The sequence below is a fragment of the Anopheles arabiensis genome, chromosome X (assembly GCF_016920715.1).
Source record: "Anopheles arabiensis isolate DONGOLA chromosome X, AaraD3, whole genome shotgun sequence".
Classification (NCBI taxonomy): domain Eukaryota; kingdom Metazoa; phylum Arthropoda; class Insecta; order Diptera; family Culicidae; genus Anopheles; species Anopheles arabiensis.
In genome coordinates, this window is record NC_053519.1 from 5,088,872 (window position 1) to 5,349,343 (window position 260,472).

Below are 260,472 nucleotides of genomic sequence, written 5' to 3' on the forward strand. Positions count from 1 at the left end.
GTGGCTGTTGGGGCGGGTCCCCCCGATGGGAGAGGAAAAGGTTCCTTTGGGTTAGGCAGTCATGGTTGGGCTCGCCAAAAGGCTCGAAAGTATTTCACATTATCGGCAATTATCACTCAATTAGTGCTCCGGGGTTGAAATTATGAAACCAAGCCACCCCAAACGGCAAGACACCCGGGTGCGAAGGGGAGGGCGGTAGGGGGGGGGGGGGGTGGTTAAGGTGGAGGTAGGTTGCCGCTCGCCGAATGCCTTTCGAATGCACGAGCGCAAGTTTTGTGGCCGTGCCCTTTTGTACCGGGGGCCAAAGTTTTGCCCACAGCCCACAGCGTGCCTGGATGTTGGCATTCCTAATTAAAAACTTTTTGGTCTCGGCTCGGGAGGCGTTGAAGAAAAGCTGCGTCCGTGGGCTGTTTCAAGGAGGGGAAGGGTAGGGCAGGTTTTCGGTAAAGTTTTCCCCGGGACTGCTTGGAAAAATGGAGTGAAAATGACCTGCGGTCAGAAGGTGAACTCATTGCGCTCGTGTTTTTAGCCATTGTTGCGGATGGTTTTGGTATGATAATCGGTAATTTCTTGAAGGAAGAATTTTTAATCATGGCACACACACACACAGAGAAAGAGGGAAAGTGGGTGGTGTGCTATGCGAGCTCGCTCTGTTGCCGGCAGCTTTTGTGTCTAATGGGGCTTCTTCCCTTGTTTGGGCAAGTGGAAAACATTTTACAGGCAATGGGAGCGAAAAGGCCGGGTAGGGCAAGATTTAATTTTTGGGGCATGATTTTTGTTCGATTTTTCTGCTGCTAAATAATGAAGCGAGATCATTAACAATGTGTTCGTTTGTTTCGAGTTGCGAAGAGAGAAGAAATGATGGTTTAAAACGGGAACATAAATATTCAGCACGACCCTTTAATTATTATCAAGGCAAAGGCAAATGTCGCCCAAAAGGTATGCAATACGCATTACCCAGTCTCTATCAGATATATAGTTCGCAGGATGAATTTTAGCAAAAAAGTTGCCTAAATTTATGCAATACACGTTGCTAAAGGGCCAACGGCGTGTTAACACGGCATTGATTACGATTCGCCGGAAGTGTACGGTTCGGTGTCAATCCAGCCGATATGTGTTGGAGCCATGAACCTACACCAACCAGTGTTTTTTCCAGAGATTTGAAGATTTGAGTACAAAAAAAAAACGGAAAAGAAAAAAGGGATCAATCAAAACATGTGTCGGGCATGGGAAAACAAAGGTCTCACTCGCTTGTTGTTGTTTTCTCGTAACTGTCAATCAACTGACAGTGTACTGACGTTAGAATTAGGAGTAGGATGGCACCGAGAGTGTGTGTCTGGTGCCCCAACTCCACTGGAAGTGTGATCGGTGATGATGATTAGACGTACATGTTAACGAAGTTTACGCAATGTTCGCGTATGCGGCTGGTGAAAGCAGCTGTCACGCGCGGGTAGGCAGGTGCGTGCAAAAAAAAAGCAAAGAAAGAAGGAAAACATAAGTTTAGCCAAACAACAACAACAACAATACAAGCAGCGGCAAAAAAGGCTGCCTTAACACGTAACACAGCAACAAGGACCACGAGACCTCAATCATCGGTATTCCCACTTCCAATAAACGGTGCGCCGGTGGTACAACTCCCCAGCGCACGCTTCTAATAATTCCCCCCAAAAAAAAAAAAAAAAACACTATTCCCAGGCGCGTGCTTGAGCGCGCGGGGAGGCTCTGGGAAGGGGGAAAGTTTGCCCTGGTATCTTGTTTCAATGCGCTGCGGTGCGAATGGTATTGTTCCGTGCAAACCGAAAAGCAAATCAACAAACGAGAGGCAACCACTCGATGGTAATTTTGCGCAAATACTTTGCCAACTAAAGTGGAGGGGGCGGTGTGTTGTTTATCACCGATAATCGAATCGTTTTGTTGTTGTGTGTGACTAGGGGGTGGTTTGGGACGTGTGTTTACGTAGCGCTGTTTGCTGTCGGATGGATATTTGGCGTGGGAATAGAATATGGCTGCGGTGGTGTATTATCATTTTAAAACCGAAAAAACAATATTCGAGCAGTATTCGAGTAGTATTTGAGCAGTATTCGAGCAGTATTCGAGCAGTTTAAAAAAAGTTCAAATCATTAAATGTAGCCTGTAGACCGGCAAAACGTGAATAATAGTTTGCTTGCACGTACGGTACTGTAATATCTAACGCCTCTGGAAGGTTACACACCATGAAAGGGTTGACGTACGAGTCCGCTTCCAGTTTCCCTTACACAGCAAAAGGTGTTCAGCACTCAACGATGCCTCTGTTATGTAAACGGATTTTCCATGCATGCATTGTTTATTGCAAAATGCATATTCGGTGGTATCGCGTTTTGTTGATATTTTGTGCTCGTGTGTTTGCTTTTTCTTTCGGTTTGCTCTTGGAAATGGCAGTGGCAGTGCTTTGGATGATATTTTCCTTTTCAGTGGTTGCAGTGTACGGTATGACGGGCAGCCAGATCAACGCCAACCGGTGCTCGAGAATGGAGCCGTGCAAATGAAATCAATCACGCAAACAAAGGCATGTATCTCGACAACATCAACCAACCGACAGAGAAACCCCGACATGCCGGCGGTTGGTGAAATTCAATCCTGCTGCTTCAATTTGTCAAGGTGCGCTGCACCCGGCGAACACGCATTCCCCCGCTGCGCCTAATGGGTATGCAATTAGAGCACCCTCGTATGGTATGCGTATAGACAAAAAAACCGTCCCTCCGCGACCAGAACCACTTCAAACCGCTTGCGATAATGATTAATTTTCCGGCGTGCAGAAAGGCCGCATCGGAGTAGTACGAAATTGTTGCCGAAAGTTTGTGTGCGTTCCGCGGGCAGCTCCGGGTAGGGTGTTTGCGACGATGGGGACGGGCATGGGCCCGCCGGCTTAATTGAGGTAATTGTGTTTCTTCGGTCGGATATTGCGGTTTACTTCTGTTTACCACCCCGTGGGCTGCTGTAAACCGGTGCCCGGTTTGGTGCGCACGGTGGCACTGGCTTAGCGCGCAAAGTTTTACGCGCCCCTGCTTACCCGGTTCGCCGCAGGAGCGCTTGTGCTGCAAATGCAAATCTGCTGTGTCTTGTCCAGCTTGCCATTGCCAGCTGCCGGATTGAGTTTACTTTGAAGTGTGGTTTGTTGTGTGTTTTTCGTTGTAGTTGTTTTGTTTTTACTGTTGATGCAAGTGGTTTGAGCTGCTATTTTGTTTAGCATGTGCTCGGGGTGATAATTATGGTTTGTTTGCTGTTGGTTTCGATTGGTGGTTAATAATTAAGCGAGTTTGGTAAACGATTGCCGCGGTGCTAAGGGCATCTTCGAGAACTAAAGCAAAGAGCGCATGGAGCTGAGCGCCTACTGGTTATGCAATGAGTGGTAGAGTACAAAAAATGACTTTATGGAGCTTTTGGCAAAGCGGATGAAGACAGGCAGAGTATTGTTCCGTAATCAATTATTCACTTTTATAATTTTTCACTAGTTGATCCGACATGGTGGGAAAAAAGAGAGTACAATAGCTATGTTGGTGCGCCTAAAGGTATGCAAGTTTGTTGTTGATGTTATGAGATAGTTTAAAAAATCATAAAGTTTTTAATGGAAATAAAATAAATGCTTTGAAACACTAAAACGTTGCTACCAAAACACAACCCAAATCACATTTGCTCGAAGTAGTTTTGCCCCTTCAGCTCGATTAGTACTCGATACGCCTGAAATTGTAAGATTTGGTGTGTTTGTAAACTATACTTTCTTCTATCGATGGACGATACCATTTTACATTCATAGCTTTGGTTTTTGATGAAAAACATTATTTTATAAAAAGTCGGTATTATTTAAGTATAAAATGGCTATGAATGTAAAATGAGCTCGACGGCATCGTCCATCGATAGAAGAAAGTCTAATTTACGAACACACCAAAACTTGTCGCTTTCAACACACTTGATCGCACACCATTCCACAATTTCAGGCGTATCGAGTACTAATCGAGCAGATATGGAAAAACAATTTCGAGAAAATGTCACTTGGGTTCTTTCTCTAAACTTAATGTAACGTATGCTTTGCACACCTTTTGGCGCATTTAGGCTTATTTTATTCCAGTACAATTTGTACCCAAAACTCGTACCACAATAAATCAGGCTACAGAAATTGCATACATTTGGGCGCTTTTCATTCACGGGAAGCAGGCAGAGTACTGTCGTGTGCGAATGTAGCAATACTCGAACTGTAGCGAGCAAACCTTCTGCCATCAAGTCAAGCATTGTGAATAGTGTGCGCGGGGTAGTACGGGGAAGTTGCGTACATACATTTAGGCGCTATCGAAAATGCCCGAAGCACCCACACCGAAAATCTGTAATTGATTGTAGGCGAACATGCACGAGCGAATCAAGCAGACACTCGCGCCAGAACGGCTGCCAGGATTACGGGCACCAAAATCGATCACCAGCTGCTTGAAGCAGTTGAAGCACGCCTCCCGTACATTAGCACCTACTGTATCGATAGCGGCAAGGGAAGGAGGGGAGAGCGAAAAAAAGACAGCCCGCCCCATCCGATGACATGACCGAGTGATGCGTTTGATCTTCCGTTCGGAGCAGAGAGCGAGGGAGAGCTACTGTTTCGGCTACTGAAAGGCGGTGGGTGTAAAACATGCTGTCCTTGCTCTTTTCGCTTCGCCCGACCACACACACACACACGCAGAGCAGTTTGTCTTTGCACAATTGAGCGGAAAACCGGTGCGGTGGCGCACCAGGTGGAATTGAAACCAAACAAGCACGCGCCCGGGCCGCTGCGTACCCGCTGACGCGGTTTTTGACAAGCGCTCCGCCTGTCAAGGGGTTTGTTGCGCAGCCCGGAAAGTGAGGCTGAGTGAAGGATGCTAGGGGCAATCGCCGCACCATCCCAGCATGTTCGAATTTTGATTGGAAGCACTATTTCACGCCCGCAAACACACACAGACACACACACCGAGCGGGACTAATTTCGACTAACCAAACCAAACCGGCTAGTGGTTTGTGGGGGAGTGGAGGGTAGCGGGGAGCGGAGAACAATTTCCCACAGCTCACCGTAGCCTGATAAAGAAGCGCCCGGGAAGCGCCCGAAATTGACACACTCGTGAAGGCAGGCAGGCAGCCCTCGCTTTCCATCTATCACAATAATCGATTGGGATCGCAAAGCAAAGGGTGAGGGGGTAAGTGATAGTAGATAATGATGAGAGGGAGATGGAGGGGGAAGAGGAGGGAGGAAAGGGCTGATAAAGTCGAACGGGGGAATAGGGGCACCACTGTCAATGAGTAAACAGTGTGTGTTTTTCCCCCAGGCCCACGAGGCACGTGCGATGTTTTCCTCTGTTACATCGGAAGAAAGAGCAACGGAAGGTAGAGCGAGGAGAGAAAGAGAGAGGGTGGGGGGGAGAGTGGGTGTAAAAAGGATGCTGCTTCCATTTTCTTGCCAACCGCATTCCTTACCCACCCTACGCGGCAGTGGCTTTCAGCGGGCGCTCAAGTGGAAAGATATATTTCTTGATTTTCTTCCTTTCCCCCCCGGTTCCCCGCGAACGAACAACAAGTGACCAAGGGGGTGGGCGTGGGAAAAGAGGGGGGGGGGAGAGAGGGGAAGGACGGCTTACTATAAGAGCAACAAACTAGAAACCATTGTTCGCGTGAGAGCGCGCAGCGGGCACCAAGAAGACACAAACGAAACCGAAAAAAAAAGAAAGTGTTTTTTCTTGTGCCGCAAGCTTTTCATATCAGTGGCCAACAAAGACCACCAAAGAGCAGGAAAAAGAATGTCTAAAAAGTGTATAACCAACTTTCACACACACACACACACACACACACACACACACACACACACACACACCAACGGTTGGAAGCGTGTGAAAACGGTCAAATAGAGCGGATTTTAGCACACTTACGGTGAAAGCCACGTGTGGCAGCATTAACGGGGTTTCGGGCAATTCTTCGCTTTGGAAGGTTTATTCTTCTTGATAAAGGATGATCTGGTGGACTGCTGCCGTGAACAAAAAAAAAAGTCCACACACACACACACGTCACACAATAGAAAATCATCTCCCCTTGCCAGTGGCTCACTCACAATGCTTGTTGATCAAACCCGTGGGAAGGCCTTGAGCCCCGAATGATGCCCCGGATTATGCAAAGTTTTCTCATTTAGCAGGCTAGTGGGCAGGCGGTGTCGGTAGCGACTGTTCATCGATCTTGCTCCGCTTGGACTTGGACCATCAGAGAGAGAGAGAGAGAGAGAGGCAAAAGCGCACGGGAAGGTAGTTCTTGTGGTCCTTTGTTCGGGCACTTGTTGGCTCGCGCGAAATAGCGCTACCCCGACTACCAGAAACGCTCAACGCGCGACTTACTTGTTGCGGTGCCAAGCGCTCGCTAAACTCGATTAATTCGCCCATTTCCCCCCCCCCCTTCCCCACCACACTAAAACCTCTAAGCCGGTTCGGGGGGAAACCGCGTGGGGTTGGTTGCTTCCTTCTGAGTGGGGGCCAGCGCGGGCACAAAATCCACTTAATTCTGTGCGTTTTTAATTTAATTCCGTTTTGAGGGTGCCGCGATCGACTGCAAATGAAAATTAATACGTTTAGCCCGGGCCGTGCGCTTTGTTTTTGGGGCTTTTCTTGGTGGAGGTGGTTTTATTCTTCATCTTTTACTTCTTCTTTTTCTTCTTCTTCTTCTTCTTTGTTTGCACTATCGCTTGCTGGCTCATTTTGTGACAGCTGGCACACTGGTACGCGAATGGATTAAAAATAAAGATGAAAGAGAGCCATTGCCACTTGACTGTGCTGATGAGCGCCTAAATGTATGTAATGTAAAAATATTATTTTGAAGCATTATTTTTTATATTTTTTATTAATATTCATTGGAACGCATTGAAAGAATCAATTAGGTATTTTATTCAATTGCATACTTTTAGGCGTATAGCATGGCTGTCAATTAATGATGCCTGAGAATTTTATTTACATGAATGATAATACAAATATCATTTATTTAGTTTGTTTTCAAACTAAGCGCCCGAAAGGTATGCAATACACAAAACACATTTTAGTGTTTTAATAGCAGTTTCGCAAAACAAAACTGTCCGCCCTTTGCTCTGAATAGCGACCACCGTGCACCTTGGGTATGATTCTGCGACCGTGCTGCTAATCCTGGCACCCGCTAACCCGTTCGCATCCGTTTTAAATTTGTTCTTTATGTTAATGGAGGCAAATTATAATTTAAAGAGCCTTGGCCTCCTGCTCCGGATCGCCCTGACATTGCCTGTATGGAGTTTTGCGGGACGAAACTGGCCACACCACTGCCCGAACGGGGCTGGGAAGCGAAGCGCATCCTACCGGGCTCCTCCATAAAGTATCAATTTTTAGATGTGCAAATGAAATTAAGCTAATCACGCGGGGAGAAGATTGAAAATTGGGGCTGAAACTATTAAATAAAGTTTAAGCCGCGAGCAAGCTTAACTCAACGATGGGTGAGGATGGCTCAGCTTGCGTGCCAAGTGGTCCAGCGGCGGAAAAGCCCCGCTTGTAAAGATGGCAATTTTGTCATGAAGCATTGCATACTTTCAGGCGAATTTATCAACGAAATTAACTCTCTGTGTGTCGAAACAAAAACGACTAATCTTTGGCATCAAAAATTCCTAGAATCGTGCAACCGTCGGTACGAGTCTGGGTGTTTAGTTTGCTTTTTACCTTTTTTTACTTTTAATGGAACAACCACTTCAAGACACAGCTACCGGCGGAAAAGGGTGAGTGAACCGACTTTGTGCGCGACGTAATACATTATGAAGTTAGCATTAAAGCGCTAAGATGTGCTGCTTGCCCAGGTTTCGACGCGAGCAGTTTACGAGCTTTGGCCTCGAGAAATTTATCCCGAACAGTGGTCGGAAGGATAGGGCGTGCAAGTGATCCGGCTACGAGGTGCGCTGGGTGGGTGGGTGTGCCTCTTGGTGATGGGCGTGGGGCCGACCAGATACCAAACTTTAAAATCGCCCCGGTGGGGCACGTTTGATCGAAGCGCACCGTGTTGCGTTGAGCGAAGCGAAGGAGTAGATGAGAAAAAAGGCTAAAAAAACACACACAAACCCACGTAGACGCAAAGGAAAGAGAAGGAGGCGATAGGTTGGAGGGCCCGTTTCGGGGTGAGGTTGTTGGTATGAACGAAATGCGAATGAATAAATTTAGCCTACCCCATCTGGGCGCGCCCGGTCCCGTTCCCCTACAAGACGGGCGGAGAAACTCAGTCAGCCGGCAGCAATACCAAAACTTAGCCAGCCTGCCAGCCACCCTCCTCCTCCGCCGCCGACGGTTCGCTTTTCTTGAGCTCACAGGCTTTTCGCACAAGCCTCACACAGGCGCAGCACACAAAAAAGGGACCGCAACAACCGTTGCCGTACATAAATGGATCGAGCTTGAGCAAATATTTACACTATTATCTCCCTGCCCATACCGCTCCACGGTGGGTGGGTTGCTTATTCCCGCATCTCCTCCCGCTCCGAGCTGGCAGCGTGCTTCAACAAGTTGTCAAGACGGCTGTGCTGGTACCGGCTGTGTGGCACGAAAAAGTGGCCATCTGGGCCCCGGTTTGCTGATGCTGCTGATGAGTACGGGGCGCGACACTGCTCCAGCCGTGTGCAAACTGGATGGTGTCAGTTTTTGTGTCAATCGGCCGGTTTGCTATACCGCCTGCTCGGTAAATGGCAATGGGAACAACTTTGACGAATTTATTAGCCGTGTGGGGACGGTTAAAGTAGAGCTGGGTTATCACTATCGCGGGTGGATCGGTTTTTGTTGACTGTTTGCGCCTGAAAGGGTAGGCAATGCAATGTTGTACCTTTCCAGCGTAGCTACGTAACGATTGGCGCCTAAATGTATACTAATTGAGTCTCTAATATACGAAACAAGCACACAAGTCTTGAATCAAAAGATACAACTGTAACTTCAATAGTTTGATTTAGAACATATTCTAAAGCTGTTTCATTCATCACTTCATCTAAGAAACATGATATTTATTGAGCAGACGAATATATGAGCAATCAACAGGCACAGAGATAAAGTTCAAATTTAGCAATCGTTGACGGTCTTAACTTGGGCATGGATGGATTAATAAAATCTTTTAAAAGAATTTTGTTTTGTTTATTTTTATAGAGAATTTTAGCCAATTGGCCTCATTCCTCTCTTTTTCAAAAGAAATGAAGTGTCAGATGTATACAAAAAACGGTACCAAATACTTTACATACCTTCAGGCGCTCGCGAACTTTGAGCTTTAGCCATTTTTTGAACCTGATGTGTTTCCAATTCAGAAGTAGAATGAATAATTTAATTCAAAATTAAAGTCCTGTATGACTCATGTACTAAAAATAAAACTTTTGAAGAGCAGGAAACCCAGAGGCGTAATATACCGCTGCTTTGGTAAAGAAAACTTGTTTTGCACCTTGTTTGTTTTGATGTGATCGAATGTAACATAATATTTTGCTTCTGCTTGCTGCTGGTTCGACAATTCTCACGCATGCTAATAAGCATAAAAAAGTCCATTCTCCGTGAAGCATGCCTACATCTAGACTATCTGCAAGGCAGCACCAAAACAGTAGTAACTGACTGTTGTGTTGTGTACAGCGGAGGCAAACTATTTAATAATGTAGCATCTCGAACGCGCGTTTCCCAGCTTTAAAGCGCAACAATCACGAGATGCTATCAAACTTCTTTCGAAACACACACACATAGACACACAAACACACACGAACAGTGGCAAGGGGTAGCAGAGCAATTTAATTTACCCTTCCTAATGGAAGCGTATCAAACACACACGCGTGCGTGCGATAATGACATCATACGCCAGAGTCGAAAATTAATAATTCGACCTGTGTGTATCTACACACACACACACACGCGGATTGAGGTGGAGTCTGTCACTCTTTTGACTAGTGATGGTTAACGTTGGCAAAAATCTGGAGTCGGAACTCCGGAAGGTAGGTCCACCCAGCATTAGCCGAAGCCTTTTAGAGTTACCTCGTAAGGAATCGCTCGGAGTTGTCCAGAGTCAGAGTCATCCGGAGTCATCCGGAGTTATACAGGGTCATCTGAAGTTATCTTGTTCGGAGTCGTCAGGACTTGTCTGGAGCCGTCTGGAGTCATCCGGAGCCGTCCGAAGTCTTCCAGAGTCATCCGAAGTCATCTGAAGTCATCTGAAGCCATTCGAAGTCAACCAGAGTCATCCAAAGTTATCTTGTCAGAAGTTGGAGTCCTCCGGAGTCATCTGAAGTCATCCGGAGCTATCCGGAGTCATCTCGAGTTATTTTGTTCGGAGCCGTCAGGACTTATCTGGAGCCGTACAGAGACATCCGGAGCCGTCCGAAGTCTTCCAGAGTCATCCGAAGTCATCTTGTCCGGAGTTGGAGTCCTCCGGAGTCATTTGAAGTCATCCTGAGTCTTCCGGAATCTTCCGGAGTTATCTTGTTCAGAGTTTGAGTCTTCCGGAGCCGTCCGGATTTGTTCGGACTTTTCTGAAATCGTCTGGAGTCATTCGGAGTCATCTGAAGTCATCCGGAGTCATCCAGAGTCATACGGAGTTATCTTGTTCAGAATGTGAGTTATCCGGAGACATCTAGAGCCATCCGGAGCCATCCAGAGTCATCTGAAGTTATCTTGTCTATCTAGTTGGAGTCATTCGGAGTCTTTTTAAGTCATCCGGAGTCATCCAGAGTAATCCGGAGTCATCCAGAATCATCCGGTGTTATCCATAGTCATTCGGAGTCATCCGGAGACGACCAGTGCAATGTTTTTGAAGTCAGAATTTCCATTCTTGACTCCGACTCTGGCTGACTCTGGTCGTTTGAAACCTCTATTCCTAGAATAAAGACTGGTTGAAGAAGTGTAGGCGCAAAACAAAAATGGAAAAAGTTCGGCTGATTCCGACTCGGGAAGACTCCGGACGACTCTAGGCGACTCTGGACAAGTTCGACTCCGGGCAGCACTAACAACTCCCGAGCGCACACCACTAGTCTGCACAGCGTCGTTCTCAATCGATCTGTGTGTATCACTGTGCCTAGTGCGGCAAAAACGATGCTGCTGGCGTTTCGTGCGGGTGTAAATGAAATTTCCATCCAACACGGCCACTCACAACAAGGTTTGATGCTCAGATCAACCCGGCCACTGATTGGAGGAGGCAGGAAAGGAGTAAGGTTAGTCTCAAAAACAGCGCGCCGAGTGAAAACACTTCCTCTTATCTTGAGCGCACTGCTCAACTTTTCTTTTCCGAGGGTGACAGGTTGCTTTATTCTTTCTTCTCCTGTAATGAAAGCACACACACACACACACACAAAGCAGAAATGTCGGACGAGGAACAAAAAGCCTTACCCCTTTCTTTCTTGTTATGGTCTGCTCACTTTTTCACTCTCCGGTGCGGTGATTCCCGCTTTTAACTGTTGCCAAAGACCCGGTTGCCGGAGCCGCTCGGTGGTGCGCTTCATTACTTCAAACTTTGCCTCGCGCAGTTGATATTGATAATGAGGGGGAGGGGGGGCGGATGGTAGAAGCTAGTGGAACCTGAACTAAAGCGGGAGAAAGGACAAGACAACCCTCAGCTGTCCTTTCGGAAAACGTGGGACAAAAAAAAAGAAACCAAAACCCCATGAAACCGCCCGAAAGAGAGCAGCCGAACGGCCGCAAGGGCTTCTGGTAATCATCTTTACAAACAATTCCCATTAAAACTCGAGCTGCCAGGGAACAATCGACGTCCTCCTGCACCCCGTTCGTCCCTCCCCCCCCCTCACCCTTACCTTCAGCCATCTAGAACCCTCGCTAGGGGTGGGTTTTGGCAAAAACCATCATGATCATTATCATCGTTCGCACCCGCTGGTTTTGTCGCCTTCCCGCTTCGCCGGTCTGTGAAGTGGCAGCTTTTTTTTTGCGCTCGCTCTCCTGCGCCCCCCCCCCCCCCTTCCCAAACCGTCCTTTCCGAAGCAACCAGGCCTCAGCGTTTCATTATGGTTTTGTTCATTTATCCGCCCATCGCGGTGTTTGCTCTGGCCGTTTGCCCACCCACTGGCGAGAGACCGTGCTGTTTGCCAGCCTTTCCCAGCCAGCCTGCGCGCGCGATACCATTTTCTCTGAATAATTGATAATTACTCTCAACGACATTCGCACGCTCGTTTCGGCGTGCCCGGCACGGCCCCCGGAGGGCGCCAACGACGACGCCGCCACCCGACAACACTAATGAAGTGCACCTCGGCTCGCTCGCTCGCCTGCCCCGGCCGAGGGCAACATATCCTTTTACATCTTTTGCTTCAGCGCCGCGCGGCTGCCCCGTCCTCCCGGTGACAACCTTTACAGACCTTGTAAAACACACACACACACACATTTGGGTGGAGAAGAAATTCCTTTGACTGTGTGTGAGGTTCGGTTCGGTTCTTTTTTTTGCATTTCGCTTTTGCACCTCTGTGCGAAGTGCGCCGATCCTATTATCTTCGCACGGAAGTGGGCACGGCGCACAAAGCAAAGCTCATAAAAGTCACTAATCATGTCGAATCACCGTGAACCGAGGGGAAGGGTAAGGTAGGTTGGGAGGGAGGCAACTACCGGGTGGGAAGCAAGTACACGATTTTCAACAGCAGCGGCAGCAGCAGCAGCACAAAAACGCACCACTGACACCTTTTCGAGTTTTGCTTTCGGGTTTTCATTTTCCGTAAAGCGAGGAAAAGGGATATGAGGTGTTTTCTGTGCCATTTTCACCGATCTGGAGTATCTTTTGCTTTTTTTTGTTGCTTGGCTCTGATTCTGATCAGAGACCAATCCTGGCTGGCGTATGATTTAGTTGCGTTCGAATTCGGCGATAATTAAATTATAAATCATCACACCCGAAGTGACATCCACTGCCAGTGTGTGTGTGTGTGTGTGTGTGTGTGTGTGGAATGGCATTTTCCAAAGTCCGTCTGTGTGGGTGCTCAGGACCGTCCCGTTATGCCCAATCGGGGCAATAAGCAACTTATCAAACCGGTTGCTACACGGCACGGTTTTGAAGTGGTGCCTTCCCGTTTGCTAACGAAACCACTCCCCCCCCCCTCCGCCCTTTTGCTGTGGAGCGTGTTTTTGTTGTTGTTGTTGTGCTCTTTCATTTAATGATCGTATCGTGCCGTTTTTGTTGCTGCAAATCACGCAGCAGGCACACGTTTGTGATGATATTTGCATAGCTTTAGGCGCTTTTTGCTGAAATTTAACCCCTATTCATGGGGAGGTTTTTACCATCACACGCATCTTTTTCTGATTGGATTTTGGCACTGGAGCATGCCATCCCTTGCCCGGGCCGGGATAGGAAACGTTTGTCAATCGGATGACAGGTTTGTGCGGATGAATTTATCACATTTAAGGGGGTGATACCAGTTGCATAGCTTTGGGCGCCCACTTTTTGAGCCACTGCAACATTGAGCAGCATTTGGACAGCATCATTTGCAAGCTGTGTTAAGTTATGTCGTTTGCCATGTTGCGAGTGCAAGAGCCATTTCGAGAGCTTGCTTCATGATTTGATGCATGTGGCGCTGCTCTCTGGATTGATTTAATTGGAAAAAAACGGGTTTGCCAATTGCCACTACAATTACTTTCCACGCATGTAGTGTTTGAGCGAGAGTTGAAGTGCGATAGCACGCTTGGATGTAACTTTTTTGTGTTATTAGGGCTTTAGACAAGTGAAGCAGTGAGAACGTGTTTGCAATTGCGTTTGTGTTGCGCACGTGATACTTGAATTTTATACATTTTATTAAATTTAATTTCCCTTTACGAGTGATCATTCACACAACGATCTCATTTTCAAACTTAACGGTCAGTTACGAAATTAATGGTAAGAGAAACGTCAATTTTATTGTTTTATTCGGTTCGAGTCAAGTCAAGAAATTTGACTCTTTGAACTAGATTCTGTTGGAGCTGATTTCGAAATGTTCCCACAATATTTAAACACAAGTCAAAAGAAAAGGAATTTTCTTACAGAAATCAAAATGAATGTCTTCTTCTTCTTCTTCTTCTTCTTCTTCTTCTTCTTCTTCTTCTTCTTCTTCTTCTTCTTCTATTTCTTCTTCTTCTTCTTCTTCTTCTTCTTCTTCTTCTTCTTCTTCTTCTTCTTCTTCTTCTCTTCTTCTTCTTCTTCTTCTTCTTCTTCTTCTTCTTCTTCTTCTTCATCATGTTCATCATCCTTCATCTTCTTCTTTCTTTCTTTCTTTCTTTATTTCTTTTTTTCCTTTTTTTCTTTCTTTCGTGCTTCCTTTTTTCCCTTTTTTTCTTTCTTTCAAGCTTTCTTTCTTTTTTTTATTCCTCTTCTTCTTCTTTATTTCAAGAACCGTTGTCGGTAAAGGTCTTTCTGTACCATTAGTGGGATTGGCTTTCAATGACCTTATTGATTACACATAGCAGGATTGTCAGTCCTACGTATAGTGGCTTGGTCCATTTGGGGCTTAAACCCATTACGGGCATATTGTTAAGTAGTATGAGGGGATAAAATCACGCACTGTAAGACTGTTCCGAGTTCCTTTCATTTAAGACTTAATACGCATTTAATAAAATCATTTGATCATGATGATAAAAAGACGTAAACAGGTTGATCAAAGCCAGCCATCAAACCCCCAATTATAATTTTAACAGATAGTCTTAACAGACGTTTTAAAGTTTCACAACATTAAAGACCGTTTAGCATCTTCAAAATATATGTTAAAACGATGTGCACTCATAATAAAGCATTCTTTGGACATGTTCTAGTATAAAAGGTGTAGGAAATGTTATTGTGACATTGAGATCCAGCTGGAAATGAGTTCCGAGGCTTTAAGTGTTTTTAACTAATGTCACGGCCAGGTTGGCAAAGCCAGGCTAGAAACTTGGATTACATCTTCCACAATTGTGCACTAACATCACATCGAGGCGTACAAGACTATTAATAAACAAGAACATATCGCATAAATAAACATCACTTACAATGCTAAAGCCAGCAAGAACAATTAATTTTATTTATTCAGTTCTATTTAAAAGCCCAATTTGCATAGCTTCAGAATTGTCAAATGTGCACACTGCAATTAGTTGGCTGAGTTTTGAATGTAGCATTTGCTGTGTGTGTTGCATAGCTTTAGGCGTTTATCTGAGATTTCGCGGACTTGATAACGTAAGGCGAATCGACAAAAAAAAAAGATTTGTTGTGTGTTTGCGCAACCAATCCTACTAAAGCTTGTGCATACTTAAACAGCAGTTGGCTTCAACTGTCCAGGAGGAGCCACTGCATGAATGCTTGGAAATGCTTCCCACGGCAAGATTTTCCCACTCAGCAACTAGCTTTAAAGCGACTACACACACGCACAGACCACTTCAGCATTATGTCAAATCATTTCTTACATGTTCTGCTGCAATTACACCGCACGGATAAGGGTGAAGCCTCAATTAAACGATCAAATGGCATCAACGGCATGGCCACGCGCTTCCCGCACACTTCTCGGAAAACAAATCAAGGCGAACCTGAAGCAATTAAAGCTATTAAATCAGTTGCCTGCGTCTACGTCTATTCGGCGGTAGTTTGCGTACGGAAGTAGCCGCGTCGTGAAGACACCGTGCATTTTGAAATGAGAGTGTGGTGTAGCTGCTTCGAAGAATTGGCTGCACAATCCGATCGCGAAGTGTTCCGTACACACGTGCGCGCGCGTGTGTGTGTGTGTGCCCGTTTTTGTTTGCAGTCGTTAGCCAATCGCCGTACCAGCGAAGCAGGCTGGCATTTTCGGCGAATCAATCTTCGCCCTTTTTCCACCCAGCTGCGTGAATGCAAATGAGGGCGAGCAGAAGGTATTTCCCGGGAAACGGGTTGTTTTCGCGCTCCCACTGTTGATGTGATGTTATTAAAGAACTTCACCGGAACTGTTGCGTGTGTGTGTGTGTGAAATTTTGCATCAAGTCAGATGGGTTGGGGCTGTATGGGGACTGCTCCACTGCCAGCACCACCATTAATTGCACCGCTTTGATGTTAACGTGGATGCTTTCCTTTGGCTGTAAGCTTGCGAGCTTCAACAGGATTTTTCCTCCAGCAAGAATGACGACGACGAAGCGTCACGCTGCATCCGCGCTTCACCCAGCTAGCAGACGGCAAGTACATCAGACAAGTACAAAGTGCTGTGCAACCCACCCGCGATTCGTGTCCCTCTTGAGGACGTGCGGTTTTTCGGGGCCCTGCGCCAAAGGGAAGCCGGCGGCGACACTGATGAATGATGATTGTTTTGCTTATTTTTATTTTTGTTTTTTTTTCTGCAACCACAGCCACACAGCCCTCCGCGGTGGCGTCTCAAAAAGGTCAGGAAATTGCAAACTGCCAAACGGAACGGAGCCCCGAAAAAGGGAAAAGAACGACAGAAAAAAACGGGTAACAATCAAAACAGGCAGCAAGCTCGTACGGGCAGGCGCGGGGAAAGCTCAACGCCAAAAACCATCGAAATAGTTACGGAAAGAAGCAACTGGAAGGGAAGGGGAAGGGGAACGAGAGAATTGACGTGAAACATTGCCCACCCATCCAGTGCAGGTTGCACTCGTTTACGAGCACACACATACACACGCGTACATGCAGGGAGTACAAATAGCTTTTCACTTAGCTCATTCCGGAAAATTGCTTTTAGAGGATGTAGTGAGGAACGCGAAGCGGAGAGAGGGGAGGGGAAGTGAATTGGGGCTTGAGAGGGCAACACAGAGCACCAAGGCGAGTGGTGCAAGTGTCACAAGTCGACAACTTTTGCCCCACTAGCGTTTGGTGGAGCCTGTGATAGTGGTGGGCCAGCGCGTTTACAACAACGACTTGAAGGTTTGCCGCTTGGGTGTGTGCGCCGAAAGTTTGACGAATGATTGTGTGCTGCATGCAATGGTGTTTGTGTGTGTGTGGGTGTGTGTGTGTGACTCACGCAATTAACTGATTTTCTAACAGTGGTCCCTCCATTATTTTAAGCCAGAAAGCTGAAATTTTCAGTCTGTCAGAATATCCATCATGCCGGTTGTACCCATGTGACAGTTACGATCTGCCATATTGGATCTTAGCAATTGTATAAAATCCAAAGATGCGTTTTAAAATGGTTTCGTTTTCTTTTTTTCTGTTTTTAATAAGTTACAGTACTTACAGAGTGTTCAAAAGTTCAAATACAACTTTCAATCGTTGTGTAGCTTTGTACCATGCACACTTAGTGTAACGGTATTGATGTCAGTTGTAGCTCCATATATACACTAACCTTTCAACCAAAATGGCAACTTGCTGTCACTTGTTGTTTGTTGACTAAGCACGATGAAAGAGTACCGCGACATCGTAGTAAAACTGTTTGCGAAAGGTGAGCAACCCAGTGACATATTCTGGTGATTGAAACAACGTGGTATGAAGCGGAATTTCATTTATACCACCATCGGTCGGTACCGTGAGACGGGCTCGAGCAAGAACGCCAGTAGCCATCAAAGTGGCGAGGGAGAGGTTTCGCCGAAAAATGAACCGCTCGATCCGGAAGACCACCTGCTGACCTGCTTGTGTCCATTGGGACTGCTCAAACCATCATTACGAAGAACCTGGGATGCAATCCGTACAAGAAACGCAAAGGTTTGACGGAGTAGCGAATGCTACAGCGGAAAAGAGGTTGGTCAGAGTCAAAACATAACTTTAGTTCGTGTGCAATGATGAGAAACTCATCATCTTGCAACAGCCACACAATGTCCAAAATGACCGGTTGTGGTCACCGACGTTGGCCAGGTCCTTCCATCCCTAATAAACATCCCAAGTGATGGTTTTGGGGGGCTCATTCAAACGTGGGAAGCTCCCACTGATATTTTCCTAGAGAAAAACGTGAAAATCAATGCTGCGTGTACTACAAGACCGAGGTTCTGGAGAAGGTTGTGGCCCCAGCACTTCAGGAACTGTACGGGAAGGATTATTAGAGTTATTCAAGCTGTCTATTGACCTGAATCCGTTTAAACGCATGTAGTTGAATACTTGCTTGAATTCGTAGCACTGGAATTGGTATGATATTGTGCACCGCGCTTGTGATATCAAGTGCGAAGGTTGCCTTAAGCGTGATGACGTTCCGTAAACAACTGATGCCGTTGTCCTGTCAATTGCTGCGGTTGCGTTAAATGTTGCTACGCTTGCGAAATCAAGTAAAAACCCGTCTAAAACAGCTGACTTATATCGTAAAAGCGCTCCCAGTGCTGGTGTCTTACGGATTTCAACTCAACTGTATAGACACGACCTCAATTATTACTCGCTGTTATTCATTTTGCAATTTAATTTAATTATCAGCACTACAGTGACATGATTGTTCGGATTCAAGTTTTAATGAAAGTGAAAGAGAGAGGGAGAGAGAGAGAGAGAAAGAGAGAGATAGAGAGAGAGAGAGAGAGAGCGAGAGAGAAAATAAAGAAGCAACAGGTGAGCTAGCTAGATTTGGTGAAATTCCCTCGTTTCTTGTTGTTCGCCACCAATCCAAAGTGCTTGCTCTACCGATGGAGTGCAAACATTGATTTCTGCTCGCGCTGTAACATACCGCTGCTGAGGATTGAAAGCTAGCAAGCAACGAAACACAAAACAAAAAAAAAAACACCAAACGCACAATGACGTGAAATCGTTTGCCCTAAATATTCATCGCATATTTGCTAAAATATCTGCCTTCGTATCCGTTTCGGGCGCACCGTTACAACACACACACACACCCCCGCCGTCGAAATAAAACATCACCAAACATGATATTCTCGCGCGCGCCTCCCGACTGTTGATACAGTGCGCCCCGGCGTACCGTTTTGTACGCGAGCGTCCCCGCGAGGTCGGCGCGGGAATGTGTCTGCCTTTTCGAGTGTTTTTTCCCCCCGCCATTGGAATGCTGGCAAACAAAACCTACACACGCGCGCGTTCAAAAGACAGCGGCGCAACGTGAAAGGCGCAACGAATGAAAGAATGAATGAATCGGCTGTGGGTGGAAAAGTGTACGTGCGGGGAGGAGTGGCGAATAAAAAGCATGCGAAAAACCAGAAAAAAATGGCACACCAAGCGACGAACGGTACGGAGCGAGGCATGAATTTTGATTCGTGTCGAAGAGTTCCCGCTCGTCGCATCGCAGCCCCTTGCGTGCTGATTCCATATTCATAAATTAAAAAATAAGTTGAAAGCGAGCGGCATCACGTGTGTGTGTGTGTGTGTGTGTGTGTGTGTGTGTGTGTGTGTGTGTGTGTGTGTGTGTGTGTGTGTGTGTGTGTATGACCAGCTGCTCACTCGTCGATTTGTGTTTTGCCCAGCAAACGAGCAACATTCCCATGGTGCCGAATGGAGACGAAGCTTTCGACAAAACTCGGCAGCCGGTAATTCGTTTTGTATGTTGGAGTTGAAGAGCACCACACGCACACACACACACAAAAGAAAACATTGACAGTGAGGTAGCACACACGGATCACCAACACATCATCGGCCGCTTGGGCAGTGATTTTGTGTGAACTGTTTGCACGCAAAAAGCGGGGTGCTCGTCGATGCTGGCTGGAGAGCCCGGTTCGATCGGAACGGCGTACTGCCTAAATCGCACCATATCTTCAATGGCTGATGTACACACACACACACACCCCGGGCATTCCAATTTCAGAGAAGAGGTGTCTATATTTCCAATCTTCCCTATCAGAAGCGGGGATGTTTTGGTTTGGGACGGGGAGGTGGAAAACCAACGCGAAAAACCGATCGGGATGAGACATTTGGTAAATTTGATCGAGACAAAAATTGCTGGAACAGGCTCGCACGCGTTTGCACGGGATATCGATTCCATTTCCATTTCCGGGAAAGGCTTACCTATGATGCCACACCCCTCCTCTGCCTCCCCTGCCCCCCCGTCCCACTTGCTGGAACGACACACGGAGGTCAGGGCACGAGTCAGCGTGAGCCATCATCCACTGTCCGTGGGGCTAAATATTGACATAACAAACTTCGGCGAAGCTTTCGGTTGGTCGATTTGGTTCACTTTGTTTAGAAAAATAAAAGGATTAACTGTATTGCTTTCAGCCAATATCGGCAGCTGGATATGGCGCCTACAGGTATGCAATGTAGGGCATGGGTTTCAAAAGCAATGAGCATCGACGGCACATTGACGCAAAAAGTAGCAACCAATCGCTGTTAAAGGGAGTTTGTAACGAACTCCTGAAGGGCTGTCGATTGCACCATCTGCGCGCCTAAATGTATGCAACTTGTTATACAATGTTTTATATGCAAAGTTAGTCAGCTTTTGCTCTTTATTCTTAGTACTCAATGGACATCACGTCTAGTTGAACGTTGATTATGTTTAAATTACATTTAATTTTGATCTTAATATACCTTTTTTATCAGCCCTACTAAAACACTAATAATGTGGCCATAAATGATAATATGATCATAAAATTCGCTAAATTCTGTTTTTGTTTTTGCATATTACGGTCATTGGAGTATTGCTAGCATAGACACTGATTTCTAACAAATATGGAGCGTCAATCTCGCTAGCTAGGAGTTGAGCATTGAATGTAACTTGGGCTACTTGTCGCCTATGATTTAAGGGTTGTAATCCTGATAAAGAGCAACGGTCGCGGTAGATTATAGTATTATTAATAGTAGTTCCCAAGTTACAGAAGATTACGAATAGCTAGTCTAGTGAATTCATCAATTCATCACTCCAAGCTACACAATGTGGCAATGTGGGCCAGGTTACTGAATTAAACTCCAGAATTGAGAGAACTAACGAGCAGTAGACTGCTTCCAGGCACATCAGGTATTTAAAGCCGCAGTCCTGTGATACAGTCGTCAACTCAAACGACTCAATAACATGCCCGTCATGGGTTCAAGTCTAGAATGGACCGTGCCCCCGTAGCCCCCGAAGGATTGACTATCCGGCTGCTTGGTAATGAATTAAGTCACGAAAGCCTGTATAGGCCGGCATAGGCCCGCGTAGGACGTTACGCCAAATAGAAGAAGCGTTCCTCATTACGACACTAAGCATACGGATTCACCTTGTCTATCACGGGTTTGTAATGGTCATAAAACGTAAGATCACTATCAAGAATGGTGCCAAGGTCACGAGTGTCACTTTTACGTTGTAGCATATCTGCTCTACAGAACATATTAGAACATGCAATATTCACTATAGATACTTTATAGCACATTGATGAATACCCTATGACCCAATTGTAACACACTCAGCAACTCAGATCACACTATAGCTGTTGGCAGGATATCGAAGTCGTGCAAAATGTGACAGGCGAATGGGTACAAATTTAGAGCTTACTTAATAATAGATGGCGCATTCTAACCTAAAGCTTGGATTTATTCACTTACCCAAGGTAAGGCCTCTAAATTGTATCGTTTAGCTAAGGGAATCCTTAAGGGTTTCTCTTAAGGTATTCCTCAAAACGATGGCATTCCTTACCGGGTTTTCCTAGTCACTTCCGATTATGAACATTGTTTTTCACCGTGCACAACTTGGAAAACCCTGTACCGATGTTTGAAGGCCACCCTGGGCAGCGTGAGTTCAAAGTTACTACAACTAGCACGTTGGTTTTCAAGGCTATTGATACACACTAAGGGATACTTCTTGCGTGAAACACTAACAACGCTGCATTTGTCGACACACAGTTTTAAGAGATTAGACGCACACCAATCAGTAAAGATATTTTATGAATTTTGCTTTCTATTGCAGCCATTGCTGTTGCTTCCTAAACTTAAAATGTGGCCGTCAACAGCGTACTGAAGCATTTTTTGTCAGCTATAAGTAGTTGAAGTTCATCAATAAACTATATGAACAGCAAAGGAGCCGGTTGAAAACACGGCCGAAGTCGTAATAATATGAATTTAGATAAATAAATAAGGAGCCCAAATTGCTGCCCTGAGGGACACCGGATGTAAATAAGTAATTTAAATAATGTGTAAAAATCGATAAAAAAATAATATACACAAAAAACTCTAAAACATTACCTTCCTTGCATGATCATAAGGAGCAAATTAGACAATTAATATAGCTACAACTTTCATCTCGGAAAAAAGATTACCCTAATTCATAATTCCTGATAATTCATCAAAAGCGGTTTATTTACGTTTTGTTCGGATGAGATTAGCCGATCATCGGCCTCACTGATGCTATGCAATTGACGTACATCTCCTGAGTGTTTCACAACCATTTCATAATTAATTTAATTTAATTAACAGCTTTACGCTGGCTCGGAGCGAAATTCTTCTCGCAATGCTCAGCAAACCAGAACCTTACCATAGCATACCTTTAGGCGCACAGTCCACTAGCCAATTCTGCGCGCCTCGAGCGCGCCTTTAATTATGCAATTGAATGTAAAATTCACCAATCAATATCTTTTCTTACGGCACAGTTTTGCTGTAAGCTCGGCACAATGGCCACCAGGAGCACACGGGCGAGCAATTCAACTGTTGCCTCTTAAAAGCGGGCTTAAAACCCCGTGCCGGTCGTGGGGGCGAGCCGGACTAGCGCTAATTAATTACCACGAGCGGCATGATCCGCTTACCGGCAGGCCCTACCTATCCTCCAGGGGTTGCGCCGGGCCGGGACCGTCTTAGGGCACGACGACATTCTAAAGGCGCAGCAGTTTCGTTTCTTTTCGTTACCGCTCGGTTCGCTTCGCAACGGCCTTTGCGTGATTTGGTATTTATTGTTCGCTTTGTCGGTTCCGCTCGTTGCCGCTCGGAGGTGGGATAAGGTGCACTTGGCTTCGCCATTTTGCAGCTGGGATTTTGGGTGATCGGTGTCGTCACGGCCAGTTGAAGCAACGTTTTGCAAACCGAACCCTGTGTGGGAGCCCCGGTGGTGGGTGCTATCGCTGGCTGGTAGTCCATCGTCTCCATGCACCCGAAAGCTGAAGCACATACTCACAGCGTCGCAATCGGTGCGGCAAGCTTGTCACGCTGTCATGTTTTTTTCTTCTTCATTTGCCTCCCCCTGTTTCGTCGATGTACGGTTTGGCACGTTAAATTTATATCTATCGTCATCTGTCATGCAGATCGAACTAGCGCTTTTATAGCGCTCTCTTCGGCTCCTCGACTTCGTTCCGCCGTTGGTAGTTGTTTTGCGCCAGCCGTGTCATGTGGCGTGTGCAGAGTGGCAAACGTGCAAAAACGCTCCCGCTGGTTAAATGCCATGCCCTACAGCAGCAAGGAGCGTCCTACACTCCGATGACGCTTCGGCAAATATAGTGGGGAAATAAAATACGGATGCAAAATCCATCGGACGTGACAGTGTGCTGCCGCACGCGCCACGAGCCCGGGCGACCTCGGGGGGTTGAGCTTCCTGGGCTGGTGGCCCGGTTGAGTTTATGTTTGAGTCGTGCGAGGCTCCAGTTTCGCCCCCTTTGCGCTGGGCTGACAGAGATTTGTGACTTCCGGTGGAATCGCGCCACCCGCCAAAGGGATACGACCCCAACAAGAGCCGGATAATGAAGCGGGGGCCGCGCTAAGGAAAGGAAAAATAATATTCCGCGAAGCGTGTAAAGCATGTCCTCCCAAGGAGAGAAAGTTGCTTAACGTCATTCCGGGCGCTGGTGTGTGTCTGCTAGAATGGAAGGGAAGTTTTCGCGTACCGCAGGGACGCTTGTGGCCAGTAGTCCCGGGAATTGCAGCCGAGGGTTGACGATGCAGGGGTTTTTACTGTGTGCCAGAGGTCGATTCACAGGTTAACAGGCGACCCTTTTTGATGGAGTGTCAGGAAACAGGAATGTTTGCGGTACTCTAAACGCCCAAATTTCTACAATGAAGAATAGAGCTACTAAACGAAATGAGAATGTTTAATGTGATCAAAATATTTCGCATACTTTTAGGCGCAATAAAGTTTCAAGCTACGTCGGGTTTATCAAGGCATTTGAAAGTCGAGCAGCGTGATGTAAACGCCTTAAAGTATGTACATGTATACGTTTTTTGAAATATTTCTTCGACATTTGTTTGCAATCACTCCGTTCTATTCAAAGAGCATTAATTAATTTTTAAGACGTAGTGCTGTTGCATACCTTAAGGCGTTAAACGATAATGCAGTTCAGCTGCAGGCCTTTCGGACAGTTTGCTGTGCTTTTTATTAACGCCTGAAGTTATGCAAATTATGATGGGCTCGTGTGTGAGTTGTCCTTTAGTATGTGGCATCAGTGGATCTCTGCATCCTCTCTGCAAACCTCCTGCTCAGGGTCAGATAAATTCATTGCAGTGGGTGAAAATCACAACTGTTTGCATACGTTTAGGCGCTACGCAGTGAACTCCACCGTACATTTCGCAGCAGTATCAGCCCGACAGGAAGCATCTTTATGCTGTTTTAAGACCTCGCTGAGTGGAGCCGGTAACTGCCACCAGTAGCAAAATAAGGTGCCCATTCATTCACGTCTGCTGCTGCGTGTGTGGCTTCAAGTGTCGCATTTATTGAAAAATATCCCATCTGTGGCAGCTCCGGCGCGTACCCCTGTAAACTTCACTCGGCGTCTGGTGAGCAAGCATCGCCCCTCCGCATCGACCGACTCTAACCACCACCGCCATCGCTAGCTAGAACAATTTTGATAAGCTAGCCGAATCGCACAACTTTTGCACCGCTGGAAGCTCGAAGGTGCCAAGATTTATCATCCCGGGCAAGTCGGGCAACTTTTCCACACCTTGCCCCGTATTCCTCCCGCACGATGTTAAGACGACGCACTGGCGCTCCTTCGCGCCCAGCAGTGCAGTACACACACATTTGCCCGCACACACACACACATGGTTCTACCCTCCTCCTGGTGGGTTCTCTAGGGTTGACGAAGCCAATGCTCGGCGCGACCACCGCCATCGTCCCGCCCCAAACCTGGCCCCCGGGTTGCACCGGTTGCAGTTTCGTGAAAAATGGCACGATTTATATTTCCTTTAAATTTAATTTCGCCATAAATTCAGCTGCACGAAGACACGCGCCACCACCGGTACCGCTGTCTGTCCACCCACCCACCCACCTTCCAGCACCAGTGAGCGCTTCCCGTCTGCCGTCCCGGCGCGGCTGAACGAAAGCGAAAGCGCAAAGATCAAGAAACATTCCCCGGGACGGTACGAACGAAGCGCACCATCCGCCGGGTACGAGGACAGCACCAGCGCCCACAAATGGCCGGCATGAATCAGCCGGAAAATGAGCGCAAAATGAAATCGAACCACCCCGCAAAGCACGCGAAACCGGGCGTATGGAGCACCATTATAAATCACACACACACACACACACACACACACACACACACACACACACACACACACACACACACACACACACACACACTCACACACATACATTTACACCGAAAGGTGGGCCAATGTGTTGCCAGGAGCATGCTAATGTGTCTGCGGCTTTTGGCGGTGTTATCCCTGGGAGAGAAAGTCGGGAAAGTGCGAAGCCAAACAATACTCGAGTAAATAATTTCGAGCAGTTTTTTGAAATTGTTTGACGATTTTTTTTTTTAATTTACTTTTTCTGTCATTGCATGTGACTAAAAAAATCTAGCAGTTTTTTCACCTAGATCGAATTTGAAGAAAAAAAAACGAAAACAAATTCGAGCAGTCTGCGAGTTCGCACAAGGTCTCGCAATTGCGACAATTTCATAGCGCAAGCACCCTCGCAAGAAAGTAGCTTGCGAGGGTAAGCAGTTTTCTCAGGCATAGTTCCAGCAGTTATAATTGTAGCACCTTGTAAACAATTCTAACAGCGTAAATTATAGCTGGCTAAAGACCTGAAATGTGTTATTTAGTTTGGAAAAAATCCATTCCAATACGGTGCGTAATAATTACGACCGTAAAAGGCAAAAGAAATAAATTTTATGAAAAAAATAAAAAAAAATTGCAAGAAATTTCGAGCAGAAGATCCTACTCGAAATCCTCGCAATGCTTAGCGGGAGCAGAATTTGTTTGCAGCTCAACTAACAAGTGCCTTAAGGGTTCCGCGCCGGCGGTGGCCCCAGTGGCAACGGTGTGTCTCCATGGCAGAGATAGAACGAGTGGCGTCTTTTCCGGGCTACACACACAGCAACACAAAACTCAGACAAAACAGAAAACAGCGACGGTATCCTTGCCCAAAGTGGTTGCGAAAGCGAGCGAACGGAAACGAACCCGCGGCAGCCAGCGAGTTACATCAAGTTTATTTATGTAAGCCATGTCGCGGTGTGCGGGCGACCACCATAATTCACTCTGTCATCATGCGCGCTAAAGCACCATGAGAACGGAGGGTAAAGTACCATCCCTCCCAGGCTGCAACGTGTTGCTCGAACAGAGCAAAAAAAAAAGGAAACAAAAATCGGCAAACAACATGAAGAAAACATCGCAACAGAAAAAAAAAGCAAAAAAAACCAACCATTCAGCCCGGCCAATTAAGCCGTGCCGTGGGTACGGACCAAAGCCGGTGGCGGGGCAACTAATTCGGATTAGAATTGTGCACGTCAGCGGATGGAGCGGGAATGGATGCGGCGGTGGTGGTGGTGGCATGACTTTGCCCCCCCCCCCTTTTCGGTAACCATTAATCTGCACCGCGAGTCGATTATCGGACTGTATATACGCGTGTGGGTATGGGTGTGCCTTCGGCTCATTCCACCTGTGCGCGGCGCGGAGTCGCGGAGGAGAAGTTTTGTACCGTCGATGTAAGGGCTTTCGTTATCGCACAAGATCAAATCGGTGCTGTGGGAGGGTGAAGCTGGTAAAGCAGCTTTCTTCGCACATGGGCGTCGATAGCATAAGAGCGGATGCGTTGATCCTTGAAACCAAAGCTGTGGCAGGTTTCAGTCGTAAGTAAGTCGCTTGATAGCACTTTCGGCTCAGTGATTGTTTGGGGTGTGTGTGTGTGGCGGCTACCATGGAAGGAACAGTTTATTATTGTATGATTAGCGTCAAAGTGTGTGATCGGAAATAGATAAGGAGTTATGAAGCACATTTTAGGTAGTTATTATCCTATTTTATTGTCAGAACGGTGGGTTTGGTTTTTTCTCAAGGAGAAACAAATCGTTTTGGAGTATAATGTCTGGTGCCGTGACCAGGATTTAAGTTTTTTTAAATGGATTTTAGTTACATTTAAGCGTTAACACGTGTTAATAGATAAATTTGGCACCCTTACCCTTACGCCGAGCACGAAAAAAAGTAAACTAAGCAAACAAGAGCTGGTGCCGTGACCAGGATTGAAGACTAGCGAACATAAAAGAATGCAATTGTCGAGTGAATATCTTTTCTCAAAAACTACGCCTGGCACAACAAAGCTCGTGCAACCATTATGACAGCCCAGCAGCCTCTTTCTCTCTCTCCCACACACTCTCTCACTCGGAAAGAAAGTTACGGTGCCGTGACTAGGATACAATGTTTCCACTAGCAGCACTGGGAAGCAGGCTTCCCTTTTCCAGTGAGCGAGCGAGCAAGAGCAGGGCAGCCGGAAGCGGAAGCAGTAGCAGGAAGCGCTAGCGGCTCGCTGGAAAATGCTGCGAAAATTAGCTACTTCCGATTCCACCCTTCCCCCACTCCCCCCCTCTCTTTCAACGCACCGAAGGTCGTGCCTGGCCATTCGCCACGGGTCAAACGACAAAATTGCAAAACAAAATTCTCTGCCGCATTTTCCTGCCAGTTCCCGCTGCTGGCCCATTTTGTACCGACGCCGGCACCCCGTTCGCCCAGCACTGTGCAAAGTTCCGGCTGTGGTTGTTTGTTTCTTCGCGAATCAAAATGGACCAGTGAAATGAAAGCAAAGTAAAAAAAAAAAGAGAGCAAAGCACACGTACAAACGCAACCCAAAAGGCGGAAAGGGAATGAAATAAAACTAATAAAAATAAACCCATCGGTTCGCTTGGTCCGCTTCAAAGTCAGTGTGTGTGTGTGTGCTCTTCCCTTGGTCGGTCAAAGGCAACAGAGGCGGCAAAGTAGAACAGCAAAAAAAAAAATGGAGAAAAAAACAACCAAAATGGAAACGGCGAGTGTAAAAACGAAACATCAACAAGCCCCTGCAACAGCACGGTCACAGCGCTGGAAAGCCAATGGGCCGGTGCGAGCGATCGCTTCGAACGGGACGGTCGGATGGGTTTTATCGTCTCGTGTGATTCGTGACTGCTGCCCGCCCGTGATGGATCCCGAAAAAACAGGGGCGCGATTTATTGTGTGCTGGGAAAATTGCCGGCCGTTCGCTCTCTCTCTCTGTGTGCTATTTTATGGATGAAGTTGTTTCGCTGAAGCGTTTTAAAATTAGCAATAAGCATAAACGGCCCACTCGGTTGTTGCGGCTGCAGGAGGTGAAACTGGTGGCAGGCTGGCGGGCGGTAATGCCAATGGCGCGCGGCCCGAGGGTCGTTAGAATGCCAATCATTCGTCGAAATCGATCTCGTACCACCGCCGGGTCGGCCATCAATGCCGACGGGCAAGAGGCAAGCCCAGGCAGGGTGCAGAAAAGGAGAAGAGCGCAATCAGTCAAACGGTTTTGCTCCAACACGTGCGTGTGTGTGTGTGTGTGTGTATGTGTGAATTTTGGCCTTCGATTTTGGATTTTTTCCCCGCAAGACTTTGCAACGCAAGAACTGCTGCAAGTGGAAGCTGCCGGGGAGGATGTAAAATGGCCGCACTGGAAAGCGATCTCGCGGCAAGCGACAAACGGTAGGCCCCAGGAGTGGATGGAAATCAAAAATAAAAACCAAAAACACACACACACACACCGGCACAAGTGTAAGAAAATAATTTGCAATCAGACGTTTCGTTAGGGTCGGCAGTGGTGCTTTTTGTCGTTGTTTGTGTGGGGTTTGTGGGTAAGGGGGAAACAAAGAGACAGGGGAAGCGACAGTTTAGGTGTAGGCGTGAGCGACAAATTTGCCCTTTAACACCCGAAAGGCACCCGAACCTTTCAGCGCTGGCTGAGGCGCCTCAAACAGGAAGCAGTTGCGAGGCGGGTCAGCTGAAGCGTTATTAATTGATTGGTTTAGTGGGGTTTTGGTCCGAAACCGACGGAAACTGGGAAGAAAGAGCTGTTGTATGGTTGCCTAATCGCCAAGGCGTTGACACTGGCGTAATGCAAATTGCATACTTAAGGCGTACTGTGGTTTAAAATTAGAAAGAAAGACGGGGAGCCTAATGTACCCCCAAAAGTATGCAATCTGGGTGACAAATGGTGCTGAACAAAGCCATGCCACGGTTCGTTGGGTGTGGGAAAAGGAGCGTTTTTAATCAAATAAAATTGCTTTTATTAAATTTCACACCCAGGCTTGCAGGGGCTTCTGTATCGAATTACTGTCGCTAAAAACAGAGCCATGTGGCCAGATCCACACGTACCGGCCGACCGATACATGGTACGGTGAGCGTTTTAACAGCCAGCCAGGCAGCTTACCAGACCAGAACCAAAAGCCAGTAAGCGTATGCATGGGCAGCAAAAGTCAGCAAACGTTGGCACTAGCGGAACAAAAAAAAAAACAATGCACAAAAACAAATTCACGCTAGATTACACACAATCACATAAAAAAGGGATACCGCGCGAAGGGGAAAAAAAGGGTTCACTCCAAGAGTGGGCGGTCAGGTCAAACCTCCCACCGGGATGGGGACGCGCTGAATGACCGGGCGGAGCATGATAAAAAGTTAAATGGTTTTTCATTGCCATAATAATCCAATTCACACGCCCCGTCCCATCGGGCTGTTGCATCACCCGGACCCGAACCCGACGAGAATAGTAATTGAAACGGAGCACAGACATACATACATGTGTGTGTGTGTGTGTGCTTTTTGCAGGAATGTGCTTTCCCCGAGGGGTGCCTCAGACCGATAGCAGCGATGTCCGTGCTCGTGTAAACCGTATTCACTGCAACCTCCCCACCAGTGCGTTGGATCCGGTTCGAAGGACCAAAACGCAGCTTCACGCGTGGCGTGCAAAATGGCGGCACGAGTTTTATTTAACGAGTCGCCTTGCAAAGGGAAGAAGAAGGGTGAGAGGCGATATTGAGCCCCCAAAGGTCCTCGAGATGTAAAAATGCTCCCCCTTTCCCACCCCCCGCTCTAACCCCTTTTTTCCGTATCAGCAGTTCTGTGCGCAAACGTAATTAAAATCATATCGCGCGTAGCAAAGGCCTTTCCGGGAAAAATCGAACCAAGCAAGTGAAAGGGCCGCCCGGTTTGGCACAACACTCACGCACTCGCTTCGCCTAGCCAAACCGTTGAATGCATCCCGTCGCCCCATCCGGGGCTTTGCCCCTTGAAGCAGACCGTATGTAAGTGCTCAAGACAGCGGCGACGGTCGTGCGTTTTTACTGCCTATGCTCATTAACTCGTATCATGTGTCCTAAATCGACACGACCCTTCCTCCCCATGTACACCAAACCTCCTCCCTCCTCCCTCACTACGTCCCTGGTGCTCGAGTCGACAGCGGAGTGCCGGCGCGCAGCGAGACCCTAATGGATTTTGCAAAGTAAGTTATAAAAAGAGAAAATATTGACGCTGCCTCACCTTTGCCCGCGCACTGGGCCCGCGCTCAAGTGCAAACGGAAAGACATCAGAAGTCGTCGGGCCGTCGGGTTTCCTGCGAGACCGTGGGTCCGCGGGATTGGTGGGGACAGGACAACATAAGCACTACGGCCCGCGCGATGTGCGAGTGGAAAAGAAGTAACAAAAGAAAGAAAAATAGGAAAACGACCACAAAATCCACCACGCAGCATCGTCGATGGGATAAGAAGATTGGCAATGGCAAGCCACTTCCCCTGCCCCCCTCACAAATGCGCACAAACCGGCCACCCACTGGAGGGCTCATGTTTAAGGTGCGAGAGAGCATCGTTTATCGCTTATTTTACGACGTGCCGGGGTACCAACAGCGAAACAAACTGTCCCGGCGCCCCATGAAAGCGAAATTTATGCACACACAGCCCTCCTGTTCTGCTCTCGACATTCCCCCCCCCCCCCCCCCTTAGCCCATTTTGGGGAGGCAAAACAGAGCACCCTGCGCCGGGCTTAGCGTTTGTTGGAGCTTTTTCTTTTGGGTTGTTGTTTCGCTCACCCTCGCTCCTCCGTTGCTGCACTCTTGCTGGTGTGTTTTTGTTTGTACTGCTGCTTGTTCCCCTCTCAACCCCCCCCCCCCTTGGTAGGATGTCATTTTTGGGGGTGGTGGGCCGCGCCAAACCACCGAAACATGTGTTTTAAAGCTTATTCGATAGCGATGGCAGCAGGTAAGGTAAATCGTACGAGGTGGAAATCGCGTTACTTGAACCGAGCGGGCAGCGGAGTGGAGACAGCGAGAGAGTGAGGAAATTGAATGGAACATATATATCCCTCTTTGCACTCACGCTTATCCTTATCATCAAACGAACGGGGTTTTTTCCCTTTATTATTTTTTTTTACTCAACACAGCACGGCAACGGTATCAATGATAGAGCACCGAACCCGTGCCTTGTTTGCCAAGGAGTCTATCAATGAGGGAAAGGGTGGAGATTGGGATTGGGGTTAAAAGTGGCAAAATTGTGTGGGCAAAGCTAAGAAAAAATGGGAAAGAAAAAAACACACCACACAAGGGCACGAAGGAGTCTTCGAGGTTCGGTTCGTGCGTGTCGTTTGTTGCATATTTTGTTGACATTCGAAAACAGAGCGTTTCCGATTGCCAAGCTGTTGAGGCTAGGAGCCAGGGTTACTGGCCGCGGGGCTGGGTAAGGCCTAATAGAGTGCCGACATTCGTGGCAATCACATTGTTGCATGATTTAGTTCCGAGCACCGAACGTGGAACAAAACAACGGACGAAACGCTTGGTTCGGTTTTCGAATAAGAAAGCGTGTTTACGTTGGGTGCTTCGTTTCTAGCGACGCCTAAATGTATACTACGCCTTCGATTGCTCTGGCCGAGCGGTGCAAAGTTCGATTGGTTTTAAACGTGTACCCGTTGCTCATGGATAAACGTTCTGTAAGTGCACACCTCATTTAAGCAACAGGTACGGCAATGTTCGAATACAGTACTGAGCAGACACTTGAACGTACAAATTGAAACGCCTAAAGGTATGCAATAGGGTAGATGTATGTCCCCCACTATTGGTGGGGCAATCTTTAGTGGTTAGTTAGTGTTACAGCTGTGTTTTCATGTATTGAAAGTGTCAAGAAGGTAAATATATGAATGTTTTAATACAGATCGTTTAAAATTAGTGTTATCTTCCCAGTCAAAACCTACCATTACACACCATACATTTACGATACAAATAAAAATACATATTTGTGACTGCTTAGGTTACATAACGTAGGTTATTCTATTGAAAACAATACGAGCAGTCGAAAATAACCTGAGATTGTTTTTAAAAGGTCCGATTTTCACTGATTTAGTGACTATAACCCTCATAGGAACATGGCTGTTCGTGAAAAAACAGGCACTGTTGTAACATTTCGTCATTTAAAAAAAACATTTCAAAATGAGAAAAGCATTGAATTTTAGTACATTTTTGACATTTCACAGAAGTTTTGTTAAACAAATAATAATATCGTTGTTGTATAGTCATTTACAGCGTAAATTAAAGCATAAGTTTATATTATTACACATTTATCCAAATAATGTGATTAAAATAAAATGATGGAACGACTAGATGATACAAAAAAGTTGGCACCTATCTATATTCAAAGGAATTTTCAAAGGAATAGTGCAAAGAGTCGGAAATCGACTCGTGTTCCACTGATGCTATTATTACATAATAAATTTTTCCCAAATTAATTTAACACATTATTATACAATACTGGGCATTTGGAACTCAGAAGTATGTAAAGTGCACTAATAACTTTTTTTTGTGTTTGTTCTTCACAGCTTGAGAGTGAATGTTCACCAACTTACTTCGAACCTGTTGCTTCCACTGCCAAATAAATTCATTACTAACCTAAAGTGCGTTGTCTAACAGGGTTTTCCAGGAGTTCTCATAGCTGTGGGACACTTTATTGACTCCTTCTTACGTGAAATGAACATAAAGTAATGGGAATTGGACTCTATTGCATCCTTGTTGGACAAATCTAACAGGAATTTCGAAGGAGCCTGTCCAAAAAAGAGACCATAGAGTCCAATTTCCATCTTTTGAAGTTCACTTCCCATAGGAAAGAGTCAAGGAAGTGTCCCACAACTATGAGAACCCCCGGAAAACCCGGTATGCTCTTTTGCATATCTTCAGGCGCGTAGCGAAACCACAAGGTGGAATTGCTTACGTAAGAGGAAAACAGCAGTACAAAAATAATCAACCTACATCTTCAGGCGCTTTGAACAGTCTAAGAATTCTAATACCAACCTTTTCTTTGCGCGGAAGAAACAGGGCGAAGAAAGGAAAAATAATATTGCATAGCTTCAGGCGCTCTGCAGAGAGAAAATGAGTTCTAGTGCTAAAAATAAAGGGTATCAAAAATAATTTAAGCATACATTTAGGCGCTCTCAGCTTCATTGGAAGATAATACAAGCACGGACAAAAGAACGCATCATAAACAATACAAAGGAAAAGGAAACAAAATATATCTCGCAATTAACACTTAACCACCCACACAGCGTTACACCGACGACATTGAAGCGATTGGATCATTTGGCGGTGCGGAGAAAAGCGTGTGATGCCTACCAACACGGAAACCGCAAATAACCGTGCCATATCTTTTGCGTGATAAGTTGGTGTACGAGCATGCCGATCGTGCATGGTTATCGCTTTTGATTTCGAGCGTGACTGTGACGTTCAATTATTCGGAATGAGAAAATGCCCCACCCTCCAACGGGAAACCCATTGCTGGGCTGCAAGTGCGGTGGCATGGCGGTGACGCTGTACATACGCCTTACGGTGTATGCATTCTTCTTGGTAAAGCGTCACACAGGATGGCTTGAATTCTTCGTCACCCGCTGTCACCCCGGTCCCGGAGGAAGCGGGCAAGGAATGTGCCAGATGCCTGGCGGCACCCGGCGTGCAATCTGTTGTGCACCGATGTGGCGCCCCGATTGGCCGGCGGGTTGTAAGACCCGGGAGTGCGCATGTAATTGGCCAAAGCCGTAAAAGCGTTGAGCGTTGGATGTGTTTCTTTCTTTTTCTCGCCCTCCCTCCTCCTCCCCCCACTTTTCTTTAGCCCTTAACGAGTTTGCCTTCTGTAACTGCAAACCTTGCAGCAGCAGCAGCAGCGCAAATCGAGTACTTAAACCTTACCGAGCCGCACAGATAGTTACACCTCCATAAACGAGCTGTTTTATTGCCGGCAGCGATAAGCGCTGGCGAACTGCACCGCGAACTAGCTGCCACCACGGGGGCAACGCTTTTCTTTGCTCCCTTTTGTTGTTGTTCTTGTTGTTGTTGTTTTGTATTCTCTCTATTTGCTCCGTATTATTGTGCTTGTGTTGCCGAGAGCCGAGTTTCCACTCGCAACACAGTCTCAACCCCTTCTTTTCCTTCAGTCCAACCATTTGTGCGCCGAACAATGGTTGGCAAAGTGTATGGGCAGCTCTAAACAAAACGCTCCCTCCTTCCCCGTTCGCCATGGTCCTTCCTCCCGGGCAAGGCCGAGGGAACGAGTGAAGATGAATGAGCAAACATTTATGAAGCATCGAGCTTCATCGAGCCCCTCGGTTTGCGTGTAGCTTTCCCTAAGAAAAAGGGGAGTTTCTAGCAGCACGAAGAAAAGCCACAGCCTCCTTCCCGCACGTACCCCGTGGGCGGGGCGGAGGGGGGTATCTCGGGGCTTTTTGTTAAAACCGTTCGGCCACCGGTCGCTTAAGTGTTTGGGAGCGTTTTACTGCGTTTAGCGCTGCCCCGGAGAGTAAAATGGTGAAAAAGAGAAGGGATGGGAGTGGAGGAAGAAAGGGGGGGGGGTACCGGAGGTCCATCACACATACACACACACAAAAACACACACACACACACACACACACTCTCCGAAACACAAAAAACTCATATCTCACGGTTCAGCTTGCCCGAAATGAAACTTTCATTAATCTTTCTCCATGATCGGTGCTCGAACGAACGGAACATGTGTGAAGGGGGTGGATGTGTGTGTGCCTCAAAACCCGTCAGCTCATCGTCCTGGCGCAATCGGCCACCCGAGACTATCTGTGCCGCAAATCTTCGTTTGTTTCTGGGCCGGCGTTTTTTTTTTTGTTGTGTTGTTCCTACACAAAAAGGCGCCCTTTGTACGGCGCATTGCCTACATTTAGGCGAGCGGTTTTAATAGACTTCAGCCTCTTGCATCGGGGAGAACGGGGGAGAGGGGGGGGGGTGAGAGGGGAAACATTTTTTTGTGGTCATGCTTGGGGTGAGTTTTGCACACACACACACACACTCACACATACTCACACAAATACAGGTAGAATGGTTTCGCACCAAGGTGCGTTGCCGGTACGGTACTCGACTTTTGTCGAGCGGTTTCTCGATTATGGCTTCGGTCGGTGCACACACACACACACACACACACACACACACACACACACACACACACACACACACACACACACAACGAGCTCCAATATGGAGCAGCAACATCTCCAGAGATTAATTTGCAGTTTGATTGTTGACCGAGATGGCTGAGAGGGCCCGAACGAATGCTGCTGCTGCTGCTGCTGATGATGATGATGGTGATGCTTCGGATTGATTACTGCTGCCCAATGGAGCAGTCATGATCGTTTTTGCCTTACTCACAGGCCTATGTGTGTGTTTGTGTTTTTATTATTTTTTTCTACCTGTATGCTCTGCTGCTTTTCGCTCAAATTCTGCTTCCTTTCCCTGCTGCTGCTGCTCTTCTCGGCTGTTAATCTTGTCTGTCCTCCCGAAACCAACGGGAAGTACCAGAAATTTCTGTACCTCTCCCCCCCCACCTCCTCTCATCCACAGTACGAACGAATGGACCAAAATGGCCAAGATAACTTGCCGGCCCCATCATCATGATGCGGGGCCGAACGCAAACGACTCTCCGTTGCCAACTTTGCCGAATGACTTTGCACTGCACAGGAACACAGTGTGTATGTGTGTGTGTGTGTGTGGGCATGTGTGTTTAAGAGTAACTACTTTTGCCGAGATATAGTGTAAACTGTTTTAAAACTTGTAGCCCCTCTGCCGCCACGGTTCACCCGTTGGCACCAGTTTTGCATTCCTTTTCCGTTCAAGCGCCTGGATCGGTGTCATCCATCATGCAAAAGCGAATAAAGTTTTCCATTTCAAGTGTGTGTGTGTGAGAGAGAGAGAGATAGCGAGAGAGAGGGAGAGAAAGAGAGAGAGAGAGCGAGAACGGACTTTTCTTTCCTCATTTCGTGGCCCTTTTGTAAATAGCAATTAACTTTTGTTGCTCTCAGCTTTTTTTCTTCTTTTTGCCACCTTTTTGAGGGGCGCATCATCTCATCCGGATGTGAAATAAATACACACACACATAACGAGAAAATTGTGCGTGTGTGTGTGTGTGTGTATGTGTTGTCCATTATGCAACACCATGCAACATGCGCTGTACAAAAGATAAACTTTAGTATGTTTTTGTGCCGCTGCCTTTGTTCCACTGCACGAGCATTGTTGCAACGCTTCTGTGTGTGTGTGTGTGGGGGGCCATTTTGCCCTTTGAAGTGGTGTCGCCTGCCGCCGGTAAAGGCGGTAATGTACACAATGCTTTTAATTATTACATTTACAACCGAAACCATGCACACACCTCCATCGGCTCTCGTCGTCTCGTCGGCTTTTCTCGCGCCTCGCCCTTCTCATTGCCACACTCGGTTCGCCGAACGCATGATCGGTCGGTTGGTTGATTTTTTTCTCTCTCTTTCCCCCCCAAAGCGCCTCAATGTATGCAAAGCGCAACACATTTGCGAACTTTTAACAGCTTTCTAGTACGCAGCAGCGTGCAGCAACGTTGTGTAGTTTGTGGCGTGCCAAATGGTGTCTCGTTACAGTGTGTGTGTGTGTGTGTGTCGGTGTGAAAACACTGGTTGATCGATGTATGCAGAGCAGGTCCCCTTCTGGCCGTCTGGCTAATAGATTTTGTACCCATACCGATCCATTTGCAATCTTGCCGCTTGCCCGCGCTAGAAAATACTTGTCGTGTCATGCCGTGCCTAGCGTTTCTTTTCTTTTCTTTTTTTTTGCTGGCGAAGAAAAACTTTCGTTCACAGCCCCTCCTCCCCAACCATTCCCCCTCCAAACCCATCGAAAGGCAGTGGCGGGTTGCAGCAGGAAAGGGGAACGGAGCAGTGCGGCAGACGCTCGTACCCAGCTGCTAGCAATAAATGTATCATTTTATCTTGGTAGCGCGAACCCACCGAACTTGCACATTTGCACACAGTGCACAGCATGTGTAGGAGGGAAGAGGGTGAAGGGGGTGGGGGGGGGGGTGGAAGCACTCGTGGCACGTGTACTCACAGCCACCACCGGTGGAATGGGGTGAAAAATTGTTTATCCTCTTCCACTTAAGCAGCTCACCACCAACCGGGTTCGTTTTTTTGCTCTCTCTCTCTCTGTTGCTGTCACCCTGTCTCATTCCTCATCTGCTTCTGCCTCTCTTCCCCTTCTTTTGGTGCCATTTTCTCGGCTAGATTTATCACGAGAAAGTTTCTGTATGAGTGTTGTTTTTTTCTTCTTTTTGTTCTGCTATTATTTGTTGCGCTTGCTTCCTTCGCTTCCGGCGCGCCGTTTCGCGGAAGTCAAACCGTTTTCGGCTCAAATCGAATGTGTGTGTGTGTGTGTGGGCAGGTGGGAAATTTTCCGGGCGCGCACTTTCCACCTACGACTTCCTTTTGCGACAACCAACCTTCCGTTGACTGCCCTCTCCCTTTGACTTCCGGGTGGACGTTCATTTAGCTGTTTGTTTTTGTTGTTATGTTACGCCGACGGCCCACGGTCCCGGTCCTTTTTGCACCATGCTCGAGTTAAGTGTATCGATCTGAGGCTGTAGAAGTAGACAGTGTGTGTGTGCGAGAGAGAGAAAGACTGATGAGAAATGGCAGGCCTCTATATACGAGGTAGAAAGAACAGGAACCAACAACAAAAAACCAAGTGGAAAACTTTAAAACAAAAATTTAATCAAGATCAACAAGCACTAAAGCAGCCAGGAAGCAGGCAGTTTGCGCTTGCTTTATGAAAACTTTGACCCGCTGTTTATGAGCTCCAGTGCTTCACCATGCTCGGCTGAGCAACACCCCTTGCAGGGGGGTTTGGCGCCGTCCACCGGCAGTAGCGATTTTGAGCAGTATTTTGTCAGTGTGTTTTTTTTATCCCCCGTGCAGGATGCGATTTTGTATTGTGATATCGAATTATTGGCACTAAGGCATTCATTTTTGACGTCTAAGACATCAAGTTTTGACAGTACGCATACATTTTTTACTCTGATGCATCTATTCTTGTCCATAGGTCAACAGTTTCCTACTGTTGTAGGAGTTATGATAATGCATTTGAGCAGATTAGATGCAGAACTTTCATTTAACATTACAAAACCACTACAACTAGCGTGTAATTTGATAGCTTTTTTGTGTGTGAAAAAAAAAACGAATGCAATTTCATTAATTCGCAACACATTTTCTAAACAAAACAGTTGACTTACTGATCAAAGATTGATGCATTGCAGACAAAAATTGTGGTGCCTTATAGACAAAACTAGGTGAGTTAAAGCCACAATTTGGCACCCAACAACTGTTAGCATATTACATACCTTCTGGCTGAGACCCGCCAAAACTATAAACGTGTACGTGTTTGGTGCGTGCTTGTTTTCTATATTGTCCAGATGATTTTCAACAATCACATGTACTTACCCAGGCAGGTAAAAGATAAATGCTCTACTGGAAGCAGCAACGGTCAAACTTATTTACAGAATCTATGCTTCAATCATTCAATTTAATAAAGGAAAGAAATTAGGACTGCTTTTAGTACAAGGCTAGGATTTATTACAGCATATGAACCAATTTAGAACAAAAACACGAAATAGGCAGAATGTATTTGACAGAGAATAAACATTGACCATTGATTCCTCGTCAATAAAACATAAAAATGTCTGGCAGCCTTCCAGAAAGCGAGATCACTTTTGGTCCTTCGAACCGGATTCAAAGCAGTGACGTATGGATGCACAGTTCACTTAGCGCCAACAGTGCTTATTTTGATACTAAAAGCACATTAGTTCTTTCACAAAAGCGCCACCCAATGGATAGTGTTTAGTGATGCCTTCATTTAGCAGCAAAAACGTCATTTCAATTTGGTTCAATAAAAACATTTTAAACAAATACCTAAATATGCTACAAAACGTGATCCAACTCATCTCGGCGAAATGGAACAATTTGCCCGGCCAGCAACCCCTGTACCCCCTGTCAGGCCGGAAGTGAGAGGTTTTGCAAATTTTAGGACGAAACCGTTGCGCGAAATTTGACTCCGAACGGTCCCGTGCACCGTCAGCCGCATCACACACACACACACACGCGCACGCTTCACAACGTCAGTGACATCACTCGCTGCGAGATATCGCCTGCGGATCATCAGCTTCTTCGAGGGGCGAACCGAGCCGCGGAGTCGCACAGGAAAAAGGCAACAAAAAAAAACAAGAGCGGCAGAGGGGTAAGGAGAGGGGAAGGAACATACACTTCAAACCGTGCAGTACACCGGCACTAACCGGTTGCCCTTGAGTGCTCGTGTGGAAATGACTTTCGCCAGCACGGGTGTGGCCGCCTTCCGGCTTACGCGTGCGACTTTTCCGTACGACGGAGCGACAACCCTGCCCGGCCCTTTACCACCCTTCATTCAAATGCGGATAGGGGTGAGGGGTGTAGCAAAACTTTTCCTACCTTGCTGTCGGCGTTGAAGTACCATTACCGCGCTTGCAGCGTAGCTTTTTCTGAAGCACATAAACACACCCCACACACAGACACAGACACACCCGAATGCAGCCATCGCGCTCGCACACGGTACAGCGAAGGGCCCCCGGGGCGGCAAACCAAGATGCAACCGACGACGACGACGACGAACACGACGGTGACGACAAAGCGGGTGGAAAAACAGCGAATCCACCGGCACCGGTAATCAAGTTCGCGCAGCCCAGTCGGTGGAGCAGCGGGAGTTGTTCGCGGTGATGTGTACCGTACCGGTGAACATGGGTCCCTGCTGTCGTGCCGCGTGGAATGGGTGGTGGTGGGAAAGGGGATGGAAGGATTTAGGAAGTAGGCCGTGTTTGTGATTTGATGCCACAAAGCCGGTGTTGGCGGTGTTCGCACGGGCGCTTTGCTAAAAGGGTCGATGTGCCGGTGCAGGGTTTCGTTGGAGGGGCTTTGGTAGTTGCCATGCTTGATACTACTAAAGCACGGATAGGGCAAGATTTCAGAGAGTTTCATTCCGAAACATTTGGTGAAATCGAGCGAATTTCAATTTTAAATGAGTCACAAATAAATATTTTTTTTATTTTCCATCACAAAGAAAGTGTCTCAAAAGTTTTTGAAATAGTTAAAAATATACCTGAAGAAGCATCTCCATTATTTGTTTATTATTTGCAACTTTGTCAGATTTCGTAACGTGTTATATTATATTATTACAAAAAAACTTATTTTTCGAGGTATCTTTATAGTTACGGTACGATTCTCAATTGGTTTTTGCGTTAAAACAGGCAATTAAAACTGGTTTTAAAAATTTTACAAAAAAAACACAAATATGTGAAATAGCATTTTACACCTATCAAACTGTTGGATTTTGAGATTGAGGCAGAACACACCTTTGATTAAAAACTGAATAGGTAAACCACACGCTCAAGGTTAGTCATTGAATAATAACGCCCACACATAGGCAACACGTACTACATCTATTTTCCCATTAACCAGAAATCCAATTAACTAAAGTCCTGTTGGAATAGTGTATACTTAAACGAAAATTGTAGAAAAATATTTTCGCGATCCGCAGTTGAGCGGTGTTGGATGGAGAGGGGGGAAGGGGTGGAGAGTTTGGTGGGGAATAAAATTCTACGTTTATATATATCATTGAGATGTTTAAGTTTTTGGTCCATTTTTTGTTTTCCCCATCACCCACTACACCACATGGTGCTTGCGATCGGCGGAAGGACTCATCGTTAAGGACATATTATAAACTTGACCTAGTATCGTATCGTAATCTATAATCTACTTCAATTCCATTCAAATAACTGCCAAAGTTCTGTGTGGGCCAGTTTGAAAAGCTTCGCGGGCCGTATGTTTGACATCTCTGCGCTAGACGGTGTAAATCAGTTACTCAAAGTGAGAAAAAATTGACGATGAGGCACTGAGAACTTGACGAGTTTTGAGTGAGAACTTTAATGAGTGAATAACTTTTATTTCTCAACTCGAGAAAGGCCCACGCGGCTTAAAAAGACTCAGCCAATGTCGCACAGCTCTTCAAAAGGGTTGAAAAAGTAGCGCGCTTTGCCTAACTTTAGGCGTCGCTGAGTTCTGCTGTTGGTCCGCAGTGTATGCAATCGATCGTCGGAAACACACAAAAAACGTTCAAAATAGTTCGAGAGGGGTGAAAATTAGCTTTCTAGCAAAAATAGTAAAACACGAACGGATGACCGGCGGAACTCTCCAGACAGCAGTAGTGCCACCAGGAATCAACCACTCCTAATTGATCCCGAAATGTTCCGCCCGACTCGTCGCAGCCCACCGATGCCTGCCGGGAATTGGAAATCAAAGTGAGCATCGCGTTGCACGCCCAGTTGGCTGTGCCGAAATCCAACAGCAGGGGAGCCCTCCGGGTCGGTCCTTAGCGATCCTGTTTCGCTTCAATTTTCGACGATGGTGTTTCGGAAGGGTAGGGCAAACAAAGAAACAAGGGAAAGTAGTAGCACAGTTTGATGTCGGACGGTGCCGTCACACAACTATCGCGAACCGCTTCGCAACCAGTTGCGCCGGTGTAAGGAGCAAATGAAATTAACTGGCCCGTCCACCTTTGGCCCGGTGCTGTTCTCACCCCCCGTTCCCATTTGAGACGCGTTTCCAGCAGCCTCCTCCTCTTCCCTTGGGCAGTGGCAATGACACCGGTAGTAGATGGGTACAGCAGAAATCAATGAACATGCCCAGCGTTGGCGCACCTCGTGTCTTCAAGTTTCGGGTTTCTGTCGGGCGTGTTTTTTTTTTTGCTGTTTGGTTGCGTTCGACGTACTTTCTTGAGCCATTTTCTCTACACAGTGCCATTGTTGGGGTAGTGGGGGGGTGGGGGAAGGATTTCCCCTGACAGCCTCGAAACACTACCTTTCATCTTGCCAGTGAGAAAAGAACGTAAGACGAGGCGTATAGAAGGACCAAGGGTTTCGTCGATTAACGCTCGGCTGGACGTGCGACGGCGTGGTGACGGCGCGGTGGCAGCCATTAGGCAACACAAGAGCCCGCAATCATCGCCCACGCGCGAGGGGGAGGGAGGGAAGCGGCTTTTGACAGATGACAACGAACGAAAAGAAGCAAGGAAAAAAATCCTTTCCCTCAGCTGCTTGTTCCCGCTGTTTCCCCTTTCGTTGCGGGACCTGTCAGTGCCAAACAAAAGCCGACCGACGGCCAATTTTCCTTTGCTGGGGCGGCGGCGGCGGGAAGCCAGTACAGCGCAGCCCTGTCATCTTGACGGGCCCCGGTCCCCGGTGTGCTTGATGTAAGCGATTACCTTTGTGTGTGTGTGTGTGTGTTGGGTTGGAGGCTGGGCTATGCGGGCCTGCCTCTCGTGCGCTACACTTTTGCTTCTGCTGGTCCCGTTGCGAGAAGGAAACCGGAAGCAGCGACCATTGCAGTGTTCTTCGGTACTAGTTTCAGGTTGAAAGGGGTGGAGAACTGCTGCGGGTTGTGGGAGTTGATTGTGCCGGTTTGCTTTCTTTTTTGTTTGTTGCTTGAAAGCCAGTATTGATTTTGTTTGTCGAAGGAATTTTGCACTCTTTACGCTATTTTTTGACAACAGTCCTGCTGAGTGCTGGAATGTATGTGTTGCGGGTGTTTATTTTGTATGTTATTTGTGTTGGAAAATTAAACCGAAATGTGATGAGAAAACAAAAACATCATAAAGAACAATTTAAAACACCTTAAAGGTGTGTATGGTGTTAGCATTTCTTATCTGATTACGTTTGATAATTCGTTAATCAGACTCATCTTACTACAAGCGTCATCAGACATTGTACCGTTTATGACGTAACATTTATGGTTTCTTGGATCATCTCAAGAACATAACCAGAAAATACAACATGAAGAGCAAAAGAAGGTCTAAGAAAAAGAAGAAAGAAGGTTACTGTCATAATAGTAACAAATAAAAACAGGGGTGAGCGCATTCTAGAGCGAATGGTACATATGAACGAGTTAGTGAGAATAATGCTCTCAAAATGCGACGATATGCCGAGCATTACATTTTAATAGCCAAAAGTAAGTGATTTCAACAAAAAAAAGTTTAATAATAATTGCAGCTCATTTCTGCTAAAAGCAACAGTTTGTTATGCGTGTTGCATAAAAAGCGGCGAAAAAGTGTCTTCAAGTTGCATACTTGCAACCTTGCATACTTGCTGCTTGAAAATTTTCGACAAATGCAAATCGTCATGTTTGTTGTGGTGGAATTACATTTTAAGAAATAAAAATCGCATTGTACTGCTACAGACTGTCTGTTTGTGCTAATAGAGCTACAAAGCATAAGCAATTTCGATACGGTTTAAATGTATGCGCCTGATAGGCAAACATCCCGCACTACCGCACGCGCCTGCAACGGGAATAGCATACCTTTCAGGCGCTTCGCATGTTACATACTTGCAGAAAACTAAAGTGAAGAGAAATGCACTAAGCCAACCTGTTCTCGGTTTACAAGAATTTTAGCCCTTTGCTTTGGTGCATACACACACACACACATGTTGCCTGATGGTCAGTCTACCAAGGCAGCAACTCGCTACCGTGAACAAAATTGCCCTCCATTAAGTGGTGACGGGCGGCTTACGCGCTTACCGTCAACGCAACAGTCAACCCGAAAAACATTGTAAATTCATTCCACATCGCAAGGCACACGTTCAGAGGGAAGCAATAACAAAACAAAAATTTGATCACACACACACACACACACACACACACACACACACAAAGATAAAAGAGCACACTAAAGACGGCACACGATCGGGCCGCAGCGTCGGGGCTTCTGCATTTGAATAATCTGCGAATTTTCTTAATATCAATTCGAGTTCGCTGTGTGCAACCTCGAACAACACCGGGATGGATGGGACCAGGGCAAAGTACATAGGGAGGGATGATGATGAGGATGGAGCCGGGTTCGTGAGGGATGTACGTTTGAGCGCGCGCGCGCCGGTCGTTCAAAAGCCCGGAAGCTGATGCTGATGCTGGCACACATTCTCCGGACGGCTCCACTCATGTCATCGTGTCTCAAGAGTGGGTTGTACGTGTGTGTCGGTGTGCGTGTGTGGGCCTTTCCAGTGGGTCCCACACTCTTCCCCCCCCCAACCCCTTTCCCAGCGCAACTCGTATGTCTCGCGTTATCCTTCCCGAGCCATCATCATTCACGGCACAAAAGACCAACATATCTGCCCCTTATTATTTCGGGTGATTACTTTAGACGCTGCAACCGGTACCAACCATCCCCCCCACCAGTGGATTGTATGTGGTAGGGAGGGTGTGTAGGCCATGTTGCTTTGCGCATCAAATGTTGAGTTGCTTTTGTTTAGGAGCCGCTTTCGCGTCGCTTTTTTGCTCCTCTTTTTGCCTCCGATTTTTCCGGCGGCGGACGGTTTGTGGACCAGCACATTTCACTAAATAAACTTAGACACGTTTTCTACTGTCTCTCTTTGTGTGTGTGTGTGTGCGTGTGTGCGTTTGAGAGGGCGTCTGTCGTGAAGAACCATCCCTTGTCCGCGGGGTGAAAGCACAAAGCAAATGGCTTCAAAATGGAGTGGCAAAAGTCCGGGGCGAAAATGAAAGCGGCGCTCGAACCTTCTGCCTGGCGAGCTTTAAGCCGGCGACAATTATTTCTTCCTTCTCCTTCGACCAAATCCCTCACTCCGCCACGCAATCGGCTGAAGGAGCAAATTTTCGTACAGCTCTCCACTTCGACTTCGACACACACACACATACTTGGGGCAGGATTTGAAAGCATCGTAATGTTGCCGAGCACTGATGGAGCAGTGCACAAAGGAGCGGCAGTACAACAAAAAAACCCTCACTGGCAGCCGGCACTTCTTCTTCTTATTGTACCTTACTTTCTTCTTTGCAAGATGGGGAGGAGGAGGCGGGAAGGAGGCGGGTAAAATGGGCAAACGATGACGCCGAACAGTTCGGGTTCGGGGGATGCTCGTGGGAGTGAAAAAATCAAAACCGCAGTAACGATTGCCGCAGCGGCGTGCGGGCGTTGCGCGTCGTTATCGTACCGGGAAGTGGGGAAATGGGGGGGAGGGTTTTTTGTTCGCCCATTCGACACCGCGGTCGAATGTGACCGAATATTAGCATCGTAATGACGATGATCATTACGCTCGGAATGCGCTCCTGCATCCTCCCAGTGCGAACCGGCATGCCGGAGCTCGACTTGGAGAGTTGTGATACCGCCGAGGATGACTTTTTTTTGTTGTGGGGGGTTTTCTGTTATGCCAGTAGCTTTTGATGTCCTTCTCCTTCTCCTCCTTTTCCTCCTCCTGCATTCCAGTTTTATTAACTGCACAAAATTGACTGTAAGGTGATGCGCGACCGGAATGAAGCTGACTTTTGGGGCTGCTTCCGGGCGGCAGGGCATCAATGCTCGTCGCCAAGATCTGCGATGCCATTGTGAACGAAGATCTCACACACACACACACACACCGTGAGTGATGGGTATAGTCTTGTGCGAGATGCTGTTTGTGTGTGAAGATTTAAGCGCAAATAAAACGAAACTGCACACCTGTGCGTCTTATGACAGCTGTTGGTGTGGCTGGAGTGTTGCCAGCGCATCCATTAGTGGGAGCAAAGAGCCCTCATCAAGATGTTAGGCCTGACAAATAGACAGTAATGGGGACATTGTACAAGGCGGAAGGAGAATATACCTGTAGCTTATACTTTTGAGCGCAGGGTTTCGCAAGGTGGTTTGGACACATTTTTACTTTATTTTTTTTTTTCAAATCGTTCCCGCGATTTATTGAGCGTTTCTCAGAATTGTTGGATCATTTGTGTTGATGTGCAATGGAACGATTCCAATAAACCCGGGGAAACGATACAAAAATCTATACAATACGGTGAATAAATTGGGAGACGAGCCCAGACAATTTCGAGAACCAAACAAAACACAATTTGTCAAGGTTTTTTGGTTGATTCCCGAAATTTTGTGGTTGCTTCCCATAGTTTTTTTTTGGATCGTTCCCACGATTTATTGGGCAGTTCATCGGAATTTTTGGATCATTCGTATTGATGTGCAATAGAACGTTTCCAATAAATCGGGGAAACAATCCAATAATCTATAGGATACGGTGACGCTATAGGAATACCCAAACATTACGGGAACCAACCAATAGATCGTGGGTAGCCCTGTAAATCGTGGGCAAGCCTGTACAATTAACATTCAATGTAAGATGACACCTACTGATGCCTTTTTTGTGTGGATTTAATCCAACAAAGGTCTCTTCTCTTCTCAATACACGACACAATTGTTGGAGCGAATGCCAAGCACTGTTTGAACGGCTTCTGGGAGTTAAGCAGACTATTTCAACGTAATACGTCCGCTAATCCCAGGATGAACAGGATCTAGAAGGATAGGGATACTCCTCTGTCGTGCCATCTCCTAATAAAGCTTCTTGTGTTTCATCTGCTTTTCGTCTAAGACTGCTTCCAGAACAGTTCGAGATGTCAGCTGATACGTAAACTGAGACCCCGAAGGAGGGATCTCTAGCTTCTTAGCAGCTTTTGCGTACAGCAGTGGAGATTTCAGCCATCACAGCCATCACAGTCCTGAATGCCGCCTACAAGATCCTGCCCCAGATCCTGTTCTGCAGACTTGCGCCCCTTAGTACACATTTTGTCAGCAGCTACCAAGCTGGGTTTGCTGGAGGCAAATCCACCACTGACCAAATTTTCATTCTACGGCAGATTCTCCAGAAGTGCCGACAGCGCACTTCAAGGCAGCCTGCGACACCATATACCGGAATGAGCTATGGAACATCATGCAGCGGTACCACTTTCCTGCCAAGTTGATCCGGCTGGTAGAAGCCACCATTAACGGGGTGCAGTGCAAGGTGAGAGTCTCAAACTTAATGTCCTAATCGTTCAAATATCACAGGGGTCTGAGATAAGGTGATCCTGTCTGCTCTTCAACATCGTGTTGGAAGGTGTCATTCGAGGCGCGGGTCTAGACAACGACATCCGTGGCACGATCCTCTACTGCTCTCCAATTTCTTGGCTTCGCGGATGACATCGACATCATCGGCAGGACAACAGCGAAGGTGTGTGAGACGTACCCGACGTAAAGGAGTTTTGCTATCTCGGGACGGTTGTAGCTTCGGACTCCGACATCAGCAGCGAAATCCGGAGACGCATTGTGCAGGGGAATCGTGCATACTCTGGGCTTCACCGACTGCTGAGATCCCACACGAAATGTGAGATATATATCGCACATTGATTCGCCGGGTGGTCCTCTACGGACACGAATCCTGGAACATCCGAGCGGAGGATGCAAACGCTCTGGGCGTGTTTGAGCGATCGGACCGGAACATCTTTGGCGGTGTGTTCGAGCATGGAGCGTGGAGGAGAAGGATGTACCATGAGCTTGCTAAGGCTGGCAGGATACGATGGCTGGGGCATGTCATGAGGATGCCGGACTCATGCCCCACCAAGAAGGTGTACGACAGCGATCCCCAGTTCGGCATAAGGCGCAGGGGAGCACGGCGAACTCGATGGCTGGACCAGGTGAAGTGAGACCTGACGGAGATTGGGTGTCTGCATGGATGGGTGGCTGCAGCCAGGGACCGAGCATCATGGAGAGTGATTGTTGACCGGGCCATGTCACACCGACGTGCTCTATCGTGAGCCGGACAACAAGGGAGAGAGAGACAGACAGTGAAGATTTCAAGTAGAGTTTTAAAGTATATTCGTATATCTAGAACTTAGTCATCCCACTATCATGCTGCGTTGAGCACATGTTCGTTAGCTCCTATATGACCCTGAATATAGATATCGGTGGACCTTAGGCTATTGTATAGGTAATAGAACAACTCTAGCGCGTTAGTTTATTAGTAACTAAGAGTCTGAAGTTTGGTACCTTCTTAGATCTTTGCAAGATCTTTGGATCATCTTAGCCTATGTCGTCTACATATTGAGAGATACAAAAACATTGTGCCTCCAACAGCTCCAACCTGCTGCTATGCATTCAATACAGACCCAGTAATTCTCTTCCAGTTGGAAGTTAGTATCAAACACCGCTAGGACCAATGCACTTTAGTTGTGACTTAGCAAACGACTGCTTGGCCTTGGTCAACAGGCATATATGAAACATGCAAAAACATGAAACCAAAAACAAAAGACCCAGCAAGAAATGAGCGCTAGGTTAGGTAACTGTAGCGCCAACTTCGTGGTCTTTTGGTACGTCATCACAACAATTGATTGTTTATGTCCATGGTTTTAAGTTTGTGTAGAGTGGTGAATGACCGTACTCAGCAAACACACACACACACTGTCGCCAAACAAGAACAGTAACGAAGTTTACCAAACAGAGCGCGCCGACGAAAACGAAAACTGTCCCCAAACAAACCAACGCACCTTCCAACATACAAAAATGCTGATGACGTATATTGCTTTGTCAAACTGCCGTTTCATTGTTATGGTCGCACGATGCGTTTGAATTCGAAACAGAATCATTCTTGTCGACAAAGCTTTAGCACCAAAGCTCAAGCACACACCGTTAAGCTCTCCAATTGGATTTACGCTTTGAAAGCTTTCGTGAGAGCTTCCACGAAAAAGCGCTCCGTTGTCGTTCGAAGTGTTGCGCGAGTGACGTTAAAGCGCAGCGATAGCAATCCATCTTTCGCGTTGTCAATTGCCCCATCGGACAAATTTTAATGAAAGCAAATCAAATTAAAGGTTTTTTTAATAAACGCCCGTTACCAATAACGAAAGCTATTAGTGCAATGTTTGGCCACGTGCTGGGGCGTGTGGGCGGATGGCAGATTTTACGACTCTGTGCGGACCCCCGGAGACTCCCGCAGCAAAGCTCAACGGTCCGATGGCTGTGCGGTGACGTACCGGTCTCAAGGCGAACGAGCCGTTTTTTTCTTCTCTCACCTGTTTTGTTTGTATTGCGTTGTGTGTGTGTGTGTGTGTGCGACGATTGGTGCAAACGCCCAGCATGATTAGCGATGCACCGCGTGCGCCTTATTTCGACGCGGGTGGTAATTTGCGATTGTGCTTTTTGTGTCTTCCTTTTGGGGTGTTGGGTGTTTTTTTTTGTGCGCGCTCCCGTGGTGTCAAGATGTCTCCCAATCCCCGTGGCATCCTTGCTTCGCACACACTTCCGGCCGGCGCTGAGAGCCCACCGGGCGTGAAGTGGGTGTCCCCAAGCACCCTTAACCGCGTGCAAAGAAGCTCTGGCCTAATCGGCCTGTAGGGCTCTTTTTGTTTCGTTGTGTGTGTTTATTTGAACGTTTACATTGGACACTCCCCACCGACGAACGACGTCAAACACCGCACGTTTGGCGCATTTCTTTCGCCGCTTCCCGGCTCACGCCGCCAAACTTGTCGGACTTGGTTCTGTTTCGCTTCCTAATCGGCCCCGTCGCCTTGCTGCGCGCTGAATTTATAAATGCGCCCGTTGGGCGATTCGGGAGGCGCTGCGGGAACCAAAGGGTAGGTGTGTGTGTGTGTGGTGCTATCGATCAATGCAAAGATAATAACAATATTATGTGCATAAACACAAATCACATTCCGCGTGTCACACAGCACACTGGACGGGTTTTGATGAGGGTGGACGAGCAGCACAAAGAGGGCAAAGAAGGGCAGAAGAGGGGGGGGGGGGGGAGAGTAGGGACGAAGGGGCAGGAAAGCAAAGCAAAACATCTTAACTGGCGTGCGTGATGACGCTCGTTTCGACAAGAAGAAGCGCTCACGGTGGGTCACGGGACGGTCATAAAAATGGAAATGCAAATTAGAACGATTACGCCGCCACACAAAGCGCGCAAGAGAGAGGGAGAGAGTGGCGAAAGATTGATTGACCGGTACAAAGTTCTGTTGCGATGAAAATTATCTTTTTGTTTGTGTTTTACCAACAATCAGTTTCTATTGAAGTAAGATAAGAGTTATTTTAAAGCGTAAAAGTTCACAAACTTCACTTTGTTGAGTTTAATACAACTCACAAATGAACTCGGGAATGAATTGTGTGGAGATAACATCGGCAACAATAGTAGCAATAAAGGCATCGTTTGAATAAGAGCTATCGTAACATTGGTCCTTCGAGCCGGATTTATTCGTCTTAGTAGCAATAAAGGTATCATTTGAATAAGAGCTATCGTAACAATTGCATTTAAATTAATAACATCATCTCGTATTTTGTCTTATCACAACACATTCATTAACAAGGGTTCCGAACGTTTGGAAACCGGTAACTGTGGATACCTTTAAATACAATTTTGTAGTATAATAGTTCATGAAAAATGCTCATTTGGTATCACTTTTCTCTGTTCAAAAGAAAATTATTACATTTTTTTAGAAAAAATATGTATCACGTTTCAATAAAAGAAAACTTCAAATAAATAAAGTATGTAAAACAATAAACTTATTTTTCTAAAATAAATCTTCTTTTATTTAACATAAAACAAAATTATCAGATTCATCCATGAAGGACATATTTACTAATGTATTAAATATGTTGTAGCATTTATCTGTAAAAAACCCGATTATCCTATATCACAAAATACATAAAAAAATAAACAAAATTGAAAATTTCCATTAGTTCAATTAAAAATAAATAAGAGTTATGCCTTTATTTTTGTGCTAAATTTTATCATTTAGTGCAACAAAAGTTGTTGAAGTTTTTATATGAAAAAGTTTTACTTCCCATACAAAATATATGACATACCCGGGCGTAGCAAGAAGAGGAATCTAAAAAATAAAATTATTAGTAATTTTTGAATAATAAATTAATGATGTACTCTAAATGAAAATCGAGCTTACTTCAAATAATTGTGAAAATAATTTGCTATCATTTATAGTAATAATTGACTGCAGTATTATTATTGGTCGATAATCCAAGGCAGACCTAAAAAGGTTGAATGCTTTGATGCTCCGAGACCATGACCGAGATTTTTTCCCATCAAATCAGATCAATTCCCATAGGGACTCTCTAAATTGTCATCTTGAAAGAGGCTGATTAGACCCTTTTCTTTTCATATGTTTGGCCCATAATCATAATCGACTCGGTCTGTACGAGATTTGATTCCGTGACGGATATATGATGCTTGGTTTCTGAACCTATGCTCTTCACGGCTGTACCACCGGAAAGCGTCACTTACTTTCCCATGCTGTGGGCAAAACATCTGTTATAGAGAAAGCATGCCCGCATTAACCAGAAAGAAAGCGACACTTATGTGTCACTAGCTGCATTTTTAATATTAATCAACTTGAATTTCATATTTCTGTTTCTGAATTTTATGCATGATGGTCGCCGCTGGTATGATCGAATTAATTAGAAATTTTAATTTAACCATGCTGTGTGTGATGTAACTTTGGCTTTCACAAAATCCGTTCATTAATATTAGAAGAGGCTGTGACCCCACCATGTCGTGCTTCATCCCTGCCCCAATGCTCCATCTAATCTAGTTATGAAAACTGTATTCCTTCTCACCTAGATTGTCGATCGTAAACTGGGAGTTTTAATCGTTTTTTTAGAGGCTAAGCTATGCATACGACTTCACATCAATTCAGATAACAACAAAACAAAACAAAACAAAACAAAAACACACCTTCATTACGAGCTGCATGCGATCGGCGTTTGGAAATCGTCTCCGAAGGTGAAGGTAAGCCGCCGGGTTTGTCACCTGTAGATGCAAAAAAAGAAGGAAAAAGTGACAGCCCTTCCGAGCCGACGATAATATTGGTCCATAATAAATCACACCCCGCCAAGGCCATCACGCGAACACGCTTGCTTAACTCAATTGGTGGAAGTTTCAATTTCAGATAAGCCCAAATTCCCAAACCGATCGGATGGGATTGGGCGAGCCCTTCCATTGCATCTTCGATCGCTCGGCTGCTGCTGCTGTCTTCGTTTTTGTCTCCGTCCCATCCATTTTAATGATCGCTGTCACCCAAACAAAGGTCACTCCACTTACCCGCTCACACACACACACACACACTTGGTCGGTCGCGGTCGAGTATAATCGCTGATTAATTGGCTGCTATTAGCGCTAAAGGGTTAGTGAGAAGCAGAAAAAAAACAAAAACAACACCGACACGACACCTTTGCACAATGTCCGACTCGTCCCATCCCATCGGCCACAGTGTGCGAAAACAGTGTGCGTGTGCGAGGTGTCGCACCAAACGGAGCTAGGCGACGAACCGGCCGCATCAGCGCAATTTGTTTGCGTATTCCGCGAGCGCCGCGCGCACGTTTTGGAGCTTGGCAGTCAATGTCGCTGGCTGGGTGCGACGGGCCAGGTACCAGGCAAACGGGATGTTAGAGAGCTTGTAAAACATAAACCGTTTACCGAGCGTGTCGGCAAGCATTCCCGGAAGACACATACACAGACGCACACACACACACAAACCGCACACTCGGCAAGGTTCTAGCGTGACTTTTTTTTTGAGTGAAACTCGATTGGGGTTTCTGTTCTGTTTTTTTTTTGTGCATTGTTGATTAGGGAAAGGTAGGTACAGATGGACACTGTGGGTAAGAAGGGTACTTCTCATAAACTGAAAGTAAAACAACACATTTGAGAACATTGTTGGCATGATATCGGTTAAATGGGTTAAATTCACGAAGAAAACAAATTTGCCAACTTTTTTGGGATTATATTTGACTACTGCGGATCTAAAGCTGTGCATTGTTTATTTCTTATTGGTTTATTGAATGAATGAGTTATCTTGATTAATAAGCTAGAACCTACTGCAAGGACGGCCATGCAAACAGTGAAAAGTCTTGTTTTCTGGTGGTTAAAGCACCCTGACGCCAATGGTAAAGATAGACACCGTTAATTTCTGATGTATTTTACTTCTGCCAATTCTGATGTAATTGGTGATGAACAGATGCCTTCAAATGACTCGAGTAAGGATAATTGAGGGAAGACTTAGCTATCCAGCAGCCAGAAAATGCTTGGGAATATGCATAAAAACGGACACTGATGAGGAACTGATCATGAAACCATATAGCTTGCACACGACTTTGATCACTTAAATCAACAAAGAGAAGAGGCATTGATGTGACATCATTCAATAATAGATGACAGATTTAATGGGACTCAGAAGCCAGGTTTTAGGCTTGACCTATTAATCAGTCCGTCAACCATGCTGGAGTTGTTTCTTCGGAGTTATTCCTCCTAAATGGAAGTTCTAGACTGTTGTTCTGGAAGTTGGAGCAACGTCAGCTGTTTGTGTCCGTCATTTCAGTAATGCTTTTGGTGCTGTATTCCATGAGGTGAGGTTCCAAGGGGTTCTATGACGTGGCTCGTACAATTCCTAATTTCACGGCGAAATAGATCTGTCGTTGCAATAAGCCAAGATGTTTTTATATGTATATACCAGGATATGGAAAGCAATAGGATATGATAAAATACTGTAAACCCTTTTCAATTTCCAACGTTTTCTACTGGTATCACTCTTACCCTTCATGGTCCAACTTTCCATCTTCATTCCATCTTTCATATATCAGGAGTCTTCTTCTTCTGCTTCTTCTTCTTATTTTTCTTCTTCTTCTTCTTCTTCTTCTTCTTCTTCTTCTTCTTCCGCTTACTAATTTTCCACCATTATTTTTCCACTGTCTTTCATTATTGTATTTCATACAGTGGAATATTTGATGTTGACCCGTTTCTGGTGCTTGTCAAATATTATATTCTATTCTTAGTTATTTTAGTCAATGTTTGAAGTTATCATGTTCTGTTAATATCCAACTCATAGTCTTTGTATCATTTGCATTTATGTTTATCGTTTACTGCTAGGTATCTCTTTCAAGGCGTTCGTTTTATCAAAACATTTCAAAACTGCACAAAAAAATAGAATATATCTCTAGGCTTTTAACATTTCGCTTAACGTGGCCGTCTTTACCCACCTCCCCCAACATCGCAGCGCAAGAGCGGTCGGAAGAGTTGAGCGTCTGGTTAAGCGAGTGACCTGTCCGTCCCGGGACGCGTTAACAAGATGCGCCAAGAACATGCTAACACGGAGTGCGCGAGTGCTAATTGGCCGGCCAGCCAGATTCTAACGAGATTCGGTCGGTTCCCGTTGGTTGAAGCCGTTGCTAACGCCCCATTTTTAATCAGTCGCGCGTGGAGTAGTTCACTTTCTCCCCTCCCCACGGTTTTTTGATGTTGTTGCTTGGTTGCTTGGATAAAAAGATGCGACCGAAGGTTAAGCGTCAAATGTGGGACCACTTTCACCACCGTTGGGCCACCACCAGGAAGGGGCTTTAAACGAACCGCACGCCTGCGGTGAAGACCTGTTACCCGTGGGGACAGACGCGCGAACTCCGGCGACATCGTAATCGAAAGCGTCTAAAAATGCAAAACAGATACGGCGGCAGATCGTATTACAACCACGGGCGGGTGGTTTATTAGATTTCAGGATGTGCCCAGCAGCCCAAGAATAGGCTTTACGACGTGGCTAGAACACGGAGTGCGCTGTAATGCTAGTCACGATTCGTATCATACAAACCGCATACATTTCTAACGAGCAGACACGGCACCTAGGCCCCGAGCAGCTCTCCGCCAGTGGTTAGTGACAGGTAGCGGCGGAATAACAAACAGCAGCAGCAGTGGCGTCAGGCGCTGTTTCGTGGACGGTGCGGACCCAGCGCGGCCCACAGTACGCATCGAGCCGTCGCGCGAGCAGGTTACGCTGCTTGGTTGACCTGAGAGGCAACGTGTGCGTGGGTGTTGTCGATACAATGGAGCGAGCAACGGGTGTGACGGGCTGGCTGGCCGTGCTGCTAGTGCTCAGTGCCGCCGGTGGCCACACCGTCCAACCACAATCAACCGCGGACGCGCTGGGGCTGGTGCTGGCCCGCATCGGCACGGTGGCCGACGAGCAGCTGCGGCCGGCGGGCGACTGCTGGCGGGAGGTGAACCGGACGCTGGAAGCGGCCCGCAACCAGGAACCGTGGGCCGTGGCAAGTGAGTGTTCGGGCGCGAAAAGGATCGGGTCGGGCCACCCCTGGGGTGTGTTTGTGGGTTTATGAAGATGTGATGGTCACCTTCAACAATCAAAACGGCGTGTGTGACCACACAAACGCAGCAAACACACACACACCGGACGACGCGAAACGACGCCAAGTGCAGTGGACCGTACCGGGAGGGAAAGGTGGCGGGTGTGTTGCAACTGCCTGACCGCTTCCTGCCGTTTCGTTGGACGACGCCGCGGCGTACATAATTCGGTGTGGTGTTAAAAATAGTCGCGAGTTTTTCCTATTTTTGGACCCCCTGTTTGTGTGTTTATGTGTGTGTGGCTGTGTGTGTGTGTATGAGGACTCCACCCCCTCGCGTAGGTCATGGTACGCGGACCGAACGAAAGGCATTACATTACTTTCAAGGTTTGTTGGTGCTTTTATTTCTGCTCTCGCTTGATGATTAGATAGCGGAGAGTTGCGGTGCTGCTGTGCTGCACCAAACCAACCCACACACGCACACACACACGCACACGTATGGTTTTGAAAGTCGGTGGACACGGTGGAGAACCGTGCCGGTCGATCTAATTACAGCCTCTTCACAACATTTGTGGGCCATGGTCAAGAACATGCTGGACCACTCTCGTCCTCTTCGGTAGCGGTTTCGGCACCCGAGAACCTGTTCTAACGCCCGGAGGGCTGACGTAAGAGCAGGTGGTGCCGGCAGGCGCCACCGAAACCGATGATTAGCGAGCGATTTTTGCAATTTGCGATTGACCGATCGGGCAGCACCGGTCGGCGGTCTGGCTGAAAGGTTACCCACTTTTCCGCGCGGCGCGTTCTGGAAAGTGCCAGCCCGGTTGCATGAGTTCGTGATTAGCTTTACCGCACGCGCGCTGCCCGCTCCCCACCTGGCATTATGACGTCCGTAATGTGATCTTTAATGTAATTGCGCTTATACATTGCAACGGCAGATGCAGGATGTTTTATTTATAACTTCAAACCCTTCGTCATCATCTATCGCCCTGTTTGTCTTTAGCGTGAAGTTTGCGCACTTGAACTCGCCTCCCAGCTGTCCAAACACACGGCTTGGCAGCCGAAAATCTCGCCCGTCCAATCGGGGGTTCGATTGCGCCAAATCATTGCGCCGTCCACGTGCGGGCACAGTGGGTACATTGTAGGGCAAAGCACGGACGGCTTGCTTGATTGCTTGCTGAATGCTTATTGACAAAATCATTGTAATGGGGAGCAGTGAAGGGTGTGGTCCTGAAAGGGTTTTGCAAGTAGATTAAGCATTAATATGATCCATCGGTGGAAGCATATAGGCCACCGATAGGGCTTAGCCCTTGAAAATAGGTTGTTTTGGGTTGAAGCTGTTCGGTATACTGTAACGTTCAAAAATGTATATTAAAAAAAACAAATTTATCCATTTTCCATTGAAATTATCAGAATTTGTGAAACAAAAAGAGTCAAAACTTTGTAAACTCCAATTCTATCCGTCTTTCTGCCTTTTGCTTTTTTATAGCGGTTTAAGCAATCGTGTACGGGGGACGGTCCCGTGGCGTAGTCGGCTAGGCGCACTGTTCCAACATCAACAAGCTCGTGATGGGTTCAAATGACTCTCGCACCATGTGAGCAAATATTTAGTAGTATACCTACCACAAGAGAAAGGGCAAATAAAAAAAGCTTTTTATAGAAATACGCGCAACTCTACAATTGTTGCATCCAATAAGAAGAAGAAGAAGAAGTATTTCGTGTAAAAAGGTTTGGTTTTTGAGGTTGGACATGTTTTGCTTGCAAGAAAATACTAAATTGCTGACACGTTTTATCAACAGTGATTTCTATCGAATAGGCAATCCAATCAGAAGAAGCGAAGAATAAGAAGAAAAGGAAGAAAAATAATAATAAGAATAATCTATTAATACAAAAATAGAACATTTTTGTTGTATTGATAGTTAATGGTTTTTTTCTTGCTTTTATAGTAAATATTACCTTGCGAAACTACAACAATTGAGGCAAAGGGCAAAAAGACTTCCGACAAAGGGTCATTTGTCGGACGTTTGGCCCGATTTTTGACCTTTGCCCATTCCTGCATGAAAATGTATAATTCAATTGCACAGTTTCACCTCATTTTTGCTCGAAATGACCACCCGTGGTCCCGTGGTGTGTGGTGAGTGGAGGAAGATGGTCTATCTTTCCGCTTCAACGGTCCCCTTTTGGTCGAGTTTGGCCGAGCAGGCAAGATGTGTGAACTGCTGCACCCTTATTGAAGGCTGACGTGTCAATACTCAAGAAACATGTGACATTTAAACATGTTGAAAGAATGCTTTATTGTAAGTGTGCTAAGGCACATAGTCTTAACATGCTTCTTGAAGATGCTAAACAGTCTTAGTACAGTTATTAACCCTTTAAAGATTGTCCGTGCAATGCTAATATTTGTGTTTTGTGTTCTTAAGCACGTGCTAAGACATTTAATGTCAGACTAAGGCATCAATATTAACTGATCTTATCAAAAACTATCTATCAAGTTCCCGAAATAATAAAGGAAACTCTGACCAAAGCGTACAGGTAGTGCCCGAGATGTGCTAGTCTCTGAGGTAGTTTCATATGCGTGGAGATATTTAAAAGTTGTAAGTCTGTGCGCTTTGAAACTATCATAGCCACACGGATTCCATTAAAAATGGTCTGAACGTGTGATCAGGGAACTCCACACGATCTTGAGCCAATGTAGTCCCTTTTTATTCAATTTTGTTTCCAATGCACTATTTTAACAGTGATTTTTTCACATGAATGTCTGCTCATCTGCAAACGATATCATTAGAAAAATAGCAATACAACATTTGGAATTCATTGTCAAACATTATCATGACTTCATTACCGCCCCAGAAGCATATGCATAGCGATAAGCTGTAAATTTGATAGTAAATTTGCACTTCACATCTAAACGGTCTAGAAATAACCTATAAACAGTCATAAAAGAGTTAAAAAATAATAAAAATAATAAGAGAAAGCGGGGCAAAGTGAACCTGTTAAGGATTTTGGTCTGAATCTTATTGGATAAAACATTTTACACTGTTATTTTGACGGCAATCGATACTTCAACGTCTTATAGATGAAAAACAATCAGAAGTTTACTCAATAATAACAAACATGTATGTTTGAAATGAATTTAAAAAATCAACGTCAAAAGTCGTGAACATGTATTGTGTGGGGTTTATATGTAAATTATTTATATGTATGTATAGATATAAATATAAAATAGTCTTGCTATGGGGCAAAATGGTCTTACAGGAAATATCAAAATAAAGGGGCAAAATTGACCACAACAGTGAACTTCAGGTTTTGGTTTACGCTCTTGCATCTTGGTAGAATTGTGAGAATAGAGAAATAAGTTCAGTATTTAAGTTTTGTGTTGAATAATTTAGTAAAATGCTGGAATATTTCAATAAGTAACCTGTTTTCAGTAATTTTTCTTGTCAATATGTTATACATACAGCACAGTTTTATGTAAGCTAGTGCAGTGAGGCGACCTTCGTTTTTACCACAGCCTCATCATGTTGCTCCTGTCAATACAAACAGACCATTTTGCCCCAAGCTGGAGCGACCATTTTGCCCTAAGTGAAACATTTTACAAAAAATAACTTTAAAAACTTTACATTAAATTAAAATGGCTACTTTGTTCACGTAAATCATAGATAAATATCATGTGCTTTGATGCACATTCTTATTTTCTGTAAATATGTGTAAAATTCTTATGAAAGCTTATTTTCGAGAGCGAAAAAATTACATCGTTTTTAGCAAATATTTTATTTGCTAAATTATACACTTGTTTTGAAATCTTAGGCTATGAAAAGTGCATGGTTAAACATTTTATTTGTTTTTTTTCGATCATAAGAAGTCGTTTTAAACTTGTAAATTTGTCAAAAATGCAGGTGACCATTTCGCCCGACCGGTTAGGTTTTTTTGCCCCAGGTTTCCCTACTTAATAAAAAAATCGACAACATCGAGTTTGCACGACAAGAGCATTTAAATGTTCCTTGGGCACTTTGCAACTCTCTCTCTCTCTCTCTCTCTCTCTCTCTCTTCTCTCTATCTCGCTCTCTCTCTCTCTCTTTTCTCACGGACTCGCACCAGATAACAGGTTTTTGATAGATCCGTTGCGATCCGTGTGATTAATTGTTCGTACCTCCGCTACTGGTCGCACTTGACCAGTCGCTCGCGCGAGTTGGACTTTGCATCCATTGACCCGCTTTTGTTTTTCCTCCCTCCCGCCCTCTCCCACAGTGTTTGACGCTACGGTAAAGTACCCGGAAGCGGTCGAGCTCGGCGCCCGGTACCATCTCGGCAGCTACGACGAGTGTGTGCCGGTGGGCGAGCGGGTGGCCCCGGTCCGGTCGCAGTACTGTTTGGCGCAGGTCGCGCTGGACGGCTTCCGGCTGCAGCGGTCGGCGGGCCGCAACGACAACGAGCCGAGCAACGGCACGAGCCTCACGGTGCGGTGGGGCGTCTGCGTGCCGGCCAGCTGCAGTGCGAGCGAGACGGCCCGACTGCTGGCGGGCGCGACCGGCTACGCGGTGAGCGACGCCGTCTGTCAGGTGCGCTCGCGCCCGTCCGGCGGGTACGATCGGCTGCAGATCGTGACCGCCTGCGTGCTGGCCGTGTTTGTGCTGATGGTGATGTTTAGCACACTGTACGATGGTGGCGGTGGTGGTGGTGGTGGCGGTGCGAGAAGCGAGTGCGCGCCGGAGAAGCGGCCGACCGGTGCTGTGGCGGTGCTGCGTGCCTTCTCGGCGGTGGAGAACCTGCGCAAGCTGGCCCAGTTGTCCAAGGACGATCACGGGCTGGGCTGCATCAACGGCATCAAGGCGCTCGCGATGGTGTTCATACTCGGCGGCCACGCGCTCGTGTTTATGGCCGGCGGTCCGCTGCTCAATCCGGCCTTCTTCCGCGAGCAGAGCCGGCTGCTGCAGAACGCCTTCCTGCTCAACTCGCCGCTGCTGGTCGACACGTTTCTGCTGCTCAGCGGGTTCCTCTTCGCCCGGCTGCTGCTGCTCGAGCTGGACAAGCGCCAGGGCCGGCTCAACTTCGGGCTGCTCTATCTGTTCCGGTACGTGCGGCTGACGCCGGCCTACCTCGCCGTCATCGCGCTGTACGCGACCTGGCTGCCCCGGCTGGGCGATGGCCCGCTGTGGACGGAGCGGATGGAGCTGGAGCAGCGCCGCTGCCGGCAGAGCTGGTGGCTGAACATCCTGTACGTGAACAACTACTTCGGCACGGACAGTGTGTGCATGTTCCAGTCCTGGTATTTGGCCACCGACACGCAGCTCTTCCTGCTCGCCCCGGTCCTGCTCTATCCGATGTGGCGGTACGGGCACCGGGTCGCACTGCTGCTGGTCGGGGGCGCTACTGGCGTCTCGATTGCGGTGCCCTTCTTCGTCACCTACGTTCAGCGGCTCGATCCAACCTTTATGGTGTTTACCGAGTACGTACTCTACCGATGCAGTGTAGCTCTCATACCTTCCACACCACTGACGTCATGCTATTATTGTGTCCCACAGTGAGGTGCACGATCTGCAGGCAAACGACTACTTCGTGAACGTGTACGGCAAGACGCATCTGCGGGCGACGGCTTATCTGTTCGGGCTGCTGGTTGGATATCTCGTGCACTGGATGCAGATCAAGAAGTAAGTACAAGGGTGGTGCCCGACGATAAATAGCTTTGTGTTAGATTCGTTTTACTCCAATGTGACGACCCCGCTTGGGGGAGTTTTGGTAGAAATTGTGAATTCTTGTACATTGAACTGATGCTCTAGAAGCTCAAATTATCGAGCAAGAATTTTGTTGAAGTTAGTGGCATAAACATGACCCTGATGAATCGATGAGTGCGGTTTTAGTTTATTCTTTTAACCAAAACGCACCATCGTAGAATCTTCTATTTGGCGTAACGTCCTACGCGGGCTTGCCGGCCTATACAGGCTTTCGAGGCTTAGAATCATCTCGTAGTGATCGTAGAGTCCATCGGCATGTCTATAGGATCGTAAGAGTGTGTTTGTATGTCCAAAAAAAACTTCCGTGTATTAAGCTCAAATTTTGCACACTCTGGACAAGCTAGAAATAGGATTTTAGATTTAGACGATTTCGTTCAAGCTCATATAGCGGTTTCAGACAGAATTGTCTGAGTCAATTTTAAATCTCAACAACTATTTTTATAGCTTGTGAGATGTTCGTTAACAGCTGTCAAATGTTGCATTTAAATCACAATCAGATATTCCACACAATTTTCAACACGTTTTAAGCTGGAATGAGTTTAACAGTTTTTAGTTATGTGTTGAAAACCATGTGTAACAAGGTCAATTTTATTCTGATGCCAATACAATGTGTGGCAGCTGTTGAAAAACATCTTGAAAGCGGTGAATAATGATGTGCACATAAGGATGTGCACTTGGAAAACCTTGTATATTAGTGTCTCTATATGTTTTCAGTTCTTCCACATGATTTCCAACACATAACAAATAACTGTCAAACCCAGTGCAGCCTGTGGCGTGTTGAACATCTTGTGGAAGAATTTATAAATTTGGTTTTGATGGAAATACAACATTTGACAGCTGTTGAAAAACATCTCGCAAGCTATAAAAATTATGTTGATATTGGAAATTGACTCGGAAATCTTGCGGACATGCCGAACGCGAGTCCAACGCGAATCTCTGACTGACAAGCTGTGCTTAATGCCTCATGATAATAATCATGACTTTTTCTGGCTGTGAACAATGCTGCCAAATGCCACTGTTTCAGTCACCAACACTCATGACTGAAATGAATCTCAAATCAGCTCACGTACACAACTGTGATGATCAGCTGTGAGACTCAAACAGTTGAAGGATCAATCACATGCTTGGTGACATTTTTCGTAGCACCCAACTCTTCGTCATTCACGTGGTTATGACATTTTCTGTCGGTGATAATCACGACATTCTTGGAATATACTTGGCGCGTAGTCCCAAGCAGCAAAATGACCATGCTTTCTCGCTCTGTCTGCTTTGATTGAACGGGATCACTATCGGGATGATCATCGACAGAAAATGTCGCGGCCAAGTGACTGACCAAGAGTTGGTTGCACACAATGTCATCAAGCATGTGATGGTTGCAACAACTGTTTGAGTCTCATCTCTGACCATCACAGTAGAGCTCGTGACGCTGACATGATTTTATTTCAGTCGGAATTTGTCATGACTATGTCAGAGACATTTTGCAGAACTGATCACAGTAAAAAAAATCATGACGTAGTGACTGATCAAGCGTTGGTCGCAAACATGTCACTAAGCATGTATTGGTCACACCAAACCGTTTTGAGTATCACCTTTGATTATCACAAATGAGTACGTGACGCTGACATGGATTTTGTTTCAGTCAGAATTGTTTATGACATTGACAATGAAATTTTGCAGCCATGCATGGCTTGCTAGATGTTTTTCACTAATTGTCGTATGTTGTATAGGCTGCACAAGACTTGTTTTCATTGCTTCCTGCAAGTATGTTTTGTGATGTGCGGAAATTAATATGGCAGGGTTTAACATTAATTTTGAAAAACACATCTGTTGAAAAACAAATCTTAAGCGACGAATGATGGCGTTGCCATTTGAAGTCACTCGAAGAATCCTGCCATGATGATGGCACTAGAAAATAACTCTTTAAGCCCTGTACAAGCTTTGAGCTGATGGGGACAGGAACATGAATTCTGCAAAAAACTAACTCTCAAACTCTGCTAGTGTTCGGATCGGGCGGCGGAAGCTGGCCGCCTGCTGGGCGGCAGCCACCGTGTGCGGCTGCACCGCCATGTTCTCCCTAACCGCCTTCTACACCGGGCTCGGCACGGGCAACTACCTGCACAACGCGCTGTACGCCGCGCTGCACCGGTTCGGCTGGAGTCTGTCGAACGGGTGGCTGGTGCTGGCGTGCGTCACCGGGCACGGCCGCACCCTGCACCGCATCCTCTCCTGGCGCGCGTTCGTGCCGCTCAGCCGGCTGACCTACTGTGCGTACCTGATGAACGGGCTGGTCGAGCTGTACCTGTCCGCTTCCCGCCGGACGCCTCTCTACGCAAGCATTGCCACGCTGGTAAGTGGTGTCGAGTAGGCCGCCAGTGTGTTCCCCAAAAAGACTAATTTCTTTCCTTGTTTGCCCCCGCTAAAACTAAACGCTCCGAAGACGGCCGAATCCATCTCGCACATGACGCTGACGTTCCTGCTGGCGCTGCTGCTCTGCCTCATGTTCGAGTCGCCGATCCACGGGCTGGAGAAGATACTGCTGAGCCGGTTCCGGCCACCGCACGGCGGACCTTCGGGTAGTGCCCGCGAGCCGGAAACGAACAGCCTGAGCACGAACAACACGCACAGCACCTCGGAGGAGGCATAGGAGGGCGCCGGCGGCTGGGAGCATTGGGAATTTTAATGGTACAAGTTGTAAATATTTATCACATTAAGGGAAACACGAAGAGAGAATGACACTTTGAACGGGTTGTCGTTGTCTTTTAGTTAAATAAAGTTCGTTCTTTATATTGCGTTGGCGTCGTCGCGGCGCTTCGTGGTGCTACAGGCGGGACCAGCTGGCACCGTTGGTGGCGGGGCGTCGCTTCACCTCCTTCTCCTCGTCGATCTCCTCCTCCTCTTCCTCCTCTTCTTCCTCTTCCTCTTCTTCCTCTTCCTCCTCCTCCTCTTCCTGCTCAGGCTCTTCCTCCTGTTCGGGCGGGTTCGTCGCCGACGGTGATTCGTGCTCCGTTGCGATCTCCTTCGGAGCTGCCTCCTCCTGCACCTCGGGCTCGGAGCTCTGGGCCCAGAAGTCCTCCTCCGGAGCGGTCGGCTCTTCCACCGGCGCTGCCGTACGCTTGCGCAGCCAGAGGCCCTCATCTTCCTCCTCCTGATCGTCGAACGGGCTCACAAAGTCCGCCTGCTCCGGTGCAGCTCCCTCCGACGCAGCTGCCTCCGGCGGTTCACTCTTTTCGAGCTCTGGCTCCGCCACCGGCTCGGCCTCAGCTGCCGCTTCCGCCGGCTGCTGCTGTGGTTGCACCGAGGGCCGCACCTCCAGCCCCTCGAACACACCGTACTGGTCGAGCAGCCGCTTCACGTTCTGGATGGGCAGATCGAACAGCAGCGTGAGGGCGAGGGCCGCCCCGAGCGCAATGCACACCTCCGTCCGGTTCACGTACCCGGCGAAGCTGAACACGCTCGTGCCGCGCGTCGTGCCGGCGAAGTAGAAGAACACGAGAAACTGCACGAGCGTGAGCGAGTAGGTGAGCCGCCCGAGACAGACCAGCGGCCGGGAGCTGAGCAGCCGGTTGAGCAGGCTGGCCGGCTCGGTCAGACAGTAGTAGATGGTCCAGCACAGGCCGACCGACCAGGAGAGCGGAGCGAGGGCGGCGAACTGGGCCGCATCGGCCGGCTCGTACCGGAAGTCCTTGCGCACGATGTCGAGCGGGAAGCAGACGCACCAGAGCAGGGCGACGGCGGCTCCGAGCCAGCCGGCGTACCGGACGCCGCGCTCCGGGCGGGAACGGCCCACCTCCTGCAGCAGATAGCCGAGCCCGAAGCCGGCCAGGTAGGGCGTCAGGCGGTGCAGCGTCTCGGCGAAGGACAGGTTGAGCGTGCGATAGAGCTGCGTGAGCCGGACGCCGTGGAACACGTACGGGGCCAGCCGGTCCTCGGTCGTGGAGGCAAAGCGGATCGCGGTCGAGAGCGCACTCAGCAGGACGTAGGCGGCGGTCCCGTAGAACGGGCTGCGCACCAGTATCACCAGCAGGAAGGGGGCCAGCACGCTCAGCTGCATCTCGATCGCCAGCTGGAAGGTGTGCGGAGCGCACTGCAGAGAGAGAGAGAGAGAGAGAGTGGAAAAGAGCGTGGTGAAGAGTGATGAAGAGCTGTGGAAGAGTGCTGTGAGCAGGAGCACTCCGTACTGACCGTCTCCTCGATCGGGTACCAGTTGTGCATGAAGAGCAGATTGCTGAGGTAGCCGTGCTTGCAGAGGTTCGCGTTCTTCGTCACCACGTCGCCCCACTGCGGTCCGCTGCCGAGATGCTCCCAGACCCAGGCGTAGAACATCAGCACCGGCACGAGCGGGAACACCAGCCTGCCAGACAACACGGAGTGAGAGAGCGTGAGTGAGTTGAGCTACTGCTCCAAAGTCTGGGGACACTCACCTGAGGTACCGGCCGGCGATGCGCTTGAACCAGGAGACGCGGGCCCGCTCGCGGTACTCCCGCACCATGCGGTAGGCGGCGAGGAAGCCGCTCACCACCAGAAACACGTCCGCGTACAGCATCAGCAGCCGGACCGCGACGCTCCACGGTGCGTTGAAGCTGTCGGTGAACTCGTTCCGGTTGGTGAACGGCTGGTAGCCGAGCGGGACGAGCCGCAGCGCTAGGAAGAGGGCACCGCCGGCCAGCGCCTTCAGCCCGTCCAGGCAGGGCAGATGGTCGTCGGACGCACCGCCGGCCGCCCCGAACAGCTGCGGCAGCGTCTGCTTGAGCGAGAACGCCATCAGCGTCTGGTGGAACGCGTTCGTCGTGCGGCGCTCGGGCGGATCGAGCGGCGAGTCCTGCGCGGACGGTGGCTCAATCTTGATGAAAATTTCGTAGTCGTTCAGCGTCGCGACCAGCGTTACCACGGCCACGAACGTGTAGAAACCACTGAGGGACATAGAGAGAAAGAGAGAATGAGATAACTGCGCGTTGGTGGCTGTGTGAGTGCGATCAATATACTTACAACACGGCTACCAGCTGCCAGTGGTCCTTGAGCAGCCGGGACCAGGTGCGCACCTGGCGGACGTGACAGTTCGCCTCCTCCAGCTCGAGGAACAGCTTGATGCCGGTGGAGTTGTACGGCCGCACGAAGTGCTGCACGATGCTGCCCGCGTCCTCGAACGAGCAGGCGGCCGGCAAACAGATGCCCCAGTTGATCGTGGTAAAGCGGGGCAGGAAGTGGTCCGGCTGCAATGAGCAAGGGAACGTTTTTATTATATGTGTATTAGTCCGTTTGGGACTCGGTTCCGGAGCTGGTAACGGGTCCACGGACAGTTACTGGATCGTCTAGGGTTTTGAGATCAGTTCCCGAGATCCACTATGGGTGTCGGAATCAGTTCCAAAGTTGGAAAAGGTTCGTGGTCGGTTTGGGTTTCGAGATCAGTTCCAGACCCGGAACAGGTCCAGCAATATTTTAAAGATCGGTTAGTTCTCGGAATCCAAAACATTAACAAAAATCCGTTAGAGATTCGAAACAGGTTCAGACTCAAATGAAAATTGGTAGCAGGTTCGAGAACAGTTCCCGGAATAGCTCGGATCCGTAATCAGTTCCAAGATTAGACATGTGTTCGGGATTAATGCTAGATTATGAATAGGTCCAAGAAAAGTTCCGAGATTGTTCAAGGTTCGAAAACAGTTCCCGGATTGTTTAGGGTTCAAAATCCGTTCCTCGACTCAGGATGGGTCTGGATCTGTCTCAGCATCGAAACCGGGTTTGAGACCGCTCTAGAAGTAAGGTCAGTTCCAGATTCGGAACTAGTCCAGGAATAGTTCCAGGATCGGTTAAGGTCCCGGATCAGTTCCAAAAATGGAAACGGATTCAGTATGGGCTTGAGATCAGCATCATAATCAGAAAAAGTTCAGAATGAATTCCAGACACGAAATCGATTCCTCATTTGGAACAGGTTCAGGAACAGATCCCTGTAATCAACTCCAAGATTGAGAATGAAATTTAGATAAGCCCCACTATTGGAACAGGTTGGAAAGCGGTTTGGGTGTAATATCAGTTCCATTCCATAACAAGTACGGAATGTATACAAGATTCGGAACAGTTACGGAAACAGTAATCCTTTAGGATTCATGATCAGTTGTACTAGTTGGCGTAGGTTAAATAGTCAAGGTAGTTATTCGGGGTCTACTCCAGGACCGGCTTGGATTTGTGATGAGTTACTCATTCGTAACTGGTTTGGGAATTGTTTGATAATAGTTCAGGGTTCGGAATCAGTTCCAAAATCGCAACCGATATCATTTTGGATTTGAGACCAGATTCAGAATCAATGCAGGCTCGGAATCAATTGATGATTCGTAACAGTTCCGGGAGTAGCTGCTGGAGGGTTTAGGGATTCTTATCAATTCTGATGTCCAGAATGGGAATCAGCTCCAAAATTGAAACGGAGTTGTGACCGGTTTGATTTGAGATCAGGTACAGATTTGGAACAGGTGCGGGAACAGTTCCCGGATGGTTTAGGATTCATGATCAGTTCCAATATTGGTGCGGATCAGTCAATCAACTCCAGATCTGGAACAAGTTCGGAATTAGTCGCAGGACCGGGCTTGGGTTTGAGATCACTGCCAGATTCGGAACAGGTTCGAGACTAGTTACTCTTTTGCTTAAACTTCGGGATCCATTGCAAGATCTATTATAGCTCATGAATCAGTTCCAGGATCAGAATCTACACAACAGAGTTTGGTTCACAGATCAGTTTCTGGGTATGTGTCGATTTGCTGCAGGAATTGGAACAGGTTCGAGATAATGTGTGGACCAGTATGGCGTTGAAATAAGTTTCAGTCCGTGTGCACAGTGGTAACGGTTCAAAATCAACTATACCTCTCCGGGATAGGTTTGCGAGGAGTTTTTGGAGCACCTAACCGAGCCAAAAATCTCGATATTCTTGAACGAACAAAGACATAAAACAACAAAAAACACTCTCCTAGCAAAGATGCCTGATTAAAGAACATATTTAAGACCTTAAAGCAGCTTGTTCCTACTTGGTTTCTTCGCAGAGTCAACAAAAACACATCATAGGAAATGCTTGAAGATGGTCGTCCCAACAAAAAAAAAGTAAGATGATTCACATTGGCATCAAATCCAAGATCGGTTCGAGGCTTGATCTTTTAGTTTGAACGGTATTTGCAAATGCCACCAGCGTTGAAATAAATACCGAAGAATGTACCGGATCTTTAAATTGAAGACGTGCTCCGTTTCTCTCTCTGCTTTGATCAAAAAGGTTGTCCTGCCGCAATCTCTCCGTCCGATTCACAGGCAAAGATGGGATGGTTAACTTGATTGGAAGTATCTCGTTCCATGAGTTGGGCCTAGCTCTGGTGTACTTACATCGTTGAGCGTACTCTTGACGAACCCGCCGCCCTGGAGCAGATGCACCGGGACGCGCAGCTCGGCATCCTCCGCCACCACGTCCACGTGCGCGAGACAGTACTTGCCGCGCAGCCGGACCAGCTCGTCCTCGCGCACCCGCACGCGCGTCGCAATGCCGGTGCACAGGTCGAAGTCGCCGAGCTGGTTGGCGTTGCCGCGCAGCAGCCCGGACGCGAGCCGCGCGCTCGCATCGATCATCTGCAGCGCCCAGAGCCGCTTGCCCCGCAGCTGCCGCTCGAAGATTTCGCCCTGCCGGCGGCACTCGGCTCCGCGCACCCGCGTGTAGTCCGGCACGAAGGAGGGCACGCGCAGCAGCAGCTGCTCGAAGTCCTCCGGCGAGATGGCGATGCGCTGCTTCACGACCCGGGCCGGCCCGTCGGCGGCCGACCGCTTGGTGCGCTTCGGGCCGGCCTCGACCGGCGGCTCGGCCGGCAGCTCGGCCGGATGGAAGAGGGACGCGATCGGGCTGTGGTTGAGCAGCTGGACGAGCTTCGAGTCGGGCGCGGTCTTGGGCCGGCCGCGCTGTCTGGCCGGGGCGTTACCGTCGTCCGCGTCCGACTCACCGTCGTCGGCGTACGAGCCGGCGGGCCGGAAGCGAATCTCTTCCTGCGAGTCGGCCCCCCCGTCCGCCGAGGCGAGCCAGCTGGCGAGCAGGTTGATAATCGGATTGTCCTTCTCCTTCCGGTCGGCATCGGCACGGAACGATTGCACCCACCGCAGCAGCCCACCGTCCGACGCTTCCTCCTTCGCCGCATGGTCGTCGGCCGCCGGCTTCAGCACCGTCTCGAGCGCGCGCTTCAACCCTTCCAGCCAGCTCGCCTCGTCGGTCGGCTCCTGCCCCTTCCGGGCGGGCCGCACCGTCTCCCGCTGCTTCTCCTTCGTGTGCTGGCGCGTCTCTTTCTCGCCATCGTCGTCATCGTCGTCGTCATCGACGTCACCGTCGGCGGTTCGTCGCTCGTCATCGCTGTCGGTGCGCTGCCGCGAGCCAAGCAACCCGAACAGGTTAAAAATAGAGCGCGGCTCGGCTTCGGCTACTTCATCCTCATCGTCGTCGTCGTCGTTGTCGGCGGCGGCGGCGGCGGCATCTCCCCGACCGCGCACCGTCTCCCTCCGTTCGCTGGCGGCCGCCGGGCGCTTGTCGCGGCTCTTCAGCCCGTGGCGGGCGCGGAGCAGCCGCTGCTGGGTCGCTCTCCGGATGGCGGCCTGCTCCTCCGTTTCCTCCTCCTCATCCTCCTCATCATCTTCCTCCTCATCCTCGTCGTCCTCGTCGTCATCGTCCTTCACTGGCCAGGGTTTGCGCGTCACCGCCGACCACGGTGCGTCACCTTTGCCGCGGGCCGCTACCTTGCGCTTCACCACCGCGAGCCCCTCCTCCTGGCCGTGCTCGCGCAGCCGGAACCCGTCCGCCTCGCCCACCACCAGCAGCAGGGCGAGCAGGCAGAGCAGCCCGCCCGCCAGCAGCAGCCGTCGGTTCGCCACCATCGCCTCGTCACCCCACACACACCCCCACACACACGTGCACTATCGTTTGCTTCGAGATACACACACACACTCACTCACACCTGCACACGAGCCACCCGCAACATATCCTGGACGGGCGAACGGGGGTCGTTTGTTGATCGTCGGTCACGCCCAGCACCGTTGATCGTTGCCACACGTTTGATTTGATCGGTTGCGCTTTCTCACTCTCTCTCTATCGCTCTCTCTCTCTCTCTCGCTTGAACAATTTCGGAAAAATCGGGGGAAAAAGGAAAAACCTGTCACCACAGGAGGAGCCGTGGGTCCTGGTGGGAAGGGCTGCGTCGTGTGCGTGCGCGTGTCGTCGTCTGCCGTGTGTGTCCGGACCGGCTAGATGCTTGCGGACAACTGTGGGGACACAACACACTTACCCGGCGGCACTGTCCTTTGGCATGGGAGAAAATAAACATTTCTCGGGAGTTATGTGGTGCCAATTTCTCTCTCTCTCTCTCTCTCTCTCTCTCTCTCTCTCTTTCATTCTCTCCCTCTCTTTGCTCTCTTCGTAATGTTTTTGAATGGACAGTAAAAGTTGTTTTTTTTTGTTTAAATCATAATTCTAATGAGAAATTACAGCAAAAATGACAATGGAAAAAGCTCCCATAGACACTGACACGCGCGCGCACGGGTCTGGTTGAGAACCTATTGGAGAGCTTTCTTGTGGCAGCGCGTTAGCTTTTGCACGGCACCGTTGGACCACACCTGAAGCTGGTGCGCTAATTGCCCACCAGTATCGACAGAGCTCCAGTTTACCTGTGATTACGGGCGTTTGTGTGGTTATTATCTTTATCGTCGCGCTGATAATTAAACAGAAAAGAAGAGCTACACTTTTGCACCTACCTAAGCGATCGTCGGTGGTTAAGGTGGAAAATGTTGAAATATTGAGAAAAAGAGAGGAGCAGAGAGAGAGAGAGAGAAGCACGGCAAGAGCAAGAATGAAAAGAGTTTGATCGCGATCCGACTTGCGCAAATGCCGGAGCGCACTGCTGCATGGGCGACCAACTGTTGGGAGACAATTTTACAACCATAAAGTTGGTGTTGTACATGTGCGTGTATGTGTGTGTGTGTGCAGCAGCAATGCTCATCGCAACGACACAATGTAAGATGAGCAACTGCTTGCGCTTGCGGAACAGGGAAATTGCTCAAACATTCGCTTCCGCAATCATTCGCTCGCAGAGTTAATTCCATCTTGAAAAACGGTCTCTCTGCATTGCTGCGCTTGAGCTTCTCGATTTTCCACCCAAACCCCTCCCCCCACTTCCTTCCTCTCCCTCGCTCACATTCCACAGTGCGCCGGTTGCTGGTGTGGTGTTTTTGAAAAATGAAAATTTCCCGCGTAAAAATAGACGCACAACGAGCGTGGCCCGAACGAACCCGAACAACTGCGTGCGGAGAGCAGCTGCGCGCAACGGGTGTGGGGGAGTTGGAAGGTATCCCAGAGCATCCAAAAGAGTTACACCATGTCGGTTGTGAATGTGAGTGTGTGTGTGTGTGTGTGTGTGTGTGTCTCGCTCGGATGGAGTAGGTCAAGTCTTATTTGCGCCATTTCGGACGGGACCGCCGGCCGAACGGTATTGAATGTCAGATCCTTGGTTCGAGAGAGAGAGAGAAAGAGAGAGGGAGGAAGCAGAACGGAAAGCGAGCGTGAAGGAGAGATCATTATGGGGTATTTATTTTCAGCTCCACTTTGGGGGAAGGGGGGTGGGGGAGGGTGCTTTCTGGCTGGCCAGCAAGGAAGGCAGCACGATAACTCACCATTACCGCGGGCGGGCGCGCGTGTGGTACAAATAACGTCAATAAAATAATAATCATCCAACCCCTTAACGGTTATGGGCGATAATAGCAATGTAAGGGGAGGGGGGGGGAGGGAGGCGTGCAGGATAATGATGGCATTGTTTTCGGGCAATGTGAGCGGGGTGGAGGTGGGAGGCACAGGAGCCCCATTAATCGTAATCTTTCCGATCGTTTGCGCCAAGCGAGGAGACTCCCCGGACAGCTTCATTTGGCATTTGTGCGTGGGCATAAAGGGGGGGGGGGAGGGAAGAGGGTTAGTGGACGCGAGGAGGTGTCGGTGGTTCGCCTAAAGTTCGTTTCGGGCCAGTTTGCCTACCTTCGGGGGTGGTGGGCAGCCACGGACGGATCGATGAGGATTCGCCACCGAGGCGAACGTCGGGCGGTCGGGAACGGTTCGGGCTCCGTGGAAAAGGTATGTACGTCATTTGAGGAGGGGATGGGAGGGGAGGGGCGGAAGGTACGTACGGATGCTGAGAGGGAAGGAGGGGGATGTTTGGGCTTTTCTTTATGGGCTTCCCTTGCTGTCGCTTCGTATCTCTTTTGTCGTGATTCGAGTTCGGAATCGGTTGAAACGGTTAACTGTTTTCCCCCGTTTCGCGAGCGGGATGCTCTAGCTTAGAGCAAAACCATGAAGAGAGTGAGAGAGAAAGAGATGGGTTGGTGGGTGGGTCGCATGATTGACTGCTGCTTGAGTCCACACGTCTCCCGGCGCTTGGGTGGATTACAGCCGGCTGAGATGGAATGTAGAAAAATGTTGTTTGGGGGGGAGTTTTTGGGGATTTTTTGTCGTACGCTGATGACATATCGATCGAGAAGGATGTGTTGATGTTGTTGTTTTTTTACTTGCTGTTGAAGGGAATCTGCATTCTGCAGAGACACAATTTGTAGACGCTACCTGCTCCACCGCAAACCAACGTTTTTTGCCATCTGGCGCCTGAAAGTAGGCAAATATTTTTTTTTTATGTTTGGCTAAATAATATTAAAAAAATCATATATGTTCAACGTTAAATCAGGTTTTTTTTAAGAGGGCAAGGGAAAGTGGGAAATTTTGCATTATTGAATTATTTTTCTTGGCATTATTAAAACGTTGCTTGACTCGTTCCTCCTGCCTGTAGCGATGGATCGTTAAAAGCTGTTATAATTTGTTTAATTTGACTGTTGCCTACCTTTCACGCGTTCGGTTGTGGCCGTTTGGAAAATAATTACTAACAGCTGCGATCCGTTACATTTAAATCCGCCAGTACTCATCTCCAGATAACAGATCTTCGTCTTTAGTTTTGTTGTCTTCGCCAGTAACCTAGAATTATATATAAAAAAAGAATTGACCGAACGACCACCTATCGCCTGTGAGTCACATTATTAGCTAGCAATAGTTATCAGCGTTTGCGCCCTATGCATCGGTTTATTTTATTCAGACTCCGGAACATAAACACTACATTTTTTTACTTAATGCAACAACTAATTAAGGTTTGGATTTCTGTTTACTTTAATAGAGATTAACTTACTAAACAAAACCATTGATACGGAGGGAATCAATAAGCCTACCAGCGCTACGCACGATATATTAACGCTTCTAGCAGTAGCTAAGCCAAAACGATGTCTAAATTCGGCACATTCCAGTGTAAACTATTATTCTATCGCACGGACACAGTTTCGCGCACATGCTACAACAAATGGGGAGCTTTGTTTTAGTGAGATTTTACATTATTCAAACAAAAAATTACCAACGATATCAACACGCGCGCTGGGTGTGGACCACGCAGTATTGCAGTGTTACTCAACCGTCTGTTACGTTTTTAACGGAATCGATTCAAACAGGACGAAACAAAAACGAATGGATCTCACAAACGCGTGTTCAATGTTCGTAACAATGTATATTTATCGCTAGGGTGGTATGTATTTAATTAACTCCATCAATGTATTAATTGTTTTTTTCCCCCCACGTTTACGACGACTTTTGCTTGTCTAAACGTTCTTTTACGTGATCTTTTTTTTTTTTTATGACACCAAATACATCTTCGTGGCTTGATAAAATTCAAAAAGGGTTTCCAATAATTTCCCATTCGTGGGTTCCTTCGTTCCACCAGTCCAATTGTATTGATATCCAATCGGAAAATACCAATAAATTATGGGAACGAACCAAAAATCTATGCACCAAAAATCAGATATCATCCAAAACCAAGAGCATATGACGTAAATACCAAAAGACCGGCGGGGCGCTCAACGACACAACGTGAGCTACAAACTGCACACATACACGCTTAAGGAACACGCACACACAGTACCGTAGGTTTAGCTGTCGCTGATTAATAATATTACCACACTCGTATTATCCTTTATAACGATTTAACAACAGTTATAGTGATAGTGTTTGCCTTGCCATTATTTGCTGAACCTGACGAACCTAGTATACTGTCTGCAAGCATGAAGCCGCATTTATATGCATTGAATTAATGTCACAATATGATTATCGGGGGTTTGTTTTTGTTTTGTATTGCACTAAAGTTTGACTAGAAGTATTATTGTTATCTGCTCTTTTTTGTTTTGCTTCATGCTTGCCATGATGCTTACAGTAGGACGCGCACGTAGAAATGCCAAATACACAATTGCTTGCTGGTGTGCTGCCCGCTTCTTGCACGTCCAGGATTGTGAGAGTTTCAACATGATATTCTAGGCGGTTTTAAAAAGAACGATAGAGTAAAGATTAGGTAAAAGCTAATGAGAAGATCGCCATCCTAACATCGCGAACCGTAATACACTTGTTTAGCTCTCTCTTCTTCTACCCTAAAAGCGCTTGGATTCCAGAGAACATAACAACCATCACAACACACGTCCAAACAATACCAATTCGCCCCCTCTTGTTTCAATGTCGCTCTTCTCTCTCTCTCTCTCTCTCTCTCTCTCTCTCTCTCTCTCTCTCGCTCTCTCTCGTTCTTTCTCTTTTACAGCAGCATTAACACCAATTGCTAATCGCAAAATATCCCTGTGTTTTGGTTACCAAGCTCAGACGCGCCCCCTCTGCCAGATTATTGGGCTGCTGCCCGTGCGGGTCGTCTGTCAGCCCGACTTTTGTGTTCTGATTAAGTACTGCACAACATTCATATTACGTCCGGTTAACCTTCGGTCGCTAGCAAATTCATCCATAGGGTTTTGTTCTAATCTCATAATACTACTACTACTACTACCAGACAGAAACGTACCTTTTAGCCTCTCTGCCGTTTGCAAGAATTCCCAAAAAGCTTCTGCTTCTTTTTAAATACTAATCCCATTGCGGCGAGTGGGGGTCACATCAAAATAAGTGGGTTTACATTACTGTTTTCTTCACATTTGTTTTCTCTATTATTGTGATAACACGTTTTCTTCTACGGCAACCGCCGCTACAGCAGCAGGTTGAGAAACACTGCTTCTAGGGTTGCTAAGCGCTTACTCGAGCGATTTACTGTTCACTCGCTGAAGAGGACAGAGCGAATTGGCGAGACATAATACCCCGGGGAGCAGGGAAGAGAATAACACATAATCTTACATTGTATGCAGAGGGTTTCCGTGGAAGCGTAATCGATTTGTATAAATATAGTACAATACTGGGCCGTTCTAAATGGAACCACTTCGATGTTGGACACGTTGGAAACGAACAGTACCGGTTACATGTGTCTGCATAGGAATATGCATGTTCGCATCAATGTCTAGCAATGCCACTTCCTTTCTTTTTAAGTACTGAAGAAGAAATTGCCCAAACTGTAAGTGCCACATTTCGATCGCCCAGTACCGCAGAAAGAAAACAAAAGCTGAAACTCATCAGCGTCCTCTTACATTATTGGCTAACGAGATACATTATTGGCTTTGGCGTTAACATGTTTAGCACACAAAAATAAATAAATAATCTGCTCGATGCTACCCGAGAATACGCTATAAAAGTAGTCAAATTAACTAGAGCATCGCTGCGCTCAACATGAGGATCATCAAAGAGTCTGAGGTAAGTGTAATTGGGAACGTTAAAACAAACACAACTGCAGACGGCGCACAGGTGTTAACAAAGTGTCCGGAGGGAAGTTGGGGCATTCAACCTGTGTTCGATCTCTCTATCGCTCTGAAAAATTGCTTGCACGCACTCATCTTCCCTAACACCTCAAATCCCTGCTTTCACTCTCTCGCACCTTCTCTAGCTCTCTCTCTCTCTCTCTCTCTCTCTCTCTCTCTCTCTCTCTCTCTCTCTCTCTCTCTCGCAGCATGCTGGAAAGACTCTGGCAATGAACAACCGTACCATCTCGCTTTAGACGGTCGTTTCGCGAAAGATCAGCGCACAGCACGTGCCGGAGGTGGCCGCGTCACCGTGACAGGCGCTAGCAGCATCCTCTGGAGGCCCTCCACCACCAGCAGCAGCGGCGGCCGCCGCTCCATCGATACCAGGCGCGGCTGACTCCTGCCGTGCGCCACCGTCCGGATTGATTGGTGTTATCTTAACGTACTGCGAGTGCAGGATCGTCAGGTTCGACTTGTCCAGCTGCTCCTGCTGCTGGTCGTGGATGCGCGTGTTGAGATCGGTGTACTCCTGCAGCCGGTCGAGAAACTCCTGCGCCGTCAGCTCGCCGCCCTTTCCGTCCGGTCCGAGCGCAAGCTGCCCGTTAGCTGTTAGGTGTAAGGATTTTTTTGGGGAGGTAGGAGATATTGTTTTTTTTTTTTAACGAGAAAAAGAAAAAAGTAAGGAGGAAATAGAGTAGAAGTATAGAAGTCATCCATTTTGTTGGTTGTATGCGTGTGTGTATTACATAAGGTCTCGTTTGGGGAAGAGGAGACTGTGGGTATTTATTATTATCATTTATTGTTTTGCAAAGCTTCATCAAGCGTGGAATTTAAATGTAATAAACTCTAAACAAAACCACAAGCACAACGCAAACTGATGCAATAAGGCCAACCGATAGAACAACCAACCGAAACGAAAGGCGAACAAACCAATAAAACACAAGACAAACTGGATGACGAAACGGGAAACTACCTAGTGGGAATGAAACAGTGCGTGTAAAGTGTACAATTCAAAACACACATGAATCATTCATTTGTGATCACAACTAAAACAAATAAAACTCAATAAAACAAAACCAACAACAACAAAAGAAAGAAAGAAAGAAACACAACACAACACAACAGTAAAACATCCTTTCTTGACGACAACGTGTATTTGAGAAAGGCTTTTTAGGGCTCCCCGTTGAAGGACTTATGCAATTGCTTAGGCTACTACTGACTGAGCTGTGAGGAGACAGCATCTTACCTACACATTTAAAACAAAAACCCCTACTGACTGAACCCCTGCTGCTGCACGGCTGCAAAGATAAATAAGTGCTCTACTGTCTACTACTCATTGTGCTCACACCTCCTGTGTTTGGCTGAACCTGAACCACATGTTGTGTTACATAAAAATTCCCCTGCACAAAATGGCAACACACACACACACTGGAATCACTGGTATGTGAGAGAAAGGGGTGGTGGAAGGGTTGGGCCGCTTTTGCTTCGAAATGCCTAATATCACCGATAACGACCGTTACCGTGTACCGTATTTGCGCCGCCGCTAAATTATCTAATGGACCCCAGCAGCAGTGGCGCGACGAATCTATTGAAAACCCCTGTGCCGCAGAAGATGTGTGCACGACAACCGTGTGAGCTTTTGCAATAGTGAATTAAGTGTCTAAATGGAATAAATAAATGCACTCTCTGCTTCATTCCTGCGAAGCCAGGCGAACCCGCGAGCCCCGGTGGAAGAGAGGCAGAACAAAAAAAAAAACAAAAACAAAGACTCAAAGCATTATCGCATGGATGGTGATTTTGTTTTTCCTCAGTGGCACTGTAGATTCGCGCTGGTCAATGGATTTAGTTAGTCGAGGCAGTTAGTGAGGTTAAGTGCGTGGTTAAGTACTGCGAGCTGTGGCAAAAGGGGGACGAGTAATTTAATAACCCGTTTTTTCTCTCTTTTATTCGTATGCACTAGGTCTAGTAGTATGTCACATGGGCAACGCGCGGAAGCGAGTGCTGGACCGAGCCCAGGACGCTTCGAGGTTGCAATAAGTTACTTAGTATTTGCGTAAGGTTCGACAAAAGAGATGGAACAAACTGAAGAGGAACGATAAATACGGGCGATCATGACAGGACATTAGTAAAAGGAGAAGGTAAGAGGGAGAAAAGGATGGATTTGGTTATAAAAAGGGAAGCACAGGCAAAACAGACAGTTGTTAAGAATTGTACAATGTACAGTAGTTTCACTGGTTGCGCGTATTTACAATCCTTACAGACATATTAAGTATACTTTTTCTCTCATTCAGAAGGAACAATCCAAAATGGGCCGTATTGCTTAACATATTAAGTATACTTGGTTAGTTAAGTATTGTTAGTAGTAAGATGCAAAGTGCCTGTACCTGAGAGCCATCAGAACCCGTACCACAAAGACACGATACAATCATTTTGATGCTTGATAATGCTCCGACCACATGTGGCAGCACCGATAAAAAAAAAATGTTTGGAAACACTGAAGTTGCATGTTCTATCCCACTCCGCCGTACAGTCCCGACTAGTGATGTGCTGTATGGAGCGTACCTACGACTCTGATTCGACTCCGGCTATTGTTAGTCCTACTCCGGCTCCGGCAAAATCCGAACGAATAGTCTCCGCCCGGAGTCATCCGGGGTCGTTCAGAGTCGTTTGGAGTCGTCTGGAGTCGTTCAGAGTCAGAGCCGTCGGGGGTCATTCGGAGTCGTCCGGAATTGGTTGAAGTCGGAGGTTGCCTGAGTCGTTTAGTGTCATTGGAGTCGGAGTCGTCCGGAGTCGACACAGCCGTTCGTTGTGTTTTTTGTCTTTTATTTTGTGCGTGAACTTCGTATACAGGCTATTGTTCTGAAGGTCAACTCGGGCTGACTTCGGAAGCCACCGACTCCAACCGATTCTGGACGACCCCGACTCCGAACGACTTAAACAGACAGCAATTCTTTTGCACCAAAACAACTACAGTGAGGCAAAGACCGATGGCAGAGACACCAGTGGCATTGACATTTTCATATAGTTACGTGGATAGCAAGACGAGCGGCCACCGGACCAATTGATCAGCGCACCACAACATCGGACGATCGCAACAAACAGGAAATGCTGACCAGGGCACCACCAGACGAATTGGCCACTGACGCAGCAAAGAACGCACCTTGCGGCCAACGCAACAATTGATAACCAATTGGATGTAGCCGCGTCAGCAATCATTTGTTAATAACTACTCAAGGTAAGCGGAAGCACCTTTGGAATAAAACAAAAGTTATTTTACAAATGGTATAGTCGTTCACATAATTATATATCGTCGACAGCAACAATATCGGTACCGATATCGTGGGTAAAGCATCGACAACACCGACACAAAACAATATTGGTCAACACTCGGCTGAACTGCTTCCTATCCAATCCAAACTCATCAAATTCCATTCCTATCCAATCCCCTAGCTTTATAAAAAAAAACCCCTGTATAAAAACCTTTTATCATCAACAAAAAAACACTATTGACGACCATTGATGGCATACGTCTACCTTTTCATCCGTGCCTTCGGTGAGTACTAGTTCTATCTAAAGAGCACGTCTTTCGTCAAAAATGGGTCATAAGTAGACCAAGTTAGTTTCAAAAAACTCTGAGGATCCTCAGGTTCAATTTTTGCACCAACTAAATGTTCACGAAGAACTCCACGACTCGCAAGACTGATAGCATAGAATGTGTATATTCTTGTTGTGGTTCGTATACATTGTCGGCGTTATACATTTTTAAAGCCCAAGAGCATAGACGGCGATACCCAAGTTAGCATTATGCATACATTGGAACAATAGTCGGCTGATCACGATAATCGGGACACACAAATGTGATTTCTTTTTTAGTGATCTGTACTATCCAACGGGTGCTATCCATATGGAAAATGGGGAAAGGATCTTTTTCGTCGGGAGCCGAATTCAACCAAGGTTGACGTACAGCCTCCAGAGTGAACTCCAGAGGGAGCTAATTTGAGTGGAAAGCGGTAGTTCTCTACAGGTTGACCCAAGAAAGGAGTCTCAAATCTCGAGCCTGGAAGCCATGCTCGGCAATGCTTGAGGGTCTATTGCCTGGCGACCAATCGGAACGAGTAAGATTAATGTATGTCCTCGAGCACATCCGCGAAGAAGAACACCCCCGTGTGAGCACCAAGCAATAGAGCGGAATGCTCGTCGAGTGGGGTATGCAGACGATCGTAGCATCGTCTCGTTTTTTTTCAGGATTGGGAGAACAGGATCGACCCGCGACCGGCAGAAAAAAATCATTGCCATACCAAACAGGCGACCAGGCGATGGTTCATAACATAAATAACATGTCTTAAGGATCAATAGATTGTGAACCTTTTCAAAAATATTAAATGAAATTAAACACTACAGCTATAAACTTCTGCTTATCTGATTGTTAGACGAAAGAATGCAGCCAGCTGCTCGCGTGCTCTCTCTGCAGTAAGCCGCTCTTACTGCAGTTGACGAGCCGTAAGCGCCTGAGAGCGATCGGTCGGGATGGATCGTTCGGCTGCTGCACGAAGCGCATCGGGGCAGCGCGGCATATACATCGTTGTAATAAACCATCCGTTTTAAGTTAAGAACAATATAACTGTATTTATGTTCGTGTGTGTACTGTCCACCTCTCGCCATATCACATACGGACGTAAAACTGATGATCAAAACCATCTACCGTCGCCAATAGAATTTTTAAAATTCCGCACGGCAACGGAGGACATCTGGTGCAGGCATATCTTCTATACCTGATAGAGTTTCTTTCTACAACTGCTTGGAATGCCTTGGAATGGAATGGAAGGAGGAGGAGCGTAGGAAATTGGGACAGTTAGTTTTAGTTTACATTCAGAACACAATGAACAGGATTTAGGATCGTTTTGATTCAGGACAGGGTAATCAATATTCCTAGCTACCCAGAATGATAGAACGCGCTACCTTACTGTGCTACCAACAATCAAACAGGAACAATCAGTAAGCAACTCTACCTGATTGCCAAAACATTTGTAGAAGGGTTTGTTCGGTACTGCTGAGCTCCCGATTCGCTACAGAGACGGAACCAACACCCAAGCGCAAGAAGGGGATGCAACGGCGCAAGCGGTCAGACCCCTGAGGGCCTTCGAGGCCTAACTGTCAAAGGCCTTGCCTGCACTCCGAACGGATAAAATCCTAGACCCCCGTGAGCGACAAGTTTTTCGTTCTTAAGAAGGACAGTCACGCAGCTGAAATGGTCCCAGAAGCCAGAATACAACCTTGCTTTTTGTCTCAAACAAGAATGTGAAAAACAGAACTGAGCTGAAGGCTGCCAACATTCATACAGAGGAGAACAATAAATCCAATCATATTGACAAACGAAAACAGACTAAGTTCTAACCGTAAGTGCATCAAAAACAGTAACCACGCTGTAAATTAATATGAAAATAAATAAATAAAAAACAAACAGACAACACCGTGCAAACTGTTTAACACACACATACACACATAAAAACACGGCAAAACGGTTAAGGGTGCCGCACTACTGGGGAAACTTCTACAAACGGGAATTGTACTGCGGCAAAGGGGTGGGTCGAGGAAACTACTTAAAACAAACAAAAAACAACGATTAGTGGTAGTATTGGTTAGCAGTAGTAGCATTTTTGTAGTAGTGTTAGTAGCTGTGCGTAGTGGTATTTTAAACCCATTCTTATAGCAGCAACACATCCCATGGAGGAGAAGGGTGGGGCTGTTGTTTGCCCATCACACCACACTGATTTTCTTTTTTCTTTTTTTGTTTTCTTTTCCCGGCTCCGTCCGTTTCCGCCAGTGTGCCAGTGGATGGGTTAGTGGGGCGTTTAAGTGGCACCATTAAGTTTGCCGCACAAGATATGCACAACCGAGTTGAGGTAGCTGCTGTCTTGAGATGATAAGTACGAAAGGTTGCCCCTCCCCCCCCCCCCCCCCCCCCTTTGGGGCGTGTACAGGCGATTTGTGTAAAGGTGAATATACCATCCATGGAAATGACTCTGCATCTGCGCTCTGCATCCACTCTGCTGCAGCTTCCAACACATCCCGTCCATCCCTCTACCATCGTTTGGTTCCCCTTTTCGGTCGCGCATTAAAAGTAAAGATCCCTAAGATAAGTGGTCAAACTGAGCCGCCTGCACGAAGCTCGCATGCTGTCGTTACGATTGAAGGTAGTTTTGGTGGTTGTGCCTAAATATGTACGCTAAAATATTCGATCATCAAATATTCGATTTTGCCCTCTCCCCCACTATAGTATTGTGCACATGCCGCGACAGCAGTTGGCAATGACCGAGTCCCTGCGTATTGCAATCGAGCTAGTGACGTTTGCCGTCGCCGCAGCAGAAGCGGCAGCAGCAGCAGCAGCAGCTGGCTCTTCGTGGCGGTGGTGGTGGCTGTTAACATGATTATTGCTATTCGCCGATCGTACCAGCAGCGCACTCTCTGCCGGTTCGGCCGCACTACTATCGATCGTCGGCACCGGTTCATCGTTGGACGGGGCATCCGTGGTGGTGGTGGTGGTGCAAGAAGCTTTGGTTTGCTTGGCGCTGGTGTCAGACTGCGAGAAGCTGCGCGTCCATTCGCCGTACTGTTTGCGCCGCTCGTCCGCCAGCCGCTTCAGCTTCTCGAGCCGCGACATGAGCTGCCGGGGCGAAACGCCCCCGAAGCTGCCACCGTCGGTCAGTTTTGCTCCCCTGTGCTGCTGTTGCTGCTGCTGCTGCTGCTGCTGCTGCTGCTGCTGCTGCTGCTGCTGGTGGTGCTGCTGTGACGCCTGCGACCGTTTCGCATCACTGGCCGGTGCGATCGAGTATGGCAAATCGGTTTCCGATTTCGAGCCGCCGCCCCTCTGCTCCACACCAGCCGGTTCCTTGCCGGTGGGTACGGATTTCGAGCCCGCCCGGCGGCCGTCCCCTTCCGCCGGCCCGTCACTGTCGTTCGTCGGGATGGTGCTGTGCGAGGCTTTGCTGCTATCGCTCGACTCCGGCAGGGGCGAGTGAGATTCCGCACTCTCCGGCGTGTACGGTTCGAACTGCTGCTGCTGCTGCTGCTGCTGCCCGCCCGCACCATTGCTGTACGCTCCCGCTCCACCGCCCGGCGGCATCGAGTACGTGTTAAGGTAGTGGGTGTCGATGCGATTCACGATCACGTCGTTGGCAAGCATCATCCGGCGGGAGATGAGCGTTTTCCGGTGCTCGACCGGCTGGTGCTTGATGATGTTGCGACAGTTCGGACAGATCGTGGGGCTGCCGCCCCCCGCCAGCTCCCTCTCGTCTCCGTTACGCGCCGCTGCGACACCCTTGCCCGCGTCCCCGCCCGCGTTACAGTACAGTGCGCACATGCATACGTTAAGGTTGCTGTCCGTGTCGAACACGTTAATGCTGACCAGCGGATGCTGATACCGAAAGCAGGCTTGCGACAGTAATTCGAGCGGTCCCGCCGCCTGGCCGGTTTCGAGGTGGGCAAGTGGCGGCGGCGGTGCCACCGCCCCCGACGACACCGATTGCTCGTTGCCGTCTGCAGCGACGGCCGCCGGCACGGTGGCGGTGGTGCCGGGGGGTTCGAGCGCGAGGAGATTCTGCGCGTAGCACTGCTCGATGCGGGCGGCACATTTGGGACAAGCGGACGGGTAGTGAAGCTGATGGTGGTAGGCGAACCGGTCGCCAGCCACATCGAGCGGCGGCCCAAACGGAATGATGGTGGTGGCGGCGGCACTAGTGCTGCTGCTGGTGCTGCTGCTGCTATCGCTACACTGGGCCGCGGTGGCAGCCAGCTGGCGGATCCGGGCCGCGTCCGGCGACGGGCTGGCACCACCGGCCGCAGCACTACCATAACTACTAAGACTTACTACGATCGTGTTATTATTACTACTACTATCCATACTTGCACTGTTACGATAAATAGGGTGTTCAACACGCAGCTTTCTAGGCACATGCGTATCACAGGAGCAATTATCTACAATACCTTGACTCGTCTTGATTCTAAAGCTGAGAAAAACCGGCTGGCGGGTCCGTGGAAAAGGTCGCGCGACACAAAAAAAGGGAAGAGAAAAGAAATGGTTGAACAAACGGGATTAATACACGTGCGCACTATGTGTTATACTTGGGATTCATGAATCTGAATGAATCTTTGGAATGATTCAATGAATCTGAATCCCGATTGGAAAGATTCATGAAACTCGAAAGATTAATTAATATCATAAGATGCATGAATCTCAAAAGTTTCTTTTATCTAGAAAGATTAACGAATCTCTAGGGATTCATGAAATTCTAAGGATTCATAAATTTCTAAAATGCATAAAGCTTGAGCTTTTATTATTCTTTTTTTCCGACGTGGTCATGCCAGCCTATAAAGACTTTTGAGACTTCTTGGAAAATATCACGCATTTGAACCGACATCGTGCAAGTTGTAGGTGGGATTTGGGAAAATCAATATTTAGGAGATCATACATTTCTAAAGATTCGTGAATCCCAGGAGATATATGAATTTTATTGGATTTATAAATATTATAGAATTTATAAATATTATAAATAGAATTATAGAATAAATATTATGAAATCTTTGGAAATGTGTTTGTAACGGTTATCAGCACAGAAATGCCAAAAAAATATATCAATTTCGTCTCAATGACAACTTTAAAATGTCAAAATCAAAATCGTCGTAACTCGGGGGACGCCTGTACTGGGAAACTGTCTCGGCAACCTCTGTAACAACCATGACCAACTGCGCGCGAAACGCATCGATTGATCGATTGTGTTTTTTTTAGTATCGGTATTCCTACTTTATCGGCGAGAGATAGAGATGCGCGATAAATTTAGTATCATAGAGAAACAACTTTATGAACAGCACCGTGAACTTTTGCACATAACCACTTCTTTTTGTCTCGCAGTACCGTGTTCTGCGCGGTAGCTGTTTGCAATATCAAGCATTAAATATTGTATCGCTTTTTAACACCTTATCGACGGACGACATACACACGCATCTCCACGGTTCGTTTGTTTTCGGAGGTGGGGGAGGAACCTGCCCAGCATAGCTGTGTGTTCGGTCGTTAATAATTATTTCCCCCTTTGTTCGTCAAAGTTCTTCTTTGTGTTTGACTTCTTTCAGACAATGTTTCATTTACATTTCTTTAAAATTCTATTTATCAAAAATAAACATTATTGGACAAAGCAATTTGCAATTATAGTTATGCGGGTGCTCGTCAACGCGATGTTGGAATTTAAAATGTTGCCTATATTTGGCACAATTCAATCGATTAAAGCCCGCTCTTAGATTCGCTTGGCAAACCGTGACACGCTCGACGATTTTCAAAACTATTTTTAGCTATATGACTTATGTTTGCCTGCCTAAAATCAATAAAGTGGCTTATTGATTTGATAGTTAAACAAGAGTAACTTCCATGTATCGGAAGCTCTGTTTATATACATGACGTACATATTGTAATGTCTAGCGCGTTGACGACTGGGTGTGACCCAAAAAGATTTAAAATATTTAAATTTGCAAAACTAAATGTTCCAAATGTTCCGTTGCTGATCAACGTTCATTGCGTGTTCTTACTGCAACTGCAAATCTTTCTATGTTATGCAAAAAAATAGCAACAAGCGGCTACCACTCGCGGCTGCCAGCGCCACTACAGAGGGAAACGACACGATTCTTGAGCAAGGTAACGATATTAACCATCACATAAGGTGCAGAACTCATTTTTAAAGTCTTATGATGCATTACGATCGATCATCTAAGCTGCATATGCGATTTGCCAGCCGAAACCCTCTAAGATGAATTTTTGTGTGACAGTTATCAAACATTTTAGTCAATGGATGCCACATTTTTCCCGAGATTTCTTGGATACTGCATAAGCAACAGCTTTACTAGTTTTCTTCAACATAAATATCTCTCTAAGCTGACGGTCTCTTGGCGATTCACCTTAGCGAGATTTTACCGTACATCGATTGATCCAACTTGTAATTAAAAATGATTTATTATGATTATATTGGGAATGGGAATCCATCAAGAAGTAAAGTTTAGCACAATTTCTTTGTGGTTAGTGTTCAAAAATCGTGTAGTGGTGTAGGTTACTACTATTTTACCAGCCACATATGAGTAATCAATTGTGTGCTTGTTGACGTGGTGTGGACAATTGTTGACCGCAATGTACAAAGCTAATAAAAAAAACAACCAACCCAGTCGTCCATAGTTGAACATTGGGTTATGGCGAAACACAGCGCATTTGTTACGTACGAAATAAGCTTCTCTCAGTGCAAAACGCCACGTACCTTACATATAGGGTTTACCGAGTCAGCACATGATTGCACATGATGTTCAGCATGCCACAAACTGGACTGAGTTGAACTATCCTTATCAACGATTTTCAACACATCACAAAGAACTGTCAAACTCAATGCAACTTGCGACATGTTGAAAATCATGTGGATGAATTGAAATATAATTGCGATGCAAACACAACAATTGGGAGCTGTTCTAAAACATCTCCCAAGCAATGAAAAAGGTTGGAAATTGACTCGGAAACCCCTATATTCCTAAAGATGTCAGCAATTGTCCATAACACACACAGCAAGCACACGATTGACACTAGATTACTCATAAGCGGTTGGTAAAATAGTAGTTACCTACACCACTACACGATGTTTGAACACGAATTTCAAAGAAATTGTGCTAAACTGCACATCTAGATGAAGTCATTTCCTATCTAATCATAGTAAAATCTTTTTTTTTATAATAAGTTGGTTCAATCGATGCATTCCGTATTTAAACGATACGTCCAGAATCTAAATATGTAACCGATCGCAATGCATCGTAAGACGTTAAAAATGAGTTCTGCACCTTATGTGATGATTACTTAAGAACTATACTAACTAAATGTGAAAAAAAAATTGATTTGATGGAGTTGTCTCAAGTAAAGATGAAATAATTTGAGACAAAATCAAACGACAATCTGCAATTAAAAAACTTCAGCTTCACAAATGGTAAGAAGCATCAAGATCATGGTTTTGTGCAGAAGTTCGGTACGGTAATATGGCGAAAACGAGAATGATGATACTGCTCTACACATTTGTCATTCATTGTAGCTTACCTTATGATCACCCATGCAGACGTTCGCACCAATAATACCGTAGCTAACGGTGCTAGTGTTGGCGCCATCGCCGCCGGGCTTGCCCTCGTCCAGTCCGTGCTCCCATACGAGCTTGCGGGCCGCCGGACTTACCAGTATTCGATCGCACCAGGCGGGGCAGCGGGTCGCCATGTACGAGACCGGCTGGAACGGGTCCTCCTCGTACGGGTAGGACGGTGGGAACGTGATGGGAAACTCGTACAGGATGCTGCGAAGCGATTCCAGCTCGCGGTCGAACTGACGCAGCTGCAAAATGTCGCGTTGTTAAAACGACCGTAAACAATCGATCCAAACTGCTCTTACCCAGCCTTCCTTGAACGTGCTTTGATCGCAGTGGAAAAATTCCTTCTTCCCCACCGTCAGCACATTCGTGCCGGTTGCATCCCGATATTGCACTTTTGTACTGTCGTTTTTCGTGTTCTGTACCCGATGCATTGTGAGATCTTCGGTGAGCTTCTGTGGTACGGAGACAAAGAGGCAATGTTAGCAAAATGGAGAAAACAAACGCCCTCGAGTGTGGTCGGTATCAATTACCTTAATGACGCCCTCTGTGTCGCAGCGAAAATTAAAATCACCGAAAACAAAATATGGCACTGGTCGGTTTACCGTATCTTTGTGGAATCTGCCAGCGAAAGTGGAGAAGCAAAGCAAAGGTTAGCAAATACGGCACAGGCAGTCATGGGACAGCAGGTCTTCCGCACGCGGCTTACCGTTCCAGCGTGTGCACAAGGGCGCGGCGCCGGCTCTTGCAGTACACCGAGGGATACTCTTCGCACGCTTCCAGGTTGGACGCATCGTGAAACAGGTGAATGTTAACCAGATCAAAGACGGTTCCGTTCAGGAACCAGCGCGTACGAAGAAACCCTTTGCGCGACCATTTGCACTGCAATGCAAGCAAACAATGTAACAACGGGCGTAACAACAACCAAATGCCTGGGCGGAGCCGTTCATCTTCGAAGGCGGGCGCAGCAACACACCTACCTCGGGGAAGAATTGTTGAGGAAACTTTGCCTTTTCTTTGGTAGCGACCGTTTCGATACTGCCGGTGTGGATGCTTTTGCCCTCGACGGAGTCCCACTCGTGCGTGAGAAAGTTCCACATCAGCACGTGGCTGACCGTGCTCCGGACAAAGTACAGGTTCCCGAGGGCCTGAAAGAAGAGGAAAAACAAAGAGACGAATCATCAACAGGAATTTATTGCTTCTCCAAAGGCCCTCATAATGCATCATCTTAAAGTAAGCGAAAAACTAAATTCATTGTGTGTGCATTACCTAACATTTGCCTCCGCTGATGTTCTAATGTTTAACCAATGCTCAAGGGGATAGTGTCTCCACTACATGGCTCGCGTACATTCCCCCCTTCCCCTCCCTATAGTATCCTCCGATAGGTCCCGTAGGTCGATAAGTGAATTTATTCCCGGAGGATTGTCAACACACATACACACACACACACACACACGGACACCATTAATGTAACGAAGTTTGGTAACAACCAGAAGTTTTGTTGTTCCTACTAGTGATGTGCTCTCTGCAGCGCACCAATGACTCCGATCCGACTCCGGCAAATGGAACCACAAGATCCGCTCGGAGTAGGAGTCGTCTGGAGTCTTTCGGAGTCGTTCAGAGTTGTCGGAGTCGTTCGGAGTCATCTGGAGTCGTTCGGAGTCATCTGGAGTCGGAGTCGTCTGGAGTCGTTCGGAGTTGTTCAGAGTTGTCTGGAGTCTTTCGGAGTCGTCCGGAGCCGTTCAGAGTCGTTCGGAGTCGTTCGGAGTCGTTCGGAGTCGTTCGGAGTCGTTCAGAATCGTCGGAGTTGGCCGGAGGCAAGACTCTGAACGACTCCGGATGAAACCGACTCCCAATAACTCCGGACGACTTCAGACGACTCCGGATGACTCCGAATCTCAATAACTCCGGATGACTCCGCACGACTCCGGACGACTCAGAATAATGCAGGGCGGATCTACCTTCCGCAGTCGATTCCGAACTTATCGGAGTGGGATCGGAGTCGACTCCAGATTTTTGCCAACTTTACCCATCACTAGCTCCTACTATTACGAACTTTTCGTATGGCGTTTCGCATTGTCTTTGCTCTGTTTCCCCCCGCCCACTCCATGCCCCACCTCTTTCTCCTTCTTTCCTTTACAACTGAGTGGACAGGGACTGTAAGTCGTGTAACGCTAGCTAAAAATACACATCCCATCTTCTCGATACATCGATTCCGTTGCCGCTGTCGCTCGTAAGGCTTCCCCACGGCGCCCGTGGGAAAACGACGCAACCAATTCAGGTCAGCAGCACCAACACACGCTGATCTCCCCGCACCACTGATTTCGGTGCATGGATGGATGCCTTTGTTTTATTTTACATTTTTTTTCTCTTCTACCTCCCCGACAATCGTTGTCGTTATTGAAACCATATTCTTTTGCCTTCCCCCGCCGCTTCTTCGCCGTGCAAATTTAAAAGGGCTTAAGCAGTTATGCACATACACACGCGCGCCCGTTTGCACTGATTAGGTTTCCTGTCTCTTGGCGAATGCGTCACGGTGCGTGTGCATTTGCATGTGCATGAGCCAGGCGCTAGCGCTGCCGCATAATATGATTAAGGGAGTATCGCAACGAAACAAATATGTTAAACTATGATTCACAATTGGTCAATATTTGGCCTTGGCGCGGGTCTATCGGGGTTTGGCTTTCGTGTGTGCGTTTGAGTTTTTTTTTTTTAAGCAAGCAAATAGCTGTCCTCCTCCATCCCCGCTTTACGTACCGTAAAATGTTCCGCCGAGTTGTAGTCCTCGTCCAGGTAAACCCGGATACGGTTGTAGCCCTGCAGCTCGTCCGATTCGCACAGCTGCTTGATGAATTCCTGCACGTACTCCATGGACTTTTCGTACGTTTTGCCGCCCACCTCCTGCAGATGGAGCGCGATAAATGCCGGCTGCCGGGCCGCGATGTGATCGAGAAACTCTTTGATCCATAGGTGCAGCAAGTTGGAGGGCTGTGAATATGAAGCAAGGAGAGGGGGCCGAGATGATGAATTTAGAACATTTTTTCGGTGAAACGTATCAACAAGCAGTGGTTCGTGAATGAAAAACCATGCTATTGGTGTAAGAACAAGATCAATAAACTATGCAAAACTAGCGAAATTATGGGCCATTCAATCGGTCCCGCAACTGTCACAGGAAGAGCCTTACATTTAACCTTGTCGATGATGAGAAAAAGTCATTTGCGGGGTTTATAACTTTTGAATGCCTAGTTTAACATTGTTACGATGTTTTACGATGAAAAAAACTCATTGAACTCTTCTAATTTTTGAAATTAAACATAAATAACCGTTATTTTGCCATGATGTTTGAAAATGGTTTCACTTACTACAACATGTTATACAGTTGTTTCGAGACTAACATACGTCTTTTTGGTAAAATGTTACTTTTTGTAGCTAAATTTCGTTTTAAAACCAGATGCCTTCATCAATTTAATACATTTTCTTAGCAAAAGTTATAAAATGTATATCAAATCTTACTAACTAAAAACAGATTAGTTTGAACGGTCAATGCAATATTACTTCTTTTAGTGTGCCTTTTTTTGGATAAAATGGACAGAACATCAAATTTACGCATTCACGTTCATTCGATCTTCGAACGAATCCTCAGCCTTAAAACTCGCGGGGTTAATAAAATGCTACAGCCCAGTTGCGCCTCGCCAGCAGCGCAGAAAGGCGAAAGATGAAGCGGTCGTAAAATCGAGCCTCTACTTACGTCTTCGAACACGCTTCCCACGTTCGCGGTGATCAGCAGAATCGGCAACGACTCGTTCTCCATCCTGTCGCGCGCCGTTTTATGCACAGTGTTTTTGTTTTAATACTTTTCCTCCGGATTTAGCAGCTGCGGCTGCTGCTGTCGATGGCGGCGGTGGTCGTGGTGTTGGTGGTGGTGATGATGATGGTTCTGCAGCACATATTATCGCCAGTCAGCCGACCAGTTGCGAGTTTTCTGTTTGCTGAAGCAATGCAAGCAGGAGCTGTCATATTTCGTTGCCTCCCCCCCCTCGCGGCTCCGCTTTTTAGCTTTGGTTCGCAAATCTCGGCTGTCTTGGGCGCGGAGGACGCTTCATGCGAACGGCGGTGAAGCACTCCAGTTCACGCGCATATACATACACACGCACACACCCTCACTCACGCCCCTCGGAGGAAGCCAGCCTGCAAATGTGTATACAACAGAAAACGCTGAATGAGTAATGAGCTTTGAAAGTGTAGAATCTAGAGAATTTTTTTGTTTGTTTTTCATTCTATCCGACACCCAGAAACAAATGCTGACGAAGGAATTAGGAAACATTTACCCACAGTGCCCGCCGCAAAAGGCGTGTTTTCCTTTCGCGGCCAGAAAGTGGAGCGCGAAAAAATACTTTTTAAAAAAATGGTCACCAAGAAGGATGGCACTTTTCTCACCACCCTTTCCTTGATGCTTTTTTGATGGGGTTGTGGCGGGGATAAAAAAAATGGACGCTTCCGCCGCACCGTGCGGAAGATTGGATTGGCAGCAAACTGGTTTGGTTGATGGTTCGTTTCTTTCGATCAAAACATTTTCTAATGAGTTGCACACACTCGAACACTCTCACACACACATACACATACACGTTTGAAGAGGCTTTGGCGTCGTTTGATTGTAGCGAAAAAATTGGCAATGGATGCTGCTGCTGGGTACTACCACCACCACACCCACCGTAAAATACCGTCGTCGTGTGTTCACGCACTTTTGCTAGGCCTTGGCACCGCACGATTCGGGAAGCGGGGAAGGAACAGAGTTGCTGGCCAAAGGCATTCGTTTTTGTTTGCGGAGAACAAAAAAGGAGGACCCAATGTCGAACGCTTAACCACACATTGCGCGAAACTTACCCCTGTAACCTCGGAGCGTCACAAACAATTGTGCTATCGGTTTCGCACACGGCGTACCAGAAGACGGGGTTTTCTCTGCTCTTCGCTCGCTGACAGCGAGCAACCTTGCCCAATGTGTCATTCCGCTGTACAGGGTGGCCAGATTACATGGTGTACGTCAAGGTCTGTGTAGGAACGGGGTAAAATATTAGCCAAAAATCGAATTGGATGCCATTTGACTGCAGAGAGCCGTTGAAAATTCATCAAACCGTCTGAAATTGTTATTCTGATTGCTGTAAGCTGCAAGAATCAACCAACAACCTTCTTGTGATGAAGAGACCGATTCATCATTACAGGGTTTTCGATGATACAGGGTTTTTCGATTCGAACGTGACGATACGAAAGTGACAGCTCAATAGTATCGCCGAACATGTCAACAGATATAACCTAAAAATTCAATACCTCGCTGAAAAAGTTGATTATATGCACGAACAAATCAACAACTCACAGAACATGTTAATAATATCATCGAAAACTCTGTACAATAACATCCAAAATTGAAATCATTAGGTGTTTTCAGAAGTCAGATTTTCTGATAAATTGGATTGTTAGATTCTAATATTTTTGGCGGGTGTGTTGACAATTTGGTAGTTTTTGGTTGCACATCTGTTATTCGTTAAACTAATAAAAAAATAGATACGACCCACGGTGTTTTAAAATGACAAGGTGAAGTTGTTCAGAGCAAAATGACATTTCTCGACTTGACATAACTGTTTCGGGGGCTCCGGTCAAGGACCGTAAAGATGTCAGGTCCAGTTATAAGCCCGTTTTGACAGCTAGGTGGAAGAAGAATAGACGAAGAAAACTGACAGTTAGTTTTCCGCTTTTGGCGAACGCTTCAAGTTCTCGAAGGAAAATTTCCATTTTAAATCACGGACTGTGTTCAAATAAACTAAAATATTCACCCAAATTGATCTCCACCAAATATTGACCATGCAAAACGTAAACAATCCATCAATACATATACAAGCGGAAAACCATCTGTCAAAATCGGAGCCCAGGGGGGGGGGGATCGCCAAAAGCGCTATAACTACACCTCATTATACATTCCACCTTGGGCTCCGATATAAAAATCGGGGAGGGCTGGTGCAGGGTACTGAAATTTGTATGCAGAGAGTGACAGATGTCCCCACAATGTCGCCCAGCAAAAGCGATAAAAATCAACCTTCTAAATACATTTTCCTTGGCTACGACCTCAAAGAAATCAGTATGTCTGGTCTCTCTGCCACTGTCAAAATTTTATATGGGATTTGACAGATAACGTCGGACGAGCGGTTTCGTCGTACAATGAAATCAATTCTTTTGATTCCGTCGAATCGTCACATCCGATTCTATCTGTTGACCCAAGTGCCACAACTCCACTAAACGACCACTAAACGGATTCTAAACGACTCAAGCTTCTCAACCTAAACGGAATATAGAAAAACTTCGTTTAGCAGACGGCAAACGACTCATGCATTCTAAAAATAGCAAAAAGCTGGTGGCAATATCTATTTGTGCGATACCCAACCAGTGGAGTCTCCACGCTTGGAGAGCTTTTTCATTCCCTCTGTACTGTTGTATGGTTTCGCAATGAACGGCGATATGATAATTTTAATACTAAACTCTAATGTAAACCACCAGCACTTAAGCTAGTGAGATTTGAGTAATGGACGTTTGTGTTGATAAACACGTATCTGACAACACGACCATGCATATAGATTTTTGCTCCAAAAGTTAGAAGGGTATATAGGCCATGATTAGATAAAATTAGGACAAAATCCATTGCAAGAAAAGGATAGAAATAGAGTTATAAAACGCCATCTATTGAGCAAATCATTGAAGCTATGAAGCCCTTTTTTATGGATGCATGTATTTGATAATCCAGTCGTTAATCTGTGGTTTGGAATTCCCATACAAAATGTATGGAATGCCCGGGTATGCCGGTCATAGAAATAAGGGGTTCGCACGCCCTATGCTGGTTGCTTCGGGGGTTGTTTAAGGTGGAAAATTATATGTACAATTTGTTCGTAAATATTCGTTTGTAGTACATTGCGGCAATACATCGACGAGAGCTAAACTCCAGTGTTGCCGATCGGTTGTCCACATCCACATGTGCAGGTGTGCAGTTTCTTCCGGGTGCTCGGTACCTGTTCCGTTTGAACTATTGTACGTTGCGTACCATAGACCTTTAAGGTTTTATTTTCCAAACAGCTAAAGCTGCAGCAGTTACAAAGCCGCTTTGCATCCATCATCGCCGCCGTGAGTATCGCTGATCGCTGTCGCACCTGACGTCATCCGCAATGAAGGGGAGGGTAGTGCGTGTGACGTCTTAGCGAATGCCGCTTCGATCGGAAAGTGAGCAGTGCGAGCACAACTGATGCGAAGCATTTCACGCACTGAGGCAACGGACAATACGCCCCTCAGCCGCCGCCGCCGCCGCCATCCCACTGCCACCCAAGGTTTTGGGGGTGGAAGTGAGAGTTGTGCTTTCGCTTCTGGCTTTCGGTGGCTGAGGTTGAACCGTTCGCGGTCAGTTGTACTATTGCCCCGTGCGAGGATAGAGAGCGCACAGGCGCGCGACAATCAACACGAACCGTGACACGCTGTTGAAACGAGGCGCGAGTGAGCGTGAATAGAGCGTTGACTGAGCGAATCAGCAGCATGGTACCGTCGGGACCAACAGGTGTTTCAAAGATGCTGCCAAGCACCAGGACAGGCAGGGCGTTTGCTTTCGGACGGCAACATTTACTACTCTCGCTGGGTTTATGTTGCCTGCTGCAACTATGCCTGCTGGCAGGCTCTACCAACGCTACCTCGATGTACTACAAGAAAGTTAGTGGAGAAAAGTATGAACCAGGTAGGTAACAGTCAAATTGATAATAGTTGTTTTAAACATAACCAAAAATAATTATTTTAAGTAACAATTTCCGCTTACACCCTGCTCCATTTATGTCCTAAACTATATGTAAAATTTCGCCCATGTAGTGAAAACAAACAAACAAAAACCCGAAACCACACAAAGATCTTCAAACATATTACTCATCATACGGTGCGTTAGTTCGCTTTCCAAACGTGTTCGAGGTGGTTTTGAGTAGGAGTAGTGTGCCGAGCAGAGCACATCTCAGCTTGTTTTCTTTTTATTAATTTTTTTATTTGTTGTTTTGCTCTCGCACGTTCCACAGACTGGGTGCCCGTATCGTCCACGGTGATACCTTTGGTGGAGCGTGTCGTCAGCGTGGGTGCGCGCACGAAGCCGTCCGCCGGTGCGGATGGTTCGCAACACCCCGGAGCGGCCCGTTTGCAGTCGACGGACGAAAGCTACAAACGCGCGTACGTGAAGCACATCAGCAAGTTCACGAAGATTGGCACCGCCGGAGCGTTAGTTCAGCCGGGCACGCTCATTACCGGTAGGAATAGGTAACCTGATCCGAAAGTGGCCAACTACGTATCCTTCTTATCCCGCCACCCGCAGGTAAACAGGCCGCAAGTGCAAAGGATTAGGAGTTGCCTCGGTGTAGACGGACGTCAGGAGCCAACGGGGCGGAATGTGGAGCGCGAAACTGTGCGCGATTTCACCTCAAGTTCAATGTAATCAGCGTGACTAACGTGTTTAAAATGTTGTGCTAAAGTTAATCACTAATTCGCTAAGTGTTGATATTAATAAACGTTAAACCTACCGCGTATGCGTCGCACGGAGCTCCCTTCTATGTGTACTAATAAAATTAAAACAAAAAAAATCTATCAAATTGTATCACTTCACGACGGCAGACGCATTAAACAGATTGTTAAAGATGACAAGTAATTTGATGGAGGGCATGACAGATTATCTCACGTTGTGCTGCAATAGAAACATTTTGCTGTTTATTTAATGTTTGTAATAGCTTTGATCGTTTCAGCGTCCTTTATCGGACAATTCGAAGCAACAATAGAATGATTTTTACGCACCGAGGGAACAGCGCTCTACAAAAACAGATGTGTATCTGTTGAAAGATGTTTCACCCAAACGATGATTTTGCAACCCTAACCCTCACGGAGCGGTAGAGGCATACGAAATGAAATAAAAAGTGCCACTATCAAGTTCCCCCTTCTTTTGCATCGTTGCTGCAGCGTGGTTTATTTTACTTGTCGAAAAAAAAGGGGTCCACCGATAATTGAGTGATTATCAGTGCCGTGTGGAAAAGAGGACGAACGGCAAGGACGAATGCTGCACAACTGTGTTCGGCATCGTTGCGGTACGGTGTGCGCGTGTCCCAAACGCCAACTACTGTAGATGTTAGCGCTGCCCGGCGCACTTGATACGTTGTTTACTTCCTTCCGATATGGCAGCCACGTGGCGGCTAGGCAAGGGAACGTTTGAGTAAGGGATCCGTTTGGTCGTTTGTCGGTGGGGTAGCCAACCCTCGGCTAACTTAACCCCTAGCTGCACGCAGTTACGATGCGTTCCCTTTTGCTATTCCGAGGGCTTAGGGCCTACATCCTAATTATTGTGTTTGATTTTCATCTCTGGACCAGATCTGCATATTTGAAATGCGCCCAATATTGAGGATATCGGTGTTATTTATTGCGTACGATAGATATTCTATGTGCTGTGAAAAAGGAACACGTGACAAACTGGAATAGATGAAAATGGTTTCATGATGGACTAACGTTTTTAAACGTCATGTAACAGCGAAAACGTGACTACACTAACATTGCTATTTGCAGTGAGCTACTCGTGAGCGTCTAAGGCAGTGATTCCCAAAATTATTTCTATTGCCCGATTATTATTTTATTAGTAGGCGGTAAGATTAAAATGACTAGTGATGCGGTCAGCTAGGCTTTTCTAATGTGAAATACAAAAAAAAATGACATCACTAATCAAATTGTGTTAAGTTCATACTTTTACTTCTTTCAATTTCTACGTCATATAATGAATTTCTACGTGCAATCTACATATGGAATCGAATACGATTCAGGAGCAGTTCCGGTTTGGTTTGGATCCAGTATCAACTCCAGGATCGGTATTAGTTCGGTATCGATTACACGACCGCCATAGATTCAGTTTCACTTCCAGGACCGGCATGAGTTCGTGAAGTTCATTTCACGTTTCATTTTCAAGTATGGGTATGGGATCGTGATGGGTTCGTGTTCTGTTCCGAGACCGATTTGGGTTCAGGATCACTTCTAGCATCGGCAGGATCACTTCTAGCAAGGTTCGTGATCTGTTTTAGGATTGATATGGGATCAAAAACAGTTCTAGGACTAGTACGCGTGGTCAGGAAAAGTGGGTTCTGGTTGAATGAAGTATGGGAACCAATGGACTAATAAGTTCCTCACACTACCAAAATGTTGTGAATCGGTAAAAGTTGTACTCAAAGCACTGATGTCCTCCTCTCCTAACTCCAAACATTATTTCAAACATTCTTCACGATTCGGGGACATTTTGCGATTGTTGTGCCCAAGAAAGACCGCAATGCTCAATGTTTTCAAGCAACGTGCCGCTGTAATACGGGATTGACTTAAAACGAATCGCGAAAGCCTGCCAGCGGTGTTAATCTAGTTTTCACTTTGTTTTAAAAATGCATTTTGTCAACATCAAAAACACACACACACACACACACACACACACACACACACACACACAAACTTCAGATATCTGTTCTTTTGGAAATTTCCTGCTACTATAAATCCATTGCATAGCATCAGGCGCAAAACCCAGCGGTACGGTGCCGCTGGTACCTGCAATGAACGTGAACTGAGGTTGCTGCTCCTGCTTAATGGCACTCCCCAAGAACAAAAAAAAACAGGTTCTACCCTTCTAGCCCGGGAAGATTTGTTTGCAGGTTATGGTTACATTCCTCAATAGAAACTACCTTGCATCCTCTGGGTGTTGATGGTTGCAAAATTAAAGCAATAAACACGAACAATCCAATCATCATCAAAAAGCCCCTTGCACGGCTCCAATAAAACGATAAGCTCAAAACCGGAATTGTGCAGTGGGGTAGGGGGAGAAAGTCGACATCTTAGCGCAGCTCTTCTTAGCGCAACCGAGAAAAGGCATATCGGGTGATGGTTCAAGCTGTCGCTATCGAAGCGAACAATTGTATCAACCGAATTGGAAGGATGCAGAATGCAGGAAAGCATCGTTTGCAGAACATTCTACATAAAATTGTGATATTAACCTTTCGGTCGGAAGAAAATCATTGCGAACGAGTTGCGAAGCGGTTGCAGTCGAGAAGGCAGGAGTATCAAACTCGTTGTTGTTGAAGTTTAAGCTTTTTTTTCGTAGAAAATCATGACCAAAACAAAAATTAAGCAACATATCCTTTTCTTTGACAATACAAAAGAAATGCTCCGCAATTCCTTGCAAAAGATAAATAATGAAATATTTACTTTAAAATAAAACAGCAACCGATGGTACACCCCTGACGGCATAGCAGCGGAGGCTTTTCGAGCAGCGGCAGCAGCAACAGCTTCACCTACACATCCGCAAGCTTTCGCGTCGATCGCGCGTTCCGTACGATGCTCGGGAGGGCGACACGCACACCACTACGCGTTCGAATTCCAGCAGCGGTGAGCGCGCACGGCGGCACTCGCCAACACCACACACACGCTCAGACGGTCGAAGCAACCTGACCCTCGTCGATCGCTGTGCGCCCTGCTGGTAAGCGTCGTCCCCGCGGGTGCGTGTACACACAGTCCGTCGTTTTGTGTGTGCCTTTTCCGCTGAAAAGAAGAAAAAAAAGCCTTGGAAAGTGCGGTGGAGGGCGAACGTGCGCGTGTAGCAAACGCTACTCCTCACTGCTGGTTGCTGCTTTTGGTAAAAGTGTCTTGCGTGTTTACAAGTGTTTTTGTGTCTTGATATTTTGAAGAAGAAAAACCAAAATATCAAACTCTTCACCCTCAGTGAGCGAGGGTGTGTATGTGTGACAGTGTGTGTGTGTGTACCCGGTAGAGCCAAAGCGGGTGAAGGCTTCAAGTTCTTGGCTGGGCTTTTTCTACCCTTGGCGGGTGAAACTGCGAGGCGAAAGCGAACGAAAAAAAAAAAAGGCAGAAAAACAGAGAGGTGCGGTGGTGACACGTCACTTGGTGTGTGCCGTTTTGGAGTTGTTGTGTCGCTTGTGTCGCTACCCCCACCTGGTGGGCTGACGACGGTGTAGTAGAAGATCACCCGGAGCAATTGCCACCACGACCCACCTAACCGGCCGGGGAAGGGGGGGAGACAGGGGCGATCGCTTCTGCCTGGCTGGCCTTGTTCGCGTCCGGCCAACCCCGCTGGCAAGGCCACTCGCGTTCCAATTCCACAATCAGGAAGCGGTAAACCAATCAACAAGCGACGGCAAAGGACGAGCTCTTGCGCCTGCAGGTATGCAATGCAGGAAGTGAAAGGACGATCGTGTGGTAGTGTGCAGTGTGTGTGTGTGTGTGTGTGTAGGGGGAAGGAAGGAAAGAATAACAACAAACAGCATCTCCATACACAAGCGCATCACGGTCGCGGGAGCACATTCCAGCAGTAAATAGTGAAGCAACGACAAAAAAAAACAATAACAATAACAATAGCAAAATCCTAACCAAAAAGACGGCTTTGTTCATCTGTGTGTGCCACTTAGCAGGTACGAGCATCGAAACTCTACCTCGCGCTGTGTTCGAGTGTGTGTGTGTGTGTGTGGCAAAGTGTTGAAATGGAAAGCGCGTGAGATGGAATGGGAAGAAGGCATGGCAGTGTGTGTGTGTGAGTGTGTATGTGTGTGTGGCAGTGCGGTGGACGCGGGTAGGCGATGAAATGTGAAATCCATCTCGCGCACATCAGCATCATCAGCATCTTCGTCGCCGCCGCCACCGTCTACGGTTTGAAAGTTGTCGCTGGCAAAGCAAAAGAAAATCGAAGAGAGCGAGATCCGAAAAGATCGTGCGTGTGTGTGTGTGCGTGTGCGAGGTGTGGAACGAGGGGTGATCCTCGGGCAGCGCATCCCACATACTCTTCCTACCTGCGTGTCGCAGGCCACAATCAACGCTGTCCCGGGGGTGGACCATCTATCAAACGCGCCATCATCATCATCGTCATCAAGCGCGCGACATCATCCCGTGTTCCTGGGTTGAGGGGCACTTTCGAACGTAGCGCGAATCGCAAAAGGGCAACACTGGTGCCGAAAGGTGATAAAACACAACGGCGACGACAACCTTGAAGCGCCCGTCCCCTCCGGTAAGTGAGAAGCTTTTAGCTGAAGAATGTAGCGATGAATTGATCTTTGTGTTTTAGATCTCTCTTAACTCTTAGCTCGTATTGGCGTACTGTTTGTCATCAATCTAATCCACTAATGGCAGATCAATCACGCATCGCTTTGTGTAACCATGGGGGTATGGGGATGATCTACTGACACTTCTACTAACCAGCTGCTTGTAATTTTCACCTGGCAAAATGTATCATTTTTGCTATATGAACGCTTGAATGAAGACAAGCGATAGTAAATGCTGCAAAAAGAACACTCTGAAACTATTTAAATTTAAAAATAATAGAACACTCAACACCTTGATAGCCATGGTCATGGCATATATGATGGCCAGAGGTTATTGATTTTAAATCCTAATTCCTTGTAAAAGCAATGGCGTATTATCACGTATCTTTGTTGCAAGATGTCATTGAAAACAAATGGCCAAAAATCGAGGATATTCCTTGAATAGAACAATTCCTTTGGTGAATACATTGTAGCCACTTATATTCTAGTTGTACTGTGCATTTTCAAACTCTTTCTATCTAAGCATCTAATAGATCAGCGGTCGGCAAACTTTTGAGGTAAAGGGCCAAATTGTGTAAATAATCAAGAGCCGCGGGCCAGTTAATTTAGCACTCAAATTATTACAACGTAAAAGATTTCAAACCGAAAATCATGATTTTATGTAATAATGTCATCGAAGCAAGGTTAAAATTGGTAATTCTTATTATTAAAACCTATTGTAAAAGTAGTACGGTAGTCAGATCTCTGCACATGCACATGTTAGTAACAAAATTATTTTTCTGGATAAAAAAAATGTTTTACTGTGTTGGTAGTTTTGAACAACAGAAATGATCGTATTTGTGGAGCATTAACTAAAAAAAAATCATTTTTAAAATTTCATCATTTAAAAGCGTTAAATGATATACCATCATTTAACGGCTTCATGATGTGCAAGCAGTCAAGCGATATACAAAATTATCACCTGAGCTGATTTGGGGGGCTATATCGACCAAAGAGGAGTTGCCATTGTTTTTCACTATCAAAAGCCATTTAAAGCATTGCGAAAAAAATGCTGTTGGAAAAAGACTGTTTTTGATTCTAACAGGACTCAGCTGCAAACCCATAAGGCTTCAACGAAGTTGTGCGTGCGGCTTGCAATGACTTTGAAAAGCGTTTACGGGCGGTTATCAAATACAAGTAAAAAAAAATGTAACTCAACTGAAGTCAATGTAAATTTACTACTAACAGATGTTGTAGACATCGATGCCGCAGTTCAATAAAATCTAGTTTGAATTTTATGGGATAAAAAAGTGCATTCCTTTTCCATAGACACTGTATACATCGACCCACCAAAATTTTACTAGTGAAAGACGCATGTAAAGTTATTATTAAAAAAAAATTGAATCGATACTTTATTGTATTTTGAATGAGCCTTTCCAAGAAGTGTGCCGTAGAGTCCAATTCTCCGATACTTAAAGTACAATTCCCGTAAAAAAGAGTCAAGAAAGTGTCCCAAAATTACCAGAATTTCTGAAAACCACAGTGATGATTCCATCAATCCATATTACGATAATCAAGGGTAACGAGTACAACGGAATGATTTGTCATGCTAAGAGTTGTTCAGTAACTTTTGTATTCAAATAGCTTCTTCCTATCTTTAAACATCAGGCAAATCCTTTCGCGGGCCAGATCTAATGTTGCGGCGGGCCGCATTTGGCGCCCGCTGTAATAGATAGCAAATTATTACATAAAATACAAAAATGCTGCGATTATTATTCCAATTGACGAGTGACGTCATGCATCAAGTATCCGGTGCAGTACACGTTATGAACATTTGAACTTAATTAAAGTTATGGTTTTATAGAGCTCATTCATAAAAAAGTAGGTAAAAAAAATGTCTTTTTGTAGAGCAAAAGACGCAAGTTTTTGAGTTACAATTTTTTTTTTCTATAACAGAGCTCGAGGTTATCACAAAAAATTAAATTGCAACAAGACGTGGCCGAGACCGAATACTTGTTGCGTGACGCGTGTTTTACATGCTTTCGGAAGCAATTCTTTTTACACAACGGTTTTGAGGCGTATCGAAACGTTTCGTGTCTAGCACGGCGGGGAGGCGGGAATGTTCTTATCTCGCGCCCGAGAACGTTCCAAGTCTCTAGCCCTGCTGCGCCCCAGTGCTGCAACGAATTCGACGGAACCGGAACGCGGCAATGCATCATCCAGCCAGCAGCAGCGGCAGCCACTGCATCCTAGTGCGACGTGTTAAATGAGTGTTTGTGAAGCAGCTTCTTGCACAGCGGTCAATTCCTGGGTTGGCAGTAAGGGGGAGGAGGAGGGCAGGAAGTTGATAGAGGAGCGCGTCTGGAATGCGTTACCAAGGGAGAGCGAACATTAGCACAGCAACAGAAATGGGTATTGCACACTTAAAGTATGTTCAAATACTGATTGGTTTTTTGTTTCAAATTAGAATTGTTACGAAGAAGTTCAAATTCTAATAGAAAAGCTGCATTTTTTTTTTCAGTGGAAATTGAGTAGCAACTATTTCCCTTTTTTCTCTCAGCTGCCTCCTGCATCTATCCATTTTGCGTTTCGGGATAGTCCTAGTGAGTGGAAAACAACCATTTCTATCCTTTCAAAATGCACCCAAGCGTCTTTCGAGTGTTCCGAGGTGTGTGCGTTTTTGCGCTAGTTTTTCACCAGGACTCTCTGCTACTGCTGAACTACAAAATGGACAGACACACACACAGAGCACGTTAGAATCTTTGAAAACTTTCCACCACACTGCACACTGCGATGTGGAGGGCAAACGGTTTTGTGTAGCTCAGGCGCGCCCAAACTGGCAAGCTGCTGGCAAGCTCCTTCCGCTATTGCCGGCCGTTGTTCCACCGCTCTTGGCGTTCCGGGGCCGACGACGACGACGATGATGATGCGACGATTTTCCTGGATTAGTTCCGTACGAGTAGGCACGGCCGGCTATGCGCAGTCGCGAGCGAGACGCACCGAGGCGTGATCAATTTATCGATTTTATACGTGCGCTCTCGTGTTGCCCACTACACACCATTTGTGTGGCTGCACGCGTGCGTGTGTGTGTGTGTGTGTGTGTGGCGGTGGAATTTGCCCAAGGATGTTGGCAAAGTGTGATATTGCCGACCAAAAATATTTGTGCGAATTTGAAGAAACATCAATCTCGTAAAAGACCGCGCGAAAGGATTTTCCTTGTTGGTCGCGCGATTGGTGTGTTTTTTCTCCGGCTCCAAGTCTCGGTTTAAGTCTCCTCAAAAAAAAAAAAAAAAAAAAAAAAAACGGTTGCACTCAATCGCATCCAACACTCATCAGTCAACGATCACAACCCGTGCTCGTCGGCAGGATTGGTTCGAGGCTCTATCAAGCGATATCCAGCACAAACACATTCAACCAGCAACGCATCATCGGACCCCCCGAGCCCCCGAGTTTGGCTGGCCAGGCTGCCAGGCAGCTCCAGTAGTGTTGTGTCGCGTCATTTAAGTGGGTTGTGCATCGGTGGTGCTGTAAGTTTTGGACACAAAAGTGAATTTTATTTTCAAAAAAGGACGCGTTTTTCGTGTGTGCGATAAGCAAAAGAATTAGCGAAATGCTGCCCAAACCAACCCTAAGCTCGAAGCTTCGATCGAAACGTTGGGAAAGCGAAGGAGAAAATGTGTTTGCCTTTTGGTGGAATAACTTCCAACACAAGAACACTAATGGTTGCGTTAGTTTATCATTTTTAACACATTTTATCAACTATCAACTGCACCGAAACGACACGCTAGCGAGTGGCCAGATCCGGTTTATCCGCATGTCGGCCGGATGCGCGCGTATGTGTGTGTGTGTACGGCGGCCATTGCGAAAGGCCATTGCGCGCGCGATTACTTCCAGCCGGGCGGGCTTCACCGTTCGCTTCACTGGCTGCCGTAGCGGCCGACGCTCGCGTCACGCATGAATGGCGGCCGTCCTGCGGGTGTCTGCTATCCCGGCCGCCCCCTCTCCCTTTACTGCAGTTTTCTTCTAGCCGCGCGTTTTTTTTTCCACACGATCCCCGGGCACACCGAGCTCTACCACTCTTAATTAGGTCGTACTGCAGGGTGGGCACGTATTGCGTGAAACATCCCGTCGTCAGTGTGTGTGTGTGTGTGTGTGTTTTGTTGTTGTTGTTGCTTTTTCCAAGGGGGAAAAACTCATCTCACAGAAGCTGCGACCTGTGTGCCGCTCCGTGCCCGGTGCCCGGACACCCTTTTGCGAATGATTCGGGCGTAGCGCCGCGCTACGCATCGATGGCATTTTTCCGACGAATTTTTCCAACTTCATTTCCATTGATTTCGGCAGCCGAGCGGGCGAGGGTGCAATTTTCCCTTCTTGTGTTGCACTGCACTGCAAGCAGGGGGTTGGAAACCCCCGCCTGGAATCTTTCGATTCGACCCGAACGTCCGGCCGTCAAGAGGTTTGGCGTAATTGAAAAAAAAAAAGGAATAAGAAGGGAAAAAAAATACAACCCCGAACGCGTTCACCCTCGTGACACCGAGCGAGCGAAAATAAGAAAGGATGCAAAGTGGGCTGCGTGCGTGCGTGTGTGTGTGTAATTGAGATGACGACAAGGGCAATTGTGGGAACAATAAAACCGCCCTTAACTCGCACAATAGTCGAGCGATCGTATCGCTTGTTTTCGGGGCACAATGGGTCGCCCAATACGGCGGGAGGGGCACGGCGTATCCTGATGACGGTTCGGAAATTGGGATTTTTGGCAGTGGTGGGGGGGGGGGGAATTAGAGACGGTGAGGGTGAGCATGGTTTGGCTGCCTTTTGCTTACAGTTAAAGGTAAAGGCTAACAAAAAAAAACAACAGAAAAGAGTGTCAAAGTGTTGCAATGTTACTGTTCTGTTGGGCACTGCGACTGACTAAGAAACGCATCGAAATAGGTCGCCGTGCTGGTACGCGTTTCAAGTTCGATTTATTGCTTTGATGTTAATTTTTCGTTCAAAAATGCAATTAATGCTAAAAGAAGTAGCTGTTTCGAATATTTCAGCTATGATTTTTGATGGAAACAATGATACGATTCCTTTGATTTAAATGTCGAACAACAACAACAACATTTATCTCTAAATGAAATGCATAACATAAAAGATAAGAGTGCAATAAGATCATCGGAGGAAATTCGTTTCATGATTTGGTTTTACTTCAATCGAAACAATAGTGTTGGTGTGTAGTGTAAGTGTAACGAATGTTGCAAGATTTGGTCCTTCGAACCGGATACGAACAGTGGAAATGGATGAACGTGATGTCCAAGAATTGAAAGTAGTGATGGGAGCGCACCTGCGGTTCTCGTACAGACAACGGCTATTGTTTGTTCCATTCTGGACCCGGCGAAAACAGAACCACCAGTTCCGGTCGGAGTCGTTCGGAGTTGGAGTCGTTTGGAGTTGGAGTCGTTCGGAGTTGGAGTTGTTCCGAGTTGGAGTCATTCGGAGCTGGAATCGTTCGGAGTTGGAGTCATTCGGAATTGGAGTCATCCGGATTTGAGGTTGTCTGGATTTGGAATTGGCTAAAGTTGCCCGAGCTGGAAGTCGCCCGGACGCAGAATCGGGCCGAAATAGATTCTGACGAAGTTGGAGTCGTCCGGATTCGGAGTTGTCTGAATTTGAAGTCGTCAGAATTCGAAGTCGTCCGGGGTTGGAATCGACCGGAGCCCTTCGGAGTCATCCGGAGTCGAATTTGGTCCGGGTTGGATTTGGATGGAGTTGGAGTTGACTGGAAGCGTCCAGAGCTAGAATCGATCGGAGTTGGAGTCGTCCGAATTTGGAGTTGTCTGGATTTGGAATCGGCCAAACTGGAAGATGCCCGAGCTGGAAGTCGCCCGGACGCAGAATCGGGCCGAAATAGATTCTGACGAAGTTGGAGTCGTACGGATTCGGAGTTGTCTGAATTTGAAGTCGTCAGAATTCGAAGTCGTCCGGAGTTGGAATCGACCGGAGCCCTTCGGAGTCATCCGGAGTCGAATTTGGTCCGGGTTGGATTTGGATGGAGTTGGAGTTGACTGGAAGCGTCCAGAGCTAGAATCAATCAGAGTTGGAGTCATCCGGATTCGGTGTAGTCTGGATTTGGAATCGGCCAAAGTTGAAGACGTCCGAGTTGGAGTTGTCCGGATGCAGAATCGGGTCGAAATAGATTCTTACGAAGTTGGAGTAGTCCGGATTAGTAGAGGTTTCGATTTGAAGTCGGCCGAATTCGAAGACGTTCGGGGTTGGAATCGGCCGGAGTCCTTTGTAGTCTTACGCATTCGAACTCGGAGTCATCCGGAGTCGAATTCGGAGTCATTCGGAGTCGGATTTGGACGGAGTTGGAGTTGACTGGAAGCATCCAGGGATAGCTAGAATAGATCGGAATTGTTCGAAGTTGGTCAAAGTACCTAAGATGAGGCATATAACTTAATTTCGTTTTTGTGTAAAGTTCCATGCACAAATTTATACAAAAAATACCTAAATATGAGTAAAGATGATTCCAGACTACTCCAACACTGGCTGACTAGCCCAAACATTGGTGGACCTACCATACCGCAGTCGATTTCGAGATTTTGGTTTTTGGAGTTCCGAATGAATTATCTGCCAACTTTGTTTGTCCATCACTAACGCCAAGGGAATAGGGTTTATTTTACCCTCCAGGGGTTTCAATCGCTCTATGAACGTGACTGTTAAAAAAGCGATTGAATAGCGCAGAAGAAAGCGTTGACATGTTGTTGCTCATGATCCGGTCTTTGTTGCACTTACCAGCCTGTGCCAAAAAGGGTGAATATTTTTCGTTGCCTGAAATTTGACGAATGCCTCCGGGTCTCTATTTTACTGGCTACCAAAAGAACTTGTTGCCTTTTGTTAAGTGCGTATTGCAATATAGTTAATATTGATATAAACATGTCAGAAAATTATTAAAACTACTTTGTTCAAACCGTTTCTACAGCTGTTCGCGCGTGATATTGTAAAATGTCATAACAAGGAAAGCATCTAGTTTCATGTAAATCATCCGATATCGAAACATCGCTCAAAACGTGTCATATCAAATGCAGGAGAGTTCTACCGAGCTCAAATGATTCATTCGAAACAGAACAGATTGTTTACGGTTGTGTGGGGTGGTTCTGCTAAAGTCAGGCGTAATTTGATTCTCAATCAAACCGTCCCTCCGCTCCGGTTGCGTGACACAAGCAAGCTAAGCAAGCTGATATTTAAGGGTGGAGAGCACAGGATCGTAAAACCGTGGAAGGAAGTACGCTTGTAACGTTTCTTTGCATTAAAGGTTAAAGATTAAATACCAAGTCGCACCAAATGTGGGGCAGCTTAACCTTAAGGAGAGTAATATTTGCTTAACTAAATTGATGACGTCACATTGGATATTATGTTTATTTCTTCTGTTATAATACCACCAAAAAATACGTAACTCGCCACTATTTAGTATTCGACAACGGCAATACGGAGGTGCCAAGTGCATCCTTTCTTTGCCTGATAGGGCCATATACAGTAAACTGCAGCGCTCCGGCGAAAAGGGATGATGCGATTGGTGGACCATTCGGGGCGCTGGTTCTCCCATAATGTTCTCCCCGCTGTTTTCACGCTTCAGTTCGACGATTGGATTGGATGTGCGTGCATTGAAAAAAGAAAAAAAAAAAGCAGCAATAACGAGCATCCCTGCGAGAAAAACAAACCGCCCGAGCTTCTTCTACATCCTCCCTGCGGGGTTTGTCTCAGCACGGGCGTTGGGCCAGAAAATGTTCCACTTCCTCCGAATCCAGAGAGAGAGAGGGAGAGAGAGAGACAACGGCAAAGCCGGAACTAAGAGGGAAGAAAAGAGACTCCCGACCACCACCATCCGGTGGGCAACAGCATCCGTGGCGGACAACCGCTCATTTAGCGAGTCGGCGCAGTGAACGATTCCGCCGCACGAAGACGACGGGTACCGCGCACAGGGCAACTCGTTCGTGTCGGGGATTTTTCCTCATTCGAGCCGCGTTCAATGTTGTTCCGCTGGAGAGATTTAAAAACTGCAGCGGAAATGTTGCTAAATGTTTTGCCCTGCGGTACGGCATTGGTAGAGGATGTTGCCGAGGAAACATTATGCGTTCTTTTTTTTATTTTGCCTTTTGCTCGACAAATAATTGTTCTTGAGTTGGTAGACAAATTGTTCTTCGGTTTCGGCCGTACTTCTATACCTTTGTTTGTTGCAGAGCGTTGTCGCTTGCCGATGCAAATTATCGAGGCACTTGCGACTTGCTGGAGAGCAATTTCCTTCGGTGCAGAATATCGTTCAGATAATTAGGTGTTTTACTTCCACTACAATTTACACAAAATCTCTGTACAGCAACAGAGGAGGACACTGGATTGATTTTAAGTATTTTTTTTTTAATCTCTCTTCTTTCTCACATGCTGACTCACGGAAAAGGAAATGGGATGTGTGCCTTCCTGCCCAGCCAGCAAATTCTTTCCTCTTCTTTCTCTCTCTATCTCTCTGTTTTTCGATCTCTTTCTCTGTTTCTACTAACAATACTATTTACTTATTTAGCAAACTGATTACTAACCACCTGCAGCAGCTTCCAAGGCAGCTTTACAAACGAAACGAGCATCAAGCAATTTGTTTCGCCTTTTTATTATCTTTCTTATCTACTTTCAGCTAATGTGCACTCGAATTAACTAACCATTTATGCTATATTTCATAATATCTAATGCTTTGCTTCATTTATATCCAATACTTTACATGATTGCTATCGGTTATCAATTTTAACATTGTTGTACAATTAAAAGGATTGCTATTTACACTAACTCGGTGATGGGTGATGGCGGTAAAAACTAACATTTTCTCTTTGTTTTTTTACGCTAATTTCGTCCCACCATGGAACGGCACCTTTCTGGCCTGCGCGCGTAACACAAAAACCTCCCATTCAGGTTTGGTTTTCGAACCGGCGGGCCAAGTGGCGCCGGGAGGAGAAGCTCCGCTCGCAAAAGCGGCTAATTAACCACGTGGGCGGTGTGGGCGGCGGCGGCGGCAGCGGTGGTGGCGGCGGCCTCGGGAACGGGGGGCTGGTGGGCAGTGGCAGCCTGGGCGGTGGTGGCGGCGGCGGCCAGTCGGGCGGCGGTACGGGCCCGGCTGGCGCGGGCGGCGGCGTGATCGGGAGCATCGGCACGGCGGCCATCTGCTCGCCGTCGGCGACGGCCGCCAAGCTGTACCAGTCCGAGTACGACAACCCGTACGGGGCGGCGGCGGCTGCGGCCGCCGTCGCGTCCGGCCAGCCCACCACCGCCGACTGCTACAGCAGCGCGATCGGCAACTCGGCCGCCGCCGTCGGCCTAATGTCGGCGCAGCCGCCCCGCGACAACTACCAGTACTTGCTGTCGGATTCGCTGCATTCGCTCAGCATGCCTTACTCGTTCCACCACCGGCTGCCGTGCAGTTCGCCGTCGACCGTGCAGCCGATGGACCTGAACACGCACTCGGCTGCGTCGGCGGCTGCGGCGGCTGCGGCGGCCGCGTCCGCCGCCGCCTACAGCCAGTCGATCAACATGACGGACCTGTCGCAGATGACGCCGCCGAGCGCGGCGGCGGCTGCGGCGGCCGTCGCTGCCGCCGGGCTGCCCCCGGTTCCGTCCCGCCACCTGCCGATAATTACCAGCGCGATAGCGGGCGGTGGCAACGGTGGTGGTGGCGGCGGCGGCGGCTCAGCAAACGGTTCGGCCGGGTCGGGCGGCGAGCTCGGCGAACCGGGCAGTGGTGTGGTGACGGCCGCCAGCGGTGCCAGTGGGGGCGGCGGAACCAGTGGCGGAAGCAGTGGCACGGGGAACCCTTCCGCACAGCAGCAGCAGCAGCAGCCGCCCCAGCAGAGCGGCGGACATTACATTACGCGGCTAGAATAATCTTCAATCTCGTCGGCGGCAGCAGCGGCGGCCGCAGCGGCAGCAGCCGCCGCGGCCGCAGCCATGTTACCCATGCTGCATCCGAATCCGTCCTCCTCCTCCTCCCCGACGCCCTCGTGCTCGTCCAGCTCCTCCTCCCATCAGCCGCCGCTTCACAATCCGCACGCACACCATCACTCGCATCACCACGCCCACCTCAATGCGCATCTGCACGGGGGCGTCCCGGGCGCGCTGTCCTCCCCGCCGCCGGCCAAGGTGTCGGCCGAGCTGGTATCGGGGCTGTCGCACCATCTTTCCATCCTTTCGTCCTCCGCATCCTCGCCGAACTCCTCCTCCACCTCCTGTGCCACGGCGTCGCTGGGCCATCGGCTTCAGCCGCCCCACCATCTGTCGCACAACCTGCACGACCATCACCATCACTATCTGCAACATCACCATCATCAGCAGCAAGAGCAGCAGCAGCAGCAGCAACAACAGCAGCAGCAGCAGCAACAGCAGCAACAACAACACCAACAACACCAGCAACAGCAGCGCCATCTACATCCTGCGCTGGGATCGCCCCGGCTGTCGCCACTGCACGGCAGCTCCCTGCTCGACCAGCACGCGAGCGCCTGCAGTATCCCGGGCAGCATCCATAGCAGCCTAGCGACCCATCCCACCCACCAGGACAGTGGCCAGCTCGGGTACCACGGGCATGGCAATACACACGGCCACCTGTTCCGGTCGTCGTACCGGTCGCTGTTTCGCCATCCCGAAACGGCAACCATCGCTGCGCTGCGATCGTGCAGCTCTCCCACCCACCCGCCACATGCTACACCTACTTCAGCACCTCCCCCTCCTCCTCCGCCGCCTCCTCCTCCTCCTGCTCCTCCGTCGTCTGGGTCAGGGTCGGGAGGTTCATCTTCCGCAGCAGGGCCGAACCCGGAGCAAAACACTGACGGTGGGCCCACTATCGCTGGCCCACCCTAAAGGCAGGCACGGAAATAGCAATAGGCCACTGGGAGATTTTTTTTTTGTGTTACACTTCAACTGGCAAACGGGTCGGCAAGTCTCGCAATAGAAATGGCAACACACGAAATATCAATTGAAAGTTCGAATCTGACAACTGATAAGTACCCGTACCGTTGATACATATTGACAAATAGCGCAACGGTATGAGTGCGATCTGTTAGTGCCGTGCGTAAGCACATGGCCTGCCACATCGTAGATCGTGCGTTCAAATCCAGCCGCATGCATACACTCTCGGTGCACGACGAATATAGCAATAATTTGAAATATATATTATATATTGCGCAGCAACGATCATAATTAACGAATAGAAGGTATTTATGTCTCAGTTGATACCACATATCTTCCAATTATCAAGAAGAAGAAGAAGAAGAAGAAGAAGGAAGAAGAAGTAAAATACAGCATTTGAGGGGCAAGAGTGTGTAACACTCAATATTGATTAATTTCTGTCAACTAACATGTGCTCAACCAATTTGTGTTGTTGGTGTGTGTGGTATACAAGATAATGCCGATCCGTGGGCCAGTTTTTTGTGGGTGCAAAAAAGAATTATAGAGGCTAGCAGATACGAATTTAGAAAGCAAAATATATGATATATATTTAAAACACAGCATTCATTGTGTGTGGTAAAGGAAACGGCCAAAACAAGGCAGTAAAAAAACACAATAATCGAAGAAGATTCTCTTCTAAATGAACAAAACACACACACATAAAAGAAGAAAAAACAGAATAACAACGCACACACACACACAGTGGAAATCATGTGGATAGCTCGTAAACAAAGCAAGAAGATAAGTAAAAAACAACCCCCAATTGTGATAATACCGTAATACGTGTTAATTAAAAAATTGCATATAAACAAATTAAAAGCATACGAATTACTCCCCTATATGTAATTGCCGACCTTTAACCTTTCGTTTCCATGCTCCCCCGAATATCGGCTGCCATGCGGTTGTATGATTTTCGCGAATGCCTACCGCAGCAGCAGCACGTTTATTTGTTTTTAGCGTCGAAAGGCAGCTAACTGTTATCCAGCGCTGAAATGAGCGGAACTCTCTTTCCTCCGTATCGGACGGAAGCGCCCGTACCAGCGGGGTCGGGGAGCGGTTGCGCGGTGTGTGCGCCGTGGTTTTAGCGATTAAATTTGCTCAAGTTTCTACATGAACACACTACATTACATTACAACTACGGACGGCCTCAATGTAGCGGCGATAGGAGCAGCACAAAAAACCACTAGTTTGTGTTTAGTTTCAAAATGATTATTAGTAACACATGCGAACTGCCCCATCGATAATCGCGCCAGAAAACTTCGTTATTCTTCTTTCCTTCCCCTCGGTGGCACACTCAAAGAGTCGTACCGTCGCCGTGGGCCAGCATAGAAGCAACGTGTTGTTTTTGCAGACAGACAGAGAGAGAGAGAGAGAGAGAGAGAGAGAGAGAGAGAGAGAGAGAGAGAGAGAGAGAGAGAGAGAGAGAGAGAGAGCACCACATGCAGGAAAGGAAGGAAAAAAAGCAGCTATAATATCTTGTTACGCTATTTATTGTACGCATTAGTGTGAGGCCAGGCCCAATCGCCCAACTGCAAAGCCGACACGGCGAAACGAATGTATTGCGACGGAATATTAGCAGGCAAAATGGCCCAACGGCCCCCGCGATAATGGCTGCTGCACTTGTTTGCACCGCTAATAATGATGATGTATTGCAGTATTTTAACTCCAGAGCGCAGTGGGCAAGTGGCAATTTTAAGTAGAAGATCAGCATCAGAAGACGAAGAAAATGGGAAAAACAAAAAGCAAAGGGAACAGGGCAAAACATTTAGCGACGCATTTACTACTTTCAAAGTAAAATAACAATCGCAGCTTTATCGACCGTTGGAGGGGGTAAGCGTGAAACAGCATTTTTCACACATTGACTGAAAACAGACGGCGTTTGTCGTTGAAAACTTGCAAACGCACAGCAGCAAAGGTCGGAAAAGCAGAAAATAAATGCACTAAATGGATGAAATCATGTATCGATTTTAGTTATTTTGTACTTTGTACAACAGGGCAGTAAAAGAGTGAAAAAAAAAAACATAAACACACCACTGGCCGGTGGTACTGAGCAGTGGGGGGAAAAAATACAACCAGTGAAAATAATAATCTAGAAGGAGAAGCAATAAATGAAGCAAGCATAGTTTGAAAAACAAAGGCTAGAATCGAAAAATGGGGATGGGTGGGGAGTGAGTAAAGAAAGGCGTTACAATTGTTTAACAGTGAAGCAAATAAAAAGCAAGCAACAAAACAACACTATCAGTGGAAAAAATTACGAATTTTGTGAACAGAAAATAGCAAGCAACACAAACGAACCTAACAAAAACGTGTCATACACACAATATACCAGAAAAGAAAACAAAAACGATTAACACACTCTCACACACAGCGTGCGTTTCATTTTAACGGTTAGTTACGGTGACGGAGGGGGGGGGGGAGGTGGGGTGCTGGTTCTATATCGATGTGAGAAATTAATCCCAAACCAAGAGTTTTCGTTGGGGAAGGGTATTAGAATTTTTATCTTTTTGCTTTATCGTAATCGTAGGGCTTGGGCTTACGGTGGTTCTAGAACGGGTCGCTCACTTACTACTTTACTTGTTAGCTTAGGTAAGCGCAAATGGATTCGTTTTAGTAGTTGCTTTTGGTTTTGGTTTCGTTTCGTTATTTTTTAGCTCTCTTTGGTTATAATTTGTTTAGCTTTGTTCTTTTTCATTGCATTTTTTAAAATATTTCTTTTTTCTTATGTTTTCCCTTCGTTAAATGTTAAACCTTTGGTTCAATTATTTTAACACCTTTTTATCTTTACTCTCTCGTCCTTCATAAAACCGTCCTCTTCTCGTCGTGCCCTGCAGCAACTGCTTTTGCCTGCGAATAAAAATGATCGAAATTAAATAGGCTGATTGCTCGCCTCTTCCCTCCCGGTGTGTACCGAACGCTACGAAGAGCTGACAGAGGCGTCGGCAGTGAACAAGAAACACCATCACCACCACCACCACCACCACATCCAAACCATTATAATGATATCGCCCCGCTTTAATGTGGTGGATGTGACCGGTTTGGGACCGCCGCCGCCGCCGCCACCGCCGGACAAAACGCGCAGCAGCAGCAGCAACACGACGGGCGGCCAGGCGCCAGCTGCCGGGATGGCACACGCCCCGGTGGCAACGACCGCGGGCGGCAGCAGCAGCAGCAGCTATCGGACGGAGGCGGACCAACTGATGCACGGCGTCAACTTTACCACCGCTCATCACTGGCCGGTGCGGCACGCCAAGGGGCTGCTGAACGGGCCCGGCCAGAACAACTGCTTCCTCAACTGTGCGGTACAGGTGAGTGTGTGTGTGGGGGCAAGTTATTCTTGTAAGATTGCAGTGTGTTTTTTCTACATTTACGTTTTTCTTAAACATAAATACGTTGGCAGGCGAGCATTGGAATAGATTTTTACTCATGTTCGTACTACTAAAGCAGTGTGGCTAGCTCTACTCTAATTCTTCGATGAGTCATCATCAGCTATACAGAATTGGCCATGTGGTATTGCTCCAACACAATGGAAACGGAAAGCATTGCATTTTGGGTTAAATCCCTGGCTCCATTCTTTTCCATTGCCAGTTCTGCAGAGTTGACAATGCCCAATTAAAGAATTACGACATCAAAATGAGAAAATCTCGAACTGGGACGTATCAATTTTGAGAATACCGTTAAGCAAATGTGTCAGATAATCTTTAGGATCACTCGTGGACGTCAATTAAACAATTTGAACCGATTATCTTCTAAATTTTACTGCGATGCTCGAAAGTTTAAACACTTACCATGTTTAGGGACATATTTGGACCTATTCCGAACTAAATTGAAATCTAGTTGAGGCGAGATGTATCACAAAACTGCATATAGCAGCTCCAATAAAGCGATCAAGATATCATTCCACATCTATTGTAACATCTTGGTTGTCGAATTACTGTACAGATTTGTTGAGATCCTACTGTAGGATATACAGGTGTCCTCAACATCCATAGTACCTGATCCACGAATGTTTGAATATATTTAGAAGTTTTTTTTTCGAGCAATTCATATTGATTTGATTCTTCGCCAATTCTTCAAACAATTCTTCAAACAACAATTTAACAAACAAATACTGAAAACCCTTTAAAATCATAGAACAAGGCATTATGTGCGTTTATTAGTAAGGGATATATTTGGACCTATTCCGAATTAAATTGAAACCTAGTTGAGCCGAGATGCATCACAAGACTGCATCTCGCAGCTCCAATAAAGCGATCAAGATATCATTCCACATCTATTGTGACATCTTGGCTGTCGAATTACTGTACAGATGTGTTGAGATCCGAATGTAGGATATACAGGTGGTCCTCAACATCCATAGTACCTGATTTACGACTGTTTGAAGATATGTAGAAGTTTTTTTTTCGAGCAATTCATATTGATTTGATTCTTCGCCAATTCTTCAAACAACAATTCTACAAACAAATACTGAAAACTCTTTAAAATCATAGAACAAGGCATCATGCGCTATTATTAGTAAGGGACATATTTGGACCTATTCCGAACTAAATTGAAATCTAGTTGAGGCGAGATGTATCACAAAACTGCATATAGCAGCTCCAATAAAGCGATCAAGATATCATTCCACATCTATTGTGACATCTTGGTTGTCGAATTACTATACAGATGTGCTGAGATCCTACTGTAGGGTATAGAGGTGGTCCTCAACATCCACAGTACCTGATTTACGCATGTTTGAAGATATGCAGACGTTTTTTTTTCGAGCAATTCATATTGATTTGATTCTTCGCCAATTCTTCATACAATTCCTTTCTGAAAGCTCTTAAAAATCGTAGAACAAGGCATCAAGCGCGTTTATTAACAGACATGCTAGTCTTGCTTAAAACAGCCAATCAGAGTAATATTTTCGGGGCAGACTTCAGCTAGAAGCTCTGAGAAGTTTCTAACCAGCCGCGCGAAAAAAAAAAAGATGCCCAAGACACAAACGAAGGACACACACTCATCGGCGGATGGAAACTTCAGCGCGTTGCTTCCTTTTTCACTCCCGGGCAACACGTTTCCTTCTCACAAACACAGACACACACACATGTAGATCTATCTATATTCTTCCGCTTTTCACCGTCGGCAACCGCAGCCTATACCCGTGCACCGAATGTGAAAACATAAATTATCCACGCTCGGTGGAGCTTTCCCACACGAACCAACCATGCGGACCGGAACGGGGTGACCAAGGGGGTCCCACGGCAAGTGCACACACACACACACACACACACACTCATCAGCGCATCTGCGTGGAAACGCTGTTCACCGAGCGAGTTCACTTGGGTGCTGCTTTCTTTCGTACAAAACCTCTACCAGACGATGACGGGGGCTTATGGTGGCCACATGGTACCCGTCAGGTGCCTTGAGAAAAAAAAAGATGGCAGTGCTGCTGCTGCTGCTGTGTAAATGCACATGGCCTGTCCACCTGTTCCGTCTGCCACGCGTTTTCAAGAGATTCGTTTGCCGCGGACACAAAGTTTTAAAGGGTTTTTGGTTTTGTTTTATCTTTTTTTCCGCCTTTTCTTGGCTGCCAGAGAGAGAGCAGGTGGTGGTTCTGTTTCCCTTCTTTCCCTTATTTTTGTTGCTGTAGAATTTACTTTGTTCTGCTACCCAGCTCCTTTCGGGCGTAATTTGCTTTTGATTTTTGAAACCTCGTTCTCGAGATCGCTTTTGGGGAGATGGAGCAAAAATGAGTCATTGCGTGTGCGCTTTTCAAGTTGATTTTTTTTTTAAAGCACACGAAAGCACGTCCAAACAGAGCAGAGGTTGACGGTGAAGTTGCGCCTGCTCGGTGCTTCGCACAACCAACGGGTGTGGAGTACAACGAATGCGGGAGGCTGTCACACGCTGCTTCCTTTTATGATAATTAGCACCGGGCGTGCGGGACATTATGCGTTGCGTTAGAAGCATGTTTTAATTTCCTGCCCAGCCCAGGAGGGTTCTGGGTGCAACAGTTTTTACTCCAGCTTCCAGTCCGCGACCCCCCTGTCCAACCACTTGCCGGTGCCCGGAAGGAAGGAAAAAGGAAGAACGAGCGATAGTGCAAACAACTTGTGCCCGCGCTGCATTGCACCGGGCCCAGGCAGGTGTGTACCGTTACGCCTGCAATCAGGCGTCCCGCAGGCAGTTTGGGGGGAAGGGGGAGGCAAAAAGGGGCAAATGGGGGACAACGGGTCGATTGATATGCGAACCAGAACCATCAATTTATCGAACGGCAAACGGGGAGGGGACTTGCTTTTGCCCGATTTGGCCCATCATTTGCGAGACATCAACAGGTGCTAAGATGTGCGTTTGGCTTCGATGGGGAACGTTCGCTTCTCCCCCCCCCAGGGCGTGTGCGTTTAATAACGCGCAGCGGAAATGATTAGTGTGGCACACGACGACCACAGACCAAGGAAGCTGGTCAGGTGGCAGCAAATGGGGGTTTGGAGGGGGGGGGGAGGGAGCCTTTCAATAATTGCAGCTTAATTACATACCGTACTGCCGGTAGTGCGTACTGCGCGCAACATCCTGCGACACAGCGTAGATGCGTCGCCACGAGAACATCCGCCACCGGGAGGGTTCGTCGCCTGGTAAGCAAATATTCATATCCGTTCTAGAAGCGGCGCCGGTAGCGCTGTGGCGCTGTGAGTTCCTCGCTAGCGGAAGGCTGTAGTAGCGTCGCATGTTGGGCTTTACAAGATAACATATTAGCATATCTCGACCCCTTTGCCCCTCTCGCTTCTCATTACGGTTGTAGCGATAAGCGTCTGTACGGTGTGTGTGTGCGACTCCATTCGTTGATGTTGATACAATTTAAAAGGCTTAAGCGGGCCGCGTACGTGTCTGTTTCAACTGCTTTTAAAACTGATTTCGCTTAGACATGCGTCAGACACACACATGCACACACACACACACAATACAAAGTGTACTACATACACCACATACTGACGCTGTTAGGCAATACCGGAGCTGGCGTACGGAAAAAAAGCGCGATCGTAAGTAGCTTACTTGCCCCCAAAACAAAAGCACACTTTCATGCACATTTCACCTGCGCTTAATTTTCCTTTTTTCGGTATTTCGGCTACCCATTTTCCACCGCCTCCTCGCCTGCTGCGAGAGACGCTAAGAGAAGAAGGGGGGGGGGGGGAAAGGAGGTTGAGTGCAGTTTACCGATTATTTTCGGGCCATCAGCATCCAAAGCGAAATTTGAAAGGAAAAACGAAACAAAAACCAAACCAAAAAATCGCTGCAAAAGAAGCAACACATTCAGGCGTATCATATCGGTTTCATTCTCACTGGCGTTTGTTTTTTTTTTTTGCTCTCTATCTCTCTTTCTCTCTTTGTGGGTGAAACTGATTTGCATCTCGCGCTTGCTGTGCTTGCTTGCGGGTAACGACATAAAAAAAAACACATTTCCCGTAGGCAATTGTCCAGCGTGTGTAAATGAGTGATAGAGGGAGAAGAGGCGAGAAAAAAAAAAAGCACCAGACACAAACCGCACACAATTTTCACTCTGGTGGCAGTGTGTCTGACTGCGACCTTCTTTACGGCGTGTGTGTGTGTGTGTGTGGATGAGATTTCTGCGCTTGTTCCATTTACGTACGCCGCACATACACGTACGCTGAGCTAGTTTTCCCCGACCGCGGTGTGATAAGGCGGAGATGAGCCGTGCGCGCGCACACATTTACGCGGGTTGTTGGTGGAACCGATGGGACACAATTTTGCGCTCGAGAAACAATGAGGAAGCTGCCCTGGTTGCTAGAAATTATGTAAAAAAAAAGTATTTTATAATCATATATCGCAGCCTAGCACAGGCGCGGAGCGTCGCGCGTTCTGTTGCGGTGTGCTTTGCTAAATCCGGTTGAAATTAAGCGCACCGGTAATGAGACCGGCCCTGTGGTCGAGCGGGATTAGGGGGGCGTGTGATTCGTTTCGTTCGTTTGCAGGCAGAGATCGAATCTGCAAAAAAGCGCATCTTTTATCTTGCTACCAATCGCGAATAAAAAGAATTGGAATTGTTTAAAAAATGTATGTTTGGTGTACGGATTAAAATAAAATAATAATAAATGGGAAAAATACGAATCGCGCAAATACTTATAATACTTTAAAAACATTCTTACGAAATCCCCTTGTGCGCCTTGTACACATTAAAAAGGGTTGAGTAAAAAGGCATCTGTGGTGCTACTACACGCTTTTGCTCTCCGTTTTTACAGTAAAAAAGCAAAACAGAAAAAACCACTGAATTGTTAATATGTGTCGTGCCTGCCTGCACCGAACCTCTCGAACCTCGTGTGTGTGTATATGTGCTGCCGTTTTGCCTTCCCTTCGTCCAGAAACAACCAATTTTAAATCCCTTCGCCATCGCGCGCTTAGATTCGATTCGACCGTATACGTACAACGCGCGCGCCGGGGGGGGGGAAGCGTTGCGAAAGACCTCTTAAGGAGACTAACGAACTAGTCGACGAACCGAACAGAGTGGACACACAGCAGGAGCGAGAGAGAGAGAAGAGAGACTTGGATGAATAAAGAACGACGAATTGACCGAGCGGAATCGAACGGGCAGGAATTGGGGTATGGGTGTGGTGGGGTGTCTTGGTGGTGATTTTGTTACTTCTTGGACCGCTCGGACCCGGCCCTCCCTCCCTCAACTTCTCCCCTCCGGTCGTTCGTTATCCTCCTCCCACCCACGACTCCACGGCCGATGGCCGCGCGCAAGCGAGTGGGTTCTCACTTCGGGCTGCTCGTCGCGGGCCCCATGAGCGGCTACCATTTAAAGGGTTTTGGGCCGGCCAGTTGTAGCGTGGCAGCGGGCTCCTCAAACCCAGTGCCCGGTGGGGTGCGGTGTTTTTGGGGTCTCTCCCTCTTGTGCCTGCCCGCCCCGCAACGCGAGGCTTAATGCGTTTTTATAGCAGCTTTGCTGTGTCTCCCTTGTCGGTAAAGCAAAAAAGTGAAGAAGAAGAAGAAGAAGAAGAAGAAAAACATCTATGTAGCGCGCTTGTGTTAGATATATGTTCGCGGGCATGTTTTATTCAGCGGTACCACACGCACACACACACACACACGTGCTTGCATCAATCGTACGTAGCCCGTGCCTACCACTAATGCTCGGACGAAGGGGTCAATTTAAAAAAGTGACCGGTCGTTTTTCTCTTGTTCGCCCCCTCCCCCCCCCTCCACCCTACCTCACTGGCATCCAATCTGGCGCGCTCTTTTTCTCTTTGGAGACACTCTGGGCGGCTTGGGCCTGCCGAAGCAGTCTGGTACGGCCTATTTTACTGAAAATGTCACAGTATTTCCCGTACCTACAACAAGTTGCTTTGTGTTGCAGAGAGTTTGAAAGACAATTTTTGTATAAATAATTCTAAAAAAAAAAAAACTGTAAAAAGCACTCAAAACTGCTGCCCATGCGAGTGCTCTATGAGAGAAGTAAGACTTTGCAAGCTGGGTGCTGCTGCCAATCGTCTCCAAAACGCGATGCAAGCGACGCATGGCTTTGCCTCTCCCGTGCTGGAAGCTGCTGCCCAAGCGCTGTCTCGTTATGCCTTTAAATAGCAGCGCCCGAGCACGAGAACGATGCGCCCCGTTCGAGTTCGCTGCTATAGTAGTGCACACGTTAGAAAACCGATCCATAATTCCTGCTCGGGCCCCTTTCGGGGGAGGGAAGATGAAAACGGATAACACGTAAACAAGGTGGATGGATTCGCCCCGGGCAGCGAAGATGAAAAACGTGAAAAACAAAAAAAAGAGAAATAAAAGAAGGGTGGAAAAGGTTACAGTACGGAACAACGGGCTGGGAAAAAGGAGGACGCGCGACGGGGAAGACATTGAAAAGAATTAAGCAAGTGTGTAACCTGAACTAAAGATAAGGAAGAGAGAGAGAAAGAGAGAGAAAGAGAGCAAGAAAAAAAAGGAAGGAAACCAAAAAGAGGATGAAAGAGAGAGAGAGAAAAAAAGACAACAAAAGAGGGAGCCCTTTTCCAAAAACCTCGAGGAAGACTACACAGACGAGCAAAGAAACGAAGACACACAGCCCACGAAGGGGGGGGGGGGGGGGTGAAGTGCGGGAGAGAAGGGAGAAGCACAACAAAACAACAACAGAAAAAAAAGAGCTGTGCCACCGGGGTACCATCGAACGCTTTTAAAATCGAAAGACTTCAACCAGCGGCAGCAGAAGGAACGACGAAAAGCGACGAACCCCCGTGAGCGGGCTGCTGCTGCTGCTGCACCGCGCTCCGGTTTAACCTTTCGTCTTGAGCTACCTGTTTCCCCGCCCGGGTCCCTTCTTGTCCTGGTCCAGGGCTCTCTCTCTCTCTGTCGTTTTCTTCGTTCGGTCGTTTTCCTCCCGGTCCTTTCCGTTATGCTACGGCTATGCTAAGACGTGTGACGCAGCGTTACGATGCTTGCGAGTTTTCTCGTGTCTCGTGTATTGTTAGAGCGCTTGCTGGTTTCACCGTTCCGTTCCACACCTCCGCCACCTACCTACCCCGTCCAACACAAAACATAGCGTTAAGCCGCACGAGCATATTTCTTCTTCTTGCTGCTGCTCTGTGGTGTGCTTTGAGACAGGGCTGTTGCTTTTTCCTCTTGCTTCGCCCCCCGGGATCTCGTTTTGCCGTTTCTCCTTTGGTTTGGAGCGTCCGTTTCACCTGAGCAGAAGCGAGAAGTACGAGTTGAACGAGCGGGAGCGTTCGAACATGTGGGCGACCTGGGCAGGGACCGGAGGCGCGCGGGGTGCTGTGTGCTCGGTGTGTGTGTGTGTGTGTGTGTGTGTGTGTGTGTGTGTGTGTGTGTGTGTGTGTGTGTGTGTGTGGTGCACGATCGCGCTTGTGTGGCGCGCCGTCTTCCGAGATCCCCCAGCAGCATGATCAGTCTTCAGATGACCAACATGATCTTAAGACGTGTTTCGTGTCAGCTGCGTTAGTTTTATGTGGCGGCGACTTTCGTACACACGGCGCTCAGCGGCGAGATATTTGTGTACGCGTGTGTGTGTGAGAGAGAAAGAGAGGGATCAGTGTGAGTGTGTGTGTGTGTGCGCGCGCTTGGATTCATCGCTGTGGTGGATTCGGAATTAAAATCGGCGCAAAGCATAAATGAACGATCTGTTTGGACATCGCGCGTGGTTTGTGGTGTGTGTGTGTGTGTGTGTGCGAAGCGTTTGGTGAACTCCGCCTGGATTTATGCAATCAAACGGGGGGGGGTGGCACCATTTAAATGAGTTTTGCCAGTAAGCCGCGCGTTGTCCCACAATCAATATGGCGTCCAGTTACTACTATTAGCCGGCGTGGTGTTTGTGTTCATTCGTGAGATGAAATGTGTGTTTGTGTCTTTTTTGGTTTTTTTTCTCGCGTTTATTTGATTTAAACGCTCCAACTGCAGTGTAAGGATGAAACGTTAAACAAAACGACAAATATCAATCCCCAGCAAGGCAGCGGGAGAACGCAAACGTTCACTTCAATGTACCAACCGTCGCACACACGGAGCGCAAAACGGTGGCATCAATCAAAAAATGTTTCTACACTCAACGCACCGCAGCGCTTTCTGTAGCGCGCACGGGAAGGAAGCTGACGCGTCTTCGGCCGCAGCAAGTGCAGCCAACCAGCAACAACGCCGAGGCAACGTGCTGCACACCTCATGCGGAACACTGCGCGCGTTCTTGCCGGAAGAACGGAGGAAGCATTCATAGGAGGGACCAAAGCACCCTCGCTCCAAGTGCGCCAAGTGCATCGCGTTTTGCTGCACGTGTGCGTTTCTCGTGTGTGCTGCAGTGCGCCCGTTGGGAAGGTGGTTTGGGAGTTTGTGTTTTACATTTGTTTACGGCTGTTTGTGCGAAGAAAGTGCTATAGACTGCCAGCACTGTGCACAGGTGTATGTGTTGCGAGCGAACGTTTGAAGAGCTTTTTTTGTTAGTTCTTACACACACACACAAACTAAAAAAAGGAAATACGAGAAAACAGAAATTTGAAAACCATGAACAATCGCATTAAAGCGTCTGGCCGTAGAGAAGCAAAGCCCGTGTCCGCATCGAGCGCAAACGTGCTACCACTATAATGCTGCTGCAACAAATCAACCCGATCGGAGCGTTTTTTCAAACGTGCAAGGTAATCAAACGTTCTGTGGGGCCTCCCCAAAGCACCCGTGGTAACCGCAAAACAATTTGTTTGTATTGTACCCGTAAAGCAAGGGACGTGTCTGTGTGCGATGGGGGGGGGGCAGTCGATGAAAAATTTCATTCCATTTCAATGAACGACCCACTACTGCTGCGCTGATGCTGTGCGTTCTTACTGGCTCTCGGGGGGCCTGCGATGTCTCAAATTGCCGGCCGCTTGGTGGATGAAATTACGGCAATATGTCTCCTATTTCCCTCTTCGCTTTCGCTCGCTCTATTTCTCTCTCTCTCTCTCTCTCCCTCTCTCTCTCTCTCGTTCTCTCTCCCTCTGTTTTTCACCTCGGTTTTCCGCAACGCAACCGTAATGTCTGATGTCGCGGCAGGTGCGCGCGAAGCGAAAGGAAAACATGCGACCGGACACGATTTTGAGAACATCTGCTGTCATAAGCTCTTCTACCTTACCAGCACTCCTGAGGGGAGGCGATAGGGGACAGGGGGATAGAGGGGGGGGGTTAGCTAATGAGGAAGTGTATGACGTCTGGTGCTATTGTTATTTTTATTTTCTGACTGTATTAATTACAAACAAGTAGAGCAAATGTAAGAAGGAGATAAAGAAGAAGAAGAAGAAGAGAAAGAAGCAGGAAAAGCAAAAGAAGAAGAAGAAAAAAGAAAAAAAGATAGATGATGCCGGTTTCGAAAATCAGATAAAAATAACGCTAGACTTTTCGATCAGGCGATGGGATAAGCGACGAACCCTTCGATTTTATATCTTTTTTTTTTTGTTTTAATTTCTTTACATTTAAAACCCATTCTAAACGAACTTTTTTTTTTGTGCAAGCAATGTATGCTTTACGATGAAGTAATTCAACCATTGATTATGTTAGAAAACATTAATCACATTTTGTGTATGCTTTATTCATTACAGCTCGTATTTTGTTCCCCATCACTAATGTTCCTCACACATTTTGCTCTCCTTTTTTTTTTTTCATGTGCCCCGCAAACCCCATGCGCCCATTGCGCTTCGTGTGCGTTATTATGTGTGCGTCCGCGCATAAATCAAATAGGTGCTCTGGCATCTGGACGCTTTCCGGCGCTCGTTCCGCCAGCTACAAACACACGACTGCGGCGGTCCGGACTGCATATTTTGCGCTCTCAAGGTAAGTAGTGAGCAAATGTGGTTTGTATGAGCCGAAGCGCGCCTAGCTAGAATTTAAAATGTGTTCCACCGAAAGTCAATCTGTTTCGTTGCTACAAGAAGTTTTATAGCAACCACTGCAAAAAAAAAGAGGATACAATCTAAATTTAATTTGAAATTTATTTTTGTCGCATCGGTTTAGAATTGTAAATTTAATAGAAATGAGCTTTGTTGCTACTCTTTGCACAGCAAACGAGCGCAACGTGCCGAAAAAGAATATACCGCGAAGCGTTTCTCCCACTTGTGTAGCATAACTTTAGGCGCTTGCGCCTTGGGGAGCGAACTGAAACGCTAGCGACGCCTCCGCTCTGCCTTTGTCCGTGGTTGGTGAGAAGACACGCCGAAGGCGCCCTCTAGCGGTAGGTAACGCGAAATGCTAAATGGGCTGCTGGTGGAATTTAGATTTCCCCCCACAAATTCCTTCACTGTTTTAATGTGTTTAATGCATTGGTTTGTGATTGTAGAAAAAAAATATGCCTCACTGTACCAACAACACAATGGTGACGGTGATTGCAAGCAGAATATTGATGTGTCCACCAAGGCATTGATGATGATGGGGGGGGGTCGTCACAATCGCGGCTTCGCGCCCAAGGCTTGAGCGGCGAAGACTCCCCAACCCCCCCCCCCCACACCCTTTTTCTGCCTTTTACCGAGGGCGACCCAACCTGTGGAATTCCCATCATAATCTCTTACCAATACCAATGCAAAACCAATGGCTTTTTAACGGGCTGGGGAGAAGAGGTTAAAAATCGTTTTCGCTGTGGCTTTCGGAGCGTTTGATATGGGATAAACCGATCATGCAGGAAACATGATTCAACACTTTCAGCACACACACACACACACGTACACGACACGTACGTGTTTGTGTGAGAGCAATCTCGGTCAAACGAAATTGGAAGTTTCCGAAAGTTTCGACATTCGGCCAGGGTAGTGTTATGATTGGGCCTGTTTGGGGGGGGGAGAAATTGCCTACACGGTCGCCACCCTGCCACTGCGGGTCTCCGGGCGCGCCTTTTGTGGGTGGGAAATTCTTGCGTGAAAACTGTGTTTCACGACGACGGCCCGCTTGGTGTGCGATTATTGTGTTGCCCATTTTGGTAACCAATTTGTTGGCATTTCGAAGGAAAGAAAACATACAAAAAAGAAGCAGATATCAATAAAACCATAAATGTCTGAACGCTGCATGAGCCTTACGGTCGGAGCAGAGTCCCGCGAGCCATTAGATCTGAACATGTACAGTCAAAAGCCACGTAACACCACCGGGGACTGGCTTGCCCTGGAATGTGTCTCGCAGAGCGGAAAGAGGGAAGGGAAAGAAGACACACAAAAAAAGACCATTAGAATTCCACGCACAAAGCAGTGCGATCGGATTCGAAGAGGAAAAGGATCTTTAAGGAGGTTTAATGGAGGGTTTAACACACGGCGCGGCGCGGCGACACGGACGGTTGGAATCCTGCGACGGACGGGGGCTTTTGCCTGGAAGGAAGTGCGTGACAGTGAATACCAAATGACGAATATCCGTTTCGAATGGGTGAGTCGAGAGAGAGAGAGAGAAAGAGAGAGAGAGAGTGAGCGAGGATCCGTACCTGTTTCGGTGCTGGTTGGATTTTTTGTTGTTGTTTTGTTTTGGGCTGCAATCTCGGGACTGGGACTGGGTAATTTCCACCACGGCGACGGTGTAATTGCACTCTCTACACAGCGATCCCTTTCGGGGTGCCTCTGTGTCGTTTCCTTTGCCTTGTCACGGAGCGTTCCCGTGTGCAAAGTGCATCTTAATGGTCTGGGCTGGGCGCATGGGGTGAGCTTCGTGTCAGTGAGAATGACCCTGGTCCCAGATTGACAAGCACTCGGGAAAGCCCGCGGGAGACGGACCGTACCGGAGTGTGTGTGTGTGTGTGTGCTTTTCCTGTCCCATCGGCAGCAATCGACTGTACAGTGCAATAATTACGCTGTGCCTGTGTACCACCAACCTGCGGGGAAAAGAATCGTAAAGGAAACACGTTTTCCCGCCCGTGCCAACCGAAACGTGTTCCAGAATATTTTACCCTCACCCAGCCAGTGCATTAAGGGAATTATGTTTGCAGTTGAACACACACACACACACACAAAACATACACGCAGAGAGAGAGAGAGATTAAGTAAAGCAGCACGGAATCGAGGCTCTTTAAATCGCGCCGTAAAACATCGAAACGGCTAATCGAACTAGCTAACGGTGCGCGCGGCTTTGTGGTGAGTGTTTTGGCCATACTCACCACGACCGAACAAAAAACTCACCACAAAGCCGCGCGCGAGCTACACGCCTCGGGTTAGAACGAGTTTGTCTTGCCACTACTCGGCCTGCCGACTCCACTGCAGGATGAAATGCCACATCGCTGCAGTGGATGAAGTTTTTTTGTGCAATAAGCGACACTTTATTACCAATCGGGCACATTTTATTGAGCCCCGCTGGTGGTAAAATAAACAGGGACTGGTTTGTTGGAGCCGTTTGCCAGCGCCATCTTGGCGAGACGAGCCAAAAACAAACGAGCCTGTGTCTTACGTCTAGCTGGGTGTGCACACATGACGCGCGCGGACACGCAAAGCTCTCCTCCGTGGTCAGCCGTTTTGAAAACGGTTCACCGAGAGCCTTAACACACCTTCGAACCCCTCGTGCACCCAGCCACCGTCCAGGGAAGGGACAGATCGTGGAAGAAAAAAGGTTGATTGATGTGCTGTATATAAATACAGCACACAAAGACAGAGACACGGCGAGAAGAGGTAGCGCAAAGGTTAAGGCTCCTCAACTAACAGGTAACGGAAGGCAGGGCATAGAACAAAGCAAACACACACACACACACACACACACACACACACACACACACACACACAAAATATATATATTATTCCACACAAATGTACAGAAGAAGATCCACTAGAAACAGGCACTCTGCAAAAGGTTAAAGAATCGATAGCGCAGCTTTCCGGCAGGGACCCAGCAGTGGTGTGTCGGGGAGCGGCCCAGCTCAGGGAAAGCCACACAGTGATTCGTTGTTTTATTATTTTGCTTGCCTCTCCACCGTTGCTTTGTTGGGGTGAAAAACAAAGCAACTTTATTAGTTAGTCACCCTATTCCAACACCAACCCTTGCCCGTGAGGAGCGGTAAAACGAGAAAAAGCCCTCCGAGCGTGTGTGTGTGTGTGTGTGTGGTAAGAGGCTAAGAATAAGGCAATGAGAAGAAGAAGCCGAACCCGAGACGCAAACAGACGGAGCAGAAAATCAAAGAAGCTGAAGCTTAAAGAACGTGAGCGCTAAGGCGAAGAAGCCAGAAAGTTGTTCAACTTGAAGGCAAGAAACGAGTTTTTCTGTGTCGTTTTCTCTTTTTTCTTGCTGAGTTGTGCTCTCTCTCTCTCTCTCTCGCTCTCTTTCTCGCACACACACACACACATACACTCTCTTTCTCTCCTTCGTAAGCTGGAGCTTTTCGAGCTTCAGCCCAAGTCTCCAGAAAGATACAAAGAGATGAACGTGTTTTGCAAGAATGGTGAACGCGGAGGAGCGGTGAAGGTGTAACTGCAGAGAATGGAAAGGAGCTGCTATAAACGGAGGGCGAGCAAGAAGAATGGGGGGGAGGTACCATAAAACACAACTCGAAGGGGGTGAGTTTGTGTGTGTGTGCCTCGCTTTGATGCAAAGAAGAAGAAGAAGCGGACAGAAACCTTCGAGTAGAATCGAAAACTTGAACTGGTGGCTTTCTTGTAAGATGGTGGGTGCACGCTCAACCTCTCAAAACCGGAATAGCGCTGCGAAAAGAACTGGAAAAGCACTCCATCAGCACTCTTTCTCGCTCTCACTCTTTCTCTCTCTCTCTCTTCTCCTAGCCTTCTCCTACGCTCTTACGCTCTCGCTCGTTCTTCCCACCATCAGCAACAAGTTCGTGATCAAGTGGGGTTGCAGGTTTCGGGGCAGGATCGGGTGCGTCACTCCCCTACTCGAATCGAATCGGTGGGCCACTCTCTCTTCGGCTTGTTCGGGCCGAACTGCTCGAATTGTCTCCAGAGGGCCACTCACTCACTCGATCGTGTCGTGTACGATTCGCCGCAGCAGTGGTGGTGGTGAGCGATCGCAGACCATCCGTGTATTGGTGGGCGCGCTGCGGTAAATCAGAAAGATGAGAACTTAGTACATTTTGCAGCCGCGCGAGCTTTTAGTTCCACTGCACGGCAAGGTGCGAGCGGACCACCACGCCGCCACAGTGCACGGGCTGTATTTTGTTTTTCGTTTTTTTTTGTTTTTCTGTTGTTGTTGGTTTGGTTGCTTGCGGCAAACCGGCCGCCCGGAGTGAGTTGCACACTGCAGCCTTTACCCCCGAAAAGGGGGGGATTTGCGGTGCCCCAAGCATTTCGCAGGCGCTGCGCAGCACCTGCAGTTCAGTGCACGGTAGGCGACGAACCCGCTTGTGCGTGTGCTCAAGAGCGGACGCGCGCAATCGGTTTAGTTTGAGCGTGTCCTGTTATAAAGATAAAAAGTAAAGAATTTATTATTTTAGTGTGTGTGTTGAGTGTGAACACAACCAAAAAAATAATAATAATCAAAACCCCTTGTGACTAATGTGATCAGCAGTCTTAATCGGGTCTTAAAAAGGTTAACGAATGACTTAAGAGAAGTCGGAGCAGTGCTTCCCTGACTCCCGTTCGTGTACGAGAGACCTTCCAGGCACGTCTTGTCGGGCTTCTGACCGTCGTTTGTGGGAAGAGGAGAAGAAAATCAAGCTCTTTTCTTGTGTCTTGTGTCTTGTGTCTGTGTGTGTGTGTGTGTGTGTGTGTATCTGTGCGGTGTGAGTCAGTTTCTTAGGGCCAAACTCCTCCTCCACTGTGCGCGTTTGTTGTGGCTCGAGAGTGCTCGGGCCTCACACCTTTGCCCGGGCCAACAGCACCTGCTATGTGGATGAGCTGTGTGTGACACGCTGTTTATGGCGCTGGCTGTGTGTGGAAAAAAAAAAGCGTAAAGCCCGCAAAAGGGGAATCTGGAAAGAAAGAGGAATAAACAGAGCAACAACAAAAAACACACACACGCATACACCCGAGCAAAACGGGAACGGAGAAGCAAACAGAAAGAAGAAAGATCAGCTCCCCGCGAGCAGCACTCCTGCGCGCGGAGCTGGCGAGCTTGGCGAGAGGGCAGCACCGTCAACAACCGTCTCGAGCTACCTCTCCCTGTGCACACGTTGTTTTAAAAAGGGTGCTTTTCTGCCTACCTTTGGAGAGGTCTGTAGTTCTCTGCGTCTATGTGTGTGTGTGTGTGTTTGAGTTTGTTTGCCTTACACAAACGTCCCGTGGCGTGCCCCGTTTTGGAAGGAAACATAAGCGTAAGATAAAAAAAGAGCTGTGTATCCAAACAACCAACGACCCAGAACGTTGGATGTGGTGGTGCAGCAGCAGCAGCAGCATCTCGCAGCTTCCCACCGTGACTCACACTCCCGTCCCCCTCTTTTCTGATTGTGATATGCAATTATAGAGGGCGCGCATTAGGACTTTATCTCGCGAGCACGTGTGTATGGTGGTACCCTTTTCCCTCTACGTATGTGTGTGTGTGTAAATGTGAAGGTACAGTGCTGTTGTTGGTCGCAGAAATTGGGGTCATACGTGGTGTTTTCACCCCTTCCCTTTTTGCGCCACCCCAAAAGAAGGTGTGTGCGGGAGGCTGAAATGAATGTCTGGCTTAACAGCGCCCCCTTCACCGTAGCTCCGAGCTGTGGCAGCACGATCGCTCGCTCGCTCGCTCGCTCACCGTCATCCATCAACCACAACGTCAGCTCAAACCGTCGGCGCTCACAGCTCCGCAGCGCCGCCGCACTCCGCGCGCTCACCCAACAACCAACGACGAGTGGGGCGTGCAGATTTTTTGCGTTATTTTTTTTTTTTGCATGCTACGCCATTTAAATGGACGCCCCACCCCCCTCATCTCAATCGACCAGCAGCAATCAACCGTCAGAAACTCGTTCGAAATGGGATAGGCCACACAAGCGAACGGGTGTGTGTGTGTGTGTGTTAACTAACGAACAGCAAAACTTGGTTTAAAATGCGTTAATTGTTAATTGATTTCTGGCGCTGGGCGGGAGGAGGCCGATAAATGCTCCACACTACCCTTCCCTAATGAGGGAAGAGATGCCAGGACCGGTAAAACATGCTCTCTACTCGAGCACTGGCTACTAAAAGAGCCGATTGCCAGCCGAGATAAGCGCACCACGGTAAACCTGGGAGCAGCGGCACCGAAAGGGCGTCTTGCATCTTTTTTTTTCGCCCCACCGGATTCGTTTATAATCCAAAACGCCCGATCTGGATGTGTGGTAATGAGCGGCAAGCATCTTCACCTTGGTGGAGCGGGTTTTTATTAACATTATTATTATTTGTTGCGTGCTTACGCGGCAAACGCAGATAATTGCCACGTGAAGTGTGTGTACCCTTTTTCCCCACCCTCCGTAGATGGCAGTGCAATGCGATAATTTCTGATTTTTATATTACTCCGCTCGCCGGGTTCAATATTCATCGAGAGAAAATAAATTGCGTAGCTTAAGTCCTTGTATGGTGGCAAGCAAAAACGAAAAACTCGCATGTCGGGAGCGTAAGCGACGAACCCCCTGCCCCTCCCTTTAGTGCGGAATTTTGCAATGTCGGTGGCGTTTCGGGCTGCTATGGCTGGAATTTCCGATCCGGTGCTGATTCATGACTCACGTTTCGTTCGCATTGCAACCTTCACTGGACACAGAAGAGCACACGGATAAGGTGTGTTGGCGAAGCACCCCCGACAAGGGGACCACAAAAACCTTTAGGGACACGAGTGAAAGCCCAACCGATTTGGACCGTCCTTTTTTTTAAAGTGCTCACCTTGGCGATTAGTCACGTTACTTATCTTCCATTCTGTGTGTGTGTGTGTGTCTGCATTTTAGCCGTGTAAATGTGTGTATAAGCAGTGAAAAGTAGAGTGAAGCATTACAGACAATGATCAAGTTCCGGTACAAGCGCAAGGATCCGGTCCCGGCGGCGACCGCCAAAAAGGTTGACGATGCGGCGGACTCTCGCGCCTCTACGCACGGTTCGCAGCAGGCAGCGACGGGCAGCCCCAGCGTACAGCAGCCCCAGCCGGTCCACTACAGCAGCAGCAGCAGCAGCAGCAGTGCCACGTTACCGAAGGACCATCGGAGCCCCTCGGCCACCGTTTGCTTGAGCGGCGACGCTCAGCAGCATCCCGACCGGCGGGATGGCAATGATGAGCCGGGGCGGTTTAATGGCCATCCGGGTGGCTGGGGCAGCTACCAGCAGCAGCAGCAGCAGCAGCAGCAACAACAGGCGATCCAGTACCATCAGGAGCTGCTGCAGCGCGTCAAGCTGGAGAACGAGCTGCATCAGCTGCAGCAACAGCAGCGCTACGAGTATCTCTCCTGCATCGATGCGGTCGTTGTGAGTTTCAGCTGTGACACACTGTAGACTGAACCGCTGTTTTCCCCGCCATTTTGGTGCGGTTGCGGTTTTTGCTTGCTTTTATAATTTCGTCTTAATTTTTGGCACAAAACGAAACAAATTGACTTTGGGTTAGGTGGTGCTGTAGCCTCGTGCACTAAAATTAATTCTCCTTCTTTTTGTTCTTTTCTCTTCCCCTTTTTTGCCTCCCAGGAATTGTTCTCCCAGCTGCAGACCAGCTCGGAACCGGCCCTATGCCCGGAACCGCTGCGCCGTGCGCTGGCGAGCGGACCGCTCGCCGGCCGCCGGTTCCCCCTCGGCTGTCTGGGCGATGCGGCGGAATGCTTCGAGCTGCTGCTGCACCGGGTACACCAGCATCTGTCCCCGGTCGACAGCGATAGCTGCGAGGCGGCCCAGTGCGTCGCCCACCAGCGGTTCGCGATGCGCGTCGTCGAGCAGAGCGTGTGCGAGTGCGGTGCCAACTCGGAAAAGCTACCCTTCACGCAGGTACGTGTGTGTGTGTGTGCTGTTGTTGTGAATTTTGTTGCTGCAATTTGCCTCGTTCCCGGCCGGCATGTGTGTGTCGGGGCTTTTCGCTGCGTTAGCGGTTTTAAAAGTAAAACGCACCAACGTGCGGCAGGGTTGTTTTTAGCACACAACGAATCACGCCCGTTGCAGTGAAATTCTATCCCCCTCCCTGACCGCATGGTTTTGCAAAACATGTGTTATGGAAGCGTTTTTTTGCAGTTAATTTTATATAACAGGCACAGAACGGTTTAAAGTAGCTTTTTGTTCAATTTTCTGACTCGTTTCAAAATTTTCTTATAAGAAAACTACAATCGTGTTTTTAACTGACACACGCCATACGATTCCTATTGGCTGAATCTGTTGAAATCACAAAATTCGGATTATGTTTTAAACGGCCCGACAATCGTTTTCTATTTTCATTTCTTGGGCTTTGTAACATTTACTGGTGGTTGTAAAGAAAAAACAAATCCAAAACTATATGTTTACGGCTCAATCAGGGAACAGAAAAACAAACAAAACGTGCGAGCAGGAACACTTTTACCACCGGCATTGGGTGTTCTACAGGATCTCATCGCATTCCGCTGCCACACTCAATCAGCACATCAATAATTCATAAAGCAATAAAACAAAAGCCCATTTTTTGCCTATAAACTCTACACACACACACACATTCACATACACAAAACACTGGTCCGCACATAAAACCGCCCTCCGGGCGGGGTGCATACATTAAAACACACACCCGAGACACCACCAACCGCCGAATGGAAGAATTTTGAATTGCGAACAGAATTCTCATAAACTATCTTCCCCGTACCCTGCGCATCGCAGCGCGAAGGGGTGGGTTTGGGGCTGGAAAAACTTCTCTGATTTCTTTCCATGCCCCTTCCCCTTCCGCTTCTTACTCCCTCCTCCCCATCCGCGCCGGCCGACAGGTTTGCCGGCGGGAAGCGATAAAACAGACCAGTTTAGAACCGAGCGCGCGCGCGCGCGCGCGCAGCATAACTTTTGAAGCCGTTTGAAACTATTTTACACCCTCCCCCCCCCTCCCCCCTGCCTGGCACGATTTGCTAACGGGAATCGCACCACCGGTGAACTCGTTTTTAATTAATGCAACTAATGCGAAATCCAGCCGCCACACCACCATCCGTTGCCGCGGCCTAATCCGCGGCGCTCCGTCCGTTTCTTCGAGCGTTTACGACCGTGAAGAAGCGTTCTGAATACGAAACTAGACCGGGGATGGTAATTTTGTGTGTGCTGATTTGAAGCAGAAGAACACCAGCGTTTCTCCACCTTCATCAGGCGCGCTGTAAACCACTCATGCCGAAGCAAAGTTAAAAATATATTGCCTTACAATGTCATTATCGCGGGCCTTCTCTTTTGCCTTCTATTCAGAATCCAATCGTTAATGCCCCACGCGTGTGTGTGTGTGTGTTTTTTCTTCTTTCTTACCCTTCCACTCCACGTTTGTTTTTTTTTTTTTATTGCAGATGGTACACTACGTGTCGGCGTCGGCACTCACGTCCCAGAACTCGCTGTCGATTCAGCACCAGCAAAACATCACCTTCGGCCAGCTGCTGCGGAACGCGGGCAACATGGGTGACATACGCGACTGTCCGGTAAGTTCGGGTTATATGCTTCCGTTGCTGCATGCAGAAATAAGTCTGCTTAATCATGGCAAGGTTGGCTTTTTATTGCGCTCCGAGCGCCCCGTAGCAGTGGCTCACTCGGCGGCGTAATCGGTAAATGCGCCCGCCCGCGCATTACAACAGCACGCGTCGTCGCGGGTGCGTTTCTCGATTTGGAGCGCGCGCGCGCGCCGTAAAAAAAACTATCTAGAAAACTTTTTCCATCCGTTTGGCTACAAAAAGAGAGCCACGTAGGAGTGTTAAACGGTTTCTAAAAAGATAAAAATTACTTCAAATTAGCTTTTAAGTGTACAAACTAACCTACGCTTGGGTGCAATTTAAATGACTGTAAAAATCATATAAGAACAGAGCAGTCTCCTACTGCAGCTTGTGCGCAGGTAAGAGATAGAGATATGTCTGCAGGAAAAAAAAATGAGTAATGTGTAGCGACGACGAGGCCACCGCCGCACGACGCGGGGAGGAGACAGTCGTTTGGTGTTTTCATTTGTAGAAAATAATGTGCACTGCTAATGCTCTGTAGCGCCCGCGCGCGCGCTTATATACGTGTGGGGGCTGCTGCTGTCTCTTTGTGCAATGTTGTTATGTCTCCGCTTTCAATGTCAGCAATAATGTAAAGAGAAATGAAAGGTCACTTCTCGCTCTCTTGCCCCTCCGGTTCTTCAAAACCTTGTCCCCACCACTGCCATTTTTTTTTTTTTAAGTGCTTCTTCAAAAGCAATCTTCTGAAGCATTGAACATTGGCATCCGAAAGGAACGGTGAGGATGCCGAACGATCGCACGCACGCGGTTCGTACCGAACAGAAAGTAGCAAAAATCCGTGTACAGCACGCGGTAGGTGTGTCACGAGTGTGGTGTGAGTAATGGAGATAATTCGCGCAGGCGAAGGAAAGCCAGAAGCTGCTACTGAGCCGATCACGGCCATGAACATTCGATAGCTTTGCTGGCGCACCAGCAACAGCAACTTCACGCGTGTGCGGTTCTTTGTTTGATGGCAGGCGCCAGTACGCGTGTGTCAATGTCGCCGCGCATAACAAGACAGATTCCCCCCCCCCCCTACTCCCCCAGAAGTTAGAACCCAGATTTTCCCGCTCTCCGCAGCATTCCGGTAGAGTCAGATCACCATTGTTTAGGCTGCAAATGATCGCGCAACATGGCCATAATGTCGGCCGATATGCAAATCCAAGCACAATTGTACTGCTTGCCTCTTTCGCTTGTTTGCATCCCTTCGGTACCTTCTCCCTGCTGCTCTAGCGCACATTATATCTACGCGTGTTTCTATGTGAGTGTCTACCTCGTAAATCATAACAATTAATCCTGCAAGCTAGCGCACACTCCACAGAGAAGGGCAGAGTTGGCCACTCCAACCACTTCGCTCAATGAACGGTTTTGATCGAGTAAGCGCGAGAGAGCGCGAAAGAACTCTAGTGCTTCCCCCCCCCCCGCGGTCCAAGGTTAACCAGATCGTCGTGTCCACACCAGGTGGCGCGCATTAGGTGCCCGCGCCTGCATTAGAGCCACCGGAAAGTGCACGCAATTGCTGTGTGCGCACACATTGCTGCTGGCGGAGGGCTTTGTTTGCGCTGCCAGACGAGACCTGCGGTACCACACGGTGCGGTATTTGTTGTATGAAAAAAAAAAAACACACACACACAAATATCTTTGCTTTTAACTTTTCTCTTCGATGAAGGTCTTTACAAGCCGTATTGGAATTGCAATTATTGATTTATGTGCGTCGATCTGTGTTGCGATCCGACGCATAAGAGAGAGAGAGAGAGAGACGCGGTGGCTTTGTGTACTGTGTGTCACTGGGTACAGCGGGTTTTTTTTCTGCCACCATCCAGCGAAGCTGTAGCGATGTTTTTTTCTTTTTTTGTAATACAAAAAGCCCAACTCTAGAGATCATTCTTTTTAGAGTAAGAAAGAGTTTGCTTTGCAGACACGGTTGAAGGTTGCTCGCAATGCCCACAGTGCGATATGAAGGTTTAATTGTTGCGGTAGCAAAGATCGAATGTGTACGCTTTTTAATGAGGCGATCGATCAGACCGTCCCGTGGTACAGCTGTCAAAGGCATGACTTCACCAAATGCCTATCATGCGCATGGGTGTGTTCATATCTCGGACGGAACTTTGCTGCTTTTAACCTCAGAGACTTTTTAGTTAGCTGGTCCCGCTTCTATATGTAATGACGTAATCGTACCAAGGGTTTTGCAGAAGCACAAAACTATAAAGCAACCTATAGTGAATTGCCCTAAAATGGTTATTGTTGTATTGTACAGATTCTAGAATATTATTTGGAAATTTTTTAGACATAACTATTAAATTTTAAACGCTAATTAGCGATGGAGTGTCAGTTTCAGATTGAGAATCGGACGTTTTTGTGTTGAATGTACTGGAAATAACTGGAAACAATGCTAGACTACATTCAGATGCTAAGCCTAGACCATTTCAGTCTGCAAAAATGCCAACAAACTCCAATTCGTCACAGGCTCGTTAAAGTTAACTCATGTATCTTTTTTACACCATTGAACATGCGTGTGTGTGTATATATGTTTATCTCCCTATACAAAACGAAGTAAGAGGTGACGCTCACGTTACGCTCACGTTACGCTCATAGGTGACACGATTGCTCACTATAGGATCTTCCTGTACGAAAAAGTTACTCACTATAGAACGGTTTTGCTAACCAACTATGGGTGCTTGGATGATTTTTATTTCTTTGCGGTGTTTCCATTCTCCGAGGCAACAAGCAATGGTAGAGTGATTAAATCATTGAGGCATTCAAATCAAAAGACATCATTGTTTTCTTCTACACACATGTTGAAAGTGTATCAATAATTATCAAATTATTCCCAATGATTCTAAATAATTCTGTGGTAGAGATTCTACCTCGCTCCATCCGTTTTATCATGCGTAGCAGTGTTTTATTGTGTAGTTCAAAACGTTTCAATAAAAAGACTTGCTTCGAACTATCATGTACTTGCTTCCTGTACCGTCATTCAAATGCAGTCAAATGCTTGCTTGAAAGGATTAACAATTGTAATTTTTCATTGTACATTAACCCAAAAATGCTGGGTACCATGCAAAATAGTGAAACCATCTGAGCTGCATAACTAGGACTAAGTGAACAACTTTAAAACATGCATATAACGGGTTTATATTTCCCACGGAATAATATACAATAATAATATACACAGAATAAGGACATTCCTGGGCCATGGGTTTTTTTTTATATGAGCACATAATGAAGCAACAAAGTTGAATGAAGTTAGTTTAATTGATTTTATTTGCATTTAGCACTCCTGGATATCCATGGCTGCTTGGTACACAAAAAGTCATGCAGAAGATAGGGCACGGGTCAATAATAAGCCGTGACAGTGAGCCCTGTGGATGGATGACCCATATGTCATATGAACATGTCATGACATTTAATAGAAGTTCAGCATGACTATTCCATAAGTTCAGCATGACTAAATTAAATTTTCGTATGTCCTATATGGTTGTAAAAATGGTCAATGATAGCGGAACAGTCAAACATCTTCTTCTTTACCACAACAACCGTTGTCGGCCAAGGCCTGCCTGCGCCACATCGGGGCTTGGTTTTTAGTGACTTTCTGATAGCCTATAGCAGGATAATAGTCAGTCATATTGGAACTTGAAACCACGATGGGCATGTTGTTAAGTCGTACGAGTTGACGACTGTACTACAAGTCCAGCCGATAGTCAAACATATTGGAAAAGAAAGTGGGCCACGATTGCTAATGTAATGGAAACACTAACATTTGTAAATAAAACATTTAAATAAGTAAATAAGACAAAACTGTGGAAGGGCTATAAACCGGGATAAGAATTGGATGGAAACCTGTACCAAGATAGCAACACGGTCATAAAAAGTATCAGTAAAAAGACATCAAAAGAGAGCAGGAATGCTTATCTACATGTTTGCATGAAAACATTTAAATATGCCCTGCAGTCAGTATACACGTCTTAAGTTCTGTTGCGAAACCTGCAACCGGGCCAAATTAACTAGTACATTGAAAATTGAATAACAACATTTCGGTAAACTTGGTTAATGGTTAAAATGTTCTACTTCGGTTTTTGGCTGGGATTAGAACACACAACCAGTTGTATAACAGACTTGGCGCTTACCACACCACTGCAGGGCGATCGCTATGCCTACGCAGTTCAAAAGCTTAGAGGTTTATGCCGAGCCGTATTGCTATTCATTAAGCGCATAACTAGCCGACGCATGAAACGATTCTTGACAGGTAGAGCAATTACAGTTTGTCCAAACAACCGCCAACTCGTTGTACTTTATGAGAATCGCACTAGAAACACGTCGATGTGCATGTAAAAAAAAAAAAACACACTAGAGCACGGTTTAGTGTGGTGGCACCCACGCGGCAAAGCTGCATATATCACACCCTAACACCCTCGTTTTGCTCATGCTCATGTCTTCCCGTTCTCGTTGCAGAGTGCGTGCGGCGCCAAGATCGGCATCCGGCGGGCGCTGCTAAACCGGCCGGACGTCGTGTCGATCGGTGTCGTGTGGGACTCGGAGCGGCCGCCCGCCGACCAGGTGCACGCGGTGCTGAAAGCGATCGGCACCACCCTGCGGCTGTGCGACGTGTTCCAGCAGGTGTCCGATCACCGGTGGGCCCAAACCGTCCACCACGAGCTGGTGGGCGTCGTGTCGTACTACGGCAAGCACTACACCACCTTCTTCTTTCACACGAAGCTGCGCGTCTGGGTGTACTTTGACGACGCGAACGTGAAGGAGGTCGGCCCGAGCTGGGAGGGCGTCGTCGAGAAGTGTTCCCGGGGTCGCTACCAACCGCTGCTGCTGCTGTACGCACTGCCCCAGCCCCAGCAACTGCAGCAGCAGCAGCAGCAGCAGCAGCAGCAGCTCCAGCAGCAGCTGCAGCAACATCAGCAGGAGCTGACGACCCTCGCCCAGCATCGCAGGGCCGTTACGCCGAGCCCGGAGAAAGCGTCGATGGGCTCGAATGTCCGGCGTGCCATCACACCCACCCCGAACCGGGCCCTGCCGATCTGCGACTACCAGAATCTGACCGTCATACAGAGCAAAATATTCGCGTCGGCGAACGGCAGCAGCACGAGCGGCGGCCCGGGCAACGCGGCGGCCGGCGAGGACGGCGAAGGGAAGGAGCACTACATCAGCCGGAAGGCGGTGCAGAACGTGCTGAACGCGCAGTACCAGAACCTGTCCGTGATACAGGACAAAATCTTCCCATCGGCCCACGACCTTCAGCAGCAGCAGCAGCAGCAGCAACAGTTGCGAGTGTTGGCAAACGGTCCCACCAAGCAGCAGCAGCAGCAGCAACAGTTGGGGTACAATGGCGTCCCGCCAAACTCGGTGGGAATGCCGAACGTGTCACCTTCCTCCTCCAGCGGTACGGCCTCCTCGCCCGACGGCCTCTCCATGCCGGACCATCTGAATCAGCCGCGGCGGCGCGATTCGGGCAACTGGAGCGGCGACCGCAACTCGGCCTCCTCCTCGTCCTCCACCACGCTGGACAATCCGTACCTGTACCTGGTCGGCAAGCGCCAGGTCGGGGGCAGCGTCCCGGCCAGCCCAACCCGTGCCAACAACTCGACCACCAGCACCGTCGGGCTCGGCACGCACGGTGCCGCCCAGTTCTACGACGCCGGCTACGACTCCTACTCCCTCTCGTCGACCGACTCCTTCCCGTCGAAGCACCAGCCGAGCGGGGGCGGCGGCACCGGTCCCAGTGCCGCCGGGCTGCTGCTGTCCGCGGCCGGTGCGGCGGTGAAGATACCGGACTCGGTCGTGCTGTCCGGCGACTGCGAGAAGCTGTGCATGGAGGCGGACCAGCTGCTGGAGAAGTCGCGCCTGCTCGAGGACGCGCACGATCTCGAGACGGCGCTGGTGCTGTGCCACGCGGCCGCCAGCAAGGCGCGGGCGGCGATGGACGCCCCCTACAGCAACCCGCACACGATGACGTTCGCGCGCATGAAGCACAACACGTGCGTGATGCGGGCCCGCTCGCTCAACCGGCGCATCCTGATCGAGAAGGGCGGGGAGATGATCAAGGAGCAGCAGCTGCAGCAACAGTTGCAGCAGCAGCAGCAGCAGCAGCAGCAGCAGCTCCACCTGCACCATCAAACGATGCAGCAGCAGCAACAGCAGCAGCAGTACCACGTGCTGACGAGCGGCGGAGCGCTCCAGCACCGGCGGCAAAACAGCAAGGAAAAGCTGCTGGCGGCGGGCGGCCACCACCACCCACATCACCATGCGCTGGCCGGCTCGACGACGGCCGGTACGACGGCGGGCGCCGGCACCAGCACCAGCAACACTGCCAGCGCGTCGCCCTCGAAAAGCATCGAAATCTACGCCACGCTGCCGAAGAAAAAGGTGACGCTGAAGCTGATCGAGGCGGAGCACGTCGAGCCGGAACCGGCCGTCGATCTGAAGGCGGCGGCGGGGGGCGGCAGCGAGCGGGAAAGCCGCAGCCTGTTTGCGCGCGTCACCTCCTCCGACAAGGACGGCAAGGAGGGGCGGGAGAAGCGCAGCCGCAGCGAGGACCGCAATAAGGCGCTCGCCGACCCGGGGCTGGTGAACGCGAAGGACACGCTGCGCAAGCACAAGGAGGAGAAGGACGCGAACGAGCGGAAGGAGAAGGAGGCCAAGTCGGGCAAGAAGCAGCACAAGATCCGGCGGAAGCTGCTGATGGGCGGGCTGATCCGGCGCAAGAACCGGTCGATGCCGGACCTCACCGAGGCGGTCGGGTCGGGCGGGCCCGGCTGCGACCCGGCCGGCAAGGGCGCCGACCTGCTGGAGGGGAAGGGCGGGGCGGGGCGGGCGGGCCGGCCGGTGGGGCGCTGCACGGCGCCTCGCTCGACGACAGTGCGGTCGGGCTGAGCGTGAGCGCGAAGGACAACGCGAACAGTGGCTACCTGTCCGAGGGCCACTTCGACTACCATCCGATCTCGAACACGAACCCGAACCTGGAGCGCAGCAAGCTGATGCGCAAGAGCTTCCACGGCAGCGGGCGGTCGCTGTCCGTGCCGAAGGTGCCGCCGCCACCGCCCGTACGCATCGGGTCGGCCCTGAGCGCCGTCTCGAGTGGTACGGCAGGGGCGTCGCAGCACCAGCAGCAGCAGCACCAGCAGCAGCAGCAGCATCAACCGAACGGAGCTCCGTACGGTTCCTCCTCCTCCGCCTCCTCCTCGCCCTCGATGCTGCAGATGCAGAAGCTGCCGCTGAACGGGGTCAACCTGCGGCACCTCGAGTACGTCACGGAGGCGGCAGCGGCCGCCCATCCACCGTCCGGCATCAAGCCCTTCCACGAGGCGAACGTCTCGAACCTCTCCACGATGAGCTCGAACACGAGCATGAGCGAGGACTCGTGCCAAACCATCATCACCACCTGTGCGGTCGTGCACCAGGAGCAGTCGCCGGCGAAGCCGCAGGACCTGCCGCCACCGCCGCCCACGGAGGAGGTCGACTCGATCGTCCGCTACCAGCAGCAGCAGGTACCGCAGCAGCAGTTGGAGCTGCCACCGTACCCGAGCCCACCGTCGACGACGTGCCATTCGCGGCAGGCAAGCGAGGACTTCCCGCCACCGCCGCCCGCAATCGACTTCGAGCCGCTGCACGAGCAGCTGAGCGAGATCCAGAGCCTGCAGACGACCGGTGGGCAGGGCAAGCCGCCGATGATGATGATGATGATGTCGCACAGCTCCGGGCAGACGGGCATACAGAACACGACCAGCATACTGGCGCAGCTGCAGGCGAAGCAGCTCCAGCAGCAACTACAACAGCAGCAGCAGCAGCAGCAGCAGCAGCAGCAGCAGCAGCAGCAATACCAGCAACACCAAGAGCAGCTCAACCTGAACAACCCGATCAGCACTAGCGAGATACTGAACGAAACCACGCGCTCGGAGATCTGGCTGAAGGAGCTGCAGCTGAAGCAGCTCGCACTGAAGCAGCAGCAACAGTGCCGGGAGGTGTCGCCCGCTCAGCAGCAATATCAACCTCAGCAGCAGCAGCAAGGGTCGAAGCTCCCGGCCGGCCCTCCAGCGACCGGCGGAGACCAGCGCAGCGTGCGCGACCTTGCCTCACGCTTCGAGCAGATCAAGCTCTCCGTCGGGCAGCAGCTACAGTCGCAGTCAGCAACGCACCCGCCGAACGTACGCACCGGCATGAGCGGGCTGCTGCTCGCCGACCAGCAGCAGAAAGCGAACGCTCGCTCGACACCGCCACCGCCGCCACCACCGCAGCCAGCCGCAACGGACGCGCCGGACACCGTGCCCAGTGCAGACTTCTCCACCGGCAGCGGGGAGGATGTGATCGACTGCCCGCGCGACATCGGCATGGTGTACCGGATGCAGCTGCCCAAGCCCCGGTACGACATCGCCCAGAGCCAGATACAGGAGGAGATCCGCGAGGTGGAGATGCTGAACCAGGTCGTCCAGCAGACGCTCAACAATGGGGCGGCGGCTGCAGCAGCAGCCGCAGCAGCGGCGGCCAGCAAGTCGGACGTACTGCCGGCGGCCGGCCGGACCAAGAAGAAGAGCGTGTCGTTCTGCGACCAGGTCATACTGGTGGCGACGGCCGACGAGGACGAGGATGACGGGTTCATCCCGAACCCAATCCTGGAGCGGGTGCTGCGGACAGCCGGCGGAGCTGGTGGCGGCCCCACCGCAGCAGCAACAGCAGCGGCCGTCGGCGGCTGTACCGATGCTGACGTCACGCCGGGCGTACTGCTGCCCGCGGGCAATGGTGGCGAGTCGGTTGCGGCTGCCGCGGGTCTGCCGGAACGGCTGCCGACACTGTCCACCAGCATTACGTACCACCCGATCAAGGCACCGTCGCCGACCCAGCAGCTCAAGCAGCAGCCGACGCCGCCCGGCGCCCCAGTCTACTCGCTGGCGGCCGACATGCACAAGCAGAACCTGGAGATACAGCGCCAGCTGCAGCAGCAGCAGCAGCAGTACTACGGTGCGGTGAACAACAGCAGCCCCGAGCTGGAGAGCTACAAGCAGCAGCAGCAGCAGCAGCAGCAGCAGCAGCAGTACTCCTCCATCCCAGCGAACGCCACCATCTTCAAGACGCATCAGTTCAGTGCGGCTATGCCGACGACCAAGGCGACGCCCTCGCTGTACGGCGTGCCGCCCAACATGTCGCTGCAGCTTCAACAGCAGCAGCAACAACAACGACTCTACGGCAGCGACACGGGCAGCGAGCTCAGCTTTGACGGGCGCAACAGCTCCTCCTCCTCCCAGCTAACCTCACCGTACATGACCGTGCCGCATCTGCTGGGAGACGGGGGCGCTGGGAGTGGACCACCACTCGGTGGCTACCAGACCGTGTCGGCGTCGCCGACCACCATCACCACCAACTCGAGCCCGGCCTCCAACACGCTGCTGCGTCAGAACATTGTCACGCTGCTGCAGCACCAGCAGCTGGGCGGTGTGACGCCAGCGACCATGCGGCCCACTCCCCCGAACGGCCACACCCTGCCCAACGTCTACCAGAAGCCGCCGAAACCGCTCAACGCCTACCAGCAGCAGCCGACGACGACGAACACGCCCCAACAACAGCAGCACCAACTCCAGCAGCAGCTCACCAGCGCTGCCGGCTACAATGGTGGAGTCACCACTATGCCCTACACGCAGCAGCAGTCCAGCTCACCCTACCAGCGCGTCCCACTGCCGCTCGGGTACGACAACCTCTACCACGAGCAGCCCTCGATGGGGCTCATGACCCAACAGCAGCAGCAGCAGCAGCTTCTAGGTCTCGGCAGTAGTGTCGCACAGCAGCAGCAGCAGCAGCCGAAACCGGTCCAGAAGAAGGTGAGCTTCGAGCCGGGCACGAAGGGAGGCGGTCCGGACGGGTCGCCCGGTACGAACGTGTCACCTTCCCCGTCTGCCAACGGATGTCAGCCGCAGCAGCAGCAGCAGCAGCAGCAGCAGCAGCAGCAGCACTATCAACTACAGCTACAGGACGCACAACAGCAGCAGCAGCAGCAGAATGTCGTCGGTTTGCCGACGCGCGTCGTCCCGATCGCGACGACGTACGGGAACGGGAGCGCGATCGTCAAACCGTCCGCCAAGGCGGTCCAGTGCAATCTCTGCCGGAAGAAGCACTGCATCCTGCCCGCCATCTACTGCAGCGACTGCGAGACGTACCTTGCCCGCTTCCAGATGCCGGTCCGCCGGTAATAGCCCACGGCCCAGACACTTGCCTCCCGGGAGACCTGTTGGCATATAGTGCCTGTTGGAAACAAACCTGTTGGAATATAGTGCCTGTTGGAAACAATCCTGTTGGAATATAGTGCTCGAGACACTCGAGGGAACAGAACGCTCCAAAACACGCAGTTGGTTGTAAACCAATTGTTTTTTTTTTTTTTGCCGTCCGTCGGTGGCGAGAGGATTGGCTCTCTTGCTTCGCCTGTTTGTCGTGTCCGCCTGAATGTGATAACTTAGAAATGCAAAAAAAACAAAATCAAAAACAAATTGAAGCGCGGCAGCTCGGCTCTCGATGGAGTGCTGCTGTATTATTATTTTTCTTTTAATCCGGTGCTGCACTGTGCTGCTGCATTGAGCTAACCTTAAAAAAGCAATAGTGTGGCGGTACACAGACGGTGTCTCTCTCTGTGTGTGTATTGTATTATGTGGTGGGAAACACGGGGCAAAAGACCTGCGCGTCCGTTGTCCGTCCAACGCGCACCGCGTTGAGGTTATGTTTACGATTTTATTTAGCCGTTGCAAGTATCCAATTTGACACCCACGTAGAGCGCGCACAGGAGATGGGGAAGGACAGACGCTTCTTTTCCATCTCCGCTAAGCGCGCGCCGGGGGTGTTTTTTTTTAAATAATTATTTTATTTTTTAATTCTAATACACACACACACCTTAAACCGGTCAGAGCGCTGCCAGCTGTCGAACAATAACACTTAATGGGCGGCCTCTTAGTACACTTAACTCCCTACGTTTACTACTTTTAACAATCGTAGCTTAAGTACATGCGCTAGTAAGTTAGGGATAGTATTACCTTTTTTAAATTTTCCTTAGCTCCACAATAAGGGGGTGGGCAAATGGGGGAGGATGAAGCAACAGTGAACTCTTTGCCGCGGAGGTTTCTTCACAAGGGATTGTGGGATGGGCGTTCTGCGGGCGCAGCGCTCGAAAAAAAGTGGCCGAACAGGGCCGAATTGATGATCGAATCTCGCCAGCGGATTCGGTTCGGTGCCATCGTCTCGACCTCCGCACCGAAAATGCGGCTGGCTGACAACAGAAGGGAGTATTGGGGGGGCGGAAAGTTCGGAAGAGTAGTGTTCGAAAGTGGAAGAATGAAGGGTGAAAAAAACGCCTCGATTTAATAGTAATTAGCATTAGTTAAACGCTCCGTTTTTTTTTTTAATTTTAACACTTAAACACACGCGTTTAAACTTTCGCTTCCTTTCCGCAGCTTCCTCCAACACAAGGGGGGAAGGGTGGGAAAGGGAGCCGACCCCGAGAACAAATCCCGTGGGGTGGAAAATAATTTTAAATAAATGTTAATTATAAGTATTCGGCTAGCAACAGCGGTAACCAATTTCCTTCCCCGTTCTATTTCATACCCCCTCAATACATTTTCTTGTTCATATATCCCCCCCCCCATACCCTCCCTCTTGCCACCCACTCTTTTCTTCCATTTAGCAATTAAAAAAAATCGCGCGTATTATAGTAACATTCAAATTTAAAACATTCCAACAATGCTTCCAGCGCGAGCAACGTTTTTTTGTTTGTTTGTGTGTCTTTTTGTATTTTTTTTTTTTTTTTAGAAACAGCAGCCCCCTAATTCATCCCACACGTGTCTGTGTGTGTTTGTGTGTCAAATGTAGCGTTTCAGCACGACGTTGCAAAGGCGCACCCGCCGCACAAAATGTAAGATTTATAACGTTTCAATCGAAAAAATGCATAAAACAACAACCACACGTGCCCAGCATCATACACGCCGCTACACAACGTTGTGTGTGTGTGTGGGCGCGTTGGAAACAAATAGTAATATAAACGAATAATAAAATATTACCTTTCACTATTTACAGAAAAAAAAAATTGTTGCGTTTTGGGATTAAGTTTCATTACTTTGTGGCCCGTTTGCGGCACTATTTGAATATTGAGAAATGGGGAAATGGGTTGTAATCCTATAGGATTTTACTTATCGTAATTGCACTCCAAAAAAAAAAACACATCAACGTTCTTTTCGTTCATTCAAAAGAATTTATTTGCCCAGCTCTAGTAACGCGCCGGAACGCGCCGGAGGAGCCCGATTACACGCGGCGTTTTGTTTGTTTGTTTGTTTGCGAGACACAGGAGTATCATATAGTTCCGCGCTCGCTGGCTTCCGGACAAAAACATATACATATTAAACCCATTAAACGCGATATAAGCCGATTGCAAAACATTTCTCGCTCACTCTCTCTCTCTCTCTCTCTCTCTCTCTCTCTCTCTCTCTCTCTCTCTCTCTCTTTATAATCCTCTTCGTGGTCTACATTCCGCGTCTTACAGAATTTTCCAGGGGTTCTCATAGTTGTGGGACACTTCCTTGACTCTATCCAATCGGAATTGAACTTCATATGTTGGAAATTAGACTCTACGGCACTCTGTCCAACAAGGATACTATAGAGTCCAATTCCTATTACATTAAGTTCATTTCACGTAAGAAAGCAGTCAATAAAGTGTCCCACTGCTATGAGAACTCCTGTATCGATTACCGCCAAAACTGCACTTGTTTGTTTTTTTTTTTTTCTCGTTCAAGCATATCGCATTGCGTGTATGTGTGTTGGTTGCATTCCTTTCTACGCGTTCTCCCCCTCATTTCTCTCTCTCTCTCTAGTATTTGTTTCGCTTTATTCTAATCTTTAATCGCTACTCACGCCTATCTCCTAAACACAGGTGTTTGGGGTGGGGGGGGGCTCACCGTTTGTCATTTATTTGATTATTTTGTTCTATATTTACGCAGGTTGCGCCCTTTTTATTAGTGTTTCGTTTTTTTTAAATGTCCACCTCATTACCCTTTTGCATCGTTTTACACCTTTTTCTTGCCTTTTCTGCTGCTTCTTCGGCTTCCGGGCCAAGCAAAAATAAATAAAAATCGACCTAAAACAAGCGTGTGTGTGTGTGTGTGTTTACACAACTAATTTGATGATCCGAACAGTGAAAACTGAAAAGTAAAACCAACCGTTCCGATCGCACTATCTAAAACACTAGCATACGCGGCGAGGAAGGTGTTTTTAAGATATTTTTTCTTCTAACAGCTCGCTTTTCCGGTACAGCAGGGACAGCAGCAGCCTACACAGAGAGTCTATAACTCATATTGATCGTATAATATCGTTCTAGCAACGCATTAAAATGTAGATACACAGAAGAAGGAAGCGAAAAGCAAAGAAACGCAACATGAAATTTACAAATCGATTTAAGTAAAACTGGTGTAAAAAAACAAACAAACAGTACACAAATTTACACATTTGTCCCGTTTGTCCTGTAAAAAAAAAAACAATCACGGAACCACGATTGTCGCAGTCTTGTGATTTTTTTTCCATTTTCCTCGACAATCTCTTTTGCTACACGACAATCGCAAGATGAAACACAATCGCAACAGGGGGCGGAATTTGCCGACATACAATCAATTGCCATCTGCCTACCTCTCCCGTTCTCTCCCTTTCTTTTCTCTCTCCTCTCTCTCTCTCTCTCGCTTTTTTATATACTTTCTAATATTCTATCCCGAAACGCTACTGTTGCTTTACAAACTCATCACCAATAAAAAAAAGGAGAAGAACGCTTTGCAAACGGAAAACTCCGTCTTCCAGGCGCCCTCCTGTTGCCTTATTACTACAAGTATTTGATGCACTTTCTCTCTCCCTCCCTCTCTCTCTCTGTTCTCGCGCGGCTCTATGGTTTACACAATTGAATCTCAGTGTGCGTGTGTATTGTTTCGACTTTAAAATGTCTACGTTAACAAATAAATAATGTTTAGGCTAAGCGCGCGCGCGCGCGCGTCCTAGGGTTGAGATGGATTTGGGAAATGAAAACGTTTCTAAAGCGTACGCACTTAATACGTATAACAACGAGAAGAAAAGAAGAAGAAGAAAAAACACAGTCGAAAGCAAATAGAGCAAAATCACTACCAAAGCACACACACACACACACACACACGTGACAGCACTCTGCTCGGTGCTGTAATACTCGTGGCACAACCAAATTGGTGCAATGCGTGTGTGTGTGTGTGTGTGTGTGCGTTGGCCAGGAAAGGGGAGGCCTAGGCGGAAAAGCTGGCAAGCGGTAAACAAGCGCGGGAGGAGGATATTGGCTTATTAAAAAAAAAAAAAGAAGCAAAACATGGTCCTCGGCTGCGCACGTTTTCGAGTTTTGTCTGACACTCTGTTCTATTTGTTGTGTAAATTTATTCCTAGTTACAATGTTTTTTTTTTATTTATTATTTTGTTTACGGTCAGCTATCATGGTTCTTTTGAATCATTTACCCATCCCTTTGGCCCTCCCCCTCTTCCCCCCTCTCCCCCGTTTTGCCAGATGTTGCTCATTCTTCTGGCACGCTGGCGCAGAACAGGTTTTCTATAAACGATCGCTTTTTGTTAATTAAAAAAAACATATTAAAACTTTTTTTTTTATAATAAATACACGATGCCATTTTATGTGCAGGCTGAAGCAGGGAGAGTAGTAGCTATAGGTAGCAATGGGCGCCACATTGCGCTCGCGAGTGTCCGTGTAGCGCCGCGGAGTGTGTGCGTGGAAGGCGTTTCCTTTTTTTTTTTGTCTGGTCGGAAGGGGAAGGGAGGAAGGAGGATGTGCCTATTTTGGGCCATGCTATCTTTCTCTCTCTACATATTTACCGATTTATGCGTTTATGATCTCTCAAGCTTCAAAATAACATTTTTATACACAACATACGGACTACAACACGCCACATACACACAGAGCCCCTCCCCATCGCAGCGCCCTATACGCTTACAATGCGCGTAAAACGAGCGTGGCGAGGGAGGGAGGCAGGGGACAGGAGATAAAGGATAATACATAACTGATCGGCGGCGCGTGTGGCGGGAGGGAGATGGATCTATCTATCATGTTTACTTTTCGCTTCTACTATACGCAAAGGGGTTGGTGCGAAGGGGGCATCAAGTCACGTCGAGGGGGGGGGGGGGGAAGATGGGTTTTTTTTTTCTAACGAATGCGCCAACCCTCCCTCCCTCCCCGAATGGTGGTGGTTGTGGGCGCTGCTGCAGCCAGTTATTTGTTCCCACGGTTCCCGCGCTCGCCGCCGGCTGGCTCGGGCGGGCGGCGCTGCGTCCTCGTCGCCGACGTCCCGGATGTCACTGGGGACGGGGGGCCGCCCTGGTCCTATCATATGTCCTTCAGGATGTTGCTCTTGACGTTCTTAAGCTTGTCTAGCCGCTTCAGCAGATGATTGTTTGACGTTTCTAGCTCCTCCAGCCGGTCCATCGCTTCACGGTTCTGTGGAGCGGGAGAGAGAGAGCGAGAGAGAATGCGATTAGTACGGGTGCATTGGCTGTTTGGCTTATTAGTATAGGGGACAGCGATATTAGCACGTAAACCATGGAACAAAACGATTGGACACCCTTTTTTTTCTTCTTGAATTTCCTTTTTGTCTTTCTTTTACGAAATTGTCTTAACGGGTTTGGTTTCCAATCGGTCGGGATGATAAACGAACAAAGTAAAAACAGGATCGAATGCAACACACACACACGCTTTTGAACACACGTTCTCTTTGCTTGCAGCGAATTATTGGAATTCAGACGTTCAGCAGTGGGAGCTCGGAATTGGACCTGATTCCGGAGATGACTTCGGACCTGATTCCGGTGTTGACTCTGGAGCAGATTCCGATCTCGTTTCTGGAATCGAGCCCGGAGATGACTTTGAACCTGATTCCGGAGTTGACTTGGAACCTGATTCCGGAGTTGACTTCGGACCCGATTCCGGAGTTGACTTCGGACACTATTTCGGAGTTAACTTCGGACCCGAACCCGGAGTTAACTTCGGACCCGATTCCGGAGATGACTTCGGACCCGATTCCAGAGTTGAATTCGGACCTGATTCCGGAGTTGATTTCGAACCCGATTCCGGAGTTGATTTCTAACCCGATTTCGGAGTTGACTTCGGACCCGATTCCAGAGTGGAATTCGGACCCGATTCCGGAGTTGACTTAGGACCCGAATCCGGAGTTAACTTCGCACCCGATTCCGGAGTTGACTTCGGACCCGATTCCGGAGTTGACTTCGGACCCGTTATCGGAGTTGACTTCGGACCCTATTCCGGAGTTGACTTCGGACCCGATTCCAGAGTTGATTTCGGACCCGATTCCGGAGATGACTTCGGACCCGATTCCCGAGGTGACTTCGGACCCGATTACAGAATTGATTTCGGACCCGATTCCGGAGATGACTTCGGACCTGATTCCGGAGTTGACTCTGGAGCTGATTCCGAACTCGTTTCTGGAATCGAGTCCGGAGATGACTTTGAACCTGATTCCGGAGTTGACTTCGAACCCGATTCCGGAGATGACTTCGGACCCGATTCCGGAATTGACTCTGGTGCAGATTCCGAACTCGACTCTGTAACCGATTCCGGAGTCGGCTACGGGATGGGAATCCACCCGGGGATCGCAATTTGCTCCGGTAACGGAATCAGCTTTGACTCCAGAAATGAAATTACCTTCAAAATAAAAATCAGTTCTTGAATTCAGAAGACCCTGAAGCGAAATCAATCCGGCAGTCACCATGAGAATGGGTTGTTTTACAAGTAAATTGGGGAGACGCCGGAACCGACTCCGTTTCGAAGCCGATTCTGATTCCGGAGCCTATTTCGATGCCAGAGATTCCGGAGATAATTCCGGAGTCGAAACTCGATTCCGATTCCGACGAAAACTTCATTTTTCCCATCACTAGTGCAGACGTTTGCGCTAGCCGATCGGACACTTGCAGTGTGACGTCGGCCTCGCCTCGTGTTTGTGTCTTCGATAATCCGCCAGGTGGCGCTGCTATCGAGCCAGGGAGCCCCAACCGTTTCATCAAACGCTTCAGTCGTTCAAAACTGTCTAAACTAAATTTACAGCAGCAACCGCTGAGCACACTTTCGTTCACGCAGAAAAACGGAAAGCAACACAACAGATTAGATTAAACCAAACAATACAACAAAAAAAACACGACAAACAAATGGGAGACGAAACTTGCGATGAAATATGAAAACATGAAATGGAAACGGCTGGGGACGAGATAAAACAAACGCGGTAGCGCGTGGGGGCAACGAAGTTTTAGTAACCGTTTTCCTCGATGCACGCAACACGATGACGATGGTTCTTTAGTGCATAATGAAGGTGAGAGGTTGGGAAGGTGGTAAATAACTTTCACTCTTTCAACACACACACACACACACACACACACACACGCGAAACGCTACAAGAAAACCGGACGTACCAGGGTAGGGCCGCGAGAGTGTTCAGAAGTACAGAACAAAACTAGAAAGTGTGGGTGCAAAAAGTGGCGCTTTTCCCCCTAAAATTGAGCTGAGTATGAATGAGTGTATATGTGTGTGGGTGTGTGTTAGGGGATGAACAGTTGCGGTTGTACCACATACAACCACACAACTAATTTGTTTGAGTATCGGAGTCGAAAGTCGAATGGTGCGGCGCTGTGAGGAAAAAGTCTCACTACTGACAGTGACACTCGTCCCAGTATTGCGTAATGATAGGCTAAACGCCGCAAACCCCCCAAGAATATGATCGAATTGGCGTATGTATGTATGTGTGGTTGTGATTTGTAGGCGAGTAAAAGAGTGTATGGGAAGAAAACAAAAAATTGAGTACAGCACACTTCGATCGGATTCTCCTCCACACTTTCTCCCCCCCCCCCTTCCCCCCCAGGAGGAAATTGTCAACCCTGGGCCGCTCACCTCGCGCTGCAGCTTTCTTCGCTCGATCTTCAGATCGCTCTCGGCCTTCTCGGCCGCCTCGGCCGTGCTCTTGTACCGGATCACCTGCGTTTCCGAGCGGGCCAGGCTGGCCTGCAGGTTCGCGATCTCCTGCTCCGCCTTCTGCAGCTTGTATTTATACTCGGTGATCAGCTTGTTGGCTTCGCCTGGTGAACAGAAGAAAAAAAAAACAAAAGCAGCGGGTTAAAAAGATATTTGACCATCATACAGACACAAACACGCATCACGCTACTCACGCTGCGCATCCTCGTAATCGTCATCGACGAGCGAACCGTTCATGGAGGTGTACCGCCGGCCCTTGCTCTTAATATCGTTCAGCTGCTGCTGCAGCGACTGCAGCTCCGCCTGCAGCTCCTGCTTTTCGGCCGCAAACTTTTTCAGTCTTACGTCTGTGTGGGGTGGGAAGAATAAAGAACAAAAAAATGTAAAACATAGGCCGCAGAGACACGAACATGGGCAAAAAATAAAGTAAAATAAAAACACCCACCAAGGGAACCGGGCACGGATTTGAGCAGCTGCGCGTTATCCGCTGTGACTAGGGCGCGGTGCGCATCGGTACCGTCCTCGTTCTCCACCGTGACTATGACCAGCCCGTGCTGCTCGATCAGTGCGTCCCGCTCCTGCAGCTGGCCCTGGACGAGCTTCAGCTCCTCGCTCAGCTTGTCGTTGTTGCGCTTGAGCGCCTCCCGGTCGCGGCACTTCTCCCGGTACTCGCGCTGCAGCTGCGAGTGGGACTCCTCCACCTCCTCCAGCTTGTCCTTCAGCAGCTGTATCTGGTAGTTGAGCGAGGACCGCTCGTTGTCGAGCTGGGCGTTCGCAATCATCGCCTTCCGGAAGCGCTCCTCCACATCCTAATCATATAAAAGAGGGTAATTAGATGACCTTGAAACAGGAAGCATTTACTCCTTCTCTCTCTCTCTCTCTCTCTCTCTCTCTTACCTTCAGCTCGTGCCGTAGGTCGCGCAGGCTGCGGGCTTCCTCCTCCAGCGAGTCTTCGCTGTTGCGGCGCGACGACAGGGCGCTGCCGCGCGTCACCGCATTCTGCGCCAGGATGCGGCTCGACCGGGGCGTCGTCGCGACCAGCGCGGTCGCCGGCTCGGACAGCCCGATCGACTGCTGCTGCAGGTCGAACACCCGGTCCGCCGTCTGCTCCAGCTCCTTCTGCTGCCGCTCCAGCTCGCGCATGCGTATCTCGCGGGCCTCCGCACGGGCCTGGCGCCGTGCCGCTAATCGTGCCTCGGCCTGGAGGGGGGCGGGAAGCCAAGTGCAATGAAAACAGAACAAATGATTAGACACATCGCATCAATACACACACACGGAGATATGTTTTCCCGGAGGCGTAACGAAGATTAACACACACAAATGGGTGGGAGTAGACGAAGAGTGGACAACGTTTATACACACACACACAGACATATATATTAGCAATTGGAGCGACACATAATTAATACCTCCTTCCCCTTCCTAAAGAAACGAAGTATGACTACGCTGGGACGTGCCTGGCACGCGACTGCTGGTTTGCCGGCCATTTTCCCAAACCCGATCACCAGCTCAGGCCAGCTCGAACCCGATCGAGCGCGTCACAATGCCAAAGGTAAGCTTCCCGCTTGCAGAAAGAGAGAGGGCGAGTAACCTGATCGTTATTTTATTAGAGACACATGATACGACGACACGCCGGTTGTTGCGCAATGTGCAATGTCGCCCAACCCTCTTGGCATTTTGTGTGATAAAATAAGAATGCAATTTTTGTGTTCAGTGGCTCAAATTACTCTGCCCCGCTGTTTGCGCCCCCACTGTCAACACGAAACATAGAGAGAAGCGGCGAATGATGAGATGAGCAGAACAAAACAATTAAAAACATAAAAAGAGGACGCTGAAAATAAAGCATACAGGGTTTTCCAGGGGTTCTCATAATTGTGGGTCATTTCTTTGACTCTTTCTTATGGGAATTGAACTTCATATGTTGGAAATTGGACTCTATGGCACCCTAGTTGGACAGGCTGCTTGGAAAATCCTATTAGATTTGTCCAACTAGGGTGCTATAGAGTCCAATTCTGATTACATTAAGTTCATTTCACGTAAGAAGGAGTCAATAAAGTGTCCCACAGCTATGCGAACTCCTGGAAAACCCCTGTAAATTTGAGCAGGTTGGCAACATACACAAAAAAAAAAGCCGGACAATGTAATATTCTTCTACCACCAAACACAAAACACATACACCGGGGTACACGGTCCCGGATGTTCCGGAAGTGTTCCGGTAGCAACAGATGCCCCAGCCACCCAGAGCAGAAATTGACTTTGAAAGGAAAACCCCCCACGGACACCTACAATGTCGCTGGCCCGCTCGAGCAGCTCGACGAACGCTTCATCCTCCTCGGAGCTGAACTCGTCGCCGGTGTGCGACACGGACAGTCGATGGTACTGCCGGTGCGGTTCGTAGCCGCCGTGCTGGTACTGCTGCTGCTGCTGCTGCTGCTGCTGGATGATCGCCGCCCCCCCATCGTCCGGGTCCTGCAGCGAGGACGAATCGTGGTAGCTGTCGCTGCGGATGCTGCTGCCCTGCTCGGGTGAAGACGAACCATCATCAGCACCATCACCACCACAGTCGGGCGCGTCGTCGCCGGTCGTGCAGGAGTACTCGCACAGCGGCAGCTCACTGTTTGCCAGCTCGTAAATGTCGCCCACACTGCTGGCGTTGCTCTTGTGCCCGACGATGCCGCCACAGTCGACCGTCATGGATTCGATGTAGCGTTGCATTTTCTTGCTTTTTTATATGAAAACTACACACTACACAACTATAATACCCGAAACTCGGGCACCCTCTCTTGGCCACAAACAAATTACACAAACTGTGTTTTTTTTTTGTTCTGTGCTCACACACACACAACGCGCCCCAAAAAGATGACAGGAGCGTCGTGTGCCAAATGGAGTGTCTTCACTCTGCCACACTGGGCGCACTTTGATTCCCGAAAGAACAATGACACACACACACACACACACACACACAGCAGTGCTGTTGATTGAAGGACGGACCAACAGAAACAAGCGAGCAACACACAGCTCGCCGTCCTATTGTTTGTGTCACACAAAAGCGTGTGGCTTTGTGATTGATAGCAGTGGCACGAGAAGTATACGTGAGCTCCACACACACACACACACACGCACGCACACGGTTAGAAGTGTTTGGCACAGTGTGTGCAGTGGACGGTCGATGACACACTGACGTGTGACACAGCTCGACAAACACAGCGGTCCACCACGGGCTTTTTCTTGGATCAGGGCGGCAAGGGCCACTGTCTTTCGCAACTATTCGCACACACACACACACGCTTCCCAATACGTCCGGGAGTGTTAGAAAACGGCCCACACACTGAATCGCACACCGACCGTACCGCACCACCGTACGCGCGCAGACTGCTAGCGAGCCCAGCGCGCACCTCCAGGTAGCAGCGATCGTGTAGCGCAAGTTGCGAGCGAGCGAGACAGCGCTAGCGAGCCATTGCGAGAGAAGAGGCGGGCGAGGTTATGGGCGCGCGCGAGCGCGAGTGAAAGTGGGTACCCATACAGAGCCCCGCACGATCAATGATCCAGATGGGCTGGAGAGATGCACACAGCGAAAGAATAATGTCAACCCACGGGACAATTATTGCGCACGGTGCAAAGCAAACATTCCAGCCAGATTAGATCAGTGGGCGAGAGAGGGAGAGAGCGAGATCGCTCGCCTATTACAGGGAAGCCCCGCGATACGACCTTATTTGGGAGCGGAAAACTACTGGAGCATTTTTTACTGATAATGGTCCAACAACTGTCAGATTCATTTTAAAAAAAATCACTGACTTTACTAAGCCTGCGCTCTGGCACCGATCGAACATTGCAAAATGTATGGAATTTGACAAGTTTGAGATTAAGTTTGTCGTCCTTGCTCAAAATGTCTATTGTTGCATACCTCCATATACGTCATATACAGTGGAGCGCCGTTTATCCGGGCTTCTCGGGACTTGACCTCGCCCGGATATGCGAATAACACGGATAATGAGTCAAATGAAATATTTCATCACGAATTCCAGATTATTTATTGGAACATTATCTTATTTTTTGATAAAAATAACCCAGATTTTATTTACTTCATGTTTTCCCAATGAGAATATTACAAATTTGCCATGAATTGTAGCGTTTTTTTGTGATGACAATGTGCTCTTATAACCGCTTTTTCAAATAACCTCCTCATAACGCAATGTCACCTTTGTATTGAACTGTCATTTCTCGACAGCACGGATTAACGGACAGCCGGATAAAAGGTACCTGGATTAACGGTGCTCCACTGTACGTTTTGTGGAAGTCGGACTTATTGGAAGGTTTTATTCCTTACTCATTAACTATAGATTTAACAATTGTTCTTGAACACAATTAAGATGGGAAATATCACTAGACACTAGAAAGCTGCATAACAAATGTGTTTGTCAATCTGAATATTGCAGAACATGTTCGCCAGATTGATCAGCACTCAAAGTAATGCGCACGATTAAGCCGTCCGCCGATTAATCCTGTATGTCGAATAAATGTTAATGTCAACATTGTTTATAACAGTCGTTGAAGAGTCCCGGAGAAGTCAATTTCGTGTATTTTAATGAAAATAATTTTCCAGAATGCTTCAATTTCATTGCAAAAATCGTCCATGCACTATATCAAAATCCAATATCGAGTAGCTTAGGAAGTCTGCATAAATGTGTATGCATCGATAATCGGAAAGCAACAATAAAACTTCAGATCATCCCCCAGATCCGTTATTATTGCGGACCAAGAGGAAACCGCGTATCTCTGCTGTCCGTGTAAGTTAAATTACGCGGTTTCCAGTCAAAGTTTAGCTAATTTTCGGGTAATTTTGCATGTCATTGGTGGTTATAGCCACTACAATAATTATTTGATGTATTTATGACTGAGGATTACAATTATGAATCATTTTTGATTGATTTTTTGTGCATTGAACAATCGAGACAGTTGAAATCAGTGAATTTAAGGAATTGCCTCAACTACTGCGACTCAAGGAATTGCAATAATTTATATGAAGATAAAGCGCCGCGTATCTTGGGGACTAACTGTATCAATTTCTGCTAGATGACAACTTCAAACTGTCATAGTCAAAATCGTCGCATCTCGAGGGTCTCCTGTAATCCTCGTGAGTCTCTGACGTGGGGCGTGTTGGTTTCCCCAAGTGTGCAAACAAGCTTCATAGCTCATAGAAAACATTGTCTTCCCACTCGGGCGTTCAACGCCCATCTTTCCCCCGTTCCGGGCATCGTTCCAGATGCAATTCATTAGGTGCGGGCAACCTTCGGCAGCCAAAGGCCGAAATCCGCTCCGTGGGAAGAATGCTCGTAAGGCGCCGCCGCTGCCGCGCACAGCTGTCGAATGTTCGGGACGCACCGAAAAGCTGACGCGAGCTCGAAGTTAAGGATGCGGATGAATGGGAGCGGTGAGTAAGATATTACGTCAATCATCAAATAAAAGCAGACGAAAAGAGACCTCGGCGCAAACCAACGGAGCTGGTGACACAGAGACGCGTGCACGCAGGGTACACCAGGTGGAAGGGGAGCCTCATAAATATGACTAACAAAAACAGGAACTGTTAGAATCACAGATCAAGACATTGAAGACATCCCTCCTCCCTCCAATGTGATGGCAATAATGAGTGGTAATATAAAAGAGCTATTAATTAGAGCTGACAGTTTATTGGATGTGATCAATTTTAGGATGTCGCTTGCGAGCTTTAACAAACTGAAATCCTAGAGAGAAAGAAAGGTCAATAATACCCTCGGCGTCTGAGAAACTTGGAAGTACGTCAGCGCCCACAGCAAGATGCTTTGATGGAAAAAAAAGAGAGCGAGAAAACTACAATCCTCCTCCTCAGTTGTTTACAAAAAAAAACAATAGAATTTAAAACGTGCACACCAGACCCCGCTGTCAATTGGTCACGTTCTGTTTAGCAAAGGCCCGGCGCGTCGTGTGTGCGTAGAGGAGCTGCCACAAACAATAAGCCTCTCTCATCTAGCTATCTCCTTCTAGTCGGATGAAAAAGTTGAACAATCAGAACAATGGCCACGGGAAAAGGTGAGAATTGTTCCCACGGGATAACAACCATTTCCAGCCAGTTTTACAACAAACTCAAGGTAGAAACACATAAATGCTAACCCCTCTCGTCTTTATGAATGGGTGGTTGGTGGTGGATAGTGTAGGGAAGGTTGACAGCAGATTACATGCTCTGGTATTTTATGCGCTTCGCACTTTTAGAGCGGAAGATAGATTGTTCCTGAACTGATTGCATATTCTGCGACTTGGCAAAATTGTGTACAGTTAACTCTCTGTAGTCTACAAGCCGCAATGGGTCCGTTTGAGGGTTTGAGAAGTTTATACGCGCTGGAAGGAGATAGAAGATGTAGTATACTGCCAAGATATGTTGTAAACGCATATCCAACAATTGCTCTAGGAAGCGGCGGGTACGATTGCAGAATCTAGCCTAGTTTCTAGACGATATTTTCTTATCAAAAATAGAAATCCTGCGTCAAAGAGTATAACACTGTAGACGCCATGGAATCTGTATATACGGAGCTGAAGAATTGCAGGTTCGAGGGACCTGAAAGTACTGGAATTGATCGAATTATCAAGCCTGCACACTATGTAGAAAGAGACAGTTCACTGCCAGTTGAAAATCCAAAGAACAGTAGCACAGGCGAGATAAACAAAAAATGGTGCGATAACGGGCATCATGCTTCTGAGCTACTGTCCAACCTTGCGCCATCATCGAACGCCTTTCGCTTCCATCGGTGGAAGCCAGATAAGCTAAATAAGGTATCAGACCGAGCTACTGGGCGCGCGCATCCTAGTTTCCACACATCGCCGCATCACGTAGCACGCTTTGCTTCCGAGCCTGCCGTCTGTCTGCTTGTGCTCACATCGCTAGACTCATCAATAGTTGCGCGTACTCTCCGACATGCCTCCGACCCAAAGCTCGATGCTTATTTACATGCTCTATTAACTCTCTTTGCGTTTGCGACTCGCTAATATGTGTAGTTGTGTGTCTTCCCTTCATCTTCTTCTGTTCGCTATTACATGCCCATGCCCATGGGCACTTTCTACCGGGTGCCGATATCAAAAAGGGGAGTTCGTGTTACTGAGAGGGCCACCACCCTCGCCACTAGCGCCTCTGCATTGGGAACAGCATTTGCTAATCGGAGCGAAGAACCAAAGTACCACAAAAAGGGCATTAACTTCGCATTGGCATCGGATGAACGGTGCCAATGCAAGCCTAAGCGTCTGATCTCATCTCGCGGTAAGCGTTTCCCCCCTGAAACTAGGTGAAAGTGAAATTGACTAAACGACAGCTTACTATACCGTGTTTATATGAGTGTGTGTCTATAGCAACTAGTTTAGCTGCTTGGGACGAGTTTGTTAGCCTAGGAAGTGAGATTATGTGACTCCAAGTGTTTTTGCATATCATAACCACTCTCTCGGAAAGAAGAGATCATAACCACGTGAATGCTTATTGGCAGGGTTTCCCTGCAATATCGCACGACTGTGGGTGGCATCTACACGAATCAAAGAGCGTACTGTAATACCCTTCAGGGTTTCTTATGCCTGTTTAGGACACTGCAGTTCAACAATTCGAGAAAGAGTTGCTTTGTGTTGGGATAAAGAAAGATCCCCTTTGCCAATGCAGTGTTACAATGTTTCTTTTTCTTCTTGTGGTATCCAACAAACCCCAACCGTATAGACAGTTCGTGCTAGGGGAAGGATTGTTTCAAATGGGAATAAAGTCACGTTCGATTTGATAGCCTTGGTTCGCCTCTATCTTACTGGATACTCGATCCCAGTCAGATGATATTAAATCCCACCACGTTTTCTGATCTACTATTGGTCTATTGGACTATTGGAACTATCTTCTTTTGATCAAATATTGGTTATATAAATGACACAACTATCAACCATGGTAATATTGGACTTTGCAATATGTCAGATCGAAACCGTAGCCTATCAGGCCTACTAAATAGCGTTCGGCATTCACTCAAACGATAGCGATTCTTCAAATACAAATAAAAACTACCAGACAAAGATATTCCTAGAGCCAATGCTTTACAAGGTTTGTGCGAGATACGCGAGATCATTCACAGCTGTCACCCATCCAATTATTTCTTGAAAATGAAGATCTTCTTCCAATCTTGATCTTCCAAGTAAATCTTTGAGGACTGATATTTCAGATATCACAGGAGATTCAAAGATTCCTGTAGCTTTAGAGCTTTGTGAATTTTGAAAAGATTCAAAAGTCTCTCATGCTTTAAGAGCCTAGATAGATTCATTAATCATTGTTTTAAGATTTTTCTATTTGCAGGGTGGCCACTCGAATCAGGATTTTCAATTCCCGGTTTTTTCCCGGTTTTTCCCGGATTTTTTTGGAGTTTTCCCGGTACACTATGCTTCGCCTGCCGGATTTATCGATACTTCAATTCCAAATTGGTATGTCATAGGTATTCAAAAATCGTTATCTAGAAGATGGTAAGTAAACACGGGCATTACGGGAAAGGTGGACAATTGTCTTAAAAACTGGATATAAGTTATTAGTGAATTATTCAACAATATAATGTCCAATCTGGAGGTCTGACAACACATTTGAGAACCATTTTTGGCATGATTTCTATCAAATTTGTACAAACAAAATTTCAATCGTGCACTCGTTTGTGGATCTAATTTGGCTACTATGGATCTTAAGCTATTTAAATATTAATTTCTGTATATTTTCGGAAGTTTTATATGAGCAAAATACTGATGAAACAATGAAAAAACCAGCTTTACAAATATTGCATTTTGGTGGTTTAGCATCATGACAATAACGTGTAAAGACCCCGTGGCATAGATATTTTTCATCTGCTATCAATTGTTGATTAACAGATGTCATCACACAACCTTAAAAAAGGATAACCTGAAGTTATGGACCAACCAGCCACTGAAGAAAGCATACAAATCTGCGAAGAACGGATTTCCTGTTAAACAGGAGCCATGCATTATGCTGTTACTCGCACGACGCTGATGATGCATCTCACGAATAGATGCAGGAGATTTCAGTGGGTTTTTCTTAATTTTGGGACACTTTCTTGAATATGTTTTACGGGAAGTGTACTTTATGTGATAATAAAACAAAGTAGTAACGATCGAACTGCAGAAACGACGTCACCTCAATCATCAGTGCCAGCCAGTGTGGGAACCCAGTCACCCGGGCGGAATGAAGCTACAGGCCCGGAACCAAAATGCAAAATGCCAATGTACAGGCGATGTGTGATTGAGTAACCTTAAAATTGCTAAAAAGGACAAAAAATATCAGTTATGTTCAAAAATTGGGATCGCCCACTAAATCCACCGTTAAATTCGACACGACCGCAACTTCACGAGAGTTGAATAACAAAAGACGAGTGCAAGGTAGAACGAATATATGCACACCACACCCGAAATATGCAAGAACCGATATCGGTGAATGTAAGTATTGCACCAGTGCGAATGAGAAGTATAGTACATCTATTGAGTACCATATGTGAGAAACGGAAAATGTTGTCCTTACACATTGGTGTGATGTTGCTGGCCTGTGGTAAGGTAACGGTTAGAACCTCACCGCATGCGATTTTGCCGCATGGGGCAAGAAAAGAGTTTTCTCAATTTTCTAGCTTTTCAAGGTATTATTATGATATTTTGTTGTTTCTTTATAAAGATAATCATTACTTGATATGATTTCAGACATTTGACATCTGAAATAAAATCGCTTGCGACGATGCGGCAATATCAAATGATTTTGATTTTGCCGCATCGCCACAGGCGGCAGATTCGCAAGTGCTGTCATTGACGTCAAATCCCATACAAAAGCTTGCGGCAAAATCGCATGCGGCTAGGTTCTGGCCGCTGCCTAAGTTGGGAACAATATACAAAACATCCCATTAATTGAAAATGCACTTAGTACGATGGTTAACAGTGATAGCCAAAGTTTGTGATAATTTCCCGGTTTTTTTGGAGAATTTCCCGGTTTTTCCCGGTTTTCCCCGGATAAATAAAATTCCCGGCTAATTCCCGGCTAATTCCCGGTTTTCCCGGTTTTCCCGGTTGAGTGGCCACCCTGTATTTGTTATGTTTGTCTCTTGATTGCACTTCACTGCATAAGCGGATTGATTGCATTATAGATACATAGATTACATAGACATAGATACGGATTATTACAGTGGTTACTTTTGGTGGTTGTAGATATTCACAAATCTTTTGAAATTCAAAAATCTTGAACGACGATATACGCATTCTCGGAAATTTAGAGATTTCAGAGATTCACGGTTCTTTGTAATTAAGGACTCTTCATAGATTCATGGTTCTTTAAGATTCATAACTCTTTAGAGATTCGATTTGAGATTAGAATCACTCATCCATCACTGAAGATTCATGTGAAAGAATATTCATCATCAAGCACAGCACTTCAGCAACAGCATCATGTAATATCTTTAAATTACTGAACCATAACACCTACTTCGGGACTAAATCATGTCATGCGTCCAGCACAGATCGCAGAGTTTGAGATTCTGGTGTATGAACTCTCATCCCCTACACATTCCAGTTGCAAATTATGCATAAAACTAGGGGAGAACGAATGAAGTACGCACTCGGATCATGCGCCTTTCGGGCGGCCGAATTGTCAACACGTGCAGTGCAACACAGCACGGCGCTAATTTTAGCCCACACGCCGACAAACAACGGAGACGTACATAAAAAATGAATAGTGCCCCATTCGTTGCCAAAACACAAACCCCCACCCTCCGCCTCACCCCACCAGAGCCTTGGCTTTTGCCATGCTTTGCCCGTTTTGCACACTGTTACTCACGTAGCGCCAGGTTCCCTTGATGGCTAATCCTTTCGGCTGACCGGCAGCCTCCAGCTCGAGACAGTCGCTCAGCGACGGTCCGCACTGGTGATGCTGCACCACCAGCTTGCTGGCGAGCGACGTTTGCTGCGGCTTTAGCTGAACCATTTTTTGGCTTCTTTTTCCTCTTTTGCTGCTGCTTCACGGAAGAGCCTTTTTGATTGAAGATTGAACTGGAGTTCCAGGCAAACACGCTACAGACACGTGGTCCTTGTGGAGATGTTGTGCGAATTTCTACCAACTTGCAAGTGTACTTTTCATCCTAAAAATGCGTGACGTTCGATCGGCTCGCTTTAATTTCCGCTTCCACCCACCAAAACACAAGAACAAGAAGCCTCTGCTCTACCAAATTGTGTTCCACTCTTTGCACATCACACACCACACACGTCGCAAACGCACCAAGAGCTGTGTTTCACGCACGCGGCGCATTCGTCGATTAAGCCAGCCCTCTCCGCACGAACTTTGAGCTTAAGCACGGCCAACGCGGTAAAGCAGCTGACAACAACGGCACGGCCTATATGCGCGTACGCGGCGACGTTGCGCAGCATCCGCCGATCGGTGCGCGTCTCTCGACAGGGACGACGGAGTTGAATGGTAGCGCGCGCGTGCGGCACGTTCGGTCAACCGGGAGTGACTGTGGCCGACCCACGGTTTGCCGATTGGCTTTTCCACTTTCCCCCGTCTACAAGGGCGAAGAAGAAGCAGGAACAAAAAAGAAACACTCGCCGATGCGCGCAAGGAGATGCATTTCCGTTTCGAGCCGAGCCCGCGACGACAGACAGATCGCCCCCGGGACGGGAAGACGCTGCACGGAAAGGACGGCAGACGAGCGTGATGCTCTCTCTCTCACTCTTTCTCTTTCGCGGTGTGTCTGCGGTGGTGTGCGATGCGGATTTTGTTATTTTTGGACATCCGTCTGAATGGGTCTCGTGCGGCCGACGCTACCGCGTGTCTTAACGTGCCAAGGGGTGCCGTGCATCCGAGCGGCACAATAATGCGTGTGCAGCATCTTGGCAGGGAGGGTGAGTTACTTTTTTTGTTGTTCTTTTTGGCACTCTTGCTGCATGCACACACAGCACGGGAGAAACGAATGCAACGGCATCGACCTTGCGCTTGGCCGGCCGGTACCAAGTGAGGCGAACGCTGCTCCGGCTCGAAGGACTAAAATATGCAGGGTGTTTCGCTAATGTTGCGAATGCGAGAAAACGATATAATTTTCTACTACCACTTCTTCTTTTACAGTCGTTAGAAGCAGTAGTAGTAGAAAGTTATATTTTTTCTCGCATTCGCAAAACTAGCGAAACACCCTGCATATTTTAGTCCTTCGTGCCGGAGCGTACGACACCTCTTACCAACAAGTTGTTGATTCTAGTCTCGTACGGAATGAATCCTTCCCCCGCCACACCCCTCTTCATACGTAGGAGTGGCGGTTCTGTACAGAGGTGTGCAAATTGAGCATGAGTGAGTGATTAGAATCGTTTAAATACAGTCATTATCCGATATACGCTATCGTACGGGACCGAGCGCAATTGCGTATCTCGAGTTTTCGCGTATAGCGGATTCCTATGGAAAAATAGTTTACACTACCGGTTCGAGGGTTGAAATATATCGCCACAGAGTTTTGCATAACAAATTTAATGCAAAATGCATTAAGAACATTAAGGCAATTCAAAAAGAGCATAACATATTTCAAAGAATTAAAATATTTGCAAAAAAATGGACGCATGGAGCTGTCAAATTTAGAGGAATCGTGTACTGCGAATTCGCGTATATTGAGTATCGCATCTCAAAACTATAATATTTAATAACCATCCAGAAGCAAGATTCAGAAACCCAAGTCAGAGCAAGAGGAAGAAAATTTAGATTATTTGAACTGAGAGAAACTTAATTACACTCACAAGGATCTTTTTCTCTCCATTAAACGAAAAATAAAAATAATAATAATAATAATAATAATAATAATAATAATAAATAGATTTTGTACTATTTAACACAACATAAAATATTCTTAAAACCCATGGCACGATCAAATGGAAATCAAATATGTCAACGAAGCTTCTCCAACCCTGCAATTGAACCATCGATTGCTGCCGGATTGTCATTAGAAAGAAGGAAATTTAAAAAAAAATGTAACATTAATAATTACTCCGGAAACTAGATCAATGTACTGCACTTTAAATAGAACTATTTTGCCCCCGCTCCGCGCAAAACCGCCCGCGCCCGCATCGCATCGGTCCAACCGTCCCCGACTCCGCCCGACACGTTAAACACAAACTGCACGGGCAGTACGTGGAGGAGCAGTACAATTGTCGTGCGCGGAGGGATCACCGACACCATCTGTCAACGGGAACACCGCTGTCTGTCCGGAACCGGGGATCGCGCGGAACAAACGCACGTCCAGGTCAAGCATCGGGCGCGGTGATCTATCTTTAGCGCTGCGAATCAGACGCACCCGCGATCGGCCGTGTGCGTGTGTCTAGCCGCCGCGTGTCAATGTATCACACATCGCGTTGCACGCATTTGGATGTTCCTCTTTCCGGTGGTTCCATCCCCCCCCCCCCCCCATCACACAAACGGCAGACAGATCACTCACTCACTCACTGCGGTACATGCCGATTGATGAGGCGAGGGCGCCGCCATACGTCACCCAACGTTGGGGAGTCTAACGCAAGCCCCGAGGGTTTGTTCCGAGGATAGACAGAGCATTCTTAAGCATTCCTTTGTAGTCTTTTTTTTTTTTTTAAACAATCCGTAGCTTCCGTTGGTTTGGCCATGTTTTCCTTTCTTTTTTGCGTAATTGCCCCTCGGACAGGCCAAGGCAGAACAGGACGCTGGAGTGGATTGGGGAACAGCCACAGAAAAGTGCAACATAAACACGACGCAGCGTTCAGCATACGGGGAGGAGACGACACAGGCCACAGGCGCACGGGCGCAAACCATTCCTTCTCGGAAGCTGGCGTTTTTCTTGTTCTATGCTGTCCCCTGAAGGGATGGGGCGGCAGCAGTGGTTTTAATTTTAGCCACTTTTGCCGTAATGGCGTACCAAGGGGTCGTTGATGTCGTCGAGCGTCGGAGGCAACACTGGCGCAGGCAGAAAAAAACCCCCCGTGCGCCCGCCAGTGTACGTGACTCCGCCGGTTTGGGGGGATTTCTGGAAGACGGCAGCCACACATTCCAAAATCCGTACTTCGGAACCCATTGCAACTCATTTCATAATATCCCTGCGCAATCGGCATCATCGGCAATGGGTCACACACCTTTTTCCCGGGCTTCCGGGCCCGTGAGGAGTCTGACACACGAGGCGGCGATGGGCATTACTGCGTCACTGAAGCGTGTCGCCGGGGGAGAGAGAGAAAGAGAGAGAGAGGGAGCAATTACAAAGCATTTTCCCTCCTCGTGGTGGTGGTGGTGGGTTGCATTGTTTTTCTCGTCCGGGAGGGAAACATGTCAGTCAATCGTTTTCCATCCCGACTCTCGGGCGCACTCACGCATCTGCGCGGCTGGAGGAGGAGCGATACACGTCAGCGACAAATGTGACAAAGATCGATTGATCGTTTGCGCGAGACGTGTCTCGTCTTCGGCGGAGGGGGATATTCAGTGGTGTGTGGGAAGCCGCCCCGCGAAGGGAGAAAAACGGGAACCAAAGGAAAAGACAGCTGAGCCCCGGCCGATTTGATGCGAGTTTTCCGGTTCCGCTTTGGATTTTCGCTGCACTACTAGGGGGGGACCAGCAGTATTCAACCCCTTGCTGTGCTTCTCGGGTACGAAGTTGCCGCTGTTGCTAGGCCATTTCAGGGTAGCCCGTGCGCCTTTAGCAAACCTATATTTCGTCTCGCTTGCCTACTAGGGCCTGTTCTCGGGTTGCCCGTCCGACGACGTTCGGGGTAATTTGTAATTCTTCCGCTCGCGGCGTACAACGCATCCGTCGGTAGGTTTCGAACGCTTCGCGTGCTCTTCAACCAGGCGAGCGAGCCGATACTTCCGGCTTTTTGTTTTTTTTTTTTTGGAAGGTCGCACTTTTGTTCCTACAAAGAACAAAAGTGTTAAAACGAAATGACTAAGTGCGGGGTTGTTTATTTAATAGTCACGCATTCGTCGTCGCTCGCCGTTGCCTTTAAGAAGATCGGTTGAATCGATTTGAATTGAGTTTTAATGCTGCAGAGTAAGATCTCCATGAAGTCGATTTCATTTGAAACTAATACGAAACATTATAAAATATATAGGAACAGCACGTTAAATTAGTGTTGTCAAATCAAATCTCCAATCGAACCTTCGAAGACTCATGATACATCAATTCATAAAGATCCTTTAATCTTCAAAGATTCATGAATCTCCAAAGATCCATTAATCTCTGAAGATGAAAGATTCTCCGAAAATCCACGAATCTTTAGACTTCTTGTAATTGGCGTAAACGTCCTACGAGGACATATGCCGGCCAATACAGGACGTGTTATTGAGTCGTTCGAGTTGACGAATGTACCACGGGACCGCCCCAAATCTTTACCGAATCTTTAGACATTAATGATTTACAAGATATTGAATGTGGTCCCTTGGATACAGTCGTCAACTCGTACACGGCTTATCAATATATGCCCGTCATGGGTTCCAGTCTCGAATGGACCACCTTCTCTCCGTAGCAAGGACTGAATATCCGGGGTGCTTCTTCTTTGGCACAACAACCGCTGTCGGTCAAGGCCTGCCTGTGTACCCACTAGTGAAGTGAGCTTGGCTTTCAGTGACTTATTGTTACCATAGCAGGGATAGTCAAGTTCTACGTATGGGGGCACGGTCTATTCGGGACTTGAACCATTGAACCGGGCATGTTGTTACGTCGTACGAGTTGACGACTGTACCACCAGACGAATATCTGGTTACGTGTGGTAATTGCTAAGAAGTCAAGAGAGCCTGTATATAGATTGACCAGATTCGTGGCAGGTCGTTACGCCAAGTAGAATCTCAAATGGAAAGATTCTTGTATCTCAGATTTATTGAATAATTTCAAAGATTCAGACAGACTCACGAATCTGAATCAGATACATCCAACAATAAAACTGAAATAATCAACATCCCGTAAGTTCATGAAGTGAATACCATTTACGGTTAGCTTACAAGAGACAGTAAAAATGTGGAGCTCATCTTTTCCTTTTGCCAAGAGTTCGATACTTGTTATCAATTAAATTTCGTGCGATACGACCAAGGTACAGTTCTTATCAGATGATGCAAACATCCGGTAGATCGCATGCAACACCTTTTTTGCCAAACAATTTTGTTATCATTGCAAGCATGCAAATGACTGTCCATTTTAGGCCTTAAGCTAGTAAGCGCTCGTTGAAAGATTCAATTGGAGTTCGATGCATTCTCCTATAACCGTTAAACATGCAACAGCATTTATCACAACTATTTACCAACAACAAAAAGCCAGCCCATTCCTCTGTCCGATCAAAACCAACAGATGCTTACCGTCCCGCGAACGGTAATTAAGTTTTCAACCAGAAAACCCATTTTTCAGCGGCAATAGAACGTTGAGTAAGAATAATGGATAAAGTCATCCAACATTATCTTTCCCCCCCCCCTTCCCCCTCGTCCACAATGAGTGGTGAAAAATCGTACATTAAATAAAGTTCCACCCCGGGAGACCTTTCGGCCCGGCAACGGCAGCCGGACGCGAGTAAGCCCCAAGTGTCCCCTACCCCAAACCCGCGGTAATGGCGTGTAATTTTTCTTCCCAAACGTTCAACACGATTACCGGGCCGGGTCGCTGCGCATCGCCCCCCTCTCCCAAAATCACTCCCCGATCGAACGGAGACCATTTTCCCGCGTTACTGGGGCCGATAATTGCTGTCACTCGGCGTTCTCGCATTACCCCCCCCCACGCCTCTACGCGCCTAAAAACCAGTTGGAAACCCAAATCCCGAATCTATAAAATCAATTGCATCGACGATGTGGCGATGGAAGAAAGTGAAAGGAAAGACAAATAAACGATCATTACCGTCCGACGACAAAGCCCGCGCGTTTTCCGTCTGCTTATTGTTGTTGTGCAGGCAGCGGCAAAACAGGGACCGGGGTCCGTGCCCGGACCAGTAGTAATGGGATACGGAGATCACCACCAGCCCCTCCCCGCGCTCCCGGGGCCAGTTTTCCCGCGGTTCAGAAATGTCAACGCACCCCGCCAGAACGGGAAGCGCACGGGGCAAAACCACGTGTTCGGTGTACCGACCCACACAGCGATGAGCGCTTGTTTCTCCCAACAAGGAGGAAACATTTTTAACGAGCTGATCCAATTGCGCGCCGTTGCCTTCCAATTGCAGCCGAGCCGACATAAAAACTGCATTTAGCGTGCGCGCACAGGCAGGGCAGAGCATGTGGGCGCAGCTGGAACACATCCGCCCCACACACGCACTCTCACACACACACACATACACTTCGGTTGCTGCTTCTTGGTCCATTAGCCCGGGGTTTGCATCCGGTTTGCGAGGGCAGCGCGTGTTGTGTGCGTGTGTATTGGCGGAAGTTTTTGGGTGGAAAGCCGGCCTAGGGTTTCTGGCCACTATTGCTGCTGCTGCTGCTGCTGGAGACGTTCAGGCGGCGGCCCCATTATCGGTCGGGATGACGAGAGTGGTCAATAAAGTTCTCGAGATGACATCATACATTAAACGGACTGGTAAGACCTATTATAGTGGTTAGAAGTTTAGCATTACGTTTCACAGCTTCATACAAGTACATCCTTTCGTTGTTTTCGCTTTCACGCTACCTCCAAGGCTTCTCCAATTACACCAGTGCTCTCCATACTTTGTTTGATCACGAACCTCTCCCTTCCATTGTCAGTGTTACCTAATTCATTGATGAAGCCTTATCATAGCTCTGATCATTAGACCTTAGTTCTATCATTTCTAAGTGTGATGATCCAGACCATTGTGTACCATTTTAGATTCATAGCCAATATTTTGATGTTCTGTCTTGATAGGTGCTTGTGCAAAGAAGATATATTCTTCTTCGTTAGACTCCACCTGGTCCAATTACAAGACTATCTAAAATATCCAGCACCCAAGATACACAACCTCAGAGCTTTTTTATTTGTTAGGATCACTCGAGGACACGCCTATTTTATCAAGCATCCCGGCATCCTCCTAAGACTCGACCCCCAATTCTGGGTACTCCTCCACTAGATCCTTAAAGCCAGGCTACAAGCTGCATGCTTCAGCTTGTAGCCTGGCAGTGGTGTATATTGCCCATGCCATTTTAGATTTCTTAATTATACCATAGTTCATACGACATGACTCAAGACTGACATGCCTGCAGGACAGCATTTAGTTTCCTATATAGAGCAAGGCTCCAGGATTAGTAGTGGGTTTAGTTGGTAAACATCTGGAGATGACTCCCATCCGACTCAGACAATTTCGGATCCGACTCCCGAAGGTAGATATGTACGTCTAGCATTATCCGGAGTCGTTCGTAATCATCTGGAGCAATCCAGAGTCGACCGAAGCCTTGGAAATAAAGGTCTTGACAAAGCCTTCGACAAAAATCACAACGAAATGAAATCCCTGCTCACAAACACATAGCACCGGACGGCTCCTGGTGACTCTGGACGGCTCCAGATGCCTCCGGACGCATTTAGACGACTCCGGAACTAGTGGTCCGGAGACGACTCCGAAACTAGACTCTGGGCGGAACTAGTGGTTCTAATATTTCCGGAGTCAGAATCAGTCTAACAAATGTCGGAGTCTGCTCAGAGTTGTGGTTGCGCTCCAGAGAATACATCGTTATCCAGGATCTCCCTTCGTCTACTGTTTTTCATCTCTGTAGACGTTCAATAGTTATAGTAGTAACACTCAATCGTCGCTTTGGATGATCTTTCCAAAAAAAAAAAGAAAAGAGAAACCTAAAACCCAATTCCCAACCCAAAAAATATCTTGCCAGAGAGAATGACTGAAACTTGGAAACCCCTCCGGTTCATCTAATGTGTGCGCCGCTTCGAAAGCGAACTCCTTCATTGTCTTTAAACGCAACAAACGAAACCATCCGTGTACCTATCAGTGGTCGCCGGGTTGCGGAGGGGTTGTCTGCCGTGTACGACTTACCTCCTTTGCGATCTGATCGAGCGCCTGATCTTCGGCATTGATGCGCGAATTGCCGCGACGCCTGCCGCCGGCACTCGGGCTCTCCATCCTGCCGCCGCCTGCTGCACCACCGGTGGTGTGTGGCGTCGTGTTACTCGTGTTACTACTGTTGGTGGGGCGTTTCTGTTGTTGCTCCTGCTGATCGAGTAGGCCAAGAAATGACGAAATGCAAAAGATAAATGTTGAAGTCGTGTGCGCTGGTGGTGGTGTTGCTGTTGTTGGCGCTGGTACGCCGCGGTGTATGGCACCGGGGCCGGTTGATGGTGATGGTGGTGTTGGTGCACGAATACTCTGCACGGTATGGGAACGACTGGCGCACGCACCCCGCCAGTCCAGTAACATCCGGCCCGGGGGAACACAGGGGCCACAGGAAAAAAAAAGCACACAGGCCGCACGCGCGCGTTGCGAAATGCGAATTTAAGAAATGCTCTTCGGACCGCTCTCCGACGTTCGATTCCCTGTTCACATCTGTGTTCACATCTGCGGCACAACAGCACGGGCTCGTCTTACGTCAACAACAAACAAAGAACAACAACAACGACGTCGAAACATAGAACAAACCGAAAACCCAAATACACACTGCTGGCCATGTGCGCGCAACGGAACGCACGCTCGGGTCAGTTAGTTGCTGCGGGTTAACTGGTTGCCGGTGTGCTGCATTTTCTATACTTAGCAGCGGGCAGTGGCGGCGGGGCACAGGGAACCGCACAGGGGATGTACTATTTACTCAGCACGCTGGCGTCGTGCGGCCGGCGCAGGCCATGATCACTAGAGTTGCCCTACCGGACGGCCTGCAGTTTGCGCACTCGGGACACACTCTCTCTCTATCTCCTCTGTTGTTTTGCAAATTGAGGTTACACACATACACACAGTACGCACGAATTTGTTGCTTTTGTTTATGCCGCTCCTATCGTCTGTATTTTTTTTTTTTTTTGGAAATTGTGTTGCAATCAACGGGGGTTTTAACATTTACATCAAAGAAGAACAAAACAAACGGAAAAAATGGGAACTTCTAACCCTGCTCAGATTCAAAACCTATATCACAACGCTTTCGGTGGCGCTAGCAGGGCGAACGCGGCTGACTGCTTACTGGCTGCGCAAAATGCAAACTTTTCTAAAATATAATACTTATACTAGATATATATATAAACACTGTACACGCTTTTTCGTACTATAAATTGCACTTTCAATTACATTAATACGCTCATAAATACACACAATTACACGCGCACACTCAAACACACACACAAACGGGACACGGCAAAGCGTGGGGCTGGGGGGGTTAGAAAAAAGTGTGTGGTGGTTTGGGGCGTTCCGGCTCAATTTTACATCGTATGATCACATTATACGCGGGTGTACGCGGTCGCCGGCGCCGGTAGAAGTGTTTTGTTGCTTGCACTTGCACACACTTACATGCCTCCCGTTGGAGGGACGGAAAGCGAAGCTGTAACAAAATAATCAATCTCTGTCCCTTCGAGCCAGGTACGCTCGGGCTACCCAAAGGGGTCTGGTTTGCGATCGCGCGCGATGATGTTCCGGTTGCAAATTTGCGAGCTCAAACTGTTGCAGGAGGGGCGCGTTTACAGTCCAGCGGCAACGACACGTTCACACATCTGCACACGGTCGCGCAGCACAGTGGCAAGTTTGTTGTTTCGTGTTTGCAAAAGCGGGTGTTGTTCCAAACATTTTGCGGGCGTTCCGGGTGTGTGTGTGTAAAGGGGCAAGGATGATGATGATGTTGTTGTTGATGTTGATGGTTCAATGTTGTTGTGAAGCGCGTGTTGCACAAAGGGCCGCCGAGTATTGTTTTTATGAAAGAAAGAAAATATGGGAAAGAGAATGAGTTTTAGTGTAATTCCCTGTGCACGATTGCGAAGTGCTGCTGCTGCTGGCTAGGGGGTGCTAGTATGGCGCAAATGTGATCGCGGCTGCTAATGCTAGTGTATGATTTGCAACACTGTTTCCGAAGGGTGTGCAGCAACATTTGGTCGATTTGAGTTGAGTTGATGCGCTTGTACTTCTATGATTGTTTTTTCTTGTACTTAGAAAATATGTAGTTTAGAATATAATTGTATTATTCTTTAAATACTTATGTTTATACAACAATATTGTAAAACAGAGGTACAACTTCTTCTTCTATTTGGCGTAACCGTCTTACGCGGACATGCCGGCCTATACAACAGGCTTTCGAGAGACTTTAGACCGAGAGACCGGATATTCAATCCTTGTACAAGTAACAGAGCTACAAGTATTGATCAAATTACAAATCGCCATGTTGATTTGTGCGGCGTACACCTCGCAGACTTCTTGTTTTGATCATGGACACATTTTGCACAAACGTAAATCGATCGTATTTTTGAGCACGTGAAACATGCGCTCATTCACAATTGGTTTTAGTCGATTTCAATTAAGCATAAAATAATCGATTCCACTTCCGGAGTAGGATTCTGGGATCGAAATCGGTTACGGAATCAGAATACGCAATTTGCTCCGGAAACGGAATCAGGATCGACTCCATAAATTAGCACCGGAACGAGAATCAGCTCTTGCATTAAAATAAGAAGTTTTCTGAAGCGAATCGGGAACCGGGAATCTTCATGAGAATGAATCGTGTTGAAAGTAAATTTTGATTCTTTGTGGCTATCAATACGTAGCATCCAATTGGACCAATTGGACCAATTGGATCTAAACGCCTATCCGAAAACTTCGAAGCTAGCAGGAATCGATGCCGACGAAATCTTCATTTTTGCCATCACTAGTTAGCAACGATTGCTGTCCGGTGGCTTGGAACGTAATGTGTTACAGCAGGTGCTAATTTGAACTTTCAATTTGCAATTCTCAATTAAAAGCGTAATTTCTTCTGAAGCCTCTCTGGTATAATTTTATGATCGTATTCATTGCTTTTCTATTCCAACTGAAAGATGCCAAAGATATTGCTACCCGTAGAAATTAGTCAACGCTTTATTGTAAACAGCAAAAAATTACTGCATTTGCTAACTTTATCCAAAATTTAAAACGAAAATTAACTTTATCCATTTGTTAACACATTTAAGACACGCGACATTAAATTACGCGCAAATCCTTCAAATAAGTACTAGGCAAAGCACAGACAAAAACATTCAACAACCACAGTATCTTGCATAAAACATATTTGGACTCCTACATTTTGATTTTAACGATAAGTTTCACTTTTAGGTGAAATACAGAACAACTGATAGAACAACAAAAAAAAAAATCTTTTAGTGAGAAGCTGCCTTTTCTGCTTTTGTTAAGGAATTCTACAGAAAATTTATCTTCTTTTAACGTGTATAAAGACACCCTCCCTGAAGAATGATTTGATGGTTTTGGAAAAAAAAGAAATTACTTGCACGATTAATTATACAAAATATTGACCATTTTGTTGTTGCAACGAAATTATTCACATAATAGATCATAGCATTGCTCCTCACTGTTGTTTTCAAGCGAATTACGAATTATACCATCCTGATCATTACAATCTACATAAATTACATTGCAGCGAAAACTTTAAAGATCATAACGACTTCCTCAATCTTATTTTGATCGTTTTTGTTTTTATCCAAAAGGGTCTCGTCGTCCCGTTAAAATAACTTCAACATTTAACAGACTTTTCGTATTTCGCATACATTTTAAGCACACATTCAAGACCAAATACGACCAAATGTGACGACCCTCCTAAAGAACCCTTATTAACAACTGGATGATTATTTGTTTGCGCGATTTCTTAACGGTTATTGCTTAAGCACCAATCAGACACTTTATCTACAATCAAACAAAACACAGCCAAAACACGGCAGATCTTTTACTTTACGTCTCGATGTTGTTAAATGTTACTGCGGGAGGGCGAAAAAGACAAAAAAAAAAACAAACAGCCTACGAATCGACACGCAAATATTTTACCACCCACCGCGGTGTGGGTGTGTGTGTGTGTGTGTACGTACATTATTACGCTTTCTTCGATGACCCATGGTACCACCGAAGAAGGGTGGGGGAGGGGGGGGAACCGCCTGTTCGAGTACAGTAGGTTTAAAAACTTTAACACGCGCTGCTCATTCGTTTCATGGAGAATGGGTTTTTGCCCATCCGTGGGGAGGGGTTTCTTTAGCAGCGGAAAGGGACGAACGCTGTGGTTTGCTGGCCACTGCTGGCACCCGTCAGTATACGTACCCCAAAATTTGTGAATGATGAACAACAACGTAAAAAAATAAAATAAATAAACATCCAGCAACCAAAATTCAAAATGCCATATTGTGATCGTCGTCGTCCGCGTTGTTGTCGTCGTCGTGGTCAGTTTCGAAAACGATGCGATGCGTGACATTATTAGCAACATGAAATGATATTTGCAAAAAAAAACAAAACCGGAAGAAGATGAAATTAAAACGTTAACACCCATACCACCCTTTGCCATCGTGTCTCGCTTACCTCGTTTGGGCGAAGGGCACTGAGTGCACTTTTCGCAAAAGGGAATGCTCTTTTGAGTTGTTGGGTGTGTGTTTTTTTTTTAATATATGCCGCAAATTTCCCCCTTTATCTAAAACGCAGCTGCGGCTTTATTTCTTCCGTCCCGAACGATTTTGTTTTCGAATATGTGTGTCGCAAATCAAATCCTAAAAAGAAAAAAAGAAAGAAAAAACCAGGATGAGAAGAAAATGAAAAACTGGTGTTAATGTTTGCATTCCATAGAGGAGAAGGAAAAAACCATTTGCTTTTCACACATATTCGCGTAAAGGTGTCAAATGGTGTCGACCACGACACGGGTGGGGGGGGGGGGGTGGAACACGATTTTATGGCAATTGATTGTTGAAGAAGATGGGGGGCGGCGGCGGGCGATTTGCTGCTGACTCACAGGAGACTCACGCTCCCCGCACACACACACACACACACACAGGCGCGCGCGCAGGGACCAAACACCCGGTCAAATAAAAATATTCCCGAAACAATTGAAATAGCCGCTTCCCCCCTGCCCCGCTCTCACTCTCTCTCTCTCACTCTTCCCCACACCGCGCGACACTTTCTGTGCGCCCAAGACGGACGATGACGACACCGACCGACCGACCGAAGACGGGGCCGCGACACTGGGGCCGGTTTGGTTGAGGGGTGGACAAACATTGATCGAAGTGTGTGTGCTGCTACTGTACTGGCGTGCGCCAGCTTACGTGTTTGCCAAAAATGCGGTAAGAGGTAGAAGCGACCAACCCGCACTTGGTGACACCTTTTGTGACCACTGCACGACGTCCGAACCGCACAGAACCCGGAACACAATCAGATGTTTCGGCCGCTCGGCTGCTGCTGCTGCTGCTGCTGCTGTCCACCCCGTACGTACGCGGAATAGTGGTGGTGGAGGAGGAGGGGTGGTGGTGGTGCGGGCAACAGCAGCAGTAGTAAAAACACACACCACCAACACTACACTACAGCTTCCGATGTACGCTACGGTTTGGCACGTGTGCGTGCGTGCGTGCGTGTATGTGTGCGCGCATGTACGAGCGTGTTGGAAGCTGCTCGGTGGCTCGCACTGCGTGCGTGTGTGTGTGTGTGTGTACGAATTTAATGTGTTTTGTAATGATGAAGGGGACTTTTTTCTTTTCTTCTCGTTACTCTGTCTTTTCATTCCATTTTTCTGTCAACTTTTACATTGCAGAGAGAGGCACCACATCACGGCACCCTACCAATTGCTCACTTGCGGCACACCAGCTCAGCCCTTTCACAGGACACACACACACACACTCACGCACAGTAACAACCACAGTTTTCTTATCGAGAACCTTCGCCTGTCTTCTTACTGTGGCCGCTTCGCTTTTTGGGCACAGGAAAGTACAACCCAGGAAACGGGCACGGCTTTTTATCACGATTCTAAAACGGTACACACTCACACATACGCACACGTGCGGGGCGCGCATTTATTCGCCTATTTTTTCCTTAATGTTTTTTTGATAGAAGAAGGCTCCGCGGATTGCTCGCACGCTCTCTCTCTTTCTTTCTCTCTCTCTCTCTTTCGCTCTTGCACACATACTCCGCCCAGAGTTAGTGGACAGGGTTTTGTAATGAAAAGTTTCACCTCCGAATCTTACTTTTTCCGCTGCGTCCTTTTTCCCCGGATGTTGCCGTGCTGGGGCCGCAACGATGGCAAGTGGTTTTTTTTTTCCTTCTTTTGCCTTACCCTGCTTCAGCCGCCGACTGTCTCTTCAGGCCCGTTCTCATTCCATCTGGCGTTTGCAGAGTGCACAGTGCGAGCGAGCGAGCGAGCGAGAGAGAGAAAAATTGCTCCCGAGCTGCTGCGGAGAGGTTGATTGCACAAAAGCTCTGGGGGCCTCTGTTGGCCTTTCGACGAATGGTTCCTTCTTTCTTTTTCTTTTTTTGTCTTAGTTTCTGGCCCGTTTTTTTTTTTTTAACTGAAATCACTGCCAAACGGCCAACTTACCCGTACGTTCGGCACGTGTGCGCGAACGTGAGCGAGGAAACACGGGACGAGAGCGACGACGGTACGCGCAAACACGGCAAAAACAGATGCCCGTCCGCGAAAATGGGTTCGATCTTTTCGTCGCACACCTTTTTGGGACTCAGGTCATTTAGGTTATGATTCTGCCCACAAACACAGTTGCGCGCACACACACACACACACACACAGGCGCAAATGTACGGGCCGCCCGTACGCAGTTACGCACACAGCTGAGCAGGGCGCACATTGACGGCGCCTGGGAGACGGTGGTGTGCGTGTGGTCGCCCTGCGTGTACGACGGGTGCTTGACGGAACGCGTACTTGACGAAAAGGTTACTTGACGAAGGGCGGCGACGGTGCGGTTCGAGCAGCTGGACGAAGTTCGAGCAGCCACGCAACGGCAACGGTCACTGCTACGAGCACATCCCGTGAGGTTTTTAACTAGCTTTTGTCATTTAGAATTACAGTGGAGCGCCGTTTATCCGGGTACATTTTATCCGGCTTTCCGTTTATCCGTGCTGTTGAGAAATGACAGTTCAATACAAAGGTGACATTGCGTGATGAGGAGGATATTTGAAAAAGCGGTTATAAGAGCACATTGTCATGACACTACCAACACTATACTTCATGGCAAATTTCAAATATTCTCATTGGAAAAACATGAAATTAATGATAATCGGGTTATTTTTATAAAAAAATTAGAAAAATTTTCAGAACCCAATCAGTAATTGGTGATAAAATAATCATTTGACTGATTATTCGTGTTATTCGCTTATCCGGGCGAGGTCAATTCCCGAGAAACCCGGATAAACGGGATAAAGCTCTCCTCCAAGCTATGAAGCTCAACTGGTTGGGGTATCCCACCAACAGAGAGCGCCACCAGCTTTTTTGCTATTTTTAGAATGCATGAGTCGTTTGCCGTCTGCTAAACGAAGTCTTTCTATATTCCGTTTAGGTAGAGAACTTAAGTCGTTTAGAAGCCGTTTAGTGGTCGTTTAGTGGATTTGTGGCACTTCCCAAGCGCCACAGATTAAGCTTAAACGACTGGAAAATTGAATATCCATAGTAAAAAAATGAAAGCTCCACAGCTTCATTGGTTTGATCAAGAGATGGCGTATTAAAACTCATCATTATATTGCTATCCTTTTCTTGCAATGTGTTTCGACAAGTTTCATCTTATCATGACCTATATAGCCTTCTAACTTTCTGAGCAAAAATCTATGTAAATGGTCGTGTGGTCAGTTACGTGGGTATCAACACCAACGACCATTACTCAAATCTCATTCGCCTCAGAGCTGGTGGTTTCCGTCGGAGTTTAGTATTTAAACAATCGTATCGCCGTTCTAGTTCTAGTGATGCATAACTTCAATGCGAAACCATACAACAGTACAGAGGAAATGAGAAAGCTCTCCTCCAAGCGATGAAGCTCTCAACTGGTTGGGATATCCCACCAACAGATAGCGCCACCAGGTATTTTGCTATTTTTAGAATGCATGAGTCGTTTGCCGCCTGCTAAACGAAGTCTTTCTATATTCCGTTTAGGTAGAGAGCTTGAGCCGTTTAGAAGCCGTTTAGTGGTCTTTTAGTGGATTTGTGGCATTTGGGTTGGGTCTGATCTAGTAAAACCTCAGCGTACATCAGGTTGGCATCAAGGCTTCATAAAATGTGATGTTATTGGACTGTGAAACTTTAATTTGGGATTTGACAGCCAATGTCAGAAGTGTGATTTCGTCGTTCAAAGGAATAAATTTTTTCCGATTCCATTGAATCGTCACATACGATTTTATCTGTTCCTACAAAACCTACAAAACCTATCTGTATACAATCTGAAGTTTATGTTTTATTATCGATAAGATATTGAACTCATTCAAATGATTGCAATATTGATGAATATTCACAGCACGTCAGATAAAATCGCATCTGCCGGAGCACTGACACCAACCTAAGTGCTCGAATGTCATATCTCATGCATGATTGAGGATTTCAAATGAACAGTTCGCATGTTTCATCCAGAAAGGTTTGATACCGTTTAAAATATTTTTTTTCTCAATAATACGAGAAATTGCACTAATCTGAGCAACAAAAAAATTAATTAATTTTGAGCTGCACGACCGTTGAGCATCAGCTGCCACTATCGAAAGAGGTTGAAGCGCATCTGTCAAATTACAGTTTGACAGTCAATACAATTTCGCTGTTTCTGCACAGCAGTGCGATAATCGCGATTGCGAAAAGCTCATGCAAAATTGCATATTAACAAACAAATTAAAATTATCCAACATAAAACATAATCATTTTTATATGCGATTTTTGCAAACGAGAACAATTAACACATTTTGAAATGTGTTTTTTTTATGTGCTCACTACAAAGTGCAATTTTCGGTGTTTTCTGAGTCATCTTCTAATGTGGGCAGCATTATAGGGGTTTCCTTATAATTTTCTAATGTGAAAAACATTTTTACAGAGTTCTATGAATCAGTTTCCAATTCCAACTACATTTTTGACTGTTTGTGAGATATTTTTCAACAGCTGTCAAATGTTGTATTTACATTTATTCGAGATCTTACACATGATTTATAACAAACTACAATCTGGACTGAGTTTGACAGTTCTTTGTGATGTGTTGAAAATCAAGTGGAAGAATTGAAATGTTATTGTGATGCAAATACAATAGGTGACAATTCAACTCAACAGCGCAGGACACTTTTTGCGATTCTTCGGTAGTTAATACCATGATCTTGGCATAATGCTTGAATACGTTAACTATACTCGGGACTAAGGATTTTGATTACAGTCTGTTCCCGAGTTACGCGGTTTCTGCGTTCGACATAACATATAAAACCTTTATTCCCTAATTATACAATACTAGTCCACGGGCCCTTGTTAATCCTATCTGCCCTAGCTCAGCCGCACGAATGAGAAATACCCACTGCATGCACTATCTCTCTCAATGTTCTGGTCAGCGACCTGTAACTCACGCACATCCTTCCACGCCCACATCATACGGAAGCCGTCGACTGCTATCGCTGAGTGGCACACCCAGGTGGACAGAATGGCTAAGTTCGATCGGACCACAACAAGAGCGAAAGAAGCTAAATTGGTTTATAAATACCTCAATAAACAAGAATCGATTCCGGAACCAGGGACGGCTCTGAAATTGGTTCCGGAATTGGAATTGATTACATCGGCCTGGGAATCACAATCGGCTCGGGCTTCCGAGTCTCCATCAGCATGGTCGATTTACAAGTACATTTGGATCCCAAACGCCTAGTCTCATGGAGACGCCGAAACCGGTCAATTCTGATTTCGGAGCCGATTCGGAATCTACTCCGGAAGCTGATTTTGGATCTATTATCCCGAATCGATTCCAGAAAAAAAAACCTGAGCTATCCGAAATGTTTCCACTACTAATCAACTGATTGAGCCATTTAGACCTCGATTGGGAGTCGTTTAGAGCTTTGTGGTGCATAATTACAGTTGAGTAGAATGAAAAGGTCATGTGAATTGTGGTATGATACACCAGTTTTGATATTTTTGGAATACTGTTGACGATCCAGTTTAGTGTAGGTAAGAAATCATCTCATTTCAAGAGTCATACTTGGGCTCGTCCTACTTTAATGTGAAGGCTCTGGGAGAATTTTAATAGGTTTGAATTCTCGAATGCGCTTACTAATATTTAATTCTCAGACTTTTGGTGGCTTCTTTTTTGGTGTGCATCTCTAAAGGTTCCCATTCTATAAAGAAAGAAAACGGCTGAACAGATGGATGTCCCTGAGAATCATGTTCCTATCCATTGGAATGCCCTACTGGTGAAAACTTGGTCTCGAGGTACCATGTAAACAGTTGAATCAAGAACATGTAGCACAATTGTGATGCTTCACATCCCTACGTCTAGTGTCTAGTGTATCATCATCCATTTTCAGCTCAAGGCAGGTGATCATAGGTTCGTAATACTACTTCGAGCTAAGATGGAGAAGCCTTAGTTCCTTAAATGTACTGACTAGTGGTGGTTCGAGTTGGATCCAGGACTTGGGCAACGTTTAAAGGCCACACGTCATCCAGCTTTAGCCATTCGACATCCCAAGATCGTTCAAGGTGCGTGAATAAGAAGATATTTAGTGTGCAGACTCAATGCTCTTGTAATTTGATATAAAAGTTTGCACAAAAAATAGATCACACACCTAGTTAACTTGCAGCTCTTGGATCTTGGATGCGAAGGGAAAATTGGAATAACTCTGATAGAAATGCGTGATTTCAAGGCAACGCCTGCTAACGATTCATTGCAGCAGAAAACCTTCTTAGAGATGTTTAACCCTATGCCTAACTCGCCTAAAACATGTGTAACAAATAGGATCAATCAATAAAACAGTAAAAGATGACAAGTAATGAACAGTTTTAATATCACCCGTTCGTGGCTTCTGCAGCAAAACATTGATTATTTTTTCTAACCATTAACTGTGGCTACTTCGTTTTCCAGATTCCTGCACGCACAACCATCACCATTGTTGCTCGATGCGTTTTTATTGCCGGTTGAGCGGGTTGATCACATCGTTGAGAGGCACTAGTAGTGCCCTCAGAAAAGATGTCTTTGTATGCTTCCTCTTGTGCTGTATGCTTTATGCGCTTTCCCGCAAGCAGATTCCCGCTTGCTCAGCAACGGTCCCCGTCGGTTTCTCGTGAGAATCTCGATCACGCCTCGATTCGCTCGGCCAGCGGTTCTCAAGCAGAGTTCCCCGCTCTGGGCTGGCTTTGCCTTTGGAGCGGTTGCTGCTCGGTTGCTACCAGCCGCGCAAGGCACCCGTTGCTAGATTGTATGCTCGTTTCCTTCTCGCCCGCGCGTTCGGTAGCGCTGGCATTTTCTTATTTCTCAGCATAGCGCGCATTTTCGGTTTGCCCTTACGGTCGAGCGTTTTGAAAAACTCTTTCTAGCATCCGAAAATAATCATTCCGTTCGTTTGCTTCCTTTCCTTTCGCGGTTTCTTTCCCCCATCGCTCACTCTCGCTCTCTCTTGCTGGCTCAATTTATGTTGCTCTCAGCACCCGGCAGCACAGAATGAAGACGACCCACCACCGCCAGAAGCCGAGCATCGGGTACGGTTCGTTCAGTCGGAACTAAACTCTAGCCACTGGCGGACCGTTGAAGCAAGAGACACGAACAAAAAAAAAAAGATAAATAAAACGGCCACTGCCAATTGCAACTGGCCACGGGATTCGCGCGCTACAGTGGGTGTTTGTGTGTGTGTGTGAGTGTGTGTGTGTGGCAAGAGTAATTTAATTTCCTAATAATTCTTACTTCGTTGAGTGGTAGCGCGTGAGGACTCACATCTAAGTGGCAGATTGTGCAGGGCTTATGGATAATTACCTCACCCAGTGTCGATCGTCCAAGGTGTTAGTGTACTCCCTAGTAGTGGCCGAGTAGTGGTGAGCCTGAGTAACAGTTGCTCAGATCGTACGTGGGTGCTTGTGTGTGTGTGTGTGTGAATGTATGTAGGTAGTGTCTTTTAGGTTAAAATCGTGAAGAGACAAAGTTCAAAACGCAGCATGACAGCTGCAGCTAGTAGACGAAAGTCGCCACAAACCCCAGAAAAACAATGCGCACAATCAAAGCCATCTATCAACCGGAACCGTTGAATTGACTTACGGTCGTCGGTTGCCACCACCCACATCGACACCGTCCTTCGCGTGCGTGTTACGCCGCGTGGTGCGTCTTGCGTGTGCGTAATCGAGCAAATACGACAGAGGAGTCGATCGTCGTGCGAGCGACGGTTTTACAGTTCGAACGCCTCGTTTACAACACCCCCTCGGGGATTTGCACACATTCACCGCTCCTGTTGTTGGGGATGTGATCCACAGGTTTTGTTTTGGGAACTTCAGCAGTCCCTCCAGATCGAAACTCCAAGGTCTCCGATGATTCTAGCATATTTTTGTTGTTGCTAGTGAGCCAAATGTTTGCCCTCACTAATATCTTTGCTCGGGAAGCGTAAGAGCCCGCCCATCTTCTCACATTGTATTTCACGAATCAAAAACAAAAATTGACAGTGAGTCGTTTATCTTCCCGCAATGCCCTCGCGCACAACGTAAACACGCGCACGAGCCAGTCTGCGGCGCCTGGATGTTGCAGAAGAAGTAGGAAGAAGAAAAAAAAAACATCTTCAAGATTATAAATATTCGTTTTTCGCGTGCGCACCATCAAGGCCTAGAAGATTGAGAACAAACCCCCCCACCCCTTCCGATATTTGCGTATTGCGTATTTTCAAATTAAACGCACGCATCTAACCGCATCTCCTTGCTTGCGCATTCGGGCGTGCGTCGGATCTTGGATCTTGGATCTTGACGATTTGGAGTCGCCCAGCTGCTGCGTGTCAATTATTGATCAAACTATGCTAGTGATCCTGTTTAAGGGTCTATCTACTTCTATCTTCTAGTCTCTCTCTCTCTCTGTCTTCCTTTAGCAGTGCTTGCAAGCGGTCGTGAAACAGCCAACACCAACCGGGCGGGGGACAACATAAAATGAGATAAATGTGCCGGGGGAGTGCGCGCGTCTACAGCCAAACGCGGACAAAGATCGTACGGTGACTGTCGGCGGAGCGGGGGGCGGTGAACGCGTGTGTGTGTGTGTGCGCGCATCGCGACTTGTAGCAGCAACGTGGGGGAGGGTGGAAAGCAAAAAAAAAACACACACAACTGCAGCGGGTGGAAAAGAAGAACACGACAGTTCTAACGCAGCGATGAAGCTGTGGAAATCGAAGAAGGGAGTTGCCGCGTCCTCCGGTACGACGACGAGCTGCGTATCGAGCTCGACCGGTACGCTCAAGGGGGGTGGCGGTGGCGGTGGCGGTATGCTGTCGAAGACGTGCAAGTTTAGTAACGGCGGCAACGGCGGCAGCAGCAATCAAAGCAGCAACGGCAGCAGCAGCAGCAGCAGCAACAGCAGCAGCAGCAACGGTCACAGTAGCAGCGTGCTCGATGACAGCATTGCCGAAACATCCTTCATCAACCACCACCAGGGCACCAACGGCACGCTGTCGCAGGACGGGGGCCAGCCCGGGAGCGGTGTCGTTTCCGCCATGGTTCAGCACTCAACCGGAAACATTTTTTCGGGTAAGCCACGGCATAAAATGTGTGTGTGTAACATGTGGAAGGAGGGGGGGATGGGAGGGTTGCTTCTGGGCTGGCGAGATTTACATATCGTGACTGCACGTTTATTGTTTTGCAAGGGTCGCATCGGTTTTACTGAGACTTTCTGGAAGCTATTACTGCTGTAGCTGGTGCACACTGTTGACATCATAATTCTGGCCATTGGTCGATAAATCGTTCATTAGCTACGCTTTAATTGCTGAGTGTGAGTGGGTGGGAGCTCGTAGATGCAGATTGTTTTATTTATATTTTAATTATCCCTACTGTAATGAGCTGAGACATTGAAGAGGGGGACGCAAAAGTCGTAAAAAGTTAGCTCCGAATTGTCGTTTGCTACGGAAGCTCCAATAGAAATTAGGCTGATATTTCTTGTACGCTGGTATGTTACTGTACGCCAGACACAAAGAGAAACGTGTAGAGTTACACACACGCAATATCCACTAGATGCACTTGGTCGTTTGCTAAGACAGAGCTGAGACCAATGTGTACTCCCCAAGACAGAGTTTCTCAGACTTTGAAATAAAACAGAGGACGTCGCAATGGTAAGTGAGCAGTGAGAACTCGTTATAAATCTCCGTAAACTCCATGAACTCAAACACTCCGCACATACGCTCTACACGCTCCTCAATGTAGCTCCTCACGGCTCCAATCGCGCCAAGCGCTCAAAGCTAGCGCCGCAAGCTCCAAAAACTCTGCACTCTGAATGCAGCTCCACATGGCTCCGAACACTCCGTACGCTCCATATTAGTGAAATTGCGAGCCAACTGTTGGAGTGAACGATAATAGGATCATTGAATTTTGCTTGCAGTTCTACTCCTATAATACATCAAAATAACTCAAAAGTACCTGCAAATAATTACTTCCAATATTGCACGGCTGAACGATGCTACAAAAATCGTTCAAAACGTCCGCTTTACCTGGTAGCGCGATTACTATGTATGTGCATTAGTGTTGAGATCATTATGTTCTTCCCTTTCTTTCATTCATTATGTTATTATTCTTCATTTACATTGGAGGAACGATCTGCGCAACCTACTAAAATCAAGACTATAGTGCTACAGAGGGACAGAGGGTGGTTCAGGTGGAATTCCATCAGGTCCGGCCTTACATAAATCGGTGCTTCTATCAAATACAGACGTCCCCCGAGTTACGATTCCCTCGAGTTACGACGATTCGCAGATACGAATATTTTGATTTTGACAGTTAAAAGTTGTCATTGAGACTGCATTGAAATAGATGTTCTTTTTTTATAATTTCTGTGCCGATAATCGTTACAAAGACATTTCCACAGATTCCACAACTCCCCGGTCTCGAATATCTGTATTGTGTAAACGGCTTTTTTAACGAAAATTAATACATTATCGTACTTTATTTAAAAAAAAAACACAATTTCATAGATTCCGACTCTTCAATTCCAGTTATAAACTTTATATTCACTGATATTCGACGTACGATTATTTCGATTTACGCCTTCCTTTGGGACATTGCTGAGGTCCCAAATACAGTCGTATCTCGGGCTACACCTGTAGACTAATGTGTCGATACGACCTTGGTTTAATTAACCATTAAACAGGTTAAAAACCTCTCTAAGAGTGAACACGCACCCATTACTTTTTATTCGGAACATTTCCCATCAATGTACCAAACTCCACACGCTCCTCAAACTGAGCGGTGTGGTTTCAATCTGGTAAACATTTGCACGTAGCTCTGCTGTATCTATGGTTCGTTCTATGTATAATATAATCTCAGCGATGTCTTACCTCAAAGAGGATGCATTTCTGGGTTTTGTGCACCTTTAAATGTGTTGAAATTAAATTAAACTATTACCAGTAATGGAGTATTTTGAATGATTGTTGTCATTGCTTGGTTTTTACCATAATAAAGCTCAATGACACAAATCTTTCAAGCTTATGATGTTGGAAAGCTTGTTAGAGGGAACAGTATATCGTTGTGTGCGGTTTCTCGTTCATGTGTATACTGCAGACTGAGAGAATTGAACCCGCGACGTTTGTTACGCTTGACCGCACACTTACCCACTACTGTATCGAGCCCCACACTGATACCGTTGTTAAAATATCAATTTGTATCGCTGTGAATCAAACACAGTGCAACACAAACATTTCCGACCATCTGTCAAAAAAAAAAAAAAAGCCATTCATAAAACGGTTAGTGCCCGCATTTCTCTACACTCACACACTGTAGTGGGCATTGAACAAATTGTTTTGAAACCAAGCAGAGCATAAGTATTGGTTGCGATGGGTAATCGTGGTAGCTAATTGAATCCCACATGTTCCCCTGCCCGCGGTGGCGTTCGCAACCGCGCAACAAATAAGCGTACGACACATGGTACGACTGCCAATTGAAAGACAACATCAACATAAAAATACAGCCGCCAGTTCGTCGATGCTTCCAGCCAGCCGTCGGTGTTGAGATGCGCAGCGGAAGGGAGCGGTTTGGTTTTGGGGCAAGAAAAACATACTCAAGCATACTTACCAAGTGCTTACCCCGCCCTGCGTGTGTGTGTGTGTGTGTGTGCGGGTCACATAAAAACTGCGTAGGTGTTGGCGCTCGCTCTACCATCCGCGCTATAATGTCACATTATAACTAATATCATCGAGGGGGAAAGCGCGAACGGGAGCGAAACATTGGAAAACAAATACTAGCGCGCACCGGGCAACCGTGGGCATTCGTAAGCCAAAGATCTATGCAAGACGAAGAGAGAGGGGGGGGGGGGGTGCAGTGTTGAGTTTTGAGAAGCGGAGGTCTCGCCCGTGTCCCGACGATTGAGTTCGACGCGAAACCGAACGGGCAAATTGGGTTGAGAAGTATTTTTACCCCTTCGTGGGTGCGCGCGCGCGTGCTCGCCAACGCTCGCTCACACAGCAACGAAGACAGACCTTGCGGGAAACCCAACATGGGGTGGCGCAAGCGGGGGGGGGGAAGGGTGGCCTAAAGGGCCGGCGGGCGAGACAATTTATCGGTTCGGTTTGCGCCCGGTGGATGAGTAAGCGTGCACGCCGGCATGAGTCAAATGTTTTGCTGCGCTGTCATCGTACCGAGGCTGCCGAGACAGCTTCTAGGATTCGATTCGAAGGACAGGAAGGACTTTCTTCTAATCAGACCGGCATGCTAATTTTCCTCAAATGGCATCATGTTAACCGAGCTCGAGCTTAATGCAAGTTGGGCTCCATCAACATCAACATACATAAAGCGTACTGCTGGCAGCCGAGCTTCAGCTCGGAAAATTCCATCCTTTTAGTGGACAAATTTTACTGCCACAATATATAAAATCGGATGTCTGTTGACAAATCTTTAGCACAAGCCCAGCCAGCCCGATAGCATCGCGCGACCGAACCACGACGGGCACAAATGCTAATCTTGGCACCATTCCATCGGATTTCCGAAAGGGAATGGGGTTGCGACTGGAGCGAGCTCCAGTGGCTCCCAGAAGGCATGGCGCCAGCGCCCCGGCACCGGCATGAGATATGAGATTGCCCAGTAGCGGCCGGGCAGCCAGTGTCGCCAGCTGGACGGCGACAGCATGTTCATCTTACTTGCCGATTCATTTTTTTGGGGAGGTTTTTTTGTGTCGTGGAGCTGGCTGGCTGGCTCCAATTTCCACCGGAACTCGCCGAAGCATTGCGAAAAACTCGACGTTCGCTCGATGTTCGCTCGGGCATCCGTCCCGGCGCGAAAGGGTTGTGTACTTTCGTACATATATTGCTTTATTCGCTGCTGCTTCCTTGCCGCTCCAAGCAAGGCTCCATCGCCGACGCATCGGCCCCCCCCCCCCCATGTCGCCACTTCCAGCAGCTGCTGGCGAGTAGACCGAACGCTAGCGTTCGTTCGTCACCATGTGCATAATTATAAATAAATGACTGTGCGTTTTGGCAGTGCGGCGACTGCATTTGCTGCGTGGTGCACTGCGCGAAATGCTGCTGCCCTGTCCTCCCGGATGTGCTCTCCCGCCCCGCGAGGTCAATGATCCGACATTAATCACCGATCTAATGATATATTTATATATATATATATATGTGTGTGTTTGTGTTGGTGGACTCTTCTGCTGAAGGGTTGGTTGGCTGGAAGTGGTGAAACGGAACCGGGCGGGAATTGGACACGCTGCATGGAGAACGTTATTTTACTTACTACTTATCTAGATTTTTTTTTTTATTTTTATGAGCCTGCACACACGCACCGAGATGATGTGTGCGTGTAAATGCCGTTTATGCGTCTGGGGCATCTCGTCAAAGGGGATCAACAATCGAATGCTTTATTTTTTAAGATCATTTTTCTCTAGTTGGTTGAATCATCGGTGCAGTAGCTATCAGCTCTTTAGTTGGAAAAGGAAACGTAAATTGATAACTTGCTTTCACCAGAATAGCAATCGTTTTTATAAGTATGATTTCATTTCCAACATCATCAATTTATTGATAGAACCACATTTCAACCATGAATGCAAGACACTCAAACAGTAGAGAAGCTTAAGATTCATTCGAACGAGTCTTCTGACATATATTAGCTACTTTAGATGTGTGTATCTGGAACATACGATACATTCCGCATATTATTAAGCGATTCGCGGGAGATTAACATTTGAACTGATTTTATGAATTTAAAATTATGAATTATGATTTGATCGTATCCCTTATATATTTGGTTCGTTCTCATAATTTATTGGTATTTTCCGATTGGATATCAATACAATTGGACCAACACATTCTGGGAAACGGACAAAAAATCGTTTTAACGCACCAAAAAAATATAGGAACCCACCAAAAATCTGATGGGAACTAACGAAAAAATCGTGGGAAACCCTGTATCATGATAAATTATTGATAAATACAGTCTTTCCCCGAGTTACGCGACACTCTAGTTACGCGAATTCGAGTTACGCTAAAAATTCGCGTTTTTGACAGTTCAGATGTAAAATCATTACAATTTTCTCTACCAATTGTCATATGTAAAATTATTTGCATTTTTGCAAAAGTTTTAAGTCACTAAAAACAGAAATAACCAATTTTTCTACACTAATTGCATCAAATACGTAATAAATTACATACATGAACTAAATTCAATCAAAACTCTTTATTAATCAAGTATATTTTGGCCATAAAACGTGATATTCGACACGCGTGAAAATCCGAGTTACGCGAATGTCTCTGAACAGAATTTGTGTTATTTCGAACTACACGAACAAAGCTGGTCACTACTTTTGTTTCTTTTTACGTATTTTTCGAATTAGAATTTGGAGCAAATTAACCAAAAATTGTTTTGGAATGGAGGACCGTTGAGGTTTCATGCTGAAATTGGTTTTTGGGAGTACAACATAAGCTCACCAACTCATGGCTCTAGGGTTGACATCTATGGGGCATTTAAGACAAACCCCGTTGATACCCCAGAATCCTAGACATAGATGAAGATGTCTGCAATTATTATCCAGCATTTGCTGCACTATAGGATTTGCAATTATAGGATTTGGCTATGCTTCCAGGCCGTTAACTTCAGAAAATATAATGCTTTAATGATGCCAATATTGATCCAGCCACTAGCTACGGCACCTATCTGCAAACAAAGTGGGCGTTAGGAACTAGTTTTACTGTTCAACTTCAGATCATCAAGGGATCGTTACTACCAATAATAAGCGATGGCTGCCAATATACCACTGCTCCGAATTCATTAAAAAGAGAAGCAAGAAACAAGGGCTTTCAATCACCCGCCATCGATTTGTAGATTCAAAAGCGACGAAATTGCTAGGAATGCGCCATTTGTAAGCTGCGAGCGTGACCTCAATTTTCTAGCAAAACTCGCTACGCATTCCCGGATATGCACCCTCTACAAGCAGATGGTGGCACGGAGCTGAGCTACGTGCTAGAATGGCAATTCGAGCGACTCCAAGTAATGAATTAGCTGGACCCTAACGATGGATCGTAAAGTATTGCAGGAGTTGTTAAACGTGTTGTTTTTTTGGTTGCCGGGCGGTTGCTATGTCGGAGCAAAGTCGTATGATGTGTGTTTCCGTTTTTCTATTTCCAGCGAGCGATCGTGCCATGAGTCCAGCACAATCGGAAGACTCCGGGCTGGCGGCGGATCGGGGCACCACGTACGCTACTATCTCGATACCGCGTGACAGCGGCCAGATCGGCATAGTGATGGCAGGTATGTGTATACGGCTGTGAACCTCGATCGAGTCAACGACTCCAAGCGCTTGCTTTATTTGATCCCTCCCAGAGCGCAACGATCTTTCCTTTCCGCCGATGGTGGAGTCGATCAGTGGTCCAGTGGCGGATCTGCTAGCACCGGGCGACCGCATCCACCAGGTCGATGGCGTGTCCACGATCGGGCTGTCGAACCAGCAGATCTTCAGCATCCTGTGTCACGGCGAGGGACCGGCCGTCATCGAGATCGAATACTCCTTCCCGGAGTACAGTGAGTATCGCCCGCTTTCTAGCCCCCCTTCAATCCATTCCTAGAAGTCTCGCTCACCCAGACCGCTCTCTCCAGTTTCGCAGAACAGTCTCTGCGTAACGACCAAAATCGCACAGATCACGGTGGAGCGGGAAAACGGCTGCCTGGGGCTGACGCTGCGGGGCGGCGGCGAGTACCCGCTGGTTGTCACGAACGTGCGCATGAATGGTCCCGTCTTTAAGACGGGCCAGATCAAGCCGGGCGATCGGGTTCTGCGCGTTGACAATGTAAGAGCCACAGGGCCAGTGGCCCGGACCTAACCATCCAGAACAGATCTGTTTTTACATCTGTCCCACTCCTCGCAGGTCTCGCTTCTTAACAAGAGCCTCTCGGAGGCACAACACATACTGAAGGATGTGCACGCGTCCGGCTACACGAACCTGATGATCGAGTACGACGTCTCGGTGATGCAGACGGTCGAGCTGAGCATGGGCCCGCTGCTGCTCGAGATCGAGCGGCCGATGAACGAGAAGCTCGGCCTGATACTGAGCAACTACTCCAGCGCGGTCAACCTGAACGACATCTACCACAGCAGCTACAAGCTGAACGAGGTGCAGCCGGACGGCATCTTCATCGCCAGCATACTGCCCGCCAGCATCGCCGACAGGTAGGTTTCGGTTTGAGGCAGGGACATTGGGTACGAATGTCACGCTTGTTTACCCGCCTCTCGTTCTAGATGCGGAGCGCTCACCGTCGGCGATCAGATCCTGTCGATAGACGAGAGTGTGGTCGACAATGGAGTGTGCACGCTGGAGGAGGCTACCGCACTGTTGGATGCAAACTGCGTGAAAGGCTACACGCAGCTGCACATACTTCCTGCCCATATGTTCGTTCGGCGTCGAGGTAGGTACAAAGAGAGAGAGAGAGAGAGAGGAGAGCCAAAGATAGACAAAGAACAGTGAACTGAGTGAGCGGATAGCATTGAAAGATATCTTTCACGGGGAAATTCGCAACGCTGTCAACACTGAAGACTCCCAAACGGTGTGGCAGCTACAGGATCCGTCCTGGGAGTCTTAGCAGAATCAGTTTCAGGCGACAGGCACAGGCTATTTTAATTATCCAAGCACTTTTTTGTGTCTCTTCGCGCGAATATCCGGTCGGTCCCTCTTTGGAGCATCCACAAATTCTCTGGAACTGCAACCTATGACCCGGCAGCAGTGGGGAAGAGGATCGGTTGCTACACGACGTGATGGTGTGACGACCGGAAACATAAAGAGCTGATGACACGCATCATTTGCCATACTGTTGTGCCTACCCTGCGGATGCCTTCCACGGGCAGCAGCAAGAACTTCTGCGACAAGTTCTAATTAAAAATGAAACTGTCATGCCATTTTTCTCACTCTGCTTGGGCGTGCTTCATAAAGAACGTGGAGTAGCAGAATGAATCTCGTTCTTGATTTTCAGTGCTTTATGCACTAGAAAATATTTTTTTTCAATACTCGTTTGTAGAACCATTATTCGGATCTACCTACCAGAAATCCCAACACAAAAAAAACCCTCTCACACTCAATTACGTAATGAAGGCAAACAAAGTGGCAGCGATAGAAAGTGAAAACGGAAACAAAAACAAAAAAAAAACGGTTCTCAGGTTTTTACGACCACCGAAGCGAGAGTTTTTAGGACAGCCGGACGTACTGCCGCCACCCCCCAAAAAAACCCTCGCTGGACGCTGGACCCAGGATGCGCAGGCGCACCCGGAGCTCGGAAATCCGATCCAGGGTCAATGTTTCTGCAATGCCCTGCACTGCCCCAAACCGCTGTACGGCTCAGGCGTATTATTTAATGTTGTGTTGTTGTCGTTACCCAATCGCGCAAGCATTACTGGCGGGCGCCGTTCGACGCAAAGTCCAGGCCACCAACGTTTGCAGTACGACCAACGAGACTAGAGAGAGAGAGAGAGAGAGAGAGAGAGTACACACTCGCGCGGCCGTAAACGTGACATCCGCGTGTCCACAAACGCCGATCTCGCCGACGTGCGTTTTCCTTCTTTTTTTTATTGGTTGGTTGGTTAGGTTTCTTCTTCCCGCTTTTTGGCACCAGCCTGCGCTGCGCAACGGCTGCGGGCGTGTGTGAGTGGGCACGTTATTTTTAGACTCATTATAATTTGTTTTCCTCCACCTAGGGGTGCGATATTTTCTTACGCTGTCCCCCCCCCCCCCCCCTGTCGCTGTGCACCCTCTCAGCCTCGGCCCCTCCGATCGCTGAGTCAATGTGAGAAGGGCGTCGTTGCAGAGCAGCAGGGGCCTATGTTTTGCGGGTGCCCATGCCTGCCACTGGCATCGTCGGTTGAATGATGATCGCACTCCGAGCAGCGCACACGGTGGCGAAACCCCCGTAATATGAAAAGGCGGAAAACCCCGGCAAGACGACACGACACTCGCCAGCGTCGTTGACAACTACACTACTGCTGCGTCACCTTTCATACAGGGCCCCGCCGTTTGGTTTTTGGTTTTTTTTTTTTGACAACGACGGTGCGATCTCTATTGAAAGAGAGATGGAGAGCGACGAGAGTAGCATCCATGAAACACTCAGCGCAGCGTCACTAAGATGAAAGCGACCTGCAGAGTGCGAGTGTTTACGTACCGTGTGGGAGACGGTGGAGTGCTTCAAGCCGCTCGCCAATGACGAAAAGAGATCACCACTTTGGAGTGACAGCTGCACCTAAGCGCTCCCTAATGTGCGCTTGACGAGCAAAACGACAACGCGTCCTCGTCGTCTGCTTTAAGCCGAAATGGGCAATAAAATTTTACTTTGGAGTGTATGTGTGTATGTGTGTGTGCACGCTCCCGGGGAAGCGGCGTTGAACGTTGCTCACTCGGGAACTGCTGCTAATTTTATCTTTCGCTTCGATCTCTAGCACCGCCTCCATGTGTGTAGAGCGAAGGCCCAAATCTCCGTGCACGAAAGGTGCAATGGTAGCACTGTAATGGCAATCCACGATTTGTTGGCACGGTTGCGCTGCACGGGTTGTTTTTTTTTTCATAATTACGTGCCATTAATTAGACCGTGCGGTGCGGTGTGTGGCCTTTCGAAAACAAAGTTGATACCGCCCTGAAATGTGTTTTTTTTTTTTTTGCGGGGCGTCTGGTTAAGACCAGGAGCGGATCTAGGGTGCCAGAGTCCCAATGTGGTACCAAAAACGGGGCCCAAAGTCACTAAACTATATTGTGTTTACTATAATCTTTGGAGCCATCTCATCTGATCTGCGGCGTTTGGATCCTATGCTGATACGATTGTATTGATAGTCGCGAAGAATCCAAATTTACTTGTAAACGATCCCTTCTCATGAAGATTCCGGACTGATGTCGTTTCTGAAACTTTTGATTTCAATTCCAGAACTAATTCTGGTTTTGGACCCAATTCCAACGAGTTCCTATGAGCAGGAACTCTTCACTGCTTAGTCCGCCATTTTGTTTGTGTATCAGCTTGCCCGATCTAACCACTACTGTTCCCCTGACTTACTTCGCCGGCAGGCATCTCATGCTCCAGCCCCCGGTACGGCTTCAACACGGTCGACTCGCGCAAGAACCTCGCCGGCGGCAATAGCAAGAACGCGCGGCGACTCCTGCGCAAGAGCTCGCTGCCCCAGACCGCCGAGGACGGGCTGCTCCAGTCCAGTGGGGGACTCTGCCGGGCGGAAAAGATCCATCTCATCCTCGACTGTTCGGCCGGGTCGGGCATCTGTCTGGGGCCAAAGACGGCCTGCGGCTTCCTGATCGCTCAGATCCTGCCCGACTCAGTCGCGGAACGGTCCGGCTGCCTGCAGAAGGGCGATCGGTTGATCGCGATCAACAAGCTGCGCGATCTGGACGTGAACGCGGCCCGCCAGCTGCTCGGCGATTACGGGCCGGTGACGGTCGCGAACCACTACCACAATCAGGCGCCGACGTCGCACTGGGTCGAGCTGGAGGTGGAGTTCGACATGGCGGACGCGGTCGTGCCGGCGAGCGGCGTCTTCAACATCAAGCTGCGCAAGCAGAGCCGGTGCGGGCTGGGCATCACGGTGAATGGGAACGCGCACGGTTCGTTCCTGATCGCAGAGGTGAAGCCGGGCAGTGCGGCCCACCGGACGGGCTCGCTGCGGGCCGGCGACCTGCTGATGGCGGTCGACAACCGGCCCCTGCAGCACTACAATCTGGACCTGCTGCTGAAGGAGAGCAAGAACGAGTGCATCACGCTGACGGTGAAGCGGAACTCGCTGCCCGACTTTCTGTACGACGCGCAGCAGAAGCCGGCCGGGCTTTACGGGAGCGCCGAGGAGAGCGGGGCCTTCACCTACGGCAATCGGTAGGAGCGGGAAGAATAGGTGTAGTGTACTGGAGGGCCAATTTCTAATCATGGTTGTTGTTTTTTTTTTAGATACACAGACGGGACAATGCTGAAGATGAACAGCAGCACAGAGTCATATGCCATCGAGGATCAGCTCCGGCGTCCTGTCTGGTCCAGCACACCTTCCTACGATGGTGCACCGATGGGCACTGGTCAAGGCACTGGCACGCTGAAAGCGCCCACCCAGCCGGGCGGCAGTGCCGAACACCTGCCCCTACCTCCGGCCCATCTGTTGACCATGGACAGTGAACCGGCCGACGATCGGTACGACGACATACTCCACTACAAGATGGTGTCGATGAACATTAGCAACAGCAACTACGTCGGATTTGGCGCTAACGGCACGTCTCCCGACACTGGGCTGACCTATGGCAATGAGCAGCCGCCACCACCGCCACCTCCGCTACAGGCAGCCCCGCCGCCGGAGGAGCTGCGGCAGCGTGTGTTCACCGTGCGGCTGGAACCTAATGGGGGTCCGCTCGGTATAACGTTGGCCGCCAGCGAGGACCTGCAGAAGCCCATCAAGATCAGCGCCGTTACGGAGGGCGGTGTAGCGCACACGGTCGGTCAGCTGCAGGTCGGCGACTGTCTGCTCGCCATCAACGGCGAAAGCGTTAGCGGTGTGCCGCTCACGACCGCGACCAAGCTGCTGCAGAAGTTTGAGAACGTCGTCGACCTGCAGATTGCCCGCGTTGAGCCTGTGCCGGCCGGTGGTGGTGTTGATGGTGGGTCCGCGTCGGCGGTCTACGCGAAGGTACAGCGGCGACCGCGCAGCCCCTCGATCAATGATGCCGCTTCGAACAGCTCGTACGGTGCGGCACAGACGGGCCCCCCTGGGGGCGGTACCATCCGGACGATGCACGTGACGCTGTTCAAGGACCGGGTGTACGACGATTACGGGTTTTCCGTGTCGGACGGGCTGTACGAGCGAGGGGTGTACATCAACCGCATACGGTCGGGCGGACCGGCCGATCTAGCCGGGCTGCTGCGACCCTTCGATCGCATCGTACAGGTAAGCGGCAGGTGCCCCTACAGGTCGCCGTCTTCTGCAAGGAAACTAATGCGCTATCTCTCTTACCTTACGTGGCAGGTTAATGGGACGAAGACGCAGGACTTTGACTGCTGCCTCACCGTGCCGCTGATAGCGGCGGCAGGCGACAAGATAGAGCTGGTTATACAGCGAACACTCGAGGAGTAGGGCAAGGCGTCGGAAGCGTCGGAGACCATCCACTAATGGTGTTTATTCCCTTTTTTTCTCACAACAAGCTCTTCTACTCCTACACACTACCCGTTTACAACTGTCCATTAAAACTAAAAAAACAACAAACAAACAAAACTACATTCATCGCTTCCACTAATATGGCATTATTTATTTAAAAAGTCTCTCCGTAGGCACCACTAACGTATTAGCGTTTACACATTAATTTTAATAACACAAACTGCAACAATTGACAATAATAAAAGAAGAAAAAACAAACAAACAAACCAGAAAGGCTGCACGGGTCGGTGTTTTTTTACGGGGGCTTGATTTTGTTTACGGGTTGCATCGCGCGCAAAGTACAGCCTACGCTGCGCGTACGCGGATGTTCCAAAGGTGCTTTGCTTGGCTAGGTTAATAATAGTTCTATTGACGTCACGCGTCGAGTGAAACCCCTTATCAAATGTATCTCGTGTGCCCGTACTGTACAAATATTTTGCATGGTTTGGTCTGGGTACTTTGGCACGTTTGCTAAAACGCAAAGTTCCAGTGGAGTCGAATGTTTTGATAGGTGTCGAAGGATGCGTAAAAAAAAACCTGGAGGATCCCCGGTGAAGAATTCATGTAGCACAGCAACACTTCAGCCGGCTGTTTGGGGGTGGACTGCCTACCCCGTGTGCATGCGGCCAGATACTTCAGATGCTATCTTGGATGCTCCAGCATCCGGTACTTATCAAGAACTTTCAAGATGTCGGCTTTAATTAGTCTGCTCGGGTGTGAAAGTTAGGCCCAGACAATGGCGAGCCGGGATGTATCATTAAACAATTTCTTCCAATTAAACTGTACCCCGCGCGGCCTGGTGCATCGTTTGGCGGCTATTGGTTTTGGTTCGACACCATCCTCACACGATGGGCGGACAACAATCTCACTCTTCTCATCATCGTCGTTTGGTGCGCGCTCTCTCTCTCTCTCTCTCTCTCTCTCTCTCTCTCTCTCTTTCTCATCCTCCTTCTCTGGCTGGTTTCATTAGTCCAAATGAGCGCTATTTCTGTTTCGTTGGTTATTCTAGCACGAAGATTCACGAACTTGCGTGGGGAGCGCGGACGCGGTCGGTGTTGGACGTGTGCATGGCAAGCTATTTAAATCGCTCTCGCACACCGACAGCTCAGTAGCGAGAATCTTCTCTGCGCCAGTGCAATACCCCTTAATCTGTTGCCGGCTGCTTCGCAATCGTCGAAGAAGGTTGTGGCAACGCGGAAGTGTAAATTTGGAGTCGTGATAGTTGGGGAAATAAACCGTTTCGGCTACTTGCACCACGGTGTGCACGCGACCATAAACCGATCATTCAATCTTCATCGATCATACACTGTCTGTGGAGGCAATCACATCAACCAACCAATCGTACCAGTTATATATAGTGAAAGACCCTGAACACTACCGATCTTGCACGCGGCTACAGCACATGCAGGATGTAAAGAGACAGATAGGTGACGCCATATCAGACATTCCGCTGTTTTTTTTAAAGTGTTTTTGGAGGGGCACTGGATGCTGCAAAGGGCAGCCCTAGATTAAGAAGATGAACGGAACGGGCTTAATGTTTCCCACCTTTTTACTGCTGCACAACTACTCGCTCAACTACGGTGACAACAGTGTTGTGAACAGTCCACGAATGCGGACAGGTAAAACCGCGATCAGCCGTTGGTATCAACGCAAAGCCCCTTACTAACCACAACACCTTCTACCGCTTGGATCCTGCGTAGATCTTACCGTGTGCTATGGTATCTTCGGCTGCTACACCACGACCGATCCGTGGACGAGTGCCCGCCGCCCGATCGCATTGCTGCCGGAGCCGCCGGAAGAGCTGGACGTGAGCTTTGTGATATTTAATGGGCGCAACCGGTCGTACCCGCAGTACTTGAACAAGTTCCCCAGCTACCTGGACCTGCCAGACTCGATCAGCTCGACCGACATTAACCCGAGGGGCATGATCTACTTCATCACGCACGGCTTTCTGGAGAAGGGGGCCACGAAATGGGTAGGAGAGCGTCCTGTGCCTATGACGTCTGGGCGATGTGTCTTTATCCGGTTTGGTTTTGCATTGCTTCGCTTTCTAGATTGAAAAAATGATGAACGCGCTGCTGGATATGGACGCCGACTCGACGGTGATTGTTATCGACTGGGGCAAGGGTTCCAATCCACCGTACAATCAGGCGTGCGCTAACATCCGGTTGGTGGGGAACATCGTGGGGCACTTTATATATACGATGATGGTAAGTTCTCAAAATTAAGTCCTACCCCTGTTCTTGCAAGTTCGCATCTTACACCGTGCCTCTGAATCTGTGTGCCGCCCTCCTCCCCAGGGTCAGCTAGGATTGCAGAACCTCGACAACGTGCACATGATAGGTCACTCGCTGGGGTCGCACCTCTCCGGATATACCGGCACGATGCTGCGCGACACCTACAACCTAACGCTTGGTCGCATCACGGGGCTCGATCCGGCCGAGCTAGCGTTCACCGAGACGGACACCCGCGTAAGGCTCGATCCGGGCGACGCCAAGTTCGTGGACATTGTGCACAGTGACGCGACACCGTTTGTGCCCAAGATCGGGCTCGGGCTGCTCGAACCGATCGGGCACGTCGACTTCTACCCCAACGGAGGCTTCAATCAGCCGGGCTGCGAGCGCAACTTCTGGAAGGACGCCGGCAACCATCGGTTCGTGTCGAGCGTGTTCCAGTTCTTCAGCTGCAGCCATTCGCGCTCCTACCTGTACTTCACGGAGAGCATACGGCACCCGATGCGGGTCGTGTCGTGCGACACGTACGAAGGCTACAATGCGGGCGAATGCTTTGACTGTGGGGCGCGCGGCAGCCACTGCATCGAGTTTGGCATGAACAGTGTGCACGGGTACAGGCGGCTGGTGCGGGAGCGACAGGTTAGTGTGAGCGAGTACCGGCCGATCGAGCTGTTCTTCCTCACCAACTCGTACGCACCGTTCCTGACGCCCAACTTCCGCATCACGATCAAGATCGCGGACGGCAAGGAGAGTGTGGAGCACGGGCCGGAGATTGGCAAGATCTTCCTGTACATTGACGGGCGCGACGACAAGATCTACTTCAACGAGGTGCCGACGTAAGTGTGCGCAAGTGACTGTATTTTTTGCATGTTAACTGTATCCTGCTATCTACTACTCCCACACGCAGCCTGTTCGAGCCGGGACATAACTACTCCAAAGTCATCACGGGGCGGGCAAACAGTGAACCGACGGCCATCAGCATCGGCTGGGAGTACGAGACAAACCTGCTGAACCCGCTTACCTGGCGGTTGCTCACCTCGCCCCGCGTGTACATCGAGTACGTCGAGCTGCAGACGCTGGCGCAGAGCAGACGGGTGAAGATGTGCCAGGCGACGCACGGGCCCATCACCAACAACGAGCTGGGCGTGCTGGCGAAGGTACACTGCAAAAAGCATTAGCAGAATAGTGCATCGTTCACACTATCAACCTAGGTACTACTACATCTCATTCAATGGACGTCTTATTTCAACCCCCAACTCCCCTCATCACACACTCGCTCTCGCCTGCCTTATCAATGCAATGTATTGTAGTTTAAAAAAAGCAAAAGTAATGTAAAAATATAATTATATGTACTATAAAATATCAAATACTGAAATCTACGTGAAGACTCCGTGTTTCGTGTTTTTTTTTTCGCTTTTCAAACCTCCCCATAGTTCCTCTCACTGTGGTGTTGTGTACACCGACGCTGGGGACGCACTTCAAGGTAATCTTGGGGCAGTGGCGCAGATCGCTCTCGGCGCACTTGATAAGCCGGGTTCGCTTCCACGCGGCGGCCAAATGTCAAAATCCGGCTGCTGCCCTGGTTCGTGCCGCGGCTGCACGCGCTACCGCCCCGCCGGTGTCCGAAGGGCACTGTAGGTCCTGTGTTTACGGCGAGCCAGTGCGTCTGAACTTTGCGCTCCACTCCAGGATGCTCGCTGCTGCTATCAGTGACGTAAATGGCGCACTGTACGTAGCGACGTCCGGGTGCAGCCGTTCCCAGTGATGAGCGTGAAACATCGCGACAGCATCAGGCAAACACCTTTCCCAGCAGGCTCCCAGCGTCTTCTAGACTGTTTTTGTGCGCGAAGCCTTGCGAGATTAGGCGTAAAGGCGTAATGAGGTTACACGCTTTGGACGGTTTTTTCTCTCCTCCCCCTTTTTAAATGACGCCTCTTAATCAACTAGCTTGAAGTAACTATCGCTGGATCGGAGGTCGATCCTGACCTCGCACTGGGGGACATTCGCTCGCGATTACGCATCAGCAGCAAAGGAGGGGGAATGAGATCCCTTCATCGATATTTTTAGAAGAATCATCACTCGTAGAGCTGTCATCGTGTGCCGTGCGCTGATAGAAGGGTTCAACGTTAAGCGCTCCTGAAGAATCTTCCTGTGTTGTACGCAACGTTGAGCACACATTTCCTACAGTCGCGCTGAAACACTGTTTACGACCATACCTTTACTGGAATAGTCTCTTTCGCTCTTTTTTTCTCGGATGTCGTTGAAAGTCTAGGTCGTTTGTTTCTAGGACTCGCTTGCCGGAGCTCCAAACCCCGCTCTTATCAGTGGTCTTTGTCTCCGTGCGCGATCGGCTTCAATCGGCTGTGAGCTGCCCCATCCCCTACGGAGCAGATTGATTTCATCGGAATCGAAACGTCAACAGTGGTTTGTGTGTGCGTGTGTGCTTTTTGCTCTTTTTTGTTCGCTCCTGCCGACCGAACTAATTGCGATGACTGCGGGCCGGTGTGGCAGCCGGCCTTCGCCTTTAGTCGGGTGGAGGACACTCACGCGCTCGGTGTTGGTTCGGAACGAGCAGTTACAGTGACTGGCAAGGTGTGCAAAACACAAGTGGGCTCCACAGCACAATCAAAACGATGGAGATAAGCAACACCACCGGGTTTCTGCTGCAGACTATCCTCTGGATGGCCAACCATGAGTACAACAACTCGCTCATCAATGTGATACACAATCAAACGCTCAGTGCGGATAGCAACAAGACGAGTGGTAGGTGTTTGCAGGTGTAGTAGCTGTGACATTCGCACATTGGGGCCAGTACATCACGCTCACGTCCCCGCTCTCGTTTGTAGGTGAGTTCTCGCTGGCGGAAGATGTGCGCTGCTACGGTGTGTATGGCTGCTTTCCGATTACGCCGCCCTGGATCGACGAGAAGCGCCCCGTCGCGTACCATCCGCAGTCGCCGGCGACGGTGGACGTGCGGTACCCGGTGTTTACCAAGCCGAACACCGATCATCCGAAGTTTATCGACATCAACGATCCGGCCAGCGTGCGGCATCTCGGCATCAATCCCAAGGGGCGCATCTACTTCATCACGCACGGCTACATCGAGTCTGGTGATCGACCGTGGGTAAGGTTCTTGAGGGAGTTTATCGCAACTACACTAAAAGAGCCTGTGATCGTCTGACACCCGCCTATCCATTGCTCTACTGACAGATCCGGCAGATGGTGAACGCACTGATCGAGAACGATCCGGACCGGACGGCCAGCTGCGTCGTGATCGACTGGCGCAAGGCGTCGAACCCACCGTACACGCAAACCTGCGCCAACATTCGGCTGATCGGGGCCATCACGGCGCACGTGATCTACTTGCTCTATGTAGGCACCGCGTAGCAGGCACCACCACCTTGCCTGCAACCCCTCTATCAGTCACCAAATCCAACCTTTCCCAAAAACCTGTGTCTGTGTCCGTTGCAGGAGGAGCTGAACATGAAGAACCTGGACAAGGTGCACCTGCTGGGCCACTCGCTCGGGTCGCACCTGTGCGGGTACGCCGGGTACCATCTGCAGAAGGACTTCGGGCTAAAGCTGGGCCGCATTACCGGGCTCGATCCGGCCGAACCACTGTTCTCCGATACGGATCCGCTGGTGCGGCTCGATCGCAGCGACGCCAAGTTCGTGGACGTGATCCACTCGGACGGTTCGGAGTGGGTGAGCAAGGGCGGGCTGGGGATGTACCAGCCGATCGGGCACGTCGACTTCTACCCGAACGGGGGGTACAATCAGCCCGGCTGCAGCGATCCGATGAACAAGTTCATCCGCAAGCACGACGACTCGTTCTTCTGGGGCTTTCAGGAGTTCTTCGGCTGCAACCATCTGCGGTGCCACCAGTTCCTGACGGACAGCATACTGCACCGGTGCCCGTTCGTGGGCATCGGGTGCGAATCGTACGCCCAGTTTCTGCGCGGCGAATGCTTCGAGTGCGACCGGGACGGGCACTACTGCGTCGAGTTTGGGCTGAAGGCGCAGGAAAGCTACAGCCGGCTGATCGAGAACGGCGTGATAAAGGATCCGAACGCTCCGCTGAGTGTTTACATGATTACGGGCGCTGAGCCACCGTACTGCCGTAAGTATTGCCGGTCCAGCGCACACTGCTCGTACAGCTCAAACTGTTAGCGTCCCTCTGCAGGATCGCACTTCCGCATCACGATGAGCGTTTCCGACGAGGAGGAGAGCCTCATACACGGGGGCGAGATTGGCAAGATGTCGTTCGAGCTGCACGGCGAGGGCGGCGTGCGGTCGGGCAAGATGGACTTCTCCAAGGATCCGGTGTACTTCGAGCCGGGCGGTAACTATTCCGCCATCATGGCCGGGTCGCACGTCGCCAAGCTGCTGAAGGTGATGCTGACCTGGGAGTATCGGACGAATCCGCTCAACCCGCTCACCTGGCGCCTGCTGGTGGTGCCGCGGGTGTACGTGCAGCGCATTCGCATCCAGCTGATGGAGCAGCGCACCAGTGTGGTGGTGTGTCCGCTGAACGACGCACCGGTCCGGGCCGATCAGGAGAATGAGTTCAAGAGTGAGTACTGCCGGTCCTGAAGCGGCCCCTAAAGCAAGCTCTCTTCCGATCGTGATGGTTGAGATTGCTTTTATCCAGCATAATGTGAAGTTGTACCTTTCAGTTAGACAAAACAAAGTTTTGATTGGCAATTAGGATTAAAGCTATGTTAAACGAAATAAGCGATGTGCTGGATGGAGCGCATGAATTTGCAATAAAATAAAGTCATTCCGAGCACGTAACGTAAAACATTTCTTCACATGCAACGATTCTTGATGTTAGTGATTCTTGGAAGTGTTATGAATAACTTAATCTTTGTAGATGTGAACAACTTGAACGGTATCTGGAATGTTATGATGCTTCAATAATTCTTACGATTCTTGAAAAATTGATTCAAGTGTTAATTCTTGAATTCTTGATTCTCTGTAATGGGATGGGATCCGAAGCCCCAGTGAGGGATAATACAGACTCTCCCATCCAACTCCTATTCCGACACGTCCTCGTCGTGCAGAGTGGTAACATGTGTCACCACATATCCAAGCTTGGGTACGTGGGCGCGGGGCCAGTTACCCAGTCCCATGCAATCAATGACTAATGAAAGCTCCAGAAGAATTCGAAACGGACCTCACGATACCGACCATACGCAATGCTCCCGGACTACTCTAAAAATGGGCTCATGGAACGTACGCACTCTAAGCGAAGCCGGAGCCTTAAAAAAGTTGATGATGCCCTAGCCACACTGAGCATGGACCTCGTAGCTCTACAAGAGATTCGGTGGCTAGGGAACGGTGTGCACAACAGGCGTGGTAAGCAATGCTACGACATATAATACAGCTGCCACGACCGCCACCGCGTGCTCGGAACGGGTTTCGCCGTAGGTCCCCGGTTGAAGCCCGCAATCATGGATTTCAAGGCTATAAACGATACCCTGCGCATGCGAGGCAAATCCTTTAATACAGCTACAAACGTTCACGCCACTACCGAAGAGAAAGAGGAAGAGGAGAAGGACCTGTTTTACGGCCGCCTCGCTAAAACCATAGATGCGTGCCCCAGGCATGACCTCATAATTATCCTGGGGGACTTCAACGCAAAAGTCGGTAGGGAGCCAATGTACCGCCAATACACTGGCTGTCACAGTCTGCATGAGCACAGTAACGATAATGGTAGTAGATTGGTCCAGTTCACCGCAGCGAACAATCTGGTTGTAGGAAGTAAACTACCACGAAGGGTCTGCGCCAGGGGGACGGGCTTGCCTGTCTACTATTCAACCTGGCGCTAGAGAGGGCCATCTGCGACTCGAGGGTGAAGACTACGGGAACCATCTTCTATAAGTCAACCCAGATCCTGGCATACGCTGATGATATAGACATCATTGGTCTGCGGCTCTCCTATGTAGCAGAAGCCTACCAAGGGATCGAGCAGGCGACAGAGAGCCTCGGATTGCAGATAAACGAGGCAAAGACCAAACTGATGGTGGCAACATCAGCGGGCCTACCAATAAATAATCAGAATCTACATAGGCGTGACTTGCAGATAGGTGAACGCACTTTTGAAGTCGTCCCACAATTCACCTATCTTGGGTCAAAGGTCCGCAACGACAATAGCATGGAAGCTGAGTTGCGCCCAAGGATACTGGCTGCCAACCGGTCATTCTACAGCCTGAAAAATCAGTTCACCTCAAAGAACCTGCCGCGACGGACGAAGCTGGGACTATATAGTACCTATATAGTACCAGTACTCACATACGCCTCTGAGACATGGGTACTGTCCAAATCTGACGAAACCCTCTTAGTCGCGTTCGAGAGGAAGATGCTCAGAAGGATACTTGGCCCCGTATGTGTGGAGGGACAATGGAGGAGCCGCTATAATGAGGAACTATACGAGATGTACGGCGACCTCACTGTCGTACAGCGTATCAAGCTCGCCAGGCTCCGGTGGGCTGGACATGTTGTACGCATGGAAACGGACGACCCAGCCCGTAAAGTCTTTTTAGGCCGTCCACAAGGACAGAGAAGGCGTGGTAGGCCCAAATTGAGGTGGCATGATGGCGTGGAGGCGTCCGCCATTAAGGACCGCAAAGCGGTTTTAGAGCCGGATAAGTAAGTAAGTTAATTCTTACTTCTTTGTTGTTTTCAATTTCGGATATTCATAAATTCCACAAATGCTAACCGTTTTTTCTCATCTAACCTACAGAAGATTAATAAAATCACGTTATAGCTCACACTCAATGTATTCAGCCGTAGTAACGATTCGCCTCGAATCATACGATTCAGCACGAGTTAAAATCCAAATGATTCTGTATTGCAGCTGTATTGCGACGAAGTTCTTGACACACTTACACACTGGTGCTACCATACTACCACCACGAAAGCATGTAGAGAGGGATTAGTTAGACTTTATTTGTGTGTTCGCTCTGGTCATAACATCATCATTAGCGACTTTGTTTGTTTCGTTTTGTTTTGTTTTGTTCGGCATTGTTGTTGTAGTTGCTACCGGTAGAAGAAGAATCACTTACAGTGAAGCATGATTCGCGTAATATATTTCGTGTAGAGCGTAGCTCACTCGTACTCCAGAGCACGCTAATCACCATCGGTCTGTGGCGATGTCTGTTTTTCGTTTTGTATGTGTACATCTCTCTGTGGTACATGAGTGTGCGATGCTGTGTGATGGAGTTTTTGTTGTTGTTTTGAATGTCAATGCAGGGCGATTGTGATTTAATGAATGGTATTTCTAGACATCGGTTTCACGTTTGTGTTTGTTTTGGATTATTTAGTATCGTTTTTTTGGTTCGTTTTTTTTTTTGTTTGTTTGATTTCGTTTAAGGTTGCAGTAGATAATTTTATCGCGCGCAGGATAGCATTTAGCTAGGTGTGGGGGGGGGGGGATGATGGCGAGGGAAGGGGAGAGGGCGGGAGATTGTTTATACCTCTTTCTTGGTTCGGGTTGGCACCGATTGTTTGCAAATTTCCACTATGTTGTACATCTATCACGATTGGCCCAAATTCTATGTATATTAGCTAAATGTTTTTTCTTAATTTTTGTTTTTGTTTTTGGTTTGCGTCCATCTACTAAATCTTTAGAAGACTACCATTAGTACCCCTACAAACTACATACTGTCAACGTCAAAACTATGTCGGTTTTTGTTTTGTTTGTTTATATAAATACTCTCATTGTACAGCTATCTAAAAAGGCTACAAAAGTACACGCACCGTGGCTTTCTAGTATAGTGTGTGAAACGGAAGGAAACGATTTAGCATCTGACACATCTCCATCGTTTTTTTTTTCTCAACCCCTTCGAGCGCGTACAACCTACAAGTACGAAACACGCAGCGAATAGTAGAGCTTAGTAGTAGGGGATGGTAGGACGATAGCAAGCTCTCTCCGTCTGTTGGTCGTCATTGCTGGAAACACGCGCGCACACACACACACACACACGCTTTCTACAGGCGTATCGACTGGACTAAGGGATCGTGTGTGTGTGTGTGTGTTCCGGAGACTTTGGCAAATGATCTAAAGAGTGTGTGAGAGTGATTAGAGAGATAGATTGCTTTGGCAGACAGTACAAAAACATACAACCTACACGCGTAAAGAGTACACTAGATTCGTTTTTTTCTCTCTCTCTCTCTTCTCTCGCTTCTTCCCTTCCTACACGACATCATTACAACAAACGATTGTATGCCTACCCTGGTGAGGGAGCATCGGCATTGGTTCATCAAAACATCTATCAACATACAAACACGCACACACACACATCGCTGAGAAGAAAAGGAAAGCTTTCCGGTTTTTGGGGGGGGATATGGGTGCTCGAAGCCTGTCCAGCTTATTTAGTGGCCGGTGTGCCCTTGCGTGTTAGAAACCAGCAGTCCATCGGTTCGGGCTTACCCTTCATCACTACCGGTCCGCGGTACTCCAGATTAAACGAGGGATCGTGATTGACGGGATCGCAGAGCAGCCTATCAAATTAGAAACAGATACATAAAGAAGAGTTTTTAAAAATTGGTAATCTATTGGGCTGTTTATGATATTCAAATGAATATAGAATCCTGAAAGAGAGACTTAACATACGAGAATTCAGACATCCAACACAAAACTTGCAGGGCATCAGCTGTACGGCAGTCAGTACTGCAAAACGTCATGAACATGACACAATAATCACAACCGAAAACATCTCGTTGGTAAGTGATCCTTTAAGTACAGTGCGTTAAGATACGTCAAAGATGACTTGAGTCAGTCATGACATCAGACTAATCGCACGCGCCGCGTATATCCCATGACTATCAATTCAGTGGCTGACGACAGCAACTGGACACACACACAGTATTTCTTCAACTACTAGACACTCTGGCTCGGAAGACTTTTTTTTCCAAAGACTAGAATACGTCACATCCACTGCACGTCAAAGCTTTAGAATCGATGTTCCAGCCGCCGAAGGTCGTACATATCGTCGATGATGTAAGACGTGCGTTCCAATTTCCCCAAAACTGTTTGTCCATCGTCGTGCAAGCTACACTTCAATCGATACAACCTGGTTCGATAAGTTTGAGCGTTCAGGGATTTCCCCGTTTCCGGACATAAATGCTACTTCATTGCGCTGGCGCACCAGCAAACACCTGTGACGGAAGCCATAGTTGCAACGCGCGAGGGGACTGAGCTAGTTCTATACCCGGCAGGTTTCCCTTAGTAGAGTTTCCTCGTTTGTAGACCTCCAACTTTTTTTTTTTTTTTTTTTGTTGTTATTGCTTGTTCGGTTGCAAGGCTTCCTTCGTGAGACAACCGGGTGGACAGGTACGGTTGATTTTTTTCTCTCTCCAAGCCAGTCCAAATCCAAGCGCTAGACCGCGCACACTACACCCTTAAGCCCGAATGAGTACCAACTGATACGCCGACGATGGAGTACGTGTTCGACGTGTTCTTCGAGGAGTGCTTCGACAAGATGGAGCGCAGCGGGCTGTCATCGCGGGCCGGCCGGCGCGACATCATCAGCCACCTGAACTCGGTCATCTCCGGCTGCATCCAGGGCCGGCAGACGGCCACGACCCAGCTGGCAGTGGGGTTGGCGGTCACGTCCGCCATCGACTACCACAACCGGATGAAGGGCGACAACTACGAGGTGTGCCTGATGGGCAAGTATCACAACGTGCTGTACATAGCGCTCCGCATCACCTGGGACTGGGGGCTGGAGGATTCAACCATCGTGCGAAATCTGCTAGGTACGGGATGCGCCAAGTACATTTGGACTCGAGGATTTACACATCCCTAACTACTCGTCCACCCACAGATGAAATCTTCAAGTGTGAAAAGACGTTCGAGCGGCTGTTTCTGGGCGCACTGTTCGGCTGCAATGCGCCCCACTTCATCGCCGGCTGGAAGAGCGACTTCAACGATCAGGACGAGAACCTGCGTGCGGTCGTGTTCTTCCTGCACCATTCGGCGAAGGCGCGTGCCATCTATCCGACCTACTCGTACGCTTACCAGCGGCTGCGCCAGACCAAGTAAGTGTTTGGTCAGAGATTTCCATAAACCCAACGCATCGTTCAAACCGATCAACCCTCGCTTTCCGACGCAGATTCATCGACGTGCCGATCGAGTCGTGCGGCAAGGCGTCGCCGCTACGCGTCGCCCTGCAAGCATCGGCACCGGACGTCGTGCTGATACTGCTGCGGCACGGTGCCAACCCCTGCCCGGACGATGGTGGCGCTAGCCCGGTGCTGAGTCTGCTGGAAAAGCTGGCCGAGTGCGAAAACCGCTGCTACCCGTTCCAGCTGGTGTCCTGTCTGAAGCTGCTGCTCCGCACGGTTCGCATGGTGGAGCTGCCGTACAAGCCGCACCTGTACGCGGTCCGCAAGGAGATGTTCCACGCGAAGTACGAGCCGCTGCTAGAGGACGGACTGCTGCCACCGGACCAGGTGTACGGTGTGCCGACGCTGAAGCACACCTGCCGCTGCCTGGTGCGGGACGTGCTGCGCGACAACTTCCAGCTGCCGGGCGGTGTGTTGAAGCTGCCGCTGCCCCGCAAAATGCAGAAATATATCGATTTGCTCGACTGATGAGTGCAACTTACTTGTACGTGGTTTCGCTGATGTTGATGTGTCCCGGGACGCCGGTAGTCTCCGTTCGGCTCGTCAGGTTGACCGTGTTGCCGAACAGGCAGTAGCGCGGCATCCGGTTGCCGATCACACCGGTCACGACCTCGCCCGAATGGATGCCGATGGTGATTTTCTACATCCGCCCCGCGGGAGAATTGAGAATTGGAATTAGTGGATGAGTTAGAGGTGTGCCTTTCCTGTTCAAGAACTAAGCAGCCGTAAAAAAGAGAACACAGTTCGCTTGCTCTTACCATCGCCTCCGTGCCCATCATGACGTTCTTCGCCATATCGAGCATGTCCAGTGCGAGCCGCGCAATGCACTTCGCGTGGTTTTCGCATTCGTCCGGCAGCCCCGACACCGCCATATACTTGTCGCCGACCGTCTCCACCTTGTAGATGTTCGAGTTGCTCTTCGAGTCGGTCAGCTCGTCGAAGATCGTGTACAGCTCGTTCAGCATCTTCACGATCTTCATCGCACCCTCCGGGTCCGTGTTCGCCGCACAGTACTGGCCGAACCCGACGATGCCGGAAAACATGAGCGTCACCGAGTCGTACCGCTTCGGCGCGACCGGCCGCTGGTGCCGCAGCTCGTTCGCGACCGTCTTCGGCAGGACGGAGTAGAGCAGCCGGTCCGTCTTCTGCTTCTCGCTCTCGAGATCACGGTACGTCTGCTGCAGCCGGTCGGTCAGTATCTCCAGGTTGGTGGTCAGCTTGTACTCCGCCTCGAACTTCTCGCTCAGCAGCACCAGATCGCGGGAGGCATCGTGCAGCGGGATGTCGGAGATGTGCAGACCCTTCCTGCGGGGAAAGTGAAAGAGTGTTAAAAGGTGTAGGGAGAATGCCCTGGGGTGCACGCGTTCGTCCTCTGCCACCTACTTGGTTAGATCGTCGAGATTCATCACGCTCGGGTAACATTGGAATAGTATCAGATCCGATCCCGGAATGTACATCATTTGTCCCTGGGAAATTGAGAGCAGAAGGGCGAGGAGCGTGAGCATACAGCATAGCTGTCGGGACGCCTCGAGGCACCACAACTCGCCACGTACCTTCAGTCTTAGATATCTCTCGCTCTTGGACATAACGCCCGCCTTCGTCTTCAGGACGTAGATCGTGTTAATATGGGCCAGAATGTTTTCAAAGCTCAGCTGTAGATGGGGCCGCACCGCTTCGAAGAGTGCCAGCAGTGGACAGTTTTTCTCGTAAATTCTACCGAAAAAGTCGAGCAGATGCAAGGTTAGTGTGCATTTAGGGTCTATCTTTGCTGGAGAGATTTGAACCAGTTCACTATTCTGAAATAACTACTCGAGAACGGTATTTCTTCTGCTCTTTTGCAAACAGTCTTTCAAGCGGTCTACTACATACATCGCTACTTGTTTTCACGTTCGAGATCTGAGTTCTGAAGTTGGGCTCCAATAGACTCCAGCATTGTTCAGATGTTTGTAAACACCTGAAGTTCAATGTTCAATGATTGATTAGTTCATTTGATCATCTGTTCAATAGTAGAGATGGGTAATGCTGATTCAGATTCATAAATCTGAATGAATCTTCAAAATGAATCACTCTGAATTCAAAGAGATTAGAGAGATTCATGAATCCTTGGAGATTCGATGCGACAATCAAATCACTGAAGATTCATACGAATGAATCTTTGCGAAAGATTCATGAAGCACAACACTATTCAGCCGTTCGTCAAATGGACGGGAAGTTCGCAAAATCAGGATAAAATAGTTCAATTTTCAATCTGTCGTCTATTCATTCGTACGTTCGTTCGTTTTAACAGTTTATCGTGAAGCTTTGAGTTCTTTGCTCAAGTAATTTCCGTTTGTTCGCTTGAAAGAACGACCGGACCACTCCTCGACCGCTTCATCGAAATCTCTACTAATCCGAACTCATCTGCGCCAGCAACCTTACCTGGGAATTACCCGTGAAACCGATCGGCCCGCCTGCACGATGTGCATGTTCCGGTCGAACATCAGATGGAACGGAAAGATTTTGCAAAACGTCATCGGCGAGATCATCGGTTCTGGAATTAAATTAACGAAACGTTGCTTGCATTCTCCCGCTGACACTCGAGCACACCTGCGACCGAACCGAGGGCCCCTACCTTTAGCCACCAGCTGGCAGACCGCCTGCTGATCCTTCTCGTCCGAGCGGTGCGTCGGCGTCTTCGGGCCGGAGATTTCGGTGATGAGAAACTGAAAGTGGTCCGACCGCTCGACGGCGGTGGTGCCCGGCCCCTTCGGCCCCTTCTGCTGCCATTCGGGGCCGTTGCGCGCCGGGCCACCGCTGCTGCTGCTGCTGCTGCTGCTATCACAATTGGTATTGGTGTCTTTACTAGCTTTGCTAACCTCGCCGCAGAGCGGTATACTATTGCTTCCGTTTTGACTACTGCTTATGCTAAGTTTATTGCCATGACTGGACGCCGATGTGTCGGTAGGTTGCTTGAGCGCGGAGTTGCTCTTCGAGGTGGCTAGATCTAGCGCGAGGTGGTTTTTGGAGCGTTTTTTTGTTGTTGTTGGATGATGAAGGAGCGAGAAATGGTACGGAAAGTGTGTGTGAGAGAGAGAGAAAGAAAGAACAGAATGGGCTACGCATTAGAAGGTGCGGTTCTTGCGGGGAGAGGGTGGAAAACGGGTGCGACTGAAGCACACTAGCCGGCGGATACCGTGAATGAAACCTACTATTAAGTCTATTCGAAAAATAAGATTCACCGTACGTTTTCGAGGCTAGAATTCGCTTGCACAGTCCCAGGTTGGCCAGTTCCGGCACGGCCGGGTCGAGGGACGTGATAGGAACTGATTTCATCACCTCCGGGATCGAGTGGCGGGCTTTCGGTGTGGCGGCGGCGGCGGCGGTGTTAGCGACCTGCGGTTCTGCGGTCGCTTTTTTCGCCTCCGGCTCGACCGGGTCGCCCTTCCGGCGTATGATCTTGATCTCCACGTCCACACCGTGCAGCTTGGAGGCGACCGCCTTCACGATCCCGATCACGATGTGCTCCAGCCCGGGCCGCTCGGAGTAGTAGTGCAGGACGAGCTGGCCGTTCGTTTCGGTGCAGCGGAACGACGGTGCCCGCATGCCCGGATAGAGCGTGCCGAGATGGTCGTGCAGTGCGTCCAGGTTCTGCAGGAAGTCGCGCGGTGTCGCCCCGAGCACCTGCAGGATCTTGTCGTAGCCCGAGTCCTGGCAGAACTCGAAGAACGTCTTGCCGAACAGCTCCAGTATGTCGCCGGCGGGTATGTCTGCGGGCGGGAGGGGGAGAAAGGGTCAATTGCAGCTTTGCGTGAAGTGCGACGGGCAAGCCACACTTACTGAGTATATCCACGGCCGCCTCTATCAGATTGTACGTTATGTCGTCCTCGTAGATCTGGCGCACCAGAAACTGGCCCTCCATATTTACCTGCGCCTTTTTCCTGTCAAGTTGGTTTGTTTAGCAAAGGGTTGCGTATTACAATTAAATATAGACATCAAAACTCCGTTTCCCGCTGGAGTACTGGCCAGAGCTTGAGGGTTGGAAATGCTTAGTAATTTCCGGGAATAATGGAGGCAAGCACCATTTCGCTCATCGCACCCTCCAATGGAGTTGGAAATGAATTCCGTCATTATAATTAATCAATACCCAATTATTACTTCCACTGAAACGGACCCGACGGGCAAATGAGCATGCAAAAACGCTCTTTTTTTTTCGTGTGTAAAGCTTCAGTTGTTGTGCACACGTGGGCAGCAGTGGTATCCCGTGATGATGGGTTGATGAATATTTCGCACCTATCATTCTCCAGTGCGAGCGCTCTCCAGTACAGTGAAAGAAATGGCTTTAAGTGCACATTTTTGAGCATTTTATTTTGGTTCACGTTTACTTCTGACTTTTTATGAAAATGTATTTTTGATAATTAAACTAAACAACGAAAATGTCATTATAAATCACGACATTCTTAGTGTACATTTAAGTTGATTAGAAAAAAAACAGGTTTATTTTGATATCCATCGAGATTCTGCTCTAAACTCTTATGTCTCTAATGAATCATGAAATTGTGTAAATAACATTCAGTAGGGTAAATGTACCAGTAGTGGTGCAATATATAGTGGTACAAATGTGTTTTAATGGATTTAAAGTGTCAGGAAGATAAATGCATGAATATTTTAACACATAGCAATTGGAATATGTTTTATCTTTGCAATCACAACCAGTTTTACCCTGAAACACATCAATTTTACGAAAAAAATACATATTTTTGTGACTGCTTCGCTGTACCTATAATGGTGGTATGGTTCCTATAGTAGTCGTATTGTGTTCCTATAGCGGTGATAAACAAAGATACCTTCAAAACAGTGTTTCATATCACTTAAACTTAGTTTAGAAGTTGTTTTCGTATGAATATAGCAAGGATTACTGCCATAATTTCGTTTTTCGATTCGAAAACACTTAAAAATACGTAAATATTATCAAAAGGAAATACATTTTAATAAAACAGTATCATTTGATAACAATTATGTTAAAATAACTAATATTTGCGTTGTTATGTGATCATTTAGAACGTTAGCAAAGATGTGAGTTTCGTTATGAAATCCTAAGGATTTTGGTAATTTTTTGACACATTTTACAAAATAATGGATTTTTAGGTCATTAAGTAACGGAATGGCCCCATTAAACTTTTAAACCCTTTGTCAAAGGCCAGAGAAACAGCAGAGCAGCAATGGTTGTGGGGATGCTGATCTGTCCTATCTTACCCGAACACGCTCGGTTTTCAACAATGAATTGAAAGATATTCGACAAACGACCAATAGGATTTTCCAAAACAGCATCATTCACTGCTTTAAAGGTATGTTTGAACAGCTGTCAAATATTGTTCTTGCATCACAATTAAAGTTCTTCCACATGATTTTCCACATTTAACAAAGAAACAGTCAGATCAGCTTGTTGGCGTGTAGAATATCATGAGGAAGATCTGAAACAAAAATATTGTAGTGCAAATACAACATTTAACCACAGCTGAAAACCAACTGGCAAGCAGTACCAAATGCTATTGATCTTGGAAATTGGCTCGGCAAACCCCGTATTTGGCTTGCAACTTGCTTTTGGACCTTTTTTCGGTCCCAAATACAGTCGAATGTCAAGCGACTTCGATGTTTCATTTTCACTGTTCAGGATACTTTGTCTTCATTTAGTTTATATATAGCGCCTATCTCTTAACCCCTCTAGGCTGACAATGGAAATAAGCTGATAAGCATTTAAATAGGACCAAACATTTGACAGCCAACGATTAATGTTTGATGCGATAGCAAAATTAAACAAATAGCTATACGGCCGTTTTGGACCGCTGAATCCTCTAGAATAAAAATGTAAACAAACATCAAATGTGCCTACAGCAATGACTGCCACTGTAACCGCCTCCTTCCCCAGTGCATTGTGCACCGCCGCTGCTGGTAACAATAGTAAAATAATACCATCCACGCAGCACTGCTTTACTGCAAATTGGGGCACGTCCTTTAATTACGGTCACGACTCGCGACACCGCGCGGAGTCGTGCGGATAATTCCAATAATGAGCCCGGTGGCCCGGCTTGCAGCAAGCCGCGTAAGCTTTGCGCTTTGAAATCACGCGGAAGCACGAAATCACGGGACACCAACCAGAGTGAGGGGGGGGGGTCAACATAATGAACCGAACGCGAAATGATGCTATAATTGACCACAAATGAACCTGTGCCTGTGCCTTCTCTGCCAATCGGTAGATGGAGCTGGGACCTAGGTGTATTGTTACCATTTGCCAGGTACGTCTAGATTATTAATTAATGGCAGCCGCGTATGCGTACATGTCAAGACAAGGGGGATTGGTATGTGATGTAATGTTTTCGGTTTGGGATATTGTGCCATGCTCCAATGTCTGCAACGCCCTCAGTCCATGCCCCAACCAATGGAATTGATGCAGTTTGCCAAACCTATTACAGGGAAGTGGCGCCCAATGCGGCATAACGGTTCGTGCACTCGTCATGTACTGCACCGGAAGTTGGTGCGCAGGTTGGTGCGTTGCCAGCAAAGCAACGCAATCGAGCCCTTTAGACTAAGGACGATAGAACGTCTACAGCAAATTTTTTTAAGTTTCTCTGGACGACGAAGCGGACGTTTTTGCAACTCATCAACAATCGTATGAGTTGGGCCGTGAGCCAACTATTTAACACACACACACACACACAAACACAATCCGTCCGGTGCCAATTCCAGCCAGAATCCAGCTTACAGAATCCTCAGCTGTGTGCCAATGTGTCGCAGGCACTCTCCCTTCGCTCGGGGAAGCATGTAGTAAGCGAAGGAATATATTGCACTGGGGAATCCTTCGATGGTACACGGGCGGGGTTGCGATTGCAACCGCTTTAAAGTAGGTCAGCTGAAATCCGGAGCACGGAATCCAATTAATTGCTGGACATCGAACTGGGGTGGAGGGTGGAGTGGTACGCATCGTCAAACGCACGCTGACCAAAAAATCGAACCCGGAGCGACCCTGACTCCCTCCAGTTATTAACAATTGCTTGGAGCATTTGGGCACGGACATCCCCCTGGGGATGTGGAACTTTTTTTTTGTTGCTCGCATTTTTTGCCCCATTCCTCCTCAATATATTTTTGTACTTTTTTGGAGCATTGGACTAGCAGCAACCCAAAACAAAAGCTCCCCAAAAAAAACCAGGGAATATACAAACTTCTTCTATCGCTAACATTTAGCGTCAGTTTGCTCGGAGCGGGGGATATTTGGGGATGCGAGCACGTCACGTCGTTCGCAGTGCGAACAATTTTACTCGCAAGCGAGTTGGAGAAGGATTTCCAGAGAATTGTAAAAATTCGCGGAGCGAATAAAAGAATTTGAAAGAAAAAAAAAACACACACACACACACACCATTTCCCAAGGAATGGTTGAAAAACTTTCACAGCGCATCAGAATTCAATTGGAAAGTTGGAGCTGCCTTTCCTTCTTGATAGAGTGTGTGTGTGTGTGTGTGTGTGAAAGAGGGAAAATGAAGTGTTACCTAACAAAAGAATTGGAATTCGAGCCTCCCCGCTCCTCAAACTATCGCCCACCCGCAGTACGGCTGGCGGTGTGCCTTCCCAACACTTACTTTATTTGTTCCCATATGTTTAGACCGAAGTTTTTTAAAACTAGCAGCTCCAGCGCGTAGTTCACGAATCCGTACTAGTGTCCGCGGCGTAAGTTGGCGTCCCCACCCGAGTGCGCGAGAGTCAGTTGTGTCAGTTTCCAAACCAGTGGACGGCGTGGAATTAAAAAAAAAACACACACAGTAAGGGGAAGACAAAGAACAGAGACGTTGTAACAGGGGTGGGGGAATGCCTGGCTTTTCGTTATCGGGACGGTGAATTATGTAGCGCCGAAATGGGGGCATTCCCCCGCCGCCCGCTCCAGGATTAATGGGGAACGCGCTATCGCTCAATCACCCAACGCGTCCACGGCGCGGTGACCAGAGATATCCAGAGCGTGTATCGGTCGCTTACCATTTTGTTGCCGTTTGTTGCAGGGTTTTCTTATTATTATTATTTTTTTTTAAAGTTTGGAGCTCGCCTGTCACTGCACTAGCTGGTGCTTGTCGCTTCCCGCTTGTTGCTGGATCCCAACCCACCCACTCACGGGCCGACCTGGCGCGACAAATTACGCTGAGCTCCTGAGGCGGTGCCAGTCTGGGTCATCGGGGTCCCCGAACGGGGTTTGCGAGGCGCCGTTCGACACCGGTTTATCCGCCCTGCCGGTACGGCATGCGTAGCATCCACGTAGCAGGCCGCCTGCACTAGCGCCGCGTGCACACAGGTCTAATGTTCAGAATAGGGCGTCGGGAGACGCGCGCTCTTTGCCGATGTTGTCTTCCTTTCGTTTGTTAGATATTGCGCGTACCACTGCTGCTCACTGATCGAACACCATCGTATTACACCAGTGTGGACACTGGTACACACACACACATAGGGAGAGAGAGAGAGAGAGAGAGAGGGACACAATGACGATGAGTTAATTTGATTGATCTGCGTGTCCTGTGCATGCTTCGGGCGGTGTGCGTTCGGCAGTGACTTATGGGAAATGAGTGCTAAAATTGAACCTGATATGAAAACAGAACAGGGCCTGCGAATGTGTGTGTGTGTGTGTGTGAGGGGAGATTTCCAGCCCCTTCCCCCAAGCCCAGGCTTTGCCTAGGCTTGTTTACATGCGGTGCTACGAGCAGCGCTTTAGTGTCCAGGTGTTGCAGAGTCATCGTTACTCAACCGGCTTCCCACACAGGCACACAACGCGCCTCATGGATCGATTCGTGGCCCATAACACGGCACTCTAAACGCACTCCCCCTCCCCAACACACACACACACATACAATCGGAATAGCAGAAGCAGAAGAATGGAGGACGCCTGCTAAAGCCTTTGCAACCACTATCTCCGTGTTCGCGTCGCCTCACAACCTCGCAGAGGTTTTTGGTGCGGCAGTACCTCGGAACTGGCGATCGATCCTCCCTATCTCTGTGTACCCCTGCGGGACACAAAACCTCCCAACGGGAAGCATGGCAGGGGGTGTAACGAATGAAACCACTCTGCAGGTTAGGTCCCCGTCCCCTTCGAGACCTCTTTGGAGCAGAGCACACACACAAACACTGATTGCACCAACAACGGCGACTGCGACTTGATTGCGAGCGATGCAGCGAAGAAGTTGATGGACGAGCTCTGGTCTGGAATAGTGAGTGTGGGGCCACACAGCAGCCACATCCAGCGGGGGCTATTCCGGGGCTTTTGATCGTGGCGTTGGCTCTGCCGCCGAACCATCTGCAGCAATGTCTTCGGCTCTTTTTGCAGCAGCCGAAGGAAGAGGACTCATTTCCTTGGCCTACCCGCCTTTTTTGTTAATTTCCTCCCCCCCCCCCCCCCCCTAGAGACACACCACCAACTGACGCAACTCCCGGAAGTGACTCCACTGCTCCTCTGCCCCAGGTGAGACGACACCAGGAGGAGCAGTGTGGTTGGAGTTTTAAGGTTTTGGCCACCCTCGGGCAATCGGCCGAATATTTGCAGGTATAGGGCAAAATCCCGACCTCTCCCCCTTATCACCCAACAAAATCCCACACCATCCACGTTGCCGTCCAGAACGGGTGTTGATTGACGTCCGTCGCTGCAGGGCGTCCACTAATCCGCGTGGCGAGAGCTTTATCTGCAATAAACAGATCTCCCAGGCGCGCTTTTGTCTCGCTGTCGTCGTGGTCGTCGTCGTCCCGTTGTCTACAACAGTTTGGCTGATGGTGTGCTGATTTATTTTTCTCTTTTTTTTTGGGGGGGGGGGGGGGACGATAACTTTGGGTCACCGCAAAACCTCACACTGATTTGTCTTTTGGGGGATGGCAATGATAAGGGTTTGGTGCACCGGATATGTGCGGCAGGCTCGAACGCTACTCTTCAACCGCATCCATTGGTTGTTGGTTGGATGGTTACATTGAAGCGGTGGCACATTATCTTTGCACACTCTGTTCACTTCACACCATGCAGCCTCTGTTCTGCTGGACCCAGCAGTCACCCAACTCAACGGCGTAACCATTTTTTAACAGACTCTCCACGGAGTTTGAAGAGTGTCTTTACCGTCCCGTTTTCCGTTATTCGTTTTACTTTTTCGTAGCACTAGCGGATGCTGCCGTGAAGCTACGAGATGGTGGTCTACCGAGATAGCAAAGTGAAAAAGTTCAAACAATCGTCCGTCCGTCCAGTGTTGCGGTCGGGATCCGGAAGTTTAAGTCCTCGATTGGGCGAAAGGGGGACCACACACCGTGCAGGAGGATACACAAAACGGGAAGTTGCCTTTCGCTACCTTCCCACAGAATTTAAGGAAACGTAGACACACTCTCTCACACACACACACACACACACTTTACAGCATCAATCACGCAAACACACACACACACACACACACACACACAAACTCGGAAAACTCACACGCTGCCCGTCGTTTAGTGGGTAGTAAATCGGCCCGAAGTCAGGCTTGCAACATAGTAGCCGCGCGCACTCGCTTCCTGTTTCCACTTCCTGTTCTAGCGCAACCACAACGACAACAACAAACACCACCAACCAAACATTTAAGCACCCCGTCCTCCCTCACAGGGCGTGCGTGTGCACCAAGGGAGAGAAGCTGAAATCGAGCGGATCGATTTGCTGCTACTGCTGCTGCTGCTGCTGCTGCTTGCGATTGTGTGTAGTAATGGCGAGTGTATGGGAAAAGCGCGGTTCGGGGTTGGCTGTTTTTTTTTCCTCCTCTTTTTGGTATGGCCCGTCTTTGCCCGCTCGGTGTGCTCGGCTACCGATTTGTTTGCAATCCCGACAGTGACTGGTGGTCGGCTAGCATGCTGAACCGTTTTAAGGCGTTCGGGCGTTGGGTGGATTGTGTTCTGCTCTTTTTTGTTTGGTTTTTTCACCTGCGACGAGGCGCAGCTTTTCCACGACGAGCGAAGGAGCGAAGGACGGTCCCTCTCTCCAGCGACGTACGGCGAGAGTGCTATGCATCAGCGAGAGACAGACAGTACGAAAGCTTCATTCCTAGCGGGATGGGAAAATTGTTTCGTCGATTTCGGAGGGTGAATGTCTTTGCTAAGGACCTAGGGTGTGGTGATTCTCACCGACCGATAGAGCGAGCTACAGTAGGAAGGATATTTGCCCTTTGGTGATTGGTGGGAACGAACACCAGAGGAAGGAAGGATATCTGTTATACTGGGAAAATGTCCTCGGTGAACGATTTGCTACAACGCAAGGTGGGAGCGTTACGGCAAGCAACTCACCACGAAAAGTTTGAAAACATTTCACTGGCCACCATTTTAGTACAAAAGTGGGTTGTTTTCGCGCGATGAAAGATAAGGTTCTTATGAGGCATACCAAATCCCAACTGAATTCAACTAAATGTTGCTTTAGAACCGTCCGTTTAGTGAAGCTTCATGTAACTAGGTAAACATTTGGTGTGGGGTGGAAAGTAGGCTAGCGTAGGACCTCGATTTTTGTGTGAGAAAGTTCACCTCTACAAGTCAGTGACTTATATCACCACACTTTACTACTTCACTCTCGTCTGTTCGGTTGCTTGGCAATAAAGGACAAAAAAAAGGATTCAGAGGTTTCAAACCCGCATTGGTAGCTGGAGAAATAGTTCGGGGATTGGACGTGCATCGATACTGTACACGCAGAGTTCATGAGCCAAGGGTTCCCAACTTGCAGAAACTCTTTGCTCTTCAAGGACATTTAATGGTATAACTGATTCTGACTTATGTCGCTATGTAATGTGTAACTGCACTTGTCATCTTGATGATGATGATGATGATAAGATTTTTGCAAGAGTTTGAGACACGCGCGCGGACAATTGGGGCTCTTTTGGGAGAGATCGTTGCCTGTAACAAAGTCTGGGAGGTCACAACGAAATTCACTCATTGATTATTGCAAATCGCCATGTTCAGATACATTAGATACTCCCGCTTCGGAAGGTAGAGCTCTGGAACCACTAGCATCCTTTACATTGCTCACCAAGATCCAACTAATGAATCTAGCACAACACGGATCAGGACACAACTGCGATTTGCTAATGGCTTATCATCATGGGGACTTATCAAAATCATCAAGTTTATTGAAGAGTATCCAGCATATGGTCTCAGGATGGAGTCGTTCATGCACGACTTGGAAAAATTTCTTGATATCTCAAATGAAGATCCAAATCTCCCCAGGACTGAGATCTCTGAATCTGACGTTTGAAGACTGAGTGCTATGGCATGTCATATACGGACGTCACACGAGGCGTAAACTCAAAAAGTTTACGCTTGATTTGTATGGGAGAGCGTAAACTTCCTGTCAAAAGATTATAGGGTTGTATGGCTGAAAAACAGTTTACGCCAAAGTTTACGCTTCGTGTGACGTCCGTAATATACTGGATATTGAATTGTTGCATTGCGAGCATTGTTGTATCATATATAATTTAGAAAAACACTGTAAAGGAAGCAGCATTTGAAGCGAAGCATTGCAGAGTTCTTGGCACACGTGGTCTAGTAAAAGAATGATTTGATCCACATAACCTTTTATGTAAAATTGCGTGTTAACAGTTTTCCATTTGTCAAACGTTCCTTTGGGAATGGTGGACCGAAACCGTGCTATGCATCGACCTCTGCATTATATAGACTTCGTCCTATATCGTAACTACTCCAAAAACCGAAGTCAATGTTGAGTGTCTTAACGCTTAAAAAAGGATCATCAAGTTCTCCTAGTTCAAGTTAAGCTTAAGTTAAGTCCTCTACTCTGAATCAAATAGGTCGACTATGTCGACACTGGTTGCATTCGCGTCATAGATTTTCAGTCAGTAACTCAGTGAGCTTCCAGCACCTAGTGCTTTAAAAGCGTGGATTACAGGAACCAGCTTTCGTGCAATCAAGCTTCAGCCAGCCTCATTTGACTTTGAGTTATGTGGACCATGTTATCTAGAGTGTGTCGAAAATGCAAGTCTCTCTAAGGTTGGAACTTTAGATTAGAGCATCAAAAGCTTATCGTTTTTTTTTGCAACAGTTCTAAAAGCTGAACACTTTTATGCAATTTGTCAACACACGTTTTATTAAATTTCAAGCACTACTTAATGTGTAAGTATAGTATTTTTTGGTGTTTTAGGAGTGTTTATCATGCTTCATACACAGCATCTGGATAGTAATTTGATTGATGCAAATTTATGATACATAAACCCTATTGCTGTTACTTTGGGTATCATAATTCCCAGTCCAAAAATAGTACATATTCTCTAAGCCCAACCATCTCATTGAAAATGGAGTTTACTTCTCAGTATCAGTTTACGTTTTACTTTAAGTATCGAAGCAAAAATTTAAAAGATTTGTGAAATAAACTGCCACCGGGATGCTAGGGCAAACGACCATTGAATAAATGCAAATGTTCTATCGATTATGCTATTGAAAAGTGTGGTTACAAACACAAACCAGCAATGCAACGATAGACTACATGACACTTGAATAGTACGTATGTCACAGTTGAGATGTAATTTGCCTCAAGCTTCAATGAGAATCCTCCAGCGTCGTATGGTATTTGTGTGATTACTCGCCAAGCATTGTAACAATGGCTTACCTGAGGTTGATTTTTCTATTCCCCGCTTCCATGAGGCCTTTTCACAACCAAACCTGGCAATCTACAGACAAATTTGAAAGAAAAAAAAACGATGGATGATCGGTACATTGAATTTTTTTTTTTTTTTGAAAATATAAACATTCCAAGGAATACCAATCACCTGAGCAGCAGTGTAAGTCTGAGCAGATGGCGACTAAAATGGTTAATGGTAACGCAAGGACCATTACGACGATGCTCGCATACGCTTCCTATAAACGCCTATTGCACACTTTGTTAGTATTGCTACAAGCTGAGATACATGCGCCAACACTTTAGACTAAACCAGGACGAATATGCCTGTATGAAACATTCGTCTCTAGAGCATAGAAGATTACACCCTGCACCACAAAAAGACACAGAAGAAGAGAGAAACCAGGACGCATTGGTTACTGAGCAATATTGGAGATTAATAAACTGAAGAGATCCGTCGAATGGAGGCTTTGAAACTCGGGAATTGGAAAAGCAAAAACAAATGACACCGTGGCACACTCGAGAACGGGTAGAGGAAGATCTATCCAGTAGGAGCATCGTGGTGTTTTTGCGTAGATGACGTAGGCCGCCTTAAAGATACGGACCTTGAATTATAGACACGCTCACGCATCTGTGAGGTGTTGCATCTGGAATTACATTACCTAAAACATGGTGGGGGTTATGGAAAACGAGTCTGAAATGTCTATAATGCTACGCAAACGTTACATAACTATGCAAATACGTTTCGAAGCTATCCTTTACCTTCCCAGTCGAATGTATCAGAATACTCACCCCGTGCTTGGTTAGACCATTCTGCCACTGTAATATCCAACTCCTTCCTTAATGGCGCGGTACCCCGGCCACCACAGCACAACACACTGCCGAACAGAACGGAAATCACAATCGCACAATCCTGTCAACCACTGTACTAAGCAATTACCCTTGAAATAAATAACAATTTATTAACAACTCGTTCGTTGCTTTAAAACGCCGCTTGCCGGAACATTAAGATTAGCCTTATAGTCATGCAATGGCCAGCATAACATTCTCCATGTTCTACTCAACCATCTCAAAGTTCGGTCACCTGGCAGGAATTGGTTTCGCCGTCGTCGTAGTCGTCATCCTGCTCTTCCTCATCATCAATCGACTCCGATTCCTCCAGGATGATGGGCAGCGATGTTTTCAGTGGAAATAGTTTGCGGGCCAACGTCTTGATGGCGGCTTGCGATCCGTCGCACTGCTTCAACACGTTCGCACATTTGACGGTAAAGAGGAACGTTTCGATGTTCGTACAGGCCCTGGCCCTCACCGGGGCCGACCCGTGGCCGTTGCGCACGATCAGCCGGCTTGCAAAGGAGCCAATCACCCGCCCGAACATCCCTTTCAGGCGTCCATGGACGACAATCACCCTCTTGCCGTTGGCCACATTGCAATTCACATCCGTTGGCGGCAGCAGCTCGCGAAACCAGGCGAACGGTGCGACCACCACCTCCCCGGTGTGCAGCATCACCTTGGCGGAGATGATGGTGTGCGGCCCCACCACGACCGCGACCGGGAAAAACCGGGTGGTTACAAACTTCCCGAGCGTCCAGCGCTTGCGGGACAGGCAGCACATCGATGGCGGATCTTTCGGTAGCTCCTCCATCGGTACGTCGGTTTCTCGCCTAAATTAATTCAGTCTTGCGGCACAAGTTTGCTTTGCTATCGTAGCCGCTACGGTCGTGCGTAACGCCACTCGGGAGAGAAACGTAATCCGATTTGACCACTGTCTAACCGTAGTCTGTTTTACCAAATTGCACAACGGATGGTCGCGGTGGACATAGTGCAATAGCATTTGACATCTTCATTTTGACAGCAGCTACAGGGAAGGCGTTTGAGTTGGCCGTTGGAGTGTCACAAAATGTACGAATTGCTAAAAAAGTTGATACGAGCAGCAAACGTGACCCAGCCAGCCTGCCTTCTGTTGATTTACCCATTCGAGCAGTTTTTTGGCTGTCACAAGAACAAAACGAGTATTGTTTTAATGATCTTTTAGCGAAAGAAGACGTCGGCGAGATGTTCAAAACTGGAAAATGTAAAAATCAGTCGAGAAATTGTATGTATTAGTGCTAATTGTGCTGTTGCAGTCGAGTTTGCTGAAGAAAAAAAAAAACATTATAATCGTTTGTAGAACTTAAGAAAAATGATGAAATATGACCATAAAACCATTATATTATACATTTCATGTTATTTATTAACAATTTAGCCGAAAAGAATACAAATTTGGCCGAAAATGAAAATAGAGGAAGGAATAAAGAATGTATAAAAACTGCTCGAATGGGTAAATTAACAACTGCTAATTTGCCATGAATTTACTCTTTAATTACCGGTAATTTAGCGGTAAGATAAAGGTAATTTAGCCCGATTTGTCTGGCTGGGAAGGCCTGCTTGAAGCATACTTTATTTATGTGCCTCTTTACTAGGTAGATGGTGGAAAATTAGTGACCAATGCAACCAAATCGGACTTGACGCCCAGCGAACAAAATCAGCATAACGTCTCGTTCTACCAAACAGCCCATCGAACCAGACCCGGTTTTTTTTCGATTATTTTGGCTACGATGTTTCTTTTCAGTGTGCATCAAAGTACAGTAGAACGTCGATTATCCGGGCAGCTCGGGACCGGGCGGATGCCGATTAATTGATTTCCACGGATAATGGTTCAAGAAATGTCAAATTCATATAAAATTGTAAAATTTACTGGTTTTACTAAAAAATCACCTTAAATCAATCAATTGATCACTGATAGAATAGTTTTTGAATCAATAACAATAGATTTAACAATTGTTTTTCATCAAAAATGAAATTAAAAAATATCACTAGACTCTAGATAGCTCCACAACACATGTTTTTACAAAGCTGATCATCGCAGAAAATGTTTGCCACGACTGGCCAACTGTCAAATTCATGCGCACGGTTAAGCAGCCCGCTGGTTAATCCGTCCCCGGATAATCGACGTTCTACAGTATAAAGCAGTTATCATACACAACTAAAAACTGCCTTTCCCGAATGGAGTTTACCTGTCAGATGACGTTTGACAGAGAAACGCCGTTCTGAGAGCGTTTCTACATACACCGAGAAAGCAGATGAGAAAATAACTGACAGCATGCTTTGACAGCGACTGACAGCATTTTCGGTGAGAGAAATCTCCTCAGCATGCAAAGAACGATGGAGCTGAGAAAAAATTGAATTGGCAGTTTATGGCGAACGATCAATTATAGTTTGCATTTTTGCTGTCTAATAATCGTAGAAATATTATAAAAAAATAAAATAAAATTTTTTGACTTCATTTTAGCGATTAAAAGGGATTTTTTCAACATCATTTCAAAAGTCTCATCTCTGCGCTTTTCAGAGCTTCTACACACACCGGCGTGCGAAACCGATTGTCAATTCTCCCGCAGCCATCTCTCACCTGCAGTCTCGGTGTATGTAGAAACGCTCTGAGAATCGGAATTGGACGTGGGCGATTTGGTTTTGCTCAAAGTTGGTTTTTATTTGTCAAATAAAATATTTTTGCTAGAATGTAAAGTATGTAGGATATACAGTAGAACGTCGATTATCCGGGCCGCTCGGGACCGGACGGTTGCCGGTTAATCGATTTGCACGGATAATGGTCCAAGAAATGTCAAATTCATGTAAAACTTATAAAATACACTATTTTTATGATTAATTCACTTTGAATTAATCGATTGATCGTTAGAAGAATATTATTTAAATCAATAACTATAGGTTTAACAACTGTTCATGAACAAAAATGAATTTCGAAAATACCACTAGACACTACACAGCTGAACAAAAAACTGGGTGTTCACTTGACTATCGCTGCAAATTTTCACCGTATGTTTGAACAGCTGTCACATTTATGCGCACGGTTAAGCCGCCCGCCGGTTTATCCGCCCCCGGATAATCGACGTTCTACCGTACTATGCCAAAGCCCACGTTTGAAGGATAAACTCCAACCGATATGACAGTGTTTAGCCGTGTGTAATAACCGATTAAGCGATTGTTTCAACTAATACTACATGTTTTTATTTGTTTATTTTGTTTATTTTGTAAACCTTGCAGACAAGAAAATGTAAACCTTGTGCGTGATACGTGTAAATGCTACCTAACCACACCTCATGTCGCGTGTATATAGACCTGATCGATGACAGCTGTCACCGGCAGACTAGACGAAATAAAGAAGAGCAACTCGAAGGAAGCAAAAAGTCCAAGTGTGCTAAATTTATAGGATTTTATAATTTGTTTATTTGTTTTTATTAACTAACACCAGTTGCAAAACATGGATTAAGAAATTTTCCCGGCAGAATTTTACATTACAGCCGTGTTTAATTAACCTCTTCTTCAGTTAATATTTCTTAAGGTAGATACTTTGCACTGTTGAGAAAAAAAACAGGCGTCACCTTTTTGTACCGTTAAATTGCTTCCAGAAAACATCGCAAACATTGTAATTGTTTCCAGACAGTGTATTGTGCATTTAATTTTGAATAGAAAATAAATGTTGGTTTGCAGAGATAAACTTAGACAATGGTTTTATATTTATTTTTTACTTGAGTGTCCAGTATTTGCTATATAGCTGTCTATCTAGGGTAGTTGAGCCGTCGTCTAAAATTTGCGCTAAGCAAGCTACGATTCTGCACGAACCGGTATATTCTAACAATTCCCAAAGATTTTGGTAGCTCCGACAGTATCGCCTCCGACGATCTGAATGGTTCCAACGGTTCGTTGAACCTTCCTTCCGGAACTGGTACCGATATGCAACTGTTCGGAACCAACTTCGCTTGTTTGGTCAGTTTTACCCATCTCTAATGTGCATCAGCCGCTTTGAAAAGTTTCACCTGTGCTGTATGCAAGTGCCCCGACGTTTCCAGCGAGTAGGTCCAAAGCTTCTCCACAGAGGGCGCCACGGTAAGAAAGAAGAAGTTGGGCTGGTTCGAAATGCTGCTACAAGAAAAGTTTCGTTGTGATTGTGTCGATTGGCAGTACCAGTTATTACCAAGTGTTGTAAAACCTCAACTCTAATTCAAACTCAACATTATTTAAAACATTTTTAAATCAAAAAAATCCTTTTTGTACGCTTCACTCACCGTGTGCTTGCAAAAAAAAGCTCTATAAAAAACCTGAGCTTATGAAAACAGCTTGCAAAGCTGGGACAGAATTGTACACAATTGGTGTATTTGAATGTTAGCACACAAAAAAAGAGCAAATAAAAGGCATACTTAGAGTTGCAAAACGTTTACGTTCCCCGCGATTCTTTCGCTCGCGCTCTTCGTCGCTTCATCGCTCCATCCTTCGAATCAACTGAACAGTGCTACCAACTGAACCGTTTAGGCGGTGGAGACTAACGAGTTGTCTAAAAATCAATTGAAAAAAACCACCTCGCAATAAACAAAACCGGGCGCGAGCAGCAAAAACCCTGCAAAACAACCCGAGGGTGCCGCGTTTATTGCGATTGCTGTATGTCGCCTGGTCCCGGCCAGACCAGGCCTTCCGCGATCTCACAGCGATGCCCAGATCGATCGGTTGGTCGATTGAATGTGATTAAATTTGTCGCAATTATGCCGGCACACAGGTTTATCTTCCTTTATGCGTTATGACACCAGCACCTTAAAGTGCACTTTCGCACTTTTACGACCGGTGGTGGTGGTGGTGGTCGTTAAAAATGAAATTACTAAATCCCGACGCTGCAAGACGAGCGAACGAACGGCGGCGCTGCCTGCCGGTCCCCGGTTTTGGAGAGCAATCTGGCCATGATACCGGAGGCCTAGTGCCAGCCCGAAGATTAGCCCGGCCGGCCGTGGAATGTGGAACAATTTGCGGCCCACGGAAAGGAGCGTAGCGCGTGCAGGACGGATATGGGTCGGTTAGGTTCGCGTAGGCCGGTGCGCTTGTTAGAAGATGACGGTTCGAAACTAGCGTTGGTTAAATATGTATTTATACCCGCACTGCAAACAAACAAAGCAAAGAAACGGCTGCACTTGCACACAATATCGCTTTTTAACAGTGGAAAGTGCCACACTCGAGGGTCTGCTTTTTTTGTGCAATGAAAAGCCTCCAAATGCCTCTAAAAAAAATGGGCAGCGAAAAATGCTAAAAATCCACAGAAGGAAGAACAGCACCGCCAGGAGTGGGTCCTTTCCGCACCATTCCGAGGCACATTGTGCGAGCAAACCCCGCGAACTGCTCGAGCACTCGCGAGTCAAGTGTGTTGTGTGTGTGTGTGTGTGTGAGAACTGGCCTGCCCGCCCCGGAGTGCAATATTTTTCGCCACATGTGGGCGAATGTCCTTTGGCGCGGGCTCGCGAACCTGTCGCTGGTTTGGGCGATTATTGCGCGATTGTTTGCAGTCCTTGGCGGCGCGAGTGGATCCTTCAGCCACGAGCCCAGAACAAAGGGGCCCAGGGCAGGGGAGGAATGAAAATGGGCGAAAATAAAGTAACCGCACCGCCCGCAGTGCGAGCCACTCCACCTCGCCGGGTAGCTCATATTACTAGTCCCCATCGAGCGGAGCGAGTACTTCTGTGTGTTTGTGTGCTTGTGTGTGAGTGTGTGTGCGGTTGGTTTCCGATGACTTTTCCCGGGGCACGGTGCACGACGTATCGGATGTCCAAGAGAGAGAAGGAGACGGAAAGAGAGAAAAATCGCAGGCAAGTGGAAAACCGGACCGAAATCAAAGCAGCGGGTGGGCAAGGAAAATAACACTCCCATGCTTTTGTTTTCCCACTTTCCCGGGACGACATTTGTGGTATCGATTCTTTCGAGCGAGCATATGTAAGCAGTAGACCCTCACGCTCGCCTCCCCCTCCTCCTCAACCTAGCCCGGATATCAAAGTTAAATGAACAAATGTTTGATTGGGCAACAAACAAATGCGCCGAAGAAAAAGGGGCAGATTTTGTGTCAAGTTAGCGTTCGCATGCTCCTCGACAACTCAAGCGCCGCTGCTTCGGCTGTAGTTTGTTTTCCCACTTCAGCGCCCGCTTTCCCCTTGCGGCCCAACCGATCACATTTGATTTGATAGTGAAAATATGTCGCCCGGCCCTGGCCGAATAAATGAATCGAAAATGAGCAAACACCAGTGAGCAGTGGGCGATGGGGCGGGAAGTAGTGAGCATGTTTGTGGCCATATGCGGCTACCACGGGGGTTGAGAATAGCCTCTAATATCAATTACAGATGTACACCGGGCTGTGCAGCAAAGGGAGGCGGCGTTGGCACCGTCTTCTATCCCGGGTGAAGGGATGGAGTGTTGATTTATATTTTATTTGCCGATAATCTACGTGTCGCGCTGTCTGCCTCGCCTAGCAGTACGCAATTCCTGTCACGCTTTTCCGCTTTTCCGCCTGCCAGCGGCTTTTACATGTAGTTTTGGCCCCCGGGATGGCTCAATTAACCGTGGCATCGTTCGGTCGGTTGGTGCGGGCCCCGTAAGTGGTGTTTGTCTTTGCTGATGGCTTTTCCGGCTGGGTTGTGCGGCAATGTGCGGTCGGGGAACTAAGTGGAAAACGTCTTCCGCCTGGGAGGAGGATGGAGTGGAGACTTTTTGGTTATTTCGATTCGAGTTTTAGATCTAGACCGTTTTGGTAGCTTTGTTTTCGAAAAAAAGGTGGGCAACGTTTACGGGTTTAAAGAATGTATAGTTTATTGTGATATTAAACTTCTTAAAGACCTTCTTACCTACTGGTTTGCCGCTTTGGTCGAAAGTCGCATACGTAATGATACGTAATTTTGAACTGCGAAAAATGTAACGTCACTAGAAGCATTCGGCCATGTTCGAGAGGCATTCGGTTTTGCTTTTACTCTTTCTTATTGGAAGTGAATTTCATATGTTAGAAATTTGACTCTATGGCACCCTTTTTGGTCAGACTCGTTGGAAATTCCTATTGCATTTGTCCAACAAGAGTGCTATAGAGTCCAATTCCCATTACATTAAGTTCATTTCACGTATGAAAGCGTCAATAAAATGTCCCACAGCTCTGAGAACTCCTGGAAACCCCTGGTAATGAGCCTGGCTTTAATAGCAAATAGAATTAGTTTGATGGAGGTATTATGCAAAGCAAAACAAAATTTAATTACCTGGTATTGAATGCTTTGTGGTAGAAAATATAGAGAATTGTGTAAGTTTCCCACATCAACCATCACATTCAATCGAAACAACGCACTATTTAAGTGTTTATTTTTTGGAAAATGTATACATTTGAAGTCTCCGAGGAACGGATGTACCTCGGATGCTCGAAAGTAACCATGTAGAGATTTAAAAAAAAACTAAAACGATTATTTTTGCCGCTCAATTGCTCCATACATTCCAATCGCAGGCTTGCAGTGGAGGTTTAAAGACATTTAGCTAATTGATATGATGAGTTGACAGTCAAATAAATGGAAGTACAATTTTGTTAGTCGTTGGAAAGGATTTCGGGCCTTTGTTGCCTTTTTGAGGGCGTTTTATTTATCATTTTTGGAAAAAAAACTAATTACTAATCTGGCAGCTCTTTGATTTCATATCAGCAATCAACCAACGTTTCTAACTGTAGGGTGCTCGATGCCAGCTTCAATATTAAGCTAGTTTTTCAGTCTAATGATGCCATTATAGAACGCGAGAAATGACAAATAACTACAGCAATCCTCGTGTACTCGTCTGTTTATTCAAAACGTTTAAATTGAATAAAGTGCCACTACAGTATTTCATTTCATTTCATTTCCGTGAAATGTCTCTGAATATTCTCAATTCTAGTACATCCCGCAACGCTAGCAGGACTCCTTACAATATTGGGATATTACAAAGTTGGACTACCAGGCTGCAATAGAGAGTTCTTAAGCAAGAAGGATCCCTAAAATTAGGTAATGTACGAAGAATGAACCCCAGGTAGGCTAATGGTATATCAAAATGTAGTTTGAAATCCAAGCGACTGTCGAGCGACTACTCCAATGTCATGAATAGGCAATTCGCGAGACAGAGAAACAGCTAAAAGCTTGTAATGAAAGCAAAGAGGAGACCGCGCATGAAAGAATGAAAGAACTGCACATTTATCAGGACAAAGGCATAACAAATTAGTAGAACACCATGTGATAAAGTAGTCCAGGTAAAGTTGGAAGCATTTGCTAGCCGCGAACGATAATCGATATCATCCGCATACAAAAGATGACCAAATCCGGAGGTCACAAACATCGTTAATGAATAAAGCAAACAATAAAGGGCTTAATACACCACACGTTCACATGCTTGCTTCAGAACGATGCAGGTTGAACTTTAATACGTGAGCATGAGCCAACCTTGGCTGGGAGATAGTAAATAAAACCTTCTTGTAAGTGTAGGCTTCGAGAGCAGCCGAATGGTCTATTCAATAGACGCGCCGACCGCCCCTACAACGCGCTGTGGGGACACATGTTCGATTCTCATTTCCAAACATGACCCAGACTTAGATTATATGTGAATGTAAAAGATGTTGGAAGCGGCGTCGTCTTTTGCGGCAAAGATCGGTAGTGAGTTAAATCCCAGCAGCCATCTCTCTCCTGCTGTACTTCTTCTTGCTGTGACCTTTACCGACCTTTAGTACAGGGTTACCTTTTTAATTTGTTGCAATCGCGCATCTTTACCGCGCACCAATCTTGTATCATTACGTCTCAACTTTTGCTCGAATGTCTCCAGCTCATCAACCAACAAACCCCTCAAAAGGGCAGGCAACAAACCTCACCCTCCAAACAGCTCGCTAGGCAAATAGCACTGTGGTCGTCGCTAATAGGTTCTCTTTTGCAGATTCCCGCATGCATCATTATCGAACCCGTCGCAGTAGCTAGGTTGCCGCTGCAGTGCCACCCATCACCATCATCAAAGGCAAGATGCTGCACCAGCGGTCTGGTGCGTCTTATCGCGGGGCCGTCGCATCGCGCACCCAGCACTAATGATGTTTATCGTCTTTATCAACCAGCGGCCGGGGGCATGGTTTTCGCTTGAAGGGCACAATTAGCATCGGTAGCGTCACAGCAAACAGCACACACACACACACACTCACTACCCCGGAGAAGCCCCGGAGGTTTGCTACCGGAGCCGACGAAACCGAACCTTGGAAACAATTGGATGCATTGGATTCGGGCAGGCCCTAGAGCATACAGATGCTCGCCAGCTCGGTCGCTAATCATGGTTGATAGCGTTGGTGGAGTCGACCGGGTGGCCTCATCAGTGTAATGGCTTCACCTGGTTGCGCTGGAGCTGGAGTTGGAAACCAATATCTTACGCTATTAGCAGGTACTTACCCCTGGTGGGACGTTACGATTTCCCGGGAATTTGGTGGCCATTTGGTTTACGAATTATTGGAATATATTGGCTCACGCCGGCTTGAAATCCTCGTCCGCATTGGAATTGTTTGGGAACCCCGAAACCCCTCCCGTTCCAGTGCGTGCTGGTTTACCGGGAAGAGCTCAAGAATTCAAGATTCCCCAAAAGCCTCTAGGAACACCAACTAGAATATCACTTGTAGCCGTGTCGTGATTTCGATTTCGCGATGCGTTTTTTCGTCAAAACCGTGGCGAGTAGCAAACAAACAGTTTTCCACCAGGACCTTACTACGAAGCGGATGGGGGGGGGGGGGGGTGTCTTTTTTTGCATTTCCCAGAAATTCGAAGCGAGTTGAAAATTTAAACTTTTACGCGAATTTATGTTTTTCTGTTGTTGCTGCTGCTGGTCCCGGGGAATCACACGCACACGCAACGTCATGCAGCTGTGTTTGGATATCGAAACAAGGGGTTTGGAAGACGGGGCAGGCGGGAACAACGGTATAAGAGGAGGAAGGGAAAAACTCACCCTCATGCCCGGGCTCGTCCCAGGCTCACGCTCCCCGGCGACCAGAAACACACAAAGAAGCTCGCTACCGAGTGAAGGACAGAGCGAGAGGGCCGGCTGTGCGAGCGAGCCGACCGGATCGGGTCATCACACAACCTCTCACACACACACACACACGCGCGCGCGTTGTGTGAAAAACTCTGGCAGCACGAGAATCCGGTTCCGGCTCCGGCAAGCTCCTCCTTCTGCGGGGACGTTAGACTCGTCCACCGGAGCGGCGACTTCCCATTGGCTAGGGCTGCATACAGGGCACGTGTACGAGTGTGTGTGTGTGTGCGAGAGAGAAAGAGAGAAGATGAACGAGAAGGGTCCGAAACGAGAATTGCTCTGTGCCGAAGCGAAAGTCCTCCTGAGCCCAGTCCTTGCGTACCTCGCGGCAGTACGCGGTACGAATGGCAGCAGCCATCGTTATCCTCTACCTGAACGCTTCGGTGTTTCGGGGGAAGCAGGAGCGCATGATGGGATGCTGCCCCAACTACCCCCCCCCACCCCACCCCCTTAGTACACACGACCCCGCACAACCCCATCCCAGACAGCTCCGTTCCAAAAACGGCACTGCCCCGTCTTTTGGCATCATCATCCTTCTCCTCCTTCTCCATCAGCAGCAGCAGCAGCAGAAGTAGTGGCGGCGGCGCAAGGATGGCAGCACGAGTGGCAGCTTATATTTCTTTCATTTCGTTTGGCTGTTGGATGCTGCAAAATGGTAACCCCCGTGGGAGGGGGGGGGGAGGAGGGAGGGAGAAGGGGGAGGACAGAGGGGGAGAAATGGGAGAGACTCGGTGCGCCCAGTCAACCCAGTCGAGGGCTTGTAAATATTTAAAAAGGTTTAAGTCGCAAACATGTAACATCGGACCGGGTCGGGCAAGCGCCATGCCTGTGCCTCTGTATGTGTGTGTGCCTGTGTGTGTGTGTGTGTGTGTGTGAGCAACCCGCTTGCAGACGTTCTTATCTGCTGCTGCCGCCGCCGCTCCAAAATGCTTGGTAACCAACATTCGGGGGACTGTGTGCCCCTTTGGACGGGGACGAATGCCTCCGCTAACATCGTTTTTCTTTCTTTCCTCTGCTTCGCTTCTTGCTTGTTGTTACTGGTCACCCCCCGCCCCCCCACCCCCCCCTTCCATAAAGTTCGGTTTGTTTGGTTAGGCACTTTCCAAAACGTCCCACAAAACATGGGATGGGCGAACAGCGTGCGCAGGGTGTGCTCCTGCGTCAATCATCTTTTGCTTTCTGCGATTCTTTTTAGCTTTTTTTTTCATTTTCAAAAAGGGCATCTCTAACCACTTGGGCATCGCTCTAGTAGCTCTAGGCACTGCTGCAGCTCCCCCACCTCCCACTTATATCAACAGCCAATGGTAGATGACAATGGTGCGCTGAATGTCGGAGCGTAAACACGGTGGCAAAACCGTTGTAATCAACTGTCGCATTGCGAGACTGTTGCCTTGCGAGCCATCTTTGGGGCGGTGGGATTGGGATGAAGCAAACAATCTTCCCCCACTCATCTTCATTACTCCTGCCAGTACCTTTCGCCTGGAGACGTTTCTGGCCGAGCGCTTCTGGGTTATTGATTTTCGTAAGCGACGAACGCCGTTTTGCAGCAAAAAACAGGATTTCCTGCTCCCAGAGAACACCATCCCGTCCTCCGTCCCCCCTCCCCTCCCTCCCGTAGCCATTAGATGCATGCAGCGCCATTGTGCGCCATTTGGACGCAATATCTCATCTCGCCATGGGCGCCATCTTTGGACACTGGTAGTGCTGTACTGGGGCAGGCTTTGGCTAGCGGCTAGCAGGCCCAGACCCTGCCACCAGTGCCCGAACTCTTGGCATTAAAGGGGGGGGGGGTAGTGGGGATGTCCCGGGAGCGCAAGATGTACGCAGTGCAGCTTGCAGCCCAGTGTCGGTTGCTACCGGCGTTTAATCGCGTTTTAAATGAAACCTCGCCGAAAAGGGTAGGTTCGTGGCCTGTTTTTGCGCGTTTCGTTTTTTTTTGTGTTTGCTTCTTTCTTCCCGCTGGCCCCGCGTGTCGAACCATTTGTGAGGATGAGGAAGGTGGCAGTTTTGAAGAGGGTTTGGAGGGGAGGGGGGGGGGGCAGAAAAAAGGGGTTTGTGGACACTGTTGGAAAGCAATGAGCATTGTATCGCACTCGGCAAGCGTACCCACCGAAAGGGTTTTCTTCGCTTTGTTTTCGGTCTACGGTCTAGGGCACCCGAGAAGACGAGTAGTAGAGTGAGGGAAGAAGAGAGGGAGAGGGAGGGAGAGATGAAGAGACAGAGAGAGCAAAGAGAGAGGAGAGAGAGAGAGTGAAGTGGAGGGATTAACGAACAGAATAATCATCATTCCACTGCGTAAGTGCAGCCGGGGCCATTCGGACCCGGGACGACCCGGGTCCTCCCGTGAGGGAACCTGATGAAGCGAGGGGTGGGGAGGAACCTTGCAGCAAAGCTAAAAATCACGGTCTGACATCGATAACAAAACAAATAAATGGAACGAGCTGAAAGGACGATGGGAAGCGCACATGGAATGGAAACAGATTAGCCCTGCGGGAATTCGGGCTTTGTCGCCTTCGCCTTCGGTCCCGCGTATCCTCGCACTGCCCTCACATACACTAAAAGAAAGAGTGTGAGAGAGAGAGAGAGAGAGAGAGAGTTAACAGCAGCAGTTCCACTCTCCGGGCCTTCCCCGCTCCTTGTTGGTCCCGCGAAAACCCTGTCAGCTTTCTTCGTTCATTCATGCCCGTTCACCCCCTTTTTTGTTGCTGGGAGTGACAATTAGTTTAAAAATAATTTGGTCGTTGCGATTGCTTGCCGTGACCCGGGCAGTGCCACACCTTTACGGGCCCTTGTCTGCGGTGACAGGCAGACGGGGGCCGCAGGCAAGGGGGTACGAACAAAAAAAAAAAATCGACGAAAAAAGACAACAAACAAAGCGGGAAAGCGGGAAGGGCGAACCAAAATGGAAGTTATATTCAATATCCGAATGATGACGTATGGATGACAAACAGTAATAATTGCTTCATTGTTGTGAAACCATTTTTAAGCAAACACGGGCACAAACGCACCTTTCCTATTTGTTCCGTCTTTCGGAGCAGTCGCCTCTGTCAAACTCTGACAGCGGTAAGTAAGAGTGCGCGAAAGCGAATGAGAGCGACAGAAGAGAGAGAGAGAGACCCCGGGAGACGGATTTGTCATCCCGTCGTCGGAACACGGCCCAAGTGTTGACATATGTGCAAATATGGGCACAACACACCGGGCAGAAAAGGTGCCTTTGCTTACAGCTCGCCCCAAAAACACATGCTGCGCGTCCGTGCTGGCCGCGTTTGTGCACTGTTTGTTAGCAGAAAGGGCGATAATTACTGCAAGCGATAGTGTGTGTGTGTGTGTGTGTGTGTGTGTGTGTGGAAGAGGATTTTTTGTTTGCGGTGTATGCTGCATTTACCTTTGAGCGTTCCGGAATGTGTGCGAGGAACTTTGCTAGGGACGCAAACGCAAAGGTGCCCACTGATTGTTTCACCCCGGGCCGTGGTCTGGTTTGCTGTAACGGATTTGTAGCTGTTGGGAAATGTCCTGCTGAATGCACGCATCAAACCAATCCATAAGCTGACTGATTTGCCCCGCGCAACCTGGAAAGATGTGACCGTGGACCGTTTTTTTCCTGTTTGTTTGGAGTTGGATGCACTTTCTATTCTTGTCATACTGCAACGATCAACGATCTGGCGGGTAGGAACGGTTTGGGGCGAGTATGACAGAAGGCAGCTCTAGACTAGTTCAACTGGCTGCCATATCCACTCAATCCAATTTATCGCGAAGATGCTGATTGATTTTAATTCTGAGATGATTTTAAACCCTTCAAGAGATCTTCTTTCGGGACGCCTGGTTAATGAGATCTTCGGCTAATTTAACATTGGAGGAATATATTACAGAACAAATAAAATGCTCAGTAGAGCACAACTTTAAGATGATATAACAGAATTGGTTAAGAGATACATAGAAGCATTTCAGGGTAGTTGCATGTGAGATCCATGAATTTCCAGGCTCTTTATTTTATCAGCCAAAGGCTACTTCGTGCCCAACTGCAACTCTAGTATCGTGAAAGTAAGTACATGGCAATTTTGATAAGTTCTAAGAAACTCTTGCGGGATTGTTTTCAGCATCTTCTTGATATTCTGCATAGTATCTGCCACTTAGTGCCACAGTTCTTCTGCTGTCAAGTCGGCGCTTATTACATAGTTGTTTGGAGCATGCAAAATGATATTCTTTATACCTTCTTTACAGTGGCAGCACCCTAAAGTCAGACCCTTAATTTTTGTTATGCATTCCATCAGATATGTGTAAACTGCCTATCGATACACCCGTCTTTACAAGTCGATGACGATACCGATGACAAGACGATTACTACTAGCTACAATTACTCAACGATAGCACCATGTTGGCTTATACCTGGGCATTTCGTTGGGGGAATAGAGACCTTCAGCGGACGTCATAAATGTCATACATTTGCTTCCATTAATCCATCCATATCCTCAACGACGTGTGAAGAAAGTTTGTCCAATAATTTGTATAACGAACTGTCCAGAAAGCTTCAAAGTCAGAAGATATGTGAAAATATTATCGGTACAACTTCGGTTGGTCGCCACTGCACATAAGGCTCTATGAAGACGAAGTCCAATTCTAGGGAACTTCAAGAGGACCTTCATCGACATTTTGTTTGACGGCATCTCTGGTAGTGAGCTAACTTCCCAGGCTTACCTCGTACTGCTAGTCTACCTCCAAAACAGACTTCCGAAATGATCTTCGCGGGATTCCAAGGTCCAAACAAAGTCTACGAATAACGTAATGAACTTCTGGAATATTTCCGATTTTCGTTGGCTCCAAAGATTGCAAAGTTACCTGAAAAAAAAAGAAGCGAAAGCAAAAACCACGTCCTGTCTCTTCAAACAAAAGCCTCAAGTCGTTGGCTCCCCGTTCACCGCACTGGACGCAGCAAAATCGAAAGCATTTGCAGACGCGCAAACACATCTAAGCTGTTTGTCACACAGTTCGCTGGGGCGCGTCGATTGATATGTTTTGACGGGAGCCCGGGGACCCTATCAAAAGCAATGTTCATTATTGCGAACCGGCCATAGCCGAAAACCTCCCCAAAGAACCGCTTTGCAGTTGGACGCTGGCAAAACCCGCCCTGCGTTGGCAGCAAATGGAGCGGCAGGCTGTTGCGATAAGCAGTGGTCGATTTCGTTGCCGGGCCAGCCGTGCTGGCCGCTAAATACAGCGGACATGTTTGTGTACGCTGTGTACTTCACGGTTCAATGGAGCAGCCCGCCGACGGTGGGAGACCATTCCAAGGGTAACCTTCGGCTTTTCTTCATTTTCTATTCTACCACTGCTGCTGTTCAAACGCCGTAGTGCTCGCGAGTGCTTATGCGCATCCTCTACCTTCTGGCTACAATTTCTACAGCCACGGCTGTACAGAAAACAAATCCGCAACAAATAGCGGTTGTTTGGTGAATGCGTCCCATCGAATCAATAATATCGATTTTGGAAGCCACTCAACTTACCAACAACATCAACAAAAAACCCTTGTCCACACACACACACACACACACATTTCGTGGGCACTTCCTGCCGAAGTGGGAAAACTTAGAGCCCATGCTCAGCTCGGGCCCAGCACCGAGGGGAAATCAAAACCTTTGCGATTGCGATAAAAAGGAGCTCAAGGAAAAACTCCACGCAGCGACGCACAATTTGCTTCCTTTTTTTTGTTGGGAGCGGGTGGGAGGACGGAAAAGAAAACCCTCCAGTGTTGATGTGTATTGCTGTATGCGTAGAGTAAGCGGGGCGAGGATGAAAATGGCATAAAAAGGGAGAGACATAGGCGGAGATAGAGTGCGGGCGGGCGGGCGTCTCCTTTTCGGTCGTGATTTTGCGGTGAAGCAGCAGGCCAGTCCCGTCGAGGGGAGTACTTTGCGTACGAATTAATTGAAATAAAATTCATTACACATGTTTTGGGACCTGGTCCCGCTGGGAATTGTGTGAGTGAGCGCGTTTAGCGTATCGAGTTCGGTTGGAACTGGGGATCTCGGGACCGTTTTTCGGGCCGCAGGAACCACAACAACGGAGACGAACAAGTGTAGCTCGGCAGGGGGTTGGAGCAAGAGAGAGAGAGAGAGAGAGAGAGAGGGAGAGCAAGGGAAAAGAACCCGAAAATAAAGCCAGCCAGGAACATCCTTGGGGAATTTTCTTCCTCCGAGTGTGCGTGTGTGTGTGTGTGTGTAGGATGTCTTATTCCCCCTTCGCCTCGCTGCGAAACGGAGCGGAACGTTTTGTGATTACGCTTTTCCAGGGATCAGGTTTCATGCTTCATCGGTACCTTTTTTTTTTTGCTTTTCGGGTGGTTTTCCCGTGACAGAGTCTCTGCGGACCTTTTTTTTTTGTTTTGGGAGAGCCCTGAAAGAGGAGGGGAGACCTACGGGGTGGTCGTCTCGGGAAAGATATGTCGACATTGCCTAATGGATGTTGTTTCGGGATCGGTCCGCTGCGTGCTCGTCGCCCCCCCCCCCCGGAGGGCAAAAAGTGCATTTCATCTTCTCGTGCCAAGAGGTTCGTTGAGGTTTAATCGCCACCAGGGAGCGGGCGAACCTCCGGGAAAAGCTCCGGGAACAATGTGCGTAGCAACGGGCTTCAAAGCAACGCGGCAGTGCCCCGACAGCCTCAACCTGAGCGAGCGGTGGAGCGTTTGCTGTCGCCCGGAGGTTCACCTGCACCGGGTATTTCGGGGCAGCCGGGGTGCCGGGGTTTTAGGGTTCGTGCCTGGTGCCTTGTTGCGCCGGTCCTGGCACCGGTTTGGGTAATTGAATTCCATCGAATGACATGGGAATTTCCACCCGTTCTGTCGTACGCGACGCGTCGTAGGCTGAAATTTTCGCTCAAGCGCATCAAGCGTTCAAGGAAGAGTTCGTAGGATTATGGGCCCCGGGGCCGTTCATTGTCAAACAGGGGCCCATTGCTTGCTTCTCATGCCGCCGCTTCTCAAGACCCTGGCGTCGCACCGTCTGGTGCAGGATTTGTGTGTACACCCTTTTCATGTACAGAGCGGCCATTGCGTGCACCCGCGCAGGATGCGTGAGATGCAGTTGGAAGCGGTTTGATGCAGGAATCCTCAGGAAATCAGGATTGCAGGAATGGCGAAGAGTAGGCAAAGCGTCCTTTTATGCCACTACTGTCGCTGGCAAATCAGGTTGCACAACTGCCCGAAGGATCGAGCTGATGTAAGATGTTTACTTAACGCCCTTAAATTGCTGGTACGGCTTTGCTAGCTATGTTCCAGTGCAAATAAGAAGCTTTCGATATGGACATTCTGAGAGGAGGAGCAGGAGAGAGAGGACGAAAGATTCAGAACAGATTTCTCAGAATGTTGGTAGAATTGTGTGAAGCTGCATACTGCAATCAGGGCAATGGATATGAATACACTCTGTTCGATGTTTGCTGCGTCTGTGCGTCCAATTCAATTAATCGTTAAACAGGCAATGTTTATGTATTGTAAGCCTGGTTGGGAAATAATTTTCCTGGAGATGGTTTTTCTTGCACGAAAGGAAAGATCTGCTACATTCTGTTGAATCACTGAGTGGATTTCATTGCAAGTCCTGAAGAATACAACATTATGTTTGAAGGCTGATTTAGGAAAAAGAGAGACAAAAGAGAGAGAGGGAGAGAGAGAGAGAGAGGAGAAATATAGAGAGAAAAAAATCAAAACATTGCAAGAATCTTGGATTGGGAGGTGAACGGAGACAGCGTGGAGGTCTTAGACGTGAATACTCTGCAGAAGTTGATCTAATATGAACATTGGAACTCTCATTGAGGCAATACAGAAGATTAAGTTTTTTGTTTTGGGGTAACAGCTATTTTATAACGTTCAATAATTGAATGCTCCACGATAACGTCATATACTTGGATATTGAGTAATCCACGTGTTTCAACCGTTTTCACTTTTGATAACCATTGTAGTAGTATTAGCTTAAAACACTTCAACAAATACTATTGAAGATCGGTTTCATTAATCATTACAATAATTATTTTTTTACAAATCTATTTCCGTTGTAATACTTCTTCTCTAGTTTCGTTACCTAGTATTCTAGGACCTCGCGTCGAGCAATGCTTCAAAGTTTTTTTAAAAATGTATTATGAACATACATCTTGGATTTAGAAAAGAATACACGAAACATCTTTTATTACAGGGCAGTTAAAACGCAACTGTTTGGAACTGGAAGACAGTGCTGCAAAATATCACTGTCAATGTCATAAAAAAAAATGATCGAAACAAAATCAATATCAGCGTCACGTACTCAATTGTGATAATCAAAGGTGATACTCAGAAAGGTTGGTGTGGCCAATACATGCTCATGATATGTTTGCGACCATCGCTTGGTCACTCGCTATGTCACGACTTTTTTTTGTGCTGTGTTCAGTTCTAAAAAATGTCACTGACATAGTCATGACAAATTGAAACAAAATCATGTGAGCGTCAGACTACTGTGATGATCAGAGGCGAGCCTAAAACAGTTGGTGCGACCATCACATGCTTGGTGACATTGTGTGCAACCAACTCTTGGTCAGTCACTTGGTCGCGACATTTTCAGTTGATGATCGTTTGACCCGACAGATAATCAAAACAGATAAAGGGATAAAGCATACTCATTTTGTTGCTAGAGCCCACGCGCCAAGTATATTCCAAGAATGTCGTGATTATCGCCGACAAAAATGTCATGACCGTGTGAGTGACCAAGAATTGGGTGCTAATCAAAATGTCACCAAATATGTGATTGATTCTCCAACTGTTTGAGTATCGTCACTGATCATCTCAGTTGTGTACGTGATCTGATTTGAGCTTCGTTTCAGTCATGAGTGTTGATGACTGAAACAGTGGCATTTGGCAGCACTGTTCACAGTCAGAAAAAAATCATGATTATGCTTGTGACGGCATTAAGCTAAGCTTGTCAGTCAGAGTCTCGCGTTGGACTCAATAATTCACATGTCGCGTTGGGCATGTCATGACGCACTTTTATTGACTATCAGCAATGAGCATCAAGCTGCCACGGATATGTTCATTGTTTTCGTTGGTGAAAATCTTGTGATACTCGTGACATTTTGCAGCATTGCTGGAAGACGATGATGACAAGAAGAACCTTTGCACTGATGTGGTTTTATTCGTAGAGATATGGCTACAAACGAACACATATTATCCTTCAAGGCGCTGATTAGCTTCTGAGATGCAGGAATACGACCATCAACAAATGTAAAATATAGCATTGAAGCGATTTCAAACTAATTCTAGCTATATGCGACCAAGATAGATAGCGAATGGACCTATGGAGACATTACTTAGGCTATGAACTTAATACACCCGAAAAAAAACATAAGCCTTGACAGCTTTAGTTTCCCCCTTTCAAGATGCTGTGGAAGGAAACCACTTTTGATTTCTGCAAACGAACCTCTACATCTCCGCCTGCTAAAAATAGCCTAAACCACACACACACACAAAGACGCTAAATAACACCACCGTCTGGCGTGAGCGTTTTACGGAAAAGTCCGTTCGCTCAATTTAGCGCCGGACACTTTGTTTCTGGGTGCCGGAAACCGCAGCTTCTGTGCGGAAGGCAGGGAGCAGGGGAAGAAAACACGTAGCCTTTGGCCACTAAACTACGCTTCGCTCCGCTGATTGATTCATAATTCTTTTTATGGGTGCAAATAAAAATCAATTTCAAAAGTAAAAGAAAAAACACACCCCCCGTACGCCACCGTTGCCAATTAGCCGCCATAAATCATTCGTTTGCATAACTTAGGACACCCGCATTCCCCTCCCGGCAGGCCGGGGCGCATTGAGAAGAAGGGGAAAACACACACACACACTTATACAAACATATCATCTCCCAGGGCAGCAAAACAGCAAAAAGTCAACCCTGAGCCGGCCCTGTTCCGTCTCGTTTCCGGCGCGCAGCCAAACAATTGCGCTAATGATTTATGTAAACAGAGAAGTGTTGGCTTCTCCGCACACACACACACACACACACACACACGGACGCACTTCCCTCTCACCCACACGCCCGAGCTGCAAGAAATGCCCGGAGGATGGGCGTTGGCCAGCAGCGAAGGGCGGTGGGATTTCCTTTTTGCACACGGAGCAACAGTGCTTGTTTCCCTCTTGTTGGCGTCGTACGGCGGAAGGGTTAGAGTGCAATGGGCGTGCGGAACGGGGTGGGGGAAATTTTTCGGAAAAAAAAAATCCCAGCACCTCGAATGGCGGAAAAGATGACGAGCCGAGGCTGTTTGGCCAGAAAATCTTGTCAGCGCCAAATCAATGCCCAAACACGAGCAGCCGTGGACAGCGAGACGACCCCCTAATCATTATACGCCCCGTTGCCGTTTACCCCTCGGGAAAACGAGGGAAGTGCGGTCGAAATTGTACCATTATGGGTTTCTGCCTTCTCCCGTGGGGGTTGTTGTTGTTTTTTTTTTGTTCGTTCAGTTTGATTCGTGCCTGTGCGGTAAGCGAATTAATTCGATAGGTAAATATTAATACGCACCGAAACGGCACGTCCCGGGGTGCCGTGGGGTGACCGGGTCGCTTCAATCGTCGCTTTGGTAGACGGTGAGATGAGGGGAGGAACGAGCGTTGTTGCAGCTTAAATAAGATGTAAAAGGCAGTTTGAAAACGGAAGCAACTTAAAGATGGCCGCGACGTTTTTGTTGAATAATGTTTGCTGTTAAGAATTGAAAAGTGATTTAAAATGTAAAAAAATAGATCGAATCTTCAACTTCATTTAAGGATTCGTGCTGTCTGCCAATTAACGGATTAACGCCCCACATGCTGACAGAGTGACTCGCACACAATGGAAGTATGAGGACAGGGAGCGATGTGACCAGGCTAAGAATGCTACTGTAAAAAGCAGTGGTTTTAATTTAATTTTAAGTTTGCAACGTTGCTCTTCTTTTGTAATATAATATTGATTAAAATATAATGTTTCGTCGTTTTCTCGCTGACATTCTAATGCTCCGTACACTATTACTTTAAAACACCGAGAAATTAGGTATTGTTTCTTTTGGTGTATAACGCGTTTTGTTTCTATCAAATTTATGTGAAATACGAATATCACATAGCGCCAAATATTTCACATTTACTTTCACTTGCTTATTGAACGGTTCATAAGGAGCTAAATCCGACGGTTCAAAAGAGTTCTATGGTCATCATAATAATACCTATTTAAGTAGCTTTTTTTGGAGCTCTGCCACCTTGAAGCAGCCTGTGTAAGGTACGATATAACATAGAGTACGATAAACTCTACTTAAATATGAAATAAGATAAACAAGTCTTTTATACAGCATTTGGCATTCGAAAAATTTCACTTCAGAATGAACGGTTTAATGCGTGAAACAATGCACCTTGAAGAGACTACACCTTGGAGAGTTTTCACTGTATTTCAAAACCCTCACTAGTACTTGCTTAGATATAAATGGTACTTTTGTTTAATTTAAATTTTGATTTTTAAACGCACACAAATGTAATATTGAATGTGAATGTAAGACTCTAAGTTGAAGGCAATAAACAAGCAGTTAAGGAAAATAAACATGTACCCATGGAATTGCGCAGTAGAACTAACGACTAGTACGTAAGCTAAAAATAGAAGATTCATTGAAATCTAGTTAGAGTAATATGGATTTCCTAATGCATAATGTAAGTTTAATAGATCATGTTGTTTACGCCTAAGAGATGGGCAAACACGCAGCAGCGGGCGAATTTGACTAAGAATAGAACATGCACACGGAATGAGACGGTATGCGTGAATGCCCACTTTACTAGGCGATGGGAATAAAGCGAGAGTGGTATCGGCCTGCTATCACAAAGGCATTAGAGACAATCAGACGTGTTACGATATTGTACTTCAGCGAAAGAACACTTATACATTTTGGTCCTTCGAACCGGATTATTTAACCAGCGAACAATTATAAGTTAAACACTTATTCATTATAAGTGAAACAATCAAAAGTGATCTGTGGAGCCAAAAAGAATTAGTTCTAACTGCTATCTTGAAAGCTGCAGAACGTGGAAACAATCCAAAAGTTACTACAGTGAAGTCTGCAGCTACTGAAATCCATTCGACTGGCAAACGTTAACTACAAGAGGAAAACTTAATTCAAAAATTACTCGAAGTGTCAGCGTTTAAAAAGGCATGCTGCAAAATGTCACTGTCAATGTCATAAAAAATCTGATTGAAACCAAAATCCATACCAGCGTCACGCACTCAATTGTGATAATCAGAGGTGATACTCAAAACGGTTGGTGAGACTATTACAACGCTCATGACATGTTTGCGAACATCGCTTGGTCAGTCACTATGTCATGACTTTTTTACTGTGATCAGTTCTGCAAAATGTCACTGACATAGTCATGACAAATTCCGGCTGCAACAAAACCATGTCAGCGTCAGACTACTGTGATGATCAGAGGCGAGCCTCAAACAGGTGGTGCGACCATCACATGCTTGGTGACATTGTGTGCAACCAACTTTTGGTCAGTCACTTGGTCGCGACATTTTCAGTTGATGATCGTTTGACCCGACAGATAATCAAAACAGATAGAGGGATAAAGCATACTCATTTTGTTGCTAGAGCCCATGCGCCAAGTATTTTCCAAGAATGTCGTGATTATCGCCGACAAAAATGTCGTGACCGTGTGAGTGATTGATTCTACAACTGTTTGAGTATCGTCACTGATCATCTCAGTTGTGTACGTGATCTGATTTGAGCTTCGTTTCAGTCATGAGTGTTGATGACTGAAACAGTGGCATTTGGCAGCACTGTTCACAGTCAGAAAAAAAAATTATGATTATGCTTGTGACGGCTTTAAGCTAAGCTTGTCAGTCAGAGTCTCGCGTTGGACTCAAGAATTCACATGTCGCGTTGGGCATGTCATGACGCACTTTTAATGACTATCAGCAATGAGCATCAAGCTACCACGGATATGTTCATCGTTTTCATGCATCATATTGCAAGCCTATATCCTATCACAATGCTGTTTTCACTTCAGAAACGATGCAGAGTCCATAGAACATGCAGTATGTATGCAACCATCGGTTGAGTTCGTTAATGAAGATGTTATGCAGCAATACTGACTGTCCCAAATAGAAATTGTAACAACATTTGGCTATAATTTTAGGCATAAAAAATTAAACACCAATGCCAATGGCTTGAAAACGTATTAACAAACGTATGACGTAAAAAGCATTCAAATTCTTAGCTGCAAAGCTAGTTATTTGTTCAACTCTTAAGTGAAATTGTGTTAGAAAGGTCTCATATTGCCCCATGTTCTCGTGCAAAAAAAAGGAGAGCGAATAAAAACATTGTGTAAATAGCTGCATCTTTTCATTATGCATCGTTTCTCCACCTACACGCATTGCTCTCCACGCTATGGGGCAATTTTGTCCTCCACCTATGCCCTCCGTCATCCCAGGGAGCAGTCGCAATCGATTGCGAATCCAAGATGCGCTCACCTCGCAAGCAGCAGCAGAACAAAAAAGGCACTGAAAAACACTCGCTAAGCTAATCGGGCTCGCAGTTTCCCCCCCCCACCCCCCCTGGCAGGGTCAGCGCACGCAACACGTACCGTAATCATACCGGCTGCGGCACTATACACACCCGCTGCATCAACTGCATCGCCTGCCGAGGGTGGGCGAAAAGGCGTGCCGTGAAAACTTGACTACAGACAAATAAAAAGGATTTTTTTTTGTTGTGCGCTTGTGTCCGGGAATTAAAACTATAATAAATTCGCCGGTCGCGCGTTACGCAGGTCGGCGCAGCGAAACAGGGGGCGGTTTGTTTGTTCGCGCGGAGTACATTTGGTGCGTAGGGTTGAGGGGGGGGGGGAACTTGTGGTGGAATATAATTAACATAGTGCCAACAGTGCCATCCAGCAGCCACAGTTGTAAAGGAAACCATTTTTCACGTTCCAAAGGGAAATAAAAGGGGAATAGTTGCTTGCAGGAGAGTGCTATGATGCCAAAAAGGACTCGTTTACTAGCGTGATGGCGCGATGGGAGGGTTTGGTGAGCTACTCACTAAAACACACACACACACACACAGACAGAGTCGGGAATATACGGGATACGGGGATTAATTTTACACAATATTTTACGCACTCGCTATGGCCAGAGCCCTCTCCCAGTTGGCAATAGCTAGAATAACAATTTGCCTTAATGTGCGTCCCGGGGACGGCCCGTTGGTTGTCCCCTGTCCGTGGCGGGATCGTCGATCGACGGATGTCGGCAGCACTGGAAGCGTTTCGCCCGGGCACCAATTGCGCTTGCCCGGAGCATATCCCTGCTGATGGTGGCGGTGGCAACGCTGGGTGGCTTGCCGGGAGCCGGGCTGCCTGCGTGCTTCGGTAGCGTTTGCAGCATGTTGAAAAACCAACACAAAAAAAGAAGAAGAAGAAGAAGAAGAAGCAGGAAAGAAAGAAAGAAAAATGTACGCACCCGTCCCGAAAGTGTGCGACGAGGGGGAGCTTTTCACTGTGAAGGGTTCGCCGTATCATTCACACAAGATTAGGATGCTAATACGGTTTTTGTGTTTCGATGCGTTTGTGGAAGAGCCAAAAAGAAATAGAAAAATAGAAGCATGAACATGCGTGTGTGTGTATGCGTGTGTGTAAAACGTCATAGAAAAGAGGCAAGCTAGGGTACCGAAGCAACCGGGCAAAGGAAAACCCCGTGCCCGAAGGGAGGGGTGTGCAAATGCATTCGCAAACGCCGTGCCGCATCCGCAACCAGGGCAATCCGTTTGCGCCCGCCCTGGCCGAAAACAAAGCGTCCCAGAGCTCGGCAAATAGAAATAGAATTTTGCCAAAATGGAAGAAAAATTGCAGAAGATCCCCTCATTTTTTTTTTTTGTGTGTTCGTTGGTTCGTGTCAGCCGCAAAAGGTTGAGGCTGCTGCAATCCTCGTGGCGGCATGCGGCTGGGGGAAAATATCGACATTGAAGGACCTTTTCTTTGTGTGCGTGCGTGCATGTGTGTGTGTTGGCTCTTTCGGTAAGACCAATTGGCCCTTGCGGGGCCCAATTGTGCCCAACAGTTCATGCGTGCAGCGCTAAGCCGCCCGGCCTATGGCTGAGGACAGTGTTGCAGCGGCCAGCAGGAAGGGACGGGGGTTGTGAGCAGCACACGAAAAAAAAGCCCATCCTCCATGTGTGTGTGTGTGTGTGTGCGTTTTTGAAGGGGTAGGCGTAGTGTGGGCCATGAGAAATTAATTGCCAGAGGGTCCAGCCCCGTACCTGAGCCCCTGGAGGTGGAGGGAAAAAATAAAGTTGCAATTTCACTAATTGAATGGGATCGGGCAGATTATAAGACGGTCCCCGGATGCGGATTCGTCGCTTTCTCTCTCTCACTCTCTCTCTTTGTTCTTTTCGGGTTGCTGGAGGCGTTAGAAAGATGATCGACGAGGCCCTCCCGTTCGTGCCGGCAAACACGATGCTTAATTGTTCGAGCACAGTTTGAAGGCGGTACGGCCGAGCGGTAATAAACGGTAGATAAGATGCACTTATTAATTAATAACACATTTATCAGGTCCCAGCATCGAATGCGTGGCATTGTGTGGTGCAAACAAAACAGAAGAGACGACTCAAAACGAAGTCAAAAGGATTGAGACAAACCAATAAGCCTTGAAATTAAACCCCATCAGCCATCGGCAGCAGGAGCAGGATGGTTAGGACGTGTTTGCTTTGTTTGGCATGGCGCTGGATGTCTGGCCTAAGTTTTGGTGAATATAGCGCAGCAGCATTATCAGCCAGACGATGCTCGGGATCGATTTCAAGAGCTGGGGGAAACAAGGTAGCTTATCATTTTTAAATATGACGTCGCAAACCTGCCTGAATATTTGCAGGTTGATCGTCGGGAATCGAACAATCAGTGCTGTTTATTTTTCTACACAAGCCGATCGATAGGCTAAGATAGTGGAACTAAATCACGTCATTGCAAGGACATCATCACATCATCAAATATATATATTTTTAATTATTCTATACTTTTTTCTACCAAGACCTTCGGTAATGTTAAAGAAAAGTAAAAATAAAGAAATTAAGAAACAATAATTTAACAAATTTTTAAACAAAAGCAAACAATCAAATAAAAAAATGAACCATGTAAATATAATGGAAGTAGTCATGTGCTGTATGATAGATCAACCCGGAGTCGGAGTCGTCCGGAGTCATTTGGAGTCGCCCGGAGTCGTCCGGAGTCTTTCGGAGTCGCCCGGAGTCGAAGTCGTCTGGAGTCGCCCGGAGTCGTTCGGAGTCGTCTGGAGTCGTTCGGAGTCGTCTGGAGTCGGCCGGAGTCGGCCGGAGTTCGGAATGACCCGGAGTTGGAGTCGTCCGGAGTCACCCGGAGTCGTTCGGAGTCGTTCGGAGTCGCAAGGAGTCGTTTGGAGTCGCCCGGAGTTTGGAGTCATCCGGAGTCGTCCGGAGTCGTCCGGAGTCTCCCGGAGTCGTCCAGAGTCGCCCAGATTCGCCCGCAGTCGTTCGGAGTGGCCCGGAGTCGAAGTCGTCTGGAGTCGCCCGGAGTCGTTCGGAGTCGTCTGGAGTCGTTCGGAGTCGTCTGGAGTCGGCCGGAGTCGGCCGGAGTTCGGAATGACCCGGAGTTGGAGTCGTCCGGAGTCACCCGGAGTCGTTCGGAGTCGTTCGGAGTCGCAAGGAGTCGTTTGGAGTCGCCCGGAGTTTGGAGTCATCCGGAGTCGTCCGGAGTCGTCCGGAGTCTCCCGGAGTCGTCCAGAGTCGCCCAGATTCGCCCGCAGTCGTTCGGAGTGGCCCGGAGTCCGAGTCGTTTGGAGTCGTATGAAGTCATTCGGAGTCGTTTGGAGTCGTTCGGAGTCGTCCAGAGCCGTTCAGAGTCGTTCGGAGTTGTCCGGAGTCGTTCGGAGTCGTCGGAGTCGTCCAGAGTCGTCCGGAGTCGTTCGGAATCGGAGTTGGTCGGAGTCAACAGGAGCCGTGTGGTTTAATGTGCTTGTGATCAGACATTTCCTTTCGTTGTGTTTTTCGTTGTCTTTCACTTTGCGCATGCACTTCCTATACAAGCCGACTCCGGACGACGCCGGACGACTCTGGATGACTCCGAACGACTCCGGATATTGCAGCGCGGACCTACCTCCGGAGTCGATTCCCAAATTTTCGGAGTCGGATCGGAGTCGACTCCGGATATTTACCAACTTTACCCATCACTTAATGGAAGATAAGGAAAAAATAGTATCTAAAGAAAAAAATAAAACAATAATAAAAAAAGAACGAAACAAGATTTATCAATACCAATAGAAAAACAACACCAGTGTAATCAGTAAGCTAACTAAGTAAATTTACTAATAACTGTAAGGGGCCATGTTATGCATTACAAAACAAAATATTTCAAAAACTGCGTACTGATAAAATATAATAAGAAATAAAGATAAGAAAAAAAATGGAGGCCTTGCCGATTTCAAATCCTTTTTTAATAATAAGAAGTTGGGCACTTGGTATCTGAAAATATGTCAACACTTGACCTTCACAATGTGACACTGGAAACAGTGCTGTAAAATGCCACTGTCAATGTAAAAAAAAATCTGACTGAAACAAAATCCATATCAGCGTCACGTACTCAATTGTGACTACTAAATACTGCTCAGAGGTGATACTCAGAAAGGTTGGTGTGACTATTACAACGCTCATGACATGTTTGCGAACATCGCTTGGTCAGTCACTATGTCATGACTTTTTTACTGTGATGAGTTCTGCAAAATGTCACTGACATAGTCATGACGAAATCCGGCTGAAACAAAATCTTCTCAACGTCACGAGCTCTACTGTGATGATCAGAGATGAGCCTCTGAACAGTCGGTGCGACCATCACATGGTTGGTGACATTGTGTGCAACCAACTCTTGGTCAGTCACTTGGTCGTGATATTTTCAGCCGGTGAGCATAACGATAGTCATGGAAGATATGCGGTGCGTGCAAGTGATTCCAAGAAATAAAATCCGCATGGTTACTTGCTCTGTTTGACCTGACAAACCATCAAATCAGACAGAGTGAGAAATCATGCTCATTTTGTTGCTAGAGCCCACGCGCCAAGTATATTCCAACAATTTCATGATTATCACCAACAAAAATGTCATGACTAAGTGAGTGAGGAAGAGTTGGGTGCTAATCAAAATGTCACCAAGCATGTGCTTGATCAACTAACTGTATTAGTCTCACCTCTGATCATCTCTGATGTAAACGTGATCTGATTTGAGATTCGTTTCAGTCATGATTGTTGGTGACTTAAACAGTGGCATTTGGCAGCACTGTTCACAGCCAGAAAACTGATTATGCTTGCGCCGGGATTAAGCTCAGCTTGTCAGTCAGAGTATCGCGTTGAACTCAAGAATTCACATGCCATGTTCAGCATGTCATGACGCACTTTTATTGACTATCAGCAATGAGTATCAAGCTACCACGGATATGTTCATTGTTTTCGTTGGTGATACTCATGACATTTTGCAGCACTGACTGGAAATACTAGGGGTGAAAAACATACATGTTACGTAATTGATGGATGCCCCCCTTAAAATATTTATTTAGGATCGTAAAATATTGTTCCTTTTTGTCGTCTAATTCCTTTCCACATTTGTCAGTGGTTGTTGCACACAAAGCTGCTACTTTATTGAGTTTTACCACAACCAGCAGTTTGTGTAGCCTTAACTTAAGTCATGCATAAACTTTCAAGCGATGAAAAAAGTCCCAAATGTAATCTTGCTCATGGTCACTATTGCGAAGAGCTTCCTTCTCCTACTCTTTTAGCTACAATTGTACTTTGTCTGCCAAGACAGTACCGTGTTTTTAGTAAGATTAAGTAGGATTACCTTATTATGCATCAAACAATCGGCGAAGCTAATAAAACATTGAGCAATAAACACCTTTTCTACGCTGCAAACTGCAAATAAAACATTCATTGATAGGCATCGTTCAAGAACGTATTGCTTGAGCTGCGTTAAAGGTCAACATCGAATATGCGCTCGATGCTCAATCGATTGCTCCCTTCGATGCACCTGAACACCCCACAATAAAGGGCGGAAGGGTTGACTGCGACCCACGAGACCACTCCAATCCGATCGGTTTCGGTGCGCTGCTCCGCCGGTCGCAAACGGTTTTTCACAGCTCTGGATTAACTTTATTTATCGCACCGATTTTAGCACATTTCCGAGTGCGCGCGCGCGCGTTCCATTCCTGGCGGGTGAGCGGCGCATTAAGGCGGCTGTGCTTAAAATCGGCCACCGGCTCGAAAGCCCCTTGTTAATGCCTTTCCTCCCCCCTCTGGTGGGTATGTCGCAAGTGGCTTAATTTGTGCATGTACAAACACGCGCTCTAATCCCGGGTAATGTTTTCCGTCTGTGTGTGTGTGTGTGTGTATTTTTTTCATTCGTTCATTCGTTCGTACAATCCCGGCTGGACTGCTGGTTAAGCGCTGCGTTCTGCGGCGCTAGCGTGCGCGATCCGGTAAGGGCGGACGCGTATTAAGCTGTGCTGCCAGTGAATCTATATCTAATTAGCAGCGAACAAGCAGCGCAAGCTGTCGGTAGATTTAGTGCACGGTATGCTGTCGCTCTCTCTCTCTCTCCCATCCAATCCCCACTGCTTTCCATTTCGTTTGCGTCTTTGCGGCCGGACGGGGCCTGCCTGATCGATTCTTCACCTCACCGGAGCGGAGGTTAAGACGTTCCGCTAGAGCTACCACACCGCTCGGCAATGGAATGCATCTACCCCAGCTGGGTCAGAGGGTACTTGGCGGTGCAAAAAAAAAACACGAAACAACCTCAAAGTGCGAGCTTCGAGTGCGAGCACGATAAGCATCGTTCCGTGTCTGGTTGTTTTTTTTCCCCAATGCAAAGGGAAAGGAAGGAAGAAGGAAAAAAAAACAACAGCCAAGCCGATCCCGAAATTCACTCAACCGATAAGTGTTGAGGTGCGAGCGGGCCCGCATGGCTAGAGCACTCCGGTGGCACGAAACCCTGCCCAAAGTCAAGCTTTGCTGCGCGATCTCGAGTGCTTGGATGGCTTTTTTCTTTTGGTTGGTACCCAGTTTTCCCATAATTTTTCCCTATCGGTGGCGGCATTTAACACGCACACACACACATGCACACACACACACACACACACACACACACACACACACGCACTCTAGAACATCTTTACATCTTCCAGCGCAGATACATTATCTTGCAGATTGCGATCGAAACCCCCGAAAGCCTCCTTTAGCCCTTAGCTTTGACGCTGTTCAACAACAGGGCTTACAGGGCGGCGTAGTCGAGAACGGAAAATTGAGTGGGAATTGTGTGTTCGCTTTTTTTGTATTTGTTCTAGGTTTTTGCACTCTTCTTTCCACCAAGCACCGTCCGAAGTATAGCTCTATTGCAATGCAAAGTTAGACCTCTCTCTCTCTCTCTCTGAGTGTGTTTGGCGAGGTGTTGGAATTGCTCAAAACGAGCCGCCAGATTAATGCGGGGGTTAAGCGAGAGTTAAAACGAAGCAGCAGGCGATTGCAGAGGAAAATGGGAAAAACTGAGCTTGTTTTTTTATTTTTTTGGGTGCAAACTAGCGACTGCGACTTTGAAACATAATGCTGTGCAAATCAGCTCGATTGGTCGTGCGGCGGGGCGAGCACTTCTTGATGAACGGTGACGGTGTACGGTGACGGAGGGTGCTGCGCCCTGTTATCGTGCTGCCGGTTGTAGCCGTTATTATCTCGGTATATTGTTAAAGGGATTAAAGTCTTAGGCGGTACCGGAGTGGCGCTACCGTTGTTGCGCTAGTTGCGGTAGGTCAGTTTTTGCTTTCAATGCTTTCCTCTTTTTTTTTTTTTTTGGGAAGCTCCTCGTTTGGGGAAGTGAATGGGAGCCGCCAGTGTGCCCCAGAACTTTCGCCTGCGGGCTTGTTAGAGCGAATTGTCCCACTGATTGAGACCATTGTAGTGTTGCGGGCTTTGAGTAGAACGCGTCCATTAGGGATGCCCCGGTCTGACTGCAAACCGTCGCTTTGCAGGCCCGATTTGATCTATTAAATTAGCTTTATCCTGTTTTTTTTTGTTTCTTTACGACCCCAATTTCATTGCGTACCGTTTACCCTGATTTGTGCCGCAATAAACTGTCACCTATTGCCCACACTGTGTGTGTGTGTGTGTGCTTTTATGAGCTTTGAAATGCGTAACAAGACAAGATCCTCCATTCCCCCAAGGGACCAAGAATGTTTCTCCAACAAGAACCAACAAAAAAAAAAGGTCAGCAAGGGCACCCGGCTACACATTCTCTAAAAGCCTGTCCCATTCCCCCCCCCTGCTTCCTCTTCCACATGCCTTTCCCTTCCCCAAGGCTCGTGGTGCACTTTGGGCTACACCCGGGATCAACCTGCCCGCCGCATCGACGGGAATGTCGACTCTGGAATGTAGATGTTTTGTCATAATTGAGTTTGAAATTCGATATTTTAATGGCTGCTGCCGATCTTGCTTGTGCTCTTCTCCGTCTGCTGCTCCTGCCCACCATGCCAGCGGATATTGTGTGCCGTGTCCTGTGTCGCTTCCATTCGGGATCTTGACACCGAGACAACCTGTCTCACGGCATTCGTTCGAACGGGGCGGGGAAAGGGAGCAAACCAACACCGATACGCGGACCGCACAGCACAGGAAAGAGCGATACACACACACAACAACAAAGAAGAAAAAAAATAAAATAGGAAGAAAGGGGCCAAATCCCCGAAAGAGGGGAAGCACTGCCGCAGCCACGCTAATCAGTTTAATTCATCAAGAAGCTACCCAAACCGGTGATTATCACACTTTATCTAGCCGGACGCTGGGCGGACTCGATCCGAGGGCTCCGGTTTCAAGGTTCCCGGGGGTGCGGAATGCGCAGTTGAGTCATCCGCCTTTGGGCCTTTGGTACGGTCGACGGCGCGCGCTCGATCGAAGGCTCGGCGACGCTACCTGTGCCATTTCAGGAAACGAAAGGCGAGGTACGGTGCTCATCGACATCGGTGCTGGGATGCTGGGATCGGGCGGGACCGTTCAGGAATCCCTTCGGCAAAAAAGGGCAAAAAATCGCATACCAAAACCGGCCTTGTCCTGCGGCTGCGATCACACCGGCCAGGGCAGTTGGGATTGCGTTCAAGGGAGGAATGCTGCGTGTTTACCATACACTTTTACTTGCGACAGGCACCTATTGCACCGGCGATCTAGCGTGCCGGACAGTGACCGTTTATGACCGTTTTTTTTTGCAAAAAAAAAAAAAATAAATAAATAAATAAATCCAACCATGCATCGTGGATCAACTTCAGCTCGATGCGAAAAGCTAAGACAGTCGGAAAAACAATCTCACTGAACGACTCAAATCCGAGCGAGAAAGGAACGGGGTGGGAGTGGGCAAAAGGAACCAAAACAAGACAAGCAAAGGGCGTAGGCAAAGGAGGTGCCTTACTTAATAACATAATTACCAATTTTATGCTGCTCTGAACCGTTTAGCCGGACCGTACGCTGAGCCGGGAGGAAATTGGCTTTGCGGTGCCGAAGCAAACACCTCAACCTGGGATGTAGGGGCACGGGGGGCATGGGGGTAACAGCATATGGGGGTGGTGAAGGTGTAACATTCGCTCGTGCGCAGTAAAATAATCGTAAATTGTTTTATGGCCGCCCCGTTTGGCCGGCCGTGCGGACGCGAGCGCATTACGGACGGCCGTGGCCGGGCAACGTTCTTTTTTTTATGGCCGGCCGATACGAGTTGACGAGTCGAGGAGATGTGGCTTGCTCTTTGGCTTGCGACGCCGGGTTATGGATGCTTCGATTCGGGCAGCGTCCATGGATCATCCACGGCAATATTTTTATTACACCGGTTGCGCCGTCCACACACACTCTCTCTCTCTCTCTCTCACTCTCTTTCTCTCTGCTGCAGGTGCAGCGCGAGTGTCCTTCACCGAATCCGACTACCGGAAGGGGACTGACGGGGCCGGGTCGTAAACGCTGTTGTCGCCGACTTGTCCACCCTGACACACGCAATTGCGTGTATGGGGCGAGCCGCGAGCGTGGCGCGCGCGCGCGCTCGAGCTTAAAATGACGCGGGAATGTGGTGTAATCAAATGATGAAAGTCCGTCACCAAGCACCTTAATTGGTTTCGTCTGAGCCTGAGGGGACGGGGTGGAAAAGAAGGGTGTCGCCAACTGGTTGGCAAAACTTGCGCCCGCGCACACTCTAATCCCTTTTTTCTGCAGGCGTTCTGGCAGGCGTGGGCAGCGGATCCGCACTGTGTTTAATTGCCCGCACCGTCATCAAACATACACTTTTCAAATTTCCATATTTCACTCCAGCCCAGCCACTGGGCGGGCATGCTCCTGATGCCCACCAGGCCGCTCCATGTACCGGGGCGGCAATTAGTCGACTTGTAATGAGCCTCTGGATTGACCTAATCGGTAGCGTGTCCGGTTTTTGGAGCGAGGCTGGTTTTTGCAGCGAGGCTGTTTTTAATTACACACCTTGTCAGCCGGTTGAGCCGACACTTTACGACTTTCCAACCGTGCGGGGCGAGAAAAAGGGCGACCAGATTGGAGTTTAAAAAGAAAAATGGTTCTTCGGTGCGTAGAAAAACAGGTGCATTTGCAAGGCGGTAGTAAAACTTTAAACTGATTTCGCTAGGCGCTCGAACCTGACTAACCGTTAAGTCACCGGCACCGGCGTGGAGGATGCAATGAGCAATTAAAAACAGTCGTTAAACATCAGCGTTGCGAGTTGCGGGGCTGGCCGCTGTAAGCTGCCGATCGCTGTCAGCAGGTGCCACGGTTATGGCCTGGCCGCCCGTCCTGTTGACCAACGAGGATAAACAAAGCAGAGGTGATAGTGAGCCGGGTAGTTTAAGGAACTTAATAGCGGCGGCTTAGCCGTTGGATCAAGCGTTACTTGTTAAGTCCTCCAATGAGCATAAAATTATTGATTGGAATCTCTTATCACGCAGCAGTCCGTATTTGAAGGCTTTGCACAGATTTGGATTTAAATTGCGACCGTTTAATGCAATGCCACAGCACAGCTGGCTAAGGATCTAACCAAGACACTAAATGTACAGTTGAAATTAGTCTGGCGTCAGATTAGCGATCGGTAGTTAAGGATAATTCAAGACAAGACGATTAAAACTGTTCAGTTACCTTTTGTGCTCAAGGTCCATGAATTTTATGAGCTCAGACATTCCCTCGTTGGATAAAATTCAACTAAATTTCTAACAGAAGTTAGACAAAGATTTGTATATGTTGACGTTTCTTTGAGAAGTTTGGCATGAGGAGCATTGGGATGCCAAAAGTTTCACAAAAATGTTGGAGTTGGTCCTAAAATGCAAGAAAACTTCCAAGAAACTGTAGAATTAAGTTCGCTCGAAAGGGTCTGCACCATGTTTGGGATCTATCATCACCTTTTGGAGAACCCAAATAAAACATCAACAACTTCCACCACGGCGTTGAAGTATCTCAATTTCAAGAATATGCCTAACTGTCTCAAAGCAATTTAAATTGATGAAGGCATGTGATCTGATCAGGGATATTTAGGGATATCATATACAATTAGTTAGGGGGAGGGGGGGGAGGGGGGTAGGGGGCGGTCCCGTGGTACAGTCATCAACGCGAACGACTCAATAATATGCCCGTCATGGGTTCAAGCCTAGAATGGACCGTCCCCCCGTATTAAGGATTGACTATCCTATCTGGCTGCGTGGTAGAATAAAGTCTCGAAAGCCTGTATAGGCCGGCATGTCCGCGTAGGACGTTACGCCAAATAGAAGAAGAAGAAGATATCTAATTAGTTAAATTGTCTGAATTAATAGTCTGAATTAAGTCTTGAAAGCCTGTAAATGCCGGCATGTCCGCGTAGGATCTCGTAGGATTAGTTGCGATCTCGCATATTCAGGTCAAGCGGTTCATAAAGAATAATTTAATTCATAGATATCATCTTCTGTTGAGATCATTGTGATGAACAAGAGGTTATTGATCTTCTTATTTGGTATAGCAACCCTAGTCGACTTAGAGCAGTGTTAACAACACATTGGGTTTGTTGCTAGTTAGGTAACTCTGTCCTTGAACCTATGACGGGCATATCATTAAGTCGTGCAAGAACAAGAACATACATCGTATAATATCCCTTTGATTGTAGTTACTATCAATAAGTCCTTAATCATAAGGCTCTACCTGTAGGATATCTGTATCCAAAGACTACCTTAGAGGACTAGCTTGTTTGCCAACCTGTCTTAATCACGCATGCTATCAGTGACCTGTTGATTTCCCATATCAGGCCAATCAATCCTAAAGAATGGCAGGCATAGTCCACACGAAGTCGTCATAGGTTAGACGGGCATAATTATATGTATGCAAGACGTAGAGTAGCAAGAGTTTACATCGTGAAAAATCCCTTGAAATGTAGCTACTATCAATATGTCCTCATTCATAAGACTCTGGAGGTCTGTATCGAAAGACTATCTTCGATGAATATCTAGCTCTTCTTGCGGTTTTCAGTAGTCCACGCTGATATTGGAGAGGTTCTAGAGCTCCATTTCAGGCAACTTTGCGCTGATTAGAGCTCCCCGATGCTTCCGCTGAAGAAACGATCCAGCAAAGGCATCATCACACATGAAGCCCCCCCCCCCCAAACACGGAGCCATAGCATCTCGGAGAGTCTTACCGTCGTCATCAATCTTCTCATCACGCGAGGGTTGCTGTCACGGTGTGCAATATCGTGCTAGGGGTAGTGGCGTTTTTTCTTCTACTTCTTCTTTTGTTGTCGCTACGGGAAGCGGAAGCCAAGGATTGGCTCGTCACGTGGCGTGCAATCATCGGCCTATCGGCCTAATTCGATCAGTGGCCCGAGCCCATTCCGGACGATTCCCAACAGGGCTCGAGCCTTTACCGTACTGCTCTTCTTACCCCCTTGTCATCCCCGGTGCAAGCATACCTGTCAAAGTTTGTGTCAGATCCGAATTTCGTTGATCGAAATTCCCAACTCCCGCGCACTTTGAGTCCGCACTTGCGCGTTGCGCGTGGCGTACCTTCCCGTCCGAATGCGGAGGAACTTAATAAAACCAGCGTGTACGTGCACCAGATTGCGCAGAAGGAGTGGTGGTGGGGGGAGGGGGGAGGGTGGTGGCTTTGTTACGATCTTTGTGTCGCTTTGCAGCTTAAGCTTGTTTATTGATTTTTGTTTCACTTTTGTTCTCCGTCTATGTTTGATTGTGTTTTTTTTTTGCTTCGACCCACAGTGTTGTGTAAAACGGTAAGATCTCGTACCTTTAAGGCTTAGTGTGTTTGTTTCAGTGTTGTTTTTTTTTGTTTTTGTTTTCAGATGTTGCTTTTCCTTTCTCTCCCGGGTCGGTCTGGTGTGCATCGTTCGGGGGCACTAACACACACACACACACGGCCATCCGAAACAATGCCAGCCATTTTCCAGCGAGAGCTCGGTCGCCCCGGGACGATCTCAATTTCTGACAGCCTGCTGAACTGTCAAGGAATGTGTCTTGAGCGTTGTAGATAGCGTTTCCTTCTTTTGTCGCCTCTTTTTCCTCCCTCTCCTTCTGCGCCCCTTCTGCTTCCTCCTCCAACATCCCCTAATGCGCTCACGGATTTAGTGGGGTCGGTGTTTTACTCGATCGAACTTCCCGCCCGTTTCACACCGCGCCAAAGCCCGGGTTTCCGGTCAGGTTGCCGAAACAATGTTGCACCACCGTTCACCCCCCCCCCTCCTCTTCCGTTCCTTCCGTTCCGTGTGCTTTCTGCTTTTTAAAAAAGTTTGCTCTACCGTGTCCGTTTCCCGATTATTTCCCTGTCTATCATTTCTTGTTTTCTTGCACCAGCGGTCACGAATGCAGGGCGTGCGGGTGAAAAAACAAAAAAAAACAAATACAAACCCTTCGAAGTACGGCCCGCTAAGCTACTCCTACTAGCATACGTCGCGTTGCAGGGTGTTTATAATTTGATTTTATTATTGATCTAAATAAAAGATTTCCTAAATTCCTTGTCAGCTTTTACGCACCCCCTCGGCCCTCGCTGCCAAGCCAATCTGTATGTACGTGTGTGTGTGTGT

The 260,472-nt window shown here is 47.8% G+C and overlaps 13 protein-coding genes across 44 annotated transcripts; 9 read left to right on the forward strand and 4 right to left on the reverse strand.

Annotated features, from left to right (window-relative positions):
• The first annotated feature begins 54,791 nt into the window (after positions 1–54,791).
• Positions 54,792–63,666, forward strand: LOC120905772 (nose resistant to fluoxetine protein 6-like). Its single transcript, XM_040316879.1, has 5 exons — positions 54,792–55,166; positions 59,441–60,638; positions 60,715–60,840; positions 62,923–63,271; positions 63,362–63,666. The coding sequence occupies exons 1-5, from the start codon at positions 54,941–54,943 to the stop codon at positions 63,566–63,568; spliced, it is 2,106 nt and encodes a 701-aa protein (XP_040172813.1). The 5' UTR covers positions 54,792–54,940; the 3' UTR covers positions 63,569–63,666.
• On the reverse strand, positions 63,655–73,663 carry LOC120905771. 2 transcript variants are annotated; one of them, XM_040316878.1, is made up of 7 exons: positions 72,798–73,663; positions 70,678–72,565; positions 68,281–70,220; positions 65,911–66,134; positions 65,346–65,834; positions 65,107–65,275; positions 63,655–65,008 (listed from the first exon to the last, which is right to left on the reverse strand). In XM_040316878.1, exons 3-7 carry the CDS (start codon positions 69,802–69,804, stop codon positions 63,743–63,745), a joined length of 3,672 nt encoding a protein of 1,223 aa, XP_040172812.1. In that variant the 5' UTR covers positions 69,805–70,220; positions 70,678–72,565; positions 72,798–73,663; the 3' UTR covers positions 63,655–63,742. The 2 variants fall into 2 exon arrangements, with proteins under 2 accessions (XP_040172812.1, XP_040172811.1); XM_040316877.1 differs by having other exon boundaries at positions 68,281–70,590.
• Positions 73,664–76,783: 3,120 nt separating this feature from the next.
• Positions 76,784–91,789, reverse strand: LOC120905605. The gene is made up of 9 exons (XM_040316553.1): positions 91,686–91,789; positions 90,550–90,989; positions 89,559–89,789; positions 87,782–87,949; positions 87,511–87,683; positions 87,335–87,422; positions 87,104–87,256; positions 86,762–87,046; positions 76,784–83,671 (listed from the first exon to the last, which is right to left on the reverse strand). Exons 2-9 carry the CDS (start codon positions 90,610–90,612, stop codon positions 81,923–81,925), a joined length of 2,910 nt encoding a protein of 969 aa, XP_040172487.1. The 5' UTR covers positions 90,613–90,989; positions 91,686–91,789; the 3' UTR covers positions 76,784–81,922.
• Positions 91,790–93,845: 2,056 nt separating this feature from the next.
• Positions 93,846–95,434, forward strand: LOC120905961. Its single transcript, XM_040317322.1, has 3 exons — positions 93,846–94,563; positions 94,889–95,113; positions 95,179–95,434. Exons 1-3 carry the CDS (start codon positions 94,368–94,370, stop codon positions 95,205–95,207), a joined length of 450 nt encoding a protein of 149 aa, XP_040173256.1. The 5' UTR covers positions 93,846–94,367; the 3' UTR covers positions 95,208–95,434.
• A 13,314-nt stretch (positions 95,435–108,748) lies between these two features.
• On the forward strand, positions 108,749–109,833 carry LOC120905530 (glycine, alanine and asparagine-rich protein-like; the record flags this gene model as incomplete). Its single annotated transcript, XM_040316388.1, has 1 exon — positions 108,749–109,833. A coding segment is annotated over one exon (1,056 nt), but the record flags the coding sequence as incomplete, so codon positions are not given.
• A 34-nt stretch (positions 109,834–109,867) lies between these two features.
• On the forward strand, positions 109,868–114,808 carry LOC120905533 (protein roadkill-like). Its single transcript, XM_040316396.1, has 3 exons — positions 109,868–110,250; positions 113,940–114,165; positions 114,800–114,808. The coding sequence occupies exons 1-3, from the start codon at positions 109,868–109,870 to the stop codon at positions 114,806–114,808; spliced, it is 618 nt and encodes a 205-aa protein (XP_040172330.1).
• A 13,544-nt stretch (positions 114,809–128,352) lies between these two features.
• Positions 128,353–145,358, forward strand: LOC120906066 (neurogenic protein mastermind). Its single transcript, XM_040317480.1, has 6 exons — positions 128,353–128,599; positions 131,109–131,619; positions 131,833–132,126; positions 133,638–133,766; positions 138,267–140,568; positions 140,616–145,358. Exons 2-6 carry the CDS (start codon positions 131,161–131,163, stop codon positions 143,999–144,001), a joined length of 6,570 nt encoding a protein of 2,189 aa, XP_040173414.1. The 5' UTR covers positions 128,353–128,599; positions 131,109–131,160; the 3' UTR covers positions 144,002–145,358.
• A 662-nt stretch (positions 145,359–146,020) lies between these two features.
• LOC120906064 (leucine-rich repeat flightless-interacting protein 2) lies at positions 146,021–177,592 on the reverse strand. 12 transcript variants are annotated; one of them, XR_005740010.1, is made up of 11 exons: positions 177,281–177,592; positions 175,285–175,469; positions 174,804–175,006; positions 170,806–172,457; positions 154,114–154,344; positions 152,725–153,027; positions 152,273–152,636; positions 152,022–152,174; positions 151,747–151,931; positions 151,272–151,546; positions 149,181–149,292 (listed from the first exon to the last, which is right to left on the reverse strand). XR_005740010.1 is itself a non-coding variant. In XM_040317470.1 (10 exons), the coding sequence occupies exons 4-10, from the start codon at positions 171,184–171,186 to the stop codon at positions 149,182–149,184; spliced, it is 1,728 nt and encodes a 575-aa protein (XP_040173404.1). In that variant the 5' UTR covers positions 171,187–172,457; positions 174,804–175,003; positions 175,285–175,469; positions 177,281–177,589; the 3' UTR covers positions 146,021–149,181. The 12 variants fall into 12 exon arrangements, 11 of the variants coding, with proteins under 11 accessions (XP_040173404.1, XP_040173403.1, XP_040173410.1 ...); XM_040317470.1 differs by lacking the exon at positions 151,272–151,546 and having other exon boundaries at positions 146,021–149,292; positions 174,804–175,003; positions 177,281–177,589; XM_040317469.1 differs by lacking the exon at positions 151,272–151,546 and having other exon boundaries at positions 146,021–149,292; positions 177,281–177,589.
• Positions 177,593–182,400: 4,808 nt separating this feature from the next.
• Positions 182,401–196,734, forward strand: LOC120905794 (glutamate receptor-interacting protein 1). 16 transcript variants are annotated; one of them, XM_040316943.1, is made up of 11 exons: positions 182,401–182,518; positions 182,604–182,786; positions 183,748–184,396; positions 190,466–190,588; positions 190,661–190,858; positions 190,934–191,124; positions 191,203–191,504; positions 191,574–191,740; positions 194,371–195,184; positions 195,257–196,238; positions 196,317–196,734. In XM_040316943.1, the coding sequence occupies exons 3-11, from the start codon at positions 184,024–184,026 to the stop codon at positions 196,422–196,424; spliced, it is 3,258 nt and encodes a 1,085-aa protein (XP_040172877.1). In that variant the 5' UTR covers positions 182,401–182,518; positions 182,604–182,786; positions 183,748–184,023; the 3' UTR covers positions 196,425–196,734. The 16 variants fall into 16 exon arrangements, with proteins under 16 accessions (XP_040172877.1, XP_040172875.1, XP_040172868.1 ...); XM_040316941.1 differs by having other exon boundaries at positions 182,412–182,518; positions 182,598–182,786; XM_040316934.1 differs by having other exon boundaries at positions 182,412–182,786; positions 183,751–184,396.
• Positions 196,735–197,567: 833 nt separating this feature from the next.
• Positions 197,568–200,103, forward strand: LOC120905797 (pancreatic triacylglycerol lipase-like). The gene is made up of 5 exons (XM_040316953.1): positions 197,568–198,103; positions 198,185–198,459; positions 198,539–198,694; positions 198,785–199,554; positions 199,626–200,103. Exons 1-5 carry the CDS (start codon positions 198,001–198,003, stop codon positions 199,894–199,896), a joined length of 1,575 nt encoding a protein of 524 aa, XP_040172887.1. The 5' UTR covers positions 197,568–198,000; the 3' UTR covers positions 199,897–200,103.
• Positions 200,104–200,829: 726 nt separating this feature from the next.
• LOC120905796 (pancreatic triacylglycerol lipase-like) lies at positions 200,830–203,521 on the forward strand. Its single transcript, XM_040316951.1, has 5 exons — positions 200,830–201,481; positions 201,565–201,842; positions 201,929–202,090; positions 202,190–202,838; positions 202,902–203,521. Exons 1-5 carry the CDS (start codon positions 201,352–201,354, stop codon positions 203,309–203,311), a joined length of 1,629 nt encoding a protein of 542 aa, XP_040172885.1. The 5' UTR covers positions 200,830–201,351; the 3' UTR covers positions 203,312–203,521.
• A 1,955-nt stretch (positions 203,522–205,476) lies between these two features.
• LOC120906083 (guanylate cyclase soluble subunit beta-1) lies at positions 205,477–219,691 on the reverse strand. 5 transcript variants are annotated; one of them, XM_040317525.1, is made up of 12 exons: positions 219,671–219,691; positions 216,851–217,292; positions 216,460–216,533; positions 212,666–212,766; positions 212,038–212,595; positions 211,461–211,832; positions 211,268–211,379; positions 210,403–210,562; positions 210,233–210,315; positions 209,608–210,154; positions 209,332–209,489; positions 205,477–207,223 (listed from the first exon to the last, which is right to left on the reverse strand). In XM_040317525.1, exons 2-12 carry the CDS (start codon positions 216,851–216,853, stop codon positions 207,091–207,093), a joined length of 2,301 nt encoding a protein of 766 aa, XP_040173459.1. In that variant the 5' UTR covers positions 216,854–217,292; positions 219,671–219,691; the 3' UTR covers positions 205,477–207,090. The 5 variants fall into 5 exon arrangements, with proteins under 5 accessions (XP_040173459.1, XP_040173458.1, XP_040173461.1 ...); XM_040317524.1 differs by having other exon boundaries at positions 219,442–219,686; XM_040317527.1 differs by having other exon boundaries at positions 211,461–211,660; positions 212,073–212,595; positions 219,309–219,686.
• On the forward strand, positions 208,072–209,330 carry LOC120906084. Its single transcript, XM_040317528.1, has 3 exons — positions 208,072–208,480; positions 208,549–208,762; positions 208,837–209,330. The coding sequence occupies exons 1-3, from the start codon at positions 208,159–208,161 to the stop codon at positions 209,315–209,317; spliced, it is 1,017 nt and encodes a 338-aa protein (XP_040173462.1). The 5' UTR covers positions 208,072–208,158; the 3' UTR covers positions 209,318–209,330.
• Positions 219,692–260,472: the final 40,781 nt, after the last annotated feature.

What these genes read in the sequence shown, in the direction of transcription:
- LOC120905772 (XM_040316879.1), top strand. Translation starts at nt 54,941, where the DNA reads ATGGAGCGAGCAACGGGTGTGACGGGCTGGCTGGCCGTGCTGCTAGTG. An exon ending in CACTGGATGCAGATCAAGAA is followed by an intron (nt 60,841 to 62,922) that starts GTAAGTACAAGG and finishes AAACTCTGCTAG; the next exon opens with TGTTCGGATCGGGCGGCGGA. An exon ending in ACGCAAGCATTGCCACGCTG is followed by an intron (nt 63,272 to 63,361) that starts GTAAGTGGTGTC and finishes AACGCTCCGAAG; the next exon opens with ACGGCCGAATCCATCTCGCA.
- LOC120905771 (XM_040316878.1), bottom strand. Translation starts at nt 69,804, where the DNA reads ATGGTGGCGAACCGACGGCTGCTGCTGGCGGGCGGGCTGCTCTGCCTG. An exon ending in ATCGCCGGCCGGTACCTCAG is followed by an intron (nt 65,276 to 65,345) that starts GTGAGTGTCCCC and finishes GTTGTCTGGCAG; the next exon opens with GCTGGTGTTCCCGCTCGTGC. An exon ending in GGTACCCGATCGAGGAGACG is followed by an intron (nt 65,009 to 65,106) that starts GTCAGTACGGAG and finishes CTCTCTCTGCAG; the next exon opens with TGCGCTCCGCACACCTTCCA.
- LOC120905605 (XM_040316553.1), bottom strand. Translation starts at nt 90,612, where the DNA reads ATGGAGAACGAGTCGTTGCCGATTCTGCTGATCACCGCGAACGTGGGA. An exon ending in ACTCGGCGGAACATTTTACG is followed by an intron (nt 87,950 to 89,558) that starts GTACGTAAAGCG and finishes CTCTTCTTTCAG; the next exon opens with GCCCTCGGGAACCTGTACTT. An exon ending in CTTGTGCACACGCTGGAACG is followed by an intron (nt 87,423 to 87,510) that starts GTAAGCCGCGTG and finishes TTTCGCTGGCAG; the next exon opens with ATTCCACAAAGATACGGTAA.
- LOC120905961 (XM_040317322.1), top strand. Translation starts at nt 94,368, where the DNA reads ATGGTACCGTCGGGACCAACAGGTGTTTCAAAGATGCTGCCAAGCACC. An exon ending in TGGAGAAAAGTATGAACCAG is followed by an intron (nt 94,564 to 94,888) that starts GTAGGTAACAGT and finishes CACGTTCCACAG; the next exon opens with ACTGGGTGCCCGTATCGTCC. An exon ending in GCCGGGCACGCTCATTACCG is followed by an intron (nt 95,114 to 95,178) that starts GTAGGAATAGGT and finishes CGCCACCCGCAG; the next exon opens with GTAAACAGGCCGCAAGTGCA.
- LOC120905533 (XM_040316396.1), top strand. Translation starts at nt 109,868, where the DNA reads ATGTTACCCATGCTGCATCCGAATCCGTCCTCCTCCTCCTCCCCGACG. An exon ending in CAACATCACCATCATCAGCA is followed by an intron (nt 110,251 to 113,939) that starts GCAAGAGCAGCA and finishes CAAAACGCGCAG; the next exon opens with CAGCAGCAGCAACACGACGG.
- LOC120906066 (XM_040317480.1), top strand. Translation starts at nt 131,161, where the DNA reads ATGATCAAGTTCCGGTACAAGCGCAAGGATCCGGTCCCGGCGGCGACC. An exon ending in CCTGCATCGATGCGGTCGTT is followed by an intron (nt 131,620 to 131,832) that starts GTGAGTTTCAGC and finishes TTTGCCTCCCAG; the next exon opens with GAATTGTTCTCCCAGCTGCA. An exon ending in AAAAGCTACCCTTCACGCAG is followed by an intron (nt 132,127 to 133,637) that starts GTACGTGTGTGT and finishes TTTTTATTGCAG; the next exon opens with ATGGTACACTACGTGTCGGC.
- LOC120906064 (XM_040317472.1), bottom strand. Translation starts at nt 171,186, where the DNA reads ATGTTACTGGACTGGCGGGGTGCGTGCGCCAGTCGTTCCCATACCGTG. An exon ending in ATCCGTGCCCGGTTCCCTTG is followed by an intron (nt 152,175 to 152,272) that starts GTGGGTGTTTTT and finishes CACCCCACACAG; the next exon opens with ACGTAAGACTGAAAAAGTTT. An exon ending in GAAGAAAGCTGCAGCGCGAG is followed by an intron (nt 149,293 to 151,746) that starts GTGAGCGGCCCA and finishes CCCGCTCCACAG; the next exon opens with AACCGTGAAGCGATGGACCG.
- LOC120905794 (XM_040316943.1), top strand. Translation starts at nt 184,024, where the DNA reads ATGAAGCTGTGGAAATCGAAGAAGGGAGTTGCCGCGTCCTCCGGTACG. An exon ending in AACCGGAAACATTTTTTCGG is followed by an intron (nt 184,397 to 190,465) that starts GTAAGCCACGGC and finishes TTCTATTTCCAG; the next exon opens with CGAGCGATCGTGCCATGAGT. An exon ending in GCCTTCACCTACGGCAATCG is followed by an intron (nt 195,185 to 195,256) that starts GTAGGAGCGGGA and finishes TTTTTTTTTTAG; the next exon opens with ATACACAGACGGGACAATGC.
- LOC120905797 (XM_040316953.1), top strand. Translation starts at nt 198,001, where the DNA reads ATGAACGGAACGGGCTTAATGTTTCCCACCTTTTTACTGCTGCACAAC. An exon ending in CAGTCCACGAATGCGGACAG is followed by an intron (nt 198,104 to 198,184) that starts GTAAAACCGCGA and finishes GATCCTGCGTAG; the next exon opens with ATCTTACCGTGTGCTATGGT. An exon ending in TACTTCAACGAGGTGCCGAC is followed by an intron (nt 199,555 to 199,625) that starts GTAAGTGTGCGC and finishes TCCCACACGCAG; the next exon opens with CCTGTTCGAGCCGGGACATA.
- LOC120905796 (XM_040316951.1), top strand. Translation starts at nt 201,352, where the DNA reads ATGGAGATAAGCAACACCACCGGGTTTCTGCTGCAGACTATCCTCTGG. An exon ending in GGATAGCAACAAGACGAGTG is followed by an intron (nt 201,482 to 201,564) that starts GTAGGTGTTTGC and finishes TCTCGTTTGTAG; the next exon opens with GTGAGTTCTCGCTGGCGGAA. An exon ending in AGTCTGGTGATCGACCGTGG is followed by an intron (nt 201,843 to 201,928) that starts GTAAGGTTCTTG and finishes CTCTACTGACAG; the next exon opens with ATCCGGCAGATGGTGAACGC.
- LOC120906084 (XM_040317528.1), top strand. Translation starts at nt 208,159, where the DNA reads ATGGAGTACGTGTTCGACGTGTTCTTCGAGGAGTGCTTCGACAAGATG. An exon ending in CATCGTGCGAAATCTGCTAG is followed by an intron (nt 208,481 to 208,548) that starts GTACGGGATGCG and finishes GTCCACCCACAG; the next exon opens with ATGAAATCTTCAAGTGTGAA. An exon ending in CAGCGGCTGCGCCAGACCAA is followed by an intron (nt 208,763 to 208,836) that starts GTAAGTGTTTGG and finishes TTTCCGACGCAG; the next exon opens with ATTCATCGACGTGCCGATCG.
- LOC120906083 (XM_040317525.1), bottom strand. An exon ending in GGCGGCCGTGGATATACTCA is followed by an intron (nt 212,596 to 212,665) that starts GTAAGTGTGGCT and finishes TCCCGCCCGCAG; the next exon opens with ACATACCCGCCGGCGACATA. An exon ending in AGAGATATCTAAGACTGAAG is followed by an intron (nt 210,316 to 210,402) that starts GTACGTGGCGAG and finishes TCAATTTCCCAG; the next exon opens with GGACAAATGATGTACATTCC.